At 58.8% G+C, this 243,793-nt stretch overlaps 9 protein-coding genes, 2 long non-coding RNA genes and 1 pseudogene across 50 annotated transcripts in view; 9 read left to right on the top strand and 3 right to left on the bottom strand.

Moving 5' to 3' along the window:
* The first annotated feature begins 8,534 nt into the window (after positions 1–8,534).
* HELZ2 (helicase with zinc finger 2) lies at positions 8,535–20,720 on the top strand. The gene is given in 21 exon segments (XM_054256915.2): positions 8,535–8,959; positions 9,264–9,447; positions 9,668–9,775; positions 10,546–11,063; positions 11,161–11,802; positions 12,616–13,399; positions 13,648–13,723; positions 13,868–15,176; positions 15,178–17,454; positions 17,590–17,684; positions 17,768–17,899; positions 17,996–18,080; positions 18,082–18,155; positions 18,230–18,374; positions 18,582–18,698; positions 18,772–18,964; positions 19,116–19,250; positions 19,413–19,631; positions 19,729–19,885; positions 19,960–20,133; positions 20,227–20,720. Coding segments are annotated over 21 exon segments (7,827 nt in total). The 5' UTR covers positions 8,535–8,681; the 3' UTR covers positions 20,352–20,720.
* Positions 20,721–23,315: 2,595 nt separating this feature from the next.
* FNDC11 (fibronectin type III domain containing 11) lies at positions 23,316–25,803 on the bottom strand. 4 transcript variants are annotated; one of them, XM_035302921.3, is made up of 2 exons: positions 25,688–25,803; positions 23,316–24,575 (listed from the first exon to the last, which is right to left on the bottom strand). In XM_035302921.3, exon 2 carries the CDS (start codon positions 24,357–24,359, stop codon positions 23,385–23,387), a length of 975 nt encoding a protein of 324 aa, XP_035158812.3. In that variant the 5' UTR covers positions 24,360–24,575; positions 25,688–25,803; the 3' UTR covers positions 23,316–23,384. The 4 variants fall into 4 exon arrangements, with proteins under 4 accessions (XP_035158812.3, XP_035158813.3, XP_078228254.1 ...); XM_035302922.3 differs by having other exon boundaries at positions 23,316–24,366; XM_078372128.1 differs by having other exon boundaries at positions 25,736–25,803.
* A 16-nt stretch (positions 25,804–25,819) lies between these two features.
* On the top strand, positions 25,820–40,582 carry SRMS (src-related kinase lacking C-terminal regulatory tyrosine and N-terminal myristylation sites). Of its 4 annotated transcripts, none has more exons than XM_078372126.1 (9): positions 25,820–26,082; positions 26,589–26,684; positions 34,923–35,044; positions 35,778–35,944; positions 36,698–36,839; positions 36,957–37,115; positions 37,613–37,794; positions 37,873–38,029; positions 38,218–40,582. In XM_078372126.1, exons 1-9 carry the CDS (start codon positions 25,829–25,831, stop codon positions 38,409–38,411), a joined length of 1,473 nt encoding a protein of 490 aa, XP_078228252.1. In that variant the 5' UTR covers positions 25,820–25,828; the 3' UTR covers positions 38,412–40,582. The 4 variants fall into 4 exon arrangements, with proteins under 4 accessions (XP_078228252.1, XP_035158810.3, XP_078228253.1 ...); XM_035302919.3 differs by having other exon boundaries at positions 25,885–26,082; positions 26,581–26,684; positions 37,873–38,140; XM_078372127.1 differs by having other exon boundaries at positions 25,885–26,494; positions 26,581–26,684; positions 37,873–38,140.
* A 1,165-nt stretch (positions 40,583–41,747) lies between these two features.
* On the top strand, positions 41,748–51,627 carry PTK6 (protein tyrosine kinase 6). Its single transcript, XM_003732866.6, has 8 exons — positions 41,748–41,998; positions 43,465–43,586; positions 44,115–44,278; positions 44,725–44,878; positions 45,716–45,877; positions 47,694–47,875; positions 48,354–48,507; positions 48,816–51,627. The coding sequence occupies exons 1-8, from the start codon at positions 41,769–41,771 to the stop codon at positions 49,001–49,003; spliced, it is 1,356 nt and encodes a 451-aa protein (XP_003732914.3). The 5' UTR covers positions 41,748–41,768; the 3' UTR covers positions 49,004–51,627.
* Positions 51,628–69,516: 17,889 nt separating this feature from the next.
* Positions 69,517–70,857, bottom strand: PPDPF (pancreatic progenitor cell differentiation and proliferation factor). Its single transcript, XM_002747752.7, has 4 exons — positions 70,732–70,857; positions 70,268–70,347; positions 70,056–70,133; positions 69,517–69,979 (listed from the first exon to the last, which is right to left on the bottom strand). Exons 2-4 carry the CDS (start codon positions 70,320–70,322, stop codon positions 69,768–69,770), a joined length of 345 nt encoding a protein of 114 aa, XP_002747798.2. The 5' UTR covers positions 70,323–70,347; positions 70,732–70,857; the 3' UTR covers positions 69,517–69,767.
* LOC144582806 (uncharacterized) lies at positions 70,321–90,948 on the top strand. Its single transcript, XM_078375407.1, has 5 exons — positions 70,321–70,860; positions 71,078–71,218; positions 71,571–72,189; positions 72,448–72,697; positions 87,503–90,948. The coding sequence occupies exons 1-5, from the start codon at positions 70,321–70,323 to the stop codon at positions 87,591–87,593; spliced, it is 1,641 nt and encodes a 546-aa protein (XP_078231533.1). The 3' UTR covers positions 87,594–90,948.
* Positions 90,949–93,153: 2,205 nt separating this feature from the next.
* EEF1A2 (eukaryotic translation elongation factor 1 alpha 2) lies at positions 93,154–103,837 on the top strand. Of its 2 annotated transcripts, none has more exons than XM_008996256.4 (8): positions 93,154–93,179; positions 94,327–94,540; positions 96,110–96,289; positions 97,198–97,494; positions 98,934–99,084; positions 101,419–101,675; positions 102,736–102,970; positions 103,427–103,837. In XM_008996256.4, the coding sequence occupies exons 2-8, from the start codon at positions 94,397–94,399 to the stop codon at positions 103,552–103,554; spliced, it is 1,392 nt and encodes a 463-aa protein (XP_008994504.2). In that variant the 5' UTR covers positions 93,154–93,179; positions 94,327–94,396; the 3' UTR covers positions 103,555–103,837. The 2 variants fall into 2 exon arrangements, with proteins under 2 accessions (XP_008994504.2, XP_054112888.1); XM_054256913.2 differs by having other exon boundaries at positions 93,154–93,450.
* Positions 103,838–117,154: 13,317 nt separating this feature from the next.
* Positions 117,155–192,998, top strand: KCNQ2 (potassium voltage-gated channel subfamily Q member 2). Of its 31 annotated transcripts, none has more exons than XR_013535285.1 (19): positions 117,155–117,650; positions 143,657–143,747; positions 144,910–145,036; positions 145,399–145,574; positions 146,565–146,690; positions 150,401–150,511; positions 151,011–151,106; positions 159,346–159,440; positions 160,762–160,791; positions 163,584–163,652; positions 168,142–168,171; positions 172,542–172,595; positions 176,558–176,781; positions 177,791–177,896; positions 178,600–178,731; positions 181,425–181,527; positions 182,054–182,132; positions 185,202–185,325; positions 186,533–192,998. XR_013535285.1 is itself a non-coding variant. In XM_035302913.3 (19 exons), the coding sequence occupies exons 1-19, from the start codon at positions 117,355–117,357 to the stop codon at positions 186,568–186,570; spliced, it is 2,112 nt and encodes a 703-aa protein (XP_035158804.1). In that variant the 5' UTR covers positions 117,155–117,354; the 3' UTR covers positions 186,571–192,998. The 31 variants fall into 31 exon arrangements, 29 of the variants coding, with proteins under 29 accessions (XP_035158804.1, XP_078228247.1, XP_035158789.1 ...); XM_035302913.3 differs by having other exon boundaries at positions 181,420–181,527; XR_013535284.1 differs by lacking the exon at positions 182,054–182,132.
* LOC144582908 (uncharacterized) lies at positions 147,122–150,394 on the top strand (annotated as a pseudogene).
* A 14,529-nt stretch (positions 192,999–207,527) lies between the features above and the next one.
* LOC144582511 (uncharacterized) lies at positions 207,528–211,189 on the bottom strand. Its single transcript, XR_013535279.1, has 2 exons — positions 210,992–211,189; positions 207,528–209,260 (listed from the first exon to the last, which is right to left on the bottom strand). It is a non-coding gene; the product is annotated as an uncharacterized LOC144582511 (long non-coding RNA).
* A 172-nt stretch (positions 211,190–211,361) lies between these two features.
* On the top strand, positions 211,362–214,057 carry LOC144582512 (uncharacterized). Its single transcript, XR_013535280.1, has 2 exons — positions 211,362–212,142; positions 213,143–214,057. It is a non-coding gene; the product is annotated as an uncharacterized LOC144582512 (long non-coding RNA).
* A 16,876-nt stretch (positions 214,058–230,933) lies between these two features.
* CHRNA4 (cholinergic receptor nicotinic alpha 4 subunit) overlaps positions 230,934–243,793 on the top strand; it is a 15,185-nt gene continuing 2,325 nt past the window's right edge. The window contains exons 1-6 of one of the 3 annotated variants that reach the window (XM_035302894.3): positions 230,934–231,228; positions 232,520–232,671; positions 235,249–235,293; positions 235,485–235,594; positions 239,026–240,400; positions 243,443–243,793. The exon at positions 243,443–243,793 is cut by the window's right edge and continues 2,325 nt beyond it. In XM_035302894.3, the coding sequence (XP_035158785.2) occupies positions 231,153–231,228; positions 232,520–232,671; positions 235,249–235,293; positions 235,485–235,594; positions 239,026–240,400; positions 243,443–243,568 (1,884 nt within the window). In that variant the 5' untranslated portion in view covers positions 230,934–231,152 and the 3' untranslated portion in view covers positions 243,569–243,793. Of the gene's footprint in view, positions 231,229–232,519; positions 232,672–235,248; positions 235,294–235,484; positions 235,595–239,025; positions 240,401–241,559; positions 241,691–243,442 lie in introns of those variants that run through there. The other 2 variants (XM_035302895.3, XM_035302896.3) reach the window with 2 other exon arrangements.

The raw sequence follows: 243,793 nt of genomic DNA, 5'->3' as shown, positions 1-243,793 counted from the left end.
TTTCTCTCTGCTAATAGTTTGGATTTGCCTTTTTCCCACTGGTACAGACATTTTTGACCTATATAACATTGTTTATGGATTTTTTCTTTTCTATGTGTGCTTTTTATTCTCTTTAAATAAATATATGCCTGGCTGGGCACAGTGGCTCACGCCTGTAATCCCGGCACTTTGGGAGGCGGAGGCGGGTGGATCAGGAGGTCAGGAGATCAAGACTATCCTGGTTAACATGGTGAAACCACATCTAAAATACAAAAAAATTAGCTGGGCGTGGTGGTGGGTGCCTGTAGTCCCAGCTACTCATGAGGCTGAGGCAGGAGAATCGATTGAACTGGGGAGGCGGAGGTTGCAGTGAGCGGTGATTGCACCACTGAACTCCAGCCTGGGTGACAGAGTGAGACTCCACCTCAAAAATAAAAAAAGAAGTATATGACTACCCCAAGATTGTGAAAATTTCTTCTATTTTCTTCTAGAAGCTTCACAGTTTCACTTTGATGCTTAGATGACCTGTCTTGAACTGATGTTTGTCTGCAGTGAGGTGGGGCTGAGCTTCATTTTCCTACACTTACAGCCCACACCACTTGTTAAAGACTTTCCCTGCCTCAGGTCCTTTGGAGATCAACAGGCCGAATTCCTGGGTCTGTCCCAGGCTCCCTTCTGCCCTGGCCTTGTCTGTTTCTCCTGATGTATGCAATAATGTTCTGGACTTCAACCTCTGGGCGTTAGGAGCAAGCCACCTTCCTGTATGTCCAGGGAGAAGCAGGGATACAGGAAGGCTGGGGCGGAGAAGGCCTAGGCCTTTGAGAGCAGCCTTGCAAGAAGACCTTCGGCACCCTCCTCCGGGCAGCTGGGATGGGCACGGCTACCCCACGGGTGCACAAGGCACCTGGTGGCACAAGGCACTCTGAGGCAGCCACGTGGCCGGGGAACACTGGGGGCTGGCGGGGACCAGGAAACTACCTGCCAGGAGATCTCAGGGGGTCTGACCAAGCCTTGAGCTTCGGAGGTGCAGTGGGGAGTGGGCAGAGAAAGGCACAGCCCCTGGCCAGGCTCTCTGTTGCCTCTGGGAGGCCCTTTAGACCCTGCAGCAACCATCCCCAGGCCTCCTGCTCAGGGCCTGGCCTGAGGGCTCCAGCAGGCTTTGGTTGGGGTAGAGATGAGAAGAGAGTGAGAAGGTGGCTCGTGGCCTCTAATGATGTCAGAAAAAGCAGACGTCATCAGTTGTGGACGTTTGAGAGTCAGTTTCTCCTGCACAATCACAGCACAGCTCACTGCTGAACCAGATGGTGGGGGTTCCACTCCAACAACAGATCAGTCAGGTTTTCAGCCAGTGCCAGCCAGGTGTGCTCCAGTTTAATTCCGATACCATCTACCTGAAGACACCATCTACCTAGAGACACCGTCCACATCTGGAGACATCGTCATCTAGCTGGAGATACCCTTTGCTGGAGACACCGTCTGTCCTTAGGCATTGTCCTCTACCTGGAGATGTCATACAAGGCTGCTGCCCACTCCCAGCACCAATCACAAGCCCCAGGCCATGTCTTGCGATTGGGTGAGGTTCTTGCAGAACTCAGGGAAACACGTTCACCCATTTGTTATAAAGGGCATTACAAAGGACAGAGATTAAGAGAAGCACGGGGGAGAGCACAGAGCTTTTGCCTGCGGGAACCTGCACAGCTCTCTGAGCCCTTCCTCTCTCGATGCCACGGAGGCTTCAGCACACAGGCATGATCTATTACATCACTGGCCCCTGGTGATGACCATCTCCGGCCCCCTCTCCTCTCCCCTGCCTGGAGGTTTGGGTGAGGACAAAATCCCGCCCTCTAATCCTGCCGAGGTCTTTCTAAGGACCAACCCTGTTCCAAGGCGCCCTGCAGGCTGCCAGCCTTCGGTCAATATCAGTACACAAAGGCACTTGCCACTTTTGTGATTCCAGGGATTTTAGGGGTTTGTGCCAGGAAACAGGATGAAACCAAATGTATAAATGTATAAATCACAATATTGCACAGCCCATGGTGGTGTGTGCAGAGTGGCGCAGAGAGAAAGCAGCTGGGAGGCCCTGTGGGTATAGACCTGTCCTGGGACTAAACCCCCATCAGATCCTTCTGGCGTCCCCGCAAGGAGCAGGTGTGTTCCCCTGACCTTCTCCCAGGGGCTCATCTTGAAGAAGGCCCCCCAGCTGCACTGTGCCAACAAAGCCAAGAGGCAGAGATGTGGAATCCACGCCATTCTCCCTGCCGCGACCCTGGCACCGCCTCTACTCGGGGTGTGAGCTTTCCGCTGGTGGGAGGGTCCCCAGGAAAATGGGAACCAGATGTTAAAGACCTGCTTAGGTGAGTGTTATGCTCAGAGGCTGTCAGTTCCTGCCCGAGAGCACGTGACCCACAGTCACAGGTAAACTGAGGCCTGGCTCTAAACCCTGGGGCCTCCATCTGCACTGTGACAGTGGGAGGGTGTGTGCATTTCCTGAAGGGTTCAGGTGATGGTGGGTGGCAGAGGGCAGCAGACGGCAGGCTGACGCTGGGGGAGCCACAGAACCCACTGGCAGGAACACTGGGGGTGAGGAGGGCCTGGGGGACCAGGTGAGACAGCTGAGCGTGGGTCATGCAGATATTGCCTACTTCATAATTTGATATAGGCAATCTAAGCAAGCGTACAAAGGTTGCATGTGCCCCACCCAGACTCGGCCGCATCGTTCCGGCCCACTGGCCGCTTCTGTACAAGCCCGTAGTTGTGGGTGTGTGACAGTAAGACACGATTGCCCTTCACCCGTCACTTCGGGCTGTGCAACCTCAGAACTCAACGCTGTCCACTACAGAACCAGGAAATCTGACTCTGATACGACAGTATTACTGATATGCAGCCCGTGTCATCGTGTTGACTGACTGGCGTGCGTGTGTCACTGTCTCCCGTATCCTCACACTCAGCCTGTGTTAGGGTCGTTCTGGCCTGAGCAAAGCTCAGAAGCCAGGGAGCTACCACAGCAACCTGCAGGTTTTCAGTGCTCTGCGGACTCCAGGTGGTACTTTTGTTTCTGTTTTGAGCTAAGAAGATGTGTGCAGATGTGAAAGATGGGCAGAAACAGGGCCTCCCACTCCTGTCCTGCCCACATGGTCCTCATCTGTCTCCCAGGTTGGAGTACAGTGGGGCCATCACAGCTAGGAGACTTGAACTCCTAGGTTCAAGGGATTGTCCCGTCTCAGCCTCCCAAAGTGCCGGGATTACAGGTGTGAGCCACCGTGCCTGGCCAACCTTCTGATTTGTAATGGCCTTAGAGTGTTTAATGGCACAGGGTGGAGACTGCCCACTGTGTAGACTCTTAGTGGTGGGCCCTGGGCATCCCAGTCCACTGGGTTTAGAAGCAAGCTGCTGGGAGCCATGGACAGGCACAGGTGTCCTCTGTGAGGATCCTCTGCGGAGCCACTGGGGAAGGCAGGGAAGGCGTGTGTCCTGTGCTCCCGGCCTGCCTGGTTTCCAGGTAGTGCTGCCAATTTAGAGTCTGTGGCCGAGTGCCCACAGTGTCAGAGACGTGGACAGGTTATCGTCTGGGTCTAGTGTGCATTTTCCTTGGGAGGAGGTTGAACATTTCACTCTGTTTACAGCAATTTCTATTTCCACATTTTGTGAAATATTGATTTGCATCCTTTGCCCATTTTTCTTTTAGATTATAAATATTTTTCTTAATTTATAGGATCTTTAAAATATACACTAGAGAGATTAGACTTTTAGCTTTGATATGTGTCGAATTTTGTTTTTAGCTTGTGGGAAGTAGAAAAGTTCCTTTTTAAAGTTTTCTTTCTTGTTCAAGAGTAAGTGTGCTAACAACTTTGTTAAGCCCTATCCTCTGTAGCTGTTAGACACGCCATGCTTACCGGCACGTAGTATACTCTGTCCTTGTACTTTAACCAAGATACCTGTGCTAAACCTGCTCACAGGCAAGGTCCAGCTCTCCACTGCTTTTATCTGTTTAAAAAAGTTTTAAGTTGTTAGCCAACCAAGTTTTAGTTAAATTGTGAGGTCTGGCTTCAGTCAACAAAAATCAAGCACAGCAGTAAGAGCAGCCCCAAATGCGTAAGGAGTAAATTTGTCTGTTTTCCTTTATTCATTGTATTCTTGTGACAAAATGGCCAGTGAGAATACCCTTCCTGCAGTCCAGAAAGTAAGAATTGCGCTGCTGAAGAACCCTTTGTCTCATGCTGATTTTGCCTTGAGGCAGCGAGCATTGATTCCAACAATCTCACATTTGGGTTTTTACTCCTTTGATGGTGTTTTTTTCTCCATGGGAAATTGTTTCACTTTTGTGTCATTGAATTTATCACTGTTGTGCTGGTGGATGTTTAATTAGTTCTCTAAGAAGAAGAAAAAAACCCAATGCTCCAGGCGACAGGTTTTGTGATTTCTGAGGTGTGCATTTGCCCCTCGTGGCCTGTGTGAAGCCACCAGCCCTGTCCTTGAGCCTGGTTGGAGAGCAGAGGCTCTGGCCCCGCCTGCCGGGACTGGGCCTCACCAAAAAGGCCTTTCCCATCTCTAGACTCCTGATAATCAGACACCCCTGCCCTGGTTTCTCCAGGTGCCTCTGTGTCTTCTTTGATTGTTGCATGTGGTGTAAGATGCTGGGTAGAGGCCGTCCCTCCCACCTTTGTTTCCAGATGCTGCTAACTAGTTCTGAAAATTTGTTGAAGGATTGTCTTTCCCCTGATGTGTGAGAGCTGATCTTTCTTTTCTTTCTTTCTTTTTTTGAAACAGAGTCTCATTCTGTCTCCCAGGCTGGAGTGCAATGGCTCAGTCAGCTCATTGCAATCTCCACTCATTCCTCCCACCTGGGTTCAAGGGATTCGCCTGCTCAGCCCCCTGCGTAGCTGGGACTATAGGCTCACGCCACCATGTCCAGCTATATATATATATTTTTTTATTTTTAGTAGAGATGGGGTTTCACCACGTTGGCCAGTCTGGTCTCAAACTCCTGACCTCAGGTGATCTGCCTGCCTCGACCTCCCACAGTGCTGGGATTACAGGCGTGAGACACTGCGCCCAGCCAAGAGTCGATCTTTCATCCCTCACCAGACTCCTGTGTGTGATTCTATGCCTGGACTCTGTTCGGCCCTGGACCTGCGCGTCTGCACTGGGTTCAGTGTCTTTGCAGGGTGTCGTGGTGTTTAGTAAGCTGTGCCACACTGCACTCGGTGTCTTTGCAGGTGTCGTGGTGTTTAGTAAGCTGTGCCAGCACCTGCCGTGTCTGCTTTTTAGTGATCATCCTAGGCTGGGCGTCAGGATTCAGCCTGTAATCCAGCACTCAAGGGGGCCGAAGGGGGTGATTTGCTTGAGCCCAGGAGTTCAAGAGCAGCTGGGGCAACACTGAGAAGCCCCGTCTCGGAAAACAGAAAAGACTCCAGATTAGCTAAGTGTGGTGGTGTGCACCTGTGGTCACGGCGGCTCAGGAGGCTGAGGTGGGAAGACTGCTTGAGCCAGAGGTGGAGGCTGCAGCGACCTGGGACCCCTCACTGCACTCCCGCCTGGCCCATAGAGCCTGCTTGGCTAGTGTTCCCCGGTGATGTGATGCTTCTCCACATGAACTTGAAACCCAGCGTGTCCACCATGCGATTGCAGGTTAACTTAGGAAGAATTACATCTTTGTGTGATGCTAAGCCTCTCCATCCAGTAACATGGTGTTCTGCACGGATTCTCACAGTGCGCGTTCTGTGCACACAGAGCCTGCTTAGCCGGGCCCCGGGGGCTGCCATGAGTGGGCCACCCTCTCGGAGGAGCTCGAGCATGACTGGTCTGCAGAGAGGCTCCCTGATCGCAGATGGGGCACCCAGCCGACCTCCCGAGGGAGCAGTGAGCCCCCGCCTGGCCCTCCCAACAGGGCAGTGGCCTTGGGTGGCGGCCTTGGCTCCTTGTTTCAAGGGCAGGGTAACTGTCATGGTTATCTCCTGCTGCAGAACACGTCACCCCAAAGCTCAGTGGCTTCAAACAACATTGACGTTTATTTTATTTTACTTTATTTATTTATCTGTTTTGAGACGGAGTCTTGCTCTGTTGCCCAGGCTGGGGTGTGGTGGTGTGATCTCAGCTCACTGCAACCTCCACCTCCCTGGTTCAAGCCATTCTCCTCCCTCAGCCTCGAGAGTAGCTGGGGCTTACAGGCGCCTGCCCCCACGCCCAGCTAATTGGACATTCTCATTTTAACCGACAAAAACATCTCACAGCTAGGCATGGTCTAGGTGAAATGGTTAGGCCTGGGTCTCCCTGAGGTGGCAGCAAGGCTGGGACTGCAGCTTTCGCTGCAGGTGGCCTGGAGGCCTCAGCTCCCCTCAGGGCCTCCCCACAGGCCTCCCCATGAGTCTCCCCACGGGGCCTCCCCGAAGGGCTGCCGAAGTCCCAGAGTCAGTACAGAGAGCAAAGCCCAGGTGCGCTGACTCTGGCACCTGTGGCCACTTGGCCCTTCCTGCCATATCCTGGTTGGTGATGGAGGGAACTGGGGGGTGAGCAGGGCTGGGGCCATAGCAGGCCCTGCTGGTCAGGGGCCCCAGGCTTCCGGGTTGGCGGTGCTGGATTTCTCCAGGGGCGGGTGGTGGAGTCACCAGTTCCTCCTGCTGTCCAGGGCTCAGCAGGGCTCACCCCTTCCGCCCAGCACACCACTGGGGGCTCTAGTGTGTGATGGGCTGGACAGGGCGTAGGGCCCTGGAGGGAGTGGGAAAGGAGTCCCCTCACCCCAGCTGCCTCCAACCCCCAGCCGCCTCTGCCTCCGACAGTGCTGGCCCTGTAGGGAGGGGCGCCCTCTGCCTGCTGGTGCTTCCCAGGGTCCCCTCGCCTGTGGCCGAGCCCTTGGGGAGGTGGGGCAGGGCGGGGCGGGGCAGGGGGCCATGAGGTAATTTCCCAGTTCGGAGTCAGTGCCCGGGGCAGAATCGAAACCGAGAGCTTGAAAGGAGGCTCAGTGGGGCGGGTGGCTCCAGGAGGGTGAGCCCAGGAGGGTGAGCGTGGGGATCCTGGGGTGGCTCCAGGAGGTTGAGCCTGAGGGTCTCGGGGTGATGGGGGCAGGAGCACTGGGTCCAGGAGGGTGAGAGCGGCAGGGGGCACAGGGGTTGGGAGGGTTGGGAAGCCGCAGACCCCAGCCTGGGGCAGGCGCCCTTGCCCTTGAATTAAGGCCCAGCCCTGGGTCTCCGCACTCGCCGCCACACAGGAATTTGGGGTCTCAGCTCTGGTCCTTTCTGGACGGCAGACTGGGATGTTTTCCTGGAGGGGTCCCTGGGGAGGGCTGGGTTCTCATGCTCAAGTCTGCCTCCAGTCCATGCTCCAGTCTGCGGCTTTAAACTTCCTCTTGTGGTACCTCAGGTGTGGTGGGGACCCAGGCCCATCTCTTCCTGGTACCCTGAGCTCTGTTGGGCACTGCCCACCTTGAGGGCCAGGCCTCTGCAGGGTTGTGCCCTCCTCTCCCTGAGGCCCCTGCCCAGGTGCTGGTGTGGGGCCTCTTTTCCTGGGACCAGCCATCATTTAACAGAAAAGGAGGTGCTGCATCCTTGAAGAGTCAGGAGCCTGAGCCCTCAGGTGCACAGGACCCTCGGCTGGGGCAGAGGGGGAGGGCTGCTGGGGGCGGCACTGAGCTGAGGGCTCCGCCCCACTCCAGGGGTCCACAGGCAGTCACCTTGGCTCGTTTAGGTGGGGCCTAACACCCTTCAGGAGGAAGTCTGGCTGTGTCAGAATCAGTGGGCTCTGACCCCAACGCCTCCGCTTTGGTGTCATGGTGGCGGAATCCAGTTCCTTGCCTCGAGGAGAGGCCGCACTTCTGAGCTGGGCCTGGAGCAGATGTACCCGGCCTCAGTCTCACCTGCCCCTTCTGTCACAGGCTTTGAACTGTGGCCAACAGTCCCAGTGAACTGCGTGGACCCCTGAGCTCAGGAGCCTCTGACGCCACCTGGGGAGCCAAGCTGCTTTTCAAGGTGGCGCCTCCAGGGTCCAGCCTGCTGCCCAACAGCCCCGCAGCCACCAGGGGGCCGTCCCTGGCCCGGCTGTGTGCCCTGGTGGACCTGCGTCTGGGTTGTTACCGCTGCAGCAAGCAGCTCAATGAAAGCACGTGCGTCCTCCGTGGCGTGGAGCATGACTGCCCCGGCGAGATCCTGCTGGCCTGCCTCAAGCAGGCCCCCAAGAGCAAGGTCTGGTGCAGGGTGGGCTGCCAGCCAGCCTTCCCCAGGCCTCTGTGCTACAAGGTCTGCCGCTACTACAGCCCCGGCCTGGGCTGCCAGCGCCACTGGAACCGCTGCACCTTTGCCTGCAGCTGCGAGGAGGCCCTGGTCTGGACCTTTGAGCGCGAGCAGGGTCTCGAGCGCGTGTGGCTGAAGGCAGAGGTGTGGGGCGGCAGGGCCCAAGGAGGGGCAGGCGGGGTGGCTGAGGCCATCTTCGCCGAGTTTGGTGGCCACTTCGAACTGCTCTGCTCCCTCTGCTTCAGGTGCTGCCCACTACGCGTCTGTCACGTGGACTCCCAGGGGCAGTGCCCTGAGCATGGAGCCTGCCCCTCCCTCCTGGCCCACGTGAGCACTGAGGGCCGCCACAAGCAACAGTTTGTGGCAGTGAGGCCACGGCCTCGGGTCGGCCAGTCACCCGCCTTCTGCAGGTTTGTGGGGCGCGGGCAGCCATGCTGGCACGGAGAGTCCCGCTGCCAGTTCGCACACAGCGCCGTGGAGATGGCTGTGTGGGAGGCCGAGCAGCTGGGTGGCCTCCAGTGGGGGGACCTGTTCACGCCCCCTGCCCCTGATGGCGATGGGCGCACGGCCCCCCTCGGCCGGCTCCCTGGGGCCCAGCTATACTGCCCCGCCTGCTTGGTCACCTGTCACTCTCAGGAGGCCTTTGAGAACCACTGCGCCTCCCCGGATCATGCACAGATGGTGGCCTTCAACCAGACCATGCCCTGGGAGCATTGCTCCCCGCCTCCAGGACTCTCCACGTTCAAGCTCTGCCCAAAGTAAGGAGCTTGGAGGGGGCATGAGTCCACTGTAGGCAGAGCCAGGGGCACCCAGTTTCAGTGGGTGGGGGCTCCTGCCACCTGTGGTCCCCTCTGCATGATGGCTGAAGCCACGTGGCCTCTGAGGACCCGGATAAGGGAGCTGCTTGAGCTGGGCCTTGTCCTGGGGGCACCGGAGTGGGTGGGACAAGGCAAGCCCTCCACTCCCTGCAGAGGCCAGTGTTGGGCTGAGGAGGTCCTGGTCTTTGAACTCAGCTTGGCAGCTGTGCCTCCGTGAGGCCCTGCTGACCTTCCTGTCCCCCAGGCCTGACCTCTGTGAGTATGGGGACGCCTGCACCAAGGCGCATTCGGCACAGGAGCTGCAGGAGTGGGTCCAGAGCGCACAGGCTGCGGAGCTGCGGGGACAGTCAGCCTGGCAGGATGGGCTGGTGTCCTACCAGGAACGGCTGCTGGCTGAGTACCAGTGCAGCAGCAGCGAGGTCCTTGTGGTAAGTGGGCCGTGGGAGTGGGTGGGGCAGGGCCTGGCCTCCTGCTGAAGGTGGACTTCCACACAGCTGGCAGAGACCCTCAAGGGACCAGGGAGTGGGTGGGGTGGGGCCCAGCCTCCTGTTGAAGGTGGACTTCCACACAGCTGGCAGAGACCCTCAAGGGACCAGGGAGTGGGTGGGGTGGGGCCCGGCCTCCTGTTGAAGGTGGACTTCCACACAGCTGGCAGAGACCCTCGAGGGAGTGCGCGTCACCTGCAGCCAGCCCCTGAGGCACCAGGCACAGGAGAGGAAGACCCAGTACAGCTGGACGTTTGCCGTCCACTCTGAGGTGAGCGGGGAGCAGCTCCGACTGGGCGGAGGGAGCCTGGGGAGGTGATGACCTCAGCCCGGGTGGAAGCTGAGAGCCTGCATCATGGAGCTGATACCGAGGCACTGCTGCTCAGCAACTGTGTGACCTGGGGAAGTCCCTTAGCCTCTCTGCCCCAGTCTCCTCACCTACAGACAGGGGGGCTGGGAGAGTCCCACCGTGGTAGGTTACTCTATAGAGTATACTGGTTAAAACAAGGATTCGGCCAGGGGCTGTGGCTCACGCCTGTAATCCCAGCACTTTGGGAGGCCGAGGCAGGTGGATCACCTGAGGTAAGGAGATCAAGACCAGCCTGGCCAACATGACAAAACCGTCTCTACTAAAAAAATAAATACATATATTAGGCGGGCTCGGTAGTGCATGCCTGTGGTCTGTCTACTTGGGGGTCTGAGGTGGGAGAATCCCTTGAACCCTAGAAGTGGAGGCTGCAGTGAGCCATGGCACTCTGGCCTGGACGACAGGAGCGAAACTGTTTCAGACAAACAAAAACAAGGATTCACCAGGGTCTGGCACCTGGAGAGTGGGTGGGGAGGTCCCAAACATCCACAGGGACCCCAGGAACGTTCAGTGACCCCCATTTTGCACAGAGGCTGAGTGACTTGCTTAGCTTCTATCCAAGAAGTCTCAGGGCTGGGACTCGAACCCTGCATTTGGGCTACACTGGCTAGACCGCCTCTCGGGAGGGAAGGGAGCGGTCCTGGGCGCCCCTCACTGTCTGGCCTCCTCTCCAGGAGCCCCTGCTGCATGTGGCCCTGCTGAAGCAGGAGCCTGGCACAGACTTCTCCTTGGTGGCTCCCTGCCTCCTGCCGGGCCAGCTCTATGCACGGGGCGAGCGCTTCCGCGTGCTGGGCTCCGCGGCCGACTTCCAGGTGGGGGTGCGTGTGCAGGCCGCCTCCTTCGGTGCCTTTGAGCAATGGGTGGCCTTCGACTTTGGCTGCCAGCCGGTGCTGCTGCGAAAGCTGGGGCTGCAGCTGGGTCAGGGGCGTGGCCCGGGACCCTGAGAGGGACTGGTGCTCGGCCACCCTGAGGAGCTGGAGCGCTGGCACTCCGGCAACCGTCATGTGGTTCCTGGTGTGGAGCGGACGGTGGAGCAGACGGCCCTGATGGCCAGGTACAAGGCCCCTGCCCTGGCCCTAGAGTTCAGCCACGGCGGCCTGGCCTTGGACCCCATCTCGCCAGCCAACTATCGGCAGAGGATGCACCACTTTCTCTATGAGGAGGAGGCAGCTCAGCAGCAGCTGGTGGCCAAGTGAGCTGGGGCTGGGGGCAGTGGGAGTGGCTGGGGCCTGGACTTGCAGTAGGGCTGGTGGCTGGGGGCCATGAGCTGAGCCGGGCCCTCCTGCCAGGCTGGCCCTGTGGGGCCGGGTGTCCCTGAAGACAGCCCTGCAGACGCCAGCACTGAACATGCTCTTCGCGCCTCCAGGAGCACTGTATGCCCAGGTCCCCATCCCGTCCTGCCTGACGCCAGACACAGACCAGGGCTTCCTGCTGGTCCGGGCGATCCGCACGGCCCTTGTGGCCCCCGTGCCCGCACCTGGTCACACGGTGTTCGAGGTGCAGCTGGAGAGGCAGGCCAGGTCTGAGCGGGCGCTGTGGCTGTTGCTTCCGGCCCTCTGCTGCTCGGCCCTAGGGCTGCAGCCCGAGACTCACCTGGTCCTGGAGGTGCAGTTCCAGATTGACCCAACGACCTTCTGCCTCTGGCACCAAGCAGTGGACACGCTGCCCGAGGCTCAGCTTGTGGTGCCCAACTTGCCCGCCTGCGCCCTGCTCAGCCCTTGGTCCGTCCCATCCTTACAGCGTGGCAACCGCAAGCAGAAGCTGGCCGTGGCGCTCATTGCGGGCCAGGGTCCCAGGAATGAGAGGCGTGTCCCTCCGCTGCTCATCTATGGCCCCTTTGTCACCGGCAAGACCTACACGCTGGACATGGCCTCCCTGGAGGTCATCCGGCAGCCTCAGACTAAGGTGCTCATCTGCACCCACACCAACAGGTAAGCCCGAGCCTGGCCTGTCCCTGCCTCACCAGATACCTGGCCCAATGAATGCGCCCATCTACACTGGGCAGGTGGTCGCCCCTGACATGCTCCTGTCCTGATTCTGTGGGGCCCTCCCCGTGTGCAGGCGGTCACCTCTGGATGCTCTCCTGTCCTCTGATCCTTTGGGGCCCTCCCCATAGCTAGTGAGCCCTGTGCTTTGGCTTTATGAGGCCCAGCTCAGGCCTTGGGTGCTGGGTCTGCTGTTGGGTGAGGAGCTGGGTGCCTCTGCAGGGGCCCTGGGCCAAAAAGAGAGTCATGGGGAAGGTTGTGGCTTGGGCTGCCCAGCATTTCCTGGAGGTGAGGCTGGTTTTTGTTTTTTATAGAAACACAGACTTTTGTCCCCACCATGAAGTTCCCCTTTGGTTGAAGCAGTTTTCTCGGGTCTTGGCCACACAGCAGCTGCCCGGGCCGGGGCCTTCCCATCCCTGCCAGGGGGAAGTGGGGATATACCAGGCTGATTTCTGCCCGGGCCGGGGCCTTCCCATCCTTGCCAGGGGGAAGTGAGGACGTCCCGAGCTGGTTTCTGCACTGAGGGTTCGGGGAGCCTGGGAGGGGCAGGTGTCTGCAGCGTCATAGGAGCTGCTAGGGCTCCACCATGGCCTCTTGCCCTTCGGACTCCTGAGAGTGGGGGCACTGGTGTTTGCTGCTCACCCCTGACAGCCGGACAAGGGCTGTGCTGGGGCAGCTTGGCCAGGCACACAGCAGGTGCTTTAGCGGATGGCACTGAGGCCTCCAGCAAGAAACTCACAAGCTCTCCCCGTCCTGCAGCGCTGCCGACATCTACATCCGGGAGTATTTCTACAGCCATGTCAGCGGCGGCCACGCTGAGGCCACTCCTCTCCGTGTGATGTACACGGACCGGCCACCGAGCCAGACGGACCTGGTCACGCTGAAGTACTGCTGCCTGACCGACGACCGCCAGGCCTTCCGCCCGCCCACGTGGGCAGAGCTGGCGCAGCACCGCGTGGTGGTCACCACCACCTCCCAGGCCCGTGCGCTCAGGGTGCCGGTCAGCTTCTTCTCCCACATCCTCATCGATGAGGCGGCCCAGATGCTGGAGTGCGAGGCCCTCATCCTGCTGGCCTATGCCTCGCGTGGCACCCGCCTCGTGCTGGCAGGTGACCACATGCAGGTCACACCGCGGCTATTCAGCATGGCCCGGGCCCGGGCGGCAGAGCGCACGCTGCTGCACCGCCTCTTCCTGCACTACCAGCGGGAGATGCACCAGGTGGCGTGGCAGAGCCACCTGGTTTTCCACGAGAACTACCGCTGCACCGAGGCCATCGTCAGCTTCATCTCACGGCACTTCTACGTGACCAAGGGTGACCCCATCCACGCCAGAGGCAAGGTCCCGTGCCACCCCCGACACTACCCGCTCGTGTTCTGCCACGTAGCGGGCAGCCCCCAGCGGGACACATCCATGGCGTCCTGGCTGAACCTGGCCGAGATTGCCCAAGCCGTGGAGAAGGTGCAGGAGGTCTACAATACTTGGCCCCCCTGCTGGGGCAGCCGTGAGCAGGAACACATCTGTGTGGTTTCCCACGGGGCTCAGGTGAGCACAGCTGGCCTACGACCACCCCTGACTGCATCCCCGTCAGGGGTGAGGGCTTGCCGGCTGACAGACAAGCCCCTGCCTCAGTTTCCCCATCTGTAAGAGGGGGCCACAGCATTTTCTTCCAGGGCTGATGTGGGGCTCGGTCCCTGAGGTGTCTGGGGCTTGGCAGGGGTCCCTCTCCTTGTTGGGGGTGGCCGAGTGCTCACTGCGTTCAGCGCTCATCCCCAGCCTGGCTGTGTCTTCAGGTCAGTGCGCTGAGGCAGGAGCTGAGGAGGCAGGACCTAGGCCAGGTGTCTGTGGGCAGCTTTGAGATCCTGCCAGGTGGGTGACCAGCAGGGCCCGGTACTGCCAGCTGCCTCAGCAGGATGTCCCAGGGGGCTCGGCCCGCTCCTCAGCCTGGCATCAGCAGGAGCCGAGCTGGTCCCGCTGTCCCACCCACTCAGCCTGACCGCTGCGTCCCTGCAGGGCGGGAGTTCCAGGTGGTGGTGCTGAGCACAGTGCACACCTGCCAGAGCCTGATCAGCCCCGGCGCGCTGGACCCCAGGTTCTTTACTGACGCCCGTGTGCTCAACACCGTCCTGACGTGCGCCCAGTCCCAGCTGGTGGTGGTGGGGGACGCCGTGGTCCTCTGCTCCTGCAGGGCCTGTGGCAAGCTCTGGAAGAGCTTCATCCGTGAGTGCGTAGAACAGTGCAGTGTCTGCCCTGAGAGCCTGTCCATGGAGCAGATTGAGCAGGGCATGGCCCAGGCTGGGGTCTCGGGGGCCTGCGAGGCTGCTGCGGAGCCGATGGGGGACCTGGCCAAAGAGCTGGCTGCTGTGGGGACGGCCACAGTGAAGGCAGAGCCAGGAGAGGAGGCTCTGAGCCCGGCCTCCCGTGGCTTCACGGCAAGCACAGTGCAGATGGAGGCTGGGGCAGCACCAGTGGGAGACGCAGCAAAGGCAGATGTGGAGCCTGGGGCCAGCGTAGCAGAAACCACCGCTGTGGAGGGTGTGGAGTCCACGGAGCCAGAGGATGCAGAGGCTGACTTCTGGCTGTTGGACGGGGAGCTCAACGCCAACGACACCATCCTGCAGGAGCTTCTGAACGAGAGCCGGAAGGTGATGGTGACCGTCGGGGAGGACGGGCTGCTGGACACCGTTGCCATGCCCGAGTTCCCGAGCCAGGCCCGGCTGTATGAGCACCTGCCCCCAGGCGCACTACGGAAGCTGCTGCGCTCGGCACCGGGGCAATACTGCTGCTGCACCTTCCTGCAGGAGACCTTCGAGCAGGCCTCTGCCATCCCGCTGGACGACGCCCCCTCGGGCCCCATCCTGGTCAGGGGCCGCCTGAACTGTGGGATGGCCTTCTCTGGCGACAAGGTGCTGGTGCAGCTCCTCTCGGACGATGGGGCCCCCAAGGGGCGGCTTCGGGGCCGCGTGGTGGGCGTGCTGAAGAGACGGCGGCGCGAGCTGGCATTCGTGTGCCGCATGGACGCCTGGGACCCACGCATCATGGTGCCCATCAATGGCTCTGTCACCAAGATCTTCGTGGCGGAGCTGAAGGACCCGTCGCAGGTGCTCATCTACAGCCTCTTCAAGGGCCGGCTGCAGCGTGTGGGGCTGGAGAGGCTCCCGGCCCAGGCCTGGCACAGCCGGCTCTTCTGGGTGCACATCGTCTTGTGGCGGTCGGGCTTCTACTACCCGCTGGGCATCGTCCGGGAGGTGCTGCCCGAGGCTAGCACCTGGGAGCAGGGCCTCCACATCCTCGGCCTGGAGTACGGCCTGAAGGCACCCCCAGGGCGCCTGCAACCTCGACGATGCCCTCAGCATCCAGGACCTGGGCCCCAGGTTCGAGGTGGCAGTGCACATCGCCGATGTGGCCAGCTTCATGCCCCGGGATGGGGTGCTAGACGTGGAGGCCCGAAGGCAGGGTGTGGTGTTCTATGCCCCCGACAGGGAGCCAGTGCCCATGCTTCCAGCCAGCCTCTGCCAGGACATACTCAGCCTCCTGCCGGGCCGGGACCGCCTAGCCATCTCCCTGTTCCTCACTCTGGAGAAGGCCAGCAGCATGCTGAAGAGTCTGCGATTTGCACCCTCCGTGGTCTGCTCTGACCGCCAGCTGTCCTATGAGGAGGCGGAGGAGGTGATCAGGCAGCATCCGGGCACCGGCCACCAGCTGTCGACCCGCCTGGACTCCGTGGATGCCTGCGTCGTGGCCACATGCTACTTCTCTCGGCAGCTGCGTCGGTGCCGCCTGCAGTCCAACCGCTTCTACGAGCAGCCGGACGAGGAGAGTGTCCTGGGCTTCCGCGTGGCCCACCTCATGGTGAAGGAATACATGATCAAGTTTAACAGGCTTGTAGCTGAGTTCCTGGTGGGCAACGAGTGCACGCGGATGGTCACACCTCTGCGGTGGCAGCCAGTGCCCTGTGGCCAGCAGATGGAGGCTGTGCGTGAGAAGCACAGGGAGCGGGTGCCCCTGTCACTGCACCTCAGCCACCACCTGCACGGTGGCAGTGGCAGCGGCGGTGACAGTGGCCCCCCCAACACGCAGCTGCACCTCCTGGCCTCCCTCTGGAAGGAGGTCCAGTTTGCCACCCACACCCACGACTATGAGCAGATGGTGGACCTGATCTCCACAGATGACATGCACCTGTTCCTGGCACCTGCAGACCGTGACTTCCGAAAGGCCCTGGAGCGCTCGGTGTTTGTCTGCAGCGGCCAGGGGGGCGATGGGCATCCGGGTGGCCACTACTCACTACAGGTGGACTGGTACACCTGGGCCACCTCACCCATCTAGAGGTACCTGGACATGGTGTTGCAGCGGCAGATTCTGCAGGTGCTGGGCCACGGGGACTCTGCCTACTCCACCAGGGACATTGATGGGCTCTGCCAGGACTTCAGCCTCCAGCATGTGCTTGCCCAGAGCTATCAGCGGCGGGCTCGCAGCCTGCACCTGGCCGCGCAGCTCAAGGCCCAGGCTCTCAACAAGCTGGGCTTCGTCATGGACGTGGAGGCAGGATCCAGCTGCTTCCGGATGCTCTTCCCCGGCAACCGGGAGACACTGCCCAATCCCTGCCCCATTCCCTATGCCTCCCTGCAGCTGGCGGAGCAACCCCATGCCCTGGCGGGCCGGCCGGGCTTGCAGCTCCTCTGGTGGCGCCATGTCTACTCCGTGCAGAGCTCCAGCCCTCCCTTGCCGCCACCTGGCCCCATGCTGGACCTGCACAACTGGGCCATCTCCACCGCCCTCTGGAAGCAGCTGCTGGCGCTGGTGGAGCTGCAGCACTGGCCGGAGGCGGCTGCCCTCATCCAGAAGAAGGGAGAGGAGCCCCGGCAGTGGGAGCTGGCGCAGGTGCAGCAGAGCTGCTGTGGCCACTTCCTGGAGGTGTCCCGGGAGCTGGGCAGCGGGGACACTCTGCAGGTGCAGCTTGGCGCCAGGCTGCAGCATGGCTTCCTGGTTCCAAGCCCGCAGCTCTGGACCGTAGTGCCTGGCTTCAGCCTCTGCCTGGAGCATGTGGAGAGGCCTGGAGACTGCTTCTTGGGCCACACGTACCAGGCCCCGCGGGACCAGTACTGCAACGTGGATGAGTACGCCTGCGTGTGGGAGCCGTTCTGTGCCCTGGAGTCAGTCACCAGCGCTGTTGCCGAGAATGACTCTGTCACACTGCAGCACCTGAGCATCTCCTGGGATGCGTCGCAGACGCCGCAGGGGCAGCTGCAGGGTACCTTCTGCGTGGAGGCTGCCTTCCTGGAGGAGAACCATGTCGACATCAACTTCTGCTGCTGCTACCTCTGCATCCGGCTCGAGGGGCTGCGGGCATCCATGGCCAGCCCGCCCCCCGGGCCCCGCAGCCTTGGCCCCGGCCTGAGAGTCGACCTTGGCACGTATACCTGGGTGGCCCACGGGCTGACAGAGGACAGGGACCAGGAGCGCCGGGTCGACTGGCAGGAGGCTTCTAGATGGGGGCACTTCTTCGTCCACCACATGGGCATGGAGAAAGTTCCAGAAGAGGTGCTGAGGCCGGGGACCCTGTTCACTGTCGAGCTGCTGCCCAAGCAGCTTCCTGATCTGTGAGTGGCTTCCATGGTCGAGGCGGGGTTGGGGGGGCCTCGCCGGAATCCTCCCTTCCAGGAGGGGAACCTCGAGGGCAGTAGCCCTGTTCCTGGGAGTCCTGTTGATTTTCCAGTGTCTGCCTTCACCCCCAGCCGCGAGGAGGAAGCCGTGAGTGAGCTGGACGAGGCCTCCCCACTGGTCACCAGCATCGCTCTGGGCCGGGCCACCCCACAGTCTGTCTGCAGGGGTAGGCCTGCCCCGCCCCTCTGGCTTCCCCTCAGGCTCCCAGCCCCGACCTGCATGAGTGCTCAGGGAGGCCGCCCCTCTCAGTGATCCCTAGCAGGTTCCTGGAGCGACAGACCTACGACATTCCCACAGGCCGCCACAGGCTGAACCCCAGCCAGAACCGGGCTGTCAGGGAGGCTCTGGAGAAGCCTTTCACGGTCACCCAGGGCCCACCAGGTAGGGCCGATGCCGGGAGGCCGCAAGCTGCCTTGGGCTGCTTTAGGGCACAGGGACCCCGGGAGTAGGCTATGATCTCCTGTTCATTGGCTGCAGGTACAGGGAAGACGGTTGTGGGCCTCCACATCGTGTTCTGGTTTCATAAATCAAACCAGGAGCAGGTGCAGCTCGGAGCGCCCCCGGGGGGGAGAATCGGCTGGGGGTCCCTGCATTTTGTACTACAGCCCCTCCAACAAGTCGGTGGATGTCCTGGCAGGTGTGTGGGGTAGGTGGGGGGCCTGCAGGGTGCTGGTTCTCTGGGCAGTACTCATGTCCCCTGACTGCACCCAGGACTGCTCCTGAGAAGGCTGGAGCTGAAGCCCCTCCGCGTGTACAGCGAGCAGGCCGAGACCAGCAACTTCCCAGTGCTGCACGTGGGCATCAGGAACCTGCTCAGGAAGAGCCCCCGGGAGGGGAGGCCCAACCAGAGCCTCAGGTGCACCCACTGTCTTCCAGGCTTTGGTGGAGTGGGGCCGGGCTGTCTAGACAGCCCTGTGTGGATGGGCCCCATGGAGATCTGCCCCCCGGGACAGCCCTGCGTGGACGGGGCTCACGGAGCTCTGCCCCCGGGACAGCCATGCATGGATGGGGCCCACGGAGCTCAGCCCTGCGTGGACGGGACTCACTGAGCTCTGTCCCCCAGGAGCATCACCCTGCACCACCGGATCTGGCAGGCCGCCAACCCGTACTCATCAGAAATAAAGGCCTTTGATGCCCGGCTGCAGAGAGGGGAAGTCTTCTCCAGGGAGGACCTGGCTTTGTAAGTGGCAGGGGCCGGGGTTGGAGCTGCCCACAGCATGGCACTCTGGGGTGACAGGCAGTGTCCCTGTCAGGTACAAGAAGGTCTTGTGGAACGCTCAGAAGTTCGAGCTGGACCGGCATGAGGTCATCGTCTGCACCTGCTCCTGCGCAGCCTCTGCCAGCCTGAAAACCCTGGACGTGAGGCAGATCCTTGTTGACAAGGCGGGCATGGCCACGGAGCCTGAAACCCTCATCCCCCTGGTGCAGTTCCCACAGGCCGAGAAGGTTAGTGGGGGAGGGTGTGGGTACCATGGGCAGGCGTCTCTGGCATGGTCTCCCACCCTGGGTGCCTGGTGTGTGCAGACGTGAGCGTTGTGTGTGGCTGGGGTCCCTCTGGATCTAGGATTATCAGGGCCTGGCCTGCCCATTCCTCCAGGTGGTTCTTCTTGGAGACCACAAGCAGCTGCGGCCTGTGGTCAAGAATGAGTGGCTGCAAAGTCTGGGTCTGGACCGGTCTCTGTTCGAGAGGTACCACGGGGACGCACACATGCTGGACACCCAGTACCGCATGGTGAGCACCCCCACTTAACCTCCAGCCCACGTGCAGTGGACAACCAGTACTGCATGGTGAGGACCCCCCCCCACTCAGCCCCCAGCCCCTGTGCAGCTGCTGGGGGCCACAGCCCCGAATGGCAGGTCGGGCACCTCTGACCTGGCACACTCTTGCCTGCAGCATGAGGGCATCTGTGCCTTCCCCTCCATGGCATTCTACAAGAGCAGGCTGAAGACATGGCAGGGCCTGAGGTGGCCTCCCAGTGTCCTGGGCCACGCTGGCAAGGAGAGCTGTCCTGTCATCTTTGGCCATGTGCAGGGCCACGAGTGGAGGCTTCTGGTGTCCATGGACGAAGGGAATGAGAACTCCAAGGCTAACCTGGAGGAGGTAGCTGAGGTGGTGAGTGTCTGTGCCTGTGAGGCAGGGAAGGCTTCCTGGAGGAGGAGGGTACAGGAGAGGCACCAGGCTCCATCCAACTGTCCCCTTGGCCCCTCAGGTCCACATCACCAAACAGCTGACCCTGGGGAGGACAGTGGAGCCCCAGGATCTCGCTGTCCTCACACCCTACAATGCGCAGGCCTCTGAGATCAGCAAGGCGCTTCTGCGAGAGGGCATTGCCGGGGTGGTCGTGTCTTCCATCACCAAGAGCCAGGGTGAGGCTGGGGGCTTGTGGGGGGGCCAGGAGGGTGGGTGCAGCAGCTGCAGGGCCTCACCTCCTGTCCCACAGGGAGCGAGTGGCGCTACGTGCTGGTGAGCACCGTCCGCACCTGTGCCAAGAGCGACCTGGACCAGCAGCCGACCAAGAGCTGGCTCAAGAAGTTCCTGGGCTTTGTCGTGGACCCCAACCAAGTGAATGTGGCCTTCACGTGGGCACAGGAGGGGCTCTGCCTGATCAGTGAGGGTGGGGCTGGGCTCCTCCCTGTTGGGCAAGCAGGTGGGGCCGGGGCTGGGGCCAGGGAGCTGCCTGACTCCCGCCTGACTTCCACGCTCACAGGAGACCACCTCCTCCTGCGCTGTTGCCCCCTCTGGCATAGCCTCCTGGACTTCTGCAAGGCTCAGCAGAGCCTCGTGCCTGCCAGCCAGGTGCGTGTTCGGAGAAGGACAGCTGTGCCTTCCTGAAGAGCCCTCTCCTCCAGCACCGTTCCAAGACAGGGAGGGAAAGGCCAGCACCCCTGCCCACCTCGCCACCTGCTCACCAGCCTGCCTGTCTCCCTGGGGGGAAGGTGGGCGCACTTGGGAGTAGGAAAGGGGATGGCCAGTCTCCACACCCCTGCTTCTCCTGGACATTGGGGACAGCACTGCCTCTCAGGGTGGCCAAGAAGTGTTTCCTTGGGACCAGCGCGAAGAAGTTCTGCCTTCACTGGGAAGTCTCAGAACCAGGAAGGAAAACCTGGAGAGACTGCCCTTTGACCTTTGGACACCATCTGTGACTACCCGGTGGAGTTTAAATTTATTTTCTATTTAAATAAAGAGCCAGCATCCTGCCAGGCCCAGTGGCTCAAGCCTGAATCACTCTGAGGCGGACAGATCACCTGAGGTCCGGAGTTCAAGACCAGCCTGGCCAACAGGGTGAAACCCTGTCTCTACTAAAAATACAAAATTAGCTGGGCATGGTGGTGGGCACCTGTAATCCCAGCTATTTGTGAGGCTGAGGCACGAGAATCACTGGAGGCAGAGATTGCAGTGAGCCAGGATTGCACCACTGCACTCCAGCCTGGGCGACAGAACGAGACCCTGTCTCAAAAATAAAAACAAACAAAACCCAGTATCCTTTTTACTGGAGCAGGGACCTCAACCCAAGCTCAGGGCAAGGAGGCCTCCCTGGCAGAGGGGGCTTTTTTCCCACCACCACTGCCTGTGTCCTTCAAGGGCTGCTGGAGGGCAGCCCAAAGCCAGGGTCCACATCGCTACACCTGGCCCTCTGAAACATGAAAAGCCAGTCCTGCCATCTTCCTGTGGGCTGCACAGCGGGCTCAGGAGCCGGGAGGTGCTAGGACGACACTCCACCCGGACCGAGCCTTGCGGGACAACCTGCTCAGCTGTGTCGGTTTCTCAGCCTTCCCTCCGGAGGGACCCAGCAACGCCCACCTGCCCCAGGGCAGCTCTGCCCCTGCTGCCCCTCCAGTCCTCAGGGAGGGGTTGCCCCACCTTCTACATTCCAATTTTTATATCTTTGAATTATGTGATTAGATATTAATTTAATGATGAAGACCACTCTGAAAGCTCTTCCAACTTCTTCGTGTTTTGAGGCCTGGCTGGGGGGCAAAAGTGGATGGCAGTTGTGCTTGGGACGTAGCGTGGAGGCCGTCAAGGGCCAGGTGCGGAGCGCCCGGTGCAGGGCCATGGGGAGGGCGGTGACCCCTGCACAGCCGGTGGCTCCGGCATGTCTCGGTGTGGGGAGGGAGTCTCGGGCGTGGGGAGGGTGTCTCAGGCTTGTGGAGGGTGTCTCGGTGTGGGGAGGGTGTCTCGGGCGTGGGGAGGGAGTCTCGGGCGTGGGGAGGGAGTCTCGGGCGTGGGGAGGGTGTCTCGGGCGTGGGGAGGGAGTCTCGGGCGTGGGGAGGGTGTCTAGGGCGTGGGGAGGGTGTCTCGGTGTGGGGAGGGTGTCTCAAGCATGGGGAGGGAATCTCAGGCGTGGGGAGGGTGTCTCGGGCGTGGGGAGGGTGTCTCAGGCGTGGGGAGGGTGTCTCGGCGTGGGGAGGGAGTCTCGGGAGTGGGGAGGGAGTCTGGGCGTGGGGAGGGTGTTTCGGGCGTGGGGAGGGTGTCTCGGGTGTGGGGAGGGTGTCTCGGGCTTGGGGCGGGAGTCTCGGGAGTGGGGAGGGAGTCTCGGGTGTGGGGAGGGAGTCTCGGTGTGGGGAGGGAGTCTCGGGCATGGGGAGGGTGTCTCGGGCGTGGGGAGCGTGTCTTGGGCATGAGGAAGGCTGGTGCCTGGTGTGCTGAGGGCAGGCCAGGGCTCTGGAGCTGCTCTGGTGGCCCCCCACCGCTGCACTCTGTCCCCAGCCTGGCCAAGTCCAAAGTCCCTGAGGCCACTAGCCTTGACTGTCCTACTAGTCCCACCTTTGAAGCTGCTCCTTGGATCCCTGGCCGCAGTGGACTGGGCTCCCTCCACACTTGGCCCATTTGTGGCCATGTCCACAGAAGCTCCTGTGACACCAGCCGCCCCTGGAAGTGCACAGCAGGGCCTCCCAGAGCCAGCTGGGGGTCAGATGGTGGCTGGGGCTTTGGTCTCTGTTGGAAAAGAGGTTCTGGGCGTCTGTGGAGGGAGGGGCGGAGCATGGAGTCCCCAGGACCATGGCCTCCTTGGTGAGCTAGACCGGCCCTGCCTTGAAGAGCACAGCTATTCATGGGCAGTCATGAAATAGACAGTAGTTTTGGAATAGCTTGAGAAGTGCCCGCGTGGAGGATGAGAAGGCACCTCTAGGAAGGGGACTTGAGGGCCTCACCAGCTTGCAGCCAGGGAAGGCTTCTGGGAGTAAGCGGTAGCAGGGGCCCCGCAGGTGAGAGGTCAGGGGAAGCAGGGGCTGGGTGCCTAGCAAAAGCCTCCAATCCTGGAGGAGAGAGGGAGCTGGATGGGTTGGGGGGCCCTTGAGGAACAAAAGGTGGGGGTGGGGCATGGGGGGCTTGGCTGAGCTGCTCACAGCCAGGGACCCTCAGTGGTGTGGCTGCCTCCTCAGGCACGTGAGGCTGGGCAGGGGGTGATGGAAGGCACCACAGCCTAGGAGTGCCATCCCCCGAGGGAGCTCCGAAGCCCCTAAGGCAAGGAAGGCGAGCCTGGTCACGGCGATGGGGGTGGCAAAGAGGGCCCAGGGCCAGGATGGCAGAGCCCCTGTGAAGCAGCTCTTGTCACTGGAGGTGGCCACCGGTGTCAGGGGATCTTCCAGCTTCCAGGTCAGCTGTCTTGGGAGGTCTGACCTGCGGGGGGGGGGGTCCCCCTGGGGAAGAACAGGAGCAGAGGACCTGGGGCTTCCACTGGACACAGGGAGTGGGGGGAAAAGCCCCCTCCGACAGGGAGGCCTCCTTGTCCCTGAGCTTGGGCTGAGGTCTCATGTTGTGAGCCAGGAAAAACACTGGTGGCTACTGCCTTTCAAAAGTAAATAGGTTTGTTTCTTTAATTCTGTATGTGCATTTACACTCCTCTTTATTCGTGGATAAATATTAGAAAATCACCTCTCGGATGGTGTGGCTGAGACCGGGCCCCTCCAGCGGCCGTGGCTGTGTCTGCAGGGTCAGGCTGTCCCTCCACGGCTCGTACACTAGTGTGGCACTCTCAGCCCTCTTGATGGTGAACTTGTAGGAGCAGTTGGGCAGCAGGTTTCGGACGTCGAAGGTGCAGGCGGCCACGGGGATGACGCCGCACTGGGCGCACTCCTGCTGCGTCCGTGGGTCCAACAGCCTGAAGCGCAGCTCGTACTGCTCCGGCACGGCCGGCTGGATGGTGACGAACCAGCGCAGCCGGGCCCAGTCCTGGTGGGCCGCCGACTCCTTGCGGTCAAACATGACGGGCATCTTGGTGCTCAGCATAAGCCGGATGTGCGGGATCTTGGCGGCCCCAACATCGGACACCAGGCGGTGCTTGATGTACAGCTGGCCTGGCACCATCATGGTCAGGAAGCTGTCCATGGTGGCCAACACCTCTGCCAGCCGCCGCTGTACTAGCACCCAGTCGGCCAGGAAGGGCCGCGGGTCGGGCGACTCCAGCAGGGCGTCCAGCTCAGCGCGACTGTGGTCGAGCTGCTCCAGCAGGTCCCTGAGCAGCAGGAGCTGGATCTTGGTCTGCGCCATGCCCACCTTCTTCATGCGCTGGAACTTCCAGGGGTCGATGAGCTGGAACACGGTGCTGGGCCGCACCAGTGGGTTCTGGTCGCCCAGGGCCAGGTGCTTGGGCAGGACCTCGATGTGGTAGGAGCACTTCCGCAGCAGCTGCATGCGGGCATGGTGGCGCTTGAGAAGCTGCGGGCTCAGCTCCAAGGTCAGGAACTCACGCAGGGCGTTGCGGCGCTCCATGTAGGTCCTCCATGCCTCCGGCTCTAGCAGCTGCTGGTCCTCTGCCTCTTCCTGGTCCAGGAGGGACTGGGGACTGCCCAACTTCATCTTGTCCAGGCCCGGGCCTGCCACGTAGGCGCTCATCATCCGGGAGCTGGGGGTAGGGCTGGGTGTCAGCTGGGCTGGCCTCCCCAGACCACAGCTTGCTTAGCAATGGCTTCAGCCGACTGCCCCCATGCTGGGCCTCTGTCCTTCCTCGGGGGCACAACTCTCTGGGAAGAGGCTGCCTGGAGGGCTGGATGGGCAGGTTATAGATCTGGACGTAGTTTATGCTGAGGGGCAAAAACCTCTACTGACAGTGGCCTGGAGGACGGAACAGGAAAGGCTAGGACTGCGGGCTTCTGGCCAGAACCACCAGGGCAGGAACCCCAGTGCTTGGCAAGGGTCCCGCTTCCTAGCACTGGTGCTGAAAGGGGGTCCCATGGGGCTGTGGAGAGGAGACAGCGAGGTCTTATGCAGTATAGGACCCCCTTGAGGACACTTGTGGGCCATCCTCCCACTCCGGTTCTTCCTGGGGACTCTCCACATCTCACCGCAGTTGCAGAACAGAGATGTGCCTCACCAAAGACAAGGTCAGCTGACCGGTCAGTGTGGGAGGAGGGCAGCCAGGCCCGGGCCTGGAGGAGCAGTCCTCCTCCCTCCCTGTGGACTGGGGATCCTGTGCCTGGTGAGCTCACAGACTCCACCAGCAACACTCCACGAAGGGGCTGGATTCTGTCACCCCATTTCCCAGGAGACTGAGGCTGAGAAGCTTGGTGCTTGCTCTCATCCCAGGTTTGCGCCCAGCTGCTGAGGCAAGCCTGAGCTCTGTTGGTGGTGCACCGGCAAGCGCAGCTGCGACCCCAGGCTCTGCTGCAGCTCCCTGGAGAGCAAGCTGCATCTCTGGCTGTCGCCCCAGCTCCCAGCAACCCTGGGATCTCAGGTTGTCCCAGCCACTTGGGCCTTGGACAAACCTGAACCGCAAATGAGAACTAAGCAGTGAGTGTGTGACTTCCCCAAGGCTGCACAGGGACCATCAAGCCATGTCTGCCTCATGCTCAAAGGGGCAACCCTTGAGCCCCCTGGGGACAGCAGGGAGTGTGCCCGGGGTGAGGTGCAAGCTGAGAGCAGGAGGCCAGGACCCCAGGCCTAAGCCCTGCCCTGGCTGGAGGCTAGGGTGGATTTCACCGTGGAGGGAATTCTGAAGGATGCTTCCCAGGTGGAAAACCCAGAGGAGCTGGTCGTCAACCTGGGAAGGCGGTTCTGAGACCATCCTGCTTCCAACACACCCCTGGTCCCAGGCCCGCCTCCCCAAGACCACCAGGTCCCTGCGCCCTCCACCTTCCACTCCACTGCCCTCGGCTCCCACGGCCCGGGCCCACCTCCCCGGCGCTCTGCCTGCCCCTGCCCCTGCCCCTTGCCTTCCCGAGACCCACATCCTCCTCTCACAGCCTCCGACACCGCCCCAGGCCCGGCCCACTTGCCCTGCCTCCAAAGCCGAGCCGCGTGGACTTCCCAGAGTCCAGCCTCCCTCGCTGGTGCTCCGCGGGTTGCCCTGGGGACCAGGGGCCTTTGTGATGCTGCGGCCCGAGGGCGGGGCGGGGACCCAGGACCCAGAGCCCAGGAATATTCTGTCCGCTTCGTTTGCTGGTGAGCCCGAGACTTCTGGGGGCCCATGTCCCCGACCTGGGGGGGCCACCGCAGGTGGCTGGTCCGAGAGCCGGGCTCCAAGTGGGGTTCCTCCTGAAAGACGCCAGTCCCGGAGCCCGTCCGCGGGCACAGCGCTCGCCACGCACCCCTCCCCGGCTTCTGGCGGGCGCAGGAACCGCGGGTGACTGGGAGGGGGTTCCTCCCCATCCCCTCAATCCGGGCGCAGTCCTCGGGAATCCCTCGGAGGAATTTGGGAGATAGGAAGGGACCAGTGCAGTGACCTGGCGGATGGATGGACCACCCAGTGCCCAGATAGAGAGGAGAGGCCCCGCCCTCCGTGGGCACCTCCTACCGCAGGCTCCTCCCACGAGGCACCGCCCCACCGGGGGCTCCTCCCACCACAGGCCCCTCCCACATCTGGCTCCTCCCACTACAGGGTCCTCCCACCATGGGCTCCTCCCACCACAGGGTTGGTCCACCGCAGGCTCCTTCCGAAAGGGGCCGCCCAAGGTCGGCCCGACCTGACTGTGGATAAATGGGGTCTCCACAGCTCCAGAGAGGCCCGCAGAGGAGCTCTGAGGCCATCTGGTCCCGTCCGTATCCGTTCAGTTGGGCTCAGGGCCTCTGGGATCCTCCCCTTCCCCTACAGCACACCCCAGCTAACTGGGGGGTCTCCTAGGGTCACAGTCAGTCTCAGACACCCCAAGGTGCTCCTGCTGCACTTTCGAGAAGATGCTGGAAGAGGATGCCCTTTCCATCCTCTTCATCTCCACCCCCAGAGAGGTCAGTGCTGGGGCCTCTCCCAGGATGGGCGTCCCTGAGCCCCTCCCAGGTTGTTCTGTCACCTGAGCCTCCTCCCTCCTCTGGTGACCCCCCCCCGGAAGAGCTTTCCCTTGGTGCCGTAGGCCCCAGGGGTTAGGCCTGGGAGGAAGCGGGTGGGTGTGGGTGTTTCTTTTGAAATGGGGTCTTGCTCTGTCACCCGCTCACTGCAGCCTCCACCTCCGGAGTTCATGTGATCCTCCACATGCGTCTCTCAGATCCTGTGGGATCACAGGTGTGAGCCCCGTGCCCAGTCCTATTGGGTGCTGTTTCTGCCCTGCCCTCCCTGCCTGGGCTGGAATGCAATAAATGCCAGCTATGGTTATGGCTGTTACTGTTATTTAGGGCTCAGAGACAAAGCTGGGTTGTTTGGAGAAGGGGGTGCTGTCTGACGCCTTACCCCCAGCCCCGCAGTCCACCCACAGAGAAGCAGAGCAGCTCCCCTTCTCTTCTGGGGTCAGGCAGGTCCTGGACCTCTGCCCTCTCCTGGGCTCCATCCTACCCCTTTCTTTCGATTTCTGATTTCCCATCCAATTTTTAAAAATTAAACTTTTGTCTGGGCTCAGTGGCTCAGGCCCGTAATCCCAGCACTTTGAGAGGCCAAGGTGAGAGGATCCCTTCAGGCCAGGAGTTTGAGTCCAGCCTGGGCAACGTAGAGAGCCTCCTGTATGTTTTAAAATAATTTTAAAAATTAGCTGGGTGTGGTGGTGTGCACCTGTGGTCCCAGCTGCTTGAAAGGCTGAGGCTGGAGGATCAGCTGAGCCTGGGAGGGCAAGGCTGTAGTGAGCTGAGATGGTGCCACTGCACTCCAGCCTGGGGAACAGAGGGAGACCCTGTCTCTAATAAGGATAATAATGGCTGGGTGCAGTGGCTCACACCTGTAATCCCAGCATTTTGGGATGCCTAGGCAGGGGGATCACCTAAGGTCAGGAGTTTGAGACCAGCCTGGTCAACAAGGTTAGACCCTGTTCTACTAAAAACACAAAAAATAGACAGTCATGGTGGCACGCGCCTGTAATGCCAGCTACTCGGGAGGCTGAGATAGGAGAATCCCTTGAACCCAGGAGGTGGAGGTTGCAGTGAGCCAAGATCACACCACTGCATTCCAGCCTAGGTGCAGTAAGACAGAGTGAGACCTGTCTCAAAAATAGTAATAATAATAAAATTAAACTTTTAATTTTGAGACAGTTGTAAATTCACCTGCAGTTGTAAGAGATAACACAGAGGGCCCGTTTCCCTCCACGAAGCCTCCCATGGGAGGATCTTGCAGGCCTGTGGTGTGAGATCACACCAGGACCCTGACGCCTATGCAGATGCACCAGGGTGCCACCCCAGGGGGCCTGACGTGTTCTTTATGGCCACGTGCTTCCTGCCACCCCTCCCTAGCTCTGCAGCCACTCCTCTCTCCATCTCTTATTGTTTCAAGAATGTTCTATCCATGTGGGCCTTCAGTATGCAGCCTTGGGATGCGCTTCCTGAGCTCAGTGTAACCCCCTCTATGTAGGCATCCACAGTTTGTCCTTTTCATTGCTGGGCAGCGCTGCAGGGTGCCAGGAGCCACTCTGGGTTCAGTCTTGCCCAGCCCTGTTTGTAGCCACGAGGGCATGGGCAGTGAGCACTTTGGGTTTGGTGTCCCTGGCAGACAGAGCCTCCCTGGACCCTGAGGATGGTAAGGCTGGGTTAGTGAGGCCACAGTCGTGGGGGAGGAGGGTGCACTCTGACCACTGTCACCCTGAGAGCTGTGTCCTCCAGATACAACCCCATCCTCCTGGTCTGTGTCCACACGGCTGTTGTAAGCTCAGTGCTGAGATGGGGAAACTGAGGCACGGGGCGGTTCAGCACTGTGTGCCCAAGGTCATGTGGCCAGTGAGTCTGAGAGCAGGACTCCAGCCCTGGTCTTTTTTTCTTTCTTTCTTTTTATTTTTTGAGATGGAGTCTCATTTAGCTGCCCAGGCTGGAATGCAGCGGCTTGATCTCGGCTCACTGCAACCACCATCTCCTGTGTTCAAGCGATTCTCCCTTCTCAGCCTCCCGAGTAGCTGGGATTATACAGGCACCCACCATCATGACCAGCTAATTTGTGTATTTTAGCAGAGATGGGGTTTCACCATATTGGCCAGGCTGGTCTTGAACTCCTGACCTCAGGTGGTCCACTCACCTCAGCCTCCCAAAGTGCTAGGATTACAGGTGTGAGTCACCACTCCCGGCCTTTTCTTTTTTTTAAAAAAAAAAATAGAGATGGGGGTCTCACTGTGTTGCCCAGGCTTGTCTTGAACCCTGGGCTCAAGCGATCCTCCTGCCTGGCCTCCCCAAATTCTGGCATTGCAGGCGTGGGCCACCGTACCAGGCCAAGCCCCAGTCTTCTGACCCGGGCCCCTTTCCTCACTCCCCTCTGCCACCTCCCTTGAGGGCTGAGGGAGGAGGTGAGGTCACAGAGGGAGTGCCCAGCAGGCAGGGAAGGCACTGTCCACCTGGACACCTGCGCGGGGGGCCCTGCATTGGGCTGTGCTGCACCAGGTGGTGAGGTGAGGAAGCGGTGGACATTTGGGCACAACTTGGAGGTCAGCAGATGGGGCAGCTGGGCCTGCAGGGCTGAGGATTCTGAGGACCACCAGGGAGGAGCCGGATGAAGCTGGCCTTGGCTGCCTGCTGACTGAGTTCACTCCAGCATGTGTGCAGTGCAAGGGTGGCAGGTACAAGGAGGGGAAGATGAGGAGGACACTGGGAGCTGATCTATAGGCGGGTGATGCAGTGGGGATGAGACACGCTTGGGCAGAGGCCCGATAGGGCCCTAGCCCTGATGGCTAGGTCTGGCTCTGGCTCCGGCTCCAGCTGGGCATGGAATGTGCTGAGCCTTATGCCATGATCCCATGGCTCTAAGGGACAGGGAATGTCCAGAAGGAATCTGCATTCAGTGCCCTGAACAGCTGGCCCCGATGTGGTGAGCACAGGAGCCTCCCATTCCCTGAGAGGCCTCCCTGGAGCTGTGCGACCTTGGCGTTCTAGGAGGGAGGGGCAACATCCTAGGGAGGGTTTAGGAGAACTGGTTGCTGACCGTGGTGGCACACGCCTGTAGTCTAGTCCCAGCACTGTGGGAGGCAGGAGCATCACGTGAGGCCGAGAATTCAAAGCCAGCCTGGGAAAAAGGAGATCCCATCTCTACAAATAATAAAAAACGTATCTGGGCATGGTGGTACACACCTGTAGTCCCAGCTACTTAGGAGGCTGAGGCAGGAGGATTGCTTGTGCCCAGGAGATGGAGGCTAAGAGCTGTGATGGCGTCACTGCACTCCAGCCTGGGCAACAGAGTGAGACCCTGTTTCAAAAACAAAACAAGGGTAAAGGAAAGAAACTGGTTGGCGAAAACCCCGCTTGCACGTGTACTGGAGGAGAAGGTGGTGGGCATCGGCTTCCGGGCCCCTCTAAGACCACCCCCAATTTAGTATTTATAATTATCCACGTTTCTGAACACCACCTCACCCCCCCTCCCCCGCCAAAGGATGCCTCTCCATGGAGCGGAGCCTGCCCCAGCCTGGCGATGTCCAGCCTCCCAGGGCCCCTGCTGGCTCCAGGCTGCCAACCAGGGACACAGCTTGGCCCTGGGGTACCAAGAGCCAGCCCATGGGTGTCACTGCCACCCCACAATGCACATTCCAGTCCCCAGACGCGAGGTTGCTGAGAAGTTGGTTTGCAGCTCCAGGACAGGCAGGCGTGAGAGGGCTTTTCGTCGGCTGGACACTGGTCACCCTGTTGGATGGATGCGTTCCACCACACACATGAAGCGGGGCATTGATGGGTGTGAGATGTGGGGAGGGGTGGGTGTGAGGTCCATGAAGGCCCCCCAGGGGCTGAAGGGGCTGCTGGGGGGGCGGTGAGAGGAGTGAGAGACTGCAGACAGCCCCCACCCCTACTCTCCCTCAGGGCCCTAAGGGGAGGCCAGTGGAAGGAGAGAGACACTGGAGATGCCCCCTGCACCCCACTCAGGGCCTGGAGGGGAGGCCGGAGGGAGGAGAGAGACTGTAGATACCCCCCAACCCACTCAGGAGCCCGAGGGGAGGCTGGAGGGAGCAGAGACTGCAGATGGGCCCCCACCCCCACCCCCTGGCTCAGGACCCTGCCCTAGACCTGGCTCTGCTGGGTTTTGCTGGGATTCACTTCCCCAATCCTGCCCTGTCTTGGGGACCTGCCTGGGTGGGCAGAGTTTGCTTCAGCATGTGGGGCTTGATGCTGTCCAGGGAGAGGGTGGGAGGTCCTGGCTGGGGGCTTGCCCACCGCCCCTTCCCCGTGTGCCGGCTTCCCTGCTCGTACCCCAGCCTCCACTTCCCCAGAGTGGTCTCTAGGTATCTCCTGGGCATCCACTGGCCCAGAAGCCAGTCACTGGGCATCGTGGGGCATCTGGGTGCTGGCCCTGAGGCCGAGCTCCCTGCAATCAGCATCTTGTTTACAGCGTGAAAGCCAGGGTGCTGAGAGCCCCTCAAGCGCCTGTCCCGGGGCCTCTGCTGGCTCAGCGCAGAGCCTGTGTGGGGTTGATGGTGTTACAATATCTGGGCAACATTGAAATAAGCAGGATATTTTTCAGTAAGTGCAGCTCGGGCTTGGCAACTACTCAGGTGGTGGACAGCATGGCCCTCCCTGGACCCCCCTTCTCCGCGGGGCTGCCGGGCTTGCGGCGTCCATGGACAAGGGCCGGGCCTGGCTGGACAGTCACCCGCCTGCCTGGCCCTTGCGAGGGCGGGAGGGAGGCGGGCCCCGCCTCCGCCCCGCCCTCCGAGGCACCTCCCGGAGCCCTCCCCGCCCCAGCCCTAGCCTCCCTCGGTGGGTTCGGGAGGGGATCCAGCTCGCACAGGACGCCTGGAGGTCGAGGGGAGGAGGGGTCGTCGGTGCGCCCGAGGCAGGGTGTCCGCCCTGCGCCCCACCCCCGGCCCGAACGCCCGGTGTGCCTCCTTGCGGGGGCCTCCGAGTGACCACAGGGCCGGGGTCCCCGTCGCCCCACGGGTAGGTGCTGGCTGGGGACGCGGCGCAGGGAGCGCTGGACACCGGCGCCGCCAGTTCCTCCTGCGCCCTCGGGGCTCCATGGGAGCGGCCGGCGAGGCCCTGGGCCCAGCGTGGTGACCCCGGGGGTCATGGAGTCCTTCCTCAGGAGGCGGCTGGCCTTCCTGTCCTTCTTCTGGGACAAAATCTGGCCGGAGGGCGGCGAGCCGGACCCCGAGGCCGACCCCGCGCCCTCGCCCCGCAGCCCCCATGCGCCGCCGCGCCTGCAGCTCTTCCGCGCGCTCCACGACTTCAGGGCGCGGCGCGGGGGGGAGCTGAGTGTCCGCCACGGGGACGATCTCTGCGCCCTCGGGGAGGATGAGGGCGGCTGCACCCTTGCGCGCAGGCTCTCGGGCCAGCCCAGCGCGGGGCTCGTGCCCATCACCTGCGTTGCCGAGGCCTCTCCGGAGCTGCTCTCAGACCAACCGTGAGTACCTCGCGTCGGAGCCAGAGCCTGCCCGCCCCAGGCTGGGGTCCATGGACCTTGAGCTGGAAATCGCGTGTCCATGGTTGTCTGTTCATTCATTCGTTCATCCTGGCATTCATTCAAGGGAAAACGGCAGTGTCCTCGGTGCACTGCCGAGAGGGAGAGGTAGCTCCAGCAGGAGGGGTCAAGTCTGGGCACAAGAGCTGGACCAGCCAGGCACCCAGCAGGCGGTGACTCCAGGACCCTGCGCAGCTGGCCAGGCCCTCCCTCCCTCAACAGGGAGTCCAGTGTTCATGGAGTGGTCACTGCTTTGGAGGACAAGGGCTGGAAGGCACCAGGTGAGACAATGGCCCTGTTCCAGGAGCTCTGGGTGAGGCCACGTGAGCAGAGTGCTGGCAGATACCCCTAGTGGAGATGCCCAATGGGGCTGCTCTGGGCAGCTGCCTTGATCCTGTGTCCAGCCGGGCCAGGCCTGAGCCTGCAGACCTCTGGGGCGAGCCTTGGCCTCGGCATTGCTCAGGGCCACTTCCAGCCTCCTGGGGGCACCTTGGCACTCACAGATGGTCCTGGGGGCTGCATGTGATGGGTGATGCTGGAGTCACAGGGAGGTGCCTTCTGAGGGACCCCAGGCCCTCACCCCACACTTGCCCCGCTTGCCCTGAGCAGTGGTTGGGGGCAAGCAGCCATTGTGATGGGAAGGGGCTCACAGTCACCTCAGGTGTGGGGACAGACCCCCTTGGGTAGTTCCTGGACGGCTCTGGGCTGGGCAGGGCTGCGGCGGGCAGGGCTGGGCGGGGCAGGACTGGCGTGGGCAGGACTGAGTGGGGCAGGGCTGGTGTGGGCTGGGCTGGGCGGGGCAGGGCTGTCCCTACTTAAAGATAATGACTATTTGCCTGGGCTGGAGATCAAAAGACTAACCACATTCAGCTGTCATTAGCCCCAGACACCCGGCCTCATGCCCCAGGGTGAGACCCCAGGCACATCCCTGCATCTCAGGACACGTGCAGGGCCCGCCCCCACCCCCAAGCCCTGATGTGGGCTTCAGAGGAGGCGGGTAATGTGTAGGGAAAACATGTATCTCACCCCCAGAGCCCTGCAGTGCTGGGAGGGACCTGGGTCCCTTCTCACTTGAGAGGGTTGCGTCTCCCTGCCAATAGACCCCAGAGGGCAGGGACCCCAGCTGCAGGAGGAGCTATGTGGACAGAGGTGGGCAGCCTCTGGGCTGTCTCTTGGCCCAAAATGAGTCGTGAGCTTCCCTCGAAGACTGCTGCCCCACTGAGTTTCATGTCAGGAGGACCCATGTCCACCCTCTGACCCCACCCAGGCACTGTACCATGTTGTTGGTACAACCAGCCTTCGAATTTTACTGCCAGCATCTCCAACTGCCACCTCTCTATTCCCGGTCCTGCACCTCTCTGCCTCTGGCTTCGCCTGTTCCCTCCAACCTCAGCCCAGCCCCATGGCCCTGGCCACGTTGGTTTCTATTCCCGCTGGCCCCATGGCCCCCCAGGTTCCCAGAGCAGGGGTGCCAGACGGTGTCCTCCCTCTTGCCCAGTCCCAGCAACCACGTCTGCCCAGGATGGCAGGACCGGGGCTTCCCAGGATGGCATGGCGGTGCCCCGGCCCTGTGTCTTGCGTGGACTCCGAGGCTGGTCTTGTGTCCTCTCCTAATCCTGCTCCCCAGGTGGTTTCAGCCCCACCCTGACACCCGCTCACTGTGCTTCCTCCTTCTAGTGCTGACAGGGTGTGCCCTGGGGTGGGGGAGTGGCAGGCATCCCTCTCAGGGTCCCAGGAAGCTCCCGGAAATGGAGGCTCCAGGATGGGAAGCTGAGTGAGGTGTGGAGTCCCTGCCCTGGCCTTGGGAAGCAGAGGTGCTCAGTGGAGTGGGGCCTTGGGCGTTTCTATCTTCCTTCCAAGGGTGTCTCTGGCTCCCAGGAATGAGTAGATGTGACTTAATGGGTGACCCACCTGGGCAGGGGAGCCCCAGCAGGCTCCACCCCCAACACCCAGGTGTGGGCTCCCCATGTTTGGGCATGTGAGGAGTGGGGGCTTGGGAGCTCCCTGCCACTGTGTTCAGAGCGGTCTCACCTGCACCTAGCTTTTTGGAGGGAGCGTCTCTTTGGACAGAGTCCAGTAGGCTTGGGGCTGTCCTGTACAGGGCACAGCTCTTCAGCGTGGGATGCAGGATGCTTTGAATGTTCGTCCAGCACCCCATGCAGCTGCGCACTGGCTTCCCCAGCCTGGCTTAGGCTGCGTCCTCAGGACAGAGTTCTCCGTGGGCCACCCCCAGCAGCCAACTGCCCAAGCCAGGTGGGCCGTGTCCAGCCAGGTGGTGCCCGTGGCCCTGTGCAGCCACACCCATAGCCCCGCAGTGCTTTAGGGCAGCTCATCAGGCCCTCAGCTCTGGTCCTCACAGGGGCTCAGCGAAGCTGAAAGTTTGGTGGCCTGTGGCCAAGGCTGATTGTTGCCTGTGGCTGGGGCTGGCGGTCACTTTATGAACAGGGAACTGGAGGTCAACCCCAGCTAACGGATAGCCCATGGCCAAGGTGAGGACGCTCAGGGCTGGGCAGGAGGATGGGGCCGGCCCTGGGGGCTGAGGCAGTGCAGACCCTGGCTGTCACAGGTGCACCTTCTCCCTGAGGCAGTGGCACAGCTGGGCTCAGCCCTGCCGCCAGCACAGGGGACAGCATGAAGGGCCGATGGCTGAGGGGCCTGCAAGGTGACCCTGTACCTGCTGCTTGCAGCTGGTACTTCAGTGGGGTCAGCCGGACCCAGGCCCAGGAGCTGCTCCTCTCCCCACCCAACGAACCAGGGGCTTTCCTTGTCCGACCCAGCGAGAGCAGCCTCGGGGGCTACTCACTGTCAGGTACCTGCAACAGCCCCTCCTGTCTCTGTCCCCCACCAGGCCAGTGGCCCTTGACCTTGGGGTGGTTGGTCTCTAGGCAGTGCTGGCTCCTGATTCATACCCGGCCCCACTGAGGGCCCGACAGCAGATACACTGGTCACCTCCTGAAGTTGCTCACTCACTGATTCATTCATTTGGTCACTCATCCAGTCATTCATTCACTCATTCATTAATTCATCCCCTGCGCTTGCTCACTCACTGATTTATTCATCCATCCATTCATTATTCACCCATTCATTCTCACTCCTTCACTTGCCCATTCGTTCCTCATTCACTAACTCACTCGTTCACTCATTTGCTCATTCCTTCACTGATGAGTTCACTGGCTTATTCTTTCATTCATTTGCTTATTCATTCACTCACTCATTCATTCACTCATTCACTCCGTCACTCATTCATTCACTGAATCATGGACTCATTCATTCTGCAAGTATCTATTAAGGGCCTACTCTGCACACCATCAGCAGAAAAGCTCTGAACAGGGCTTTTCTCTTGCTGCCCTGCCCCAACCTGTAGCTGCCCACACTCCCTCCTCCACACAGCTCTGACCATCTCAGGGTCCCCAGCTAGATTTGGGCCAGGCCCCTCAGGTGGGTTGTGGCCACCATCTACTGTGGTGGGAGGTTAGGGCAGTTAGGTCTGTTGGCAGGGAGATTCGTCTGAGGCAGGGTCTCCATCTCTGAACCCTTCCTAGTCCGGGCCCAGGCCAGCGTCTGCCACTACCGGGTCTCCATGGCAGCTGACGGCAGCCTCTATCTGCAGAAGGGCCAGCTCTTTCCTGGCCTGGAGGAGCTGCTCATCTACTACAAGGCCAACTGGAAGCTGATCCAGAACCCGCTGCTGCGGCCCTGTGTGCCCCAGGTGGGCCTGTGCCTGCCCTGTGCCTGCTCAAGGCACAGCCCTGATCTAGGTGCCCCTCCCAACCCCATTGCAAAGCCCCTGGGGCTGCCAGAGGAGCAGCTCTAGGGCCTGTCCGGGCCTGGGAGCCTCAGAGCAGCCAGCACACCCTGCTCTCTGCGAGTGTCAGCCCGTCTCTGAGGGTTGCTGGGATTCCTGCGGGGCTAGGGGTGGAGAGAGGAGACCCATGGCGGCGCCCAGCTCTGCAGCTGAGCAGCTGGGAGGGTGGGGCCAGTCTGAGGAAGGCACACAAAGCTGCCCCAGGTCTCAAAGGCGGAAGCTGTGGGAGGAGACGCAGTGGCAAGATGCTGCAGCTGGGCTGCGGCTGCTGGGTCCTGGGACTGCCCCGATGAGCCACGCTGCCGAGGGTCAGGGCAGGAGTCTAGTTTCCCTGGTCTCATAATGACAGCCTGGCCGGGGCAGTGATGAGGGTGTGTAGACGGATATCCGGCCAGGGCAAAGGTGCCACTTAGGCCCTCAGAGCCATGAGCTCCTGCAGTGCTGGGCGGGGCCTCCAAGCCCTTTGTCCCAGCCAGGGTGAGGTGAGCTTGTGCTGGGAATGGGGGTGCCCGCTCCAGGCCTGGTGCAGGGGCTATGCCTGGGACAGAGCACAGGGGCCCACACTGCCCAGCCTCCTTGCCTGACCTCCATGCCCAGACTCCCTGCCCAGCCTCCCTGGAGGGAGTGGGCAGGGCACTGAGTGCCCCCTCCCTGCAGAAGCCCATACAGCAGGATACGTGGGAGCGGCCACACTCTGAATTTGCCCTTCGGAGGAAGCTGGGTGAAGGCTACTTCGGGGAGGTGTGGGAAGGCCTGTGGCTGGGCTCCCTGCCCGTGGCGATCAAGATCATCAAGTCAGGTGAGGCCCCGAGATCCTGAGCCACGGCTGGGCCCTGCACCTGCTGCCCAACCCTCGACCCTGGGGCAGAGACGTTCATGGTATGGGCCAGACCTGGAGCCGTGCCCTCTCCCCCAGCCGACATGAAGCTCACAGACCTCGCCAAGGAGATCCAGACACTGAAGGGTCTGCGGCACAAGCGGCTCATCCGGCTGCATGCGGTGTGCTCGGCTGGGGAGCCAGTGTACATTGTCACGGAGCTCATGGGCAAGGGAAACCTGCGGGCCTACCTGGGCAGTGAGTACCCACCCTGCCAACCCCGGGCCCTGCCACGCCTGCCACCAGCCCTTCCCTTCCAGTGCAGAGCCGAGCCTGCAGGGGTTTCTGGGGTGAACCAGCGTCTCTCGGTAGCAGGGGACCCGGGCTGCAGACCCCTTCCCTGTCCTGGCCTCCAGCCAGCAGGGGGCTGGGGCTGGATGGAGTTCGAGGGCCGGGGATGTGGTCCCATCTGGTCACCAGCCTTGGTCTCACGTGATGTGGACCCAGCCCCGTCTCTGGCTCTTCTCTGCCTGGGTCTTTATTAGGAGCCTGGGCCAGTGGTCAGGTCAGTGTGGTGAGTACAGGACCCTCACCCTGCCTCGCTCAGGGCTTCCTGCAGCCTTAGCAGGCCATGCCGTTCTCAGCACATCTTAGGGATGAGGAGGTTCAGGTGTGGGGGGAAGGGACGCTGGTGGAGGCCAGCCTCTCCCACCTTTGGCCCTGTGCCCCATAAGGCCCCGCACTGTCTCCTGCAGGCCCTGAAGGCCGGGCCCTGTGTCTGTCGCCTCTGCTGGGCTTTGCCTGCCAGGTGGCGGAGGGCATGAGCTACCTGGAGGAACGACGCATTGTGCACCGGGACCTGGCTGCCAGGAACGTGCTTGTGGATGATGGCCTGGCCTGCAAGGTGGCTGACTTTGGCCTGGCCCGGCTGCTCAAGGTCAGCCCCTGATGGCTGGAGGGGATGGGTGAGGGGCACCCACCCACCTATCCTACCTGGGCCTTCCCTCGCCCCCAGGACGACATCTACTCCCCAAGCAGCGGCTCCAAGATCCCGGTCAAGTGGACAGCGCCCGAGGCGGCCAATTATCATGTCTTCTCCCAGAAGTCGGATGTCTGGTCCTTCGGTGTCCTGCTGTACGAGGTTTTCACCTACGGCCAGTGTCCCTATGAAGGTGCATCTCTAGGCAGCTGGAGGGAGGAGGCGGGCTCTGCCCGGGAGCCACTGGCCCTCGATCTTGGACGCTGTCGGCTTGGGGTTGAAGGATCTGGCCAAGGGCAGGCAGGTGATGCGGGGGGCTAAGGGAGCCCTCCATAGGGACCCCCAGGCAGAACTGAGCAGCTCCTGTCCTGCGCCTCCCAGGAATGACCAACCACGAGACGCTGCAGCAGATCACGCGAGGGTACCGGCTGCCGCGCCCAGCCACCTGCCCGGCGGAGGTCTACGTTCTCATGCTGGAGTGCTGGAGGGGCAGCCCTGAGGAGCGGCCCACCTTTGCCATGTTGTGGGAGAAGCTGCACGCCATCCACAGAGGCCTCTCCCGAGTCCTCACATGACCCAGGGCTCCGGGCTCCAGCCAGGCCGGCCCCTTCTCCCCGCAGAAGGTCAACGCAGGCCTGCTGCGGGCCAGCCAGACCGAGGAGCCTCTGGCTGTGGGCTTCAGGCACCAGTGGGCACACATGTTTGTGCACCAGAGAGACATGAGCAGACAGTGGAGGGGACCATGTTTTCTGTGCGGTGTGACCATGTTCCTGGTGCAGAGTAGAGGGCTGACCTCCTCTGTGTGACTGTGTCTCCTGCACTCAGCAGAGAAAAACAGCATGTCGGGGTGGGAGGAACCTCGGAAGCCCCGAGCCAGTGCGTCTCCTCGCTGAAGCCTGTCGTCCGGGCCCCCTGGACTCCCTCGCAGGGTCAAGAGCCAGAGGCCCAGTGCTCTCCCTAGTCCCAGCTTGGGTTTGTGGAAGTAGCCAGTGCTGGACTCCCAGGCAGGCCACTGTGTTGACCTCATCGGGCACGTGCGGTGCAGGCACAGGGTGCGCTGTGCGCAAACCCAGCACACATGCTGCACTCAGTACGCAGGGACTGGACTCCCAGACGCACACACACATACCACACACGGGCTCAGCCTCCAAACCCAGACCCAGGAGCTGGAGTGTGGGGTCTGCTAGAAAATGCAGGTTGGAGTCCCAGCCCAGGACATTATGGTGCCCAGACAGTGAGAACCCCAAGGGCATTGGCAGGAGCTGCCTGAGAAGCTGGTTCTGTCTCCCTGGGTGGGCTCCAGGGGGCTCCTTCAGGCACAGAAAGGGCAGGCAGGGAGGCTTGGTGGCCTGGGAGCTGCCCTCAGAGGCCATTTCTAGGGGCCTCAGGGTGGGCCCTGGGGCATTCGGGGTCTTCTGTCTATGCAGGGTCAGGTGGGGTCAGAGGTTGGGCATCGGGGGTAGATGCCATGTTGTGCTGGAAACAACAGCAGCTGGCTCAGGGCAGCCTCTGGGTGTGAATACTCTGGGGTCACTGAGGCAGGAGGTGGGCAGGCCTCGCTTACCGCAAATCTGGCTTAGGTCTTTGTGAGACAAATGGAGGGGGAAGGGGGCAGGCACATGGGGCCAGTGGGGTCTGTGTTTAGGGTCCCTGGAGACCCTGCCCCTGACCCTTTGGGAGCCCAGGCTGGCAGCTGTGCCCAGAAGGCTTGCAGGAACAGAAAGTTTGAAGGCGAGTTCAGGCCTGACTGAGTTCCTCATCCCCAAGAGTCAGGGTCAGCTCTGCACCTGCTGAGCCAATTCTCTGATGGCCACCGTCCACAGGCCGACTCAGGAGGGAGCTTGGGCACGAGGCTCCCGAGTGCAAAGGTAAGTGGTCCCTAGAGGCTCAGAGAACAGGACAGCGCAGGGGCTGCCAGGCTGTAGGCTGTAAACAAAGCCACTCGGAGGGAGGTGGCAGGAGCCAGGACCTGCAGACAGTGGAGGCAGGAGAGTTTGTCTGAGCCCTTTGGTGCCCTGGCCAGCTGCCCGATCCACAGGCGTGGGAGAGCCTAGGAGAGAGGCTGGCTCTGTCACCTGGGCCCAGTGAGGCCTTGAGCTGAGCTTCCGGTTCTGGGCACATCCCTGGCACAGCAGCCTGGGGGCTCCCATGGCACAGAAGGCCCCACCCTCTGTGCTTTCTGTGGCCACTATGAGTCCAGAGCTGAGATGGGCACAGCCCACCCGGGAGGAAAGGAGATGCTGGGATCAAGGGGACCTGGTGTGTCTGTGGCTCCCGTGCCTTTCCAGGCGTCAGGCCAGCCACTCGCTGAACAGGTTTGGTGCTCCTGGGTATCAGGGAGGGGCCTGCCTCCTGGCCCCTCCTGGTGTGGCTTAGACTGAACGTCCTGTACATCTGAACTCAGGGGCACTCGAAGCACCCTGGACACACACTCATGGACCCAGAAGACCAAGATGGCAGAGATGGGGAAGCCTGAGGGATGCAGCCCAGCCCAACACCCCGCTGCCCCTCCCCCTCATTGCCACCTCCCACTCCTCCCCCTGCATCACCCCCACTGACCCCCGGCAGAGCTGGGGGGGCCTGAGGGATGCTACCCAGCCCAACACCCCACTGCCCCTCCCTACTTTGGTCAGTGCTGAGCTGCCCAAAAATCTAAGAAGCTGTTACATAATCCAGATTATTCTTAAAACAAAATGAGTGGAAGGTGCCATTATTTCTCTTTGCAATAAAAATAGAAGTTCAAATATGCAGAGTTGAGGAGTTTCCCCACCACCCCTGGCAGAGTATGCGAGTCCTTTCCCACCCCGTCCTGCTCCTTGTGGCTGCTGTCCAGGCCCCTGGGTCGGAGCTCCCTGGTGGACACAGCAGTGTCGGCGGGAGGGGCCTCCGTGAAGGGGGGACAGGGGGCTGCCGGGTGCAGGTGGGGGTCATGTCAGGGCTCACTCAGGCATGGGTGGGAGGGGGAGGTGAGCTGAAAGGGGGCAGGGGCTGTGGGGGCTGGGCAGGAGGAGGCAGAGGCTACAGCTGGAGGGGCTGCCTGGGCAGGAGCTGGGCCCTGGGCCCTGGCGCTTCCAGGACACACGCATGGTCTTTGCCCGCCCCCTGGTGTCCACGTGGAGGAAGGCAGGGTCCGTTTCTTCAGCTGCGGGTGCCCTGGCTCTGCTTCCTGGGGATAACCCCCTGACCCCCTGCAACCCCTGGGCTCTCCTCTTCTGGGAAGTCCTCGGGACTGACCCACACAGGATTGCTGCCCTGACTTCACTCCCTCTTCCTTGCTTGGCCCTTTACTGAGGGCGGGTCCTGTGTCCTCTGCTGGGTGGGGCCTGCCCCTGAAGTGACTTTCAGGATGCCCACCCACAGCAGCTCCTGGCATTGGGCCCTGTGCTCAGGGTTAGGGTCCAGGGCTGGGTGAGGGGAGGCTTCCAGAAGTGGGGAGAGAGGCAGCCCCCATCTGGCCCCTGTGGCTCTAAGGTTGGGAAGGCAGTGCCTGCAGCCCTCCCTTTCCTACCCTCAGGCTGCAACGCTCCTTCCTGGGGCCGGGGTGGGGGGACCCTTTGGTTCGCTGAGTGCCCGAGTGTCTGTAAGTTGGACTCCCTAGAAGCCCCGCCTGGGGGGTTCCACTGCCCTCTCTCTCTGGCGCTCAGGCCGGTCCTGTGGCTGCCTGCCCAGCAGGTTCCCAGAGCTGGGGTGCTAAGTGGCCAGAAGGGTCCAGTGCAGCCGGCAGTGCGGCCTGGCCCTGTGGGTGTGAGGACTCGTGGGGCTGGCTGGGCCCTCAGATGGATCAGGTGCTCTCGAGCACCTGTGGGTGCTGGGTGTGGCTGCCTCCCTGCCTGTCATATGGAAGAGGGCAGGATGCCTGTTGGGCAGCCCTCCTGCCACGCCCAGCCCCGTGCTCCAGCAGCCTGCAGCCCAGTCCTGCCGCGGTGCCCGCCATGGTGTCCCGGGACCAGGCTCACCTGGGCCCCAAGTACGTGGGCCTCTGGGACTTCAAGGCTCGGACGGATGAGGAGCTGAGCTTCCAAGCAGGGGACATCTTCCATGTGACCAGGAAGGAGGAGCAGTGGTGGTGGGCCACGCTGCTTGATGAGGCAGGTGGGGCCGTGGCCCAGGGTTACGTGCCCCACAACTACCTGGCCGAGGAGGAGACGGTGGAGTCTGAACCGTGCGTGTCCCCAGCTCCTGGGAGCTTTGGTACAGCCACCCTCTAGGCACGGGGCAGGGAGAGGGCTCTGGGCTGGCCTTAAGGAAGCCCAGGAAGGTGGGGACCCCGGCTCTGTCTTCCTGTGCCCTGAAGTCGAGGCTGGGCATCGTGCTTGGTCCTTGCTCCCTGCGCTGTGCGCTGGCACCTGGGAGCGCCGACAGGACGGTGGCAGCGGGCTCAGAGGGCACAGGCCCCTCCCTTGTGCTCATCCTTGTCACATCTTGGTGGAGGCTGCTCTGCTGGGGCCTGGGGAGGACAGGGGGTCCAGGGTGGACTTCCGGGAGGCCGGTGGCCAGTGACGAGCTCTGTGGGGGTGTTCCAGGGCCTTTGAGGGAATGAAGCTTGCTCAGTTTCCAAACTGCCAGAACCAGACACACGACCCAGTTTGGGGAGCAGCCGGCTGCGGGGCAGGCTTCCTGCCTGCTGTGCCCTGCCAGGAACCAGAGGGCAGCTGCTGTGGCCTGGGCTGGCTCCACAGCCGCTCGGAGCTCAGGCTGGGGAGTGTCTGCTGGGAGGGGTTTCTGTAGCTCAGACTCCTGAGAGCGGCTTTTCTCATCACGGATTGGGCGCCTACTGTGTGCGTGCCCGAATCACAGGCTGTGCGGGGTTAGCTCCTGGGGACCCCAGCCACAGGCAGAGGCTGTGGTGGAGACCCCCATCATGTGCAGACCCAAGACCGAGTTAGGTAGCAGGAGTGCAGGGGTGGGGTCTGGCTAGAGGCTGGTCTGCTCCCAGGTGCAGAGACCCAGAGAACTCGCCCAGGTGAGGGGTGGGAAGGAGGCAGGTGGTTGGAAGGTTGAATGGGGCAGTGCCGCCAGCTGTGCAGAAGCGGAGGGGTGGACCCCAGGGGCTCCATGCTGGGCGGTGGTCTTCTGTGTGGGGTCCGTGTTCCATGGCCTGAGGGAGTCAGAGACACAAAGGTCCGGGAACAGGACACCTGGTGCTTCTTCGAGCTCCACCCAGAAGTCCACAGTCCAGGCTGCCCCAGCTCCAAACCCTGCAGCCAGGAGTTAGTGCATTTGAGTGCTTGTGTACATATGAGTGTACGGGTGTGTTCAGGTGCGGGTGAGCTGTCCGTATGTGTGGGAGTGTTCGGGTATCACAGGTAGGTGTGTGTGCAGACAGTGCCGGCGCCCTCCCCAACTCCACCCTAGGCCCTGACCCCTAGACAGGGGTCACTCAGGGCAGGGTGTGGTAGAAGCTTGCTCTTCCCCCTGCCCCTCCCCCTGCCCCTCCCCCTGCTGGGTCCCCAGGGGCCTGTCCTGGCCATTTGGGACATTAAGGGCATCTGGGTCAGCAACAGCTCCTGAGGGCAGTTGTGGTCAGGGATGGAAACTTGAGGTGGCAGCAAGGGTGGCTGGGTTTCCAGGTGGGGTCCGTGTGGGGTGGGCCCAGGTCTGTGGGCTGAGGTCACCCCTCCCCTGCAGGTGGTTCTTCGGCTGCATCTCCCGCTCTGAAGCCGTGCATCGGCTGCAGTCCTCCGGCAATGCCGAGGGTGCCTTCCTGATCAGGGTCAGCGAGAAGCCGAGCGCCGACTACGTCCTCTCGGGTGCGGCCTGGCCTCCGAGCCTGTGCTTGCCTGCGGGGGTGGGGGGAGTCCTTGCTCTAAGCCCTCCCATCCATGAGGGGATCCTGGCTCCCTCTGCTGTGACTGGGGACCTGAGCTGTTTTCCAGGGAGTTCCCATGCCCTCCGCCCTGGGGTCTGGGTGGCTGGCTGCTAGGGCAGTTGTGGGGCAGGGCCCCTCCCTGGGAGGGCAGGGACTTCTCAGGCCATCCCTGCCCTGGCACCCATGGGAACCTTGTCCAGCACGAGACCCTGCGTCTGGGGTGTGTGGGGCGCAGAGAAACTCTGTCCCGTCCCTGAGGACTCAGCGTGGCTGGGTTTTTGGGCAGCTGCCATCCAGGTGGAGGCCATCTGGCACAGGGGCAAAAGGGGCCGGAGAGCTTGGACAGAGCCTGCAGGGCAGGAGGGAGCTGTTCCAAGGGAGGGGAGACAGGGGTTGGGACCCAGAAACTCTGAGCAGGTGTGGGAGGCGGTGGACTCGGGTGGCCACACAGCTCTTGCTCTCCCTCCAGTGCGGGACACGCAGGCTGTGCGGCACTACAAGATCTGGCGGCACGTCGGGGGCCGGCTGCACCTGAATGAGGCAGTGTCCTTCCTCAGCCTGCCTGAGCTTGTGAACTACCACAGGACCCAGAGCCTGTCCCACGGCCTGAGGCTGGCCGCACCCTGCCAGAAGGTAGCTGCCCGCCCTGGCTTGGTAGCGTAGGGTCAGGCAGTCTAGGGCGGTCTCGGGCCGGTGTTTCCTATTGGGAGAGCTTGGCCGGGCAGCGTGGGAGGGGTCCTGACTCACTGACCTGGGGTCCACTGGAGGGAATCCAATAGTTCAACGGAGCAGAAGTGTTTGCCTGACTTGGGTGGGGCCTGGAGACCACCCGCTGGGCCTGGCCACTCTCTTGAGGCCTGCTGCAGTTGTGGGGTCTTGGCTCCTCCAGTCTCTGGGCATTTTGTGCTGGGCTGGGGGCAGCTCCCCGGGAGAGTCCAGCCTTGTGCCAGACACTCAGAACTGCCCCCAAGCTGAACGTGGCCCTAAATCTGAGGGTAAATCTAGGCTCCATGTGCTAGCCTTGAGTGGCACTTCCTGAAGGATGAGTCCCTGCCCTGTGTCTCTGCCTCCCCCTCCAGCACGAGCCTGAGCCTCTGCCTCACTGGGACTACTGGGAGAGGCCCAGGGAGGAGTTCACGCTCTGCAGGAAGCTGGGTTCTGGCTACTTTGGGGAGGTCTTCGAGGGGCTCTGGAAAGACCGGGTCCAGGTGGCCATTAAGGTGATTTCTCGAGGTGAGTGGGCCCCGGCCAGGGCTCTGCCTGGCCCCGTGCCCGCCTTGGGCTGCCCTCTTGCCCCCAGGGACCTCCAGGCTGGAGCCCCACGGACCAGCAACAGCATCCGTGTGGGAGCAGTTCCCTTTCTAATGTACCTTTGCTTTTACCTAAATACAATTATTAAAAAAATTTGTCTGGGGGCGGTGGCTCATACCTGTAATCCCAGCACTTTGGGAGGCTGAGGCGGGTGGATCACCTGAGGTAGGGAGTTCGACACCAGCCTGACCAACATGAAGAAACCCTGTCTCTACTAAAAATACAAAAAAATTAGCTGGGCGTGGTGGTGCATGCCTGTAATCTCAGCTATTTGGGAGGCTGAGGCAGGAGAATGGGTTGAACCCAGGAGGTGGAGGTTGCAGTGAGCTGAGATTTCGCCATTGCACTCCAGCCTGGGTGACAGTGTGAGACTCCATCTCAGGGGAAGAAAAAAAAAAAAAAGAAAATTAAAAATCCTGGATGTAATGGAAAGCCACTCAAATAGATCCCTGGAAATCTGAAAAGCTTCCCCTGAAATCACCTGGGCCTCAGCAGAGGTCTGGCCTCCATGTCAGAGGTCTGAGCCTGGGGGGGCTGTGTGGTAAGAGCAAGTGGCCATCATGACCCCGTGGGAGCGCCGGGCTGGGGGCCTGCAGGGCTGGCTGTGATCACCATCATCGTGGCCTCAGGAGCCAGGTGCCTGGGGCTGGAGGTCCATGTGTCCTACACAGCTGCTGTGGGTGGGGGCAGGGCCTCGGCCTCTTCCTTGGTGCCTGGGGGTTCAGGGACTGCACCCACCGAGGCCACCTGTCCCTGCAGACAATCTCCTGCACCAGCAGACGCTGCAATCGGAGATCCAGGCCATGAAGAAGCTTCGGCACAAACACATCCTTGCGCTGTATGCTGTGGTATCTATGGGGGACCCCGTGTACATCATCACCGAGCTCATGGCCAAGGGCAGCCTGCTGGAGCTGCTTCGCAGTGAGTGGCACCGGCGCCAGGCGGGGCACATGAGGAAATGAAGTGTATGTCCCCTCATGTCTATACGCATACGCACACACAGACACACACACAGACACACATGCACGTACAGATGGCACTGGCAAGCCCACCCCCCATGCCTATACACACACACTCAGATACACATGCGCACACACAGACACACACGTACACACACAGACATATACAGACACATACAGATGGCATTGGCAAGCTCATCCCCCACACCTACACACACACAATGTACACACATGGACACACATGCACACACACAGCCACATGTGCACACTGATACACATATACACACAGACTCAGATGGCATTGGCAAGCCCACCCTCCACGTCTACACACACATGCACACAGATACAGATGGCATTGGCAAGCCCACCCCGCCTATACACACACACACTCAGACACACATGCACACACAGACACACACACAGACACACACAGATGGCACTGGCAAGCTCATCCCCCACACCTACACACACACACAGACAACGCACACACATGCACACAGACACACATGCACACAGACACACATGCACACAGACTCAGATGGCATCGGCAAGCCCACCCTCCATGTCTCTACACGCACACACTCACACGATGCACACACACATGCACACAGACACAGATGGAATTGGCAAGCCCACCCCCAACGCCTACACACACACACACACACATGCAGTCATACGCACACACACACACAAACTGACACACACAGATGGCATTGGCAAGCTCAGCCCCCCACTCACACACACATTCAGACACAGAGACACAGACACACATGCACACGCACACACAGACACACAGATGGCATTGGCAAGCTCACCCCCCATGCCCATACACAAACACACACAGATGGCATTGGCAAGCTCATCCCCCATGCCTGCACACAGACAATGCACCACATGCACACACACAGGCACACATGCACTAACATGCACACACATACTAACACGCACACACAGACACAACACACGCACACACATGCACACACAGACATGCACACACATGCACACACAAACACAGATGGCGTTGGCAAGCCCATCCCCCTGTCTACACGCACACATGGAGAGACACATACACAGATACAGACACACACGGACACACGAATCACACTGGCTCAAGGACATCATCATCTCTAAGTTCCATTATTTTTCTTTCTTTGTTTTTATTTTTTTCTTTCCATTATTTTTTTTTAATCACTAAAACCAAAGACACGGGCTCCAGGGAACAGAGAGGCCCCTCGTGAAGGTGCAGTTTGGCTTTGGACCGTCACATGGGAGGGGACGTGGTGGGGCAGGAAAAGCTGTGTGTGCCTGGGGAGAGCTATGCTGACACACCACTCACAGTTGAGCTCTGAGCCAAGGCTCCATACCCTCATCCTCACACAGAGGGCTTGATCATCTCAGTCCCCATGCCAGGCAGGGCTCTCCGGAAACAGAACGCCGCACGCTGCTGTCACTCAGACGTTCTCCCGAGTTCCCACTACGCACATCCCTCGGCAATGAGCGTCTCCAATCGGCAATGAGTGTCTCCTCCTGTGTCCAGCTTCTCCGTTGCCATCGAAAACCTCCCCAACCAGGATCTGCTTCTTGGTTCCCCATACACAATTGCCTTCCAGAGGGTGGTGGCTGGCCCGAGGTTAATTTTAAACCAGGCCAGCTCTGCCCTTTGCCCCAGCCGGTCCTCTGAGCCCGCAGAGCCTGGAGGCAGATGGGACGTGGCCTGGCCTCCACCCCGTCCTCACCCCAGTGGGCTCGGCTGACCCCAGGCTCCACCCCCTCTGCAGACTCTGATGAGAAAGCCCTGCCTGTCTCGGAGTTGCTGGACATTGCATGGCAGGTAGCCGAGGGCATGTGTTACCTGGAGTCGCAGAATTACATCCACCGCGACCTGGCCGCCAGGAACATCCTCGTTGGGGAAAACACCCTCTGCAAAGTCGGGGACTTCGGGCTAGCCAGGCTCAGCAAGGTAGGGCCCTTGGAGGGCAGGGGCAGAGGGCTCAGGGCTTCCTGTGTGGAGCAGGGGACTCAGCCAGGTGCAGGATTTGGCCCCTGCCCTCGGGAGCCCAGGCTGAGCAGAAAGGTGGGAAGCCGAAGCAAGTTGGGGGGGTGTCCCCATTCCCAAAGGAGCACACAGCAGGGCCCACCATGCAGCCACTGCCTTGTTCACGTGCCTCGTTCACTGGCCCAGCCCAGGAGCCTTCCAGTTCCTGTGCCCCAAGCCCTCTCATCCTCATGCGCCTGGAATCCCAGGGGAAGCTGCTCTCCTGAAGGCGCTCAGGCCCCAACGCGAGCTTAGCCACAGCGGCTGATGCCCTGTGTGTGGGTCCAACAGTGGGGTCATTATGGTCCCACTGTTGGGGCGGTGCGGCGGCTGTGCGTGTCCATGCCATGGGGGCAGGGCAGAGGCAGCCTCCGAGGCCCACTCAGCGCCTGCCTGATCGCAGGAGGACGTCTACCTCTCCCACAACCACAATGTCCCCTACAAGTGGACGGCCCCCGAAGCGCTCTCCCAAGGGCTTTACTCCAGCAAGTCTGACGTCTGGTCCTTCGGGATTCTCCTGCATGAGGTTTTCAGCAGGGGCCAGGTGCCCTACCCAGGTACTGCCTCCTGTCCCTGACTGGGTGTTGGGGGAGAGTGGGGCCAGTCCTGGTGGCCATAGGGACTGTGGGACGGGCTTCTGCCGAGGGCTGCAGGGGTCTCTGCCACAGGTCGGTGCCTGAGCTCCACACCTCTACCGTTCTCTAAACACCCAGGCCAGTGCCTGGAGCTGCCCGCTGGAGCCCCATCTGGTGGGAGGTGTTCATATCAGGCAGTATTCCAGGTAGGGGCTGGGGGTGGCTGGTGTGGCTTCCTTGGGGAGGGTGGGCAGCTGGGTCCCAGCTCTTCTCATCCCCGTCCGCTGCAGGCATGTCCAACCATGAGGCCTTCCTGAGGGTGGATGCTGGCTACCGAATGCCCTGCCCCCCCGCGTGCCCACCCAGTGTGCGCAAGTTGATGCTGACGTGCTGGTGCAGGGACCCTGAGCAGAGACCCTGCTTCAAGACCCTTCGGGAGAAGCTCTCCAGCTTCACGAGCTACGAGAACCCCACCTGAGCTGCTGTGGATGGCATGACCAGGCCCTGCAGAGGAGGGGCCTGGGCCACTGCCCCACCTGGGGTCAAGGCCCACACACCGCCCTGGGGTTACTGAGGTGATGGGAGCAGGAAAGCTTCACAAATGAGCAGTGCCTGTGTCCTATCCACAAGCGTGCTGCTCTTGTTAACCTGTCCTGTGAGACGTGGAATGCCTGCGTTCCATACACGGGTGTGATTCTCTTGTTAACCTGTCGTGTGTGCCTTGGGTCTCAGCTGCCGACAGGCAGCCTGCTCTGAGCCCACAGATGAGATGCCAGGAGACTGACTCGGAGGTCAGAGGGGATTCTGACCGCAGCCACTCTCTGAGTGTCTGTCCACAGTGCCCAGTTAAGGGTGGGAGGCAAACACTCTTGTCCTTGCTTTTCCCAGTTCAGTGTGGCAAGAGGAAGCCATTCATGTGGGTTGTGACTCTCGTGTAAATTTGGTTTTGGTACAAATGGATCCTTTCCTCCCAGGGGCAGCTGCTTTTCTCCTGTTGGGCTCATGTTCTGAGAGCTTGGCTTTACGAAGGGTGAGAATGCTCTCCCTGGCCTCCGCCAGCCTGAGCATCACTGCCAGACGCGCCAGCTCACAGGGGCTTTGTAAAAAGGTTTCCTGCCCACAAGGGCTTTTGTTGCCTCCACCTCTGTCACTGGGTCAGTGCTGGACAGCCCCCTCGCTCCTGTGCTGACAAAGGCCTTCCTCTGCTGTCTGTGGGGTGGTTCCAGGCTGGGGGGCTGCCGCCTTTGCACACCCTTTTGAAATTGTCTCTTTCATCCATGGTTAAGTCATAAAAAGCTCATCGGTTTTGGTTCTGAGTCACTTGAAAGTCTTTTTGGTTTAAAATAAGAACAAAAAAAGCATTCAATACTATAATTTTTACTGTGTTCCAGCAAAAATGTGAATAGGATATTTGAAAGTATTTTTTTTTTTAGTTTTCTGGTCAAAAGTTGGCTTGATGAGAAACTGATAGCTGGACATGTATACCATCATTGTTTGTTTGTTTTGATATGGAGTCTCGGTGTGTTGCCCAGGCTGGAGGGCAGTAGTGTGATCTCGGCTCACAGCAACCTCTGCCTCCTGGGTTCAAGTGATTCGCCTGCCTCAGCCTCCCAAGTAGCTGGGATTACAGGCACGAGCCACCATGCCCGACTAATTTTTGTATTTTTAGAAGAGGCAGGGTTTCACCATGTTGGCCAGGCTGGTCTCAAACTCCTGACCTCAAATGATCCACCCGCCTCAGCCTCCCAAAGTTGGAACTACAGGCCTGAGCCACCGTGGCCAGCCTAATCTTTGAAGGCTTCACTCTCTTTTAAAATAGAGATGGGGGGTCTCACTATGTTGCCCTGGCTGATCTTGAGCTTCTGGGCTGAAGCCTCCTCCCCCTCGACCTCTCAGTGCTGGGGTTACAGGCGCGAGCCAAGCCCCGGCCCCAAGGCCTCTCTCGCTTCTCCCACGGGAGTCTCAGTTCCAGAAAGCTCTCCCTGCTGCCCGCGGGTGTCGGCTCTACCAGCTCGCCCGCTCCCTGCTGGAACTTGCTGGCGTCGGCCGCGCCTCTGAGCCTTTTCGCTCCTCCTTCCTCCACCAACTCTGTTCTCCCGTCGGCCCCCGCGAGTCCTCGCTGTGTCCCCCATGCCTGCGGCTCCTACACCTCCATGTCTGCCCCACGGGACCCCTGCTTCCCACGCCAGCCCCGGGCACTGGGACTCCAGGCCTTCCCGCTCCCAAGGGACTCTCGGTCCGAAACGCAACTGCCGGGGGCTGGGAACGCTGACCTGGACTGTGGCGCCTGGGGCTTCCCCCAACCCCCCGCGTCAGCAACGGGCTCCCGGAAACAGAGTCCCAGAAACAGAGTTCCGGAAACGGGCTCCCGGAAACGGAGTCCCGGATGTGAGTCCGTGGCCTCCTCAAGGTTGACCTCTGACCTTAGGCAGACATGTGCCCAGATTCCTTTGAACAGTTTCTTCTCGGTGCCTTTGAGACGTTAAGTTTCTACCTCGTTTCTTCTAACACCCGAGTCATGTGTTTGAAAATACAAATTTCAAGGAAATGATTGTCCTCAGGGGGAAAGAAAAAGAAAACCTTTTTGAAAATTGGGCAAATAAAATAATTTAAAAGTCTTTTCCACAAATATTAGTAAAAAGCTTTAGTCATCTGAGTGAGTAATCTTAACTTGTCCCATTTTGGCTAGAAACACACCTTGGAGCGGGGCGAGGTGGCTCATGCCTGTAATCCCAGCACTTCGGGAGGCTGAAGCGGGCGGATCACGTGGCGTCAGGAGTTCGAGATCAGCCTGACCAATATGGTGAAACGACGTCTTTAAAAAAGAAAAAAAAAAAGAAACACACCTTGGAGAGAAATATAAAGAAAGACCAGCCTGGGCAACAGAGATAGACCCCATCTTTACCAGCTGGGTGTGGTGCCGTTCACCTGTGGTCCTGGCTCCTCGTGAGGCTGAGGCAGGAGGTCGAGGCTGCAGTGAGCTGTGATTACACCACTGCACTCCAGCCTGGACAGCAGAGTGAGAGCCTGTCTCAAAAAATAAAAAATACTGAAGATACACCTGTGTTTTACTGAGTGGAGAATAAAAATTCTAGAACAACAGCTGTAAGATCTGTTTGTATCTGCTCATGTGTCCTTCGTGTATATATGTTTTTGTATTATATCATCATGATGGTTTCCTATCCTCAGATGGCATTACCAAATTATAAAATATCTTTAAAAAGTTAAATTCAGATTGGCTTAGAGATGAACAAGGACTTATGTAAACAAAATATTCCTAAAAATCTGAGAAATATAGAAACTAAGCCAAATTTTTAAAATACGTTTATGTGACCTGGGATAATCTTTGGTAAATAAAACTAGTTTTTAAAATGTTGATAAAATTAAAAAATGAACGGCTTCAGAATTCTGAGCATTAAACACAATCCAGATACAAATTTTTTTTGTCTGGGTTTAGTAGTAAAACAAGTTTATGTTATATCCACTAAATCTTTAAGATCATGAAACTGTAAATCCAAACGGAGAGCAGAATACACAGTAAGAATGAATTGCTGATGCAGGTCAGCTATGGAAGGAAGAGGGGGAAGGGGAGGAGCAGAGGGGAGAGAGGAGAGAGAATGCTATGTTTATCTTCTTAGTTGTTTTTTTGAAACAGAATCTTGCTCTGTCGCCCAGGCTGGAGTGCAGTGGTGCGATCTCTGCTCACTACAACCTCCACCTCCCAGGTTCAAGTGATTCTCCTGCCTCAGCCTCCCAAGTAGCTGGGATTACAGGCACGTGCCACCATGCCTGGCTAATTGTTGTGTTTGTTGTAGAGACGGCAGTGGGGGCAGGTCTCACCATGTTGACCAGGCTGGTCTTGAACTCCTGACCTTGTGATCTGCCATCCTTGGTCTCCCAAAGTGCTGGGATTACAGGTGTGAGCCACCGTGCCCAGCCTATCTTTTTAGTTTCTTTGCTTCTGTGATGTTTTTGACATTTGTGGTCACCAAGAAAAATAACTTATGATCATGGCTGTAAGGGTTATTGTCTTGCGAGCCTTACAATGGCTGGTTTTGCTTAATGTCTCATGAAATTTTCACGAGCAGTTCAAGGACAATTTTTACGAACAAGTGAATTAGGTGAATATGAGTGCTGTAAGACTTTATAAATACATTTCTAAATAATTTTTTTTTTAAGAAGGATTCTTGCTCTGTCACTCAGGCTGTAGTAGTGATGTGATCTCGGCTCACTGCAACCTCCGCCTCCTGGGTTCAAGTGATTCTCCTGCCTCAGCCTCCTGAGTAGCTGGCATTATAGGCACGTGCCACCACACCCAGGTAATTTTAATTTTTTTAGTAGAGACTGTAGGGCACGTTGGGAGCCCGATGTAGGGCTGATGGCCCCACAGGGTCGTGGGGTGAGCCTTATGCTGTGCTGAGGCGCAGGATCTGACAGATAAAGAGACAGGACACAGAAGTTCAAGAAAAACGCGGCTGGGCTCAGGGGGCCATGCCACCTATAAGCGGAGTCAGGCGAGGCCCCCAATGTCCAGAAGTATTTATTGCGTATAGGTTAGGGGGCAGGGCAGTGAGTGAAATCATCTTTAAGGATAGTGATAGGGTCGTGAGCAATAAAACATGGGGTCCACCCCCATTAGGTCTCCTAGGCCAGGAGGTGGACAGTGCACAGCAAAGGGCCCGTTCCCACAAAGGCAAGGGCCGTGCGCAGTAAGGGGTCCACCCCCATTAGGTCACCGAGATTTGAAGGTGGGCCGTGCGCAGTATGCAGTACTTCTATCTATGGTCAAACTACTTCTAAGATTTATAGGAGGATGCTTTAAGTCGCATAGCAGTGACAGAGCTGTCAGGGTTACCCACCTTCTGGCAGCTTCCAATGGGTCCTATGGGAAGATGCTTTTCAAGCAGCAGAGTAGCAAGAGCTGATAAAGTTCACAGTCACCAAGGTGGATTGCCGGTCTGAGGGCAGCCTTCCATAAGAACTGGAGCAAGGTCCTACAACTCCTTTATCAGGAGGAGTGGCTCTTGTCCCAAGCCTGCCCCACAGCGGGTATCTTTACAATACTGAACGCTGCCGCCTGGGCCATGGATTCTTGTCCTGGCATAACTGTTTTTCCCTTAAATCATGCTCTGCACAGTGTCTGCTCTAGGCATTCCTCCGATATGAACTAAGATATAATTATAGGTATATATGTAGGGAAATATTCTTTAGGCATTCATACTATTAACTATTATATGGTTATATATAGAGGATTATATAAAGGGATTCGTCAAGCCCTAATTTTATAAACTAATGTATGATTAGATAAAGGATTATATAAAAGGAAATAGCTGAGTGGTAACACTATAAAGTGAGATATTCCTCAAGCCCTAACTGTGCCTGGGTTCTGCTTAGCTCTCATTCCTCGGTGCCTATATGGGGGGTTACCCACAGGTGTGCTCATGCCTCACTGCAACCTCAAACCTCAAACTACTGGGCTCAAGCAATCCTCCTCCCTCAGCCTCCTGAGTAGCTAGAACTACAGGCTACAGGTGTGAGCCACCGCACCTGGCTTACTTATCAGTTACAAAGGGAATAGTGGTAATTTTGCTGCTAGAAAGTTGTGGGTGGCAGTTTAACTAGCGGATCAAAGGTACCGTTGCTGCTGGTGGGCAGCCAGCGTCCCGTGCTCCAGGAAGGACGCCTGGCTCCCGTGCCCATCTGTTCACGCAGAAACGTCGGGAAAGCTCAATGCAGGGCCAATCTACAAAATAACCAATTTGCATTCTTCAAAAGTTTCAGTGTCATAAAAGATTTTTAAAAGACAGGCCCAATGTATGTGCCGTGAACATGGTAAAATAATAAAATAATGTGAAAATAGAAAAGACTGAGCTGGGCGTGGTGGCTCACACCTGTAATCCCAGCACTTTGGGAGGCCAAAGTGGGTAGATCACAAGCTCAGGAGTTCAAGAGCAGCCAGGCCAAGATGGTAAAATCCCGTCTCTACTAAAAATACAAAGATTAGCTGGGTGTGGTATCGGGTACTTGGAGTCCCAGCTACTCAGGGGGCTGAGGCAGCAAATTGCTCGAACCCGAGAGGCAGAGGTTGTGGTGAGCTGTGATCGTGCCACTGCGCTCCAGCCTGGGTGACAGAAAAACAAATCCTCAAGCACTAATTTCGAAGCACAAGTGGATAGACTTTTGGCATCTTGTTTTCATGCATTACAGAGAAGCTAAATATATTTGGGCCTGTTGATAAACATGAGAAAGTGTAGTTCGAGGAGACCCCCACTTCTAAAGTTGTGAGACAGCAGAAAGCTGGGGCCGCAGACACCAGCACCAAGTGCCTCCTAGTTTCCACTAGAAATTAAGGTTCCTAGGAGTTAAAAATTATGATTTATATAGATGTATTTTTTTTGAGACAAAGCCCCGCTCTGTCACCCAGGCTGGAGTGTAGTAGCATGATCTTGGTTCACTGCAACCTCCACTTTCCAGTGGAGGTGGGAAAGAATGAAGTGATTCTTTCACCTCAGCCTCCTGAGTAGCTGAGGCTACAGGCACACACCACCATGCCTGGCTAATTTTTGTATTTTTAGTAGAGACAGCGTTTCACCCATGTTGGCCAGGCTGGTCTCAAATTCCTGACCTCAAATGATCTGCTGGCTTTGGCTTCCCAAAGTGCTGGAATTACAGATGTGAGCCACTACACCTGGCTGAATAGACATAATTAAAGCTACTAGAAATAATAAGGAAAAAACTCTGTATACAAACTGATATGGTTTGGCTGTGTCCCCACCCAAGTCTCATTTTGAATTCCCACGTGTTGTGGGAGGGACCAGTGGCAGGTAATGGAATCATGGAGGCAGATTTTTCTCCTGCTGTTCTCATGACAGTGAATAATTCTCACAGGATCTGATGGTTTTAAAAAGGGTCCCCTGCACAAGCTCTCTCTTTTTACCTGCTGCCATCCACAAAAGATGTGACTTGCCCCTCCTTGCCCCCTGCCGTGATTGTGAGGCTTCCTCAGCCACGTGGAACTGTGAGTCCAATTAAAACTCTTTCTTGGCTGGGTGTGGTGGCTCATGGCTGTAATCCCAGCACTTTGGGAGGCCAAGGCGGGCAGATCACGAGGTCAGGAGAATGAGACCAATCTGGCTAACATGGTGAAACCTGTCTCTACTAAAAATACAGAAATCAGCTGGGCGTGGTGGTGCGTGCCTGTAATCCCAGCTATTCAGGAGGCTGAGGCAGGAGAATTGCTTGAACCCAGGAGGCGGAGGTTGTAGTGGGTGGAGACTGTGTCACTGCACTCCAGCCTGGGCGACAGAGCGAGACTCCATCTAAAAAACAGAACCAAACCAAACCAAACCAAAAAATCCTCTTTCTTGGTAAATGGCCCAGTCTCAAGTATGTCTTTATCAGCAGCATGGAAATGGACTAATACACAGACTTTACAAGAAAAATGAAAATGTTTTTGGTAAGAAAAGTTATAAGAGATGAAGGATGTGTTCTGTTGAGGGAAATGGATTTGGCAATTCTCTACTGAAGCAGAATGACTGGTTCTTCCAGAATGAGATAAAGAAGATGTGGGAGGAAAACGAAAAGCAGATGGAGACGTTAAAAAAAAAACTTTTAAAGGTTTGTGGAAAAGGAATCTTTGAAAGCGAGTCTTCCCTTGTGTCGCCAAAGCTGCCTAAGATTGGCGGGGTTATTTATGGAGTTCTTTTTAAACATTAGCTTTAGTAGTAACAGTGCCCTGAGGCAAAACCAGAATTCGGTCTTATGAAAAGTTTTATCTTTTAAATAATTGGGCTAAGAAACAGCGATTCTGTGTTTTATGGTAATTTTCAGATGATTTCTTGGGCTGCATGTTTGTCTTACTGGGTCTCTGGTTTCCTGAGAAAACAGTCTTCTGAACACGACAACAGCTAAGTTTGGTTCGTGACTATGGAACCTTCTGTACGTGCTTTTATTTCGTTGCCACTTTGATTAGATAGCCAAGATCTCATTTAACCAAGTGTTTTAAAACCTTTTGACATTTTTTACAACTCCCTAGAATCAAATTCTAAATTAAGTATTTTTAGGCCAGGCACGGTGGCTCACTCCTGTAATGTCAGCACTTTGGGAGGCTGAGGTGGGAGGATCACTTGAAGCCAGGAGTTTGAGATCAGCCTGGACAACAAAGTGAGACCCTGTCGCTATAAAAATAAAAAATAAAAAACAGCCAGGCGTGATGGTGTGAGCTGGGGCAGGAGGATCACTTGACCCTGGGGGTTCAAGGCTGCAGTGAGCCTCGGAAAACAATTTGGGGAGTTTCTAGAAAGGAACTAGGAATTCTCGAAAGGATTTGTCTTCTGCCTTGTAAAAGAGAGATGTCAAACTAATCAGTCTTATTAGATGTGGGAAGAAGAAAAGTTCCTTTTTAAAGTTTCCTTTCTTGTTAAGGAATAAATATGCTAATAACTTTGTTAAGCCCTATCCTCTGTAGCTGTTAGACATGCCCTGCTTACAGGCACGTAGTACATTCTATGTCCTTGTACTTTAACCAAGATACCTGTGCTGGACGTGCTCACAGGCATGGTCCAGCTCTCCATGGCTTTTACCTGTTTAGAAAAGGTTTAAGCTGTTAGCCAATCAGGTTTTAGTTTAGATTGTGAGGTCTGGTTCCACCCAACGAAGATCAGACACAGCAGTGAGGATGACCCTAATGCGTAAGGGATAAATTTGTGTGGTTCTTTATTCACTGTACTCAGTGCTAATTTTTCTTTTCGCCATGGAGCATCTATTTCCAGTATTTGATATGCTGCATTAGATGGAAAGCTTGTCAAATAACAAGACACTAAGTCTTCTAGGGATGGTGTCCACAGGCTTATTTTTGATGAGTACTGCAGTAATTATATAAAATCCCCAGAAACCTGATATTTTATGCTATGATATATATCCGATCTCACATGTTATTCCTAGAAATCTGGTACGATGTTACCAGTCATGATTTTGGTTATTATACTAAAGTGCTGTATGCCACAGAAATAACCCAGCTTCCTTGCCTACTGTGTCACTCATATAAGAAACTCTCATCAGAGCCATCGCCCGGGCTCTCCTGTCTTTGGTCATTCACAGTGACTGTCTCACCTTGATTTTTTTCTGAAAGCTTTGCAATCGGCTGGTTCCAAGTGGTTTCTTCTTCAGTGAGATAGGTTTCTGGTTAAGATCATACCCTTGGATTGGCTAAGAATTTCCAGAACTTGAATGAGGAACCTGGCAGGCCCACAAAGTTGCTATCCAGGATCAATCAGAACAAGAATTAATAATATGGGAATGAATGAACTGAAGAGGATAATGACTTTTGTCTGAAACATTACAGTTCTTTAATATTTTGTTTTCCAGATTTAAGAAAATGTTTTCTTTTTTCAGGGTCTTGCTCTGTCGCCCCGGCTGCACACACATCATTGCAGCCTCGAATTTTTGCATTTCCAGCCTCCAGTGATCCTGCTGCTTCAGCCTCCCAAATAGCTGAGACTACAGGAATGTGCCACCACACATGGCACATTAAAAAAAAATTTGTAGATTCAGGGTCTTTCTATGTTGCCCAGAGGCTGGTCTTGAACTGCTGGGCTCTAGCAGTCCTCCTGCCTCGGCTTCCCACAGTCTGGGATTGCAGGCATGAGCTGCTGTGCCTAGCATGGGCACGACAGCTGTCTGTACAAGAGCTGCTGGGGAGATTTCTCTGAAGTCTGTATCATGTAGGGCAGCTTCAGCTTACAGGGCTTCAGGAAAAGGGCGGTTTTAATCTTCAGTGATTCCATGATGAAGGGTGGGAGGAAAACTGGAAATATTGGTTTCATGACCTGTAGGCAGATATCAGAGGAAATGCGTTCAGGACCCTGTCCGGGTCACAGGTAGGTGGCAAAACCTCCAGACTGTGAACTGGGCTAGAATCGAATATTGGGGGCACTGTCATTTTATTTTGAAACATAATTTTACTCTCTACAGTCAACACATTTCTTTTCTTTTCTTTTTGAGATATATCTCACTCTGTCACCCAGGCTGGAGTGCAGTGGCACGATCTCAGCTCACTGCAACCTCCACCTCCTGGGTTCAAGTGATTCTCCTGCCTCAGCCTCCCAAGTAGCTGGGAATACAGGGGTGTGCCACCACGCTTGGCTAGTTTTTGTATTTTTAGTAGGGATGGGGTTTCATCATGTTAGCCAGGCTGGTCTCAAACTCCTGACCTCATGTGACCTGCTCGCCTCTGCCTCCCAAAGTGCTGGGATTACAGGTGTGAGCCACCACGCCAGGCTGCAAATTAACAAATTTCTATCAAAGATAATAAAAGATCGATTTGTTTGCAGAATAAGTTTGGGCTCATTAAACCTGGCCTGGTTATTTACGTAAGTGGAGGAACAGTGATTAACCACACAGGTTCTTTCTTGGCTTTTGTTTTTCAACAGGATCTCGACCTGTTGCCCAGGCTGGAGTGGTGGCACCATCATGGTTCCCTGCTGCCTTGACTTCCTGCGCACCAGCGAGCCTCCAGCCTCACCCTCCAGAGTAGCTGGGACTATAGGCATGTGACGCACACCTGGTGAATTCATTTTTATTTTAGTAGAGAGGGACTCCCACTATGTTGTGCCTGTGGGGTCCAGCCCTGCGAGGGTCGGGGGTCTCCCCTCTCACCGTGCTGAGGCGCTGGATCCGAGAAACAAGGAACCAAGACAGCAAGAGACTGGATAAGAGCAGCCGGGCTCGGGGGCCAACACCACTTACAAGCGGACACGGGCGAGGCCCCGAGTGTCCAGGCGCATCTGTATCTACTGGGTATAGGTTGGGGGGAAGGGTAGTGAGTGAGCTCACCTTAAGAATAGTGATATTCTTAAGTCAAGACAATCACGTGGGCAAGAAGCAAGGGGCCCATCCTCCTTAGGTCACCCAGGCAAGGAGGTGGGCGGTGTGCAGCGAGGAGGTGGTGTGCAACATCTCTTACCCAGGGGCAGGCCACTTGGAGGGTTTTCCTTTATGATACTGAACGCTGCCGCCTGGGCTGGCCTGCCATGGAGCACATGCCCTTTCAGGCAGGGGCACTACCGCCTGGGTCACAGACTCTTGTCCTGGTGTGGCTGTTTTTCCCTAGCTCATGCTTGCACTGTGTCTGCTCTTGACACTCCTCTGACTACAAACTAACATATGACTATATAAAAGGATTATATAAAAGGAAGTAAATGAGCAGCAAGTTATTCCTCAGGCCCTAAATGTGCTGGGTCTGCTTAGCTCTCCTTCCTTGGTGCCCAGAAGGGGAGTTACTCACATTTCCCCCTTTCTTGTGGTTTTTTTTTTTTTTTTTAAGATGGATTTTTGCTGTTGTTACTCAGACTGGAGTGCAATGGCACGATCTCGGCTCACAGCAACCTCCGCCTTCTGGGTTCAAGCAATTCTCCTGCCTCACCCTCCCGAGTAGCTGGGATTACAGGCACACGCCACCATGCCCAGCTAATTTTTGTATTTTTAGTAGAGACAGGGTTTCACCTTGTTGACCAGGATGGCCTCGATCTCTTGACCTCGTGATCCACCGGCCTTGGCCTCCCAAAGTGCTGGGATTATAGGCGTGAGCCACCATGCCCGGCGCTTTCTTGTGTTTTACAAAAGTGTCATGGCCACCATGGCCTGAAGCTGTCCATGACTGTCTCTGAGAAATCCATGAATGCAGTAACATATAATTAATAAGGTACAGATGCAAACAACAACCAACATTACTATAGACAAAGAGAAGGGACCTAGGGGAATAGATCATTTCTGAAACCAATGATAGTGATTAAGATCAGAGGGGGTTTCCAAACCTGGGGTAGTAGTTACGTGTGCCTAAGAACCCTCAAAAATGTGCTGTTTTGGGCGGCTGATGTCTGATGTCAGGTTATCATCCCAGGACAGAAGGTGAGGACGTACAGTGTCCAGGGAATGGAGTGCAGCGTTATAGCTGAAAGGGGCAATGCAACAGTCAGAAGTGCTCCAGTCACACTGCAACTGGGCACAGTGTTCAAGGTTTAAGTCCCTGTCACTCAGCAAATAACACTTTGGCAAAGGTCAGTAATTTGATTAGCCAATTCCTGATCAATCTGGGACTGAGAATTCCAGAGAGTAGTGGAATTCTTTTGCCATTGTTTAACAAAGCGAGCCGTTAGGATGGGGTTGTGAATGGCCATGCTGGCAGTCACAGCGGAGGCCAATGACCACAGCTATCAGCATAAAAACAAAGCAATGGGTGCCGCGTAAGATGCCCTCGAGGATCTGAGTTGATGTGCGCCAGGGAGACGACTCCCATGGGTGGTGTGGCACAACAGAATCGAAACCACCTCCCTAGCCCTAAACAATAGCACACTTGAGGTCATAGAAAAGGCAGCATCTAAACAAGAAAACAATTTGCAATTGGTACAATCCGTAGAATTGGTAACAAAGGAAATGGAAAACTTGCCAACCAGTAACACGTAGGGAGGCTTGACACAACTGCGAACGGGTACGTCTTCAGGGACAATGTCGTCCGAGCTGCGAAGGTGAGAGGCCAAGGAGATGAAAGAACATCGAAAGCAGCAGCAGCTTCCACCATTCAGGGTGCTCAGGTCCACCGAAGGGGTGACTCATCTTGGGGCGAGATAAAGTGATGCAGCGTGGGACCATTTGTAGGGGAAGGCGAGGTCCACAGGTGAGGACTAGAATGAAGGTCTGAGCTTCCTGTGTCCTCCGTGAGGGGTTAGGGTATTCCAAACAGTACGGGTCTCCTCCAGTGCAGTTACGCTAGTAAACAACGGCAGTAACCCTCCAACGGCCGCACGCAGTGGTCCCAGGAAACACCATGATGTGGAACGGAACTTCCGAAGGAACTTGGGGGCAAGCAAGTAACCCTTTGTTTTGTTATGAAGGACAACTGAGGATAGGATGGGCCCAGGGCTGCTAGTTGCAGAAGGGACATGAATAGATGCTGGGTCTGGAAATAGGCGTTACTGACCTGAGGTACAACCCACTTCCATGCCTGAGGAGCAGGAGGGAGATAGCCGGGAGTCGGCCCAAGGCAAAGAGGAGGAAATTTAAATCCAATAGAGGCCTTAAAAGGGATGCCTTCTTTGTTCTGAGAACAGGTAGGCAGTTGTCATTAGGGATGGGCGGGAAAGCATGATTGTTAGTATATATTTCAGTGGGAGTCCATCCAAGAGACAGAGCCCATGCCGCAGGGAAGGTATGCATGCCCAGTAGGAAAGGTTACCAGGCATGGGAGGCACAGCAGCAGTGCAGCCTGTCACGGTGGAAAGGATAATGGGAGCAGCAGCGAGAGGTCGGAGCTCATGATGTTTCTCAGGGATGAGCTTAGGCGCCTGATGGAACCCAAACAGGGCAGGAGAGTGCTCTGTGGAAACACCAGCGAATCCTTGGCCCATGGTTATAGGAGATCCTGATGTCCATTTTGTAGTGGCTGAATCTTCCCACCACACTCTTTCCCTTTGTGGGGTTGTAAAATGTGGCTCAGCAGCCGTGTAAGGCTGAGACCTTCGGAGATTAAGAAAATGCAAACTAAACAACGCCAGAGGCAGTCTGGCCTGGGGAGTGAAGCAATCTGGTCATCTAGTTTTGCTGTTTATTTAGCTGTTCCTTGAGAGTCCCACTGGCCGTTTCTACCAGGGCCTGTCCTTGTGCATTGTAAGGAATGCCGGTGCTGTGCTGAACGTCCCATTCCTCTAGGAAGTGCTGAAATGACTTACTATATATCCCGGTCCATTATGGGGTTTAGCTTTGCAGGTACGCCCATCACAGTGAAGCGTGAGAGCCGGGCCGCATGTTCCCATTTGGGAAACCGTGTCTATTGATACATGAATGAAATAAGCCTTCCCAAAAGCAGGATAGTGGGTCATGTCTGTTTGCCATAAGGCATTGGGAATGAGACCCCTAGGGTTGGTGCCAGCCGGTTGCAACAGAAGGGAGACAGCTGGGCAGGAAGCACAATGGCGGGCGATCCCCTTCGCCTCTTTCCCTGTAGTAGCGTAACAGTCTTTAAGCCCTGAAGCATTAACATGAGTTAATTCATGAAAGTTGTGGGCTTCCCGCAGAGTGCTAGCTGCCAAGGTGTCTGCCTGGGAATTGGCTGTGGTCAACGGGCCAGGCAAAGAGGTACGAGCTCTAATGTGTGTAGTATACAAGGGCAGGTCCTGGCTGAACGACTGTTCGTAAGCGTAGGAACAGTGGGCCAAGCGACTATCAGACAGAAACTGACAAAGGCAGCTTCTATGGTATGAGTAACGTGGACCACATAAGCAGAGTCTGAGACAATGTTTAAAGGACCTGGAACATCTTCCAAGGCCACAATGACAGCTGTTAGTTCTGCTCGCTGAACTGAAACAGCTGAAGTGTGGAAAAGTCTTTCCTTGCTGCTGGCGTAGGCAGCCTTGGGCTAGAGGAAGCGTCAGTAAAAACAGTCGCTGCTCCCTCAGGCGTTTCAGTGACTTCTGGCAACATCCTAGAGGTCAGCTAAAGAAACTGAAAAAGCTTAACATTGGGGTAATGGTTGCCAATGACACCCGGGAATCCTGCCAGGTGGTGGAACGAACAAAGCCTGGTGAATTTGTTACCGTGAGAGGGGAGCAACCAACCTGTGTGCTTCTAAACCCGACAGGCGCGGTAGCCTGTTACGAGCTATCAAGGTAGAAAGTTGATCCCAATATACCGATGGCGTTCGTGTAGAGGCGTGAGGCAGAAAGCACCATTCGACAAGCCTCATCCTGCTAATCACCCTGTAGGGGAGTAAGGGGCGGCAAAAGTCAAAACAGTAAAAAAGGCAGAGGGTTGAATCCTAGACACCTGGGCCTCACGGATTATTTGTTCTACAAAACGCAATTCTTGCTCCACTTCCAGAGAAAGGCTGCGTTTGTTGTGCAGGTTAGGGTCCCTTCTCAAGGTGGAAAAACGGTTAGAAACAGCATAAGTAGGAATTCCTAGAACTGGATGGATTCAATCAATGTCTCCGAGGAGTTTCTGGAAGTCATTCAAGGTTTCTAAACCATCTCGCTGCAGTCCACCCCTCTAGTTCCATTTCTAAGTACTGATAAGGGATAGACAGCTGGGTCCTCTCCGGGGAGACAGGCCAGCTGCTGTAATGAGCTCCGTGAGCATAGAGAACACTGTGGCAAGTGTCACGCGTAAGAGCCACGCACAGAATGTCATCCACATAGTGAATCAGATCACATTGGGGGAACTGAGTTCTGACTGGGGACAGCACTTTTCCCACACAGAATTGACAGATTGTGGGGCTGTTAATCATACCTTGAGGCAAGACCCTCGGCTGGAATCTCGTTGTTTATGGAGGGCACCATGAAAGCAAATTTATGACAGTCCTGTGGAGCCAGAGGGATGTCGAAGAAGAAATCCTATAAGTCAATGATAAGCAAAGGCCAGGAGCCTCGTATCACAGACCGGGAAGGGAGGCCAGGCCGTAACGTTCCCATGGGCTGAATGGCTCTGTTGACAGCTCTGAGATCAGTAAGTGTTCGACATTACCTCGATTTTTTCTGTATAATAAAAACAGGCGAATTCCAGGGGGAAGAAGAAGGTTCAATGTGTCCCAGTTTAGCTGTCCCTGTACTAAGGAGTGACAAGCTTCCCGTGTTGAAAGGGACAGCAGCCACTGGTCAACCCACACAGGGGGTTCTGACAGCCAGGCAAGGGCTATGGGCTCCGGAAGTGTCCCAGTGACTGCTCCTATCAAGGGTAACCAAGACCCCGAGTATCATGCTTTGGAGTGGGAAGCAGGGGTTCCTACGTCCCCTGCCCACACCTGCCTAAGCTACGACCTGGAATGTAACCCATATGTGCCATAATGTTAGCACTTTGAGGGCTATAGAGAGCCTCAGGAAAGGAAAGATGAACATCCCATTGTTGCAACAGGCCGCCTCCCCAGAGACTGACAGGAATGGGGGTGATTACGGGACGAATGGTAGCTGTTTGTCCTTCTGGCCTGACACATTGTAGGATTAAAGAGCTCTGGTGGCCTTTTCCTTAGGCCAGTGGCAGGGCTATGAGGGGGGGAGGGGCGAGGGTAGAAACCTCTGCACCTGTGTCCACCATCTCCTGGAACTGTTTGCCCCGAATATGGACAGAGCACACGGGCAGGAGTCAGTAACAACAGCTTCATCCTGGGAGTTCACGTCACCGAGACCGCCTGTGCCGGGAACTGAGGAACGTGCAAAAGACAGACAAGGCAACAGGAGTAATTGGGCAATGCGGTCCCCTGCAGCGGCAGACCAAGGAACAAAGCGGGGAGAAGAGCATGAATGTCACCGGCATAATCAGAGTCCACAATGCCAGTGTGTACTCGAATACCTTATAAAGTGATGCTTGAGTGGCCAAGAGTAAGATGGCGCCCACTGGAGTGGGCCACAAATACCAGTAAGAACAGGCTGCCAGGAGCGGGGGGTCCTCAGGCAATAGGGAGACATCCCTAGTGGGACATAAAACTATTGCTGGTGTACCTGTGAGGGAGGGGGGCAAGCACCGTAAGACAGTGTGGAGGGGTTTTGTGGAGACTGAAGCAGAGGAGTTGGGAATGGGGCAGGCTGTACCAGGAACACAGAGGTCAGAGGAGGTTGATGTATAATCAGTGGCTGGAATGTTTGTGGTCTTCTGATAGGTCAGTGGTCCCCACTGGGAGTCCCCAGAAGGCAGGGTCACCCCATTGTTTATCAGGGCCTGGGGACAGCCCTGCTTCCTGTTTCCTTGCAAGCGGGGAGAATTCGGCTTTCCAGGTCTCAAAGAGGCCAGTGATATCCCTTTTGGCAGTGAGGGCAGATAGAGGCAGGCACAGAGACAGAAGGAGCTTTAGAGGGTTTTTGTACTGCTTGGGTACGGTGCGCATCAGCACAATGTGGGCACGCTTTATGAAAGTGTCTGGGCTGTCCACAACGGTGGCAATGATCTGTGACTTTTGAATCTCTGCCATTGCTCGAGCCATTGAGCCGTAACCATAGCTGTGTGACTGGTGATGCCAACACCTTCACGGGCTTAATGTAAGCTGAAAGAACGTCACTGCCAGGAGTGAGACTGGTTTTTACAGGGTGGAGAGCCCCCTGGCAATCAGTTAGCCCGTTCAATATGCTGTAAGTTCCACAATAACCTTTCGACCATTGGGGTCCGGAATGGCTTTTTCCGCCGCTTCTTGAAGACGGGCCAGGAAATCGGGTAAGGTTCATCAGAGCCTTTGTTGGATGGCTGTAAAACAAGGAATCCATGTGCTGACATCATGAATTTCATCCCAAGCACCTAGACAGCATCGCCGGAGTTGTTCAGTGGCCTCGTCAGGTAAGGTAGCCTGGTTGGCCGGGGGAACCCACTCTCACTCTCCTAAGAGCTGGTCACTGTGACCGGGATGGGCGGATCAGCAGCGGCATTGAGGTGGACTCGGTTAGTAACAGCATCTCTCCACCATGGGAGAATTGTAAATTTTGGGAGCGAGTGAGGCCTGACTGCATCAGGGTTTCCCAGTCATAAGGAATAAGCCGCTGCCCTTCTGCAATAGATTTCAGGGGGGCATGGACCAAAGGAGGGTTTGTGCCACAGTTTCACCACGTCCTTGAAGTCCTTGCGGAAGGGAAATGGAAAAGTTTGCCAAGTAACTGGATGAATAAGAGTTTGATTAGGGTTAAGAGGGTCAGGTTTGGTAATGGCCAAGATAGCCGGCGGCTACTGCTGGGGCTGCACCTGTGGCTGAGCCGGCTTGCAGCCCCAGGGGGCTGGTGTGGCTGCTGTGGCAGTTTTGCCTCATCTGTGGCTGGTACACAGCGTCAGGAGCAGGACCATGTTTAACGGTGCCACAGGGGGAACAGGGGGATTAGCCTGATTGTCAGCCGTTGGCTGTACTGGGGTCCCCTGTAGAGGGGGTTGTACTATGACCAGGAATTGCCGAGTTTATCCTGAGCTCATGGAGGCATGGGGTAGGGTTGTTAAATTTGAGGCAAGAACACTCCATCCCGTGTAAAAAGGGGAATGATCAAGGGGGCCACATTACTAACTCCTGTAACCATGGGTAGATACCCACAGAAACATGAGAAACACCCCCTGCATTTCCAATTACAGGTGATTTTTTTTTTTTTTTTGAGACAGAGTTTCACTTTTGTTATCCAGGCTGGAGTGCAATGGCGGGATCTCAGCTCACTGCAACCTCCGCCTTCTGGGTTCAGGCAATTCTCCTGCCTCAGCCTCCCAAGTAGCCGAGATTACAGGCACGTGCCACCATGCCCAGCTAATTTTTTGTATCTTTAGTAGAGACAGGGTTTCACCATTTTGACCTAGATGGTCTTGATCTCATGACCTCGTGATTCACCCGCCTCGGCCTCCCAAAGTGCTGGGATTACAGGCTTGAGCCACCATACCCGGCCGATTTTACAGGAACCAAATGGTAACACTGTAGGTACCGGCAATAGGTGGAGGGCCCCCTACTACGACAGGGGCATAGGCTGTTAATTCCAACTATAAAATGTGTCGTGCTGTGAGAAAATTGTGGGAAATAAGGAAATAAGACAGCAAGAGACTGGATGAGAGCAGCCCGGCTCAGGGGCCAACGCCACTTACAAGCGGACATGGGCGAGGCCCCGATTGTCCACGCGCATCTTTATCTACTGGGTATAGGTTGGGGGGGAAGGGTAGTGAGTGAGCTCACCTTAAGAATAGTGATAGGGTCAAGACAATCATGCGATCAAGAAGCAAGGGGTACATCCTCGTTAGGTCACCGAGGCAAGGAGGTGGGCGGTGTGCAGCGAGGAGGGTGCAACATCTCTTAGCCAGGGGCAGGCCATTTGGAGGGTTTTCCACAGTCAGCACAGTAGCAACAGAGCTGGCAGGGCATATGGCCACGGGGGGTGCGATTATACGATTGTACCGGAGGGGTTTTAAGCCCTTGGACGTTTGCGGGATTGCCGGCCTGTGGCCAGCTTTCCACAAGAACTGGACACAAGATATTGCAACTCCCTTTCAGGAGTGACTCTTACTCCAAGCCTGCCATACGACAGGTATCTTTAAGATACTGAACGCTGCCGCCTGGGTCACAGACTCTTGTCCTGGTGTGGCTGTTTTTCCCTAGCTCATGCTTGCACTGTGTCTGCTCTTGACACTCATCTGTCTACAAACTGACTATACAAAAGGATTATATAAAAGGAAATATATGAGCAGCAAGTTATTCCTCAGGCACTACTGTGCCAGGGTCTGCTTAGCTCTCCTTCCTTGGTGCCCAGAAGGGGGGTTACTCACAGCGCTTCCCAGGCTCAATTCCCAGGATTCCCAGCTGGGATCCTCCCACCTCAGCCTTCCCAGTAACTGGAAGTACAGGCGTGCACCATCATGTCCGGCCGATTTTTGTAATTTTTAGTAGAAACAAGGTTTTGGTCACCATGCTGGCCAGGCTGGTCTTGAACTCCTGGCCTCAAGTGATCCACCCGCCCCACTCTCCCAAAGTGTTGGGGTTACAGGTATGAGCCACCTCACTTCGTCCAATCTGTCTTGTTCAAGGGTCTCAGCCATGAATCTTGTGACAGGTGAGGAAAAGGTAAGACTTATCCCTGCTATAGAGAATCTGATGAAGGTGCAGCTCCGAATAGCAGGCCATGGTCACTCCCGGGGTCGTGAGGTCCTCCAGCCAATGAGCCCCCTCACCCGAAACGGGACGACAATGCCGTGGGCAGCCCAGGGCTCAGCTGCTTCCTCCTCCCAGCTGCTCTGTCTGAGACACCAGTTCTTGGGCAGTGCCCCTGCCCCACCGACTCCAAAAGCCAGGACAGCTCCAAGCCCTCCAGCTCAGCTGAGACAAGGGCAGAGCCCCCTGGGCCATGTGTGGTGGGGACCTGAGTGTGGCTGGGCTCTCCCTTCAACACCGACTCCTACACCCTCACAGCTGTGTGTGTGTGTGGAGGGAGGTCTCTGTGGGGACCAGGGGCTGTCCCACCATGGTCATCAGCAGCTGCCCCCGGAGGACTCTGGGAGCCTCGTCTGGACACTGAAAAGACTGCAGGAGGCTCAGCTGCCCTTGGGAGCAGCCTCCCACTCCTGGGTACACAGGAGGCTCCCCCACCCAGCTCAGCACTGAACCCGGCCTGGATGCCTGGGTGAGGCTGCCCCCACCCTTTGGGCAGTACAAAGTCTCAGCCATCAGAGGCCACAAGCCAGATGCCTTCCCACCAACTGGTGCAGCTAATTATAGTGCAGGGGGCAGGGTACCAGGAAGGAGCACCCACTGAGCCCCTCCCCTCCCTACTGAACCCCATCCTAGAGAGGCCTCTCCCCTCACCGTGTCCCCAGTCACACACCAAGTCTCCAGCCATCTCACTGACTCCCACCCCTCACTAAGCTGCCTCTCAACAGACCTGAGTCAATCCCTGCAGGCCCCTGGAGGTGTGGGGACACTGCCTGCCTTGGTTATGGAGGAGTCCACCGGGCTCACAGCCCATGCGCTCCTGTGTGCAGACACCCCTCACCTGCCCCCTGGCTCCAGGCAGGTCCGGCATGTGCCTGCTCAGATGATACAGCTAACCCCCCCAATTCCTGTGCAATCTGATCTTTAAGTTGGGCTACCTGTGGCCCCTGCAGAGTGCCTGCAGCCCCTACCCCTCAGCCTGTCTTGGGGCTGGTCCTTGGGAGGCAGGCCTGAAGACGCCCAAACCCACTGGGAGGAGGCCTGCCAGCATGCACAGGTCCCTCAGGTGGGAGTTTCCCAGCTCACAGCCAGAGGCTGACTGCCCGGTGGCTGCTCAAGGTGGCTGCCCTGAGGCCTGCTTGCCCAGCTCCAGGACTTCCTGCTGCCCAAGGCTCCCCGGAAGCAGCTAGGAACCCCACCCTTCTCAGCCCCAGCTGCGGCCTCACAGCCGGACCAGGCCAAGGAAGGCCAGGGAGCCAGGCCAGCCCCCAACAGGAAGTGAGGTTGGGAGGGGTTCAGCCGTTTCTCACACTCAGACGGAAGCTTGGCCACACAGTTCAGGCACACACCTTCGGGGATGTGGCTGCTGGGAGTTTATTTTCCACTTGGTGCCAGGTGCACAGTTCCAGGCGTCAGGAAAGCTGCTCAGGGCTGGGGCGGGCTGGGCGGTGGAGAGCCGGGCCCTCACTCCTTTTTGGTGTCTGCTGTGTGGATGTGGAGGTCTGCTGACTGCAGCCGCCTAGTCTACGGGAGGTGGGGGTAGGGGGGCGGGAGGGGCTCTGGTGGCCTAGCGCCTCTGCAGGCTTGGAGCTGGTGGTCATAGCCCAGGTCAGGACGGCGGCCCAGCGCGGGCTGTGCTGGGCTGACCACCGGGCTGCTTCCTCAGGGCGCCCTGAGCCAGGCCACAGGTGGTCACACTGCGGGAGGCCTGGGGGGGTTCCGGGTACTCTGCAGACTCCAGCACCGTGGCCATGAACGGGAGGGTGGACTTCCCGAAAAAGAAGCTGGCCCACCAGTGACCCGGGTCAGCCTTGGGGATACCTGAGAGAAGCAAGGCGAGGTCATGATGGTGCCAGGTCCTGGGGGGGCGGGGAAGAGGGGGCAGTCCTGCACTCACCTGGGGGGTGGGGAATGGCTTCCGCGGGGCACTCGGTACTACTGCAGGAGCTGTTGCTGGAAGTGGAACCCAGGCGGCCTGGAGAGGAGAGGTCCCGTCAGCAGCGCGGGGCGCGGGGACCCCCAGCCCACCGGCCCTTAGGGGTCCTGAAGGCGGAACGTGGGGCGCGGAGCAGGCAGGGCGTCTGCGTGGTGGGGGCAGGGGCTACTCACGCCGGTAGTAGTCGTGGGTGGCCACGAGCGAGCCGCTGGAGGGGATGGCCGCCATGCTCTGGCTTGCGGGCTGGTGGGACCTGCGCAGGGTCGAGGGGCCACTCGGGTCAGCGGGCCTCACTCGGCAAGGCGGTCCCCGGCGGGTAGAGCCGCCGCGCGGGGCTATTTACCGAGGCGGGCGGGGCTCCCCAGCTCCCGGGACCGCCTTCGCCGCGCGGGGTGCGGGCGGCTCCAACCAGCCCGAACCGGCCGCGCGGGCGGAACAAAGACGCTTTGTGCGCGGGGCCTCCAGGAACCCGGCGGGCGTCGTCCCGACCCGCCCAGCCCGAGAGCAGCCCGCCCGAGACCCCGCGCTCAGCGCGCGCCAGGCGGAGACGACCAGAGAGGAGGGGAGCCCACCGGCCCGGCCCGCCCCGCGCACCCCCGGCCTGCTCCTCCCATCCGCGCACCGCGCGGACCCTCACCTGGGCGGCGACCCCTCCGGGCCTCGGCGCACGATCACGGGTGGCGCGGACGGAGGCGCTAGGCCACGGAACCCATTTGCAGAGGAGACCGCGGAAGGCCGCTCCACGACCGAGACGGGCGCGCGCGGGGTGCGCAGGCGCGGATGCACCTACTTATACGCGCGGGGGTCCCAGCGCGTCACGGAGGGTTGGGCGCGCCGGCCCCGCCCCGAGCCCCGCTAGGCCCCGCCCATCCCCTCTCGGCTCCGCCCTCGGGCCCACTCGCTCCGCCCTGATCCCCGGAGAAGCCGCGTTGCCAGCTTCTTCCTCGGTCCGGGTGTCGCCGTGCGGCTTCCGCTGAACCCAGCCCCGCGGTGGCTTTCGTCTGGGGCGGCCCGACCGGGCCTGGGTCTGCAGTGCCAGGCCTCCAGGTCCGAGCCTGGCCATCATAGCCTTGGTGACCCGCACGCTCAACTCTGGACGGTCCCCAGGAGCCAGAAAGTCTGAAGTAACCAGGTGGCCACAAAGAGAAGTGAAACAACTTGCTCCTGCCTCAACTAATGGCTCTCCCCCTGCAACCCGCAACCACTGTTCCCGCTCGGCCTTGCGGATTTCCCTCTGGACACTGGGTTTCTCAAGTGACCATGCAGCCCGTGACGCCCTTCCCCTCCCAAGATATATTACCACCTTTGACCACTTGCCCCAACCTATATGACCAGTCCCCTTTCCTACCCGCTTTGCCTAACTTCTTTGGACTTGGCCCGCTTACACCCAGCGCGAAATAAAACGGCCTCGTTTCCCACACAAAGCCCGGTGGTGCCTGTACGCGAGGGATGCGCCTGACAAGCAGGGTTTAAAAGACTCCGGCCCGGGTCCTAGAGCCCCGCCTCCGGGCCCAGGCCCTAGAGCCCCGCCGGCGGGCCAGGCCCTGCCCTTTCCCCCTCCCTCCTCCCGCCCCGGGCCCAGGCCCCGCCCTTCTCCCCCTCCCCCTCCCCCGGTCCAGGCCCGGTTCTCGGATCCAGGCCCCGGCCTTCCCCCCGCCCCGCTCCGGGCCAAGGCCCCGCCTTTTCCCCCTCCTCCCGCCCCCAGGTCCAGGCCCCGCCCTTCCCCCCGCCCCGCCCTCCAGTCCTGGCCGGGTCTCGGAGCCCAGCCTGGCCAGTCCCGTCTGCCCTCTCCAGCCCCCGCTCCTCCCCTGCCCAAGCCCTGCCCTTTCCCGGCCCTGGCCCCTGCTCCGAGCTCAGCCTGGCCCAGCTCGTCCCGTCCTCTCCAGCCCCCGTGGAGGCGGCGGGAGCGCCGGGCGGTCCCCCAGGTGCTGCGTGCGCGGATCCCTCCGGCCCGGCCTCCAGGGACTTCGCAGCCAGAGGAACACGGATCCCTCCGGGGCCCCGCTCGCAGCTGTGGCGCCTCTGGACCCTGCACCGGGGTTCCCAGCCCCAGGCCGCTCCAGCCGCCTGCAGGGGGCGGTGAAAGGGCGGGCAGGTGGAGGGGCGTGAAGGCGGGGCGCAGACTGGAGGGAGGTGGATTTGGGTGGGGGAGGGTCAAGGTGCCTTTAGGGCGAGTCTCCGGTCTCTGGAGGCAGGGGCAGGGCCCCATGTTTGGGGAACCCAAAGCGTTCCCGGCAGGAGCCCTGGGGACGGCCCGCCACGCCTGCTGTCCATCAAGGAGGGGGCGCGTCTTCCCTTCCCAGGTAGAAAGGCGTTTCCCCCTCGCCCTGACGGAAATTCCGTTTCTTTGCAGGCGGGGCCTGCTGGGCGGCTTTTTCCGGTGCGGAGAGGGCCCGGAAGGTCCGCGGCGCGGCGCTGCGCAGTCAGCCCGAGTGGGTTTGTTCCGTGGCTCCCGGAGCTGGCTGGGACGGCCGTGTGCTCGTGTTGTTCCGGAGACCGAGGCCAACGACACCGGACTCTGCCCTCGCAGGGCACTCAGACGGGGACCAGAGCTCGGCAGGGACCCTGGGAGGCCCCAGAGCCAGACTTGTGCCCCTAACCAGGTGGGGAAGGCGCTACCTGGCCCTGCACCGTTCTGTGTGTTCATTTCGGAGTGTGTTAAGCACCTGCTGTGTGCATGTGGCATGGCCAAGCTCAGGGAACAGTGAGCCAGAGGGGAACGGCCTTCCCGTGGGGGGCGGCGGGGTCAGGTTTCAGCGAGGTCTTCGCAGAAGGGCAGGGAACCGCCTGAGCCCCCACTGGAAGTCGGAGCTTGGTGCTGGGTGGCCGTGGGGGGACCTGCCCTGGGAGAGGTGTGCAGCCCCCGATGGGTCACTGATAAGGCAGATGGGTCAGTCGGGTTGACACTCGGAGGGTGGAACTTTATGACTAGATCCAGGCTTGTCTCAGGAAGCTTGCACTGCCAGCCGGAAGGACCCACAGCCCAGGGCTGGCCCACCACAGCCTCCTGCATCTGTGTGGGCCAGGGGCACTTCCTGGACAGCCCCTCACAAACTGACGCAGCAGCCTGGGCAGGGGACTGGGAGACATCTGCAGCCCAGGAAGTGGGGGTGGGGCCTGGGTCGCAGGCCACCCCATCTCTGAGGCTGAGAGCTGCCCATGCTGAATCTGGGCATGGTGGTTACCTGAGCCAGGGTATAGCTGGCTGGCTGAGGTGAGGGCTGGTGGCAAGCCTTGGGGTCCTGGCCAGGACCCTCACAGCAGCACTGCCCCAGGGTAGGCAAAGGGAGTGGGGTCACCGGGTCAGGTCTCCTGTGGCAGACCCATTAGGGGGAGCATAGAGGTTCTTGTCCCCTCCGAAGTGCTGTGGAGGTGGCAGACGTCACTGGCCCACTTCCTTGTCCGGCTGAGGGGCTGCTGATGGCCCCTGGCCATGGCTCTTGCTGGGAACCACATGGCCTGGGCCTGGACCACGTCCACCTTCTCTTGCCAGTAGCTGAGCCTGGCATCTCCCATGACAGTGGCTGCAGACAGAGGGGACCGCATCACCAGGAGGGATGAGTTCAGGGAGTATCAGCTCCCCTCTCTCCCCTGGCTCTGAAGGTTCAGTGGTGCCCTTGGTGTGTCTGGCAGCTTGTGGGAGGCCCCAGGTCTGCAGAGCCGGGTGCGGGATCAGGAAACAGGAGCAAGGAAGAGACATGGCACCTGAGCCTCTTTGGCTGCAGGAGATGGGGATGGAAAAGCTAAGTGGACAGAAAATGCATCGTGTGCAGGCTACGGGAGGCTGGTCCAGCCCTGGTGGCTGCCGGGATGTAATCACTGGCAGGGATGGCATTGATGGGGTCGGTCAGCTGGAGGGGATGGGCACAGCTGGACGAGGGCAGTGATGGCATCAGTGGGGATATTCAGCTGGAGAGGACAGGGCACAGCTGGATGAGCACGGTGATAGCATCGATGGGGACATTCAGCTGGAGAGGATAGGGCATGTCTGGATGAGGATGGTGACAGCCACAGGTTTCCCGCAGGGCAGGAGGGAAAGGCTTCCAGTCTCACTTGTAAGGGTTGCCTGCCATCCCTTAGCCACTGTGGTCTCCCTTGTGGACGGGGTGGTAGTGGCACCTTCCTAACTAGCATGTGGGGAGGACGGGCTGGGAGGCCTCAGTGTGGAGGCTTACAGCCCTGCTCTGCCTCCAACACCCATCGACATCTGTACTGTGCTCCTCCCACAGGTGTCCGGGAGCAGGGTGAGAGTTCTGCCAAAGCCGGAGCCAGGGTGGGACCGCTGGGGCTCCTCAGTTGGGCCCTGGAGGGAGAGTAGTGTGTTCGCACCATGGTCCCGGTGGCCCAGCTCTGCCTATTGCCTTTGGCGTCAGAGGCTCTTCCTCCTGGTGACAGCTGCTGCCCAGCTCTCTGGCCAAAGCTGGTGCCTCTTAGATGGTGTCACCATCTGCTGAGGAAAATAGAAAATAGAAGTGCTGACTAATGTTTGATGAAGGCCTGCTATGCCCCTGACTCGCCAGATGAAGGCCAGAGGTCAGCGGCCAAGGCTCCCTGTTCCTCAGTGTCTCTGCCCATGAGATGGTGCAGCTAACTCCTGGGGCCACCTCAAGAATAAGATGCTTCCTGCAGGTGCTCGGGCCAGTATCTGGCACGGGGCAGGTGCTTGGTGAAAGTTCGGTATTAATCCCTGCACTTCTCACTATTGGCAGTAGCCTGGGGCATTTGCTTGGTGTTTACACAGCACTGTGGGAGAAGCTGGTGCATCTGTTCACCCGGGTCCCAGTGGCTGAGGCAGAGCCAGCCATGTCAGAGGCAGGCATTCCACATGTATATTGGACAGAAGATTGAATTGCATAATAAAATATTTTAAAGATTTCCTGAGTGAAGGGGTGAGGAAGTCAACAAACCCTCTCCCCAAAATGCACCTGTAAATCTGAACAAAAGTCAGAAACAACCATTTCAGTGCTTTGGAATTTAACCAAAGGCAAACAACCCAGGGAGTCTTTTTTTTTTTTTTTTTGAGACAGAGTTTCGCTCTTGTTACCCAGGCTGGAGTACAGTGGCGCGATCTTGGCTCACTGAAACCTCCGCCTCCTGGGTTCAGGCAATTCTCCTGCCTCAGCCTCCTGAGTAGCTGGGATTACAGGCCACCGTGCCCAGCTAATTTTTTGTATTTTTAGTAGAGACGGGGTTTCACCATGTTGACCATGATGGTCTCGATCTCTTGACCTCGTGATCCACCCGCCTTGGCCTCCCAAAGTGCTGGGATTACAGGCATGAGCCACCGCGCCAGGCCGGGAGTCTTTATTCATCAAAGAGCCAGGCGCTGTGGTCCCAGCTACACCGGAAGCTGAGGCGGGAGGACCACTTGAGCCCAGGAGTTCCAAGCTGCAGTGAATTATGATCACACTACTGCTCTCCAGCATGGGTGACAGAGAGAGACCCCATCTCTAAAAAGAATAAAACCCTGAACTTCAGGATAAAATCCAAAATTACTTGGCATAAGTGAACCAGGAAAATCTCCATTTAAATGGCAAATCAGGCCGGGCTTAGTGGCAGGTGGATCACCTGAGGTCAGGAGTTCAAGACCAGCCTGACCAACACAGCAAAACCCCTAAAATAGGTCTCTACTAAAAATACACAAATTAGTGGACATGCTGTTGGTCGCCTGTAATCCCAGCTACTCAGGAGTCTGAGGCCGGAGAATCACTTGGACCCAGGAGGTGCAATGAGTCGAGATTGTGCCATTGCACTCCAGCCTGGGTGACAGAATGAGACTTTGTCTCCAAAAAAAAAAAATAATAATGATAATATAAAATTGGCCGGGAACAGTGGATCATGTGGTCAGGAGTTTGAGACCAGCCTGGCCAACATGTGAAACACCGTTTCTTCTAAAAATACAAAAAATTAGCTGGGTGTGGTGGCACGCAACTGTAGTCCCAGCTACTCTGGAGGCCGAGGCAAGAGAATCACTTGAACCCAGGAGGTGGAGGTTGTGTTAAGCGGAGATCACATCATTGCACTCCAGCCTGGGTGAAACAGCAAGACACTGTCTCAAAATAATAATAATAATAAATTAGCCAGGCGTGGTGGTGGGCACCTGTAATCTCAGCTACTCAGGAGGCCGAGGCAGGAGAATCACTTGAAACTGAGGGGTGGAGATTGCAGTGAGCTGAGATCACACCACTGCACTCCAGCCAGGGTAACAAAGCGAGACTCCATCTCACAATAATAATAATGATACAGAGAATTATGCTATTCAATTACTTTTATTGAGGTAAAATTCCCGTATCATAAAATTGAGCATTTTAAAATATGCAATTCAGTAGCATCAAGGAAGACTCACGGAGCAGGGCACCCAGCACCTCTGTCTGGTTCCAAAACATTTCATCTTCCCAAAAGGAAACTCCACACTCATCAAACAGTCCCTTCCTGGTCCCCAGCCCCAGCCCCTGCAACCACTAATTTGCTTTCTGTCTCTCTGAATTTACCTATTCTGAGTTCATCATACAAATGGAATCGTATAAATTGTGGCTTTTTCTTTCTGGTTTATTTCACCCAGTTTTTTAGATTTTTTTTTTTAGATGGACTTTTGCTCTCATTGCCCAGGCTGGAATGCAATGGCAACCTCCACCTCTGGGTTCAAGCAATTCTCCTGCCTCAGCCTCCCGAGTAGCTGGGATTACAGGCGTGCACCACCACACCTGGCTAATTTTGTATTTTTTGTAGAGATGGCGTTTCTCCATGTTGGTCAGGCTGGTCTCAAACTCTCGATCTCAGGTGATCCACCTGCCTTGTCCTCCCAAAGTGTTAGGATTACAGGCGTGAGCCACTGTGCCTGGCTAGATTCATTTTTTATGGCCGAATAATATTCCTTTGGGTGGCTAGATCACATTTATCCATTCATCCATTGGTGGACATTTGAGTTGTTTTCACCTTTTGGATTTTATAAATAGTGCTGTTGCAAACATTGCATGTACAAGTTTGTGTACTGTACTTGGGAGCAGAATTGCTGGGTCACATGGTAATTCAATGTTTAACTTGTTGAGGAACTGCCAGACTTTGATTTGCATTTCCCTAGTGACTAGTGATATTGAATATCTTTGTATTTCCATATTGACCATTTGGGCATCTCCTTTGGATAGATGTTTATTTGGGCCTTTTGCCTGTTTTACGTTGGGTTTTTTGTCTCTGTGTTGTTGAGGTGTAAGAGTCTTTACATATTCTGAATGCTGGAACCTTATCTGCTATGATCTGCAAATATTTCCCCCATTCTGTAGATTGCCTTTTCCTCGTCTTCACAGTGTCCTGTGAGGCACAAAAGTTTTAATTTTGGCAAAGTCCAGTTACCTACTTTCTCTTATGTTGCTTGTGGTTTTAATGTCTTATCTAAGAGTTCATTGCCATCCAAGGTCATGAACATTTACTTATTTTTTGAGACAGGGTCTTCCTGTGTTGCCCAGGCTGGAGTGCATTCTCAGCTCACTGTAGCCTTGGCCTCCTGCACTCAAGGGATTCCTGCATCTCAGCCTTCCTGGCAGCTGGGACTACAGGTGCACACCACCACTCCAGGCTAATTTCTTAATTTTTTGTAGAGATGTGGTCTCTCTATTTTGTCCAAGCTGGTCTTGAGCTCCTGAGTGATCCTCCCACCTCAGACTCCCAAATTGCTGGGGGATTATAGGCATGAGCCACTGCGTCCAGCCTACATCTATGGTTTCTTGGAATAGTTCTGCACTTTTATTAGATCTCATGTTGATATATAGGCGAGAAGAAGGCCCAGCTTCATTATATTGCGGGTGGATATGCAGTTTTCCCAACATCATTTGTTAAAAAGTCTATTTTTTCCATATAAGATCTAGTTTTATTTCATTTTATATTTTATTTTATTTTTTTGAGATAGAGTCTCATTCTGTTGCCCAGCCTGGAGTGCAGCGGTGGAATCTTGGCTCACTGCAACCTCCTGGGTTCAAGTGATTCTTGTGCTTCAGCCTCCCACATAGCTGGGACTACAGGCGTGCATTACCAAGCCCAGCTAATTTTTGTATCTTTAGTAGAGACAGGGTTTCACCATGTTGGCCAGGCTGATCTGGAATTCCTGGCCTCAGGATATCTGCCTGCCTCAGCCTCCAAAAGTGCTGGGATTCCAGGCGTGAGCCACTGCTCCCAGGCATGACCTCATTTTGGAAATTGCTATAAAATCACATTAATCAAGACAGTGTGCTATAACAAGATGTCTTAGAAAAATAAAAATAACAGAACAAAACAAAATGAGACAGTGAGATCTTGTGAGGAGACAGACACATGCATCGGTGTCACAGGATAGAGTCCAGAGACAGCGCCACACAAATGTGACCAGATGTTCTTTGGGAAAGGCACAGCAGTGATTTGATAGAGAAAGTATATTCTTTTCTGCTGGTCACAGCGGCTCACGCCTGCAATCTCAGCACTTTGGGAGGCTGAGGCGGGCGGATCACTTGAGCCCAGGGCTTAGTGACCAGCCGAGGCAACATGATAAGACCTTGTCTCTACAAAAAATAGGTGGGCATCATGGCACGTGCCTATTACAGTCCCCACTACTTGGGAGGCTGAGGTGGGAGGATTGCTTGAGCCCAGGAGGCGGAGGTTGCAGTGAGCTGAGATCATGCCACTGCACTCCAGCCTGGGCAACAGACTGAGTTCTTATTTAAAAAAAAAAAAGTGTAATATTTTCACAAATGGCGTTGGAAGAATTTGACATTCACATGCCAAAAAAGAAAGAACCTTGACTTGAATCTCACTCTACAAAGATAACTATACAAATGGGCAACACATCCAAATATGAAACGTAAACTATAAAACAGAAGAAAGTACGCGAGACAATCTTTGTGGCCTGAGCAGCCAATATTAAAAGCATGATCCATTTAAGAAAATGGATAAACTGGGCTTCACTGAAATAAAAAACTTGTATTGTGAATGATCCTGTTAAAAGATTAGAAAGACAGGCCACAGACTTGGAGAAAGTATTTTCAAATCACACATCTGACAGAGGACTTGTATCCACAATACATTTAAAAAACTCTCAAGACCCAACAGCAAAAAATAAAAATAAACAATTCAGTTTAAAAATGGGCCAAGGGACCGAGCGCGGTGGCTCATGCCTGTAATCCCAGCACTTTGGGAGGCTGAGGCGGGCAGATCACCTGAGGTCAGGAATTAGAAACCAGACTTACCAACACGGTGAAACCCCATCTCTACAAAAAATACAAAAATTAGCCGGGCGTGGTGGTGTGCACCTGGAATCCCAGCTACTCGGGAGGCTGAGGCAGGAGAAATGCTTGAACCCAGGAGGCAGAGGTTGCAGTGAGTGGAGACCACCGTTGCACTCTAGCCTGGGTGACAGAGTGAGACTCTGTCTCAGAAAAAAAAAAAAAAAAAAAAGGCCAAGGATTTTAATAGCCATTTCTGCAAAGAAGACATACAAATGGCTAAAAGGTATTCGAAAGTTTCACACTGTTAATCGTTAGGGAAATGCAGATAAAACCCCCAATGAGACAGCAGTTCACACCTGCCAGAAGCTAATGAAAAGACACACAATAACAGAAGCGGAGGAATGTAAACCATACTGCATAGCTGATGGGAATGTCAAATGGTGTAACCACTTCGGAAAACACTTTGGCAGTTCCTCAAAAGGTTAAATATAGCCACAGGATTTTGCTCCTCAGTACCTACCCAGGATAAATAAAAACGTGTCCACACAAAAAACTTGGAGGCCCAGAAGAGCATTGTTCCTATTAGCTAAAAAGTGGAAACAGGCGGGTGCAATGGCTCACACCAGTAATCCCAACACTTTGAGAGGCCAAGGTGGGTGGATCACCTGAGGTCAGGAGATCGAGACCAGCCTGGCCAACGTGGTAAAACCCTGTCTCTACTGAAAATACAAAAATTAGCCAGGCATGGTGGTGGGTGCCGATAATCCCAGCTGCTTGGGAAGCTGAGGCAGGAGAATCACTTGAACCTGGGAGGTAGGTGGAGGTTGCAGTGAGCTGAGATCACACCACTGCATTCCAGCCTGAGCGACAGAGCAAGACTCCATCTCAAGAAAAACATAAAAGTGGACACAACCCAGATGTCCATCAACTGATGAATGATGGACAAGATGAGGCCTCCCTACAGCGAAGTGTTGTTTGGCAATAAGAAAGAATGAAGTCCTGGTGGAGGCTGCGATGAGAAGAAGCCACACCCAGAACAGCCAGGGAAAGGCAGCCGGTCAGCAAAGGTGACACACTGCACGGTCCTGCTCATAGGAAGCATCCAGAACAGGCAGAAAGCAGCCCAGTGGTTCCCAATGCTTGGCTGGAGGTGGAAGAGGAATGGGGACTGATTAGCAAGTGGTACCAGGTTTCTTTTTGGGATGATGAAATGTTCTAAAATTAGATTACGGTGATGGTTGAACAGCTCTGTAAGTGTAACAGCTGCTGCAGCATGCACTTTAAATGGGTGACTGTCATGGCATGTAAATGACATCTCAATAAAGCTGTTTTTGAAAAAGGATAAAAGACTTCAATGGGAACTTCGCCCAAGACCATGTACCAACCAGCCTGTGAAATATTCTTCAACAACGTCAGGGAAATGCAAATTAGAAGCAACATGCGATGCTACCTGTGAGAGCAGCTAAAAAAAAAAAAAAAAAAAAAATCCAAACAGCAACCACACCAAGTGCCGTGGCGGCTATGAGGCTCCTGGAGCTCCCCTGGGAGCGCAGGGGATGCAGCCATATCTGGGGCCAGGTCGGCAGCTTCTGACGAAGGGAAACGTGCCTGGCGTATGACCCAGCAGTTCTGCGTCTCAGCGTTTCTCCAAGACAAATTCAAACAGGTTTATGTTAAGAAACTGTACACACATGTTGATGGCAGCCCTATTCATAACTTCTCAACCTGGAAGTGTCCTGAGGGCAAGTGGACGGACCATGGCGCATGGCGTGTGAGATCCCACTCAGCGACAGAAGGAATGAGCTCTCGATCCCGAAACCCCCTGGACGGGCCTCTGCAGCGCTGGCTGAGCGAGAAGAGCACGGTCATGTGTGTCCTGGGACTTGTCTAGCACTCTTAGAGCAAATGAGGTTTCCATGGGTCAGAGGAGGGTGACCACAAAGGGAGCGTCCGGGGTTTTCTGAGCTGTGGGATGTGCTGCCTCCTCCCCGTCGCAGCGGTGGCGATAGGTGTGTGTGAATATCCATAGAACTGTGCATATTCCAAAAAAGTCAACGTATGTGTGATAATTCAAAATAATAACGACAGATAAAAAAGTTATTTAAAAAGCACAGCCACTGTAGTAAACACTGATCCAGGTTCGAATTGTCCAGGAATGCTAAGTCCAGAGACGTATTTTGTTGAGGGATGGGCACTGACCTAACCAAAGTGAGACAGGACTCTTAGGAGGGCAGTTGCAGGAGTGCAGAAGATTCCAGGTGGCAGTTTCTCGACTGTGAAAAGGGAGCTGTAGAAATAGCTGGGGAGGCAAGGGGGTGCTAAGACCCTGAAAACCAGGACCTGGGCCAAGCTGGCTCAGACGACAGTGGACTTGCCCTGGGTTTAACTGATGACCTAATTATGTGCTTATCAATAAACAAATCACACTGGGCAGTGCTGTGACAGTTCCAGGAACACACATATTTGGTGTAAAAATGGGTGGCACCATAGTTCCTAGAAATCTCCACCTTTTCCCAGAAGTCTTTATGACTATTCCACTCCTTGGTTAAAGAAACCCATTAAAGGTAGAAGCCCCAAACCCTGCCTCACGACTCTCTCTTGAGAACACCCTCACTCTCCTTTCTTTTATTTATTTATTTTTCTATTTACTTATTTATTTGTTCTTATGAGGTGGGGTCTCACTATGTTGCCCAGGCTGGTCTCAGACTCCTGGGGTTAAGTGATCCTCCCGCCTCGGCCTCCCAGTGTGTTAAGGTTACAGGTGTGAACCTTCACACCCGGTCGCACTCTGCTTTCTTGAAGGTGTGCTTTTTGCTTTGCAATAAATCTCTGCTTTCACTATTTTCGAACTCATTCTTGAATTCCTTCTTGTGATGGTGTCAAGAGGCTGGACACTGGCCTGGGGCAAGGTCCCATCAGCATTTGAGGACCTCCCCTGACCACTGGTGTCAAAAGTACACCCTTACTAGCTTTTTCTTTTCTTTTCTTTCTTTTTCTTTTTTCTTCTTTTTTTGAGGCAGGGTCTTGCTCTGCTTCCAGGCTGGAATGCAGTGGTGCAGTGTCGCCTGGGTTCAAATGGTTCTCCTGCCTCAGCCTCCCGAGTAGCTAGGATTACAGGTGCAAGCTGCCACATCCAGCTAATTTTTGTGTCTTTAGTAGAGATGGGGTTTCACCTTATTGGCCAGGCTGGTCTTGAACTCCTCACCTTGTGATCCGCCTGCCTTGGTCTCCCAAAGTGCTGGGATTACATGCATGAGCCACTAGTTTTTGCTTTTTTATTTTTGAGATGGAGTCTCACTTCTATTGCCCATGCTGGAGTGTAGTTGCATGGTCTCTGCTTGCTGCAACCTCTGCCTTTGGGGTTCATGACTCCACCTCCTGAGTAGCTGGAACTGCAGGCGTGTGACACCACACCCGGCTAATTTTTGAATTTTTAGTAGAGATGGGGTTTCACCATGTTGGCCGGGCTGGTCTCAAACTCCTATGCTCAAGTGATGCACCCACCTTGGCCTCCCAAAGTGCTGGGGTTACAGGTGTGAGCCACCGCGCCTCACTGCTTATCAGTTACAAAGGGAAAAGTGGTACCTTTACTTCGAGACAGTTGTGGGTGGGAGTTTAACTAGCAGATCAAAGGTTCTATTGCCGCTGGTGGGCAGCCATCGAGCGTCCCGTGTGCTGGGAAGGACGCTTGGCTCCCGTGCCCATCTGTTGACACAAACGTCGGGAAAGCTCGATGCAGGGACGATCTACAAAATAACCGGTTTGCATTCTTCAAAAGTTTCAGTGTCATAGAAGATTTTTAAAAGACAGGTCCAATGTATGTGCCACGAACATGGTAAAATAATAAAATAATGTGAAAATAGAAAAGACTGAGCCGGGTATAGAGTCCAGCCCTACAGGGTCCTGTGAGCCCCTCCCTGCTAGTGCAGAGATGAGAAACTGTGGAAATAAAGACACAGACACAGAGATGGAGAAGAGAGTCTGGGCTTGGGGTGCACTGGCAGCCTAAGCGTGGAGACCTGCAGTGGCCCGAGTACCTGGACGCGCTGACTTTAATGAGTACAAAGCAGGGGGCAGGGAAGGTCGGGGGAGGTAACGGTGGTCAGTGATGGGGTCACATAAATCATGTGTCTTGGAGTCAGGGGCCCAGGACTTTCAGATAGCCAAGGGGAGGAGAAAAGCTAATGTGAAAGTACTGTTCGCATATTTGTCAGAAATATCAAGGACATTAATTCTTACCTTCGGAGAAGAGAAACCAGGTGTAGAAGTGGAGCGTGAGAGTGGATGTGGAACGTGACCACTGAAGCCAGCACCACACAGAGACATAACCCCTGGATGTCTGCGGGCCTCCCTGACAGCTGCCAGGCCCACCGCAAGAGCTTGGAGGAGCGGAGTTTTCTCCAAACTTCCCAGGAAGGAGACGACTCGGCCATCTTGGACATCTCCTTCCCTAGCTGGCTGAACTGCAGGCACTTTCCCAGCGCTGCTGCTGCCGCACAGCTGAGGCACCGTCCATCAGCCCTTATGCGGGCGTGACAGGGCTTAGAGCGTCTTGCCTTAGGATCATTTTGTTCACAATGTCACCTCAGTTCCATGCCTCATAACCTGATAGTCATTATTAAAATTAAAGGTTATATTGAGTATATATCTTTAGGATTATAAGTAACTGTAAGATTATATATGATTATATAAAGCAATAACTATGTGCCTACATTTCTCATTCTTTTCTAAATCAATATTTATATGGGAACAGGGTGAGGCTTCAGACCCTTGCCAGGGCACTGGTGGGGTTTCCCCCATACAGCTGGTCGCAGTGGTTCACCCCTGTAATCCCAGAACTTTAGGAGACCAAAGTAGGTATATCACTTGAGGTCAGGAGTTTGAGAGCAGCTTGGCCAATATGGTGAAACCCGTCTCTACTAAAAATACAAAAATTAGCTGGGTGTGGTGGTGCACGCCTGTAATCCCAGCTACTCAAGAGGCTGACACAAGAGAATGGCTTGAGCCTGGGAGGTGGTGGTTGCAGTGAGCTGAGATCACGCCACTGCACTCCAGCCTGGGTGACAGAGCTAGACTCTGTCTCAAAAGTAAGTAAGTAAATAAATAAATAAAATAGAAGTAAAAAGACTGAGGAATCAATAAACTGTCTGAGACTGAGAGAGACTAAGAGCCTTGATGAGCCACCCCGACAGACAGCTCTGCTGGGCTGACCACGGCAATCGGAACGGGGACTGCAGCCGTCGTACTGTCTCCACCAGAAGCATGTGCAGAAGCATGAAGGACTAAAGGCAGTGATTCATGCAACCTTTTCTCATGTGCTTCGGAAAAAAGAATCCACACATGTAGGACAGAGAAAGAATGAGAAAGCAAACAGAAAAATGTTAACAGTTAGCGTGGATGATGCCTGTTGGGGAGTTCTTGGTACTGTTCTTGCAACTTTTTGGTAAGTTTGAAATCTGCAAAATAAAGAACTGTCTTTATACTGGTGTGGAATCGACCTCTGCTTCCAGTTGTGCATCCCAGGTAGGTCTCCCTCCGAAACAGCTCCAAGACCAGACAAAACTCGTGTGCAGCTGTCTCTAGGCAGTGAGCTGCGGGCTCTCCTCAGCCATAACACCGCAAGCAGGGCTCCAGGCAGAGCGCTGAGGTTCCTCTGGGCTGACAGGCAGGAACCGGAGTGAGTGCTCAACTGTGCACATTGCTGGTGGGGAGTGCTTGGGGCCTCTGCAAGCCTGTGGCTGAGGGTGAGGAGGTGCTGGAGGCTCACCAGAGAGCAGTGACTATGGGCCTTGGCTCCCATCTTCCACTGCATAACCAATTGCCACCAATTTAGTAGCTTTAAAAAACATGCATTTATTCTCAGTTTTGGTGGGTCAGGAGCTCACACACAATTCGGCTGGGTGGCTCAGGGTTTCAAGCATGTTTCTTTCAGAGACTTGAGGTCCTCTCTGAAGGCCCGTGGTTGTTGGCAGAATTCAGTTCCTTGTGGCTGTAGGATTGAGATCCCTGCTTTCTTGTTGGCTCGCAGCCTGGAGCCACTGAGTGGTTCCCTGATACAAGGCCCCTTCCAGGCCTCCAACGGCTGTATCTTCACATCCCCAAGGACAGAACCTTGAATGATGCAACCAATCACGGACTTACTTACCACCCTTCTTGTGTCCTCTGGGCTAGACACAAACCATTGTGTTTCTCAAGGCTGCGACTCACCGGGGCTCACCTTAGGTTATGTCTACCACAGATTAGAGTGGAACTAAAATATTAGAGGACAAGCTGTGTTGGATGGCACTGGCATTTTGGCATTTGGACCTGGCCAGAGTGGAGAGACCCTGCCTTTGTTTTAGGAGAAGGGACTCCACACGCACCTAACAAAACTTCAGACCAAGCCCTGAAGAGCTCTGCAGGGGAAGCTGAGATTGAGGGTTGAATCTTACCAAGGTAGGAGGACTGGGGAAACACTCTGGGCTTTCCACAGATCGACACCGACAAAGCATGAGAACAGGCCCACCCAGGCCCAGCAGTGAAATGACTGGCAAAGCAAACACCAGCAGCCTTCGGAGGAGGAAACAGAAGAGAATCTCCACAGTGTCCAGCATTCAGTCAAAAATCACTAGGCACACGAAGAAACAGGACAATGCAACCCAGGGTCCGGGAGAAAAAAACAATTGTCCATTGATTTCTTCTCAACTTCAAATTCACCCTTTATGGCCTTCCTCAAAAAAGGGAACCTCAGCCAGGTGCAGTGGTTCAACTCATGGGCTCAAGTGATCCAGGTGGGTGGAACGCTTGAGCCCATGAGTTGGATACCAGCCTGGGCAACATGGCGAGACTCCATCTCTATAGAAAAATACAAAAATTAGCTGGGCGTGGTGGTGTGCACCTGTAGTCCCAAGTACTTGGGACGTTGAGGCAGGAGGATTGCTTGAGCCTGGGAGGTCGAAGCTGCAGTGAATTGTGATCATGCCACTGCACTATGGCCTGGGGAACCGAGTGAGACCCTGTCTCAGAAAAAAAGAAAAGAAAAGAAAAAATGAATCTGCTCAGTGTAAAGGAGAAATGCTTGAAGTAATTCTGCTCATGGCTGTGGAGCAGGTATTGAAGGTTTGTGGTTAACCCCCTACATGGGCACCAAGGAAGGAGAGCGTGGGTAACCCCCCACATGGGCACTGAGGAAGGAGAGCTATGCAGACCCCAGGCACAATTAGTGTCTGAAGAATATCTTAGTTTATGGTGTTATTATTCAGCTATTTCCTTTACATAATCTTTCTATATAATCATATAATAACTTACTGCTTAATATATCTAGCTTATATCATCATATTTAGTACTTAAATCTAGCATACTTAGTTCCATATAATCTTTCTATGTAGTCTTATAAATATTATAGTCTAATAATACAGATATCCTATATAATCATATAGGTATTGTAGGCGGAGCTGTACTGACACATTTAGTGCTGATTTATATAATCCTTCTATATAACCGTATAGTAGTTTGTAGTACGAGGAATGCCCAGAGCAGTCACAGAACAGAAGCAGTACATGGGAAAACAGCCAGACCAGGACGAGAACCAAAGACCCAGGCAGTGATGTCCCTGCCTGAAAGGGCAAACACTGTATGGCAAGCTTGGAGCAAGAGCCTCCCCTCCTGATAAAGGAGTTGTAGCACCTTGCATCCAGTTCCTGTGGAAAGTAGGCCTCAGGCCTGAGATCCTGGAAGTGACCGAGGGAGAAGGACCCCTCTGGTGTGACCAATCACACCGGCTGTACACCCTGTCAGTCTTTTCTCCCTTCTGTCCTAGCTCAAATCATCCTCCCATAAATATCTTAAGAAAATAGCACACATCTGTCAGCTCCCACTGCATTGGCTTACAGTATCCTTCTATTAGAAATCCTTTGAAGTCTCCAGCCCCCAGATAAGTGTTGTGCACAACACCTGCTGCACACAGCCACCTCCTTGTCTCGGTGACCTAATGGGGGTGGACCCCTTTTCTGTACACGGTCTTCTACTACTGCACATGACATGGCCCACTACTATGCCTGGCCCACCTCTCTGCCCAGGTGACCTAATGGGTGGCCCCCTCGCCTGCTACTCACATGATTACGTATGCCCTATCACTAAGACTATAGATGACCTCACTCACAACCCTTCCTCCTGCCTTGTACCCAATAAGTACAGAGGCTTCTGAGTGTTTGGGGCTTCACCTGTCTCTGTTCATAGGTGGCGTGGCCCCCGAGTCCAGCTGCTCTTCTCCAGTTCTTCAGTGCCCTGTCTCCTGACTCCTCGGATCCTGAGTCTCAGCACAGCATAAGGGACACCCACAACACTGTGGGGCCAGCAGCCCTACAAAGGTTAAATTTTGAGCCAAGAGGCAGTAAACTAGTGGCTGGTGTGATGCACGTTTCATGTGGCCGAAACACATCCTTCAGTGATACTAGGCAGGCACACCCACACGGGAGACAGACACGCGCAGGAGACATGCGCAGAAGTGTTTGTGGCGGCTGTATTTGCAGTCATGCGGAACAGGAAGTGGAATGTGGTCCAGTAATGAAAACAGACCAATGCCTGCTGCATGGGATGGCATGGATGCATCTCACAGACACAGTGAAATGTGTGTGAAAGAACCAGACGAAAGGCTACGTACTGTGCATTGCGTTCCCTTTATGTGAAGTTGAACAACAGGCAAATGTGATCCTGGTGTCAGCACTCACCTTTACTGAGGAGCAGGAGGGAATGTCCTTTCCTGGGCTGGGTGTGTTCTGGTGGTAACTCAGCAGGCACCTTTGCAAGGTGTCACTTTTCTCTATTCATGCTCAAAAAAGCCTCGTCTTTAAACAGGCAGAGGTTCCTTCGGTGTCCCCCTGCCTTTCCTCCTGCACTGGCCCAGCCGCTCAGCTCCTGGTGGTGTGGGGAGGTCCCTCCAGGGGTGGGGAGGCTCTGAGTCTCTCTCTCGTAGGTGATGGTGGGCGGTGGCCTTGGGAGGCTCATCCCCAAGGTGCAGTCAGGCTCACGAAGCCAGTTATTCCCTTGATAAGATTCCCAGCTGTCTCATTGAGGGCAGGGTTATTCAGAGGGGTGAACACAGGACCTCCAGAGTTGCTAATGAGTTTCAGGTTCCCCAGGGAAATTTCCCCACCTTGAGAGATTCCCCCTTGAACCTGGTGCAGGTGCACAGGAGAGATGGGACCTCAGGCGGGGCCAGAGGAAGAAAGCTCTGCTCTCAGTGGGTCCTTGAGGGGGCCCTGACCATAGACGCCAGACCCCCCTTTCTCTCTGGACCTGACCACAGACGCCAGACGCGCCTCTCTCTCCGAACCTGATCACAGGCACTGGACACCCCATTCCCTCTGGAATTGACCACAGACACCAGTTCCACCATTCTCTCCAGACTTGACCACAGAGGCTGCACCCCTCATTCTCTGCAGACCTGACCACAGACACTGGACCCCCCCATTCCCTTGGATCTGACCACAGGCGCCAGACCCCCCATTCTCTCCAGATCTGACCACAGAGGCTGGACCCCCTCAATCTCTCTGGACCTGACTGCAGACACTGGACCCCCCATTCCCTCCAGACCCGACCACAGATGCTGGATTCCCCATTCCCTCGGATCTGACCACAGACGCTGGATCTCCCATTCCCTTGGACCTTACCACAGGTGCCAGAACCCCCATTCTCTCCAGATATGACCACAGAGGCTGGACCCCCCCAATCTCTCTGGACCTGACTGCAGACACTGGACCCCCCATTCCCTCGGACCTGACCACAGGCACTGGACACCCCATTCTCTACAGACCTGACCACAGATGCTGGATCCCCCATTCTCTCTAGACCAGCTGCAGAATGAGACACAATGGCCTCTCTTTCTCCAGGGCCCAGAGGAGGCAGCTGTGGGGCTGGTGGTCTGCAGAGCCTAACCACATTCTCCCCTCTATCTCTGGGCACTGGAGGGCATGGCACCCCTGCACCGGCCCCAGCTGCTGCCCTTCTTGGATCTAAGAGGTGACCCCATGCTGGTCAGTGACCCTGGCCTCTGTTTAGCCTGCCAGCCTGTAATGGGCTGTAACAGCCAGGGGCCGGGAGGGGCTGGGGGCATTGCAGCTGGAAGCCCAGAAGCCCAGGAAGTGCTGTTTGCCGCAGGAGTGCGTGCTGGTTGCTCCCCACCGCGGTGGATGCTGGGCTCCCTGGCAGCAGGGCCTGGAGGGAGGGGCCTCCCTCTGCTGCCGCTCACCATGGCAACATTCCCAGCTGGGCCCTGCAGGTGGGGGTGGCAGGCCAGGTCACCCTTCCCCCTCTCCGAGGGGCTACATCCCTCCTGGGCCTCCCTGGTAGACCCAGGCCTGCCTCAGGCACACCCACACACTGGTTGTAGGGTGGGCTGTCGGGGCTGTGGCTGGCCCGGGTCTGCGGCCTGGCCTGCAGGCATGCTGCCCACTGCCAGCTCAGCCCCAGCGCCTCTGATCTGGGGGATGTGAGCTGCTCCTTGAAGGGAGGCTCCAGACGCAGGAGCTCCTCTGCTGCCATGGAGACTGTTTCATTCCCTGCCTCCAGGGCATGCCCAGTCCCCTGGGAGCCAGCCCTAAGGCATGGCCACGGGGGAGGACCTTGTCCTGGTGGCCATCTGGGGACCCAGGTGGGGTAGCAGGTGAGATGCTCTGTGACCAGGAGCTGAATCCACATCTGCGCTGGGGCCAGGCCAGGGCTGAGGTCATCCTGAGACCCTGGGGGCCGGAGAGCCGCCTTGGCCCTGCTCCCCACCCTGCCACCACGCCCCCGTCAGCCTGTGGGCCGCCAGCCTCCACCTGCCTGTGGCGGTGGTCCTGGGGTGATAGCCTGGCTGTGCCCCATGCACAGGTGGCTTGTCAGGCACTCGGAGGCTATTATTAACCCGGCAGTGGCGTCACCAGCAGCCAATGGGAGGCAGGTTTATTTCCGGGGCTGACAGCTTGAGAGCGGTTAATTTTAGCTGCATCTTCTTTCCCAAGGCTCGTGAAACCCTAGCCAGCCAAGGGAGGGGTTGCCTGTGTCTCCCCAGACAACTCAGGGATGGTCCTGGGGGCTCTGGGAGGGGGCGAGGAGGGGCGGGGCCTCGCCCAGAGAAGCCCTGATTGGCTGGTGCCCTCTCGGCTCGCCATCCCCCTGCCCGCCCCCCAGGCTGTTGGTAAGGGAGGTACTGTGACCAGGGACTCAGATGCAGGAAGAGGGGCCCAAGACGTGACCTGGGGGAGGGCAGGAAAAGCACAGGCCATGGCCAGGGTGGGCCCCAGACTTCCATGTGGAAGCCATGCTGGCCTGGCTCAGGCCTCCTGAGCCCCTTACTTGCTGTGTGGCTTTGGACAGGAATCTTGGCCTCTGTGCCCAGCTGCCTCACAGGTTCTCAGTGTCCTCCGACAGCCTTGCGGGGCCTGCCTCGTGGCCTCAGTCCCTGCAGCTTCCACCCCCATACACTGTGCACACGAACAGCCCTGGTCCCTGTCCCCTGTACGCTGTGAACTCGCACAGCTGGGCGAGTTGGCTGTGGCTGGTTAGGAGGCTTGTATTCGAAGTCATTTGCTGCTACCCAGCTGCTGACAAAGCTTTTGCCTGCTTGTTCTGCTGTGACAGAACCTGAGACTGGGTAATTATAAAACTTTATAAATTTATAAATTCTGCTTATTATAAGTAAACAGAAGTTTGGAGTCTGGAGTCTGGGAAGTGCAGGGTCAAGGTGCCGGCATCTGCTGTGTCTTCAGGTGGGAGAAGGTGGAAGAGCAAGAGAACCCATTGCCATGAGCCCTGTTTATAGGGCAAACCCTTTATAACCCAAACACCTTCCCAAAGCACCAGCCCCCAACACTGTCACACTGGGGATTAAGTTTCCAACTCTGGGGACGTGGTCAGACCACGGCAGTTATTCAGCAGTGAGCGTTCCGTGGTTAGTGGTCCTTCAGCACTACTCAGTCTATGTGGTGGCTCAGACAATCAGTGTTGGCATTCAGCCTGGTGACTGCAGCTCCGTCAGCTGTGTGTTCCAAGTGTCTCTGGGTACTGGGTGGGCAGCTCTTAGGACCCTGAAGGGCAGCACTGTGGACCAAACGTGTCCTGGCACCCAAGAGACCCTTACCCAGAGTGAGCACACAGGTGCTGTGGGCAGGTTGCCACTTTCCACTCTCAGGGGCCACTCCTGTGGGTGGCAAGACCCCCTCAGCACATGTGAGCTCCCAGCACTGCTGTGGGTGAGCCAGGAGCCGGGGGGAGGGGTGTCTGGAAAAGGTAGCCTAGAGTCCTGGTGGTCCTTGGGGGAGTCGGGTGGGCATCCTAGGGATCCCAGCCTCCTGCCCAGTGTGATCCGCCCCAGCCGGGGCCAGTGGAACACCTGCAGCAAGCCCGCCCCCAAATCCCAGCCTAACCTTCGGCTGCAGGGGAGGAGATAAATATAGAGACCAGCTGGGTGGGGTGGGGTGGGCTTTGCTTTCTCGCCAGGCGGTTATTTTTATTTCTGGCTCCTGTTCGATGGCATCAGCAGCACTCAGAAGTGCTGGGGCATCTGGCAGCCCTCCCTGACTCCCCTCCTGCCTGTGGCCCTGGACTCCTATGGGGTGATGCAGCCACAGACCAGTGTCCTTCTGAGAGGCCCTCTCCACTGGCTGGGGAGAACTGCTTAGCCCCAGCCACTACCCTGGGCCCCTGCCTTTCCTTCTTCCTCACACCTGCCAGTGGGCCAGGCAGGGGTCTGGGCTCTGGGATCCCCATGGCTTTGCCCAGCGGCAGGTGCTAGGCTGGACCTGGTGCCTCCATGTCTGCACCCAGTGGGCACTCAGGGCTGAGAGGACAAGTGCCCGGGCTCTGCCCCCACTCAGCACACCCCTCCTGAAACTGCGCTGGCAGGAAGATCCGAGTCGGGGGCGGGGCAGTGTGGGAGGGTAGACTTGAACACCTGGGTGAGGTGACACAGTCTCGGGGTCTGGGAGAAAGTCCCTGATCCTGGTCTTCATGCAACACATGGTGGCCACGTCCCCTCCTCACAGTCCACACTGGGCCACATCCCCTCCTCACTACCCATGCTGGCATTACCCGTGTGCCCAGGACCTCAGGGACTCCCCACTTTCGACAGAGTGTGGCCGGGTCTTTGGCATCCTGATCTCATATGAGGATCAGCTGTAGGCACTGGGGTGCAGCCAGGTGGGGTGCTGCGCAGGGGGCCTGGGTGTCTGGACCTGAGTCAGGCCCTTGGCTGGCACTGTTTCCCAGCAGCGGCTGGAGGTAGGTGCACGGGGAGGGAGTGTCTCTGGAGGATGTCCCTGGGTCTGGGAGCGGGCTTCCAGCGTTCCCTGCATGGTGGGAGACCAGGGTCTCAGGGGGAGGGTGGTTTTGGGCTGAATCTGCCGGCAGAGCCTCTGGCCTATCAGAGTGCGTCCAGGAGGGCAGGCGCATGAGGACAGGGGCTGGAAACCAGCAGATTCTACCCTAAGGGTTCTACCCTGAGGCCTGAGCCCCGGACCTCATTAGGAAGAGCCCCTGGGCCCTGGGCAACCCCCAAGAGCAGGGCCTGGAGCAGCCGGTAGACCCAGGCCGGCCTCCCGGGCTGCAGTGCACCTGCTCCCCGGCCCCGCCTCCCGGGCCGCCGCGCGCTACCCTCGCCGCCTCCAGGCCTCCATCCTCCCGCGCAGCCGCCGCGCGCTCCTCCTCGGCCTCCCGCGTGCGTCCTCGCGGCCCGCACCTCCCGCATCCCCCCGCGTCCCCGCCCCCGCCCGCGCGCGTCCGCGTCCGCGCCCCGCCCCGCCCCCCGCGCGTTCCGCATTGCCGTGCTGCAGGGCGCGGTGCACTGCGCCGCCACCGTCAATAGGTGGACCCCCTCCCGGAGATAAAACCGCCGCGCCGGCGCCGTCAGTCCCTCTGGCTGAGACCTCGGCTCCGGGTAAGGACGCTTGGCCCCCGCCCCGCCCCCGCCAAACGCTGAGGGCCCCCCCGGGACTGGTCCTGTGCGCAGAGGGCGGCCGGGCCCCGCACCCACCCCGCGCGCCCGGATTCCGGCTCTTGGGGGACCCCGCCTTGGCCGAGCTGTGCCGGGGCGGGGGTTGGGGGCGGCAGGCCGGGTCCTGGGCTGCGATCGCCCTGTAGCCTTGACCTTGGGGCCGCGGGGACCCTGCGGGCCCGGGGCGCTGGGCCAGAGGACGCTGAGGGACCTGGTGAGACCTGGGGGCCCTCCCCACCCCCACCCGTGTTTCCACCCCAGGGTTTCCCTCCCCCAGCCACCTGTCCCCGAGGGGCAGTGTGGGTTTCCCCACTGACCTCTGCAATGGGACGGGGCTGTGACCCAGGGCTCTGACCAGAGAGAACGGTAGGGAGGGTCCCCCCATGCCCCCACGGGGCTGAGGGCATCTCCACCTGGCATTTTCTGGGATTAGCTGGGCAGGGTCCTCCCTCCTCTGGCTGGAACAGGGACCCCCACCTCCTGGCCACTGTCTGCCCCTGTGAGAGTGTTGGGGGGGGGCATCGAGCTCTTCTGGGTCCCTAATCTGGGCAGTGCATCTCCATCGGGGCTTTGGTCCAGCCTGCCAGGCAGGGATGAGGGGAAGATGGCGCCCTCCCTGCCTGAGGAGGGGAGTGGGGAGCAGTGGCCATCTCTCTGGGTGGCAGTGGGTGGGGGTGGGGTACAGTGTCCCTGGCCCTGCCCAGGGAGGGGAGCATGGAGGACAGGGCCCTGGAGCACTGGGCAGGTGACTCATCACCCAGCTCTGCTGGTCATGGGCGCACCCAGCTGGGCGCTGCGTGGTCCCTCCAGAACGAAGGCTAACCCCTTCGCAAGGATGGGTGGAGGGCTCCAGTGCCCAGTTATTTACAGCAGATGGGGCTGTTGGGGCTCCCGTGTGGGGTGGGGGCAGGGTACAGCCTCTATTGGCCCCTGCCAGGTCCAGCAGGGTGGTGGGGGGACTCTTCTCTCCCCACCAAACATGGGGGTTTGGTTTGTGGGCAGGGACGTGGGCCCAGCCTGGCCAGGACAGTCTCTGTGGGTCTCCCCGAGGCTCCTCACCACCTGTCTCCCCCCACCACTGGCCCCACAGAAACACTGCAGCCCCCCTCACCCTGAGCCAGAGCACCCCGGGTCCCGCCAGCCCCTCACACTCCAGCAGAATGGGTAAGGAGAAAACCCACATCAACATCGTGGTCATTGGCCACGTGGACTCCGGCAAGTCCACCACCACGGGCCACCTCATCTACAAGTGCGGGGGCATTGACAAGAGGACCATTGAGAAGTTTGAGAAGGAGGCAGCCGAGGTGAGCATGGGGGCTCTTCTCTTTGCCCCCTGAGAAGGAGCCCCCCAACTCCCAAGGTAGCCAGGCTTGGCATCTCCCCAGCCCCAGGCCATGTGGCTCAGGTTACCTCCTCCGGGGCAGGAGGGACCCCCGCTGTGGGGCACTCAGGCCTCAGAGGGGCCGGTGGGGCAGCATCTCTTGGGGGGAGCTTGGTGGGGGAGGGGTGACCATCGAACTGCCAGTCTTGCCCTGTGGTGAGGGAGGTGGCCTGGGAGGGTCTGCAGCCCACTTGGGCTGGGGCTGAGGACCCTGGAGCCTTGCCCCCTTCTCCCCAGGGCCAAGGCTGGGGCTGGGGGTGGTGCTGCCCTCACTTGTCCCAGGGCCCTGCCAGGACGCACACTGCTATTAATAGCTGAGTGATGGGCAGCCGGCCCGTCTGCTCCATTTTCTTTGCTGGGCTGTGGAGGCTGCTGTCTGGGGCGGCCCTGGGGTGGGGGTCCTGAATGGGGCGGCCCTCTGGCTGACCTTCTGAAGCAGCTCCTCTTTCGTGGCTGAGATGGTGGTGGGGGGCAGCCATGAGTAGGGATCTGTTCTGTGCCCCCGCCCCCCCGCTCAGGGCTCTGGGGAGAACCGCACTTCTGGGAGGGCCTGTGGGAGCTCTCACCTGGATGATGAGTGGGAGGCCAGAGCCCAGGAGGGCAGTCGCTGTCCTGGGCTGAGTCTCTGTCCTGGGGGTTGGGGCGCTCTGAGCTGCACCCGTTTGGGCCAGGAACCTGCATCATTCTTTACCTGGCCTCATTGGGAGGAGGTGGGGGTTTCGGAGGGCTCCTGGTTCAGGCCCCAGCTGGGTTTCATCTGGGTCCCCTTCAGGCTGGGCAGCCTCTTGGAGGGCAGAGTCCTGTCTCTTTGAGGCTCTGGAGGGGAGCTCTGCCCGGCTGAGTAGTGACTGGTGCCCACCTGGGTAGTGACCGAAGCTGCTGCCCTGACCACAGCCCATCCCCAGCTGTGGGGGTCCCACTGGGTGAGGCCCCCCAGCTTCCCCTGTTTGGCAGAGAGAGGAAGGGGAGGGGAAGCCTCAGAGGGACCGGGAGGCTGGAGCAGCAGGAAGGAGCTGTATGGCCAGGCCCTCCTCCTGACCTCATTCCACTTTCCTTTCTCCTACCTTTAAACAAATAACACAGAGGGTTATTTATCTGACAGCCCTAGACATGGTGGTATTATTGGCCTCTGGCTGAGGAAGGGATCTGGGGGCATACACAGCTTCAGATAAAGGGGAGCCCTCGCCAGGGAGGGGTTTATCCCATCTGGCGACTTCGTTCCGAGATGAAGTGACTCCCAGGCCCTCACGCCACCTGCTGGTGGACGTGCGTGGCCGCGCCCATTTAGGAGCCGGTGGAGAGGCCGGCCCTAGGGGGCAGGGTCTGGGTGTGGGTCAGAGGGGGCTGGCGACCCAGGACCCTGGCGGGGAGCAAGGGAGTGCTGGACCCCATCTCCCGTCTCTCCTGCCTGCTGGGCGGTGACAAGCAGCTCCCGCTGCCAGGGACTTGGGTCCCGGGTCCCGCCCTCAGCCGTGACCCCCACCTGCTCCAGATGGGGAAGGGATCCTTCAAATATGCCTGGGTGCTGGACAAGCTGAAGGCAGAGCGCGAGCGTGGCATCACCATCGACATCTCCCTCTGGAAGTTCGAGACCACCAAGTACTACATCACCATCATTGATGCCCCCGGCCACCGAGACTTCATCAAGAACATGATCACAGGCACGTCCCAGGTGAGCAGGGCACAGCAGCTGAGGCTGGGGGAGCGGCCGCTACACCCTTCAAAGAGACTGGGGTCCCCTGGGGTCACCCTGGGTTGGCTGGGACTCCTGTACTTCCTGTGAGGGCAGGGGACCCCTCATTGTGCCACCCTCATCCATCCTGGGTCAGAGCCCCCTAAGAACAAATCCAGTGCTTGTGAGGACACCTGGCCAGTGTCAGAGTCCCCAGGTAGACGGGCAGATGTGGACATGGACCCACGTTCATAGACAGAGGGGCTCAAGGCCAAGATGGGGATCCTGAGCAGTGGGCAGAGGTGCCACCAGCCAGGCCTGGACTGTGACATTTTGGAGCACTCACAGAGACGCACAGACACCCCAGACACAGCATCCTGCAGATGGCAGGACGCACACCACCACCTCCAAACTGCTTTGAGAACTATGACCTCAGTCTGTCCTCAAGTGAGGAACAGGACCAGAGAGGTGCAGTGACTTGTCCAGGGGCACAAAGCCCATTGGTGGTGAAGCCGGGGCTGAACCTCGGTCCCCTGACCCAAGGCCTGGTGATGAGGCCCTCGAACTGCCCTTGAAGTAGGGACCCCCATGTCTCCTTCCCCAAGGCCCCAGCGGGCTGCTCAGATCCCAGCCCACTGCCTGAATAAACCTGGGAGTGAGGTGAAGCTGGGCTGTCTCCATCCCCTGCCGGGCAGGTGGGGCTGGGATCACTGCATCCCCTGCTGGGCAGGTGAAGCTGGGCTCACTGTGTCCCCCGCTGGGCAGGTGAAGCTGGGCTCACTGTGTTCCCTGCTGGGCAGGTGGGGCCGGGCTCACTGCATTTTTGCCTGCTGGGCAGGTGAAGCCAGGCTCACTGTGTCCCCCAGCGGGCAGGTGGGGCCGGGCTCACTGTGTCCTCCACTGGACAGGCGGACTGTGCAGTCCTGATCGTGGCGGCGGGCGTGGGTGAGTTCGAGGCGGGCATCTCCAAGAATGGGCAGACTCGGGAGCATGCCCTGCTGGCCTACACACTGGGCGTGAAGCAGCTCATTGTGGGTGTGAACAAGATGGACTCCACGGAGCCGGCCTACAGTGAGAAGCGCTATGATGAGATTGTCAAGGAGGTCAGCGCCTACATCAAGAAGATCGGCTACAACCCAGCCACCGTGCCCTTCGTGCCCATCTCCGGCTGGCACGGTGACAACATGCTGGAGCCCTCACCCAACGTGAGTGGCTGACTGGGGCGGGGTGGGCCGTGGGGGCTGGCCAGACCCCTTGTCCCAGAGCAAGGCAGCTGTAGGTGGCAGGGGGAGGTTGAGAGCCTGTTCCTGGGACATGCAGGTTCCCCACAAAACCTGCTGGGTTTCCCTAACTGGCTCAGGGCCCAGCGGGGAGCCCCATCCCCCTCAGCACTGAGTGTTGCTCCTCCACTCAGCCTCCCACGAGGCTGGCCAGGGCCGGTCCCCCACGTCAGCGCTGCAGGGGCAGCGGCCTCCAGCACCAGGCCCATGAGCTTGGTCTCCAGGACCCTGCCATGGGGGTGCTCGGTTTCATCTCTGCCAGGCCTTTGTCCTGACCCTGGACACCGTGCAGGGGTTGTGGGCTGGGCCATGGGGGGCTCCCTGGCTGCCTCCCCGAGGTTTTGGAGCACAGTTGGGCTTTGGGAAGTGTGCAGTCTTCTGGGCTGACGGGGAGGGCCAACAGTTGGCTCTTGGCTGGTCAGTTGGCCGCTCACTGTGCGAGCAGCCTGTGGCTCAGGTACTCCGCCTTGGCTGGAGGTGATGAGTGGACACTTTCAGAACCTGAGACTGTGTTCCGAGGGTTCTCCAAGCCAGGGGACACCTCAGAATGGCTGCCATTGGGCTCTACCAGTGCGGTAGTTGCCCACAGTGAGGGTGCCGGCGTGAGAGTAGAAACAGCGGGGAGACTGAGACCAGCAGCAGAGCCCAGAGCTGAGGTCTGGGGACAGCTGACAGGGATTGCCCCAGCCCCACCTCCATCTCCTGTGGCTGGTGCTGTTTACCTGTAATGACACTTTCCTCACAGGCTATGATGTGGTGAAGGCCATCCTCTTCCTCCCCAGGGAGGCCGCCAGCCATCAAGGACCCCGCACTCCACACTCCCCTCTGGCCTGGACTGCTTACATAGGCCCTGGGGTGTGGGGCACAGTGTGGCCCGAAGGGAGGCTCTGTGGAGAGGGGACGGGGCCGTACGGGAGAAGCTCCGGGCAGGGCTGGGCTGAGCTTGAAGGCAGCATGGTGTCCAGGAGCTAGGGTTGGGGTGAGGCTTCCCCCAGCTCAGTCCCTAGGGGGCCCGGCCCTTGGCCCTTCCTGCTGTTCAAGTCGCCTGCCCCCCCTGGATCTGATGGTCAGGGGCCCCAGGGCTTGTGGCTGGACTAGGGGTTTGTTTCCAGTGTCAGCAACTCCTGAGCAGCCTGGGCTGGGAGGGACACTTTGTGTTTTTGTAATCCTCCTTTAAGAGAGGTGTCCTTCCAGGGTCCCTGTGATGCTGGGGCTGAGCTAGGGTGGAGCAGTGTGGGAAATTCTTCATCTCAAAGGGCATGAGGCCAGTTTAGCCTGAACAGAGGACTCCTGGAGGCAGCCCAGGGAGGCTGGGGAGGCCGAAGATGTCTCTGTGATGGACTGATTTTCTCCCTTCCACCCAGATGCCATGGTTCAAGGGCTGGAAGGTGGAGCGTAAGGAAGGCAATGCAAGTGGCGTGTCCCTGCTGGAGGCCCTGGATACCATCCTGCCCCCAACACGCCCCACGGACAAACCCCTGCGCCTGCCGCTGCAGGATGTGTATAAGATCGGCGGTGAGCCAGGGTGCTGTGCTGGAGACCTGCCTGGCCAGCTCTGCCTGCCCCAGACCAGGGCCCTATGAGGCTTCCCAAGACCAGGCTGTCTCCAATCTCTCCCCTTGCCACACACTTTCTGGGGGACATTCCATCCCCCATCTATCCATCCATCCATCCATCCATCCATCCATCCATCCATCCATCTCCCAACCCATCTATCCTCTCTATCCATCCATTCATCCATCTCCTAACTCATCCATCCTTCTCTCCATCCATCCATCCATCTACCTCCCCACCCATCCATCCATCCACCTCCCCATCCATCCATCCACCTCCCCATCCATCCATCCATCCATTCATCCACCTCCCCACCCATCCATCCTTCTGTCCATCCACTCATCCACCTATCCATCCAAATATCTCCCCATCCATCTATTCATCCCTCTATCGCCCTGCCCATCCATCCTTCTCTCCATCCAGCTATCCATCCACCCACCCCCACCCTGTTCATCCATCCTTTGTTCATCCATCCATCTGTCCATCCACCCATCTACCCACTCACCCATCCACCCACCTTCCTGCCCATCTATCCTTCTGTCTATCCGTCTACCTCCCCATCTATCCATCTATGCATCCATCTATGTATCCACCTCTCCATTCATCCATCCATCCATTGCCCTGCCCATCCATCCTTCTCTCCATTCATCCACCCATCCATCCATCTACCTCCCCATCTATCTTTCCATTCATCCATCTTCTATCCACCTCTTCATCCATCCATCCATCCATCAACCCACCCACTTCCCACCCATCCATCTTGTCCATACACCCATCCACTCATCCATCGATCCACCTCCTCATCCATCCATCCATCTATCCATCCACTCACCCATCCACCTCCCCGCCCATCCATGTATGTTTATCTACCCATCCACCAATCCACCTCCCCATCAATCCATCCATCCACCTCCCCATCCATCCATCCGTCCATTTACCCATCTACCCACTCACCCATCCACCCACCTCCCTGCCCATCTGTCCTTCTGTCTATCCATCTACCTCACCATCTATCCATCTATGCATCTACCTCTCCATTCATCCATCCATCCATTGCCCTGCCCATCCATCCTTCTCTCTATTCATCCACCCATCCATCCATCCATCTTCCCATCTTTCCATTCATCCATTTTCCATTCACCTCTTCATCTATCCATCCATCCATCCATCCATTAACCCACCCACTTCCCACCCATCCATTTTGTCCTTACAACCATCCACTCATCCATCCACCTTCCTATCCACTCATCTATCCATCTACCTCCCCATCCAACCATCCATCCATCCACCCACCCACCCACCCACCCCATTCATCCTGCCTTCTGTCCATCTACTTCCCCATGCATTCATCCATCTATCACCCACCTCCTCTCCCATCCATCCTTCTGTCCATCTATTCATCCTTCCATCCACCCATCCACCTCTCCATCCACCCATCCATTCATCTCCCCAAGAAGAGAAATTGTAAACAAATCTGAGACCCCAGAGAGGGGGCACTGATAGGAGACCCCCAGCCAGGGGGCTGCAGCCAGAGATGTTGCAGGCATCTGTGCACAGTCGGGGTGTCATGCTCACTCCAGCACAGGGCGCAGCCACCGGCTTCAGTGAAGTCGGCTGGAGGCTACACAGGCCTCCATCACAGCCCAGGGAGGTGAGGGTGGAGGTACCCTGGGGGTGGAGGTACCCTGGGGGAGACAAGACCCCCATGTGGCAGCCACACAATTGGTGTAAGCAGATCTATAAGAAACGCTGGGGGCACTCAGGTGGCACTGCACCTGGGCTGTGTCCAGCTCAGTGGCCTCTTTAACGACAGAGACCTGCAGCATGTAAGTGCAGCCCCCAGAACCAGCAGGGAGCAGGGCCACTGGGCCCCAGGCGGGAGCAGTCCAGTGGCCTGGCCCACACTCACAGGGAGGGGTCCTCAGAGAGAGGAGGAGCCCCATACTGCCCCCCTCTGAGGGAAGGTGCTCCCAGGGGTATGGATGGGACCCCAGGTTCAGACAGCCCCCTCTCTGCTTGTCCTCCCCGTTCTCTGCCCCTGTGGCTTTTCCTGGAGCTCTCTGGCTCAGCCTTTTATCTCCCCAGCTGGGCAGGGGAGCCCCCACTTCCCTTGGAAGCTCTGTCTCCTTGTCTCTGGACTCCCCTCCCCTGCACTCTGTCCATGGGGCCCCATACCCCCCAGGCCTGTTGTGGGGGTACTGAGTCCCAGACTTTGTGGGTCTCCAGGCTTTCTCCCCAAATCTCCTTCCCAGCACCCCCTCAGCCCTGCCTCCCCTCACAGCCCCTCTCTCACAGGCATCGGCACGGTGCCCGTGGGCCGGGTGGAGACCGGCATCCTGCGGCCGGGCATGGTGGTGACCTTCGCCCCGGTGAACATCACCACGGAGGTGAAGTCGGTGGAGATGCACCACGAGGCTCTGAGCGAAGCTCTGCCTGGCGACAACGTGGGCTTCAACGTGAAGAATGTGTCGGTCAAGGACATCCGAAGGGGCAATGTGTGTGGGGACAGCAAGTCTGACCCGCCTCAGGAGGCCGCGCAGTTCACCTCCCAGGTCGGCAGCCTCGCCGGGTCCTGGGGTTTGCGCCTGTGGGGCAGCAGGGGAACTGTCCTTGGTGGGGCTGCTGTCAGCAGGTTGCCTGGTGGGGGAGAAAACGGACCCCCCCATGCCACTGACCGGGCCACTGAGGACTCAGCGGGGGGGTCCATCAGTGCTGGGAGGGGCCCAGGCCTGGCGGCTGCCTGGCCTCCACACAGTCCCCGGGTCTGCTGCCCACGCCACACTGTGGGGATGCCCGGCCTTTGAGGTCCGACTTTCATCCTGGAAAAATGCTTTTGTTAACTTACTGCCTGAGACAGCTCTGTCATAATTTAGTTCTCTATATTTGTTTTCATTGCCCCCTTAGCTGGCCTTGTCGTATGGGTTTTTTTTTTTGAGTCATAGTCTCACTCTGTCACCCAGGCTGGAGGGCAGTGGCGCGCTCTTAGCTCACTGCAACTTCCCCCTCTTGGGTTCAAGCGATTCTCCTGCTTCAGCTTCCCCAGTAGGTGGGATTACTGGCACCCATCACCATGCCCGGCTAATTTTTGTATTATTAGTAGATAATGAGATTTCACCATGTTGGCCAGGCTGGTCTTGAACTCCTGACCTCAAGTGATCCACCCACCCTGGCCTCTGAAAGTGCTGGGATTACAGGGGTGAGCCACCAAACCCAGCCTCTTTGTATGACTTTTAAAAGTGGCTTCATTGAGAGACAATTGAACACGAATTGAGGTCAATTTTGTTACCACCCCCCACTCCCTGGCCTTTGTTCCAGCTGGGGTTCGCAGAGTAAGTGCTGCTCCTGCCCCTTTGAAACAATGAACTTCTCAGCTGTTTATCTCTTGCTTAATGAGGACGTTGAGGTTCAGGTCTGGGGGGTTCTGGTCTGCGGGTTCAGGTCTGGGGGTTCCGGTCTGGGGGCTGGTCCTCAGAGCCTGAGCTTCCTCTACTCAGCACTCCGAGCCCACAAGCCCGTGGGGGGGGCCTGTGACTGGGCCTCCCAGCCCTGCTCTGGGCCCTGATGGTGCCCACCGTGGCTGGGCCTGATGGCTGCCCATGCCTCTGCCCCTAGGTCATCATCCTGAACCACCCCGGGCAGATCAGTGCCGGCTACTCCCCAGTCATCGACTGCCACACAGCTCACATCGCCTGCAAGTTTGCGGAGCTGAAGGAGAAGATCGACCGGCGCTCTGGCAAGAAGCTGGAGGACAACCCCAAGTCCCTGAAGTCTGGTGACGCGGCCATCGTGGAGATGGTCCCGGGAAAGCCCATGTGTGTGGAGAGCTTCTCCCAGTACCCGCCTCTCGGTGAGCCAGGCTGGTCCCTGGGCGGTGGCTGATCAGGCTGAGGGCAGGAGACTGCGGAATGGGGTGTGGGTGGCAGCGGGGCCTCCTTTCCTGTGGAGCTCAGAGCTGGCAGGAAGCCCATGGGCTCCATGTCACCGAGTGCAGGTGGCCCTTGGGAGGACCTGGGATGAGTTCTGTGTGCGGATGGGGCCCTGAAGGTGAGGAGGCCCCGGGTGAAGAAGACCCCACAGCTCCTCCCGTGGAGGAGAAGACCCCACAGCCTGCCCCTGGCTGCCCTGAAGACGGTGGAACAGCTGACGGGGCCGGGCTCGGGGAGACCAACCGTCTTCACCAGGGCGCGCTCCGAGCTGAGTGTGTTCTCACGGCGTTTCCAACGAGGCTTCGCCCTGCCCGCCCAGCTGGAGCCCCAGGTTTGAGTCCTCCGCCCCGCTCACGCGCCCCACCCCCACCCCCCAGGCCGCTTCGCCGTGCGCGACATGAGGCAGACGGTAGCCGTGGGCGTCATCAAGAACGTAGAGAAGAAGAGCGGCGGCGCCGGCAAGGTCACCAAGTCGGCGCAGAAGGCTCAGAAGGCGGGCAAGTGAAGCGCGGGCGCCCGCGGCGCGACCCTCCCCGGCCCCGCCGCGCCCCGAACCCCGGCCCGGCCCCCGCCCCGCCCCCGCCCCGCGCGCGGCCCCGGCGCCCCGCACCCCCGCCAGGCGCATGTCTGCACCTCCGCTTGCCAGAGGCCCTCGGTCAGCGACTGGATGCTCGCCATCAAGGTCCAGTGGAAGTTCTTCAAAAGGAAAGGCGCCCCCGCCCCAGCTTCCGCGCCCCGCGCTCGCCTTGCTCGGTGCCCGTTTTACCAATAAACTGAGCGACCCCTGAGCCGAGCCGTGTGCGCCTGCTGCTGGGGGGTGGGCCCCACGTGCCCTGGACCCCAGGGTGGGCGGTGGCCCCGTGGGAGTGTCCCCTGCGCTGCTCAGGGTGGGCGCTGAGCCCTCAGTGAGGAGTGCCCGGTGTTCCCCAGGCCGTGGCCCAGCACCAAGGCCCCGCTGGAAGGCCAGCTGGCCTGTGTGGTTGTGAGGGGCCTCCCCATGGCAGAGGACGGGCTGAGGGTTCCCGGGTCTCTGGGGGCCGCATGAGAGCCGAGGGCTCCTGCACTGCCAGTGACTGTCACACACACTCTTCCCCTGGCCCTGAACGCCTAGTCTCACTCTCCTCCTAAGCCTGTCACGGGTGGCTGAAGCTGCCTCCGGTCCAGGCCTTCTGTACATGGTTGTGGGAACTCCAGCCCCCAAAGCCTGGAGGCTGGGGACTTCAGTCAGTGGGCCCGGGGCTTTGGGTCTTCCCTGGGGTCCCTGGTCTCTCTGGGCCAGAACCTGCCCTAACCCTTGGCCAGCAAGGGTGGGGGCATGGCAGGACAGCTCCCTTCCACCCTCCCTGCTCTGAGAAAGTGACCCTGGCACACAGCCAGTCATGCTGCAACTGGTGAAGGTCGGGATGGAGGGTGGGCAGGCTCCCTGATGATGCAGGTGAGGGTTGGGGTGGAGGGTCGGCGGGTTCCCTGATGATACAGGTGAGGATTGGGGTGAAGGGTAGGTTCCCTGATGATACAGGTGAGGGTCGGGGTGAAGGGTGGGTTCCTTGATGATACAGGTGAGGGCCGGGGTGATGGGGAGGATTTGAATCCGAAACGTTAGAGCCACGAGGCCTCCAAGGAGGAGACACAGGACCCAGTCACATCAGGACTTTGGATAGATACCAAATAATTGTGGGTTCCCTGATGATACAGGTGAGGGTTGGGGTGGAGGGTGGGCAGGTTCCCTGACCCTGCACGCAGTGCTGAAGGGCGCATCTCTGTCACCCAGCCCCAGCCCTCTGCCTGCAGCTGGGTACCTGACTCAGGGGTTCTCCTGCAGGGCGGGCAGGCTGACTGACCACAAGTCCCTGTAGTGTGCGTTAGTTTCTTGGGGATGCTGTGACCGATGACCGCAAATGGCGAGGCCTCCGGGGCCCAAATCAGCCTCACTGCGGAAATGAAGCTGTCAGGCGTGCTCTGCTCTGCTCTGCAGGCTCCAGGAGAATCGGGTCCCTGCTTCACTCCCTGCTGTGGCAGCGTCCCTCCAGACTCTGCCTCGGTGGTCACAATGCTTTCTCCTCCCATGTCAAATCCCCTCCTAAGAGGATGTGTGTGATTGCACTGAGGACCCACCTGGGGTAATCCAGGATGACTCCCATCTTGACATCCTCAACCAAATCTGCAGAATCCTTTCCTGCCACATGGAGTCACAGACAGGCCCAGGGGTGCGGGCCTGACCTCCTTGTGGTGTACTGGATCCCCTGGGCTGGGTGAGGATGGAAATGAGGCAGGGCAAGTGACAGGCAGTGGTGATGGTCCGGGCGCCCTTGGAAGGCCTACCCGTGTCTTCTTCCATTCCCAAAGTGGGGTGCCCTGAAAGCCACATAAGAGGGAGGCAGAACGGGAGGAAGGATGGAGCAGCCGGGCAGGGATGTTGGGAGCTTGGGCCCCGGGGGTGCTGGCAGCGCACAGCCCTAGATGGGGAGGATTTGAATCCGCGACGTTAGAGCCACAAGGCCTCCAAGGAGGAGACACGGGACCCGGTCACATCAGGACTTTGAATAGATACCAAATAATTGTTAGTATAAAATAGTTGGGTCATATTCACACAAAAATGTCAATTCTCCTTACCTGGAATTCTGATCTGGCTGGGTGTCCTGTGTTTACCTAGTGGCCCTGCCCAAGGACACCAGGTGTTCCTGATGAACCCTGGCCCATCCTGGGCGTCCACTTGGCCACCACTGGTGGGAGGGGCTGAGTGGGACCCGAAGGGCCCATGTGAGATTGTCCTTCATGCGACCTGGTTAGAACTGGGGCCAAATGGGAGAAATCTGTCAGCCTGAGACGGGACAACAGTGAGAAACAGCTCCCAGCTGGAGTTGTGGGAGCCCCCTTGGGCGGTCCCTGAGGTACTCAGGGCCCCCATGTCCCAGTTGCAGTTGCAAAGTCTGGATGGCTCTGGCAGCCTTGGTCAGCTGGGCACTGCTGGTGGGGGCAAGCCCTCCCTGCCTGCCGCGCTCAGTGCAAGGCCACAGTGCTCCCCAGGTGGGTGTGTCTCTGGGTAGGGAAGAGCAGGAGAAAGGCAGACTGTCCACTATCAGCTCTGAGGAGGGCAGGGGCTTGGCTGAAGCTGGCCCTGGGGGCCCCAGTCCTCAGTCTCTGGGTAGTTCTGGTGCCACCCACCTGAGGGCAGGTGGGGTTTCTGGCAGGTGAGACCCGGGGAAGCAGGTTGTGCTCCTTAGTCAGGAAGGGGGCCGGGGGCACCGGGCAGAGCTCTGCATTGCTTCAGACCAGTGGTGCTCAAGAGCTTCGGTCTTTGGACCCTGGCACGGTGTTAAAGTCAGGGAAGTCACACCTGCCACTACTTAGTGTGCTGGAAATTAAATGTGAGAAGTATTAAAGGACAGGAAAACAGTGTCCTCCTTCTTGTGGCCTCTGAGAACTCCACTGTCCACTCGAGGACAGCAGCAAGGAGCCTTGGTATTATTGTGAAAACAGGTTTGACCTTGGGGCTTTCTGGAAGGTTCTTAGGGTCCCGGGGAGCCTGGACCAAGCTTTGTGACTGAAGTTCTGGGCGGCAGAGCAGCAGGCAAGGTGGTGGATGGAGTCCCAGCTCCAGCACCGCCGTGTGCCTCCTCCCTCGATGAAAGGGGGTCGTAAGGGACATTCCCTGAGGGGCGTGGCCAGGATTAAAGGACCCACCCTGGAGGGGCGTGTCCAAGCCGGGAACTGGTCTCCTGGCACGTTTCTGCCCTCCTTTCAGAGCGAGGGTCTTGCTGTCTCGCTCCCATCCCCACCTTCCTGTGGGGTGGGGCCTGATTCTCTCCATCTGTCAGAGAGGGGCCTCTGTGGCTGCCTCTCCAGCTTCCTGAACAGGGGCTGCAGTGGAGGTGTGAGCTCTGGCTGCCCCCTTGGGGTCAGTGGAGAGTGGGTTTTTTTCCCTGTAGCAGGTGGGGGCAGGGGCATGGGGAGGGGCAGAGCTTACTGGGTTGGGGTCAGGGTGGAACGCTCTGTGGGTGTTGGCTTGGGGAGCCCATGGACACCTGGAGGGCAGTGGCCAGGGTAAGGGCCAGGGAGGTCCACAGCCAGACAGTGCCTGGAGCCCTGGCCAGTGGGGGACTGTGCAGCGTCAGGGCCGGGGCCCCAGTGCGGTGTTGCTTGATGCTTACAGCTGGCTGGACACCTGGGCTGCTGTCTGGCTGAAGGGGACCCCAAGGCCCAGAGTGTGGCTCTGCCTGGCAGCTGCTGGGAGTCGGGGTCAGTCCTGGGGCAGCTGGAGCCCCAGAGTAGGTCCTGAAGTCAGGGCATGGGTGGGGAAGAACTCCACCCGACTTGGGTTGGTGAGTAATTTAAGACAGGATCCACCAAGACACCCTATTGGCGGCTTCAATCTGCACTTTGGACACCGCTGAAAAATTCATGAGGCCTCAAGAGGCTGTGGGGCCTGCTGAGTGGCCAAGTGTCATCATCCCTGCCCTTGTCTCCACCTGGCTTCCCACAGGAAGGACCTTCCCACCCCACTCCACATTCCCAGGGTGGCTGGAAGGGCCTGGCTGCCCCTGGCAGTCGGGGGTTTGTGCAGCGGCTTCTAGGCTTCCTGCCAAGGGGCTGGGCTTTGCGGCAGCAGGTCAGGCCTCCATGATGGGACCTGGGGATTTCCCATGAGCTGTGACTGTGGTGTGTCTCAGTGTGACTGAGTGCATCTTAGAGTCAGACTGCAGGCACCGGGTTACCTAAGTCCAGGCCTGGTGCGTGTGTGTGACCTGGGTGTAGAATTGTGCATACCTGTGGGTGACTGTGTGGAGTGCAGGGGAGAACTTGGTGGGTGTCCTGGAGCCCCTGGAAATGGTCAGTGCCTACATGCATGTGTGTTTGTTCCTTTGTGCCTGTGTGCGTGTTATGTGCCGGTGTGCGTGTGTGTGTGCCGGTGTGCGTGCATGTGTGCATGTGCGCGTGTGTGTGCGCGCACGTGTGTGTGCGTGCGCGTGTGCGCTGGGCGATTTGGCTGCACCTGTGCTGCTGGCTGGCTGCCTGCAGTCAGGGCTGAGTCTCGGGGAGGGGGTGCCCGCCGGGTGGCTAGACCCAGGAAGCACTGGGCAACGGTCCCTGTTCCGAAGCCAGGAAGGGAGAAGCTGGCCCCGGGGGACCGGTGGGACTGGCAGGTGCAAGAACCTTGAGGCAGCTCCTGACTCTGCTGAGGGGAGGGAAGCCCCACTCCCCACTGCCCGTGAGAGGGGTCATCATCAGTGGTGCTTGGAGGAGCTGTGGGGTCTGGCTTATTTCCAGGCTTCATGCTGCTCTGATGTCTTGCTTTGGGGATTGGCTGGGGGAGGTGGGGAAGGTGCTGAGGATGATGTGTGAGGCCGAGAACAGCTCCGGGGTGGGGATCAGATGTAGGTGGAGTCGAAGCCCTGGCTTGGACTGTGGGGGCCTTGAGGCAGGGGCAGGAGGGGCCAACAACCAGAGGGGGGGGCCCTGGACAGTGTGGGGTGGGAGGAGGAAGGAAAGTTGCCCCTGGACCCCCTGCCCCAACGTGGGGCCTGGTTCCAGCCCCTCTTCCTCCCTCCTGCCTTGGCCTCCTGCTGGAGGGCAGGGGTTCCTAAGAACCTGTGGTACCCCTGCAGGGACAAGGATCAGCCTGAGGGGTTGACAGGGCAGGAACCAACCCCTGCTGCCCTGCCCTTCTCCCTGAACCTGTGGGTGCGGGGACGGGGGGTGGCCCCAGGCTCTGCCACACAGCCCATCATGGGGAGGGGCTGGTAGCTCAGCCCCAGCTCTAGCTATGAGGACCCTGCCAACCACTGCCAGGTTAAGCCAAGCCAGCTGCCAGTTGTGGGGTTCCAGGGCTCTGCTGCGTGGGGGAGGGCAAAATCCACCGAGTGCCACGGTGGGGGCTATACGATCTCCCCTCTGCGTTTCCCAGTCTCCCTAAACCTTTTCCCCTTCAGGGTGTGTGGCAGAGCCGTTAAGTATAAAAGGGTCCCTGTGGCCCCGCCCCCTCCCCAGAGGCTGGGCAATAGTGCCGGAGGCAGCCAAACCGGCTGAGGGGCCGGTCAGCCAGGTGTGGGGGGTTCTGGCAGTTTAGCAGTCCTTAGCACCTTCCGCTGCCCGTTGCCCAGGCCTTCATCTTGGGTGTGAGGCTGGCGGCACATGCTCAGTGCCTGTGGGGCGCCGGGAGCTGACTCAGCATCTTCACCTTCCTGCTCACATGGCGCCTCCCCAGCCAGCTGCCACTCTCCACGCTCTACAAACCTCGCCGAATTCCTCCACTGTTGCAATCCTCTATCCATGGTGCGCTCCCCCACTTCACAGGTCAAGAGGGGGAGGTTCGGGGAGATCCCGCCGCTGCCCAGAGCCACACAAACGTGGCTCATGGAGAGTGAAACACAGCAATGGCTCCAGCGTCCTGCAGTTATGTAAAAGTAGGAACCAGCAATGCAGAATGCCCAGGGTTCCTCTGCTGATCTCCAAGGCTGCCCGACCCGACCTCGCTCCTTGGGTGCTCCCCACCTAGTGCCTGGACTCCTGGCTCCTTTCTCGTGAAGATTCTCATCACCTGGCTTGTGTATTCAGGAGCTTTTGAGAGAAAGTCCATTTACTTATGCTGTTTCATGCTAAAGTGTGAATGGCTAACATACCAGAGCTATTTGCATTTTTTTTTCGAGGCAGAGTTTAGCTCTTTTGCCCAGGCTGGAGCACAGTGGTGGTGATCTCGGCTCACTGCAACCTCCACCCTCAGGGTTCAAGCCATCCTCCTGCCTCAGCCTCCTGAGTAGCTGGGATAATAGGTGCCCACCACCATGCCCAGCTAATTTTTGTATTTTTAGTAGAGACAGGGTTTTGCCATGTTGGCCAGGCTGGTCTCAAACTGCTGACCTCAGGTGATCCACCTGCCTCTGGCTCCCAAAATGCTGGGATTACAGGTGTCCACACTTGGCCTATTTGCATTTTAAAAAAGGATATTGTTAAAACATGTTTTTTTTGGTTTTTTTTTGAGATGGAGTCTCACTCTGTTGCCCAGGCTGGAGTGCAATGGTGTGGTCTTGGCTCCCTATAACCTCCACCTCCCGAGTTCAAGTGAATCTCCTGCCTCAGCCTCCTGAGTAGCTGGGATTACAGGTGAATGCCACCACGCCTGGCTAATTTTTGTATTTTCGACAGAGACTGGGTTTCACCACATTGGCCAGGCCAGTCTCGAACTCCTGACGTGATCCTCCCACCTCGGCCTCCCAAAGTGTTGGGATTACAGATGTGAGCCATCGTGCCGGGCCTGAACCGTGTTTTTCTAAACTTCAGCATGACTGGCATTTGGGCTGGATGATGCTGTGCCCTGAGGGGCTGCCCTGTGCCCTGAAGATGTTCCGCGCCCCCCAGCCAACCCCCGGCCTCCACCCCCTGGATGCCAGCAGCATCTGCCCCTTGGCAGTGACAACCAAAAGTGTCTCCAGACTCACTAGATGCTCCCTTGGGTGAGAACATTGATCTAAATGGAGCTCATCTCTGTAGGTGGGGTGCCAGGAAGTGTGATTAAGCAAAAGCCCTGTCTCCAGGGATGGGGCCAGCTTGTCTGAGCTGCAGGGACAGGGCCACCTTGTTCGAGCTGCAGGGATGGGGCCAGCTTGTCCGAGCTGCAGGGATGGATGCATCACGCTCTCTTCAGCTGCAACTAGTGGGAGGGTCTGTGAGCAACCAAAAGGGGCATGTCCGAGCCGGGACTGATTCCTCTGGTGCCTTCCAGCCTCCTCCCGAGTCCTCGGAGCGCCCCACCCCCACCCTCCCGTGGGATGGGGGCTGATTTTCTCCACTTGTTATTGAGGAACATAAGGCTCTGTCTCACTTGGGCAACTCCAACAAAGTACTTTCAACTCAGAGGTTTAAACAACAGAAATGTGCTCCTCACAGTGCTGGAGGCCAGAGGTCAAGATTGAGGTGCGGGCAGACTCAGCTTCCTGGGTACAGACGATGCTATCCTGTGTCCCTGTGTAGCATGAGCAGAGAAGGGGGCCCAGTGTGGCAGGACGTCTGACCAGTCCGCCGGCTCTGAGTCTCTTCCCCTGAGGGCCCTGGTCCCGTCCAGAGTCGGGACGCCCAGTCCCAACTCCTGACCCAGTCGCCCCCAAAGGCCCCCTTGCTCACGCCATCACACTGGAGTGAGAGTTTCAGCTTGCAGATTCTGGGAGTACATTCAGTCCACGCAGGCCTGAGTGGTCACCTGGTCTGCTGAAAGCCACTCAGCTCGGGCAGGCCCATGGTGGCTGCCTCGGGGACATGGCCTGCAGCCCACACCAGTGCCGCACTCTGCAGAGGCTGAGGCAGAGCCTGTTGGGTGAGGGTGGCGCCCTGATGTTTGCCGGTGAAGGTGGGCATCGGGCTGCCACAGAGCCTCAGGACTGGCCAGACTCCAGCTCTCTGCAGCCCCTGCTGTGCTGCTGGGAGAACCCAGGCCTTCTGAACCACCAACCTGGTGTGGCATTAGGTGACCTTGTCCTGGATGCGGGGTGGGGAGGGCGGTGACAGCCCATGGGTCCTGTCTAGACTGATGGCTCTGCCCAAAGCCTACTGGACATCTGGTCCAGCAAGGCCCTGGTGAGCTTGGGCTGCTGGTGGGCTGGCAGCCAGGGCACAGATGCCAGCAGCCTGTGCGTGGCAGTACGTCTGACCAGTCCGCCAGCTCTGAGTCCTAGCTGCCCAGTCCTCCTGGGGCCGCCTGGCAGCCCCGAGCCACAGAAGCCCCAGGCCAGTGACTGAGGCCACATCTGGCTGGAGGCTCCTGTGACATCCATCCCAGTCAAAGTGACAGTGTCATCTGACAGAAATTGAGATGCACCTTCCTTGGGCTGGGTGGGGCCGGGAGTGTCTGTGGCTGCCCCCACGTGTACTCATGTGTAGTGGGGCAGCGGCACCAGGCAAGGGGCTTCCGATTAGATAAGGACCAGCTTCAGAGAGGGTGGTGAGGGGTCCCTGCACCCGGGCCTCCCTGAGAGGACGCGGCACCTGCCCTCCCGGTGGGCAGAGGAGATAGCAAATGCAAGGACTCCTTGGCTGCTCAGGTCTGTGGGGGTGGCCATGTGCCCAGGCTGGGAGGACAGGAACAGAGGGGCCGGCGGTCCCGGAGCGTGTGGCAGGGCCAGGTCTCAGGAGTGAGGAGGCCTCGATGAGGAGAGTGTTTGGGTAGCGTCGAGGTGCCAGGAGTCTGGATGTCAGGTCCACAGTGGGGCCTGGGCCTCCCCCCGAGTGAGCGGGACCTGTGTTCCTTTCGATGTATCTGCCACAGAACAGGACCATTGTCACAGCTTCTCCATTTGCCTGAAGGCGATGGAGGGGGCGTGTGGGAGGCCACCTGTGACACTAGGGACCAGCGATGACAATACAAGGGGTTTGGGGATGTGGGACTACCAGGCAGAGCATCACGCAGAGTTCCCACGAGGTCCCAGAGCTCCGCCCTTTCCAGATGCCTCTGGAGCCACTGTGGCTGCCCTGCCTGTTCTCACCATCACAGGCGACCACGGGCTTCGCAGCTGACAGCATTATTGGTGGCTGGAAGTACGAGTCAACTCCCTCATGCAATTAGCCAGCTTGCCAGGGGCTAGGGAAGCTTGTTGAGAGCCCTGGTCCTTTAAAAAAACTATAAATTAAATTTGTATTGACTTCAGTGTAAGATGTTAAAAAAAAAATCAATGCTTTCCTATCTTAAATCTTTTCCTCACTTCCCTGCTCCGCCCATACGCTGGATAAATAGAGCCCTTCCTCCTCCTAATAATGGAAATTCCTGGGGGGCCGGACCTCTCGGTCTGGGGAGGCACTTCCTGTTGCCCAAATTACAGGATTGAAGCCGAAGCAGTTCTGCCCCAGGTGAGATGACTGAGAACCTGTCTCTCCTCATTTCCCCAAATTAAATCCTGTTTCTCGGCTAATAGAGCTTCCTCTGGGCCTCTGTGGGCTCATCTGTCTTTCTGATGGTGCTGTGACCCGGAAGCAGCTCCCTCCGTTTCCACGGGGAGTGGGGAGGGGACGGGACGGGGTGATGGCCTGGAAGGCCCTGCTTTCGTCAGCCAGCCATTGTCACTGGTGCCGAGGCCCTCGGAACGCAGGCGAAGCTGATCCGCGGGGCACAGGTCCCACCGATGACAGCACAGTGTCAACAGAGCATAAAATCTTCGCTGTTCTAGAGGCGGCCACAACCCTCGGGGACTGAGCTGCTGCACCGCCCCCGTCCTGAGGCTGACAGCCCCACAGGAGGCGGCCAGAATAAGCCCAAATGCCTCTCGACTCACCGCCTGTGCTTGGTTCCTTGTGGGTGTTTGTTTGTTTGCTTTTGAGATGGAGTCTTGCTCTTCTTGCCCACGTTGGAGTGCGGTGGTGAAATTTCAGTTCACTGCAGCTTCTTTGTCCCAGGTTCGAGTGATTCTCCTGCCTCAGCCTCCCAAGTAGCTGGGATTATGGGCAAGCCACCACGCCTGACTAATTTTTGTGTTTTTAGTAGAGATGGGGTTTCACCATGTTGGCCAGGCTGGCCTCGAACTCCTAACCTCAGAGGATCCACCACCTCGATCTCCCAAAGTGCTGGGATTACAGGCGGGAGCCACCATGCACAGCCCTCATTTTTGTTTTTAATTAATTAATTAATTAATTTTTCTTTCTTTCTTTCTTTCTTTCCTTTTTTTTTTTTTTTTGAGACAAGGTCTTGCTCTGCTCCCCAGGCTGGAGTGCAGGAGTATGATCAGGGCTCAATGTAGCCTCCACTCCTGGGCTCAAGTGACCCTCCTGCCTCAGCCTCCTGAGGAGCTGAGACAACAGCTACGCACCAGCGTGCCTGGCTAAGTTTTAATTTTCTTTTTCTTCTTTTCTGTGGGACAGGGTCTCACTCTGTTACCTAAGCTGGAGTGCCATGGTGCCATTGTGGCGGCTGCAGCCTGGACCTCCCAGATTCAAGCGATCCTCCCACCTCAGCCTCCTGGGTAGGTAGGACCATAGGCAGGCCACCAAGCCTGGATCATTTTTGCAGTTTTGTAGAGACAGGGTTTCTATGTTGCCCAGGTTGGTCTTGAACTCCTGGGCTCAAACCATCTGCCCACCTTGGCCTCCCAAAGCTCTGGACTTACAGGCATGAGCCACTTGGCCTGGCTTCTGTCTTTCACTTTTGGTCCCACCGTTCCCATGCTGTGCCTGTGTGCCTGGAGTCCTGCACCTGCAGGAGAGCCGAGGAGTGGGTTCCGGAGGCCCTCAGCCTGCCACACCACATGGACAGGGCTACCCTTGGCTTCTCCTAGATGTGCTTCAGTGTGTCAACAGGCATTGGCTTCCAGCCCCTCTCTGTGCCAGGCTCCAGGGAGAAGGATGGTGGGAGAAACCTGGGGGAGCCGGGGCAGCAGGTGGTCCCAGCCCTGGGGTTAGCTTTCTGCTGGGGAGGGAACCCACGGGAGAACTTTGGGGGCAGATGAGCTGGCCTTTGATCCCACAGGAGCAGCCAGTTCTGGCAGAGCAATTTCATGTTCCTGGCTGCTCAGTGCAGTTCAGTGATGTGGGAGATCGGGCAGGACTCGAGGTTACTTGCCTGGAGGAGACCAGAGAAGGGGCTGGGCTTTAAGGTTCCTGTGGAGAAGACGGTACTGGAGGTACTGAAGGGACAGCACCCTCGTGGAATCCACCACGCCCTGGCTGCCTGGGCGAAGACTGACTATCCCCTGCTGGAACTGGGCACCATGAACGTCTGAATTCTGCTCATCCTCTCTGGAATCCTGTCAATGCAGTCTTGGCAAAAACTGCTTGAGCCTGAACGATTTTCCCATCTGTTTTTAAGTAAATGGAATTCCTCCTGTTTGCATGAAATTTACCCCAACTGGGCATTTTCACCACAGGCTTTGTCTGGGCGCAGCGGAGGGGACGGGGGGCAGGCATGCTGGTAACCAGATTGCTGACAATGTAGCCCGTGGGTGTGCAAGATACAAAATTAAAAACATAAATGATTAATGAGCTAGCTCTTTGAAAGGACATCCTAAACAAAGGAGGAAGCAAAGATTTTCAAGCCTTGATCCAGGATTCACTTTCCAGAACCTTCCAAAGTGTGGCAAAGCTGCTGGAGCCAACACTGTTTGTACATGAGAGAATCACAAGCTGCTGGGTGCACAGCTCCACCTGCATCCCGAGCCGGCCCCTCCAGTCTGGCATCTACAGGGGCTCTCAGCCACCCCCAAGAGGCTGTGAAGGCAGCCGATGGCTCCTCGAGGCCTCAGCAGGGTGTTCTCCTTTTTTCTCTGAAAAATGAGACGGGCAGATTTGTCTCCGTCAATGTCCTGAAACAGCATAGAGCCTTCATCCTTGCTAGAGCATCAGTTCTGGGGCATCTTGCTGAAACGGGAACTGGGGATTGCTTTTCCTTCAACCTCCGTGGATCAACCTCTTAATCTTGGGTCCTGCTTGGCTCTGACTCAAACCTGAGATGCCTGCTTCCTCGGGGGGCCATGTGCAGTCCAGGCACTGCTGATGGGCACCCAGTGGTCTGGGGCTTCCACCCACAAGATGAGGTGCCCCAGCCCTGCTTACATCTGGAACTATGGCTGATCCCTCGGATCTTCTGGTGAGTGGGAAAGACCAGCAGCACCAGCCAGCATGCACGGAGACGCCGAGATACCTTCTTCCTTCCGCACGCCGAAGTCCTCTCCCTCCTCTGAACGGAACAGGCTGGTGCCTCCTCCCTTAACAATGGAGAGAAACCACAGCCACTTGGGGCAAGCCCACTTCAAGCTGGTAATCACAGCCAACTCATGGGCAGGGAGGCAGGGAGGCGGGGTCTGCAGCAGGCCCTGGATGTGTGTGTGTGTGTGGCATGTGCACAAGCTTGTGTAAGCTGCTGCTGACCCACAGCATCCTGGATAATTTACAGGTTAGCACTTGGCCTGCATCGACCCTTATGTTTTCAGCCAAGTCACAACAACACAGGCCCCCCAGTCACAGCTCTGGAGACCAAAGGGCAAACACCACCCAAGGGCTGGCCCCGTGCCAGGATTAGTGTGGGTTATGAACAAGTCACCTGTGAGGACAGTGCCAGCCCGTCAGCAGAGGGCCTTTCTCTGGGTAGAATTCATGGTGTGAGGCGAACCTACAAACAGGCTGGGCTCCTGGGTGTGCAGAGGAAGGCCCAGTGGTGGGGCTCCCGGGGTGCAGACAGCACAAAGCCTCAGGGGTCCCTTCATCTCCCAGCAGCAGCTCCAGAGGGACCCCTCCCAGGACACAGGGCTCCTGGCCATGGGGAAGCCACCTCTGCCCACTTGCCTCCAAGGAAACACCATCCCGTCTGTGGAGGGGGACAGATCTGACTTCTTTGTCCTGAGGTGTGGCACTCGGCTACCCACTGGCCTCTCTGCTGCCCTATGGCCACTCTCCAGTCTCTGCCCCTGCCGCAAGCCCCTTCTGGGGTCTGCAGAACAAAGTGCAGACCCCTTGGGGGGCTTCAAGTCCCTCTGGGATGACCCTCCCTCATCCCACTCCCCACGGCCCGTGCTCCTCTTCTTGCTTTGGGGCCACTGTGGATGCCCCCTTTGCCCGGGCTGCTTTCCTTCCAGGCACCTCCAGCCTCTACAGACCCTCCTTGCCCACACCCTGGGGTCCAGGGGATCCCACTGCCTGAGCAACCCTAAGCCAAGAACATGAGTCCCTTGTGGGCTGAACCCTAACAGAGGCTTGGGGATATCCCGTACCCCCACCCCTTTCTGGAGGCGTCCACTCCCAGGGCCCAGCTGAGAAGACTCCAGTCCTGGTTAGACGCTGGGCACCGCACTGGGACCCCAGAGAGCACTGGGACCACCAGGAAGGTCCGTTTGGTTGGTCTTGTGAAGCTCAAAGGTAACCGCAGGGTCAGTGTGCACACGGCCAGGGTTGGTGGGTGAGCAGGCTCAGCCCAGAGGTTCTGGTCCTGCGGTTCCCCCTTCCACCCTCTTCCCCTACTAGTGGCGTTGCGGAGGAGGGGGCGGGCCTACCTCATCCTTGCTTCCTATCTCCAGCCCCCCCTCCCCTCCGCTCCTCTCCCCTAGGCTCCCCAACGCTCCCCTTCCCGCCCCCGTGGCATCGCGGGGGTTAACGCGGGGCGGGGCGAGGCGGCGGGTGGAGCCGCGCGGCCGCGGGCCAGGCGCCGAGGTGCGCGCGGAGCGAGGTGGCCGCAGCGTCTCCGCGCGCGGCCCGAGCCCGGCAGGAGCGCCGCCGCCGCCGCCGCCTCCGCCGCCTCGGCCATGCGGCTCCCGGCCCGTGGGCCTGGGCTGGGGCCCGCGCCGCCCCCCGCGCGCCGCCCCCGCTGAGCCCGCGCCCGGCCGAGACGCCTCCCGGCACCATGGTGCAGAAGTCGCGCAACGGCGGCGTGTACCCCGGCCCGAGCGGGGAGAAGAAGCTGAAGGTGGGCTTCGTGGGGCTGGACCCCGGCGCGCCCGACTCCACTCGGGACGGCGCGCTGCTGATCGCCGGTTCCGAGGCCCCCAAGCGCGGCAGCATCCTGAGCAAGCCCCGCGCGAGTGGCGCGGGCGCCGGGAAGCCCCCCAAGCGCAACGCCTTCTACCGCAAGCTGCAGAATTTCCTCTACAACGTGCTGGAGCGGCCGCGCGGCTGGGCGTTCATCTACCACGCCTACGTGTGAGTGGCCGGCGGGGGCGCGGGGCGCGGCGGGCTCCCCTCGGCGCCCCCCGCGACGTACCCCCCGGAGCCCCCCTCGGCGCCCCTCCTCGGCGCCCCCAGCGCGTGTCGGAGCGCGCGCGGCGCGTCCCTGCGCGTGGGGTCTGGGTCCGGGTCCGGGACGGCGCCCCCCACCGAAGTGCCGGACACAGACTGGAGGGATTTTGGAGAGTGGTTTTGGAGCGCGCAGGCAGGAGGGGGTTCCGGGGTCCGGGGCAGTTCAGGTCGGCGTTGGGGGGGCTCCGGGCCGGGTCGCGCGCCCCTCCCTCGCGGGACAGAGAAGTGCGGGCGCCCCAGCCCCCTCCTCACCAGGGAGGCCCCTCCCCGCGGCCGCGGCGCCGAACAAAGGGCCGGCAGGGGAGGGACGGTGGCAGGCGCTGGGTCTGGGCTCTGGAGGACTCTCGGGGACCCTCGGGGCTGGGGCTGCCCGACCAGGCGCGGGTGGCGGGGAGGGTCTGGGCTCTCCTCTGCCATCCTCCCAAGCCTCTGTCCCTCAGGCTGGGGGGAGCTTCTGGGTTGCTGAAGTGGGGGAGGGGCCCTCACATGACCCCCCATCTTCCCGCGCCGGCCCCGCGCGGCCCCCGCAGCTCCTTCACGCAGCGCGGCTCTGACCCATCTGCAGCCGCCGGCCACCCCCGTGCCTATCTAGGCTCAGGACCCCGTCCTTGGCGGAGCGAGGCCGGGGGAGGGGCTGCAGCAGATCCCGGACCCCCAGCCCTGGCCCTGGAGGGGCTGTCCTCGCTCCCCGGGGAGGCTCAGGCCGGGCTGCTGGGGGGCGGCCGAGCCTGCGCTGGTACGCACATGAGGGTTCCGTGTGTTCCGTGTGCGCGCGCGGCCTCCCCGCACCAGGGCGCTAGCTGCTCTCGCATCCCACCTCCACGCGGGCCCGCGGAGCTCTGGGACCGGCCATTTTGTGTGAGAGGCATTTTGGGATGGGAATGAGGAGCTGAGTGGCGATGCGCGGCCGGCACCCTCCTGGCCGAGTGGGACGTGTGCCCCAGCATGCGTGTGCCCCTGAGTGTGCCCTCAGCAGAGCCTCCGTGGAGTGTGATCTGGGAGGATTTTGAGGTAAAGGATGGTCCCAGAGGAAAAAGCCTGGCCACTTGCAGGGGGTCTCTCATGGGGGCCCCTGGACATGCAGCCTCCGAGGTGGGCCTGGGACTCCCCAGGCAGAGGCTTCTCCGACCTCCTGGGTCCCTAGAGGGCATCAGCCCCTGCTGCCCCCAGGATGTGAGTCTGGCCTTTCCAGTCCGGGGTCCATGCCCTGCGTCCTGGATGAGCCTTCATGTCCCCAGAACGGCCTCTCCTTTCGGCCTTTACCTGGCTGGGGCCATCGGGCTCTTGGTGGACTGGTGCTGGTCGGTCAGGTCCCAGCCCAAGGTGACTTCCGTGAGGAGGGTGGGACAGAGCCCAGCCCACGGCCCTCCTCCCCAGGTGGCCTGGGCCTCCGTGGCTGGCACCCCGCTCTGTGTCTGACCTGTGGTGCTGCCCGGGGTTTGTTCTGCTTTGAGTCCAGGACCCCTGGGCTGAGCGTGGCTGTTCCTGGCCAGCAGCATGTCCTGAGGCTCCTGTCAGGCCAGCAGCTTTCTGCCTGGCCACCCCTGCCTGGGCCTGTGTTGGTCAGCCTGTCTGCCCCTCTGCCCCTCTGCCCCCCTGCCCCCTGCCCATCTGTCCCTCTGTCCCTCTGCCCCTCTGTCTGCCTGTCCCTCTGCCCTTCTGCCCGTCTATTCCTCTGCCCCCTGCCCCTCTGTCACTCTGTCCCTCTGTCCGTCTGCCCCTCTGCCCGTCTGCCACTCTGCCCCTCTGTCCCTCTGTCACTGTTTTCTATTTCTGTCTCCTGAGAGCTGCCGTGTCCAGAACTGCGATAAAGCATGGGGAGCCCTTGCACTTGGGGTCTGAGCTGTCTCCTGAGGGCCCTGGGTCAGGATTGGCCCCTCTGTAGAGCAGCAGCATGTGGGGATTCTGGGGAGACCCTCAGCATCGAAGCAGCCTGCCCTCCCACCTGCACCAGGCCTCTCAGCTCCTTTGCTGTGGGCACGGGGCTCCCTGAACCTCCCTGAGCCCTCAGCTCCCTGGCCAGGGTGGCTTGGACTCAGGGAGGCGGCCCTACTGGCTGGGTTTTCTGAGGGGCAGGGCCAGAGAGCAGGGCCTCTGGTCCTGCCTCGGGTTGGACACTTGGGGCCGGTCTCAGAACCTCTGCATACCTCAGTTTTCCATAAGTCATTTCGGCACAGCTGCTCCTCGCCCTGGGCTCTGTGAAGACCGGCTGCTGGGGGTGTCCCCCTGTTCCAGGCCAGCCTGGTGCCCTCTGTGGAAGGGACAGTCCAGGCTCAGCACTGCTGGTGCAGCTCATTGCCTGGCCCCCACATCCCTGGCATGGAGTTCTTTGCTGTCCCTGTGGCCCAGTGCATCCTTGGGGTGCAGCCCCCCAGCTTGGGAGGCCCGTTGGCTCGGTGTCCTCTGCCGACCCAGTGTGGACTGGCTTGTGTTACGCATTGGCCATGATTTGTCTGTTTATTCATCAGTTAAATGGGTATTGAGCTGAGTTGGGCCTGGGGCAGCCAGGGGTGGGGGACGCTGGCTGCTCACTCAGCTTTGGCTGGACATGGGTCCCCAGGGCCACACCTGCCTTTTGCTTCTTGCCACCAGTGTCTGGTAGAGGTCAAGTTTTGAGAGCCTTTCTGGCCAACCCTGCTGGACCTGGGGTGGCCACTGCCTGGGGTGGAGAGGGCGGTAGCTGCTGCCCCATGACCCCAGGGCTTGGTGGACTTCAGGCCAGGCCGCACTGCCCCTGAGCTGGGGAGGGGCTTTCTCCGCCAGGGCTCCTCTGTGGGGAGCTGTGGCCTCTGCTCACGTTGCCTGGGAGCTTTCCCAGAGGCTCTGGAGACAGGGCTTCCCTGAATCAGAAGGGTGTCTAGGACCTGCTCTCTGCCTGGTGGGGTGGGTGCCGGCCCAGCTCTCCCAGGCCCTCCTAAAGGGAGTGTGACCAGCAGAAGCGGCCCAGACACAGCAGATGATGTGTCCCTGGGGCTGCCTCAGGGGACCCTGGGCCGGAGCTCCGTGGGGGCCCTTCAGAGCCTGAGCCCTGGGCTCAAGCCTCTCTCTCCTGCTGCCCAACTGCTCACAGCTGGGACTGGCCCTGGGGACTGCTCCATCACAGAGTTGAATCTCCTTGTCCAGGCTCTCCGCGTGGGACGCTGGGAGTGCGAAACGGAGCTCCGCTCCACTCCCACTGGGTGCCAGCCTCAGTGACTGCTCAGTTCGAGCCCACCAGAGGGTCATACAGCCCCATCTCTATGGATGGGGAAACTGAGGCTGAGGAAGGTTGAGGAAGCTCCAGAGTCGTCCTGCTTAACTGAAAAGGGGCAGTCCCAGCTGAGATGAGAGCTTGAGGGTGGAGATTGCTTGATCTTGACAGCAGCCAAGCCATGTTGAGTGGCCAGGGTGAAAGTGTGTTTGGAATAGGCCAGATGGGCACTCTGACAACGAAGGCCTATCCATGAGGCTTGCTCTGCCATCTTGGCTTTCGGGCCAGGCCTCAGATGGGATCCCGGGTTTCAGGGGCCTGTGGCCCTGGGCTGCTTGGACAGACGCTGTCTCTCATTTCACTGCAGGGGTCCCGGGGCTGGAGGGTCTAGTTCAGGTCGCCTGCTGTCAGGGCCCAGGCACTTCCTCCACACAGCCCTGGATAACTCGGGTGGTGCCGGGCACAAGGCTGCCTGGCCCCTCCCACCTCTTCAGCTCCAAAGCAGGTGTGAGTCCTGGGAGGGCCGGCTGGGGTGTGCTTGGCCGCTCTTTCTTGGTAGGGCTGCTTTAGGCCGTACCTAGCACAGAGGGGGCCCCGGGCGAGATCAGGGTCCGGTCTTTGCTGACGGAGCATTTTGTGCTGAGAAAGAGACTCAAGTGTTTGAAAGACCACATTCCCCTTCTTCCCACAGCCTCCTGGGTAGGAAATCTTACGGAAATTTCCCGAAAGGTGAAAAAGCCTCAGAGAGCAATGGTTTCCAGGGAAACCTGATTTCTTTGGTTCCTTGGGCTTCCCTTGGCCTGGCAGGAGGTCTTGGGCCTCCTGGCAGGATTTCTGTTCCTCACCAAATAATTTAGTGAAATTACTATGGAGTGATAAAATATTTCATTTTATTTTTTATTTTTGGTGATGCCCAGGCTGGAGTGCAGTGGTGAGATCTCAGCTCGCTGCAACCTCTGTGTCCTGGGTCAAGGGATTCTCCTGCCTCAGCCTCCAGAGTAGCTGGGAATACAGGCATGCACCACCGCACCTAGTAATTTTTGTATTTTTTAGTAGAGATGGGGTTTTGTCCCATTGGCCAGGCTGGTCTTGAACTCCTGACCTCGTGATCCGCCCCGTCTCAGCCTCCCAAACTGCTGGGATTACAGGCATGAGCTGCCCCATCTCGCCGGGGAGTGATAAAATATTGTAAATGACTCTGCCTAGATACATGGTGGAGTCAATCACTATGCATGTTCTGTGTCTGCAAGAGGATGGGAACACTAGTGGCTTAGCAGGAAGCTCCTGATCATCCCACAGGTTACAGTAGGGAAAACCCGATTTATTAGAAATTGCTGCAACCCAATCTCTGCAGAGGCGCCGGTGGCCTGAGTGTGGGCACTGCTGGGGATTCTTGGCCTCCGCAATGCTGACCATGTGAGAGGCCTACCTCCAGTTTTGAAAAGGCTTAGATCCTGGAGTGTTTTGAACTGTGGTCACTTCTGAGGGCACAGGCTGACTGTGGTGGGGTGGAGTGTCTGCAGATAGCGTTTTGGTCAATAAATTAACAAATTGATGGATCTCCGTTAGTCCCTGTGCTCCTGACACGTCCATGCCCTCTGTGCGCGCTCGGCAAGATTGTCTGGTAGCTGTTCCCGAGAGCACAGTGCAGCCTCAGTCCCGTAGGAGTGACATTCCACAGACACAGAGGAGCCAGGCGAGCCTCAGCCCTGTAGGAAATGACATTCCACAGACACACAGGAGCCGGGCGAGCCTCAGCCCTGTAGGAAATGACATTCCACAGACACACAGGAGCCGGGCGAACCTCAGCCCTGTAGGAAATGATATTCCACAGACACAGGAGCCAGGTGAGCCTCAGCCCTGTAGGAAATGATATTCCACAGACACAGGAGCTGGGCGAGCCTCAGCTTGAAGCTGCTTCTAGTGCCGGGACATGGATCTGCCACACAGAGTGGGTTCTTCTCTACGAAAATGGGCAAGACCAGAGGACCAAGGGGGGTTGTGGGGACCTTGAGTCCGGGGAGGAGGGATGTGGATAGTTGAGCTGCTTTGCCCAAGGGGCATCCTGTGCTCTCCCAGTGTCTACTTGAGCTTGGATGGGAGGCTGGCGCCAGGGGCCAGGCCGTGTCCCGTCAAAGGCTCAGGGGAAAGCAGTGTGCCCATTTTAGGAGATGGGGGCCAGCCTGGTGAGGTGGTGCCTGCGATGTCCCTTGTACCTGACATGTTGCCATCACAGACAGAGCCCAGGCGGGACCTCGGGTAGCACTGAGTCAGTTCGTGTGTGTGTGTCTGCGGATGCAGCCCCACTCCCCTCTGCCTCCACCCTGTGAGAAGTGTCCCTGTGTGGCTGTGACCTGTGAAGACTGTTCCCAGGGCCCTGAGTTTGTCATGAGCGGGGATTGGGGGAGTAAGGCTCAGGGAGGGCAGGGCTGGGGCTCTGGCTGTGGTCCCAGACCTGAGTTTGCTCGTCTGCATGGTGGGGGCACTCGTTCTACGTCTGCATCCTGTGATTGCCAGGGGGATTACGCGTGCGAGGCACTCCACACAACGCCTGGCATAACATTCACAGAGCTCAGCTGTTGCCATAGCCGTGAGGTGCATTCAGAAGAATGGAGGCCTCACCCCGGTGGAGTGTGGAGGCCAGGAGGGAGGCCGCCGGCCGGTCCATCTGTCTGAGAATGGGTCCGATTCTCAGCCCGGTTGGTCGGCGGCTGGGCGGTGATGGGGAGGCTGTGCTGCGGTTCAGGGCCAGGTCCTGGGTTGACACTCAAGGCCCAGGCTCCAGCGTCCGGAGCTTGCCTGCTTGTCGTGTGGGACTGGCTGCGGAACAAAGGTGCTTGCCCTGTGTATGCCGGGTGTTTGGGGTGTCCTTCCTCCTGTCCTGGCTTCTGGCTTGCTCAGCATCCTGAGCGTTGAGGCTTGGAGGATGGGATGATCTTTGGCTTGAAACACAGCAGTGAGGGTTTTACCCATGAGCCGCCGAGGCTGTGGAGGAGGACAGAGCAGCGATGCAGGCTTCTGGTTTTCACGCGGGCTGCACCGGAGAACCCACCAGGACACGTCAGCCCCAACGCGGGCTCAGGGACAGCCGTGTGCCTCTGCAGGGCTGGAGCTCCGCTCTGCCTTTCACAGCACTGGCAGCCCGGGGGTCGCCCAGCAGCACCTTGCTGAGGGGAGGCCCTGCACGTGCTCGGAGGAGGAGGCGCAGCCTCCTGTGTATGGTGGGCAGCACCCGCTCAACAGCTGGAGGATGAAGTGGCTCAGGAGGCTGCGTCGCAAATGGGTTGGTCTGGAGTCTGGGACATGGAGGGTTAGGGTTTTTGTGTCTGAAGCTTTTAACTCATCCAGGAGGAAATGGGGTGAGGAGCTCTGGCTCTTGCTGCCCTGATGGGAGTGCGCGACTGCTGGGACAGCCTCGGCCCCAAACCCGCATCTGTTGCTTCTGGGGGCCCAGCCAGAGGTTTCCCAGTGAGAGCTCTGGGGTCAGCACTTCCAGGAGGATGGGTACTTCTGAAATAACGTGCCTGGGTGAGTTTGTGTGGCTTTTCTTTCTTTGAGTCATCCTGTTGAGTGTTCTTGGGTCATGGGCATCTGCAGCCCATGGAGAGGGTGGGGTGTGTTGGGGAGGTGCCCTGGGAAGGGGCCCCGGCCCCCGTGCGCTGAGTGGCTGGGTTCTGGAAGCCCTTTCCTGTGGAGAGTGCAGCGGGGTGTGGGGTGCAGGCCCAGGGCCGTTCCTGCGTGGGCATCAGAGTGCAGGCGCTTGCTCCTGTTGGCAGTGGGCCTGTGCTGTGCTCTCAGTGGGGTTTGGCGGCCCCGGTGGAGGCCTCGGTCTTGAAAGGGGCCCTCACCCTGGGGTACAGGCTGCCCTATGTCGGGGGTGTGGCTCACGGATCCCCAGGACAGTGTGTGGTGGAGGACGGCGACTCGAGCTCTCCACAGAGCTTCACATCCCTTCTGAACCACAGACCCCATGCCCTGTGAGGGCTGGGGTGGGTGAGGCCTCGGGTACTTGGCGGCCCCTCCCTCCAAGGAGGCGTCTGCTCGGGTGGAGAGGGGGGCCTCCGAGAAGGCTTCTCTTGGGACACCAGCTGCCCGGAGTTCCCAGTGCTGGCAGAGCGGCTGGCCCTGGGCAGGGGATGTGGGTGACTTCTTGCAGGGGAAGGGGTGGTTTGGAACATGGCTGCCTTGCTTGGGGATGAGGATGTTTTCCAGACATGCTCTGGAACTGTCATTAGGCTCCACTGCCTGCCCAGCTTGAATAAAATTAGGTCTTTAATTTTTTTGGATTAGCGGGAATAATTCTGTGGATGCACAGAAGAGCAGTCCTGTGGGGAACTGGCTCAGCACTCCCTGAATCATCTCAGTGTGGCGCGGCAGCTCCTAGAGGGCGTGACAGGCTGGGCTCCAGGCTGCCTGGTCTGCAGGGAGCCTCCTTCTGGAATCTTCCTCGGTAGCTGCCTCTGCCTGCCCCGCCTCGTCCTCAGGCCTTCTCTAGTTCTGTTCCTTCCCACGGAGCCCTTAGCCTTGACCCGAGAACTTTCGAGTTTGCTTTTCTGTTTAGGCTTGGAAAACACAAGAGAAGGGTGAGTGGGAGCAGAAGGCCAGGTTCTCGGTGGCTCCCTGTCCTGGGAGGAGGTGGGGAGAAGCTTTGGGCAGGGATGAAAGGTTGGGGTCCCTGCTCTGAGGGCCTGTGGGTGGGAGGCTGCGAGTGCTTGGTTAATGTGTTTCTGGCTCTGAGCTGGGGCTCAGGGTGCAGAGGGCATGTCCGTGGACTTTAAAGTTTGTCTATCGTGGAGGCTGAGGCCAGGGGAAGGGCAGTAGCGCTCAGCCAGCTGGGGTTGCTTCCCTGGGGGAGGGTGGTCAGGACATCCAGCAGAGTGTCGCCCCAAGTTGGAGCAGGAGGTGGCCTGGAGTCCCCTTTGTAGACCAGATGGGGCTGGGCAGGGCCTGATGTCTGAATTCTGTTATTTATTTATTTTGAGAGCAGGCGCCTCACTCTGTGGCCGAGGCTGAATGCCGTGCTGTGAGCATAGCTCATTGCAGCTGGGAAGTCCTGGGCTAGCGAGAGCCTCCTGCCAGCTGGGAGATGACCCCCTTCTTACCTGTTCTTCCAGAATAGGTTAGATTCACATGACACGCGCGCGCGCACACACACACACACACACACACACACAGAAAAGACATCCACGGGAACCCTGGACTGTATAAAATGACATCCAGCCAGGGTGATTTGCTCCCTATGCACTGCCCCGTCTCTGCCTTGTCTGCACGGCGCCTCTCCTGGAGCTGTTCTCTGCCCCGGGTCCGCCACAGACCCTCTCCTGGAGCCGTTCTCTGCTCGAGGTCCACCACGGACCCTCTCCTGGAGCCATTCTCTCCTCGAGGTCCACCACGGACCCTCTCCTGGAGCCGTTCTCTGCTCGAGGTCCACCACGGACCCTCTCCTGGAGCCGTTCTCTGCTCGAGGTCCACCACGGACCCTCTCCTGGAGCCGTTCTCTGCTCGAGGTCCACTACGGACCCTCTCTTGGAGCCGTTCTCTGCTCGAGGTCCACCACGGACCCTCTCCTGGAGCCGTTCTCTGCTCGAGGTCCACCACGGACCCTCTCCTGGAGCCATTCTCTGCTTGAGGCCCGCCACAGACCCTCTCCTGGAGCCGTTCTGTGCCCCAGGTCCGCCATGGACCCTCTCCTGGAGCCATTATCTGCATGTGTGCCTCAGTGCAGCACTGCGTGTCTGTGTGTTCACTCACTCCTCCTCACAGGTGTAGAGCCACTCCATGTCTCTGCCTCCTCTGCCCTGCTCACGACTTCTCTGACCAGTTCGCACTGATGGACCTTGAAGCAGGTGCTGGGATTTTGCCGCTGCAAATGGTGCTGCATGGGGCTCTGTGCACACCTCCACATGTGTGCAGGGTGAATTCCTAGAAGCCGTCTGGTTGCTGTAAAAATGTTCTCATCTCAAAGGGTGCTTCTCCTTGGACCAAATGTGCAGAGAAATTAACCCTCACTTTTCCTGTCATTGAAAAGTTACATTTTTATGGAAATCTGTCCAGGCTGGAAACAGAAGGTGGGTGCAGGGAAGGGAGGCTCTGGGCTCCACTCTTGCCACTTGCTGCTCATGTGGCTGATGTGGAGGCAGATGCCCTGTTCCCTGGGGTAGATGTGGCCGCCTCCCTGCTGCCTGGGGTAGGTGCTATCTCTGGCCTCCTACCTGGCTGGGCACTGGGGCCACTCTTGGGGATGGGGGGGAAGGGGCGTGGCAGGAGTGGGGAAGAAGAGAGCCTCCCCCGGGTGCTGGCCGTGGTCCTGACCAGGAGCTGCAGCTGTGGCTCCTCGTGGGCCAGAGGTCTCTTGGTGATTCCTGGCATCCGCCCAGGCCACAGAGTCGGGGACTTGGCTCACCTCCGGGTGGTTTTGGGGAGGGGCTGGTGTTTGGGAGATGCCTGCCTGAGGAATGATTGCAAAGGGCTGCTGGGACGGGGTACCCGGCCAGCTTCTCTCCTCTGCAATTAGAGCTGAGCCAGCTTATCTGAGACCATCCCCTCCCACGGATGCTGTTTAATTAGCCAAGAGCTGAGTTGAGATCGTGTGACGGAAGTGGGGGGCCTTGCCCGAGCGGTGGGCGGACAGGACTGTGTCTGTCAGGGCGAGGGGTTCTGGAGGCCCCTGCTGCCCTTCGTTTCTTAAACAAACACTTGGTCATGGGTTATTTTTTTTTGTTTACAAAGATAAGCACACCCACTGCAGGAGACGGGGACATGCGGAAAGCAGGAAAGGACGTTTGCCCTTCCTGATTTCTTCCCAGGCACCCGTGCCCGCCTGTGCAGTTCCGAACAGAGCAGGATTCAAGCGGCCCCATTCTTTAAGTGTTGACGGCGTCTTTTCCGGACTTGTCACGGGCTAGATGAGCCCCTCGAGCTGGGTGGTCGCTCTGATCAGGGGCTTGTGCCATGCCTGTGGACATGGGTAGCCACAGAGTCGCCATGGGGTGGGCGTCCCCACGTGGATGTCGATGCCACGTTTGTCCTGGGGACGTGTCCACATGACTTGGGGATCCAAATGTGTCCCATCCAGGCCGTGCTGCAGGCCCTGGGTCTGCCTGAATGTGAGTAGATGACCAGGACCATCTGAGGCAGCCCTGACCCCTGTGCTGCTTCACCAGGAAGGCTGGTGAGGGGAGAGGGAAGACCCAGGCTGTCCCAGGAGGGTCTCGTGTTGGAACGAGGTTCTTTCTGTGGGGTGAGCCCTCTGTCGCCAGAGGTGTGCAAGTGGAGGCCGAGAGAGGACATCACTAGGATGTTTGTGGGGGCCAGGGACTGGAGCTGTGAGCCGTGGACCAGCTGAGGGCACTGACCTGCTTGGAAGGGGGTTAGGCCCTGCTGTCCCCCAGGGGGTCTCAGTCAGGAGTGCCTCTGTTGAGGTGCCCTCAGCATCTGAAAGGGTTTGGGGTGGGGCTGACGGGCAGCTTGAGCCCATGAAGGGAGTATGGGGTTTCTCAGGAGGAGTCCCTTTGTTGAGGAGGGAGCCCCTCCACACCCCAGCTCCCCGGGGGCATTTCTACCTCATGAAGCCTTTGCTTTTGGAAGCTGCCAAGGTCCTGGACAGGGCTAGGGTGGGACCTGCAGGGTCGGGAGCACAGGCCAGGCCAAGCAGGCCCCCCCCAGAGGTACCAGGGATGGGGGTGTACATGGCAGGGAAGCTCTAGGGTACAGGTCTGAGGAGGAGTAGGCTGGGCTGGGAGGGGGACACTGGCCAGGGCCAGAGCCAAGCTTCAGCCACAGATGGAGGGGTGATTCCGCCGCTGACAGGGCCCCTGGGTGCCGTCTGCTCCTTGGGGTGTAAATGTACCTGTCCACACTCCAGCTTTCCTACGGGGGCTGCAGCACCGACCACTCTCGGAGTCTGGAGGGGATGAGGTGTGGTGAGCGTCGGCACTCCCTCCCCAGACCTGCCATGTTCCAGAGAGAAACTGAGGCACAGGTGGGCACCCTGGGCACAGAGCCACTGATGGGCAGGCAGGTTGCCCTCGTGCACTCGCTGTCCCAGACTCTGACGACACGCTCTGTTTATTTTCTTTTTTAAAAATAGAAGTTAAGCCGGGCGCAGTGGCTCAAGCCTGTAATCCCAGCACTTTGGGAGGCTGAGGCGGGTGGATCACGAGGTCAAGAGATCGAGACCATCCTGGTCAACATGGTGAAACCCCATCTCTACTGAAAACACAAAAAATTAGCTGGGCATGGTGGCGCATGCCTGTAATCCCAGCTACTCAGGAGGCTGAGGCAGGAGAATTGCCTGAACCCAGGAGGTGGAGGTTGCGATGAGCCGAGATCACGCCATTGCACTCCAGCCTGGGTAACGAGTGAAACTCCGTCTTAAAGAAAAAAAAAAAATAGAAGTTAAATTCTCCCAACATGCATATAGTACTTTAAAGTGAGTAGTCCACAGGCGTTTAGAGTGGAGGATTTCGTGACGGTCTGCCGCCACCAGCCCTATTTGAAAACTTGTCACCCCACGTGGACACGCGCCCCCCCCCCCCCCGCAGCCGCTGGTCTCCTTCCTGTCTCTGCGACTTGCCTGTTTTATTTTATTTTATTTATCTTTGAGACCGGGTCTCTTCTGGCCCAGGATGGAGGGTGGTGTCGCAATCACAGCTCACTGCAGCCCTGACCTCCTGGACTCAGGGAACCCCAGGCCTCTGCCTCCGGAGTAGATGGGACTGCAGGTGCCCGCCACATCTGGCCAATTTAAACAAATTATTTGTGAAGATGGGGTCTCACTATGTTACCCAGGCTGGTCTCAAGCCTCACAAAGCGCTGGGAGTACAGGCGAGGCCACCATGCCTGGATGTTTCTTGTGGGTGGGGTGGCGTCTGTGCCCTTTTGTGTCCGGCACTCTGTGCTGAGCCTGCTCTTGGGTCCCTCCCTGTGTGGGGTCGAGAGTCACTGCCTCATCCTCCCCATGGCTGTACGGGTGGACCTCAGTTTGTCCACTCACTGGCTGGACGTTGGGTTGCGTCCGCTATGAGGCTGCTGTGGACAGGCCATGAGCGTCTCTGACACGCTGTCATTCCTCTTGGGATGAGGCCTGTGTCACGTGTGTTCAGTGCCCTGGGTGGGGTGCCCCTCCTCATCTCTGTGCCCCAGACCCACACAGGCCCCCTCCCTTGTCCCTCGACCCGCTCTTCCTGCTGTTCGGAAGGTGTGGGCCCCAGCCCAGCTGCTGGCCTGGGCTCTTGAGCAAGCACAGCTTGGCCAGGGCAGGGTTTTAGCTGCCGCCAGCCTGGATGTGGGGTGACCCCTCCATGCAGGTTCTGGGCTGTGCACTCTGAGCCAGTGTGAGGAGAGGATGTGGGGCCTCCCTCCGGGAGGGTGAGCAGACCCCTGCCCTGTGGGTAAAGCCCTGTGGGGCTCAGGCCCCTGGAGAGAGAGTTGGGGGCCTCCGGGTGATGAAGGGTCAGGTAGCTTCTCAGAAAAGGTGACCTGAGAATGAAGCCTGGGGAATGAGGAGGTGGCGACCCTGGGACATGCAGGTGGGAGAGGATTCCAGGCAGCAGGAAGCACATGTGCAAAGGTCCGGGGGCAGGGTGGGCGCTTGCCTAAGACAGGAGGGGAGCTGGGTGAGTGGATTGTGTGGGGTCCACCATGGGGGACTGCAACAATGGCCTTGAGGGCCAGGCCGGGGCGGGTTTGTCCTCAGGGCCTGGGACTCGCCTAGGCCGGCTGCCACTTCCACCCAGCTTCTCCGCCTGCTTCTGGGATCGAAGTGGGGTGTGGCTGGGACAGGGACACTCCTCTGTGGGCTGAGTGGGGGTGCCTTCGGCTGGAATTGGGCAGTGGAGAGCGGGCAATTGGGGCATGCTGGAAGGAAGAGCCAAGACCAGGGGACGCCAGGCCAGGGGCTGCAATTCTAGGGAGGTCAGGGGGCGGGTGATGCCAGATGGGAGAGAGGGCCAGGACCTCTGTATGGGGCCTGGATGGGTGGGGGATGGGGATGGGGAGGGAGGGCCGGGGCCTCTGTGTGGGGTGGGGATGGGTGGGCAATGCCGGATGGGGAGGGAGGGCCTGGGCCTCTGTGTGGGGCTGAGATGGGCAGGTGATGCTAGATGGTGGGGGGCTGGGACCTCTGCCTGGGGCCAACTGGGCACTTTGGCTCAGGTCTCTGTCCAGCACCTGTGATCTGGGTGGGACAGGTGGCTAACAGAGAACAAATGAGCCCTGCGGAGCATCCGTCTCCAGGGACCGTGAGCAGGCGCTGATAAGTCACGAGGTAGTGCCCAGGAGCTGATTTCACCGCGTGCTGAGCAAGCGGGTTTCCTGCCAGTGCCTGGGAGTCTGCCCACAGCTGCAGCTCCCCAAGCCCTGGGTGCACTGCAGATGCCCCCTTTTTCTGGGGCGGGGTGGAGGCCCTGGAAGGGCCTGTGGTTGTGTGGCAGGGCTGGGGGTTTGCTGTTTGGGGGGCTGGGGTCCCTGTGAGCCTTGGGACCACTGTGGGAGTGGTTAGGAACCCCGGTCTCCTGCTCCTCCACTCCTGTTCCCGAGGGAGCCACAGCTGGCTGAGGGAAGCAGCCATCCTGGGTCGTGGTCAGTGGGGGGCATCGAGGGCCCCCGAGAATGCTTACCTGCCCGGGGTGTTGTGAGGAGGGCTGGAGGTGCCGGGTGAGCATGGGCAGGCCCAGGCTGTTGGGGGCTGTGAGCGCCAGGCCAGCAGCTGGGCCTTCTGAGGCCTCCTGACCTGTGGCCTGTCAGGGTCCAGTTGAGCACCCAGTGTTTGGGGGCTCAGTCCCGAGGCCCACTTGGGCCCCTCGCACCCCTGCTCTGTGGCCTTAGGCTCAGGTGGGTGCTGCCAGAAGCTGTGAGTGAGGGTGGACCCAGCCTGGCAGGTGCAAGCCACACAGTGCCAGGCAAGAGATGGTTCTGTGAGGGGGGGGGTCTCCATGGGCAGCTCTGCACCGAGTGTGGTCCGTGCCCCTCCAGCCCTGGCGGTCTGCGGTGATCTGTCATACCTGGTTCATGCCTGGTTCACACGTAGACACCACCAGCAGCGCCAGAGCCCGTCACGCCGGAGGTGGACGTGGAAGCAGAGCAGTTCTTTAGACCGTGAAATTAGATTCCACGTTGCAGCCGAGGCGGCCGCCTGATGGACGAAGCGAGCGGGGGCCCCCAGGGAGACCCGTGCAGTCCTGGACCTGGTGCCTGCTGCGGCTTCCCGCCAGCTTCCTGCTTGGCTCCCGGCCTTCTTATGTTCCGAGCCCCCAGCCCCCGGAGGCTGTGCAGCCTCATCATCGTGGACGTTATCCTGGATGGGGATTTCTGAAGGAGGCCTCATGGGACCCCCCAGGACCCCTGCAGTGGGAGAGATGTGCAAGGGGGGGGGGCTGCTCCGGCCAGTCCCTAAATGGGCCTCTGGGAGTATCCTTAGAGCCTCTGCTTTCCAGTCTGTGAAATGGGCACGTGAGCGTCTTCCCGACCGTAGGGTTGCTTCCCTCCTGGCCGGCAGTGCATGTGCTGAGAGGCTTAGCCCGTGGGGCTGGGAGTGGGGTCTTGATGCCAGAGGCCCCTCCTGACCCAACCTAACCCTGGCTCTGAGGCAGGCGGCAGCGACTGAGGGTGGTAGGAGGTGGTGACGCCTTCCCTACCCACTGCCTGCCCGTCCTTCACCTGTTCCGTTTTCATTTCACTTAATATGCAAGAGGAGATTGACAGTCTCAGCCAACTCGGAGTCAGCCGCCGGGAAGGGCCTGAGGGGAGGATCCAGATCACAGAGCGAGGGGGCGGGGACAGGGAGGGATCACATAGTGAGGGGGCGGGGCTGTGGGAGGATCACAGTGAGGGGGCGGGGTTGTGGGAGGGTCACATAGCAAGGGGCGGGGCTGTGGGAGGATCACAGCGAGGGGGCGGAGATGTGGGAGGATCACAATGAGGGGCGGGGCTGTGGGAGGATCACAGAGGGGTGGGGCTGTGGGAGGATCACAGAGCGAGGGGGCAGGGCTGTAGGGGGAATCACATAGTTTGGGGGCAGGGCTGTGGGGCTGACCCTGGGGGCCCTGATTCCTCCTCCACCGTACCTTCTTCCCCAAGTGCGTGAAGTGAGTCAGGAGCAGGGTGGTGGCGGCTGTGTCACACTTTCCCAGAAAAGAAATATCCCCTTCAACCAGATTGGAGAAGTAAGGCGGGGGAGACCCGGAAGCAGAGGAGTCTTCCTGGAGGTGGGGACCCCGAGTGCGCAGGAACGTGCTCAGATGCTCATCTGCATCTCAAGGCCTGCGGTTGCTGGCGGGGGGTTTGGGGGACAGGACTCCGGTCTGGCCGTAGCTGGGCACCCCTCTGGCCCGCTGACCCTTTGGTCCCTCCCACGGGTCCCTCCCTGCCTGACTTCTCTTTGGACTTGGGTCCTAGTTCCCAGGAGGGGCCCCCACTGCTCGGCGCTGAGGCTGCGACTGGATTTGGGGTGCCCGATCCCCACCGTGGCCTCTTGCGATGGGCACGGGGCCAGGCTGTGTGTCAGGACCTGTGGGGAGCCCCAGCTGATGCCCACGGTCCAGGTGTCCCCCTGCCCCTCTGCTCAGGTGTGGTTGCCAGGGCTCTGTGCGTCCTTCCCACCCCACCCCAGCGCTGCCCCGGAATCTGGGGCTGGGGACCAGCTACTTGTCATGCCTTGTCTCCTTGGCAACAGCTGCCGATGAAGCTCCTGAAATTGAACCCATTATGATACTTAGTCTCCGAAACTCTATGTGTTGTAATTCTGGGCTGCAGAGAAGCTGTCTGGTCCTCCTACCATCCTTCTATTCTCCCCCTATTCTCCCATCATCCGGTCACTGTCCTCCCCAATCCTCCCGTTGTCCTTCCACTGTCCTCCCCTGTCCTCTGGCCGTCCTCCTACTGCTCTCCTTCCTCCCACTGTCTTCTTCTGTCCTCCCACTCTCCCATCCTTCCCATCCTCCTTCCGTCCTCCCATCCTCTCTCTGTCCTCCCCATCCTCCTTCCGTCCTTCCAACCTTGCTTTGTCCTCCACATCCTCCCTCCATCGTCCGCATCCTCCCTCCATCCTCCACATCCTTCCTCCATCCTCCCCATCCTCCCTCCGTCCTCCCCCACCCCCTCTATCCTCTGCATCCCTCTGTCCTCTCCATCCTGCCTCCATCCTCCCCATACTCTCTCCGTCCTCTCTCCATCCTCCGCATCCTCCCTCCATCCTCCCTCTGTCCTCCCCATCCTCGCTCCATCCTCCCCATCCTCCCTCCGTCCTCCCCTATCCTCCCTCCGTCCTCCCCTATCCTCCCTCCGTCCTCCCCTATCCTCCCTCCGTCCTCCCTTTGTCCTCCCCATCCTCTCACTGCCCTCCCATTCTCTTGCTGCCCTCCCCCATGCTTCCATCCTACCACTGTCCTCTCTCTGTCCTCCCTTCCTAAGGGAGGCATTTTCTTTCTTTTCTTGCAGACTTGGCTGCTGCTTGGACAGGAGGGGGTGGGGTGGGCCTCTCTCTGCCCAGAGCTCCCAGGGGCCTGAGTTTGCCTGTGGGTTTTGGGAGATGTGGTTGGGGTGCTGCTCAGCTGAGGTGTGGGGTCTCCAGCCTGGGGCTTCCCATTTGGGGGGCACGAAGCCACAGCCCCTCCTGCTTGGCAGAATGAAGATTTCTGAGTGTCTCATCACGGGCTGGTCCCACAAGGGTCAGGCTGAGCTGGAGGTCCCCGCCCCTGGGTGCTCCCCACACCCTCCAACCCCCTCCCCCAGGCCTTTGTTCTCTCTCAGGGGAGGGGGTGGTCCTCGGTGGGACCCACTGCTGTGTCCTCTGGAGAGTCTGCCAGGAGCCAGACCTAGCACCAGAAGGGGCTGAGATGGGAAGGCCTACAGGAGGGCGGGCTGCCCCTGTGGAGTGCCTCATGGTGGGCTGCATTCCCTGGCTTAGCTCGGGAGGGGCTGCTCCCACACCATGGGCCTGGGTCTGAGAGTGGTGATGGCCCCCACCCTGGGATGTCCCTGGCTCTTAGGGAGTGTCTGTCCCACGTCAGGATGCTGTGCCTGGGACTCTGAGAAAGCATAGCCTGGGAGTTCGTCCCAGCGTTCCTGGGAAGCCTCCCCTCTTGAAGCCTGAGCCTAGAGGGGTGCCATCAGGGGTCTCCTGCTGCCCTCTCCCTCCCCTGCGTCAGAGGCAGAGCCCCTCACCCACCTCAGTGAGCCTCAGTTTCCCCTTCTCTAAGATGGGCGTGAGTGTGGGTGTCTTGGTGTGGGAAGGCCTGGAAACTCCTGTGTCTTCCTCACAGCTCAGCCGATTGGGCGGCTGGGCAGCGATTCGGGACTGTGTGCAGTTCGGAGGCTTCTTCCCTGGTCTGTCTGGGGCCTGAGGCCATGGCCGAGGCACTGGGATCTGTTCGTCCCCCAGACGGGCCCAGATGCACCTGAGCTACCTCCTCCCTCCTCTGCGGCTCTTCCCGGGCGTCCATCTTTTTGCCTCCCCTGCACCGGCTGCCCCCAGCAGTGCCATCTGTGCCATCTGTTCCAAAAACTTAAAAAACAAAACTGGGAGGTGATGCCTGCACTTTCCGGGTGGGGCCGAGGTGGGAGGGGCGGATCCCAGAGCGCAGGGTCTGCAGGACCAGCGAGGCGGGGGCGGGGGCAGGGGCAGGCAAGGCTGGCGGAAGCTGAGCTGGAAGCAGCCGGAGCCTTCTGAGGGGCTGGCTGCAGGAGATCCATCTTCTCCCTGAATTCTGGCTCCGTTCCTCCTGGTCCATGCCTGCGGGGAGCAGCCGCAGCTCGGCCGTATCTGCGTGCACTCTGTCTCCAGGGTTTCTGAGATGGTTCGAGAAGCCTGGTCACCAGGGACCTGGGCCTCGTTCTTTCTTAATTTGGAGGAAGGTTCCTTGCAGCCCGAGGAGCTGGCCTTCTTGGATGCAGCAGCAAGGTCTCAGAATTCGAGTCTGTGGGGCCATCCCTGCCCTCACCCCGCCTGTTCTCAAATCTGGTCAGCCTCACCCTCGACCAGAAACGGACACACCTGCACTTCTCTCTCTAGGCCTCCCCACCTGCTCTTTTCCCCTTTTCTGCTTGTGGCCAACTCCTCTTTACCCTGTAGGGTCCTCCCTCCCCCTGTACACACCTCCTCCGGGAAGCCCACAGGACTGTGTGTGTGGCTCTGCTGGGCTGAGCAGGGTCCCTGAGCCCCTCCTGTGATGGGTGATGCCCTCTGTGTCCCAGCTGCGCCTCTTCTGCCTCCCAAGACTCTGGGCTTCTGACTAGGAAGCCAGGGACCTCCCCATCCTCCCCTGCTCCAACCCCACTGAGAGTCCAGAGAAAACCCCGTTAGATAGAGAACCACCCACAGAAACCCTGCTAGGCCGACAGAGAATCACCCACAGAAACCCCGCTAGGCAGACAGAGAATCACCCACAGAAACCCCGCTAGGCAGACAGAGAATCACCCACAGAAGGCGCACGAGACGTCTGCACGTTTTTCCCAGGGCTCAGTTAATTGAAGAACTTGGCCAGTAAGCACAGGAAATTAATCGCGGCTTGGAAATGGGATGTCCCTGGCGTGTGGTTTGCCTGCCTGGGCCTGGGCACCGCTGCCAGGGCCCCTGACTGCAGCCGGGAGCTTTGGGGTGGGGGCAGAGGCCTCTGGGTCGACCTCACATGTGGGTGGGGCTGAATGCCCCCTGGCGACAACGCCTCAGGGCCAGTGCCTTCCTGCTGGAGGCTGGGGCTTGTAGAGGCGGGAGGAGGACCCTTGTCTCCTAGGGGGCCTCCTTGGGACCCAGATACGCCGAGGCAGGGCGTTCCTGGTGCTGCTTCGCCCACGTCCACAACGGGTGGTAGCCGGATAGGGCAGGATGGGCGGCAGCTCGTGGTTTCAGGGGTGGCAGTGCGGGGGTGCATCGGCGGGGGCAGGCACTGGCTCTTGGACCGAGCTAGCCCCCCAGCTGCTAAGGCCTGCCCGGCCTCCACGTGCAGCGCTGTGCTTTGAGCTTCTCACCCAGTCCTGGACCCTCTCCAGCCTGCAGGGACTCCTGCCCCCGCCCCAACCCCTGCCCCTGCGGCTGGAGCTCCGGCTGGCATGTCACCCTGGAACGAGGCGTCCTCTCTGTCTGCGGGGAGGCTCCTGGTTCCCACGAGGCAGGTCCCGGTGGGGGCTGGCCGGTGGGGGATTTGGGCAGATGCGTGGCCTGGACCTGCCCTGAATCCGCAGGCAGGAGACCGGGTCTCCCCATGACTGTCCTCAGACGCCAGTGAGGGCGTTCTGTGCCTGCACGGACAAATCAGCCCGTCCCGCCACAGGCCAGGCCTCTGGCCGAGGGCCCTGTGTCCTCTGATGGCCTGTGGTGGTCATTTTATACATTCGCCTGGCTGCGCCACGGGGCCCGGCTGGCGACCACACATCTGCCTCGATGTGCTGTGCAGGAATTTTCCAGCTTGATGGACACTTAGTTCAGCAGATTTTGAGTTAGGCCAGTGACCTCCACCTTGGGGTGGGCCTTGTCCTGGCAGCTGCAGCCTAGAGAGAAAAGACTGAGGTTTCTGGAAGACAGGGAACTTTCCTCAAGATGGCAGCATGGAAGCCGTCGAGTTTCTAGCCTGCTCTGTGGACTTTGGACTCAGATGGCAGCATCAGTTCTTGCTGGGAATTCTGGCTGGCCCGCTGACTCGGCAGCTCCCACGCACTCAGGGGCCTGTTCCTCAAAGTCAGTCCCCACGTGGTTGGTGAGGCACCGGCTCTGCAGTCAGCTCTGTTTCTTGGAGAGCTTGGTGGGACATGGCCGCGTGGTCCTCTGGCCAGGATGGAGTGACCTTCCCTGCCCTACTGGGCAAAGGTAGACGGGCCCATTTGAGCAGCGAGCACAGCGGGTGGGGCTACGCCTTTGCAGGGTCCTCAGCGAGGAAGCAAATAACCACCTGCTCCCACCTCCTTTGGAAGATCTCACTGAGCCAATCCGATTGTGAAAACCTATACAGAAGAAAATGAAAAGAACGAAGCATGTATCCTGCCTTTTCTGTAGGGACTTAGGATGACTGATGGGTGCTCTCTTTCTAGAAATTTCTCTTTAGAAAGGCTTTCACCTGGGGAATAAGGTGTGAGGGACGGACTCCCTCTGCAGCCCCTGTAGTTGGTGGGTCCCACAGGACGGCCAGTGTGGGGGCCGTGGGCACTGGCCGTCACCTGCTTTTTAAGGATCGTAGTGAAGCTGTGGCCACACTTTACGAAGGCCTCGCTCAGAGGCGGGCATGGGGATTACAGCCTCTCAGCGGCATGGGCTGGGGCGTGTTCAGGGTGCGTGTGGGTGGAATCTGGACTTGGGCTCACGCTAGAGATGCTGAGGTTTCACATGAGACGCTTTAAGACGTGGCCCCTGCCCCTTCGCCTCTGGTTTTGCTGCCCGGTGGACAGAGTCTTTGAAGGCACCATCCCCGCCGCCTGTGGCTGAGCAGGGCCAGGTCTCAGTTGGCTCTGCTGCTGGGATGGGCAGGTTGTGGGGCTGACCTTGGCCGAGCCGCCTGTCTTGACCATGCCTCTGCTTCACACCGCATGGTCCTGCGTGCTTCTGAAACATGGCCGTGTCCTTCCTGGGCAGGACTCAGGAGGACCACCCTGTCCCCCATCTTCCCTTCCCGGGCCGCGCAGCAGAGGCCACTGTTGGGGAGTCGGAAGGCAGAGCTGTGGGGACCTCGTCTGCCCAGGCTGGAGGACTCAGGGACTTGGGGGGGCTCCAGTGAGCTGGAGGGGGGCTGCAGGGGGCCATGCCGGCCTCTCCACATCTGGGTGGTGTTTGTTGGGGAGATGACTGGGTCTGGGCAGTGGGAAGCGATTCACCTGTGGGTGAATCGAGCCTGGAGTGGCAAGGCCGCCCTCTTGTTCTTGGCTGGGGAGAGCTCTCCTGAGGCCCCACATGCTGGAGGCGCTTTGTACACAGGATGGGCTTGACATGCGGTCCACGTGGTATCTGTCTGTCCACAAGGTCAGGCTTTTATTGATGCCGTTTCAGTCAAGCCACGATCTACGTGGAGTCACGACCACACCATGGTCACAGCCACGCCACATGGGTCAGTGTTGCAAACTGTACGTTGCCGAGTTCTCATCCCGACAGGGCACACGTTCCACCACAAAGTCAGGTTTAACATCAGGAGAAATAAGACACAGCAGAGGGTAGGAAGCTGCCTGGAGGCCTGGGCTGGGCTGCCAGCCGCAGTGAAGACAGGCCTCCAGGGAGGGTGGAGGGGGAGGAGGGGCTGTGAGTGTCCTTTTCTAGTTGAACTTGGTCTTTATTTTTTTATTTGTTTCTTTCTTTCTTTTTTTTTTTTTTTGAGACAGAATCTTGCTCTGTCGCCCAGGCTGGAGTGCAGTGGCACAATCTTGGCTCACTGCAACCTCTGCCTCCCGGGTTCAAGCAATTCTCCTGCCTCAGCCTCCCAGGTAGCTGGGACTACAGGTGCACACCGCCATGTCCAGCTCATTTTTGTATTTTTATTAGAGACGAAGTTTCATCATGTTGGTCAGGCTGGTCTCGAACTCCTGACCTCAGGTAATCCACATGTCTTGGCCTCCCAGAGTGCTGGGATTACAGGCGAGAGCCACCATACCTGGCCGATTCAATGTCTTTATTGAAATTGACTTTTTTCTAGTGGCTCAAGCCTGTGATCTCAGCACTTTGGAGGCCAAGGCGGGCAGATCACCTGAGAGCGGGAGTTCAAGACCTGCCTGACCAACGTGGTGAAACCCCGTCTTAAAAAAAAAAAGAAATTGACTTTCTCTTTGGAAGCTGAAAAGTACAATAACTGCGGTGAAAGTTCCTGGACTTTTCTTTAGTTGGAAGTTTTTTGATTGCTGGTTCTTTGTTATGGATCTATTTAGATTTTCTGTTTCTTCTTGAGTCAGTTTATTTCAATTTATTTTTTCCTTTGAGACGGTCTTGCTCTGTCACCCAGGCTGGAGTGCAGTGGCACGATTTTGGCTCACTACAACCTCCGCCTTCTGGGTTCAAGCAGTTCTGCCTTAGCCTCCTGAGCAGCTGGGATCAGAGGCGTGTGCCATCACACCTGCCTAGTTTTTTTGTTGTCCTTGTTGTTATTAAACAAAACATCTTTTCCTCCTTCGTAGAGCGCTCTGTGAAAGACAAATGGAGCCTTTTTCTAAGTTGGAGTTAGTTATGCCAAGGGCTCTCTGCACAGGTCTGCCCTCCCCTGCTTCTGAGCTCCGCAGCCCCGGCTCCACAGACACAGCCCTGCCAGGTGTCACCCTGACGCCTGCCACTCTTGTTCAGACTTGACCCCACCTTGACCCTGTGTAACGTCTGAACTAGGGATTTCCTGGCTCCCTGCACCCTCCTAGCAGTGTTCTCAGGCTCTGCCCTCAGGGGTGACTGCGGTGCCCAGTGATGCCTCAGGGAGTCCTGGTCCTTGCCTGGGGCATCCATGGACTCCCTCACCTGGGGCTTCTCCAGGGGGCAGTGGGGTGGGCATCAGCGCTGCCTTATTCCTGGAAGGCTTAAGCCACTTGGGGAGGGAGGTCCAGCCCTGATCCCCCACATGGGGACTTTGCCTGGCGTGGGCGCTTTGCCTGTGACCTCTGAAAGAGCAGCAGGCTTCATCTAGGCCCCTCTGGAGCAGCAGGTGGAGGGTTTGGGGCACCTGGGGGTTTGGGTTAGGGAGAGGTGGTGAGGCAGGGTGGGGGCAGTGCAAGGCCTGAGGGCAGCAGGCTCCTGGAGCGTGATGGGTGAGGGGGTCCAAGGGGTGAGGGTGATGCAGAGCTGTGCACTGGGTGTGGGTGCTGGTGTGTGGTACCGATGGTGCAGGATGGGGCCTGCTCTAAGCGTGGGCTTAATTACCTGCTGGAATTGCTGCCACCGCCCAGTGGGCTGATCCCGGTTAGCGGGCTTGGAGCCTGAGCCTGGGTTGATTGGGACCCCAGGTCTGTGCCTGGATGGCCTGGTCCTGTCCTTCTGCCTCTGTGGCCAAAGTCTGAGAATTCTCCCTGCAGGCTGAGATGCTGGGGCTTCCCTCTTCTCCCAGCCACAGCCTTAGCCTTCGGTGAGTCCTCTCCCCTGCCGTGCTCTCCAGGGGCTCTCCTGAGAGACAGCGAAGCCGTGAGTGGACTGGGGTGCTCTTCCCACCAGGCACTTCGGCCAACGCTGACCTCTACTTCCCAAACCCTCCAGACACCGTGGCCGACACTGACCTCTGCTACCCAAATCCTCCAAACCCTCCAGACATCATGGCCGACGCTGACTTCTGCTCCCCAAATCCTCCAAACCCTCCAGACACCGTGGCTGACGCTGACCTCTGCTCCCTAAATAGTGCCTCATACCGAGAGGAATTGTTTGGTTTTTTTCCTTTTGATCCATGCAGCTTCTGTCACGGCCACATGGGTTGGAGTAGCACGTGGCCACAGCATGGTGGAGTCAGGCGTGGGCTCAGAGCAGGGCCACACTCAGGCCCGTCAGCTGCTCATAGCCTGAAAGGTCAGGGATCTTTTATTTGCAAGCGGCAGAGAACAAATCCAAAGTTTCGTAAGTAATGGGCTTACATAATATTGAAGTCCAAGGGGCTTCAGGCACAGCTGGATCCAGGTGCTCTCATTACATGTCTTTATAATTCTTCCCTGGTCCCTTGGTGCTGGCTTCCTCGTGGTGACCTCATTTTCCGGCAGGTTTTCCTGTGCTCACCCATCCTCCTACCAGTGCCCCAGGCCTGCCTCCTCCTAATTGGCAGCCTCGGTGGGAAGGGGGCGCCTTTTTCCTGGTAGTTCCAGCAGAGGTTCTGGGGCCACCACTCGATGGCAGTGGTTGGCCAGGCCTCAATCCCATGAGCACCTCCGCGCCCGCAGACTGGAAAGGGAATGGTGAAGCTGTGATGGGAGGGAGGGTCTGGCCAGGCTCTGTGGTGCCTGAAACTCCAGCGATGAGGGGGTGTGTCTGGGCTGAAGAGAGCCCCTGGGATGCCCATGCTGGTGGCCAGCCCCCCGGCCCTGCAGGCCAGGGCATCCAGGAAGTATTTCCTTTGTGGGAGTGGGGAGAGGGGGGCGGGGGCAGTGCCCTGGCACCCAGTCAGGGCTGTGGAGCTGCTTCGGGGATGGGAGGAAGGGGATTCTGTGTGTGGGGAACCTCCCCCCACCACCGCAGTCCCCTGGACGTGGGATGGAGGAAGGGCTCGGGTTTGAGTCTGTGGGGCGGGGCCAGGCTGGAGACACAGCAGGGCCCTCGGGCTCTGTGGTGGCCGTGCCGCTGGGTGTGGGAGGCGATGGTGAGTGTGGACAACGGGCGGTGGCCGCTCTGTGGCCGGTCCCTGCCGGCTCCTGATCTGAGCATGGTTGGAATGAGAGGCAGCACCGTTGTCAGGGAAAAGGCAACGTTTCTCTCCCGTTGCCGGGAACGAGGGCTTGTTCCATGAGTGGCCTCCGTTATGGCTGTGACTAAGGACCCGGATGTCAGACACGTCCCCTGCACATCCCAGGACACATGTGAGAGGTGTAAAGGAGATGAAGCATTTGCTTCCTGAGAAGTGGGTTTCTCTCTCGTGCGCTTCCGTGACTTCAAGGGCGGGGGCTGCTTTCCTGCCAAAGCAGCAGCTTGAGGCTCCGGGACGCTCAGCTTTGCTCCCAGGAAAAGCTGGGAGATTTTCTGTCTCTTTTATGTGGGTGGCCTTGCTGCAGCCACAGCCGGGCAGGCACCTCCTGTCTGCAGCTTTCTGGGTGGGCAAGGGAGCAAGTGAATCAGAGCTGCTTGTATCAGAGGAGGACGCAGGGCCGAGGAAAAGTCACACGTCTGGGCGGGGCGAGGTGGCTCACACCTGTAATCCCAGCCCTTTGCTGGGCCGAGGCAGGAGGATCACCTGAGTCCAAAAGTTCGAGACCAGCCTGGCCAATATGGTGAAACCCTGTCTGCACTAAAAAATACAAGAATTAGCTGGGCGTGGTGGCGGACGCCTGTAATCCCAGGTACTTGGGAGGCTGAGGCAGGAGAATCGCCTGAACCCGGGAGGTGGAGGTTGCAGTGAGCCGAGATCATGCCACTGAACTCCAGCCTGGTGACAGAGTGAAACTCTGTCTGAAAAAAAAACAACTACATATATTTGGGAGAATTTTGGTGTGGCTGTGAACTTGAGCATCTGAGGGGAGGTTGAAAAGGGTTAGTGAGTCAGATGGTCCTGAGGGAAGAGGATGGGAAGAGCAGTCACAGTGGGAATCACTGGCTGGAGGAGGTGCCTGCAACCAGGAGGAAGGAGAAACTGAGTCTCCTGGCAGCCAGGGAGAGGCTGGAAAGCAGATGATCTGAGGAGCTCTTGTTGCTTGGCTCCGGATTTGACTGGCAGAGGGAAGCTCTCTGCGTCTGGGTCTGGAGAGGAGATACACGGCACGGGCTGTGAGGAGATGGGTGGGTTGATCTGGAGCCTTCTGCCCCAGCGGTGTTGCTTTTTCTGTTTCTGCAGCAGTTGATGGGCAGGCCTGGCTGTTCCCATTTGACTCAGAGTTTTGGAGACTTTCCCAAAGGATGAGGCTGCCAGGCTGAAACCAGACAGAGGGGGCGGGGCCGGCATGGAGAGGGGGCGCGTCCTGGGGTGGGGGGCAGCTGCGCACCCTGCCACTGTGGAGTTCCGGGGTCCCAGGAGACGGCTGAGGGGTGCCCTCTGGCCGGTGTGGGCTCTGGTGGGGTGGGTGGGGAGTGGGGTCCTGTGTTCTGGAGACGTAGCCACTCTGGTGCCCCTGAGGCCCGGCTGAGCATGTGTTCCCTGCTCCCCAGGTTCCTCCTGGTCTTCTCCTGCCTCGTGCTGTCTGTGTTTTCCACCATCAAGGAGTATGAGAAGAGCTCGGAGGGGGCCCTCTACATCCTGGTGAGCCCCGAGTGAGGGTGGTGGGGGCCAGAGGGGCCTGGGAAGGAACCGGAGCTGCCTGGGTGTCTGTCCCCTATTCCTGAGCTGCCTAGGTGTCTGTCCCCCATTCCTGTTACTACAGAACCTCTGACACCCCCAACCCTGGCTTCCTGTACAGGCCTCCCCGACCCCCACTGCACAACCCCTCTCCCCTGCCCTGCACCCTCTAGCCCCGAACCAGCTCCCACAGCCCCAGCACGGGCTGTGACTTGGTGCTCTGTCAGCCCCACCTGCCCCCAGCCCCACAGCCCCACCCTGGCTGTGAGTAACTCAGGCTTTGCCTCACCCGCTCTGGTGACGTCACAGCAGCTGACAGCCGCGCCTCCATCCCCTCAGCCCCCTTTTCCTACCCTCCCATTATCTCCGGAGCCAAAGCTGTGGGGTGTCCCCAGCAGACGGCAGGCGTGGGTGTTGGGGTGGGGGTGGTGACGCTGGCAGCAATGCTGTGCCAGGGCGGGGTGGCTGCCATGGCAACAGGAGGGAGTACAATTCCTGTGTTGCTGTTGGTAACGGGGTGGGGGGCTCTCAGAGAGAGTGGTCCCCACCCAAATGCCCCTCCCTCTACTGCCCGCCCTGTCCCTCTGTCCTGGGACTGCCCAAGGTCTGGTTGGGGGCTGTGCCCCCTTGTAGTTACCTGGGTCTTTCATGGCCCTGCTGTACACCCCCAGCTCACACAGGGTCCCCCAGCTCAGACAGGGCCTCCCAGCTCAGAGAGGGCCCCCCCCAGATCAGATAGAGTCCCCCAGCTCAGACAGGGAAGCCCCCCAGCTCAGACAGGGCAGTCCCCTAGCTCAGACAGGGTCCCCTAGCCCAGACAGAGCCCCCAGCTCAGATAGGGCCACCCTCCCACAGCTCAGACAGGCTCCTATTCCAGCTCAGATAGAGCCCCCCACAGCTCAGACAGGGATGGGGGGAGGGTGGCCCCCTGGATACAGGGACCCCAGAGGGCCCAACCCGTCCTGCCCAGAGGCTGGAGAGGGGTCGGGCTAAGCTTGCAGTTTCCTGTGGGGGCCTCCGGCCCTGTGGCCTGGTCTCTGGGCCAGAACAGCCCCTGTGGGTGCCCAGGCAGGGCCCCCAGGCCCTCCCCCAGGCCTCACGTGGCCTCAGCTCGCCTCCCCTGCAGGAAATTGTGACCATCGTGGTGTTCGGTGTTGAGTACTTCGTGCGGATCTGGGCTGCGGGCTGTTGCTGCCGTTACCGCGGCTGGAGGGGAAGGCTGAAGTTCGCCCGGAAGCCGTTCTGTGTGATTGGTGAGGCCTGGTGCGGGTGTTGGGGCCAGGGACCCAGGCACGGACTCAGCCCTGGGGGGAGCTGGGGTGTCTGCGTGGGCTCCTTCTGGAAGTTTCTTCTCACCTGCTGACTTGGAGTCAGAGCCTGTGGTTAACTCTGCCTGAGTTTCAGGAAGAGGGACGTGGCACCAGGCTGCCTGTCCCGGGCCCCACAGGTAGGGTGGACGGTCGTAACGGCCTTCCTGAGGCCGGGCAGAGCCCATGCCCGGCACTTGGCACGCACCTTCCCTGCCCTCTGCACAGCATCCTGGAACCCTGGGCGGGGGTTTCCCCAGGAGCTGCTGGGGCAGCCCCAGCTCAGCAGCTCCACGCCCACCTCGCAGACATCATGGTGCTGATCGCCTCCATCGCGGTGCTGGCCGCTGGCTCCCAGGGCAACGTCTTTGCCACGTCTGCGCTCCGGAGCCTGCGCTTCCTGCAGATTCTGCGGATGATCCGCATGGACCGACGGGGCGGCACCTGGAAGCTGCTGGGCTCGGTGGTCTATGCCCACAGCAAGGTGAGCCGTGGCGCCCAGGCTGGTGGTGGGTCCCCGAGCCTGCACTGGGCCTCCCCTGCCCAGGGCTTGCTCCGAGAGCCCTGGGTGGAGGGAAGGAGGTCAGCGGTGGGTCTGGCTGGACGGGCCTGGGAGCCCTTCAGGTGGTGAAGCCACTCCCCAGCCTTTCTTCTTGGTGCCTCTTCCCAGGGCTTGGGCCATCTTTGTCATCTGTCTCCAGAAAGTTGTTTTTCCGAAAGGCCAGGCCAGGCCATTTCCGCCCCTGCATCCCCCGCCCCCCTCACTTTCCTGCTGAGAACTCTGGGTTCTGTCGTTGGGTGTATTCTTCCTGGGTTTTAGTGCCTGGATCAATACGCCAAGCTACTCACGTGCCTGGTGGTGGTTCAAGCTGCGGTTTGCCGCGGCAGCTGGCGGGGGTCCCCGGTGACTGAGACTCCATCCTGTCAGACTGTGCTGTCCATCCACCCTACGCATGGGTGGGCTTATTTGCTCAAACGGCCCCTCCCCATTTTCTTCCCCCCTGTGCCCTGGCCGGGTGGTGGCTTTGTCTGCAGAACAGGCAGGGGTCAGCCCCTGGGGGCCCCTCTCTCCCTGGATGCCATGGGGTTGGGTGTTGGCTGGAGTGGGCACCGTTTCACATCTGTGCCCTGAGGCTCAGAGAGGCCGAGGGTGGGTCTCCACAGTCCCGAGATTCTCCAGCTCCGCCAGCCACTGGCACAGACACTGCTGACCCTGGAGAACACGGCGGGCCAGCCACGCGAGCTGCTGGAGGCACAGGGGCAGGGGCTGGAGCAGCTACGAGAGTGAAGCTGGCCGCTGCTCCGGGTACCCCTGGCCAGCCCCGCCACTGACCCTGTGTGGAGCCTCTGCTGGCCTCAGGAGAGGGGTTCAGCCCCACATCCCTGGAGATGAAGCCCAGGGAAGGCTGGGGCAAGGCTGCAGTGCTCCGGAGGCAGGTGGCTGGTGGTGACGGCGATGCCATCTGCCTGGCAGGAGCTGGTCACCGCCTGGTACATTGGCTTCCTCTGCCTTATCCTGGCCTCGTTCCTGGTGTATTTGGCGGAGAAGGGGGAGAACGACCACTTTGACACTTACGCGGACGCACTCTGGTGGGGCCTGGTGAGTCGTGGGCCTTGTGGCCTTTCCTCTCCCTGCTGTCCCGCCTGCCCGCTGGCTGAGGACACACCCCTGTCCGGTTGCTGGACCAGGCTCTCCCTGGCTGAGCCGGCTCCATACGACTCTTTGGGGCCACCTGCTGGCCGCCTGTGGTCATGACAGCACATGGTCGTGGCTGAGGCAGGGGTTTGGGTGGGGAGGGCTGGGCCCAGGGTGGGTGGCAGCGCTGAGCTCAGCCATGGTGGGATCTTCTTCCTCCTGAGTGACCCCCCCACCTGCTCCTTGTCCAGATTGTTGGGGGAAGGGAGAGAAGAGGCATCCCTAGGAGGTCTGTCCTGGGCAACCCTGGTTCAGAGGCTGACCCCGTGACCTTGCGTGTGGCGGTGGGGCTGGTGGGTGGGAGGCTTTGTCCTCGGTGCCTGTGGCTGGCTGCCATGTCCTGGGCCTTGCTGTCGTCCCTGGCCTCCTTCCCTGGCCCTGCCCCTTGGAGTGAGAGGTGAGAGAATTTGAAGAAGGACAGCTTGGCCTCCAGACTGTCTGTCCAGGTGGTCTCCAGGCCACCCCCTCCCTGGCATTCCTGCTGCTGGGACCCCAGCCCGCCCCCTTAGCACCTGTGCCTGTGCTATGGCGGGGCTCCTCTTGGAGCAAGTCACCTGCTGAGAGGGTTCCTGGCCCAAATGGGGTGGGGTCCCTGATGCTCTGTGCTTTTGGAGACCAGGCAGCTCTGCAGGCCCCACTCTGAGCACGTCTGAACAGACCTGGCTCCCAGGCTCCTCCCCACCTGGGGCCACAGGCACCCTCAGGTTGGTGGTGTGCAGGGCAGGGTGTGTGGTCTCCTGGGAGGCTGAGACCAGGCCCCAGCCCAGCCCCACACATGCCAGCCAAGTGGCTCAGCCCCATGGGGAAGGTGTGGGTAGCTCCACCTGGTGCCCAAGGCACAAGCAACTGATCTGAAATATTTTATTAACTGCATGAGACCCAGACTCTGTCTTCCCAAGCAGGGCTTGGGTAGGGGTTGAGAGCTGAGTGTGCCCGGGCCCAGGCTGTGGACCAGGTGGATGTCCTGGGCTCACTGAGCTCACGGAGCCATGTGTGTGGCTTTGGCCCTGCCACGGGGTCAGCATGGGCCCGGGGCATCCTGAGCTGTGACTGCTGGGCCCTAGGGCTTCAGTGGAGGCGGCAACAGCCTTCTTATTTTTGGGATTGGACTGAGATTTTTATTTGGGTTTTTTCGGGGTCTTGCTCGCGTCAGGTGAGAATATAGCTGGCTCTGCGCCCACCGTGCCCTTCCCCGGGCCCCTCCATGGTGGATGGGGCCGCTTCTGTGCTTTGCTTTGGGGTTTATCTGATTAATTCCAAACAGCAAATAGGGATGCTGGTATTCCCCGACTGAAACATGCTGACTGTGTACCTCCTACTGGGAGAGAGTGAGATCCACCCTGATTTCCCTTTCTTGCTGCCTTTGGGGGCCCCCCAATATGGAGGGAATCCCACCCTTGCTTCCCCCAAAGTCCAGGCCCTGTCCACCAGGCCTCCAGCTTCCTTTTCCTGAAGTTGCCCCCATTTCAGAGGAGCAGGTCAATGGCCAGCTGAGAAAATTTCAGGGGCAGAAAGTTTTGAAGAGCTGTGTGTGAAAGTGTCTGAACCCCCCCCCCCCCCCCCGGGGAGGGGTGGAGGGCCTGGCCCCTTCCACAGACTTGGCCCTCGGTGGGCCCCGGGCTCGGAAACTGCTCTGGGATTCTCTGGCTTCTTTTGACTCACCTGTTCTCCCAGCATTCTGGCCAGGGTCCATGTCTCATTGCCCCACCCGTCTCTCTGCTGTCTGTGTCTTTCTCTCTTTTTTTTTTGAGACAAGATTTTGCTCTGTTGTCCAGGCTGGAGTGCAGTGGCGCAGTCATAGCTCACTGCAGCCTCGACCTCCTAGGCCCAAGTGATTCTCCTGCCTCAGCCTCCTGAGTAGCTGGGACTACAGGTGTGCGCCACCACACCTGGCTAATTTTTGTATTTTTAGTTGAGACAGGGTTTCACCATGTTGGCCAGGCTGGTCTCAAACTCCTGGGCTTAAGTGATCCAGCCACCTCGGTCTCCCAAAGTGCTGGGATTACAGGTGTGAGCCACTGTGCCAGGCCCATATCTGTCTGTCTGTATCTCTTTGTCTTTATCTGGTTCTGTTTGTGTCTCTGTCTTTGCATATCTCTCTGTCTCTGTCTCTCTGTCTCTCTATCTCGGTCTCTCTCTGTCTCTGTCCTTCTGTGTCTCTCTCTTTCTGTCTGTCTCTGTCTCTCTGTCTCTGTTTGTCTCTCTGTCTCTATCTCTCTCTCTGTGTATCTCTCTGTCTCTGTCTCTCTGTCTCTGTCTCTTTCTGTTTGTCTCTGTCTCTCTCTCTGTCTCTGTCTCTCTCTGTCTCCATCTCTGTCTCTCTGTGAGAGGTTTCGAGGTCCAGGCCTCGCCCAGCCTCCCACCTGCTCCGTGTGGCAGCCTCCTGCTCAGAGCCTCCTGTGTGAGCTGCTTGTGGTGGTGGCTGAGGCCCCAGGTGCTGCTGCTGCTTTGTGCCAGGCCGAGGCTTCCTGTCTGTGGGGAGTGGGCGCCCTGCCCACCCTGTCCTCAGACCACACAGCGGCATCATCAGAGCCCAGGGTAGACTCCCTTCCTGGGGCTGCAGGTCCTGGTGAGAGATCTCCCCTCCCAGGGGGTGGGACCCCTGCTGTCTGCGCTCCTGCCTCGACCTGTCCCTCTGCTTATCTAAGACCCTGCTCCCCGCTCCTGGGGGTGGGACCCCTGGCCCTGCGTCTGCACTCTTGCCTTGACCCCTCCGTCTGTTTATGTAAGACCCTGTCCCCCCAGGGCCTGTTGCTAGCCCACCTTCTGGCCCCAGCCAGGGCATTCCCCGTGTGGCTGTCCTGAGCCCCCTGGCTTGTGGTTCTGGCGGCAGGGTGGCTGTGGCTCCCACGTCTAGCCCTGAGTGCAGGGTGCCTGCCCCGACTTTCTAGGCCCCCACGGTGTCTCTTGTTGGAGCTGCCTGGAGACAAGCCCCTTCTCTCCTTCCCCTCACCCAGGCCCCTGGGGCGGCCTGACCTGCCCCCTTGCCCACCACCCTGAGAGAAACTCTAAATAAAACCCCTGGGGTCCCTGCTCCAGGAGGAGCCCATCCTCCACCCCTGTGGGGACCACTCCCCTGCCTCTCCTCGTGGCCTCCTCCCGCCCACCTCTTCTCCTCTGGCCTCAGCTCAGGTCAGGCTCGGGGAGCCCCCTGCATGCCCCACAAGCCCCCGTGCCCCTTGAACTCCCTGCTCACCCCTGGAGACCCCCATGCGCCCCTTGAGCCCCCTGCTCACGCCGCCCATTTATCTGGGTCCCTCTCGCCACTCCCGTCTCCCCAGCTGGGCCCTGCAGCCGGTTGGGGGCCACTGTCCTGCCTGAGCCCTTGGGGGAGTCACGTTGCTTGCCCTCTGGCTCTCAATGTGAGGAAGCAACAGAGCCTTTGGCTGGACCCGGCTTCTGGCCTGTAGGGGAAGAGGTGTGGGGAGTTTGGAGAGGGCTCCAGGGACGAACTGCAGCCCACCTTGACCCTGGCCTCACCCAGCTCCGTGTGGGTGGCGGCATGGGGGTGGCCCCGAATCTGTCCCAGCCTTAGCCCTGAGCTGCTGGCGGGCATCCTGCCTGCCCTCGGGTGTGAGCAGGCCCTTCCGTGACTGGAGCCTCCGGTCCTGCAGATCACGCTAACCACCATTGGCTACGGGGACAAGTACCCCCAGACCTGGAATGGCAGGCTCCTCGCGGCGACCTTCACCCTCATTGGGGTCTCATTCTTCGCGCTTCCTGCAGTAAGTCTGGCTGCCCCGCTGCCTTGGAGTCGGGGGGTGAGTCCCAGGCATAGTCCAACCCTGAGGAGTCGCGGTGTGAGTTCCAGGCTATAGTCTGACCCTGCAGAGTCAGGGGATGAGTCCCGAGGCATAGTCTGAACCTGAGGAGTTGGGGTGTATGGGGTCCCTGGGGTGTGGCCTGACTCTGATGAATTTGGGGTGTGGGGTCCCCGGGGTGTGGCCTGACCCTGATGAATTTGGGGTGTGGGGTCCCCGGGGTGTGGCCTGACCCTGATGAATTTGGGGTGTGGGGTCCCCGGGGTGTGGCCTGACCCTGATGAATTTGGGGTGTGGGGTCCCCGGAGTGTGGCCTGACCCTGATGAATTGGGGGTGTGGGGTTTCCGGGGTGTGGCCTGACCCTGATGAATTTGGGGTGTGGGGTCCCCGGGGTGTGGCCTGACCCTGATGAATTTGGGGTGTGGGGTCCCTGGAGTGTGGCCTGACCCTGATGAATTGCAGGGCATCTTGGGGTCTGGCTTTGCCCTGAAGGTTCAGGAGCAGCATCGGCAGAAGCACTTTGAGAAGAGGCGGAACCCGGCAGCAGGCCTGATCCAGGTGAGTCAAGCCATCTCCCCGGGGGCCAGTGTAGCCCCCATCCTGGTCCACCTTGTCCAGGAGTGGGGACCGCTCTGGCCTTCGCCTCTCCCTGTGGACGGGGCCACAGCCCTTACCCGCTGCAGGAATCTGGAAGGAGTGAGGACATGAAGTTTGTGTGTTGAGAAATGGGGCAGACCCCTGAGGTTGCACAGGGGTGGCTCCCATGAGGACGCTGGAGCCCGGTCATCATGTCCTCCCTGCAGCACCCTGGGAGGCTAGCGCTCCTGCTCTGCAGCTGCAGGGCCAAGGCTCCCAGAGCCCACACCTGCTGCGGGTCAGCGCCTGACCTCGTCTGACCCCAGTGCTGGCTGTGGCTGCCACGATGCCTGCCCAGACCTCACCCAGCCCTGTCCCACCATTTGGGGGTGGGTGGGGTGCAGTGACTGTTCTGGCATCCACAGGTAATTCCTGAACCACCTTGACAAGAGGGACAGGCAGTAGCACTCCCTTGGGATCAGCCATTCTTGCAGCTACTCCCCAAAGTCTGTCCCATCCACTGGACCCACAGAGTTGACTGGGATCCCTGCCAGCTGGACGTGGCCTGTCTTAGACAGGAGAGCTTGAGATGGAGACACTCCCGGGTTACCCCAGTGGGCCCTAAGTGCAGTCATGTGCGTCCTTAGAAGAAGGAGATTGGACACAGCAGAGGAGAAAGCAGTATGGAGGCAGAGATTGGAGTGATGTGGCCACAAGCCATGGAGTGTTGGCCATGGCAGGGTGTGTGCCTCTCGTGGTCTCAGCCCTGGGTCCAGCCTGCCTTAATACGTGTGTGTGTTTATCTCCCACTATAAAAACTACAAGCAGTGATTTATTTTTAATGCAAAAGAGTATAAAGAAGAACAAAAATGCCCCCAAATCTCACTCTAATATTGACAGTTTAGTGACTACGTACATTTGGTGAAAAGGTTAAAATACTGCTCGAAAAAGAAGCTCCTCAGCACCCTGGCTCCTGTCCCCCGACTCCTCTCGAAGGTCACTCTTAGCAGCAGCTCGTGCCATTTCCAGAGCAGCCTCACCTTGGGCACAGCTCAGAGGCCCTGCAGCCAGGTTCCAGACCACTGCATCAGAGACATGGCAACAAAGAGAGTCACATGAATTTCATGGTTTCCCAGTGCATGTGGAAATTAGGTTTACAGGCTGGGCACAGTGGCTCATGCCTGTAATCCCAGCATTTTGGGAGGCCCAGGCAGGCAGATCGCTTGAGGTCGGAAGTTTGAGACCAGTCCAGCCAATATGGTGAAACCCCATCTCTACTAAAAATACAAAAAATTAGCCGAGTGTGGTGGTGGGTGCCTGTAATCCCAGCTACTTAGGAGCTGAGCTGAGGCAGGAGAATCGCTTGAACCCAGGAGGCAGAGGTTGCAGTGAGCCAAGATCGTGCCACTGCACTCCAGCCTGGGCGACAGATCGAGACTTGTCTCAAAAAAAAAAAAAAAAAAAAAAAAAAAAATGGGCCGGGCGCAGTGGCTCAAGCCTGTAATCCCAGCACTTTGGGAGGCCGAGACGGGTGGATCACGAGGTCAACAGATCGAGACCATCCTGGTCAACATGGTGAAACTCCGTCTCTACTAAAAATACAAAAAATTAGCTGGGCATGGTGGCGCATGCCTGTAATCCCAGCTACTCAGGAGGCTGAGGCAGGAGAATTGCCTGAACCCAGGAGGCCGAGGTTGCGGTGAGCCGAGATTGCGCCATTGCACTCCAGCCTGGGTAACAAGAGCGAAACTGTCTCAAAAAAAAAAAAAAAATGGTGTTTACACCATGCTGTAGCCTAAGTGTGCAGTAGCATTGTCTGAAAAACTGCACATTCCTTCATTTACAAATACTTAATTGCTAAAAAGTACTAACAGTCATCTGAGCCTTCAGCGAGTTGTGATCTGTGCTGGTGGAGGGTCTGGCCTTGCTGCTGATGAAGGGGGCTGCTGAAGGCTGCGGTGGATGTGGTGATTTCTTAAGCTAAGGTGAGAACGAGGTTTGTCACGTGGATTCACTGCTCCTTTCATGAAGGATTCCTCTGCAGCGCAACACTGTTGGGCAGCGTTTTCCGCACAGTGGGGCTGCTTTCAGCACTGCAGTTCATTCTCAGATGCTGCCACTGCTTTGTCAACTAAGTTTATGTCATATCTCAATCCTTCTGTCATTTCAACACTGTTCACAGCATCTTCGCCTGGTGGAGATTCTGTCAACGCCCCCTGAAAAAAAATAGATCAGAGAAAAAATATCTCCAGACATGTCGAACGTATTTGGGAATGAGAAGAAAATATTATAACCAGAAATGAGCCGGCACGGCTGGAGGGTGGGGGACAGGAGGCTCTCATCCAGAGATGAGCCAGTGTGGTGAGATGCCCATGTGCCCAGAGGGGGAGGGGCAGGGAGCTCTCATCCAGAGATGAGCCATCGTGGTGAGCTGCCCGTGTGCCTGGAGAGGGAGGGGCAGAGAACTCTCATCCAGAGACGAGCCAGCGTGGTGAGATGCCCGTGTGCCTGGAGAGGGAGGGGCAGGGAGTGCTCATCCGGAGATGAGCCAGCATGGTGAGATGCCCGTGTGCCCAGAGGGGGAGGGGCAGGGAGCTCTCATTGGCTTAGAAGTTCACATAAGCTGCCTGGAAACAGAGTTTGTTGGTTCTGGAGGCTGAAAACTGAGTTGGCGTCTGTTCATGGGTGGAGATTTTGGCGCTGCTGTGCCAGCGTTCTTCCTGGAGCATCTCATCCAAATCTCTGTGGTCCTGACAGGGAATTCCTTGTGGGGTCATTTTAGAACATTCTTGGCATCGTCCTCGTCTCAGCCTCATGGGTGTGGGCCCTCCTGCCTTGTGCTCTGTGGCCCCAGTAGCTTTGGGGCTGGTCAAAGTGGTCTCACCCTGCTGTCTGCAGCGTTCATGGCCCATACTGGGAAACCACCTACTTGGCTCATCCATAAAAGCTGCTCCTCATCTGTTAGAGTTTTATCCTGAGATGGCAGCAATTCAGCCCCATCTTCAGGCTCCACGTCTGGCTCCAGTTCTGCTGTTTCCACATTTGCAGCACCTTCCTCCACTGAAGTCTTGAACCCCTCAGAGTCTTCCATGAGGGTCGAAATCAACTTCTTCCAGACTCTTGTTACTGAGATATTTTGACCTCCTCCCATGAATCAACTGTTGTGAATGGCATTTAAATGGTGAATCCTTTCCTGAAGGTTTTTCAGTTTACTTTGCCCAGATCCATCAGAGGAATCACGCTCTCTGGTAGAGGAATCACTGTCTGTGTAGAGCAATCACTGTTTGTGGCAGCCACCGCCTGGCCACATGTGTCTCTGAAATAAGACTCGGAAGTTAAAGGCACCCCTGATGGATGGTTGCAGAATGGGTGCTGTCTGAGCAGGCATGAACACATGTCCCTCTCCTCGTCTCTCCATCAGAGCTCTTGGGTGACGGTGCATTGTCAAGGAGCAGTAATATTTTGGAAGGAATTTTTTTTTCTAAGCTGCAGGTCTCAACAGTGGGCTTAAAATATTGAGTAAAGGGTGCTGCAAGCAGACAAGCTGTCCTCCAGCCTTCATTGCATTTTCAGAGCAGATTCCGCATCGTCCGCAGGGCCCCAGGATGTTCAGACTGTACAGTGAGCGCTGCCTGCAGTTCATCACCAGCCACCACACACCCGCAGAGGGTCTTCTTGCTGGTGGTAAACGCTGTTACAGGGGCCTTGGGAGGCTGTGGTGGGCAGATTCCTTGAGACTAGAAGTTGAAGGCTAGCTCTGGCAACAAAGACCCAGTTTTTTTTTTTGAGATGGAGTTTCTCTTTGTTGCCCAGGCTGGAGTGCAATGGTGAGATCTTGGCTCACTGCAACCTCCGCCTCTTGGGTTCAAGCAATTCTCCTGCCTCAGCCTCTCAGGTAGCTGGGATTATAGGCACCCACAACCATGCCCAGCTAATTTTTCAATGAGCTGTGTTCTCAGCTACTCAGGAGGCTGGTGTAGGAGGATCGCATGAGCCCAGGAGTTTGGAGGCTGCAGTGATCTATGACTGCACCACTGCGCTCTAGCCTGGGCAACAGAGCAAGACCTTGTCTCAAAAAAAAAATTAAAAAACAGAGATAAACTTAAAAAGTAGATAGAATCAATGAAATCAAAAGTTGATTCTTTGAAAAACAAAATTGGGCAGGGCACAGTGGCTCATTCCTGTACTTACTTTGGGAAGCTGAAGCGGATCACCTGAGGTAAGGAGTTCAAGACCAGCCTGGCCAACATGGTGAAATCCTGTCACTACTAACAATATAAAAATTAGTTGGGTGTGGTGGTGGGCACTGTAATCCTGGCTGCTCAGGAGGCTGAGGCAGGAGAGTCGCTTGAAACTGGGAGGCAGAGGTTGCAGTGAGCTGAGATCACACCACTGTACTTTAGCCTGGGCAACAGAGTGAGATTGTCTCAAAAAAAAAAAAAAAAAAATCAAAATTGACAAACCTCTAGTCAGACTAAGAAAAGAAGAGAGAGCATTCGGGTTGCCAAAATCAGACATTGTTGCGAACTGAACGCGAGCCTGGGAATCTCGTCCAGCAAGAGGGTCCCAAACCTGGAAGAGAGCGCGCGCCGGAAAAAAAGGAGATAGAAAAGGCGAGTTCTGGAGGGCTACATGTGCTATGCTCATGCAGCAATTTTATTTCTGCAATGTGTTTCATTATATACTTTTCTGACGTTAAAGTTGTTTACACCAGATTAACGTACTTAAGTTACAGTAAGCAAGTTACACCCAGTAAGTAAGTTAAGCACAGTAAGTAGGCTACACCCTGTAAGTAGGTTACTTCCAGTAAGTAGGTTACGCCCAATAGGTCAAGGTAAGTAGATTACAATCACGCCAGTAAGCCATGGTAAGTAAGTTACAGTGACACCCTGTAAGCTATGGTAAGTAAGTTACAGTTACACTCAGTAAGTTACGGTAAGTAAGTTACCAAGTGTAAATACTTAAGTTAATATTTTACAATGAAGGTAACAAGGGTCCAGAATGAACACAATCAAGCAATAAACCATAAGAAGCTGAAAGTGGACACATTGCCTCCCAAGTCCTCATATCCATAAAGTAATGTCTATTAATTATTTAGAATAGCATATAGTTCCTTTCTCGGTTCCTGCTTTCCCTCAGCTCGACTCCCCCAACCGGTGATCTGTGTCCGGGCTCAAGCTCACCGCATGGCGAGGCCCGTTTCCTAGGGGCCTCACACAGGAGCGATCCCAACATGATTCCCTCAAGACATAAAAGTGGAGATGTTGCTACTGACTTCATAGAACTAAAGATATGAGAACACTATGAGCAGCTGTGCCACACAAGTTCACAACCCAGATAAAGGGACAAATTCTTTGAGACACGTAAGCTACAAAAACTGACTCAGAAGTAGAAAATCTGAGACCTTAGAACAAGGAAAGAGATTGAGTCATTAATCAAAAATCTTCCAACACAAGGCCGGGGGGGGGGGGGGGGGGGGAGGGGCCACACGCCTCTAATCCCAGCACTTCAGGAGGCCAAGGGAGACAGATTGCCTGAGGTCAGGAGTTTGAGACTAGTCAGGCCAACATGGAGAGAAATCCTGTCTCTACTAAAAATCCAAAAATTAGCTGGGCATGGTGGTTTGCCTGTAATCCCAGCTACTTGAGAGGCTGAGGCAGGAGATTTGCTTAGGAGGCGGAGGTTGTAGTGAGCTGAGATTGAGCTATTGCACTCCACCCTGGGGGACAGAGCGAGACTCTGTCTTAAAACAAAACAAAAAATTAGCTGGGCGTGGTAGTGCCTGCTTGTCCCAGCTACTTGGGAGGCTGAGGTGGGACAACAGCCAGAGGTCACCGTGAGCTGAGATCGCACCTCTATGCTCCAGTCTGGGTGACAGAGCGAGACTCTGTCTCAAAAACAAAAATTATAACAAAGACCTAAAATGGAAAGACACCCTGTTTCCATGGATTGGAAGACTTAATTTTACTAATATAATCTTAACAAAAATTGAGCAGCTACATATTTAATACAATGCAAATTGATCTACAGATTCAGTGCAATTCTTATTGTAATTCCAATGTCCCCCCCACCTTTTTTTTGTCTTGCAGAAGTGGAAAGGCTGATCCTAAGATTCATGTAGAATTGTAATGGACCAAAACAATTGGCCAAAAGGGTCTTGAAAGGGAAGAACAAAGTTGTAGGACGAACACTTTCCAATTTGAAACTTTACAAAGCAACAGTAATCAAAACAGTATGCTGTTTGCGTAAGACAGACATACAGGTCAAGGGGATGGAATTCAGAGTCCAGAGTTAAATCTGTACGTCTGAAGTCAGTTTTCAAGGGTGCTAGGTCCAGTGGAGAAAGAACAGTCTCTTCAACCAGTGGTGCTGGGACAATCAGGTGTCTGTTCCTTAAAGAATGAATTTTGACTCTCATATTATGTACAAAAATTATAAAAACCCTCAGAAGAACACACAGGCATATATCTCTGTGATCTGGATTTTAAAAAATATATAATAGCAAAAGCACAACCACAGAATGTGGGAAAATGCTGCGGATAGTGTCTGTGATAAGGGTTAGTATTCAGTATGTATTAAGAACTCTCACAACTCACTAGCAGAAAGACAGCCCTACAGACTGTGGGCAAAGGGTTTGCTCAGATGTCCTCCAAAGAGGACAGTCGGAGTGGCCAGTAAGCTCCTAAAGAGACGCCCAGTGCTGGTGGGTGTCAGGGAAGTGCAAATCAAAGCCACAGAGATGCCACTTCACATCTGTTAGGATGGCCAAGATTTTTTTTTTTTTTGAGACAGGGTCTTGCTCTGCCACCCAGGCTGGAGTGCAGTGGCGTGATCTTGGCTCACTGCAGCCTCGACCTCCCGGGTTTAAGCCATCCTCCCACCTTAGCCTCCTGAGTAGCTGGGACTACAGGTGTGCACTACCATACCCGGCTAATTTTTATTTTATTTTATTTATTTTTAATTATTTTATTTATTATTTATTTTATGTTATGTTACGTTATTTTATTTGCAGGGTTTTGCCATGCTTCCCAGGCTGGTATTGAACTCCTGGGCTCAGGCGATCCACCTGCCTCAGCCTCCAAGGTGTTGGGATTACATGCATGAGCCTTCGGGCCTAGCCTGGGTGGCTAACAGTTTAACAAATGGACAGTCAGTGTCGGTGAGGATGTGGAGCAATGGGGACCCCTTGCTGGTAGGAATGTGATGACGAAGCTTGATTGTTTCTCAAAAAGTTGACAAACATGGAGTTATCATGTGACCCAGCAATTCTGCCTCCAGGTATAGACACAAAATAATTGAAAACAGATCTTCATCCAAAAACGTGCACACGTGTTTCACAGCAGCAGCACTCACAGGAGCCAAAAAGTAGAAACAGCCGAAATGCTCATTAATGGATGAACAGAGCCTGATTCACCCATACAGTCCTCCTGCGAGGAGGAGCGGGCCCTGACGCGCTAGGACATGCTCGGTGGAGGGAGCCGGCAGGGGAAGTGCCTGGGAAGGGAAGTCCATGGAGGCCCCAGCGAGCACCCTGGCGGTGGCTGGGACCTGGGGGGCTGGGGGACCAGGAGTGCCTGCTTAGTGTGTACGATGGTAGGGGGTTTCTTTGGGGTGATGAAGAGGCTGCTGAGTTGAATAGTGATAGTGGTCTCAATACTGTGAATACAGGTGCTGCTGGAATGCACACCTCAAAACAGCTAAAATGTGAGCTTTGTGATAAGAGATACACATATTTCAGCACCGCAAAACAAAGCAAAGGCATAGACAACGGGAAATCTGGCCAGGTGGGTTCAGCCTAACCTGCAGGCTCCCGCCTCCTGCTGGGGAAGCCCCCCTGGGCTGGGCTACCATCCTGGGAGGGTGGCGGCTGGGTCCCTGGCCCTGTCGGGCAGAAGGTAACCCCCATGACAGGTGATATCTGCCAGGAGCCAGGTGAGAGTCATGAACAGAACCGAGCATTGCCTCCCTGTGAGCTCCTCTGGGCCCCGAGTCAAGCCCCGGCTGCTCCCCTTCTTCCCCTGTCTGTCCTGCAGAGGGTAAACTGAGGCTGTGGGGCGGATGCAGCACTGGGGGCCAGCCTGCTGGCGGACAGTCCATGTGCCTGACTCACAGCATGGGGGCCCCAGGTCCCCTCTGCCTGGTTCCCTCTGCGCCCAGTCTTCTCGGGCGCGCCCTTGCTGCCACCCCTGGCCCACCGACCACCTTGTCTCTCCCTCTGCAGTCGGCCTGGAGATTCTACGCCACCAACCTGTCGCGCACGGACCTGCACTCCACGTGGCAGTACTACGAGCGCACAGTCACCGTGCCCATGTACAGGTACCGCCACCGCCACAGGCCGCCACCAGCATCCCTTCCGTTTTATTTTCCATTTGTTCTTAAAACCTGTTTTTGTTGTTCATTCTTTTGATGTTTTTCTTTAAAATGTATGTGTTTTTCACAAAGGAGTTCTGTGTGTGGTTTATTTCGAGGCGTTGGTTCTGCCCTGAGTTCCGGCTGTGGCTTTGTTTTCACCTTCATTTCTCCACCTTTGCTTTGTTGTCCTGCTGTGGTTGTGCTGTTTGTAGACCTTGCAAGGACGCCCCCCACCAGGGAGCTTGCAGTGAATGGCCCCCCCAGGCTGCTCCGGATCTTCCTGCAGCTCCAGGTGCCCAGGCTTCATGAGTGGAGCCAGCACCAACCCTGTCCCCCAGCAAAGACCAGGGCTCCTGCGTGGGGTGGGGGCAGGAAACTGATCCCAGCTTACAGTGAGGCTTTCAGACCGGAAGACCCGAATTATCCTGGGGGTCCCAGGTGTCCCCCAATAGCATAGAGCACACAGACACCCTTGGAGCCCTTTGGGCAGCAGATAAGGAGCCTAGAAAGTGCCTGTCCATGGCCCCGGGGGGCAGTGCCAGCAGGTCCGGTGACCCTGTAGGTGGAGGGCGGCTTCCTGTGATTCTGTTCCATAAGGGCAGGTGGCAGCCAGTGGGGATGTTCCATGCTGGGCTCTTGCTTAAATTAAGGTCTGAGATGAGGGATTCTGAGGGCCTTTCACCCGGTCCAGGCGGGCCTGACCCCTTGAGTCCGTCTGGGTGCACCCCACCCTGCCGGCCTGCCCTCTGCTGTGAGGTGGGGAACGAAGCCCGGATACTTACCAGCTCAGGTGCCCCCCCCAACTCCTAGGGGGTGTCTGTACCCGGGAGCCTTCCCTGAGGGTGGGGTGGGTGCACAGGTTGGCTGGGACTTCTTGGCTTGGGGCAGGGCCCCGGGTCCTCTTGAGGCTCCTGAGTTGGAGAGGGTGGATAGGCCCTTGGCCATCCTCAGCTGCTACACGCCTTTCAGGGTGTCACCTGGGAGGAGGGTGCCAGAGCCCCTGCCCTCTATGTTTGCTGTTGTCCTCCGACCCCTCCCTCAGCACCCCTGCCCCCTGTGTCTCCTGGAAGCCCGTCTTTCCTGGGATGCGGTATGTGCCCCTGTGCCTGCGGAGCGGCCTCTCCCAGCCCCCGGCAGGGCAGAACCGGCCTTTGTGCTAATTTTCTTCATTCTGTTGTTTCCCCTCCTCTCCTTGACTATTTGTTTCATTTTCTTTTTCTTATCCCGTTCTTTTTGAAACTTTTTGTTCTTTTCCCTTTGTGTGTGTGTGTGTAACACTTGAAAGCTCGCAAACTCAAACCTACGGGGCCTCCAGGTAGGACATGCATGGGGCAGCAGCTGTGTGTGGTTCTCATTCTGTCTGGGACTGTGACGGGACGAGGCCCTCGAGCCCTGTGGCCACCCGGTCTGCAGAGTGACCGCTGCCCCCCACCTCCACCAAGTGTCCCTGCACCCTGCCCCTCGTGGCCCCATGCTGGAGGCCTCTTCACCCTGGGCCCTCCCCTGCCTGGAGCCCATGTGCCAACCCTGCCCCCACCCTGGCCTGTCCACTCTTCTCCTGCCCCCCACCACTGGTGCTTCCTGCTGCTGGCTGCCTGTGTCCTCTGTGGCCTCGTCCTGTCCTGCTTCTGGCCTGGCTCCCTTCCTGCCTCCATTCCCTCCCCATGGGCCCCATCTGTGAGCAGAGCAGGAATGGTGAATGGGGACTTCCCCACTCTGGCGCTTGGCACCTGTCTGGGGCCAAGGGTGGTCCCAGGCCAGGACTCCCAGGCCGGCCCTGTCCTTGTCCCACTGCAGCTCACAGGGTGGCCTCTTCAGGGCAGCTCACCTCTGGGGCTGCCTCAGGGTCTCCTGCCTTGGACTCAAGTTTCTCCTGAGTCTTGCCTTGGCGTCAGGGGATCCCCAAGGCTCCTGGCCCGTCCACCCCTGTGTGTCCCCCACTGCTGAGGGTGGGAAATGGGGCTGTCTGCTCAGACTGGAGGGTGCTGAGCTTTAGTGGAAGCCTCCCTGCAGACAGGACACAGGGCCTCTTCCAGCCAGGAGGGCAGGCGGCGCTCTGTGCCAGCATCACCCAGCAGAGCCTGGGCTGGCCCCTCCCTGCACAGACCTGGAGGGGTTCTTGTACAGACGCCCTCCTGACTCCTCTGGGGCCTCTCCGTCCTGGAGCAGAGACTCGGCCGCCCTTCTTGGGAGCTGTTAGAAGGCTGACCCTCCATTCCCAGAAGGGAAGGGGATATGGCCCTGGGCAGGGGTGGGTCCAGGGCGCCTCTACCCCAGACACTCGGCCATGGACGTCTCGGGCATCTGCAGAGGCCCTGCTGCCCCTGGGGCCGAGTGGCTGACTCTGGACTCTGCTCTCTCCCGGGGCTGCCCCTGCATTGTACCCTCCTGTCCCGGCCCTGCCGACTGCCTGTCTGCCCTGGTGCTGCTGCTCTGTGTGTTTGAGGCATGACCTCCCGTGTGGCTCTGAGGGCTGACGTGTGTGTCTCTGACCCGGGTTTGTGTGCGTGTGGGGTCTCCTCAAGGAGGGCTGTGGAGCCGGCTGTGGCCCCTGGACAGACTTGGGCCAGTCTGAGCTCTGCTGCACCACAGCACCAGCTCACCCACCGCCTGGGCTCCTGCTCAATCCTGACCTGGACGGCCGACTGCCCTCTGGAGGGAGGGTCTCACAGCCTCACTCTGGCCAGCATTTTGGGGGTCCCTCTGGGGCTGCAGAAGGAGCAAAGAGGGGGCCAGGTGCGGCTATACCAGCTCACACCTGCCCAGGCTGCAGGGGGTACCAGAGGCTGGTGGGGGCAGTTGCTGTGGGGCGGGGAGGGCTTCTGGGCAGCTCTGGAGGGAGGAGTGTTGCTGGACAAAGGGGAGTTGGTGGCAGGTGGTCGCCAGGCCAAGGGGCAGTGCAGTCAGCCGTCCTTTTGTTTTGGAGGCAATGGGGAGGCATTGAGTGTTTGGTCAGGAGAGTGGCAAGGATGCCTGTCTGGAGGACCAGGTAAGGCTGGGTGGGCAGAGGCAGGGCAGGTAAAGAGTCTGGGGGATGTAGGCCACGCCCAGCTTGGGGCAAAGGAAGGACATGGGCAGGGACATCTCCAGAGGTGGCCATGGCTGTGGCCACATAGGGGGTCAGCTGGGTGACAGCTGGGCTGGGCTGGGAGGTGGCCGCCCTGCCTCAGAGGCAGAGGAGAGGCCAGGACATGGCCCCAGTGGGGAGTGCTCCACAGGTGGGGGTGGGGAGGGTGGAGGCTGTGGATGGAATGGCAGGGCCTGGGAGCTGAGGCTGAGCAGTCAGAGGGGCAGGGTCAGGTGGGTCAGGGAGCCGGGTGGGGCTGAGGCACCCAAGGAGGGTTTCTCCTCCTGAAGTGAGCTGGAACACTGTGAGGGAACGGCAGCAAGGAGGAGGGCAGGGTGAGGTGGGTGGGAGTGGGGTGGGTCGAAGAGGACATCCCACCAGGTGTGGGGAGGTGCTGCACGCTGCTGGGTGGGTTTCGGGGGCCTGCACCTGGTCCTGCTGGTGGCAGGGCAGGCAGACGGTGGTGGGTGTGACCAGAACTGGGAACTCGGCTTCGAGCAGAGCGGGGCCACCTGTGGAGGGTCCCCGAGGTGTCTGGGCTTGATGAGGCTGGACTCATCCTGTAGACTCCGGAATGAACCTCTCTGTCCAGCAAAACCCTTTTCTGTTTCCCCTCAAGTCTTCCAGCTGTGGCAGAGAATGTGGCTGTGCAGAGGGGCTGGAGCCCCAAATACACTGGGGTGCCGTCCTTCAGGGATATTTGGGGATCAGAAGCGGGGCAGGGATAGGACCTCCCCGACCTGTGTGTCCTCCTCCACCTGCTCCACGCCACAGGGTCGGGGCTGCACGGGCAGCCAGGCGCCCTCTTCCCTTCTGCGCCTGCTGGTCACCAGGGCCAGGCACAGCTGGAGCACGAAGGTGGCTCTGGGGCCTGCCCAGGAGAGTTGGGCCTGAGCGCAGGTCCAAGGGGCGGCTGCCTGAAGCCCAGCCGCCACACACGCCCCTGGGTGTCTGACCCTGTAGGCCTGGCCTGTGAGCTGTGGAAGCAGAGGGAGGTGTCCCAGGACTCGGCTCACCCACCTCTCCTCCTCTTGCTCCAGACTCATCCCCCCGCTGAACCAGCTGGAGCTGCTGAGGAACCTCAAGAGTAAATCTGGACTCACTTTCAGGTCAGCCGGAGAGCTCCAATGGGGCGGGTGGGCGTCTCAGTCTTCCTGAGGGGCCCCAGCTGCTCATGGAAGACTCACCCCGGACAGCAGCCCGGGGGACTCCAGGGAGCTGGGACGCACTGGGATGCGGTGGGATGTTGGACTTGGTGATGGTGGTGCTTTCTCTTTCCGCATCTGCCGACCTGGTCTGGGCTCCAGTCCCCAGAGGGGCAGGTGGTTTTTGGGGTGGGCAGAGAAGGAGGGGCGGGAAAGTGAGGGGTGAAGGTTAACTATGGGCTGGGGGCTCTGCACGGCTCCTACTGGGACCTGGGTATGTGGATCTTAGGACACAAAGTCTCCCAGCCCCGCGTCCTCCCCAGAGTTCCTGACTCAGGCGCTGGTGGCACCTGCTGCCTCTCCCTCAGGCCCATAGCCCACGGCTCTCAGACTACTGGGCGCCGAGTCTGGCTGTAGAAAGGCCTGCTGAGCAGGAGAGGTGGACAGTGTGTGCACCCGCCATGCCTGCCCAGGCCCAGGGCTGCCCCTACGCAGTTCCAGTCTGAAAGCTCTGGGCAGGGCAGCGGCTTCCAGTGGGTTGGAGATCTCCGCCTCCTGGAGACATGCTCATGTCCTGGAACCTGTCAGGACAATCTCAGACCATCCTGGATTTTCCGAGCGGGCCCTGAGTCCGATGATGAGTGTCCTTATAGGGAGAGGGAGATTTGGGAACACAGAGGAGGCAGTGCCAACCAGGAAGGGGAGAGCCCAGGGTGATTCAGCTGGAAGCCAAGGGCTGCCTGGAGCCATGAAGCCGAGAGAGGCAGAAACCACCCTCCCCTGGAACCGTTGGAGGGAGCAGGCCCTGCCCGCACCTCGATTTTGGACTCTGTCCTCTGGGACTGTGAAAGGACAAATGTCTTTGTTACACACACACACACAGTGGCACTTAGTTACAGGAGCTGCAGCAAATGACCCTGGATCTTCACACCCGGGAGCTGCGTGCTGCGGCACCAAACGCCTCCCGGGGCGGATGCGACTTTGGAACTGGGTGACGGCAGAGGCTTCTTTCTAGGATCACAGGTCCGTGTGTAGAGGACGTTCGCCCCAGGAAGATGCACACCCAGAATCACACACGCCTGATTTAAATGATTCGGATGACTTTATTATTTTATTTATTTATTACTGTCATTTTTTGGGACGGAGTCTCTCACTCTGTCACCAGGCTGGAGTGCAGTGGCACAATCTCAGCTCACCGCAACTTCTGTGGTTCAAGTGATTCTTCTGTCTCAGCCTCCTGAGTAGCTGGGATTACAGGTGCCCGCCACCACACCCAGCTAATTTTGTATTTTTAGTAGAGATGAGGTTTCACCATGTTGGCCAGGCTGATCTCGAACTCCTGACCTCAAGTGATCCGCCTGCCTCGGCCTCCCAAAGTGCTGGGATTACAGGTGTGAGCCGCCACACCTGGCCTCTGATGACTTTAGATGATGAAATTTGTGATTTTTTGAACTGATGGGATGTGAATGAGATTTCGGACATGAGTATTTTGAGGTGCAGGCTGGAAGCCGAGGTGTCCTGCAGAGTTGCTGGGTGGAGTCCCGGTGCTTCTGGAGTGAGCTCAGGAGGAAGTGAGGATCAGTTGTTGGAAGCTGGAGGGAAGGTTGTCCCCATGTTGCTGCTGGCTGTGTGGCGCTGCTGGGCGGAGGCAGAATTTTTAAGTGAGGAATTTGGATGTTTAGCCAAGATTTCCAAGCAAAGTGTGGCAGGTGCAGCCTAATATATTTCTGCTGCTCATAGTAAAATATGAGAGGAAAGAGAGGATTTCAGAAGGGCACGTGGTCGATCCTGTCAAAAGAATATCAAAAAATGATGTAAGAAACCAGAACTTGGAGGTTTGGGGAGGTGTTCTGCCTGCCCAGCTTGCAAAGGGTCATGAATTAGGAGATTCACTGTTGGCAAAGCCAGCTTTGGCAAGAAGCACATGGGTGTGGCCAGACAACCTTGTGTGGAGGATGCCACGTGTGCGATCACGGCATCCATGCCACCATCTCAGCAGAGCCCTGGCGTGGAGATGGAGGCCCGGTGTGGAGGTGGGTGGAGGCCCAGCATGGAGGTAGGTGGAGGCCCGGCGTGGAGGTGGAGGCCTGGCGTGGAGTTGGAGGCCCGGCGTGGAGGTGGATGGAGGCCCGACATGGAGGTGGATGAAGGCCCGGCATGGAGGTGGATGGAGGCCCGACATGGAGGTGGATGGAGGCCCGGCGTGGAGGTGGAGGCCCTGTGTGGAGATGGATGGAGGCCCTGTGTGGAGATAGATGGAGGCCCTGTGTGGAGATGGATGGAGGCCCTGCGTGGAGATGGAGGCCTGGTATGGAGATGGAGGCCCAACGTGGAGATGGATGGAGGCCTGGCGTGGAGATGAAGGCCCTGCGTGGAGATGGATGGAGGCCCTGTATGGAGGTGGAGGCCTGGCGTGGAGATGGAGCTATCGGGAAGGAGGTGCAGAGCGGCCTTGTGTCTAACACCATCGCACCTGTGACGTATTCAGGAGGCCCACAGGGTTTGGGGGAGCTTCATACCAGCAGAAACTAGATGGGCAGGGGCAGTGTTGAGCGAAGGGTGGAAGGCATTGGACTTCGGGAGTCTGCAGGCCAGAAGCAGACCAGTGGCGCCCCTCAGCTGTGAACACAAGCTGCCCTTCAGGAAACAGGGAGTGACCCTGAGGCTCCGGCAGAGGCCAGTGGGGTGGAGAGCCCTGAGGCGCGTCCCCAGAGCTGTGCCACATGGCGTTTGCCTCGCTGGATTGAAGACCGTGGCGGCTGGTGTCCCCTCTGTCATTCTCTGTTTTTGAGCAGGGACACCGTCCTGCATTGACACTTTAAGCAGGTGACTTGTTTTCCAGATTCACAGGTTCATGCACAGAGGATGGCAGCCCCAGCGTGGCGCAGCCATGGCCTCACACATACCTGACTTCAGTGACTTCCATGACTTTGGATAATGAGATTTGGGACTTTTTGAACAAATGGGATTTCCCCTGAGACCGAGTCTCACTGTGTCTCTCAGGCTGGTGTCTAGTGGTGCGATCACGGCTCACTGCAACCTCTACCTCCTGTGTTCAAGCCATTCTCCTCCCTTGGCTCCTGAGTAGCTGGGATTGCAGGCAACCTCTACCTCCTGTGTTCAAGCCATTCTCCTCCCTTGGCTCCTGAGCAGCTGGGATTGCAGGCACCTGCCAATACACCCAGCTAATTTTTATATTTTTAGTAGAGACAGAGTTTCACCATGTTGGCCAGGCTGGTCTTGAACTCGTGACCTTAGGTGATCCATCCGCCTCGGCCTCCCAAAGTGCTGGGATTACAGGTGTGAGCCACTGTGCCCAGTCAATGGATAGGATTTCGATGAGGTTTTGGACATAGAGTCCATGCTGCAGAGAGTGGAGACTCTGGGGGATCTTGGCAGGGGTGGGTGTATTCTGAACATAAATGAATTTTGGGGGTTTGGGGGAACACAGTGGGTTGGATGCTGGTCTCCAAAGTGTCCCAGAGTGTGCAAAGGTGACCTTATTTGGAAAAAGGTCCTTGCATCTGTAACCAAGCCTGGGATCTTGAGGCAAGGTCACCCTGGATCATCCAGCGAGCCCTAGGCCCGGTGGCAGCTGTCCTTACAGCAGAGGAGACATGCAGACGTGGAGAGTGCTACGGAGAGATGGAGGCAGAGACGGGGCTGTGCGGCCACAAGCCATGGACTCCTGGGCTGCCGGGAACTGCAGGAGGCGATGAGGGACCCCGTGCTCCACGGCAACACGGTCCCCGTCACGTGAAGGATCTGGAAGTGCACTGAAGAGCCTGCCTGTTACTTGGACCAGCCCTCGCACCCATGGGTGAGCAAATCATGACCCGCTGATCTCACTTAATTCATGCCGCTGTCACCAGCACAAACAGCCCCACGGGAGACACCGTATGGTCCAGACTGCCTTCCCTGCAGGGTGAGGCAGGGACAGCTGGCCTCGGAGGTGCGAAGCCTGTGCTCGCTGACTGGCACAGTGGAGCCACCCCTGGAAAATCGCAATGAAGAGAATCATCCCATTAGGAAATGCATGGAAAAGAGAGTTGGAGCCGCTCAGTCTGTCTTGAAAATCGACCGTAAATTAAACTCCCTTCTGGAGCTTTCGTCAGCAAATGTGTCCTTTTTGGAATCTTAGTAACACTGGTGTGGTTCTGATTAAAATGAGTGTTCCTCACGCGGAGGGTAGTGACCCCCAGGTCAGAAGAGCAGAGGCCCCCGTGGGGTCCCTCTTCCCTCTTGGAGCTGCTTCCACGGACCCTGGGGTGCCTGTTCCTGGGGCCGTGGGCTCTCTGGGGCTGGTGGGCCAGCTCCGCCCCTGCCCGGCCTTGTCTGAGACCCCCGTCTCCTGTAGCCCCCGACACATGGGACTGTGGGGGGCTGGGCTGGCTGGGGGACCCTCATGAGTGCTGAGCAGGGGCCACTAACTCTCTGTTGCTTCTGTTTGAAGGAAGGAGCCCCCGCCAGAGCCGTCGCCAAGGTCAGTGCCTGCCCCCAGCCGCCCTAGTGTCTGTGTGTGCACAACCTGTCGTGGGGGCGTGAGGGCCTCAAGGGCCTTGCCTGTGCTTCCCTGTGTGACCGAGTGTGTGTCCAGAAGTGGGTCCTTAAATCACTTTTCCTACTCAGCCCTCCCAGTGATTCGGTTTTACTCTGCAGCACTGTGGATCTGGCAGCTGGGGGTGCTTCTTGAGTGGATCCCCTCCCCCCCCACCACCACAGGTCTGGCCCCAGGGGTCTCGGAGGCAGAGGGTTTCTGTGAGCGCACCCCCTCCAGCTGCAGGCACATAGAGCCAACTCACAGCTGGCCACAGTTGAGGCTGGCCGAGGTGAAAGTTCTGAGGGGGCCTCTGGCGCTCCTGCTGCTCTGGGTCCAGGGCATCTGGAGCACGTGGGGGAGACCAGGGCCCTCATCCTCCAGGGGAGGGTCTGAATCTTCTCTGCCTCACGCCGCTGGTGGAGATTTTCTGCCCAGTCCCCTCTCCCCGATTGCCAAGGTCGAGGTGGGCCAAGGGTGCAAGGTGCTTCGCCTGATTCCCTCTCCCAGGCCCTGAGGTTCTGTGGGTCAGGCAGGTTGGAGTCGGGACGCATGTGGGACTCTGCTGGGGTGAAGGGTGGAGACAGAGAATCCAGATAATTTCACAAGTTAATTCTGTGTCTGCCAAGCCCCAGTCCACCCATGTGTCAGTCTGAGGGGGTCCAGGCTTCTCTGGACCCCCAGCGCCCCATCCACATGTTGCAGAGTAAGTCCAGCCTCTTGGACCTGGTTGAAGATGGATGCCTGCCTGCCCTGTGCCTGCCCGAGCCCTCCTGGACTTCGATGAGACGCTGGGGGGCTCGGGTAACCACCAGGGGGGCTCGTTCATCCTCTCAGGGAGGCTAAAAGATCGAACCAGGGCCCAGGGAGAGCCAGGTCCGCAGCATGGCCTCTGCTGGTGCCATGGTCGGAAGCTGACCAGGAGCAGTGCCAGCCCCGGCTGTCGAGGGGTCACGTCATTCTCCTGTCACTGCCTCCCCCGCCTGCTGCCGGCCCGGAGGCTGGGGTTGGCTGGGGGGTGGGCACTGTGCCCTCACAATGGGCACCTCAGCTGTGATTTAGGTGGACTCTCGGTGCTGCCGCAGGTGGACGTGAGCCTTCCTGACCCCTCCCTGAGGCCTGGCCCCACGCCCTTGCTGGGGGGCTGCTCAGTGCCTCATGCACCCTCCCTCGACGCCCCGCCTGCCCGATCCACCTTCTCGTCTCAGCTTCTCTCTTTCTCTCTCTCCCTCCCGCCCTCCCCCCCATCTGGACACCCTCGGCCCCCACCTGCTTTAACCCCTGTTACTGCCCTTCCTGGGCCCCTCTCGTCTGCCCTCTCTTTGGGGATGAGTCGCTGGCCCTGAAAGCGAACTCCAGGTGAGGACACCCGGGAGCCTCTGGGCTCCCACCCCTCCCCCATCTCTTCCCCACCTTTCCAAGGGGCCCTGCCTGCCTGTGCTTTCCACGCCTCCCCCAGGGGCCGGTGCCCACCCACCCGGCCCTCGTCCTGGGACGCCTGTGGTAAGGGCGCGGGGTGGCCGGGTCTGGGCATCCGGAAGCTGGCTAGGGTGCGGTGGGAGAGAAGAGAAGTCTCTGCCCTCGAGGACCCCCCGCCATCCTGGGATGCCACCTGCCAGGTAACGGGGTGGGTCTCTGTCCCCTGGCCTGGGGCAGCTGCAGCCCCCCATTGCCAGTGCAGGGTCATGCGTGAGAGGCTGTTTCGAAGTTGTTACCTGCCACGTCCCTGGGCTGCTGGCTGAGGGGCCTGCTCTTCGAAGCATGAGCGGGAGCTTGGCTCCCAGCACCCCTCTGCTGCCCGGCCTGTTCCTGTGAGTCTGGTGTCAGCTGGTCTCAGCAGGTAGATGGTGTGGACACAGGGACCCTCACTCCCTGCTGAGACCCCCACTCCCATCCTGGCTTGTAACACAGGCACGTGGCAAGCATCAGCTCCTGTAGGGCCTATGGGCTGTGCTGGAGTCAGAGGAGGCGGCTATATGGGGGTCAGGTGGGGAGCCATGCCAGCTGGGGGGGCTCAGGGCTGTGCTGCCCTGGGGGATCCTGGGGGTCTCTGTGGCTGGGTGGGGAGCCAGGCTGGCTGGGGGGCTCAGGGCTGTGCTGCCCCGGGGGGTCCTGGGGGTCTCTGCGGCTGGGTGGGGAGCCAGGCTGGCTGGGGGGCTCAGGGCTGTGCTGCCCCGGGGAGTCCTGGGGGTCTCTGCGGCTGGGTGGGGAGCCAGGCTGGCTGGGGGCTCAGTGCTGTGCTGCTCTGGGGGGAGTCTCTGGCCATGGTGGCTCCGACTTGTGCTGCCTTGCCCACCCCGCGTCTCCCTGCCTTCTGCCTCTCGCCTGGAGGAGCCCCCACCCACCCTGCCCCTCATGCCCCGTGCAGCTCCTCCTCCTCAGGCACGGTGTCCGTGTGGTTTTGGTGCATGTCTGTCCTGTCTGGTCTTGGTCAGGGTCTGTGGGCCTCGGGGTTGCCGTGGGCCTGCCTGCCTGCCCGGCCTTCTTACCCACGTGTGGAGCTCCCTGTGGCTGATGAGGCAGGAAGGAAGCCCAGTGCCAGCCGTGGGCCCCAGGGCGAGGTGCAGCTGCTCGGGCCCCCCACAAAGCTTTGGGGGGGTCTTGGGGGGCTGTGGCTGCAGTGCCTCCCCCAGCTCTCCCAGCTCTCAGGCCATGTGGCTCCAGACAGGAGCTGCCAGCCACGCGTGGCTGTGAAAATAATGTGCATTAAAATGGGCGCAAAATGAGAGTCTCGGGGGCCTGGGTGTGGACATGGCTGCAGCCAGCACTTCGATATTGCTGGAGGACAGTCCCATTGCAGAATCTGGCCCTATGCCTGGGAGGGGCCTCTTGGGCAAGGCGTTCCTGCTGGGGTCAAAACTGCAGCCCTCAGGAGGTTTGGGGAAACAGGATTCCGCCTCCTTCCTGCTCCTTTCCCAGGGGTGGGGACGGTCTCCTGGGGCCCTTGGGCAGGGGCCTCTGTGCTGGGGCCTGGGCACCCTGGGGGTGCTGATGAGAGTCTCAGGTCTTTGCCTGCCAGGCAGCCTTGGGTGCCATTGTGACTGGGGTGCCCTGGGGTGGCTGCAGTGGGAGAGGCTTCCGTGAGCAGCCAGAGCCTCAGGCCAGGCGCTAGGTACCGGCTCCCTCCCGCCCCTCCCGCCCTCACATTCATGGTTAACTACCAATCGGAGTCAGCCTTTGCACCACATCCTGAAGGGCCTGGGGATCCCGAAGCCGCCTTCCTACTAAAAAGTGGGACCAGCACAGGGCCTGGGGCGGAAGCCAGCCACCCGCCCTTGGGGTCTTGCAGTGGGGGAGGGTTTGGGAAAGGGTCCAGAGCCCTCAGCCTGCCCCAGCTGCGGAGCGCTGCTGTGACTAGACCTAGGCGCGTCTGTGGTGCCACGTGGAGCGCTGCTGGCGGGCCCCTGCACAGGGAGCACCAGTGTCCAGACGCACGTGTGTGCGAGCAGATGGGGGCTGGGCACGTTCTTCTGGAGCCCGTGTGTTCTGAGCAGACGCCGTTGGCACGCCGGGCCAACTTGTTTGAGAAGTGCTGTCTCGGGGAGCAGCTGCAAGGCGCGTGGAGCGGCCGGGGTGGGGAAAAGAAAGGGCCCTGTGGTTCTTGGTTGTTGTTTTCATTTCTTGCTTAAACATTTGCACATTGTGACACAGAGATAAACCACCAGGGTTTTTGGGGAGATTCTCGGGAAAGTGTTCCATGTTTTCTGAGCCATTTTTAAGAACACTCTCTGGGGAGCCGTGAGTGTGCGGGGAAGGCATCTGAGGGGATCCACTGAGCCCTGAGCTCCTCCACTTCCCAGCAGTGGCAGCCACGCCTCCCTGGTGAACAGAGACCCGCCTCTAGCTGGGGAACTGGGTGGTGGTAGCAGCGCTGACTGGTTTGCAAAGCGGGACAAGTGCACACTTTCCTCTCAGATGCGTGTGCTTACCCCGCCCCTTCCAGGGACCGAGCCCCCACCCACGCGCCTTCTGCAACACCTGAGGCCATGTATTATTGTTTTGTTGGCATGAATACTGCAAAAAATAATACAGCTTTTAAGACATGGACCCAAACTGTGGCTTTGGGTGGAAAAGGTATTTTTGGAGGAAAAAAAACCAAAAAACCTGGGAATTGTTTTTCCTTTAAAAATAGGGAAGTGTTTTCTACTCCGGACGGTAGACGGTGGTGCGGCTTCCGCGCTGGCCTTGCTTGGGCGCAAGCTCTGCCGCTGGGGATGCGCCTGACACCCTGGGCGGTTGCGGTGCCTCAGTTTCCCCGCTCCCAGCCATATGCTGTTGCTGGTGCCCAGGACTAACTGTGCTCTCCTCATTTCCAGTAAAGGCAGCCCGTGCAGAGGGTCCCTGTGTGGATGCTGCCCCGGACGCTCTAGGTACCGCGGAATGCGCCGTACGGACTGACCACTGCTGCACGGCTCCTCTGCCTGCCCCGCTTACTACAGGTTCTGGAGCAGCCAGGGGAGGCTGGCGCCCCAACCCCAGTTCTGACCCACCGACCTTGTGGTGCGGGCTTGGCTCCCTCTATTCCAGCCACAGCTGCGCGCAGGACGGAGCTGGGTGAAGGTGATTCTTGCTCCCCACGCCAGGCGATGCCCTGCGCACAGCTAGAGGGGCCAGCCAGGGCTGTGAACCCAGCAAGGTGTTCGTGCCTCCTGGGTCCCCGACTGCTCTTCAGGGAGCGTTTCCCTGGGGCTGCCACTCTAGCACCTCTGCTGTGCACCTGAGGACGACTGAGCCTCCCCGGCTGCCTCGCCTGCGCGGGGCAGCTCTGTCTGTGTGCCGGGCTCCTCAGGGTCCTGATGCATCCAAAACCCCAGAACACCAGAGGCCTTCCTCTTCCTATAACAGGCCTGAGGGCGGGTGGAAATAGGACGGGAGAGGAGCCGCCTGCTTTGCACCGTGACCCGCACCTCCCTGCCCTGGTGTCCCCAGTCTGCAGGCCTGTGCTGGGGGCCCATCCCTCCTGGCCAGCATGGCCCAGCAAGGTGGAGGCGGCTGTGCCCTGCCCACGTGGGGCCCAGAGGGTGGGGGGCTGCATGCTGCCCACCTGCATCCGTGCATGCTCCGGACCCTGCTCCGCCAGGCCCACCGGCCCCACCACCCTCTCCCTGCGGCTTTGTGCTGCTGCTTGTGCTCCAGGGGTCGGTGCTTGCGGGATCCCCAGAGAGGGCAATGGGATGTGGGCTGTCTGGGACGAGGCCTGCTTGGACTCTGGCAGCCTGTCCTGCCTTTCCAGAGCATCTGTGTTCAGGGTGTTTCCGGTCGCAGGCTGGTTTGGGGCAGGGGCTGAGGTCAGGCTGCTTGGGGACTAGAGGGGTTTGGAAGTTGGGCTGGGAGCCCCGGCCAGAGCATGACCCACACCAGGCCCATCCTGCTTCGAGCAGCCCCCACTGGAGGCCCCTTCATGCACATGCTCCCTGGGTGTCGCTGGTCCAGACACCAGCTGGGTCGGGCTCTAGATGCCGGCTCCCCAGCCTCCTGCTCCCTGCAGGCCCTGCACATCTGAATGTCACCGAGGGGAAGGCAGCAGGCAGCGTGGGGTGAAGTGCAGGTGCCGGGAACACCCCTTGAGCACCGAGGGCAGCTCTGGTCGAGAGCTCCTCCCGGGCGGGTGGCAGCAGCTTTTTGCGTTTGCTTGTTCTTGGCTTGTGCACCGAGGGAAAGCCTGTAAGACCACGTGCGCTCCTGGCAGCCGAGGCGGGCTGCTGGGGTCGGGTGTCCGTGGCATGGAGCCTCACCAGCTGTGCTTGGAGGGTGCAGAGTCTGGGTCCTGGTGGAGGTCCAGGGAGGGAAGGACGGGTCCAGGCCCCACCACCTGCTTCTCCCCGGCAGAGCCTCCCTTGCAGATCTGATGGTGAGGGAAGTCCCCAGGCCGGACCGCAGGGCCCTGCTGAGGCTTCCTTTGGCTCCGCTGTGTTGGCTGGGGCAGTGCACACGGGCTTCGTCCCGGAGACCCCGGGGCTGTGCTGGGCATGGGGTCTGGCAGGGCGTCCCCGCCTCTTGGTGGGGCTGTGGCTGCTCGTGGTGGCAGGGGGGGCGGGGATTCCCCCTGGAAAATGGGACGCAGGCGTCGGGCTGTGGAATCCACGCCACTCCTTCGCTGCAGAGCCTGGCAGCTTCGGGGGCTGCACCTTCTTGGCCGCACGTCTCTGTGGCGCATGGGTGTTTGACCCGTCACCTCCCAGGCTGCAGGCAGGAATCTGGTGCTGATTCCTCACTGTGCGCCTTTCCCACTGCAAGCCGTCATCACCGGGCTCCCGAGACCAGCCAGGGGCAGCCTGGAAGCTGCAGCTGATCCGATGGCTCCGCCCTCCACCCAGTGCTTCGCCCCCCGCCATGGGAAGGGAGGTGGCCTTTTCTCTCTCTTTGGTGACTGGACCTGCCTGTGTGGAGACCTGGAGAGGGGAACTGAGTCTTCCAGTGACCCCCACTTGCCCTGAGGCCTGAGCAGGGCCAGGAGGGGCCCGTTCCTACCTCTGAAATGGCTCGTGCAGTGGAAGAGGAGAGAACATTCCAAAAGCCAGAGTCCCTCGAAGCCCGTGTCCAGGTGCTCCCTTGGCCCCCAACGGGTTATCCTCGGCCACCTGTGCTTCCGTTGGGTCAGGGACCCAGAGGCCACCACGGCACCAGGACTCGGGGCACCCCTGGCCCCCATGGGCATGGCATGTTGGCCCTGGTCAGTGCAGGGCGTGGACTCAGGGCTGGGGTCCTGAGCGAGCCTGTACCATCAGCTCCGGACGCCCCCGGCACACACTTCGGGGCTTGGGGGATCTCGGCCTCTCCGTCTCTTCTTCCCCTGCGGGCATGGCATCCAGGGGCTTCTTTCTTTCTCTCAGAGACCCTGGAGTGGCCACAGATGGTCTGGGCAGTTGCCTGCTGCCTGGGGGATGGGGTGGGAGGGGCAGCCAAGCTGGCAGTGTGGAGGCTGGCAGATGGGCGCGGTGGGCCCTCCCATTGTAGCACGTTATCTCTATGCCGTCTGGTGGGCGTGTCTCTCTGGCTGTGGGTCCCGGTGGGGGCCAATGCTGGCTGCTGACCGGGGCCTTGGCTCCTCATTGTTGGCTGGGGAGCTGCCATGGAGCCCAGGAGGTATTAGAGTACATCAGGGACCCACTGGGCCTCCCCACCCAGGGGCTTGTCTCAGGCCCCAGGAACGGTGCTCTGGGCCCAGAGCCGTCCTGAGAAGTTCCATGGCTGCTAAGCATGGCTGGGCGTTGACGGGTCCCCAGTTCACAGGAGTCCCACTGTCCTTAAGGGAGCTGGGGGCTCTGATGCTTCCCAGACCTCGGGAGGTACATCTGCCTAGGGTACCCCAGCCGCAGTGAACCCCTACCTTCACTGTTGCCCAGAGGATGCTGGAGCTGAAGAACTCAGGTGCAGACCTGTCTCCTTGGTCACCAAGAAACTCGGGGACAAGGCAGCCCCAAGGACCTCCGAGAATCCGGAGCTGGAGGCCCAGCCAGACACAGCCACAAATCCTGCTTCACGTCTTGAGGGCTGAGGGCCGGGCCACTGTGCGGCTGCCTCAGAGGGTACCTCCCCGTCCCCTGGGGCCAGGACTCTGACCTCTGACGGAGAGGCTTGTTGCCTGAGGCCCTGCTGGTGGAGGAGCCATCATCCAGTCCTTCCTTCCAGAAGCTGAAGGAGCAGTTCTCTGTCGGAAGCCCCTGGTGGGAGGGGTGCTGTGCAGGGGGAGGCCTGAGCCCTCCTGAAGCCCACCCCTCCAGGTGGCCCCCAGTGTCTGGGAAAGACCTGGGTGTGGCTGTACCAGTGTCCGCTGCAGACTGGGCCCCCATGCCCTGGTTGTCCCTCATACCCTCGACTCTGGGCTGAAGCAGAGGGACAGACGGAGGGAAGGGACCGGGCAGGCAGGGAAGGAGGGAGGCTGTTTCCTGGGGGCAGTTATGGCTGTGAAAAGGCCACAGGGGAAACCACGGGCGAGGCCGAGGCAGAGGCAGGTGCCCGAGAAGAGCGAAGCCCGAGTGCCACTGGGTGAGGGGCTGGCGGGACAGAGTGAGGAGGGCTCCCGCGCCTTGCGATGGTGGCAGAGAGGGATTTAAGAGTCCACAGACATCGCCTCCCCTCACATGGCCAAGCTCTGGCCACGCCAGCGCCAGCCTGGGAGCTTGCTGCCCACCTGGACTCCCCTCCCTCCTTCCCTCCGGGTACTCCGTCCCCGTGGCACCTGCCCCGAGCCGACCTGTGTGGCTGCTCCTCAGACCTGGGTCTTCCTCCCGTCGCGTGGGCAGGGTCTGCTGAGAGCCGACACGGCCTGCGTTCTCTCTGGAGTGACTTCTCTCGCTGTGTTTCTGTTTGTCGGTTCCCGTGGGAGCAGCCAGAAGGTCAGTTTGAAAGATCGTGTCTTCTCCAGCCCCCGAGGTGTGGCTGCCAAGGGGAAGGGGTCCCCGCAGGCCCAGACGGTGCGGCGGTCACCCAGCGCCGACCAGAGCCTCGAAGACAGCCCTAGCAAGGTGCCCAAGAGCTGGAGCTTCGGGGACCGCAGCCGGGCACGCCAGGCTTTCCGCATCAAGGGTGCTGCGTCGCGGCAGAACTCAGAAGGTGGGTCTGGCCTCCTCAGCGCCCCCTGATCTGAGACTGAGCCCCTCCGGGGATGGACCGTGGCGCCCAAGCTACCAGGGCCACCTGAGGCATTGCTGCCTCTTTCGATTGCTCTGGGAGTGGAAACCTCCTCCCTCCCTTTCTAAAATTGAGGTGAAACTTGGGCAACATAAAATTAACTATTTGAGAGTGTAGGCCGGGCTCGGCGGTTCACGCCTGTAATCCCAGCACTTTGGGAGGCTGAGGTGGGCAGATCACAAAGTCAGGAGTTTGAGACCAGCCTGGTCAACACAGTGAAAACCCATCTCAACTAAAAATGCAGAAGTTACCTGGACATGGTAGCGGGCACCTGCAGTCCCAGATTCTTGGGAGGCTGAGGCAGAAGAATCGCTTAAACCCAGGAGGCAGAGGCTGCAGTGAGCTGAGATCGTGCCACTGCACCTGAGCCTTGGGGACAGAGTGAGACTCCGTCTCAAAAAAAAAAGTGTAGAAATCCAGTGGCATTTAGCACATTCACAGCGAGGTTGTCACCACCATCTCAGCCTGGTTCTAGAAGATTCTCATAATCACAAAAGAAAACCCTGTGCTCATCAACAGTCACCCCATTCCCCACCTCAGCCCCAGCACCTGCGGTCTCCGGCGCGCGGGTCAGTGGCTCCTGGGTGGGGCCATCAGCTCTGGCTTCCTTCACTGAACCCAGTGTCAGAATGGCACATCCACAGTTAGCATCCCGAGTGTGATGCTCTGTGTTCTGTTCAGCCACTGGCAGGGATGTCTTTGGATGCCCACATCGACCACTCCCTGTGGCCATAGCCTGCCAGGGAAGGTCCTGGCTGAGAGCCCCTGATGCAGAGGGACAGGTTTCTGGAAAAGCAGGGGCACCAGTGGGGCATCCCGGGGAGCCTTGAGGGGCTCTCTGGTGTTCCGTCCGGCCGGTGTGTCCTGCAGGACCCCACAAGTGGATTTCCCGTCCCCCTCGACCCCTCACGGCCTGTCTCCTTTACCCCAGAAGCAAGCCTCCCTGGAGAGGACATCGTGGATGACAAGGGTTGCCCTTGTGAGTTTGTGACTGAGGACCTGACCCCGGGCCTCAAAGTCAGCATCAGAGCCGTGTGGTGAGGACTTGCCCAGCCGGGATCCAGGGGGAGGGAGGAGGGGCCTCCTGTCCGTGGTCGCATCTGCTGCTGTGCTTATAGTGCAGGACAGCAGCCAGGAGACCGGGTCTGCCTGGAAAATAAAGGGCCAAGCTGCGGGTGGGCCTTGCTGATCGTCCCAGGTCCACTATTCCTGGGACTCCAGCAGGCCTCCAGTGGGATGCCGGATCAGCAAGAGGCCTGAGGCCTGGCTCTGCCTGGCTTAGGAAGCAGCTTAGCCACCTGTGTCTGGTGTGACACGGAGTCCAAGGGGGCATGGACAGGCCTGGAAGCCTCACCCGTCCAAAGTATAGCAGGGACCCTGAGGCTAGGCCCTTCCATGCGTGGAACAGGTGGGTGGCAGACAAGAGGGGTGAGTCCAGCCACCTCCAGGGGCCAAAGTCTCAGAGGTGCTGGGAAGGCGACAGGCAGGTGGACACGGGGCCAGCCTGGTGTGTGTGGCCGGGGTCTCTGGCTCAGGGCTCACGCCCCTCCCCCCACAAGTGTCACAGGCAGGTGGACACGATGCCAGCCTGGTGTGTGTGGCTGGGTTCTCCCGCTCAGGGCTCACTGTCCCCCGCTCCTCAGTGTCACAGGCAGGTGGAGATGAGACCAGCCTGATGTGTGTGGCCGGAGGTCTCTGGGTCTCTGGCCCAGGGCTCACTCTTGTCTCCCCCTCCCACAGTGTCATGAGGTTCCTGGTGTCTAAGCGGAAGTTCAAGGAGAGCCTGCGACCCTACGATGTGATGGACGTCATCGAGCAGTACTCCGCTGGCCACCTGGATATGCTGTCCCGCATTAAGAGCCTGCAGTCCAGGCAAGAGGCCCACCAGCCTATCCAGCAGGGGAGCAGGGGACGAGAGCGGGGTGGGCGTCCGCGCAAAAGCCCAGCGTGGCCCATGGTGGGAGCGCAGGGGGTGTGCAGGGCGGGGCCTCCTCCCCCACCCACGGCGGCATCTGTCAGCTTCAGTTGTGTCTTCCAAGTCTGTTGTAATATTTCTGTTCTCTCCACCTCTCCCCATCCACACTGCGGCGGGCAAGTGTGTGACGTGTTTGTGCACACATGCACATGTGTATGCACGGATGTGTGGGTCCCTGAAATGTGCGTGTGCATGTATAAGTGCACCCATGTACGGGTGTGTGTGGGGTTGTGTGCACCTGTGGCCTGTGTGCTCTGCCATGTGCACACGTGTGTGTGTGGGGTGGAGTAATTCTGCTGAGAGATGAAGCTGCAGGGTGGACCCCACCAGGCAGTGGCTGTGTCACTTCACACCTTTTCTTCCACGCTGCTCTCCTTGTGAAGGGAGGCCACTCCTGAGCAGGGCCAGCACCATGTGTGTGAGAACCCCTGTGCCCACTCTAGTAGTCAAATGTACATTCATGCAGAGACACACAAGTCAGGGTTTGGCACACTATGTACACACGTGCACCCCATTTGCAGGCATGTACCAGCGAGCACACAGACCCATGTCCCCTCTCCCACACACATGTCCACACGCAACCATGCTCCAGCCTGGTGCCCACACATAGGTGTCCCCTAAGTCCACACACATGCTGGCGTGTGTGCAACCTCAGGCACATACAAACAAACACATGCCATGAGTGTGTGTATCTTTCCTGTGAGGGACACACGGCTCTTGGGAGTTTCTCCTGCAGTAGGGGACATGCTCCTGCTTATCAGGGTCCCCTTTGCCTCCCAGGCCCGCAAGCAAGGCTGTACAGTTTCCCAGCCCTGGGAGTGAGGCTGGGCCCCCATTACAGGGAGAAGGCTGAGACGCTCAGGGACAGCTGGAGGGGATCACAGCCCAACTCAGGCCCTCTAGTGGAGTGAAGCACTCATCTGAGGGGGTGTAGGGCCCATCGTGGGGCTCCTGCTCCGTCCTGCTTCAGGGGGCCCGGGAAGGGGTACCTCCAGCCTTAGCCCACTCCTGCTGTTCAGGGGTCAATGAGGCATCCCCTGAGCTCCCTCCTCCGGGCTCCAGCTGTGAGACCTCCTTTCCAGCATCCTCTCCAGAGTAGTGGCCAGCCTTGTGCTGCATGTGCACGTGTGTATGGGTGTGCATGTGTGCAGGCGTGCACATGCGTGTGTGCATGTTCGTGTTTACGTGTGTGCATGCGTGTTCACGCGTGTTCGCGCGCATGTTCACACATGTTAGCATGTTTGCATGTGTGTTCGCGTGTGGGTGCGTGCGTGTCTGCACGTTTGCGTGTTTGTGTGCTAGTGTCCGCATGCATGTGTGCGTGTGCGTATATTTGCGTGTATGCGCCTGTGTGCACATATGTTCGTCTGCATGAGTGTGTAATAGTATGTGTTCGTGTGCATGTGCCTGCGTGCGTACTCGTGCATGTGCGCATGTGCACGTGTTCGAGTATGTGTGTGCGTGTGCGTGTTCGCGTGCATATGTGCGTGTTCACGTGTGTGTGCATGTGTTCGTTCATGTGTGCGTTAGTATGTTTGCAGGCCTATGTGCGTGTGCTTGTGCATGTTCACTTGTGTGCATGTGTGCGTGTGCGTGTTAGCATGTGTGTGTTCACATGTTTGCGTGCATGTGTGTGCGCGTATATATATTCGCGTGTGTGCGTGTGTTCACGTTTGCGCGCATGTGTGCCTGTGCGTGTGTTTGCATGTGTGCATGCGTATGTGCGCATGTTCACGTGTTCACGTTTGCGTGCATGTGTGCATGTTCGCGTGTCCACGTTTGCATGCATGTGCGCATGTGCATGCGTGTGCATGTGTGCTCACGTGTTTGCATGCGTGTGCGTGTGTTCACATGTTTGCATGCACGTTAGCATGCATGTGTGTATGCGTGTGTGTTCAAACGTGTGCATGTGTGTGTGCGTACATGTGCACGGGTTTACATGCATGTTTGCATGCATGTGTGTGTTCGCATGTGTGCGTGTGCACACGTTTGTATGCGTGTTGTTAGCATGCATGTGTGTGTGCGTGTTTGCATGTGTGCGTGTGCATGCAGGCGCACACGTGTGCATATGCTGTTGTGCTGACTTTTGTGCTTTGCCTCCACGTCTCTCTCTGCAGCTGTTCTTGTTCACCAGGATCTTTTGTCCTAAATCTTCCCTTTTCCTTCCCTCTCTCTCTGGACAAACAACCCAAACAAAGCAAACTGCCTGGGACCGCGGGCGTCCTCTGCCAGCTCCCGACGATGCGTTTCATGGTGCCTGCAGAGGTCCGTGTGGTACTGGCTCCCGCTGCCGGCGTTTCCCCCGCACGGCACGCTCTGGGACACGGCACCCGGGTCACTGCGGTGGGGCCGCCCGCCGCCCGCTCTCGAGCCCAACGCTTTGCTTGAAACACAGGAAGGACTTGGCAAATCCAAGGTCCACCGAGGCGGCGCCCGTGCTTTCCCGGGAGAGCGTGTATTTACGAAGCCTCACTGTCGCTTCCGTTGGGTGCTCGTTCTGTTTCTGCCAGTTTCTGGCTGACTCCTCTTTTGTGTGGCTTTACAATGCATTTTGCTGGTATCTCTCTTCTTGTTTACTCTGCCAGGATAGATATGATTGTGGGTCCCCCACCCCCTTCAACTCCCCGGCACAAGAAGTACCCCACCAAAGGACCCACGGCCCCTCCGAGAGAGTCACCCCAGTACTCACCTAGGTTAGGATGCCAGCTCCTCCCCCAACATGCCTGTGGAACGGCCGGCCCCTTCGCTCCAGGCCACATGACGGCAGCGCCCCGCTCCGCCCGTTCCTGGGACACAGGGATGTTTGGGATTCTTGGTTCCTGACAAAGCAACACGAGGGAGAAGGCCCTTCCTCTGCCAGGGCCCCAGGCACGCTGTGCCTAGCATCAGGACTGCTAGGGGCCCTGAGCGCTCCTCCTGACTGGTGCCCTGGGGAACCAGGGCTCTGTGAGACTTCCCTCTGGGGTTGGGAGGCCCCCGGGCAGCACCTCCAGGATCAGATGCAGTCAGACATGCAGGGACGTCCTGCTGGCCCTGCCCCTGTCCCCTGGACAAGGCGCCTCCTGGCCAAGGGCCCTCTAGCCTCCGCTGGGAGTGACTTGCCCCTCAGCACTGCCCACTGCGGGGGTGGCCCTGGCCGTGTGCATGGCCCGGACCTGGGCACTTTGTGGCTCTGAGCAGGTGGAGTCTCATCTTGGTGACTCCTCTGTCTCTTGTAAGATACAGACAGTCACAGCATCTACCCCTTGAGACCCTGGGAAGAATACGTGAAGAGACCCTGCCAGGTGCCCAGCGGCAGGTGTGTGTTCCCTGAGTTCTTGCACAGCTTCCAAGCTGTCAGCACGCTAATTAGTGTTTCTGATGAGGGACATGGCGAGACCCTGGCTGATGGGCAGAACGGAGGTGTGGCCCAGCCCCATGTGAGCCAGTTCTTTAGTGATTGATTCACTTTCCAAGGCCTTCCTGCCTCCCAGGGACCCCTCAGATCATGGTTGTTCCCCTTCTTCCAGCAAGTCCGATTGGCTGAGGGAGAGCAGAGCCCCCGGGGCAGAGGCCTGGAGGGTGAGCACAGGCACCCCGGCCCTCCCTGACAGCTCAGGGCAGAGGGGCTCCCAGCATAGTGATGCCAGTGTCTGGGCCAGTGAAGCCCAGGCCTGAGCTGGTGGGGCAGCATCTGGGGCCAGTCTGACCCCTCCTCCCTCTGGGGGTTTCTGCACGTGAGGCTGAGTGTCCGAGTGCTGGACATTTCAACCTTATGGTCCTTCCACAAGAAAGGGGTTTCTGGGAGCAGGCGGGGCTGTGCCTGCTGCTGCCCAACCCAGGGTTGCCCCGGACAGTGTTTGCCGAGTTTTCTGCTCTGTGGTGCCCACAGGCCCGAGGGTGCTGTGCCCCGAGGCTGGTCCTCCGTCCGTCCTCCTGTGCCTTGCCACAGGGGGTGGCAGCTGGGTGTCCAGGGCTGTGAGCTGGGAAGGTCCAATAGCCAGGAGGCGTGCAGGGTCACACAGAGAGGCTGGAGGGACGGGTGGATGCTCCCGCACCCCACGGGCACTGAGCGAGCACTCAGCGGTTGAGTCTCCCCCAGCCTGGGGCCTAGGGCAGGAGGGGCACAGGGTCCTCAGAGGAGCCCCAGCAGCAGCTCCAGGCTGAGCCCGTGGCCAGGGCTCCTATTGGGACTGAACAGTTGGGCGGCCCGTCGTGTGGCAGGGGCGAAGGTGCTGAGCATCTGCCTGGACTGTGTGGACGCTGGGAACACCAGGGACCCCATCTCCTCCATTCCCACTGGCATCTGCTCGGAGCCAGAGGGTCCCTCCGGCCATCCGTCCCCTCCCACCTTCCTCCCGCCACCCTGGCCCTTTGCATGAGTCCAGCATGAAGCCCCGTGGAGCATGAGGAGCTGCGCTGTGGCTGACGCCAGCCTGAAACCCCCTCTGTTTCCCTCAACAGAATCAAGAAAACACCCCTGACCTGTCCCCCCACCCCCACAGAGGCAGGTAGGGTGGCCCAGTGGCAGGAACCTGACCTGTCCCCCCACCTGCAGAAGCAGGTAGGGTGGCCCAGTGGCAGGAAGTGGGGCCTTGGCCCGTCTGCTGGTGTGGAGCACTCTGCTCCCACCAGGCCCCCATCCAGAGGAGCCTCGGGGGCTGTGGCCTCGTTTGGTGGGTCCCGCTCAGCCACACCCTGTCAGGAGCTGCCCTTGTCCAGCTGGGCTTGTCAACTGGCCACACGGTCCTTGCTTCCAAGAGAGCGCCCACAGGGCTGCAGGTCCGAGCCCACACCCAGCCAGCCCAGCATCTGTGGAAGCCAGACTGGTCAGAAGCCACAGCCCTGAGGGTGAAGGAGTCTCCCTCCCTACTTATTGTCATGAGTGACCTATGGCCTCTTGGAGATCAGCTCAGCTGAATTCTGAATCCTGCACACACATATGAAAACATGCACACTTTTGCACACATGAACACGTACACACGTGCACACACTACTGCAGTGCACGAGGATGCCCACATGCACCCTGAGCTCACACGTGCACATATGCACACAGATGTGTACACACAGACCCTCGCATGAGCACACACATGCACCCTGGGCACACACCCTCGCATGAGCACACATGCACCCTGAGCACACACCCGTGCACACACACCCTTGCATGAGGACACACGTGCACACAAACCCTTGCATGAGCACACACATGCACCCTGAGCGCACACATGTATACACACACACCCTCGCATGACTACACATGCACCCTGGGCGCACATGTGCACACACCCTCACATAAGGACATAAATGCACCCTGACCACACACACGTGCACACACCCACGCATGAGCACACACGCACCCTGGGCACACAGATCCTTGCATGAGCACACATGCACCCTGAGCGCACACACGTGCACACACCCTCGAATGAGCACACAGTAACCCTGAGCACACGTGCACACACACCCTCACATGAGGACACATGTGCACACACACCCTTGCATGAGCACACACATGCACCCTGAGCACACACGTGCACACCACATGAGGACACACATGCACACACACCCTTGTATGAGCACACACATGCACCCTGAGCACATACGAGTACACACACCCTCACGTGAGGACATGTGCCCACACACCCTTGTATGAGTACACACACGCACCCTGAGCACACACACATGCACACACACCCTCACGTGAGGACACACACCCTTGTGTGAGCACACACATGCACCCTGAGTGCACACACAGACCCTGGCTGCTTTGTATGCCCTCCTCTGGTCTGTGAGTTGGTTCCTGTGTTGTCTGTGCCCCTCCCTCCTTGCCCTGGTGCATGAGCTGCTGCTCACGCCTTTCTGCTTCCCCATTCCCGCTGCAGACATTTAACTCTGTCCCCATAAGCCCTGAAGGGGCTGACAGCCCTAGTGGCACATTACGGGAGTAAAGCTGCGGAGTGGGGGTGGGTGCGGGGAAGGGGAGGGGCCCTGCAGTGGGAGACCCTCTGGGCCTCCGTGGGCTGTGGGGCCAGTGGGCCGTGGGCAGGGAAGCGGGTGAGCAGGTGGGGCTGGCTGGAGGGGAGGCTTGGAGCAGGAGCCCTCGGAGACAGCCGGCGACCTGGCCCATTGGGAGCTTCCTCACTTTACTCCTCCTAATGTGCCCGGCCCCTCAGGGACGGAGAGGGCAGGAGCAGACCCTCGCAGTGCCAGAAGGCGGCTGAGGACAGGGCGCACCCCATCTGTCTGTCCTGGCACCTGCTGCCCCCCTGGTCGGCTCTGGCTGGGCCTGCAGCCTGGACCCCGGGCACCGTGGCCTGGCCCAGGAGGAGAGGGCAAGGGCTTGCTGCATCCACCCAAACTCATGCTTTGGGGTCTCTGTTCCCGGTAGAGTGGACCAGATCGTGGGGCGGGGTCCAGCGATCACGGACAAGGACCGCACCAAGGGCCCAGTGGAGGCGGAGCTGCCCGAGGACCCCAGCATGATGGGGCGGCTGGGGAAGGTGGAGAAGCAGGTGCGAGAGGCTGGGAGGGCAGGGGGCTGTGGGCCGGGGGCCCCTGTGGCAGCGCAGGCTTCAGGGGCTGGGTGCCCAAGGAGTCCCTTCACGGGAGGGCTCCTCAAGTTTAGGGGGCACATGGCCTTGTCACCACTGACAGCTGCTCTGGGCAGACCCCTCACACCTCCCCGTGAGTCCCCACTTCCAGCCTGGGGTGCCTTCCCTCCTGACAGGACCGAAGGCCCAAAGTACCCAGGAGTCCTGGGTGGGGGTTGCTGGGAGGCGGGTCCTCGAGTCTCTTTGCACCTGCCCAGCCTTCCTCCTCTCTGTCCTCCTTGCCCGCCACCCCAGCCGTCGTTCTCTTCTGGGGGTGCATTCCCAGAAGCCACCACTCAGGACGCTTGTCTCGGGGTCTGCCTCTGAGAGCTGGGCCTGAGCAGTGAGTGAGGAACTGCCAGGTCCTGCCCGGTGGGGTTATCACTGAAGGGGGTTCCCTGGTGGGCAACGGGAGGGCCTGGCTCTGAACACAGGCCCAGGTGGAGCCGGAGGCTGAGCCCCGGGGGTCTGGGAAGGAGCAGGAGCTGCTCCTAGGCCTCCTCTCCAGCTTCTCTAGCTTCCAGGAAGCAGGGGTCCCCCGCCCCCTCCTCCCGCACCTTTCCAGGGAGCAGCCGGGGTCCCCCCATCTCCTAGGAGCAGCCTGGGTTCCCCATTTCCTGGGAGCAGCCCGGGTCCCCCCACCTCCTGGGAGCAGCCTGGGTCCCCCACCTCCTAGGAGCAGCCTGGGTTTCCCATTTTCTGGGAGCAGCTTCGGTTCCCGCATCTTCTGGGACTAGCCTGGGTTCCCCTATCTCTTGGGAGCAGCCCAGGTCCCCCTGTTTCCTGAGAGCAGCCTGGGTCCCCCATTTTGTGGGAGCAGCCCGGGTCCCCCACCTCCTGGGAGCAGCCTGGGTCCCCCAATTCCTGGGAGCAGCCCGGGTTCCCCCATCTCCTGGGAACAGCCCGGTTCCCCCACCTCCTAGGAGCAGCCTGGGTCCCCGATTTCCTGGGAGCAGCTTCAGTTCCCGCATCTTCTGGGACTAGCCTGGGTTCCCCCGTTTCCTCGGACCAGCCTGGGTTCCCCTATCTCTTGGGAGCCACCCGGGTCCCCCCGTTTCCTGAGAGCAGCCCAGGTGCTCCCTCTCCTGGAACTGGCCCCGGCAGCGCAGTCCAGCCGCCCGTCTTGCAGGTCTTGTCCATGGAGAAGAAGCTGGACTTCCTGGTTAACATCTACATGCAGCGCATGGGCATCCCCCCAACGGAGACTGAGGCCTATTTCGGGGCCAAGGAGCCAGAGCCTGCCCCACCATACCACAGCCCGGAAGACAGCAGGGAGCACGTGGACAGGCACAGCTGCATCGTCAAGATCGTGCGCTCCAGCAGCTCCACTGGCCAGAAGAACTTCTCGGCGCCCCCAGCCGCGCCCCCGGCCCAGTGTCCGCCCTCCACCTCCTGGCAGCCGCAGAGCCACCCGCGCCTGGGCCACGGCACCTCCCCAGTAGGGGACCACGGCTCCCTGGTGCGCATCCCACCGCCGCCCACCCACGAGCGGTCCCTGTCTGCCTATGGCGGGGGCAACCGTGCCAGCACGGAGTTCCTGCGTCAGGAGGATGCCCCGGGCTGCCGGCCTCCCGAGGGGGCCCTGCGGGACAGCGACACATCCATCTCCATCCCGTCCGTGGACCACGAGGAGCTGGAGCGCTCCTTCAGCGGCTTCAGCATCTCCCAGTCCAAGGAGAACCTGGACGCTCTCAACAGCTGCTACGCGGCTGTGGCGCCCTGTGCCAAAGTCAGGCCCTACATCGCAGAGGGCGAGTCAGACACCGATTCGGACCTCTGTACCCCGTGTGGGCCTCCGCCACGCTCCGCCACCGGTGAGGGCCCCTTTGGTGACGTGGGCTGGGCCGGGCCCAGGAAGTGAGGCCCCCCCAGCGCCTTGCCTCCTGAGGTTTTGAGGCGGGAACCCTCTGGGGCCCTTTTCTTATAATAACTGAGTGTGGCAGGGAAGTAGGCCCTGGAGGGCCCATGCGGGCTGAAGGACGGGGCTCCTGGCGGTGACCTTTTATAAAAGTTACTTTCCAACACGGGCTGGAGGGCCCGGCAGGGCCCCGTGGCTCTGGAGCAGCGAGGCCGCCCTGTCCACTTGGCTTGGGGCTGCAATGGACTTCGTCGCCCGGCATGAGAAGGGCAGGAGTGATGACAGGGTGTGGCAGGCATGGCGACAGGCTGGGGGACGCCAGGGCAGGGGGTGGGCTCAGGGAGCAGAGCCTGGGGGGCAGGCCATGAGGGCAGGCCTGTTTCACGAGAGGCTGTAGGGCCTGGCAGCGTTTCTGGTCAGCTGCAGGCAGGTGTGACCAGCCCTCACACCTGACCCCCTGAGCAATCTTTCCTGTCCCCCACCTTGGGTGGGCCCAACGACGGAGCTGCTGGTCGGCGTCTTCTTCCTCCACCTTCTGGGATCTGAGGGTCTTTTGATGGGAGCCAGCCCCGAGCTGGAGGCCGTTGCCCTCAGCTGAGGAACGGGTGGGGCCTGGGAACAAACTGGAGCCCAGAGTGGACATTTCACCCTTTGGGCTCTGCCCAGCTCTGCAGGGTCTTCAGAAAGGCGGCCCTGGGGGCTCCTGTCGCCTCGCCCTGGGCTCTCCCAGGACTTGTGAGAGCCAGCAGCACCCCAGCCTTGGAGACCTGAGGGCCAGGACCCCAAGTCCTCTCCTCTCTCCTGACTGCCTGGGCTGGGTGCTGCCTGGTGAGCAGGTCTCAAGGTCCTTCACCAGGACCCCACCTTGCCTGTGCCCACCAGTGCCCCCGACAGACCTGGGCAGGGCAGGGCTATGACCCCACGGGCGGGGAAAGCCTCCACACCCACTGGACACCCACATGGCCAGCATAGGCGGCCTTCCCGGAGGAAGCCACTTCTGCCTCTGCCAGCTGAGGGCCCTCCCTGGCTCTCCTTCCCCTTGGAGCTGCCTGCCCCTTCTCCTCCAGTGACCAGTCCCTTAGCTAGGGGCCTCTTGGCATCTTGGGCCTCAGGGACGCACCATCCCATGTCCCTCCAGTTGTGGGCACTGTGGCCCTGGGGCAGCCAGCTTTGATGGGGGAGTGAGTCCAGCCACTGAGAGGCAGAGCAGGCCCTTAGCTCCAGGCTTTAGCACCCGAGCCCAGGAGCATCTGGCATTTGGGGTGATGGCATCACAGGAGGGCCTGGGCTCCCTGGGAGTGAGCAGGGCTGGAGTCGTAGCAGAAATACCACAGAGAGCAGGTGCGGAGGAGCCCTGGCACGTTCCTCCTCCACCTTTAAGTTCAGTTGGCTGGGCTGGGAGGTCCTGAAGTCAGCCAGGGACCCCGTCCTGAGGGGGAGGACTTAGAAAGCAGTATCTGAAGGTCATACGCCCCTGGCAGGCGGGGGTCCCGGCACTCAGAGTCTTTGGGAAGCCATATCTGGAGTCCATGGTGGGGGGGCTGCTGCCCTGGCCTCTGTGCCTACCCTAGCCTGGCCAGGACACTCCCAGGCCCCACTGTCTGGGTGCATCTGCCCATCCCAAAAAGGTGCCAACTGGGAGGACTCAGAAGCCACTGTCCAGGTTCCCGTGGGCTGTCCGCTCTGCTCCCAAAGGCAGCATGTATGTGGCCTCGGGCCCTGCTGGTGAGACTGTGGCTGTGTGTTTCCCCGGGTGGTGCCCTTGCCCTCTCCTACTGGCTGATTAGAGCCCTGGGTCCATGTCCCTTTGCCTTCCCGTCGTGGGACAGGGAATCCACAGCGGGGCCCACAGGCAGGGGTATGAGTGCATCCCACCCAACACAGCCCCAGCCCCAGCCACTGCTCCCCACATCTCCAGTTCCATCTCAGCTGCTCTTTCCTCCGCAGAGCCTCTGAGGCATGAGCACCTGGGCACAGGTGGGGGTTCTGCAGTAGGGGGAGGATAGGCCAGTGCCTTCCCTTCCCGCCCAGCAGGAGGGACTGGGGCTAGACTCATGTCCAGTAAGGAGCACGTGGCGCGTCCCCTGGAAAGTCTCTGGGCCCCAGGAAGATGGAGGGTGCATGCCCTGGGTTGGTTGGGGGCCCTGGGTTGGTTGGGAGACAACAGGGTAGAGGCTCTCTCTTGGGCTCACCCGGACTCTAGCCTGAGCAGTACAGCCGCCCGCTGCCCGGGCCCCACCTCAGAGAAGTGCAGCTGGAAGAAGGCTTGAGGTGGTGCGTTGCTGCCTTGGGGGTCTTTGTGACTAACTGTGGCCAAGGGCCAGTGCCACCTCATGGCAAAGAGCTCCCACGATGTTTGTTAGATTGCACATCTTCACATGCCACTGGCTCACACACACCTGCTTGCAGGTATACAAATGCATGCTTACACACATGCACACACAAACGGTATAGACCACGCATAGCACTCACATGTGCACATATACATACACATGTCTACACACATGCATACACACATGCCTACGTACAGGCATACACACATACTTACATGCACACAAACGTGTACAGACCACACAGCACTCACACGTGCACACACATGCATACACATATGGCTACACATGTGTACACACATGCATGCTTACACACATGCACACACACAAGACCCCAATAGACCACACATGCACAAAAGCATACAGGACGCACCCGTGTACACAGGCATGCATACAGGCATGCACACACGCTTACACGCACACGAGACCATGCGCAGCACACACACGTGCTCACCCATGCCTGCATACAGGCATACACACCCACGCTTACATATACATGTGCTTGCACAGATCATATAGCACACACATGCACACATTTGTACAGACCATGCACACTGCATACATGCACAGACATGCCTGCATACAGGTATACACATGCATGTTTATGCATGCTCATTCACACAGACCACACATGCACACACCCACACCTGTGCACACACAGTATACAGACCACACAGCACACACTCACACATGTATAGACCACACACACATATGCACAGATCATACAGCACCCGTGTGCACAGACCACACAGTACAAGTGCACACTCAAGTGCACAGACCACACGGCACACAAACGTGTGCACACTCCCTGCCCTTCTGTCTCTGTTCTTTCTCTTTGACCCTACTGGGTTTAAGCTGCCCAGGGAGGAGCCACAAGGAGTCACTGTGGTTTTGGAGTCCTGTGGTGGGGTGTCCGGCTGTCTGAACTCCTGGGCCACAGTGGCAGAGGTCCAGGCAGGGGCCAGTCAGGGTCTCACGCTGCCTGTCCCCCTACAGCCTGGCGGCCATCCAGAGGAGGGATTCTGCTGGATGCCAAGACGCCCTGGCGTCCATGTGGTTGTCTGGTGGGTCCTGCATTTGGTCTGCCCTGGAGGTGCTGGCCACTCCCCGTGCCCTCCTGGGATGTGTGGCCCAGCCTTGAATCCCAGGCCCCGGCCCTGGCAGGTGCTGCCGCCCCTCATGGTTCCCTGGCCCAGCTCCTCCCTCTCTTGTCTGTGTAAAATCACAGTCCGTGAATCTTCCAGTTGCCACCACGGCTGGGACATGCTGGGGGAGGCTCCTCCCACGCCTCCTGCACCCAGGTCCTAGTGTGGCAGGTGCCTGACACGCCCCACCGGAGGACACGCTGCCCCTCAGCCATGCTCCTCCCTTTTGGGGGCCTCATCTCAAGCCCCCACTTGGAGGCTGCAGTCACCTCAGGCACTGTTAGGGCTTCTCCAGGGGGCACTGTCGGAGCTGTGGGTCTCATCGCCCCGGGCCCCACCCAGAGGGGAGCCTCGGCCTTTTTAATGTTTATTCTGTGTCAAGACATCCCCACTCCCCTCAGGCTGGAGGTCTCCATGTTCGTAGGCTCCAGACCCTGTCGCTGGAGAGAAGGGGAGGAAGACCCTAGCTGGGCTTGGTCCCCCACAGTCAGGGACCCTGTAAAGGACCCCCCACTTCTCTCTGGAAAGATCTGGGCCCTGAGCTATTTCTGGTTGTTTCCCGGAAGCCAAGGAGCTAAAGGAGCTGGCAGAGCTTTGCAGAAATGCCCATATTGTCCCCACTGCCCTGAGCTGTGAATGCTGCAGAGCAGAGGCCGGGGGCGTTTGCAGGGTCACGGGCTGTCACCACCCAGCCCCAGTGGCACAAACCCTTGAACCACAGGTGGGGTGAGAGGGGCACTCAGAAGGCAGGACCTGTGTGGAGGGTGCCCAGAAGGGGGCTGAGCTCTGAGCGGTGGATGCTTAGTGTGTGGGTGTCCCCTGACCCTGTCCAGTGCCTCCCACACCCACGCAGAACTCCCAGGCCACATGGATGTATGTCCAGGGCATGAGGGTGGGGCCAAGAGGCTTGGGCAGGACACTTGGGGGCTGCAGGTCGTCCTGCAGCTGCCCAGGGGGCCTGTGTGGCTGTGCCAGGCCAGCCATTCCACATTCCCACCCGGGGCGCAGGCTCCACTTCAGCCCCAGCACAGCTCCAAGGAGCAGAAGAGACAGCTGGTGAGGGGGGCGCTTCCTGAAGGAAGTGGGATGATGGACTCCGGGGCCAAGGGAGGCCTGGAGAAGCCGTGCACACCGAGAGGCTTTCCATGACCCCAGGAGCATGGGTGGATGGTGGTCCCGGTTTGCCCAGCTCTGCTGTCTTGTAAGGGTGGGGCTGACAGCAGACCCTGGGAGAGGTAATGTCACAGGGGAGGTTGTGGGAGATGGTGGAGGAGGAGGGACTGGAAGGGGCCACTTGGGAGGGAGGGCCCTGTTCTGTTTGAAAAGGCGTTTGTGAGGCTGGGTTGAGTGCACTCTTGCCTCTGACACTTGCCGTGGTGGCTCTGGCTGGCCGAGGACACTGTCCTGAGAGGTCCTAGCGTCTGACTCTCGGCCAGGTGCCATCGAGGAGGGGCCGGTCCCCGGGGGTGCCAGGCAGGTGCATGCACTCCCCCATATGCCCCACGGCAACTCTGCCTGGCTTTTACAAAGTCGTTGCCTTAATGCATGTGGACAGGAACTCCCTGAGGTCACCCCACGCCCCCTGGCTTGGCCAGGCACAGATGCCCTGGATCCTGCCTCCAGGCTGGGTGGGCAAGGGGCCTAAGGGACGGGCTCCAGAGACAAGTGCAGGGCAGGAGGGGTCTCACACCGAGGCACCCAAAGCCAGCAGTCCTGCTGGACGCCACCCACCTGCCTGGGATCCACTCAGCCATGCGCGCCCGCCACACCCGCACCCCATTCCGCTGCGGTCGCCATCCTCTGGCCGTGACGCTGGCTGCAGCTTCCCTGTCTGCGCCATTGCCTCTGGCTCTCTGCACTTCTGTTCATGCTCCAAAGAATCTTTCATAATGCCTTCAGTACCGACGCACACTTCTGGCCATTTGTATGTGTCCTTGTGCCATAGTGAGCAGGCCTTTCTTCGGTGGATGTGTCACCCGCACACTTCAGTCTCCACTTTGTGCAGCGTCCGTTTCTAGGGATAGACGCCCAGGGAATGAACTCTAGTTTTCTAACAGATTAGCCAAGATAGTAACTTCCTCACACGGACAGGTTGACGCCAGAGCTGCAGGAATGACAGTGCAGGTTTGTGGGGGGCTTTGGGTGTGGGGTCCCGCGGCCGGGACGGCCATGGAAGGTTCTGGGGATCCCTGCTGCCACAAGGATGAGTTCGGACGCCAGGTGGACCTGTGCACTCAGTAAAACGCAGTGATTCAACCTGGACAGTGTGTAGTCTCCTCACTCACACGGGCTGTCTCTGGGCTGCCGGTCACCAGGCTGGGGACCCAGGGTTAGGGCAGGGAAGGCCCCTCCCAGACTGCACTCTGCCCTGGGGCCATGAAGGCCTGTGCTGTGCTGGTTTCCTGGGGCCACTATGGAATATCTCAAATCTCGGCCTCCAAACACCAGAAATTCATTATCTCGCAGTGGGGAGGCTGGAGCGCCTCCTCCCTCAAGCCTGCCCTGTGCTGGGCCTGGGTCTGCGGAGGTCCCGTCTGTGGTGCTGGCCCCCAGCGGGAGTGCCACTGCATCTCGGCCATCAGGGGTAGCAGGGACCAGGGGGCTACTCAGCTCTTAGTGGGAAAGGAGCACCCTCCCCCGTCTGCACCACCCACCCCAGTGCCAGGGGCTCTTTGTGACACATGCCACACTCCTTCCACAGCCTGGCTCCACATATGCCACCAAGGATCCGCCACGGCGTGCCCACATGGTGCTCCCATGCCACCTGCCCTCGGCCACACTGTCACACCGACAGGAGGGGACTCGGGGCGCTTGGGGTGTCCCTGGCCCCTGGTGGCTGCAGGGACTGCGTGTGATTCTGCACTGCTGGACCCAGAGCCTGCAGGGGGACTGGAGCCACAGCAGAGCTGGGTCCTGACTTGGCCATCTGTGTCCCCGCAGATCCCTGCTCAGGCAGAGTCACATCCTGCTGTCACCTGGCTCCCGCAGTGGGAGGGAGGTGAGGGAGGCCCCCACCCCCAGGTCTTTGGCAGGCATTTCTGTTCACCTGTCCCTCTCTGGAGCAGCAGTCAGGACCTGTTGAATTCTGCGATTCCTGTGCAGGGACTGGCTCAGGCTCCTGAGCCTGGGCTCCTGCTGGACTCTGCCTTTGGGAGGTCTTGGGGCACGTGCCTGTTTGGTGAATGAATGAGTGAGTGAGTGAGAGGATGAATGAAGGGCAGGGTCCGTCTCTGGAGGGGGGCATGGGGTCCTTCCCTAGAGGGGAGCATGGAGTCCATCCCTCTTGAGGCTCTGCAGGCCCAGCTCCTGGTGGGACTCTGCACTCACTCTCTGGCTGCCCCTGGACAGGGAACTCTTGAACACCCCTGGAGACCCCTTGGCAGGTGGCCCTCCCACCCTGCTTCCCACCTGGCTTCCCCCCACCACAGTGACCATGGCTCCTCTAGCCCTCCCCAGACCCTCACATGTGTCCCCATCCCTGAGTCCCCTTCAGACCGGAGCACTCAGGGGCTCTGACAAATGCGCCCCCTTTGTGAGAGAACCCTCAGGTGGAGGAGGCACCCAGTGGTGCCCACAGAACTCGGCGTCACAGCAGGAGAAGGCAGTGTGGGTGTGCAGACCCCTGCACCCAGCGCGGGGCGTGAATCACCCTCCAGGGTGCTCGTGACCAAGCCAGTAGATGGGGTGTCAGGCTGAGGGCCTCAGCAAGCCAGTGGCGGGGGGTGGACAGGAGAGCTTGTCCAGAGGCTGGATGTGGGCAGAGGAAGATCTGGGCAGGGAGCGGGGTGGGGACAAGGAGATAAGACAAGCAGACGGGGGAGGAGCCAAGCCAGCAGAGAGGAGGCACCCAGCTGGACACTTGCTGGCCGGCATCTGCCCGGGTGTGCTGAGGGAGGGGACTGCAGGAGTCCCAGGAGAGGCCAGGCCCAGCAGATCCAGCATCTTTCTGGGTGTCTGCAGGCCTCAGGGGAAGGCAGGGAGAGCCTGGGGCCCCCAAGAGAACCCAGGGGCCACATGGGGTCCACAGAGGCCCCTCCTCTGGCCAGAGCCCCAGGACCTGACTGCCCCTGTCCCTCATCCACAGTGGTCCCCGGCCCCACCATTCCACAACACCCCAGCTTGTTCATGCCCTGAGGAGAGAGTCACTGGGCATCACCAGTCCCCACACCTGGTCCATAGCATCATGCCCAAACCAGCCACAGGTGCCTGCCCCCAGGCTCCAGCCACTGAACCGCAGCAGGAATGTGTGATACCTCCAGCCACTGAGCCACAGCGGGAATGTGTGATATTTCCAGCCACCGAGCCACAGCAGGAATGCGTGATACTTCCAGTCACTGAGCCACAGCGGGACTATGTAATACTTCCAGCCACTGAACCACAGCAGGAATGTGTGATACTTCCAGCCACTGAACCACCAGCAGGAATGTGTGATATCTCCAGCCAATGAGCCACAGTGGGAATACATGATACTTCCAGCCACTGAACCCTGTGCTTTCCCTTGTGACAATGCTATGTCTTATGCTGTGTATTTTAGTTTCAACAAAAAACAGGGGCAGAGCCTAGCTCAGCCCTCTTCCTCCTGGGCTGGGTCTCTGTCAGCAGAGGGGACCTCAGTGAGCACCTGGCAGTTTCCATGGGGCCCAGAACTGGGATTAGCAGCTACGAGAACATGGTCAGTTTTGAGTAGACTGAGGTCTGGGGCTCTGGGCCAAGACTCAGGGCAGTGGGTCTGAGCAGCAACAGGCTGGGGCGGGGACTCCAGCTTCCCTCATCCTCCATGGCCTGGGGTCTTGGCCTTACCTCCTGGCATCTCCCAGGCGGCCTCATCTGTGTCCAGTGTGGACACATGGGCACAGCCCTGCTCCAACTGCCCTGCCGGTCAGCTCACACTCAGGCACAGCCCCACTCCAGCCCCCACCCCGTCAGCTCACACATGGGCACAGCCCTGCTCCAGCCCCCCTCCTGGTCAGCTCACACATGGGCACAGCCCCACTTCAGCCCCCTCCGGGTCAGCTCACACATGGGCACAGCCCCTGCTCCAACCCCCCTCCCGGTCAGCTCACACATGGGCACAGCCCCACTCCAGCTCCCACCCTATCAGCTCACACATGGGCACAGCCCCGCTCCAGCCCCCTCCGGGTCAGCTCACACATGGGCACAGCCCTGCTCCAGCCTCCCTCCTGGTCAGCTCACACATGGGCACAGCCCCGCTCCAGCCCCCACCCCATCAGCTCACACATGGGCACAGCCCTGCTCCAGCCCCCTCTGGGTCAGCTCACACATGGACACAGCCCTGCTCCAGCCCTCCTCCCGGTCAGCTCCTGCTCCTCACTCCCTGCCCCTCCCATCACCTTCCACACCCGGGAGGTGACTCCACACAACCCCCAACTTGGTCCACACACTCCTCACCCCTTCCCCGGCTCTGCGGTAGTACAACTGCACTGTAGGAATGACCCACAGCACCAGCCTTTTGGCTTGAAGAACTGGAAACTGAGGCCCAAAAAGTGGAACAAAGTGGTCCAGGGAAATGGCCAGTCTGTGGGCAGAACCCGGAGCCTGGCCGCCGTGGATCCCCACTCCTGGCAGGACTCAGAACCACCAGGTCACTGGCGGTCTCTGAGGGGCAGGCAGCAGACACCTCTCACCTTCTAGTACCCACCCACCCCAACCACCAACCCCAGATGTCTGAGCCACTGACACTCAGGAACGGTCAAAGTCAGAGCGGGGATTCACTGAGGAGCCCCAAGTCACTCCTCAAGGAGTAAGGGAGCCCCTACGGGGTGAGGGAGCCCCCATGGGGTGACGGAGCCTCCAAGCCACACAGCAGACGTAAGCACATGGATCTTCTCAAACCAACCCACAAGCTGCCGGCTTAAGGATTTCAACTGAAAGTTTCTTCTGTGTGTACAGAGCTGGCCTTCCGCACTTGCTCCTGTGAGCTTGTCTGTCTGCCTGGCCCGGCCACACCTCATCCTGCACCTCCTCCTGCAGCCCCGGCCACCTCCTCCCTCATGGCCGTGGAACCCTGACTGCGATGCTCCCTGCCCTGAAGTCTGCCAGCTCTCCAGTGGCACCAGGACCCTCCAAGGGTGGCCCTCTATGCCATCCCCACACCTGCCTTCCCTCCTCTCTCCTCTCTTCTAGAACTCTCCTGGCCCTCCCCAGTCCACCTCCAGCCCTGCCTCCTCCTTGGAGCCCCAGAACTGCCCTAAACCAGCATCCCACCCTCTGCCTAGAGCTGTGTCCCACAGGTGGTGTTGATGCGGCTTCCATCTGCCATCTCCTCTGCCCCGCCCGGCTGGAGTGATGGTGATGCTGGGAATGTCCCAGCGTGTGAGCCTGGCTGAGTCCTCGGGAGTCCCACCCACTTGCAGCCATATCTGCTTTAATAAAATGCAGAACCCTTCATTTCTTTTTCAGTGTAAAAGCAAACTGGTTCAGCTGGAGAGATCATCTCAGGAGACAAGGACAGAGCCAGGCGTCCCCTCTGGCCTGGAGTGACCCTGGGTGGGGACCCCTGGGTCTGCTGTCATCGGCCAGCAGTAAGAGGGGGAGCTGCGCCAGCCTCTCGCAGGGGCAGGAGCACCTATGGGGTACCTGTTGCATGCAGGGGAGGGCAGGGAAGGAGATGGTGAGGCCACGCCTGCCAGAGGAGGGCTGAGGGGCGGCTTCGAGGGTGGGGGACACTAAGCGCCCAGTGTCTCTGCGCTGCCATCCCGATAGCCTGGATGCCCTCTCTGCCACTCCTTCCTCAGATGTCACCTTGTGCCTCTCTGCACATCGGGTGCTCCCTGCAGCGGTCGCTTGGCCTCGGTTTGCCCTGCGCTGTCTGCCGGCCTCATGTGGCCTCATCTTCACACCCATCGTGGTCATGTCTTGGGAGCTTGTCACCCATGCCCCTCTTAGGGTGGAGCCCCCACCTGGACTCAGGCCCCTCTCATATCACACCAGACAGCAGTCCCAGACCCTCCCACTGTTCACACAGGAGCTCTCGTAAGGCAGCAGGTGGTGTCGGGGAACAGACCCACCAGCACCTCAGCCTTTTCCTGGCCTGATGTGAATTCAGCACTGCATCCTCGGGCCTGGCTCAGATGCCGGAGGACCCGCCTTCCACTCTGCATCCTGGTCTGTCATCAGCAGCCCTGGCCTCCAGTGGAGGCCGTCTGGGCACACTGGCTCCTGCAGGTCTCAGAAGCCATGCAGACAGGAGTCCCTGGACCAGGCAGTGCCTTGCTGGGGCTCCTTTCCTCAGTGGTGAGTCCCCAGTTCGGCTCCCAGGTGCGCTCCGCTCTCGAAGGCCCTAGAAGCCCTTCCATGCCAGGCGGTGGCCCCCCCAAGCAGCCTCCTCCCACAGCCCAGGAGCTGGACCCGCCATGCCTCCTCCCACAGCCCAGGAGCTGGACCCGCCATGCCTCCTCCCGCAGCCCAGCCACGCCGTACTGCCAGCCAGAGCGGGACTCCCTCCTTGACATTCAGAACTGCTACCTTTCCCTGCACATGGTTGGCTTGACACTTGCGTCAGAATGGATTCATGTTGACTTCCTCCCTGCTGCTGGCTGGAGACCCAATCCTCCTGGTTGCTCAGGCAGTGAGCCCCGATGGGCCCCCTGCCTCCTTGCCCGCCCGGCCACAGGGACGCTCTGGGACCCGAGATTACCAGGCTCAGACTTGCTGCTGTGCAGCTCATGGAGCCCCCACCTCCCCTCCTCTTCCCCCACCCAGACCTCCAGCCCCTTTGACTTGGAAGGACACAGCTCCTCTCCGTGGTCCTGCCCCAAGGCCTCGCCCAAGCGCTGCTTCCTCTATGCAGCTTCCCTGAGTGGCTGTCTTGGAGGGTCACTCTTCCCCAGTGAATTCTGACCACACTTGGCCCCTCCATCATTTCCTGGATGCAGCCCTGGTCAGCTCTGCCTGGGTCGGGCTGGCTCTGCTCTTTCCCTTGTGCCGGGATACACTTGGTGCCCAAACAGCCCATGCTGCAAGCTCCTTGCAGCCTGAGGCCGGCCACCACGCATCCACCCACCTGGGCAGAGAGGTGGACCATGCGCAGTAGGGGGCCGTGCCGTGTGCAGTAGTAAAGGGCCGTGTACAGAAAAGGGGTCCACCCCCATTAGGTCACCGAGGCAAGGAGGTGGGCTGTGTGCAGCAGGTGTCGTGCGAGACACTTCTTATCTGGGGGCTGGAGACTTCAGAGGGTTTCTAATAGAAACCAATGCAGTGGGAGCTGACAGACTTGTGCTTTTCTCTTAAGATATTTATGGGAGGATGATTTGAGCTAGCACAGAAGGGAGAAAAGACTGACAGGGTGTACAGCCACTGTGACTGGTCACACCAGAGGGGTTTTTCTCCCTCAGTTACTTCCAGGATCTCAGGTCTGAGACCGACTTTCCACAGGAACTGGATGCAAGGTGCTACAACTCCTTTATCAGGAGGGGAGGCTCTTGCTCCAAGCCTGCCATACAGCGTTTGCCCTTTCAGGCAGGGACGCCACCGCTGGGGTCTTTGGTTCTCATCCTGATCTGGCTTTTCCCATGTACTGCTTCTGTTCTGTGACTGCTCTAGGCATTCCTCCTACTACAAACTACTATACGGTTATATAGAAGGATTATATAAATCAGCACTAAATGTGTCAGTACAGCTCCGACTACAATATCTATATGATTACATAGAAAGATTATATAGAACTAAGTAGATATAAGTATTAAGTATGATGATATAAACTAGATATTTGTAAGTAGTAAGTTATTATATTATTATATAGAAAGATTATATAAAGGAAATAGCTGAGTAATAACACTATAAACTGAGATATTCTTCAGGCACAAATTGTGCCTGGGGTCTGCGCAGCTCTCCTTCCCAGGTGCCCATGTGAGGGGCTACCCACAGCTTAGAGGCTGTCAGTCTGCCTTTCTTCATTGTCCAGGACGTTCTCCTAAGCTGATAGGAGAACAGATGTTAGCTGACTGCAGCCTTGGTGTTACCAGCACTGCCCTTGGAAAGACTTTTAACTATGAATTTAATTTCTTTAATAGGCATAGGACTATCTCAGTTATCTGTTTCTTCTTGGAAAAGTTTGGTAGTTGTGTCTTTCAGGGAATTGTTCCACTCAAGTGGCTGAACCTGGTGTAAGTTGTTTCTTGCATTTTTTATTGTTCCTTTAATGACTGGTATTGATAGTGATGTCCCCCCCATTCATTCCTGATATAATTTGCATCTTTTTATTTATTTATTTATTTATTTATTTATTTTGGGAAAAAGTCTTGCTCCATCACCCAGGCTGGAGTGCAGTGGCGAGATCTCAGCTCACTGCAACCTCTGCCTCCGGGGTTCAAACAGTTATCCTGCCTCAGCCTCCCAAGTAGCTGGGATTACAGGCATCTGCCACCATGCCCAGATGATTTTTTAAATTTTAGTAGAGATGGGGTTTTACCATGTTAGTCAGGCTGGTCTCGAACTTCTGGCCTGAAGTGATCCACCTGCCTTAGCATCCCAAAGTGCTGGGATTATAGGCAAGAGCCACCTTGCCCAGCCGGCTTTCTTTTCTTTTTTCTTTCCTTCTCTCTCTCTTTCTTTTCTTTTTCTTTCTTTCTTTTATTGCTCAGTCTGTCTAAGGTTAATCAATTTTATTTTTTCAAAGAACCAGATTTTGGTTTGATTGACTTTGTTTTCAATTTCATTGATTTTTGCTCTAATCTATGATTTCCTTCATTCTACTTACTTTAGGTTTAATTTTCTCTTCATCTTTAGTTTCTTTAGGTGGAAGTTTGGGTTACTTATTTTAAATATTTCTTTTTTTCTAATATAATAAATTAATACTACAAATTTTCCTCTAAGTACTGCTTTACCTACCACATATTTCGATGTTATTCTTTACATTTTCATTTCAGTTCAAAATATTTTAAAATTTTTCTTGAGACTTCCTCTTTCATGGATTATTTTACAGTGTGCTATTTAATTTCCAAATGTTTGTAAGACCTCACACCGATTCTGTTATTTAATTCTAGTTTAATTTCCTTACGTTCTAAGATCACACTTTGTATGATTTCTAGTCTTTTAAATTTTAAACTTTGTCTGTGACCAGAATACGGGCTATCTTGGTGAAAGCCCCGTGTGTACTTGAGAGGAAGGTGCTGCTGGATGTCTCTGTGTGTTGTGTTTTGTAAATGCCCATTAGTTCCAACTGGTTGAGGTTGTTCAGGTCACCTGTATTGTTACTGATTTTCTGCCTAATTGTTCCATCAATTACCGCTGGAGGAGTGCTGACATCTCCAATTAACAGCTGCGGACTTCCCGATTTCTGCGTTTAATTCTATCAGTGTTTACTTTGTGTTTCTGGAGACTCTGTCACTAGCCGACTACACACTTAGGATGGTTACATGTTCTTGGAGATGTGAGCTTGTTATCACGAGGCAGATGCTCCTCGTTATCCCCGATCTGATGTGAACAGAGTCACGCCAGGTTTCTTTGGGTTAGTGTTTATGTTGTTATCTTTTCCCGTCTTTCAGCTTTTGACCTATCTTTGTTCTGATACTGCAAGTGACTTCTTTCCACGTGCCATAGTTAGATATTGTTTGCTAAAATCCCGTCCGACAATCTCTTCATTTCTAACTGGTGCTTTCTGTTCGCTGCATTTACAGCAATTACGGATGTGGTTGGGTTGAAATCTCCAGCATCTTGCTGGCTATCTTGTATTTGTTCTGTTTGGCTCAGTTTCTTTTCTACTGTTGTTTTTTTTTTTTTTTTGGGGGGGGGTGGGGGGGCGTCTCTTACTGGATTAATTGAGAAAAGTCCCAGGTCCTATAGGGTCCAGCCCTCCAGGGTTCTGTGAACCCCTCCTGGCTGGTGCGGAGACAAGAAATTGTAGAAATAAAAGACACAAGAAATTCCTGAGCCCCTACCTGAATGACACGTGATGTACTTGACCCTGTCACTGCCACGCCCTACCTACCCTGCCCCAAGATGTGCAACTTAATGAAAGTGAGAGCGTCCCGTCCAGGCATTCGGGGCCACCGCTGGTCTCTGCAATCTGGGTGGCAGTGGACCCTGGGCCCAAACTCTCATTTCTCTGTCTCTGTCTTGTGTCTTCTCTTCTCTTCTCTTCTTTCTCTTTTCTTTCTGATGCAGTCTGCCTCCATCACCCGGGCTGGAGTGCAGTGGTGCAATCTTGGCTCACTGCAGCCTCTGCCCCTTGGGTTCAAGTAATTCTCATGCCTCAGTCTCCTGAGTAGCTGGGACTACAGGTGTGTACCATCACATCTGGCTAATTTTTGTATTTTTAGAGACAGGGTTTCACCATGTTGGCCAGGCTGATCTTGAACTCCTGACCTCAAGTGATCTGCTCTCCTCAGCCTCCCAAAGTGCTGGGACTATGGGCGTGAGCCACTGTGCCTGGGCTGCCTTTGGTTCTCAAACATTTGGATTTGATATGCCTGGGGTGGTTATTTTGGTATTATTTGGTATGCCTGGGCGGTTACTTTTGGTATCTGCCTTACTTAGTGTTGAGTTTCTTAGATCTGTGGCTTAGTATGTGTCATTAATTTTGAAAAAGACACAGCCCTTGTTACTCCAAATAGCTCTTGTTGAAAAACGAGTGCTTTGAATGAAGAGACCTTCCAGACAAGCTTTGTGTGAGCAACATGGCTGTTTATTCACCTGGGTGCAGGTGGGCATTAGCCAAGGGTGGTGGGATAGGAGTTGGTTTTATAGGTTGGGTAGTTTTTGGGGGGTGGGGGTGTTGCAGAGTCGGTTCAGTTACAGTTGGCGGGGTAGGGGCAAGGAGTATACATGACCACAAGTTCAGTTGCAGTGGCAGGGTGGGGTGAGGGGCTTGTCCAGGAAAGCTCTGCCTCAGGGCGATAAGGGACAATGGCAAACACATGTGCGTTCACATGTACCTGTGTGCATGTGTGAATGTGTATGCGCGCATGTGTGTGCACATGTGTGCGTGTTTTGTGCATACATGTGCGTGCATGTGTGTGCATGTCTGTGCATACGTGTGTGCGTGTGCATATGCGTGTGTGTGCGTGTGTTGGTTATTGGGTATTGATCTCTCTTCACATTCACTGACCCTTTGCTCCACTGTGCTGAGTCTACTGCCCCATCAAAGGCATTTTTCGTCTCTGTAGCTGGGGTTTTAGTTTGAGGTCTTTCCATTTGGTTCTTTCTTACAGTTTCCGTCTCTGCTGAAATGACTCATCTCATCTTGTACATTATCTACCTTTGCCGTTAGATCACATAACGTATCATTCGAGGTTATTTAAGTTCCCTGCCCGATAGTCCCAATATCAGTGTCATACCCAATTCTGGTTTTGATTCTTATTTTGCCTCTTGGGCGTGTGTCTGTTCTTGCGTTTCATATGCCTTATAATTTTTCATGGAAAGGCAGGCGTTTTGTGCAGGACGGTAGTTACTGCCATGAGTGGCTTGGCTTTATGCTTGGTGGTGGCCTGCCCTTTCTCCTCTAGGTCCTTGGTGTGGAGGTTTGTTAATCATGTCAGGACCTGGACTTGGTTTGACGTTGTTGCTATGGTTACCTTCTGTGTTTAGGGTATAGGCCACCTGCCAGGTGTTTTCTCAATGTCTTCTCCTTGGCTTTGTGCCTTTTCTAGATTTCGTACCTAGGGAGAATGTTTCTCTTTCAGCTCTTCCAGATTTATTCTTATCGAACCCTTGTTAGTCTGGTGTGAATGGGTGGAGAATTTTCTCTGCCTCCATCTTAGGCCACCACTGTGTCATCGGGTATCAGGCGTGTGGCCTTCGCAAGTGTGCAGGCTCCTTTCTAGCCACAGAGCTGGGCCAAGCATTTTCCTTCCCGTTCTCAGGGGCAGAGCTTTTCCCTTCTCGGTTCCTCTCCCTCAATCCATGTTTTCCTGCAAGTGTCCTGGGGTGACAGTTTCTGTGCTTGTCCCTCTGCGAGTGAATCTTGAGCTTCTTCCCTCTGCAAGTGAATCTCAAGCTTCACAGGAGGAGGTGGTGCCAGTGCCATTTGGCAGTGGCTGCCATTCCCCTTACCCGCTAGCACCAGAGGGAAGTTTTCTTGTAATTTTTCCTGACCTTTCCTGTGAGTACCTAGTGGACTGTGCAAAAGGGGGACCCTCCATGCCCTCATCTTCATTCCCAAGGAACTTCACAGGGTGAGACCAGCCTCACTCCGACTTTAGAATGCGCAAACGTTTAGCCAAACCTTCTTCCTGACTTATGCGGCATCCAGCAGTGTGTGCCCAGGCAACCAAAGGCACACCTGTGTCTCATCTCCAGAGCCTGGTCCCTGCATCTCCACAGATTTGGAATGAGTGATTGGCCGAGAACTGAGCTTTCTGATAGATTCAAGAAAGGTGCGAATTTTGGGGTTTTCCCATTTTTCCCTCATTGTAAGCATTGTCCTGATGGTCTTTTCAACTCCCCACATTGAGCCCAGACTTGAAGGCTTGTCTTTGTTTGTGCAGGATATTTTTGCTGGGTATAGAATTCTAGATGAGCTTTTAAAGCTGTTGCTCTAAAACTTGCTGCTCACGTCATTTCTGAAGAGACGCCTGTTGTTGTCCTTTAGTCTTCTCTAACATGTCTTTTTTTTTTTCCTGGTGGCTTTTCTCATTTTCCCAGATTTCTCTTTTTCACTGATTTTGAACAATTTAACGATGAGGTGCCTTTGCAGGGTTGTAGTTACATGTGTCTCATGCTTGGGATTGTTGAACTTGGCTGTGTGGGCTTGTTGTTTCCACAATATTTGGAATAATTTGGGACATATTTTTAAAAAATATTTTTTCTGTCTCTCCTCCTCAGAGGACAACAATTACATATATATTTGTCCACTTTAAGTTGTCTCACTGCTCACTGATGTTCTTTTAATTTCTTAAAAATTCTTTTTTCCCTGTGTTTCACTGTGGATAGTTTCTACTGCTAACAGCTGCAGCTTCCCTAATCTTTTCTTCTGTAGGATCTGTCTGACATCCATCCTACACAGTGCACTCTTGCCTCAGGTGCCTGGGTTTTCATCCTGGGAAATTACACGTGGCTCTTTTCATTTCCCATGCCTCTCCTTAACTTTTTGCATGATAACTTTGTTTTTTAAGACAGAGTCTTGCTCTGTCATCCAGGCTGGAGTGCAGTGGTGTGATCTCAGCTCACTCCAACCTCCACCTCTTGGGTTCAAGCGATTCTCCTGCCTCAGCCTTCCAAGTAGCTGGGATTACAGGCAACTGCCACCATGCCCAGCTAATTTTTTGTATTTTTAGTAGAGATGGGGTTTCACCATGTTGACCAGGCTGGTCTCAAATTTCTGACCTCACGTGACCTTGAAGCCTCCCAGAGTGCGGGGATTACAGGTGTGAGTCACTGCACTGGCCTCTACTAACATTTTAAATGTCCTTGTCCATTAACTCTAAGTCTACATCAGTTTGAGGTCAGTTTCAGTCAATTGATGTAGGGGGTCACATTTTTCTATTTCTGCACATGCCTGGTAATCCTTGATTTAATGCTATAAGTTGTGAATTTTAATTCACAATAATTTGGTTAGGCCCAGTTTTTGACATTTGTCATGGGGTGATGTGTTACCCAGAACACTTTAATTCTGGGAGTTTTTCTGTTTCAGGTGTGTTCATCTCAACAGATCAGCATGTCATCCTAATTATTCCCCGTGCTGAGACTGCCCAGCGCTTCCCTTCTGAGTTCTCCGGCCGCCATGCTATAGATTTTGAGGTTTCCAGGCTGGCTGGGAGGAAATAGCTGTCTCCTGGCCCTATGGGAACAGGGCGCTGCTCCTTCTGACCCCGTTAGCTGGGCCTTTTCCTAGCCTGGGCTGCTTCTGCCCAGGGCACACAGAGCAGATCCCAGAGGCTCAGAGGCCTCCTGTCTGTGGAGCTCCCTCCTCTCTCTCTCTACCAGGTGCCTGGGCCTCCCCACACTTGCAGCTCGGCCCCTTCCACCCAGGACAGCACCAGGAAGAAGCTGCCTTGGCTGGAGGGCTCATCCTCCGGGGCTGCGAATCTCTGCTGCAGACGTCCAGGGTCTCCGAACATTCTGTGTGCTGTCGTTCAGGCGGGAGGTGATGCTGGCCCTGTTACTGCATGTTAGCCTCAAAGCCTGATCACAGTGACATCCTTGTCCCACACATGGCTGCCTCTATCTCCCTGTCCCTGGGCCTTCACCCATACATGTTCAGCCCCTGAATGCCCACCCAACCCACCTCTCAGAATTCCACCTGTTATGGGGTGTCCCGGAGACCCAGTGGGTTTATTCTTGATGTGGCCACCACTGAGAGCCACTGAGATTATAGGGATGGATGGTGGGGGGTGGAGGTGACAAGAGGAGTGGGGGTGAGGCTGGGGTTGGGGGTAGGGGTTGGGGTAGAGGGTGCCCTGGAAACAGGCCTCCTCTCCATGGTGGTGCCTGTGATGCCACATCATAGGCACCACCATGGAGAGGAGGCCTGTTTCCAGGGCATCCTGTGAGTTTGGGGTGCTTGGCTGCTGGCGTGGGCTCAGGGCTGCAGCCTGGGCAGCACTGGTTTGCTCCTCTCTGCGCCTGTCAGCTGTGGGCCCTGCCTGTAGTGGCCATGAGGATGAAACCCCAGTGAGCTTTCCTGGGCGTTTGTCTTCCCACTCCCAAAGAGCCCTGACAATCCTGGGGAGCCATGCTTCCCAGCTCCAGGTCGCCGGAAGTCTGACTCAGGGCCAGCGCTGCAGGGACGCTGAGGCTCGGACGGTGCCCAGGTGGTTGGTGGGGTCCAGTGACTCCTCAGCCCTATCCCCGAGCTCTCTCTGCACCCTGATCCCCTGAGTGATCCTGGCAAAGCACGTTTCCCATCCACAATCCCAGCAGGTGGTGCAGGGCAAGGTGTGAGACAGAGACTTTCTTGTTCTAACTCCCTGGTAACTCTTCATTTGAGATGGTTACAGGCATCATGCATTCGTTTTGTAGTTTAAAAAACACAGACAGATAAGTCAATGATTTCACTGCTAAGTAAACAGAGCACAGTAAGAAAGAAGTGAGCAGAAGTGCCTGGTGATCAGCTTGCCTGTGTGGTGGGAACCGAAATCTCCCCCTGCCGGGCAAGAGCCTGTGGCGTGTGATCAGACACCCCGAGCCATGCAGCCTGGAAAACTGCTGGGGGTGGGGCTGGCCGTGACCTCAGCAGGTGGATCTGAAGGGGCTGTTTGGCTGCTGAGGATGTGAAAGTGAATTTTATTTTCTTCAGGTTCTGGAGGCAAGAAATGGTAAATATTTTTTGTGCCTTTGAAAAAATATTCAAGTCGGGTGCGGTGGCTCATGCTTGTAATCCCAGAACTTTGGGAGACCAAGGTGGGCAGATCACTTGATGTTAGGAGTTCCTGACCAACATCGTGAAACCCCGTCTCAACTAAAAATACATTTTTTTTTTTTTAAGGAGAGAAGGAAAGAAAAAAAAAAAGGAGTGAGGGAGAGGAAGAAAGGAAGAAAAAGAGGGAGGGAGAACGGAAATGTTGCTTTATTCTAAAAATGGATATTAATAATGGCTGATCAATATTTCATTTAAACCTATGACTAGGTGTGATGTGGTATTGATGAGAATGTATATTTTGTATATTTAAAGTGGAGAGCTCTATAAATATTTATTAAGTTTACTTGTTCCAGATCTGAGTTCAAGTCCTGGATATCCCTATTAATTTTCTGTCTCGTTGAGTCTAAGTCTCTTTATAGGTCTTATGTATCTGGGTGTTAGGATCGTTAGCTCTTATTGCTGCATTGATCCTTTTACCACTATATCTTTGTTGCTTTAAAATCTATTTTATCAGATGCGAGAATTGTAACTCCTGCTTTTTATTTATTTATTTATTTTTGCTCTCCATTTGGTTGGTAAATCTTTCTCCATCCCTTTGTTTTGAGTCTTTGTATATCTTTGGATGTGAAATGGGTCTGGATGCAGCATACCGTTGGGTTTTGGCTGTATCTTTTGATTGGAGGATTTAGTTGATTTAAATTTAGGGTTACTGCCATTTGATGTTAACTGGCTGTTTTATCCATTCATTGATGTAAATTCTTCTTTATGTTGATGCTCTTTACTTTTTGGTATATTTTTAGAAAGGCTAATACTGGTTGTTCCTTTCTATGTGTAATGCTTCTTTCAGAAGCTCTTGCAAAGCAGGCCTGGTGGTAATAAAATCTCTGAGTACTTGCTTGTTCATAAAAGATTTTATTTTTCCTTCAGTTGTGAAGCTTAGTTTGGCTGGATATGAAATTCTGGGCTGAAAGTTCTGTTCTTTAAGCATGTTGAATATTGGCCCCCACTCTCTTCTGGCTTGTAGAGTTTCTGCTGAGAGATCTGCTGTAAGTCTGATAGGCTTCCCTTTGTGGGTAACCTGACCTTTCTCTCTGGCTGCCCTTAGTATTTTCTCCTTCGTTTCAACCCTGGTGAATCTAACGATTATGTGCCTTGGGGTTGCTCTTCTTGAGGAATATCTTTGTGGTGTTCTCTGTATTACTGGGGGTTGAATATTGTCTTGCTCTCGGGAAAGTTTTCCTGAATAATATTCCGAAGAGTATTTTCCAGCTTGGATTCATTCTCTCCGTCGCATTCAGGTACACCTATCAAACATAAATTAGGTCTTTTCACATAGTCCCATATTTCTTGGAGACTTTGCTCATTCCTTTTTATTCTTTTTTCTCTATTCGTGTCTTCTTGTTTTATTTCATTAAGTTGGTCTTCTACCTCTGATATCCTTTCTTCTGCTTGATCAATTCGAGTGTTTAAACCTGTGCATACTTCTCGGAGTTCCCATATTGTGTTCTTCAGTTCCATTAATTCACTTATATTCCTCTCTAAATTGTCTGTTCTCATTAGGATTTCATCAAACCTTTTTTTCAAAGTTCTTAGTTTCTTTACATTGGGCTACAACATGTTCTTTTAACTCACAGAAGTTTCTTATTATCCACCTTCTGAAGCCTGATTCTGTTAATGGAATGCACTCCTTCCCCATCAAGCCTTGTTCCCATGTTGACGAGGAATGGTGATCCTTTTTAGAGGGAGAGGCATTCTGATTTTGAGTATTCTCAGCCTTTTTATGGTGGTTTCTTCCCATCATTGTAAATGTATCCACCTGTCATCTTTGTAATTACCAACTTTCAAATTAGGTCTCTGAGTGGACGTCCAAGTTGTTAATTCCCAGGGCCGAAATCTGAGCAACCCACTGTGCCGGCCAAAACAGCGGCGTTAAGACTGATGGTGCTTTTCTGCCCTGGAATCTCCAGTCTGGCTTCCTTCTTGAGTCTGTAATAGGTGACTCTGCCTTCCCGGAGCTCCAAATGTCGGTCAGAAGGGGAACCAGTCCCGTTTACTCTGCACCAAGAGCTGCCGCACCGAGGTGCTAGCAAAACCGCTGCGCTGGCCACAAGAGTCGTGCTGGTGACCTGTGAGGCTCCTTCACTGGGAATCTTCTGGTCCGTGAACGACAAAAATTTGTCTGCAAGTGTGGCGTCCTCTCGTTCTCTGCACTTTCACTGAGAGCTGCAATCCCGAGATGTTAGCGATCAGCCATCTTGAATCCTCTCTAAAAATACAAATAATTAGCTGGGCATGGTGGAGCATGCCCGTAATCCCAGCTACTCAGGAGGCTGAGACAGGAGAATTGCTCAAGCCTGGGGAGGCAGAGGTTCCAGTGAGCTGAGATTGTGCTACTGCACTCCAACCTGGGCGATGGAGCAAACTCCATCTCAAAAAAAAAGAAAAGAAAAGAAATTCAGCGAGAGCCCAGGGCAGGTGGTGCTGTGGAAACCCGCAGGCCAGTCAGGTGGGGAAGAATCCGGGGCTGAGTCCTGCCCCTTGCCTGCTTGCTGCCAAGACCAGGAGGAAGGGTTCCCAGGGCTATTCTGGGCGTCTGGGGACGAGGGCTGCCCTTGGCCAGGAGAAACCTACTGGGGCACAGCCTCAGCCCTAAGGGAAGGAGGGGGACTGGGCCAAGGGAGGGGAGACCTGACTGGGGTAGGGGTGGGGCTGGGTGATAGCCCCCCAGGGATGGTGGGGCAGGGTCTGGGGTCTGGCTGCCAGGGGGCACATGCATTTACCCACTCGTGGGTCGGAACCCCTCATGGGCCAGGGGTTGGGGAGATTACCAAGTGCATCAGTGGGTCAGCCAAGACCTCTCTGGGGATAAAATGGTGGGGGGGATTCCTGGTCCTGCCCAGGTCCTCTTCACTGATGCCACCACAAGGAGCTTGCCCCAGTCCCAGGGGCTGCGGGGCCAGGACTACTGGAGGCTTGTGCCAGCCATGCAAGAGTCTGGGTCCCCAGAGGGACCACCCTGTCTTGAGAAGGACAGAAGGACCCCCTTCTCTGGTTTATCACCCTCTCTTTCCACCCACCCAGCTCTCTCCATCTGCACCCTCCCCAGCATGGCCCTGGACGGGGTCCTCAAACCAGGGGGTGCTGGTGACCCCCCATTTCACAGATGAGGAGACTATGTTCAGGGCCAAATGGCAGAGTTAGAGTTCACAACCTGACGCGTGAGCGGGGTCCCACAGCCCAGCCACAGCCTCCAGCCCTGAGGGTGCCGCGACGCTTCCAGCGCCGCCCAGCAGGTGGTGCTACAGGGACGGCTCTGGCTCCCGGCCCCGGGTCCCGCCTCTAGGCTCCGCGCGGGGCTCGAAGCTGGGGTCAGGGTCTCCCTCCCGCCTGCGGTTAACCGCGCCTGCAGCGGCGTGTCTGAGGCTCTTGGCAGAGGGAAGGCTGAGCATCCAGAGGCGAGTGGAAAAACCATCTTGCCACGGAGTCCTCCCGACTGGAAACAGATTTCAGAGAAACAGTGCGGAGTCCTGGGCCTCGGGGGTCCCAGTTCCCGGGAGACTCGGCCCCTCCCCGCGTCTTCCCCGGTCCCTCCGGACAGGTCAGGTGCCCTGGAGGGAGAGCGATCAGTCCCGCAGTCCTGAAGCCCCTCACCCATCTCTGTCTGGGAAGGGGTCCCCGCCACGCCCCGACTCGAGAAGAGGCAAGAGTGGTCTCGGAGACCACCCAAGCCCGGCCAGCTCCCCACGGAGGCACGAGCGGAGCCCTGGCCCGGCCAGCCAGACTGGAGCGGGAGGAAGGGCGCGCAGGCCCCGAGTCACCCCGGAGGAGGGGAGCGCCTGGCGGCCGAGGCGGGACAGCTGTTCTCCAGCGAAGCGGCCCTGGGGGAGGGCGGGGCCAGACCGCGGATCCTGGGCTCAGGTCTGCGCCTCCCTATTTTTCCTCCTCCTCTGATGGAAGTCAGGGGATCCCAGGGGACTGAGGGGGACCGCAGACTCACAGGACGTTGACCCCAGCTCTGGGTATCCGGTGACAATGGCATTTCACATCCAGCGGCCGCCAGACCGGTTCGCTTGGGCTCCTGTTTAAACCTCCTTCTCCCAGAAGGTAGAGCTCTGCGCACAGGCCGGGCGACATCTGTGCAGGGCTGGGCGCCCCGCGGAGGCCGGGCCACCCCGGAGGTGAAGGAGCAGGTTCTGGAGGCGGAGGAGGCGGGGCTAGGAGACCGAGGGGCCGGGCTAGGAGGCAGAGGAGGGGTCTGGGAGGTCAAGGGGGAGGGCCTGGGAGGCTGAGGGGGCGGGTCTGGGAGGCCGAGGGGGAGGGTCTGGGAGGCCGAGGGGGAGGATCTGGGAGGCCGAGGGGGCGGGGCTAGGAGGCGGACGGGGCTGGCGGAGGCTGCAGAAGCTCATGTTGGCGGTTGAATGATGTCGTCTCGGGGAGAAGGCACAGGTTTTAGGGCTTCACAGGCCTTCTGGGAGCCACATGGGGCAACACCCAGGCCTGGGCCTTTGGGCTGGAGGATTGGAACGCTCCACGTTTCGGCGCCTATCTCCCGCCTCTGCTGGAAAACTTCTCCCTTCGTCATGCCATCCTTGGGGTGTCACTTTTCCTGCCGGAAGCCCCTGTGGCCGGGGGCACCTTGGCTGAGGTTTGCTGGGGTCCACTGGGCTCGCCCCACCCACTCGGCCCGGCAGGCTGCGGCCGGCTCCTGCTACTGGCCTGGATCCCACCCCTGCCGAGGGCGAGCCGGGCGCGGAGTGGCGAGGGGTGTGTGAACGAGTGAGCGTGGGGTCCGGCCGCTACCCACAGGCAGGCACGGCAGGGTGGGCGGCTCCACACGCGCTTTCGCGAGGCTGGGCTGGACCAGTAGGACCACAAGCAGCTTCCACGCTGGCCCCGGGGAACACGGTGGTGCCTGGAAGCTTGGAGGTGCCAGGAACTGCAGAGCCCTAGAGAGCGCCCCAGCCCTGGCTCAGGGAGCTCCTAGGTCTGGGCTCCCTGAGGGGCTGCAGCTCTTTTCCTCCTCTCTCCTCATCCTCTTGTCGCCCACAGCCTGGTGAGCAGGGGGCGAGTTCAGCCCTGTTAGTGTCACAGTTCTTTCAGCCCTGCCTTTCGGGCCCTGAGTTCTTGTCCCGCACTGGGAGGACTGAGGTACGTGGACACGTGGAGGGTGAGCCAGTCAAGGGGAGCTTTACTGAACAACTCAGAGGACACCAGCAGTGGGTCGCTCCTCTCGGCAAGAAGGTTGTCCGTTGTCATCTGGAGTCTGGCTGAGTCTGGTTTCTTTCTTTTTTTTTTTTTTTCTTTTGAGATGGAGTTTTGCTCTTGTTGCGAGGCTGGAGTGCAGTGGCGCAATCTTGGTTCACTGTAACCTCTGCCTCCTGAGTTTAAGCGATTCTCCTGCCTCAGCCTTCCTAGTAGCTGAGGGTGGGATTACAGGCCTACACCACCATGCCTGACTAATTTTTGTGTTTTTAGTAGAGACAGGGTTTCACCATGTTGGCCAGGCTGGTCTCAAACTCCTGACCTCAGGTGATCTGCCCACCTCAGCCTCCCAAAGTGCTGGGATTACAGGCATGAGCCACCCCGCCCAGCCTAGTCTGGGGTTTTTATGGGCTTCAGAGGGGAGGAAGTTCATGCTGATTGGTCCATGGGTGACCATAGGTAGGCCCAGAAAAAGCACCACAAGTTCTCACTCTGGTCCTTAGAACTGGCAGCCTGGCCCCCAGGCCTCTGGCCGTCCCTGGCCTGAAAGCAGGGCTTCCCTGGGATCCCCTGCTTTCTGCCCAGGAAATTAACCTGCCACCACCATTAACCTGCTATCCACGGTGACCACGGTGTTGTGCTGAAGGCTGCCTACAGGCTGGCGCTGAGCACCTTAGACCTGCTCAGCCTCCCTCCCATGCTCATCAGTGCCTGAAGTCTGAAGTGGCCACCCCAATCCTGAGCACACCCAGCTAGGCTGCGACAGGGCCTGGGCTCAGCCTCAATGTCACTCTGAAATCAGAGCGGGCACTGGGAGCAGGGAGAGGCCAGGCAGTGGGGGCAGGGGGCCGCTGGGCCCCCGATAATGCAGAGATACTGGGGTCTGCAGCCACGGCTGGGGCCCCACCGTGTCAACTCAGAAGGGGCGGGCTTCCCCCTGTTACAGCTCCCGCCAGCGCCATGGAGTGCCCAGTCCTGGCTACGCCTTCCCAACTGCCGCCAGCGTCACCGCAGCCCACTCCAGATGGGATACCATGGCCATCGCCTTCACGGTTGGACCCACTGGACTGGTTGGTTGCAGGCCGAGCTCCACCTCCCCCTGCCTCCAGCACAATCAAGTGAACAGGTCATGGACGAAATGCAGGAGTCTGAGGGGCCGCTGGACCTGTGGGTTTGAGTTTTGATTTTTGAGCAGCTGAAGAAAGTCCCCTCCTTTTCTCTGAAAAGCAGAGCTGGAATAACACAGGGAGTCTACCAGCAGAGCTGTATGGAGGGCCAGATATGAGCAAATCACGGTGTGGACACAGCACAGTGCAGGGTGAATGGGGCAGTGGCAGGGTGAATGGGGGTCACGGAGCACAAGGTGGGGGCGTGGTGTTGGAGGCTGGAGTTGCTGTTCTGTGTGCATGCACCCCCTTCTCCCATGTCCTTTGTCTTCCCCCTCAGACTGTCCCCCCACTTTCCTGGGTGACCCCAGAACTGCTCATCCCCAGGAGCAGTTGAGGTCAGCACCTTGAATAGTTCTGTTGCACAGGGAATGTCCAGGAGAGGAGCAAGCCCTTCCCCAACTTCAGCTCCCAAAAACCTACCTCCCCCACTCCAAGCGTACAGCTCTGGTCCACAGCCCGCCCAGGAGATGTCCTCATGGCACAGCTCTCCCAACTGCACTTTGCCAATGTTGGCTGGAAGGTGGGAGAGAAGTGGCAGTTTGATGAATGAATGCATGAACAAATGCACAGAGTGATAGAGACTGGCCAGGCCCGGTCCCCATCCCTTATTTGCTCATGCAGAGAAATTCCAGCAATGTCTGTGGGAGGAGAAATTGGCATCAGAAATAATAATTTCACTATTGAAAATGGAAGCATAGTGCCTGCATATATCTGAAAGAATATTAGTTACTCAGATGCCGCTGGGGAAGGAACGGCTTGATGCCAAGAGCCAGGCTTTTTCGACTGCCACACTGCAATCACTCAGCAGTAACTGGAGCCCCCAGGCTGGATCACAGCTGTGCCGTCACATGCCCAGCCTGGGCTGACCCTTTGCTGATGTCTGCTGACCCAAGGCCAGCTTAGCTTCCCGACAATGGCCTAGATATTTATAAGGTAGACTCGAGCAGCCGGGATGCCTTGCCATTGAGAGGGAGGCAACTGCCAGGCGGGGTAAACCAGCTGCTCCGGAATTGTCACTGGCACTGGGAGGGTGGATGCTGCTGCTCTGCACAGCAGGGGGGACTCAGAAACCCTCCCCACGCCACCATTATCCTCAGTCCCCTGGGTTCCATCCAGAAGGGAGCGGACACTGGGCCCTGCCTCCAGGCTTGAGACTGACCTGAGGCCAGCCTGGGGATCGGAGCAGGGGGAGGTCCAGGTTGCTTCTGCAGGTTCAGCCTTTGTTCTGAGGAAGCAGGGCTGCCCAGTGCCCTGGTGTGCAGGGAGCAGCTGGCCTTTCTAGTCTGCAGAGCTCTGTCTCCCGTGTGCTCCCCAGGCGGGAGTGCTGTCTTGGGCCAGCATGACCCCCCTCCCTGCTGCTGAAGGGGAGGCCCCCCCACCTCTCTGGGCCTTGGCTTCCCTGTCTATCAAATGACAGGAAGACGTGTCAGGGGAATGAGCGATGGTCCAGAGAACGGCAGGGGGAGGGGCTTGCTCACCTGCCCCCCAGACTGGCTTAGGGTCATGGTTCACCTGTCTACTCTGCACCCTGTGAATGATTCAAGGCAAGGCCGGGCCTTCAAAGAGCTCGCAGCCTCATGAAATGTGACCGATGGAGGCACGTGCAGGTTGCTATGGAAACACGCACAGGCTATTCAAGGTGGGGGATGGGCCTGGAGGGTCTCGCCAAGATGAGGTGTTGAAAGATGAATGAGCTTTCCTCGCAGAACAGGGAGGTGGCGGCGGGGTGGAGGTGGCACTCCGGGCGCTGGAGGAGACCCCACACTCCAGATGCATCAACCTTCCACCCTGCAAAGCTCATTTATCACACACGTCTCAACAAAGCCAACGTGGGATGGAGACCTTTCCCTCTTTTTCTGGTCTGGGTGTGCAGAGGCGAAGCTGCGACCATGGCTGTTTGCTGACACCCCCTCCGGATGCATCCCTACCTGGTGCGCTCTGAACTGGAGAGCCCTGGGTGCCCCCGGCTGTCAGCCTATACCAAGGGCCAAAGAACTGAGCTCCCCAGATGAGCTGAATGGGGGCTCCCTCTGTCCCTACCCCGCAACGAGGGATTTCGGGGGAACCCAGGTCCTCAGTCCCAGTGGTTGCCTGGGGGCCCTGTGGTGGGCCTGCCAGCTCTGCTGCTGTGTCTACACCCAGAGCCTTTATTTCTCCTGGCAAAGCCACTCGCCAGCCCACCCAGGTCAGGGAGGTCCATGGGGAGGGGTTTTCCCCCCGACGCGCTCCAGAGTGGCTGGGGGCAGAGCCTATGCTGAGGGCCCCTGCAGGCTGGGGTGACTGTACCGGCATAGCCATGGGAATCACCCAGAGATCCTGGAGATCCCAGGCTGAGGCTCTGAGTGCAGGGCACCATGGGGACCTGGCGTGGGTGGGGAAATGAAAGGGGATGGGGCCTGCCCATCACTCACACCAAGAAGGCCAGGCTCTGGCCTCCACGCAGGGCCCCTGGCTTTCTCCAGCCCTCCCTTCCTGGGGAGCCCCCTCTGCTGGCTCCTCTGCCTCTGTCCCAGAGCCCCGTGTGAGCATGGCTGTGGCTTGCCCCCCTGCTGCCCCCCCTTCATGCCAGCCTCTCTCACCTGTGCCCAGAATCATCACCTTTCACAGCACAACGTGGGTGGGGGGTCCGAGCTGCTTACAGACTGCAGGCTTTGTGTGAGTTAGCAGCTGGGTCACTGGAGGGCACAGCCTCGTCCTTGGGCCTCCATCCTTCGCTGGGAGCCAGCACTGGCTTCATGGAGTCCAGCGGCTCTCATGGGGGTGGGCTCCTGTGGTCCCTGCTTGGCCCTGCATGCGGAGGAGGGGTCACGGCCCCTTCCATCTGCGAGGTGCGGACCCCAGTCCACAACACAGCGTCTGCCACACTGCCTGTGGGCTGCCCCGCAGAACACACAGGGAAGCTGGTTTTGGGGAACACAGAGTCCCAATACCCAAAACTCATGTTTTCAGGGCAGCATTTTTTTTTTCAGATAGAGTCTCATTCTGTTGCCCAGGCTGGAGTGCAATGTTGCAATCTTGACTCACTGCAACCTCCGTCTTCCAGGTTCAAGCGATTCTCCTGCCTCAGCTTCCCGAGTAGCTGGGATTATGGGCACGCTCCACCATGCCTGGCTATTTTTTGTATTTTTAGTAGAGACAGGGTTTCTCCATGTTGGTCAGGCCAGTCTCGAACTCCCAACCTCAGGTGATCCGCCCACCTCGGCCTCCCAAAGTGCTGGGATTACAGGTGTGAGCCACCGTGCCTGGCCAAAAGATGCCTTTTCTCTGCTCTCACGGTGACAATGTGACAACAATCAACACGGAAGGTCTCCGTGACCACAGGGGAGGCGGAGAGTTCTCCCCTTCAGCTAGCTGGCGATCAGCTCTGTGGTGCAGCAGCGGGGCGTCCTCCAGTTCAATCCCGACTCCACCTGCCTGAGGCAGCATCAGATCCCACGGATCGAGATTGCTCCCCCTTCAGACACCATCTCAAGTTCAGGCCTCCATGACTTCTGGCCAACCAGCTTCAAGTTGGGGTTCCCACAACCCTCTCTATGGGATCCATTAATTTTCGAGAGCATCTCACAGAACTCAAGGAAACACTCACATTTACGGATTTGTTACAGAGGCTATTTTATTTATCTCTTTATTTATTTATTTTTTGAGATGGGGTCTTGCTGTGTTGCCCAGGCTGGTCTCCAAGTCTTGGGCTCCAGTGATCTCCTGCATCAGCCTCCTGCATAGCTGTGACTACGTGTGCTACTGTGCCTGGCCACAAAGGATGTTTTAAAGGCCACAGACACACAGCCAGGTGAAGAGAGGCCCAAGGCGAGGTCTGGAAGGGCCCTGAGCAGCCACAGGAGCCCCCATCCCTGTGGAACCGGCCTTTCCATCCCTGAAGTTTGAGGAGCTTGGCCTGGAGTCAGTGCTGCCTCCTGGACACTAGGTCCCCTGGGTGCCAGCAGGGGCGGGGCTGAGCCAGGAAGTGGCTGGAGGTCGGTGGCCATGGTGGGGGGAAGAGGCAGGAGCCGGTGTCTGTGGTGATGCGGCAGCCAGGTGTATGGCGAGTCCTCTGGTGACGAGCAGGTGGAGCCTCTGAGGAGCAGTGGGGGGTATAGCACAGGGTGACACCAACCGCACCATGGGGGACCTGACAGGCAGCAGGACCAAGGTGCTGGCCCCAGGCCCTGGAGAGGCAGCACCGAGGTCCCACGGGCACTGGCCGGTCCATCTGTGTCCTGCCTGGGAAGAAGGGAGACAGCGTGAGGTGGGATGGCTGGGTGCTGGGGCCAGGGCTGTGTCTTAGGGAACCCCAGCTCCTCCAGGGTCCTTGGTGACACGCCCCACCCACCGCTCCACCTGGAAATGCTTGTGGAAGGCGTTTCCTCATCCCTAGGCCCAGCACACTCCCATTTCTCTTTGCTGCCAGGAATCTCGGACACAGGTGCTCGGCCTGTGCCAGGACTGAGCCTGAAAGCCCAGGCTCTGGCCATTTCCCCAGAATGGGCCCAGCTTAGACCCAGTTTGTCTTGCTTTGTACATGTGCCCAGTCTTGCTGGGAGTGGGGCATGTTTCAAATGACACATGGGGTCCCCCTGGTAAAGGAGCTATTCCTGCCAGTGGTCCTGGCCCTGCGCTCCCGGGACAGCCTGGAGGCGCAGCTCCACCCACAAGGGTGGTGGCCCTGGCACTGGAGGGCCTCCCAGCTCCCAGGCTTTCGATGGGTCCACGCAGGGAGGCAGAGGGAGAAACAGAGGCAGTGGGAGGCAAAGTCGGAGTGGAGTTGGGATGGGAACCCCAACGCCCTGACTCGTGTGGGTCCCAGGCCCTGGAAGCAGGAAGGGCAGTCCTCAGCAGTAAGTGAGGTCCTGGGCAGGAAGTGAGGTCCTCAGACGGATGGTGCCGCTCATTCAGAGCTGCACAGGGAGGAGGTGCAGGGCTGGTCTGAGTCTGGGGAGGAGGAGTACTGTGTCCTGTGTCTTGGTTCCACTCCCACCTGGATTTCTACCAGCCACACCCTCCCAGGCAACATCATCATTGTCACTATCTTCACCATCATCTTCATCCTCACCATCACCATCACCACCCTCATCATCACCAGAAGCAGCCCCAGTGTTTCCCCAGAGTCTTCAACTCACACCATCAAACGGAGGCTCTGTGGCTCCCAGACGTGTCTGGCTGCTTCCTCCTTGGGGCTGAGGGAGCTGGAGCCAGGGCCAGGAGCTGGTTATCTCTGCTACACGCCTATGCCTGCCCTGGCACAGGTGCCAAGCCCTGGAAATTGGCCAGGGCTGGGATCGCCCAGCAGCACTGAGAATTTCCATGCTGCCAAGAGCCTGGAGAAGCCCCCAACCCACTGTTTCTACTTTGTCCAGAGAGAACAGGGCCCGGCCATGTGTCCTTCTCAGCCCAGTCCTGTGTGTGACCAGGAACTCCATAAAGTCCCAGGAAACAGTATCACTCAGCCATGTGTGCAGGCCCTGACCTCTTGCCTCACCACACTCAGCATTTCTTGCCATCACCTCGTGCCGCCCGCAAGCCTGGGCAGTGCCACCAGTGTATTCCCCTTCTACACTCGAGGAAAGGGGTCTGGGGGGCTCAAGATCCCCTCAATCCCAGCTGCAGGGGTGGGACCCGGGCCCATGTCCTTCCTCATCTCATCCTTGGGAATGGCAGTGATTTCCCCCAAAGCAGCCTGTGGCCTGGGGGTTCCCCTGAAGAGGTGAGTTTGGCCCCACCCAGCCTGTTCGCCATACCCCTCCCGTCCCAAGCCGGGCCTCAGTGGTGGCGGCAGGAAGTGGAATTTCTCCTCAAATTTCTGTGTCAAAGCCTCTGACTGTGGGGAAGGGGCCTCTGAACCGAGTCAAGGGTGAAAACAAGAACCTTTCTCCCAGGGAAGCTGCCCTGAGGGGCCCAGGCTGTGTGGCCTCTGCCCAGCCTGCTGACCCAAGCTGGTGGCCAAAGAGCCTGCAATGGCCAGCAGCTCCCACGGAGGCCCCTGTGTGCTCTCAGGGTGGGGGCCTGCACCTTGCACCCCCACTCCTGGGCTCCCCCAGACCTCGACACCCCTGCCCTGGTGTCGGAAAGCCGCGAGGAGGGAGAGCACGCCTGGGCCGTGCTTGGCTTCCTCAGCAGAGACGGGGCAGTCGCCATGGGCAGTTGCCTTTGGGTGCTTCAAACTCTTTTCCAAGAAAAATCGATTCATGTTTTACCCACAAAATTAAAAATTCCTTAAAAGAAAAGTGTACAAGAGGAAAAACCAGTGAACCTGGGAGTGCCTTCTCCCCAAAGTGGTTATCACTTGCTGCTGAGAAAAGATTGGAGTCACAGACATGGGCAGAGCGGGCAGTTTCTGAACAGCGCTTCCTGGAGCCCTGGGTTTTGGGGAAATGCCTCAGAGCAGGGGGTTGGGGCGGGAGTGCAGGGTTAGTGGGGGGTGTGGGGGTGGTAGGGGATACAGGAGTGATGGGGTGCAGGGGTGGTGGGGGTGCAGGGCTGGTTGGGGGTACAGAGGTGGTAGGGAGTGGGGTGTGGTCCGGTGGGGGTGGGGTGTAGGGTCGGTGGGGGTGAATTCAGGGCTGGTGAGGTGCAGGGCAGCCTCCCTAGAGGTGGCCTCTAGCCGGTAGGGCTTGAGTACAGAGTCTATTAAAATCGTGCATCTCTTGAGGGGAAATGTCTCTGCCCCATCAGGCTGGTTGGAGGCGGAACGCCGCCCATGCCTCGGGAGCCCATGGGAGATCCGGGACCCACCCACGGTGACGGCCTGGACTCAGCCTCCCGGAGTCTCTGTGGGGGACAGAAAAGAGCTCCTGCTGGCACTGGGGTGCTGCAGCTACTAAGCCTCGACGGTGAAGTGCAGGAACCTGAATTAGCGGTTTCCCCGGCCTCCACCTCCCAGCGTTTCGAGGAGGCAGTTCCTGAAGCAGAAGTTTGATGCGGAGGGGACCCGGGCGCTGGAGGCCGGGAGGAGTGAGCTGCGGAGGGGACCAGGGCACCGGAGGCCGGGAAGAGTGAGCTGCCTGCCTGAGCTGCTGCCCCGAGACCCTCCTCCCTCCATCCTGAGCAAGCTTCCGGCCCGGCATGTCCCCCCAGCTGCTCCCTTCCCCTCAGGTGTGTGGCTGACAGTCTGTCGGCCCCTCATTTCCAGGCACTGACCAGGGACTGGACTCCTGGAAGAAGCCGGCCTCTGGACTTAGGCTTAAACGTCCTCTGGTTTGAAGACACGAGACTCTGGATTTGCCCAGTACTTGGGGTTCTCAGCTTTTCTCCAAAGTGGCCATCACAGTGACCAGCACTGGCCCAGTGATGGTGCCCCATGGGAGCTACAAGGACCAGCGTGAGGTGAGGAGGACGGTCCTGTGCCCCACTGTCCCCCGAGTCCACGGCCTTGCAGTGGTCTTGGCCTTCAGCCCAGGGGTTCTCCCTGGCCGAGCTGCTGGCGGTATCCCTCAGCCCAGCCCAGCCAGTTCAGCCCTTGGCCCGGCCAGTCACTGAGGGTGGCTTCCCAGGGTTATCCGGGCTCCCTTGGAGGAGCTGCTCTCAGCCCAATTCTGCAGATACTCGAGGGCATCTGTGTCCAGCCTTCCACGGTCGTGGGCCCTCCTAGTATCACAACTGGGCACTGGGCATTGCTGGTCCCACTCTCTGGATGAGAAAGTCAGGGCTCATGGAAGTGGAGGAAACTGCTGGGGCGCCGGGGCCGGACTGAGCCTGCTGTGGCCAAGTTGCTGCACATTTACCAGATGGGGATTCAGTTTCCCCTGGGGTGCAGCTGAGGGCTGGGCTGGGGTCTTACAAAGAGGGAGGCAGCACAAGGTGCTTGTGGGGGCTCTGGCTGCGCGTCCAGCAGGAGCAGGGGCAACGGCTGCGTCTCAGCCTTGGTCTCCACACCTCACCACAAGGGTGTTGACACAGGGGCTCTCACTGTGCCAGCCCCAGAGTTCTGTACTTGTTCTCACGGGACTCAAAGCTCCCTCCATGAGATGCTGCCAGAATCACTTGTCCTGGTGGCTTTCCCAAGCCAGATTCCTATAGAGTCTTCACCTGACCTGACCTGAGACCATGCCCAGGCCACTCCCTTGCAGCCCAGGGCCACTCTGAAGTGAGATCCGGCAGCCAGGGAGGTTCAGGGGCTCACAGGTGGCCGCACCCAGCCCTGCCAGGCTTCTCCTGGACCCATGCAGAGGCATGGGCTCTGGTCACTGCCTGGAGATGGAGCGGCTCCAGGCCACACACCCTCCCTGTCTATAGCGTCCCACCCCGCTCAAGACCCCAGTAACCCGAGCCTCACTTCCTCTCCCTGTTCCTTGGAGCAGACCCTGGCGGCAGCATCTGTAAGGTCCCAGGTGGCCACACCACAAGCTCCACAGAAGCACAGAAGAACTGCCTTGTGCCAGCACAGGGCACGCAGGGACGTCTGGGTGCCTCAGCTGTCAGCCTCTCTACCCGCAGGCAGCGTCCAGTGCATCTGTGTGGGACGCCCACAGTTGGGCCTGGTGCTGGGAGAGTAATGAGGAGCCTCCCGGCCTCCCCAGACCCTGTCCTTGATTGGGGAAGGCCACGTGGCCATCATAACACACACATCACCAAACTTCGGCTTCCAGCTCCGGGGAAGTGTATTTAAATGCAGCAAACAGACGTCAGGGTAATTGTCCCCGCTGGGGCTGGGACAGGGTCCAGGCCTTCCTGAGAATGGGGCAGAAGCATGTCACGCAAGTAAGAGACGGTGAACCTGGGCAAAGGTGGCGGCACCGAAACAGCCAGGCACAGAGGAGGATCGAGGCTGCCCCCACCTCCCATTTGCCACAAGGAAGAGAAGGATTGGGAGGAGGGTGAGTGAGGGCAGCCCACTAGAGGAAGCTGTCGGCTCAATTCCGGATGACTCGGGAGGCTCCACAGTGCCACAGGAGCCAGCCAGGGGCCCAGGTAGCCGAGGACGGGCTGGCGGCTGCGTTGGCTGCACTCATTTTTAAAACGACACAGTACTTCTGGATTGGAGGCGTGACGAGCTATTTGTAGACACATCTTTGTGGATAAGGAAGTAGCGCTGGTTGACAGAACTCTCCACCCTCCAGCACGGCTGGGGAGGATTGGGCTCTTCGTCTACGGGTGGGGCGGGGGCAGCCAGAGTCCCCAGGTGGGCGCTGGGGGGGCCAGGTTTGGGGAATGGGCTGTCAAGAAGCTGTGACACTGGTGGAAAGGGAAGGGCCCTGGGCTCGGCCAGGCGGGACTGGGTCCCTCTCCCCAGCCCTTGGCTCTGTCACTAGGGGAGTAACAGAATAATAATGCCACCGCAGGCGCTCGTGACAGTCCATCTGTTGTGATAAATGTTGGAACATGCTGGAAGCTGACAAGGGCTCTGTTCGGCACATGACCCCTGCCCCCCAAGGCTATGCTCAGAAACTCAAGGCAGGTGGGACCTGAGCTGCCCCTCCTGCTGGCAGAGTGCAAAATCCCCGTGAGGGCACGCTGGCACCAGCCCACCAAGGATCCACCGGCACTCATGCCAGCTCACAGGGACGTGTCCAGCTGGGTCCCAATCCACACACTCCTCCGCCTCCTCCCAAAGGCACCTTCACCCAGTCCTGGCTCTGGACTCCTGTAGGAGGCTGAGTGTCCAGTGTCCCCTTCCTGTAAGGAAGGAGACCAGGCTGGTGGGGGCTCACTATGGGCCCCAAGCTGGGGCCAGGATGTGAGGGGACGCCAGCATGGGGCACACTTGTCATGGTGCTGGCTTTGCACGAATCCAGAGGGTGGGTGGGGCTGGGAATGAGGAGGGGGTGGCCAAGGTGTGGTCTTGGTCTTGCCTTGAGTGCTGGGGAGGGACAAGTGGGAGTAGGCACTGAGCTCCTGGAGGGCCCGGCTGTGCCCCTCACCAGGTGGGCAGTGTCTCAGACTTGGCACCAACGCTGCCCCAAGAGGGCAGGCTTGGCCAGAGGCAGAGCACAGGTAGCCCTGGCACCAGGTGTGACTGAGCGGTGCCCTGGTTTCCTGGCAGTACAGGAGGTGCCTGAGCTGCAGGCTTCGAGGTCCCCGAGAGGCCTCAGAACTCTGGGCCACCTGGTGCTGGGAGGCAGAGCCTGAGGATGCCCAGGACCCCCAGTGGCTGTGGGGATGAAACCTGACCTCTGCTCCCAATTTCAGAGGAATATGCTGATTTGAAAATGCAATTGCCTGGCAAAAGAAACCTCTCCTCTCTGAAATTAGCCCCTGGGCCTGGGGACCTGAGTTTCCATAACCACAGGCTGAAAAAGGCGGTGGTAGGAGGGCCCCCACCCCTGGATCCAGGGAAGACAACGCAGAGGCTGAGGCTGCGGGTACATGGAGCACCTGTCTCTCAGGGGACCCTCTTGGGCAGGAGAGCTGGTCAGGGCCGTTTCCGGAAATGAGCGGAGGCCTTGGGGCTGGACTCTGGGGATAGAGGGCAGGGGTGAGGCTGCCTGTCAGCAGGTGACTGTCACACTCCTGCCTGTGAAAACATGCTCCTGTGCACACACACACTGCACACAGACATCTCATGAAACACAGTCCATGTACACACACGTGTGTGCACACATACCCTGTGCATGCATATATAAGCCTGGTGCACCCACACCCTGCACACATACCTCTCCTGCACACCCACACCCTGCACATATACCTCTCATGCACACACACCCTGCACACACACACCCTGTGCACATCACCTCTCACACACACCCTGTGCACACATACAGACACACACACATACACACATGCACACACACCTCAGCCAGCTCTGGCCTCAGGGAGCCTCTCTCCACCTGCAGGAGCTGGGTGGCCATCCTGGTCCCTTGGCTCATTCTCAGCAGCTGGAAGACGTCCACCTGCTGACACAGTTGGCTTGGCTGGGGGGAGGGAGACCCCACGTTGCCACCTTTTCCGGCTGGTGTGTGTGGGACATGGGTTCCCCAGGAACTGGCCTAGAAGGTCCAGCAGGGCATGTCTGGTGTGGCCCATGTTGCTCCCTGGGGAACCTGTGACCTTAAGGAGGTTTGTGTGGTTTCGGCAGTGGGGGAGGGAAGGCACACACACGGCGGTGGTCCAGGGGTTGCTTTTCTGACAGCTTCTCCTGGTGTTCCCTGGGACGGGGGCTTTCTGGAGTTTGCAGCATCCTCTTGGTTAGAGACAGTCCTGCTCTCAAAGCCTTGCAGACGGGGAAAGCCCCGATTTTATGGGTAGGGAGGCTGGGCTAAGGGGCTGGGAGGACCTGCCCAGGGTCCTGCACCTGGAGGGGGCAGAGCCAGGCCTGGCTTGGATCTCCTGACTTGGGGTCCCATGGCTCAGATGCACCCCAGAAAGTGGGGGCCCTGATATGCCCAAGGAGGCTCAGGCGGGCTCTGGGCACATGCCCTGGGAAGAGGGGCAGTCAGGGGGACAGGATGTGAGGGCCACACAGTGTGTGATGTGATGGAACCCACATGGGAGCCTGGGCTCAGGCCCTCACCGTGCACTGGAATTTCATGGGTGCCTCTATGGGCCCAGAGGGGCCAGCTCTGGAGGTCTCGTGGGCACTGAGCAAAGCTGCTTCTGCAGCAGTAGGAGGATGCTCTCTACTGGGGCTGGTTGAGGACACAGGAGAGGGCAGGGTGACTTGGAGGTGAAGGAGGAGGAAGAGAATTTCCCAGGACTCAGCACTCTCCTTGGAGGGGTTACTGGATCTACAGCAGGCCTTGACGGCCACCTGGGCTCCATCCACACTCTCGGCCAGCATGCAGAGGTGTTTGGAGCCTTCGTCCACCCTCCCCATCCCCGGCCCAGGGAAGCTGTGGCCCTATGCCTCCTGGGCTGGAGCTGCCCCCATCCTTTCTGGACGAAGAGGTGGCCTTGGAAGGGTGCAGGCTGGATATCGTTAGCAGGTGGCCAGCTGGCTGGGACAAAGGGCTTTTCTGTGCCAGTGGCCTGTCAGGACGGAATTACTCACAAAGAGCCAAGATGCACTCCCTCTCCCGACGCCTGCTCAGAGCCCGCTGCTCAGGGCTGGGAGTGTCCTCTGGGTTGGGAGGGGGTGCTGGGGGGAGCCTCAGCCCCTGATGTGGGTGTGAGCTGATGGCCACAGACCCCAGGGCCTGCCCCCTGCCCTGGCTGCACCACATTTGCCCGGCCCCCGCCTATTGGGACCCTGAAGCCACTGAACCGTGAGCCTCAGATGTCGGCGCAGGGGCTTCCCTGAGCGCTCAGAATAACTGCCAGAGGCTGCAGAGAGGACTCGGGGGCTGCAGCCTTCAAGACCTTCTCCATCCTCACAACAGCCCCGGGGCTCAGGGGCCGGCACTGTCCCCACAGCTGAGGAAAACAAGGTGATTTGCCTGAGGTCCCTTGGGCCAGCAGAGCCAGGGTCCAGCCCTCTGCTGGTGCCAGCCTCCCCTTGGGGCAGTCCTTGGAGACTTGGAGACTGAGCTGGGTGGCCGCTCGTTCTCATTCATGCCGCAGCTTCATGGGGAGGCTGGAGCGTGTTTATAGTTAATTAACTACTCAGCAGAGAGGCAGGGAGTGCGGAGGGAGGGGCAGAAACACTTACAGCTGGGAAACCTGAGTGGGGCCAACAGAGATAAAGAGCTATCTACACACAGCCTGGCAAGTGTCACAGGGCGGGACCCAGTTGTCAGGAAGCCCAGGTGTGGCAGAAGCCCCTCAGAGCTGGAGGAGCCCCATTCAGAGGACTCAGGGGAGAGGGGGGCTGCAGACGGCCACGGCTCTGGGCCAGAGACACCCGGCGAGCCAGGACACCTGTGGCAGCGGCTGGGGCAGCTCACCCTCAGGCCCCAGCTGTCCCTACAGGAGGAAATCCACCGTGGCAGCAGGTCCTGACCTTGGCTTGGCTCGGCCTCTGCTTCAAGGCTCTGGTGGGGAAGGTGGGGATGAGCTGCTGGCGTCTTAGGGAGGGGAAGGGGCGGGGGGCTTGGCTTAAGGTGCTGCGCCCGCTCCCCCTACAAGGAAAACCTTTGGTGACTTTCTTTTTTTTTTTTTGAGACGGAGTTTTGCTCTTGTTACCCAGGCTGGAGTGCAATGGCACGATCTCGGCTCACTGCAACCTCTGCCCCCTGGGTTCAGACAATTCTCCTGCCTCAGCCTCCTGAGTAGCTGGGATTACAGGCACGTGCCACCATGCCCAGCTAATTTTTTGTATTTTTAGTAGAGATGGGTTTCACCATGTTGACCAGGATGGTCTCGATCTCTTGACCTCGTGATCCACCTGCCTCGGCCTCCCAAAGTGCTGGGATTACAAGATTGAGCCACTGCACCCGGCCACCTTTGGTGACTTTCAAGTCGTGACGCGTGGAAGGAATTGGGGCTCTCAGCCAACCTCTCCATCTCCCCACCGTCATCCCAGTGTCTGTGCCCCTTCAGCGTTTCAGCAAAGGCAGCTCCGGGTGGGGAAGGAGGGGGCCTGAGGAGAATGTGCTGCCCCTTTGCAGATCCGGGCCCATCCCCGGGTTTCTCTTACACCTAACTGTCTTCAAAACTTGTGCTGAAACAAAATGGACAAAGATGGGGCTCAAAGGTCTCCTCTCTCTCATCAGCCCGAGGAAAACATTCTCTGTTCCCTGCAGGGCAGAGCACCAGGAGAGGGCAGGGAGCACAGCCAGGGACATCGAGCACAGCAGAGGGCAGGGAGCTGGGAGCACCAGCTGGGGACAGGGAGCACACCCAGGGACAGGGAGCACCACCTAGGGACAGGGATCACAGCCAGGGACAGGGATCACAGCCGGGGACAGGGAGCACAGCCAGGGACAGGGAGCACAGCCGGGGACAGGGAGCACAGCTGGTGACAGCTTTCTCTTGGGGGTGCTGGGTGGGACAGAGTTTTCACAGAGCGGGGTAGGGATGGGTAAGGCCCAGCTGGAGGAGGGGGAGGCCACTGGCGGGTATGGAAGAACAGGCAGGGCCCCCTGTCCAGTACACAGCTCGTCCCAGCACCTCAACCCGGGGCTGAGGTCCTCCTGCCTCCCTCGGCCACCCCCTGGGGTGGTGACATCGATGGAGGTGGGGGGCAGGGCTGGAGTTGGTGGTGACATCAGTGGGGATAGGGCAGGGGCTGGCGTCTGTAAGGGCCTGGTTATGCTCCTCAATCCACCTGAAAGCCCCCTAGGGCAACTCAGACCAAGGAAGACCTGTGCCCCCAAAGCTGGTCTCACTGGATTTTGCATCCAGAGTTTATTTTCTTTGAAGCAGCAATTTCAGGAGCAGCAGAGGAAAGGGCTGGGGTGTGGAGTAAGAATCTAATTCAGCCTCCGTGATTGCTGGGTTCCCACAGCCAGCACTCTCCAGCGGGCGCAGGTGGGAGGGAGGGGCTGCGCAAATTAATGACTTAGACCCGATTAATCTTGCTGCATTAGCAAATCCAACGGGAAAGCCTCGGGGTTGGACCAACGTGTGTGAGCGTGCGCACTCCGCAGCAGGGCTGTGTTGCCAGAGCCCTGAGCATCCAGCTGACCCAGCCTGGCCCCTGGCTCCGATAGACAGGCCCACTGGCTCTGGCTGGGCTCTCTGGGAGAACTCACCTTCGGGAACCCACCAGGGCTAGCCATTGGCTGGAGAGCGTTTGACCCTGTGGAAGCCTGGGCCTGCTTTGTTAGAAAAGCGAAGAGGTGACAGAAACGGCAGAGCTGGCTCAGTCTCAGAGCCTCTGCCAGGCTCCTACCGAGAGGCCCATGGCCTCTTCCCCTGCACCAACTCAGGGAAGTTCCAGCCTCTGCCCCAGGCCAGGACACCAGGCTCACGCTAAGCCCTGGCTGGGGTGGGGGACCCTGAACCTCCACATCAGCCCTGGGCCAAGTGGCTCTGAGCCGACATTTCTCAGGTGCTCCTGCTTCGGAGCTGTCCAGTAATGGCTGTTGGAAGCCACAGATTTGAGGGCCTCATCCCAGACTGAACAGTCTCTGAGGGTGGGGTTCCAGAATCCTGAGTTTAAACAAACCGCGCCCCCCCCACCCCACAGTGCATGGCTGGGTGGATGTCGGTGGTCCTTGGGGCCGCCCTTCCACATGCCTCCTCCTCTAGGGAGGCTTCAGGGATTCACCCAGCTCACCACCTCCCCCTCCTCTTTGACCCCAGATAACCTTCGGAGCATACCTCAATTTTCACAAGTCCAGGGAGAAACCAGGAGCTCAAGCGCGGGAGCAGGGGCGTCCTCTTCCCAAAGGAGTCTTTGGTATGCTACGAGAGGGTGGGGCACAGGGCCCCTCTGTGTGGAACGCACGAAGTGGGCATCACTTTACCCGCAGGAGATGAACCCCGTTTTAGCTGGCTGCCAGGTCAGAGAAACAATAAACCCATTTCACAGGGACTCCAGCAGGGACTGCAATATGGCCGGCCTCTCCCCTGACAAAAGAATATGGAATCACTCTGCCTGCCAAAGGCGTTTGCTCTGTGAGGCCGAAGGCAGGAACTTTTCACCAAGGTGGGGCCTGAACCAGACGGCAGAGGCTGCTCTGTCCCCTTTGGGAGCCACCCCCTGGCCTGGCCACCTCTCCATTCCCTTCCTGAGCAGGGAGCCCCGTGGGCTGTGCCAAAGGAGGTGGGGGTGGGGGTGGGCTCTGTGAGTGAGTGAAAGGTCAGCAGGCTGGCCCCCCGGGGCCTCAGGGGGTTTGTTCTTCTCCCCTCCCTGTTCGCCAGCTGCTTGCTCAGCCCAAATCTCTATCCAGCTTGAAACCTTCTAGTTCCTGGCACAGAGCTGCCCCTGGAGGGGCTTAGTGTAGACCAGAAGAACCCCGGGCTTGGGGAGAGCAAGGAGAGGGGTCCTTCCTTGGGAGGCTTCAGTCTGCCTAGGGACATAGGACCTGGATGTGCAGGGTGCTCTGAGGGAGAGCTGTCAGCAGGGCAGGTGGGGAGACCTGTGGCTCCAGGAAACACTGCAGGAAGGTGGGCTTCGGGTACCCCAGGAGGCTCTCCCAGTGAGGGCAACTCAGTCCAAGACTGCATGAGACCAGCCAGAGGCCAGGGTGCCGCCCCACAGCCAGATGCCTGGGTTGGAATCCCACTACTGACTGTGTGAGCTTCAGCCTCTCTGCACCTTTGTTACCTCTTTGGTAAAGCAGGCATAACTGAAGCGCCTGCCTCAAAGGGGCCGTGCATGTGGGAGGTCCCTGCATACTTCTTGCTTGGGCCAGCGCCTGGGAAGGCCACAGAAGCAGGGCAGTGCCTTCGGACAGGCTAGAGGGCAGCGGCTGTGTTCTGAAATTGCTAATTGTAGGCACTGCCCAGAGTGGACAGACAGCTCTGCCTGTCCCAGAGCAGGTGTGTGAGGTGCAAGAGCTCAACCTGGACCAGGAGTGTGGGAGAGGTGGGCAGGGGCAGCTGCTGGGAGAAGCTGGGAGAAGGAGGGGGAAGAAGGTAGGGGGTAGGGGCAGGGAGATGGGAGGGGCGATGGGAGGGGCAGGAGCTGTGGCAGCCCCAGGCCTGTGCTGGGGTGGGGGTTGCTCCAGGGGAACTCCTGACAGACACCCCCCTCCCCCAACCAGCAGCCCTGCAGCCTTGGAGGGAGAGTCACGGGCCCCCTCCAGCCCCTTCTGCTCTGCCTTCCATTACCGACAGAAGTCTCTGTTTTTCGGGGGCTGAGTCCCAGCTGCAGAGCCTGAGGCTGGGCCAGGGGCGCGGCTGCGGGGACGGCCGGGTCGGACGGTTCGACAAAGCTGCGCCCTCTCCTCCCGCACCCACTCAAGGTTCAGCCGCACAAGGCGCCCCTCCTCCAAAGTACCTGCTGCTCTGTGGGCGGCCACCTCGGCAGCCACCTGAGGGCCGGCTCCTCCCTGGGGGCCGTGCGCTGCCTCTGGGGCGCCCCGTATTGTTCAAGGACAGTCTAGGGGCGCCTGGGGTTGGCTCTCCAAGCACTCGGCGGGAGACCCTGTTACTGTCCCTCACCCACTGCCCCCAGAGCGGAGGATGGGGGCGTGACCTCATGGCCACACAGTCCACAGGACTCGCAAGCGGCTCACGGGAGGGGAGGGGCGACAGACTCTGACCCCAGGCGGGACCTCGAGGCAGTGAGAAGTGGCTTCCTAGGGGCGGGGTCTTCCTCCCAGAAGGCGGCGCAGGGCCTGGGCTTCTTCTTGACGCCCAGGGTCCCGGCGGAGGAACCCGGCAGGCGGGGGCTGCGGGCGTATAAAGTGGGCGCCTTCCTGAGCTGGTCGCGGGGGAACAAGACCAGAGACGCGCTTTTCAGACAGCGGCCCGGGCGATGGAGTTGCCCAGATGCGAGAGATGAGCCCCTCCTGGCGCCCGGATCCCCCGCCCCCCATGCGCGCCCCGCCTCGAGTGAGGCAGCGGGTGCCGAGGCTGGAGATGTGGGGAGCGAGGCCAGCCGGCTCCGGGACCCCCGAGGCGCACTCAGCGATCACGGGGTTCCCATCCCCGGCTCAGGCACGTCCGGAACCCCGGGAGGACGAGGAAACTTTACCCCCGCCCGGGGCGAGCGCAGCCTTCCTGTCCCCCGAGAGCGCGGTCAGTCCCCGCTCAATCTTCGCGTCCCCCGGCTCCCTCCTCTCTCCTCCCCCTCTCCCTCCTCCCCTTCCTCCTCCCCCCCTCCCCCATCCCCTGCTCCCCCTCCCAGCCGGCTGAGGCGGGCAGGGCAGGGCGGGGCCGCGCCACGGAGCCCACAGCCCTGCGCTCCCGGCCCTGCCGCCGCCGCCGCCGCACCGCGCCCCGCGGGAGAAGCGAGCGAACCCGGCCCGGCGGCCGAAGCGGCCCGCGAGGCGCAGGGGGCATGAAGTTGGGCGCCCGCGGGCCTCGGAGCCGGGGCGCGGGGAAGCCGGGAGCCGCCCGCATCTAGAGCCGCGAGGTGCGTGCGCCATGGAGCTCGGGGGCCCGGGGGCGCAGCGGCTGCTGTCGCCGCTGCTGCTGCTCCTGGGGGCCGGCCTCCTGCGCGGTAAGTTTCGGGGCGCCGCTGGGCCCCCTTTTGTCCGCGTTCGGGTAGCTCGGGACCCCTGGAGCCGAAGGAAGGAGGCTCCTGACTGCGATCCCCAGCCGCGGGTGCGCGCAGCGGGGCGGCCGCGAGGCTCCCCCATCCCTGGCGCACTGCCGCCCTTCCCCGAGGGCTGGGCTGGGTGAGGAAGGGGTTAACCGCCCGCGGAACGCGGAGGGCCAGGAAAGGGGGTTTCCGTGGGGGCGGGGCGGGGGGTTCCACGGCTGTTTCGGGGTTGGACCCATAAGCTCCAACTTGAGCCGAGGTGGAGCCCCCTTCGTCCTTCCCCCATCCACGGCTACGTTTCCCCAAAGACGCCGGTGCGCGCCTCCTCGGTTTAGGGGATCAGAGGGGCGGCCTCTGACCTTGGCGGCCCCCATCCACCTTTTCTGCAGGAAGAATCGGTCTGGGGTGGGGACTCTGGGATGGGAGTCACGGGTCCTGGGGGACGGGGGACGTAGAACTGACCCCTCCCCGGGTCCTGTCTTCATGTGCGAGCGGGACCCAGCAGGGAGGTGGAGGTCTCCCCCTCCATCCCAGCCGCCCCAAGTGGCAGCGCCCAGGACAGGTGGGGAGTGCCTCAGACCTGCGTTCGGCGACCTGGAACAGATGGACCATGGGGCTTTGCTCCTCCAGAGCGGCCCATCAAGGGCGTTCTGGGTCTGACCAAGAGCACAGGCAGGCTGGGGCGCCAAGGAGGCTGCATCTGAACAACACTCCTCGGGCATCAGGGGATGGATGAACCACGGGAGGTGCCGCAGGAAGCTGGGCTTTTGGGGGCCGCATCCTCCCCCTTCCTCCACCTCCCTGCCTGGCTGGCCCCGATGTCCTGTGCCCCTTCTGCGCTGTCCTTACACCTCCCCCCTCAACCCCGCTGACTCGAAGGCTGCTAGAGGCGCAGCCCCTCCCTGGAAGTCGGTGTGGCAGGGGACCCACACAGTGCTTGGCCCATCCACTGTCTGGTTTGTGGTGCGGTCAAGGTGCTGAGAAGGACTCCGTGGGCTGAGGGGTCTGGGAGGCTTCCCGGAGAGAATCTCAGTGACACCCGGGGTGGGAGAGAGGCTGAGGGAGGGCAGCTCACGGCACGCCCGGCACACACACAGGTCATTCGGTGGGGGGCGCTCATGTGAGGAGCTGAAAGGAAGCGGGCATGGTGAGCCTGCCTGGCAGGGGGCTGGGGCAGCCTGGACAGCTCCTGGACAGCTCCCGGCTCCTTTCGGCCTGCACCGAGCCCCTGGCCTGCCTCTGCCTGCAGCCAGCGGCCATGTGGAGACCAGGGCCCACGCGGAGGAGCGGCTCCTGAAGAAACTCTTCTCTGGTTACAACAAGTGGTCACGACCCGTGGCCAACATCTCGGATGTGGTCCTTGTCCGCTTTGGCCTGTCCATCGCTCAGCTCATCGATGTGGTAGGTGGGGGTGCAGCCGACTCGCGTTGGGACTGAGGTCGCACTGTAGAGAGCACTGGGGTCTGGGTGGGCAGAGGGGACACAGCCATCAACACTTCCCATGGTTGTGAGTGTTGGGCCTGGCCTGGTGCACCAGAATGGCAGCTGCCAGCTCCACCCCACCCCACCAGAGCCCCAGCCAAGGGTTGGTTCTGAGCATCCCAGCCAGGCCCTGCCCTTTCTTCCCCCTCTGAAGAAGCACTCCACATGGCCGGGTTCTCAGTACAGGGCCTAGGCACCTTCCGAAGCAAAGAACAGCAAAGGCCTCACTTGCCAGGACTCCAAGCTTGGGTCTGCTGCTGAGTGAGGAGCCGCTGGGTTTCGGGAGAATTTCCTCTTTGGGAGGCACCACGCCCAGGCTGGTGCCGTGCGTGTTAGGTAACCCTGGGCCTGTGTTCCTGTGAAACGGGGTAAGAGCTGCTTCACTATCCCAGGCTGACTGGGCCACACCAGGGCCTTTGGGAGGTGTGGGGAGCTGCAGCCACATTCCTGCGTACAGGCTGCTCTCAGTGGTGGCATCTGCCTGTGCAGGGCCTTGAGTGGAGACTCCGGTCAGCCAGCCCCATCCAGGGTGGGCCACCCAGACCCCTGCCCTCAGTGTCCTGGAACTGTGTCTGAGTGGCTCCTGTGGAGTGTCTCCGGTGGAGGCCCAGCCAGAAGACAATGCGGGCTGCACAGGCTTGGCAAGCCTGCTGAGGTTTGCAAACACGGCTGCAAAGTGGTGGCTGGCAGAGGTGGCCGCTGGCAGCTGCCCGAGACTCTGGGTCTGCCACCCCCCCACCTGGCTGCCTACCTGAGCTCAGGGCTCAGTCTGTGGCTCCCTAACCACTGCAGAGCCCCCAGTTTGCCCAGGAGACATTGAGGCCCGGAGCATACCCAGCAACAAGGCTCCCACAGCTTCCTGCCTCCCCCGCCACCCTGCAGCTGGCGAAAGACATACGCCAACACGCACAGCTCCTGGGTGCTGGCCAAAGGCCGAGGGCCACATGTGTGCAGAAGGGGCTGCCTCGTGTCTGGCCCACTGCCCGTCCCACCAGGGCCTGGGGCTCACCTGAGCCCCTTTGCAGGCTTCTATCCTTGTCGTGGATGTCATCACCGGGGTCTGTCCCGGAGGGGAGGGCTAGTGAGCTGCATGTGTGAGCTCAGGCCCCGGGACTGGCTGCAGGGGAGGGTCTGAAAGCCACGTTGATTCCCACCAGCCTAGGCCGAGGCTGAATGGTGGTGAAGTGTATGGTGCTGACCTGTCCTCCAGCTTCAAGGGCACCAAGAGTGATGGCTGCAAGGGGGCAGGGCACTGGGCAATGGGCAGGCAGCTAGGGCTGGCCTCAGGAAGCGGGTTCTGAGGACCCTGGAGCTTCCTGATACACACAGCATGCAGTCCTGAGGGAATGTGGTCCTGAGATGAGGTCCTGTGGGGAGATGTGGTACTGAGGAGATGTGGTCCTGTGGGGATGTGGTCCTGAGGGGCGTGGCCTTGAGGGATGTGGTCCTGTGGGGACGTGGTCCTGTGGGGATGTGGTCTGTTGGAACCTGGTCCTGAGGGGACTGTGGCCCTGTGAAGATGTGGTCCTGTGACGTGGTCCTGAGGGAACGTGGTCTGTAGGGATGTGGTCCTGTGGGGATGTGGTCTGTGGGAACATGGTCCTGAGGGTGTGGCCCTGTAGGATGTGGTCCTGTGAGGACGTGGCCCTATGCCCTATGGGGACACGTTTCTGAGGGGACGTGGTCCTGGGGGGATGTGGAAGGAGGTGGGTGGGGTGGGCTGGAAGGGGCTGGGGCCAGTGGCCCGGCTGCACACAGTGACCTTGAGTGACCCAGCTGGGGTCCCACTTGCTCAGGTCATGAGGCACAGTCCTGGAGGGGCCACCCTGGACAGCAGTGGAACCCACTGATGTGCCGGGGCAGCTTTGCTGGCTGTGCATGCCCACATGGGGGCCCTTGCTGCAGAGGGGCTGCCCTGAGGGCTGGGAGGGAGCTAGGCAGGTGGGCAGAAGGCGGCTCCTAGTGCCCGCCACACCAGTCCATAGCTAGGGAGCCTGTGAGGCCGCTGACCTCCTCCCCAGTTTTCTGCTGGAGATGTTCACAGCCTTGTCCCCACAGCCCTAGGTCCCCTCAGGGTCCCATCCTGGGCTTGGTGCATCCAGGGACAGGGCCCTCACCCCTCCAGAGATCACCTGTCCACCATCCTCACCCAGGGCGCTCACCCCTCCAGGGGTCACCTGTCCACCATCCTAGCCCAGGGCAATCACCCCCTCCAGAGGTCACTTGTCTACCATCCTCGCCCAGGGCGCTCACCCCTCCAGAGGTCACGTGTCCACCATCCTTGCCCAGGGTGCTCACCCCTCCAGAGGTCACGTGTCCACCATCCTTGCCCAGGGTGCTCACCCCTCCAGAGGTCACGTGTCCACCATCCTCACCCTCACCCTGACCCTGTCCTTGTGCTGGTGCCGGTGGATGAGGAAACCAGGGCTAGAGAAAGACACCCCAGGGTGTCCCAGTGCTGAAGGGTTAATGGCCCCCTTCCTCTCTCTACTCTAGGACGAGAAGAACCAGATGATGACCACGAACGTGTGGGTGAAGCAGGTGAGTGGGAGGGCGCTGCCCCATCCTGGCCCTGTCCCACACCCCTGCCCCTCCCCCTCCCCCTGCCCCTTCCCCCTCCCCCCGTGACCCTCCCCTTCCACTGCACCCCTCCCCCTGCTACCCCACCCTGGCCCTACCCCACCTCACCGTCCTCCACACCCCTCACCCTGCGGCCTCCCCGTCCGGTCCAGGAGTGGCATGACTACAAGCTGCGCTGGGACCCAGCTGACTATGAGAACGTCACCTCCATCCGCATCCCCTCTGAGCTCATCTGGCGGCCGGACATTGTCCTATACAACAAGTGAGTCCCCTTTGGGGTCTTGGTGGGCAGGGGTGGCCGGGGCCTGCTCCACCAAGGCCCATCCTGGCCCCTTGCAGCCTATGCCAGCCCCATCCATGCCAGCCCAGGTAGGCCCAGAAAGGAAGAAGGAGGAGCAATGGAGAAGTTGGGGGTTTGAGGAGGGGAGGGTCCCCCTGGCCGGTAAAGAGGCTGAGGGCATCCTTAGGTCTCAGCACTGGCGATTCAGAGCCTGAGGGCCTGACAGTGTCTGTGGCACCTGTGCACGACATCCCTGCCGGCCTAGTCCTGAAGCCTGGGGCTGCCTCCTGACCCTGGCCATCTTTGCCCAAACCCTTGATGGCTGCAGGAGAACCCTTTGGGCTGGAGTGCTTTTCACGATCAGACCCCATCCCTGGCTTTCTGGGAGAACAGTGTGGGTTGCAGGGTGCCCTGGAGATGGCGGAGGAAGCCCCCGACGGCTCCCATGCCAGCAGGACCTCTGTTTCCTCTGCACGCTCAAGCCCTGCCCAGGACAGACAGCACACCAGGTCCCCAGCAAACAAAGCCTCGGGCTGGGCCAAGCCCGTGTCTGGCTCCTGGGAGCCCAAGCTCAAGTCTGGTCACGGAAACGGATTTTCTGTGCCTGGAAGCCAGGGCAGCATTGCCAGGCTCCAGAGGCTGCTGTCCTCCAGCTTGTCCTTCCCAAGGACCCATGCCAAGGGCCCTGCGCCCGGCAGCCAGCGCTCTCTGAGCTGAGTCCTCTGGGGACGGTCTCTGGTCACAGGCTCGGGGTCTGGGTGTGGCGGGACCACAGCTCCCACAAACAAAGCAAATGGAAGCTCTTCCTCCTCTCCCATCCCAGCCAACTGCCCACAGCCCCTTCCAGGCCCCAGGGCGCCCGCCTGACCTATAAACGTTGCTGTGTGATTAAGAACCACTGGGCTCCTTTTCCAACTCAATTGATCCCAGTAATGGCCGTGGGAACGGCCTCCACACGTGAAAGGAGCTCTGGCGCTTTTCCCAGGCGCAGTGTGGGGGTGGTCAGTGGTGAGTGGGCCGTGGCCTTCCCTTAAGACAGGCTCCCTGCCCCTGCAAGCCACCCAGCGACCCGGCTCCTGCACCACCAGGCCCTAGCACCGAATCTACCTCTGACTCACAAGAACGCATTTCAGGGAGAAGTGGAAACGCCCCAGATAGGGTTGGGCCAGGCAGAGAAGCAGCTCTGGGAGCCTGTATTAGGCACCCCAGGAATGCAGCCCCCAGGAATGCAGCCTCTCAGGACCACAGCCCCCACTGTGACCGCAAACCCCCAGGACCACAGCCCCCACCAGGTTCACAGCTCCCTGAGAACCAGTTCCTCCAGGACCACAGCCTCTTAGAACTATAGGTCTCCAGGACCCCGCCAGGACCACAGCACCCCCTGGACCACAGCCCCTCAGGACCATAGCCCCCAAGGATCACAGCTCAGGAGAGCAGAGGCTGCTGCCACCCCATGTCCTCCTGTGTCTCCTCCCCACCATGGGCCGCAGGAGGTAGTGGGGTGACCCCACCTTCTCTTTGGGGCTGTGGGGAGTTGTCACCGAGGCTCTCTCTGGACAGGACCTCGGGTTGTTTCTGGGGCAGCAGGCGGCGGCGGCTGGTGGCTGGCCAGGCTGCAGGGCAGGAGGCCTCGGCCCTTCTCCAGGCTTTGGCCACCCCCACTTGGGGCCCTGCTGTCCACTTGGGGCTTCTCTAAGATTGGTCCTTCGGGGCAGGAGCCCAGAACTCCCTGACCTGGACTGGGGTGGCGGTGGGAGGACAGCAGGTCTCACGCCACCCTGTGCGCCCTGGAGCGGGAACCTGGACCTGCCGGACCGGGCGGCTCCTCAGACCCTGCCTGGGCCCAGGGGCGAGTCCAGGACAAGCTCATGGCCAGGCGTTCATCCTGCAGTTTCCTATGGTGCTGACCGAGGACCCTGGGGGAGGGTGGCCTGCCCTGTTCCCGAGCTCAGCCCTGACGTCTCCTGCAGGGTGTGTGCCGAATGGAGTAGTCCCCATTTGCTGTGTGAGATTTGAATTTGTGCCCCTGAAGGTGGGGGGCATTGGTTGTTGGAGAGACGCTGCGGGGAAGAAGGAAACTTGAGCCTGACTCCACCCAGACTGGAATAGGTGGCAAAGCACGGCCCCAGCTGGAGGGACTCAGGGCTCACCAGTCTGTGCCGTTGGGCCGTGGGGCACCGAGACGCAGGCAGTGGCTCTTGTGGTCTCTCTCCCTCCTCAGTGTGGAGCAGTGACAAGATCCGGGGCAGAGGCCTGGAACCGAGGCTGTAGGGGGCCAGGTCTCCTCCGTGACCTGGAGGGCAGAGCTCCAGCAGCAGTGGCTCCACCAGGGGAAAGTCCCTGGTGGTTGGGAAAGGGTCGAGGTGCAGGCTCAGCCCCAGGACTCGTGTGCAGCCAGAGGAAGCTCGGGAAGCAGTGGCCAGCTCTGCCTGAGCACCTGGGGAGGCCCTGGCCTTTGCAAGCTCTCAGGAAATGGGGCAGAGGAAGGATAGGCAGGGGTCCAGGCGCTCAGCAGAGGCAGAACAGAAGGTGTCTGGCTGGGTGGGCTGCTCCCCAGGACACATCCTGTCCTGCTGCCCTCCATTGAGCTGAGCCTGCACCGTGCCCACCAACCCTGGGGATGGAGAATTTAACGGGGCCTCATTGGCAGGGCCTTCTGTGGGGCAGGGGTGTCGGCTGCTGCGTCTGAAGCCTGGCTACGTCAGCCCCAAATGCACTCCTGCAGTGCACCCCACCCAGCCAGCACTGTCTGTGAAACCGGGGCTGGGGCTGGGAGCTCTGCCTACCAGGGGAGGAGTGCCAGGTGCACCAGCCCCTGGCTCTGTGGCTCCATCATCCACCTCGGCCTGTGGACAGGACACCCAAGTCCCCCAAGACAAAAGAGAGTCTGGAGCCACTGGCTGAGACATGGCTGTGTAGCTGGGTGGTGCATATGCAGCCCCTCGGCAGCGCCCCAGGTTGCCCCGGTGTCCTCACGCTCACACATGGGAGGTGGCCTCCAAGTCCTTAGGCTAATGGCAGAAGCTGGGTGAGGAATTCCCATGGTGGCCCATGGTGCTGCTTGGTGGCACAGGGGTGTGGAGACGCCATGTGTCCCAGGGGGAGGTGCCGGGAGGCTAGCCCCATCCCTGCTCCACTGGCGGAGAAGAATCACCAGCATCAGTGATGCTCGGTGTGTGTCAGGCGCTCGTAGGTCCCTTCCTGTTCTTCAAACCTTGTGCTACCCCCAGCTCAGGGATGCTAAGCCAAGGCGCATGAGTAAGTGAAGAGACGGGCAGTGTACCCGGGCAAGGCCGCCAGCCTTTCTCTGCTCCTGTGACACGAGAATGCCTCTGTGTGTGGGCGCGGGGTCCCAGCACGGAGGCGGCGTGGGCGTGGACGTGGTCTCACTCCTTCACTCTCTCCCTGCCCAGCGCCGATGGGGACTTTGCCGTGACCCACCTGACCAAGGCCCACCTGTTCCACGATGGGCGGGTGCAGTGGACGCCGCCGGCAATCTACAAGAGCTCCTGCAGCATCGACGTTACCTTCTTCCCCTTCGACCAGCAGAACTGCACCATGAAGTTCGGCTCCTGGACCTACGACAAGGCCAAGATCGACCTAGTGAGCATGCACAGCCGTGTGGACCAGCTGGACTTCTGGGAGAGCGGTGAGTGGGTGATCGTGGACGCCGTGGGCACCTACAACACCAGGAAGTACGAGTGCTGCGCCGAGATTTACCCCGACATCACGTACGCCTTCGTCATCCGGCGGCTGCCACTCTTCTACACGGTCAACCTCATCATCCCCTGCCTGCTCATCTCCTGCCTCACCGTGCTGGTCTTCTACCTGCCCTCCGAGTGTGGCGAGAAGGTCACGCTGTGCATTTCCGTGCTGCTGTCGCTCACCGTCTTCCTTCTGCTCATCACCGAGATCATCCCATCCACCTCGCTGGTCATCCCGCTCATTGGCGAGTACCTGCTGTTCACCATGATCTTCGTCACCCTGTCCATTGTCATCACTGTCTTCGTGCTCAACGTGCACCACCGATCGCCGCGCACGCACACCATGCCCGCCTGGGTGCGCAGGGTCTTCCTGGACATCGTGCCTCGCCTGCTGCTCATGAAGCGGCCATCCGTGGTCAAGGACAATTGCCGGCAGCTCATCGAATCCATGCACAAGATGGCCAGTGCCCCGCGATTCTGGCCCGAGCCCGAGGGGGAACCCCCCATCACGAGCGGCACCCACAGCTGGCACCCGCCCTCGCCGTCCTTCTGTGTGCCCCTGGACACGCCGGCTGATCCCGGCCATGCCTGCAAGTCACCCTCCGACCCCCTCCCCGCTCTGCAGCCCCCGGAGGCCGAGAAGGCCAGCCCCCACCCCTTGCCGGGACCCTGCCGCTCATCCCACAGTACCCAGGCCTCAGGGCTGGCCAAAGCCAGGTCCCTCAGCGTCCAGCACATGTCCAGCCCTGGCGAGGTGGCGGAGGGTATCCTGCGGTGCCGGTCTCGGAGCATCCAGTACTGCGCTCCCCGAGACGATGCCGCCCCTGAGGCGGACGGCCAGGCTGTTGGCACCCTGGCCTCTCACAAGGCCCACTCGGCGGAGCTCCCACCTCCAGACCAGGCCTCTCCGTGCAAATGCACATGCAGGAAGGAGCCGCCTTCCACATCCTCGAGCGCCACGCTCAAGGCCCGCAGCACCAAAGTGCTGCCCCGGCATCTGCCCCTGTCACCAGCCCTGACCCGGGCAGTAGAGGGCGTCCAGTACATCGCGGACCACCTGAAGGCCGAAGACACAGACTTCTCGGTAAGTCCCGCCGGTGACTGTGCTGGTGAATAATCTAGAGCTGGGCCCAGGCCTCAGGCCGCTCTGCCTTGGGGTGTATGGTGTGGCCCCGCAGCAGCAGCCTCTTCCCAAGCCTGCTGCGTGGCCACGGGTCCCAGGCTGAGCAGGGCAGGTGGCCCCGAGTGGCTGCAGAGGGTGGATCCCGGGGCCTCCGATAGCTTTGGGACACAGAGGCCTCGGCAGAAGGCAGGGCAAGGGGCTGCAGGCACTGTCTTAGCACAGCACAGGGGCACACTGGGAACTCCTGCCCAGCGACACCTGCGTCCCCAGAACGCAGTGAGGCACTGCCAAGACACTTTCCCCAGGGTGCACCTGTGCCTGCCCTGTGGGCCTCCCTGGTACCCCTCTGTACCTAGGATCTGGACACAGGGGGCTCAGAGAAAATGATGGGATGGGCTGGGGGCAGGAGAGAAGGATACAGGATGGGGCACACCCCAAGCCCATCAGCCCCAAGGGGCCAAGCTGGGGACAGGTAGGGGAGCCATGGGCTGGGGGCAGAGCACGGGCTGCTGCTAAGACCCCCCCGGGGCCCTGGGCCCGCCTAGCTGCCTTCGCTCTCTTGCACCAGGCAGCGCCCACACAGGAGCTCCAGGAGCTGCAGTTTCTGCTATGTGGCAGCCACGTCCGTGTTGCCTGTGGCTCCATACCCTCCGACCCATTCCACACAGGAGAGGCTGGGCTGGGCCAGCTTTGCCCGACCTCAGCAGCAGACAGCCTCCCTGTTCCCTTCTGCAGACATTTGCTGCCTGCCGCGTGGGGGGAGGCTTGGGGGCCAGGGTCCACAGACGGGATAGTGGAGCTGGACAGGTGACGCACAGAGGCAGCCGGGGGGTCTCAGCCTCGGCCACTCAGCCCGTGATGCTCACAGTGGCCACTCTGTGTCTGTCCTGCCCGTCCACCTGCCCTCATTGGCATCTCCCGGCTGTAGTCCTGGTGCCAGGCCTGGCATCCTCAGTGGCCACCTCCATCTGAAGGGGCCACCTCCGCCAGGGCCCTGGGTGCGGTCCTCGATATTTTAGTCAGACGTGTCTGGTGCCTGCCCCCCATAGCCAAGCAAGCCCCAAAGCAAGGAGCGTGCCCCACACGCCTGAGAAGTGAGGGAGTCTTTTGCCCCATGCAGCCACCCCACTGAATCCCAAGAAGCTTCGAAGCCACCTGCAGGTTCCAGAACGTTCTGCAGCCGTGAGAGCAGCCTGGAGAAGCATGGGTGCTTTGCTCCCAGCTCTTGAAGCAAGAGGCAGCTGCTCCCGGCTGTGCCGCCGTGGGGTCGGATGCTTTTACACTGTTGATCAAAGCTGCCCTGAAGCCGGCAGTGGGTTTGAGCAGAGCGGTCAGCAGGGCCTGGGCCCCCTCCAGCTGCCTTCTCAGGCCGATGGCTTTTGCTGCCTGACCTGGTTCTGAGCTTCTGGGGAAGCAGAGCTGACTTCACAGGAGCCGGCCTCGGGGACAGAGGGAAGGCTTTGGTCTTCGGCTGTGCTTCATCCTCAGGCCGATGGAAGGCGGCGCGCAGAGCAAGGGAACTAAATGCGTATGGGAAGGAGCGAGCCGGCGGCTGAGTCCCAACTCCCCAGAGCCGAAGCCGGGGGCAGGATTTTATTTATAAGTGACCCCATTTGCCTTCAGGCTTCCCGTAAATAAAAACGGCCATTTCGGTTCAGTTTACATGATCAGGACACCAAGTTTGCTGTGAAAAATCAGAGCAGACACCCCCAAAGCAGGAGGCGGCACTATCCTCACAGCGGCCCGGGAGCTCATGGGCACTCCCCCTCCCACATCTCATCATCCATAGGCCTGGGACCCACGACACCCTCATGGCCTGGCCCAGAGGCAGCTCGTCAGCCAGGGGTCAGCTCAGGTCCTTCCGCATAGCGGAGCCGGGGGCGTGGGACGGGGAAGCCGGGGATGTGGGATGGGGTACCAGGGACAGGGCAGTGGCCAGCGGCCACTTGGGCTGCCTACAGCGGCTGCCTTGAGAGTGGCTTCCCGACTCCAGGCCTGACCAGGCCACATCCTCCACCTTCCCCAGGCCTCTGCCCCTGGGGGGTCACCCAGGGTGGGGCCCACCCTGCATTAACCCCGAAACTGTGGGTTAGACGTGGGCCTGGAGCCGGGCGGCCTGTGCCGGGACCTGCTGTCCCTCTTCAGATGTGTGACCGTGGCCAGCCCTGACTGCTGTGCGCCTCAGTGTGAAAACGGGACAGGCTGGGAAGATTGGTGTGAGAGGCCACAGATGGCAGCGGCTCTGCAGGCTCCGTGTGCTGCCCTCTGGCCCCAGGTCTCCCCTCTGGCCCCAGGTCTCCCCACCGCTGTGGAGCCATCAGCTGCAAAGCAGCCCCTCCTGGGCTTCCGTATGCATGGTCAGGCCCAATTATCCCGGAACCCACAGCCTCCTGGTCTCACCTGCTCAGCCAGGCTGTGCCCTCAATGGGCCCCATTTCCCATCTGCAAAACGGGGAGGGGACTGGGTCTCCATGGTGCCCCTCCCAACGCTCTTGAGCTGAGAGCAGACTCCTCACAGGCTGTCTGAGCCCCTTTACCCTGTGTCCCCCAAGCCAGGCCACCTGCCAAGAGGTGGGAGTACGGAGGGCACGGTGGGGAGCCATCTCTGCACAGGGGTCTGCCCAGCCAGAGTTCCCAGGGTTCCCAGGTCCTCCTGCCACACTCTGCGCTGCAGTGATGCTGCCCCGCAGAGCTCTGGCTGGCTCTCTACGCACCCCAATTCCCCCCGTGGTGCAGGTGTGTGTGGGGTGTCCAGGCAGCCTCTCCATGCTCCCTGATTCCCCCTATGGTACAGGTGTGTGGGGTGCCCGGGCAGCCTCTTCATGCACCCTGATTCCCCCCTTGGTGCAAGTGTGTGGGGTGCCCCGGCAGCCTCTCCATGCACCCTGATTTCCCCCATGGTGCAGGTGTGTGGGGTGCACGGGCTGCCTTGGGTAGAAGGTGGGAGGGGAGGAGCTGCCCGTTGCGGCCGGGCCTGCCGCAGTGATGGGTCTGTGCTTGCAGGTGAAGGAGGACTGGAAGTACGTGGCCATGGTCATCGACCGCATCTTCCTTTGGATGTTCATCATCGTCTGCCTGCTGGGGACTGTGGGCCTCTTCCTGCCACCCTGGCTGGCTGGCATGATCTAGGGCAGGCGGGAGCCTGTGCTGTCTGGGCCTGTGGCGCATGGGATCGGGGCCATGTAGCGGCCCAGGGTCATGCTGGCTCCTCCCGGGACTCTGCGGGGCCATACGTTTGCCAGATTGTTCCTCCTGTGGTGTCTGCTGTAAGACGGCCTTGGACAGAGACAGCCTCTGGGGACACCGAGTATGGAGCTGCTTCTAGTTCGGCTGTGGCCCCAGGAGGCAGCAGCC

Source organism: Callithrix jacchus, chromosome 5, assembly GCF_049354715.1.
Source record: "Callithrix jacchus isolate 240 chromosome 5, calJac240_pri, whole genome shotgun sequence".
Taxonomy (NCBI): Eukaryota; Metazoa; Chordata; class Mammalia; order Primates; family Cebidae; genus Callithrix; species Callithrix jacchus.
This window is presented reverse-complemented; position numbering and strand designations above follow the sequence as displayed.

Bases quoted from the DNA above. Each gene is read 5' to 3' on its own strand.
- FNDC11 (XM_035302921.3), bottom strand. From the start codon at position 24,359: ATGATGAGCGCCTACGTGGCAGGCCCGGGCCTGGACAAGATGAAGTTG.
- SRMS (XM_078372126.1), top strand. From the start codon at position 25,829: ATGCTGCGGCCCGAGGGCGGGGCGGGGACCCAGGACCCAGAGCCCAGG. The intron at 26,685-34,922 runs GTCAGTGCTGGG...TGCTGCTTGCAG, and splicing joins TCATCTCCACCCCCAGAGAG to CTGGTACTTCAGTGGGGTCA. The intron at 35,945-36,697 runs GTGGGCCTGTGC...CCCTCCCTGCAG, and splicing joins TGCGGCCCTGTGTGCCCCAG to AAGCCCATACAGCAGGATAC.
- PTK6 (XM_003732866.6), top strand. From the start codon at position 41,769: ATGGTGTCCCGGGACCAGGCTCACCTGGGCCCCAAGTACGTGGGCCTC. The intron at 41,999-43,464 runs GTGCGTGTCCCC...CCTCCCCTGCAG, and splicing joins GAGACGGTGGAGTCTGAACC to GTGGTTCTTCGGCTGCATCT. The intron at 44,879-45,715 runs GTGAGTGGGCCC...CTGTCCCTGCAG, and splicing joins CATTAAGGTGATTTCTCGAG to ACAATCTCCTGCACCAGCAG.
- LOC144582806 (XM_078375407.1), top strand. From the start codon at position 70,321: ATGCTCTGGCTTGCGGGCTGGTGGGACCTGCGCAGGGTCGAGGGGCCA. The intron at 71,219-71,570 runs GTAACCAGGTGG...AGGGTTTAAAAG, and splicing joins CAGGAGCCAGAAAGTCTGAA to ACTCCGGCCCGGGTCCTAGA. The intron at 72,190-72,447 runs GTGGAGGGGCGT...GTTTCTTTGCAG, and splicing joins GGCGGTGAAAGGGCGGGCAG to GCGGGGCCTGCTGGGCGGCT.
- PPDPF (XM_002747752.7), bottom strand. From the start codon at position 70,322: ATGGCGGCCATCCCCTCCAGCGGCTCGCTCGTGGCCACCCACGACTAC. The intron at 70,134-70,267 runs GTGAGTAGCCCC...TCTCCTCTCCAG, and splicing joins CACCCACGACTACTACCGGC to GCCGCCTGGGTTCCACTTCC. The intron at 69,980-70,055 runs GTGAGTGCAGGA...TGCTTCTCTCAG, and splicing joins AGCCATTCCCCACCCCCCAG to GTATCCCCAAGGCTGACCCG.
- EEF1A2 (XM_008996256.4), top strand. From the start codon at position 94,397: ATGGGTAAGGAGAAAACCCACATCAACATCGTGGTCATTGGCCACGTG. The intron at 96,290-97,197 runs GTGAGCAGGGCA...TCCACTGGACAG, and splicing joins TGATCACAGGCACGTCCCAG to GCGGACTGTGCAGTCCTGAT. The intron at 99,085-101,418 runs GTGAGCCAGGGT...CCTCTCTCACAG, and splicing joins GGATGTGTATAAGATCGGCG to GCATCGGCACGGTGCCCGTG.
- KCNQ2 (XM_035302897.3), top strand. From the start codon at position 117,355: ATGGTGCAGAAGTCGCGCAACGGCGGCGTGTACCCCGGCCCGAGCGGG. The intron at 146,691-150,400 runs GTGAGTCGTGGG...CCGGTCCTGCAG, and splicing joins ACGCACTCTGGTGGGGCCTG to ATCACGCTAACCACCATTGG. The intron at 163,653-168,141 runs GTCAGCCGGAGA...TTCTGTTTGAAG, and splicing joins AAATCTGGACTCACTTTCAG to GAAGGAGCCCCCGCCAGAGC.